General features: G+C 47.4%; 7 protein-coding genes and 2 non-coding genes across 25 annotated transcripts; 4 read left to right on the forward strand and 5 right to left on the reverse strand.

Moving 5' to 3' along the window:
• Window positions 1-1,802: 1,802 nt before the first annotated feature.
• On the reverse strand, window positions 1,803-127,144 carry Moe (moesin). 8 transcript variants are annotated; one of them, XM_077632041.1, is made up of 14 exons: window positions 127,005-127,144; window positions 24,340-24,400; window positions 22,170-22,253; window positions 21,642-21,737; window positions 21,382-21,486; window positions 19,551-19,720; window positions 18,258-18,341; window positions 18,000-18,146; window positions 15,877-15,973; window positions 14,612-14,775; window positions 9,686-10,036; window positions 7,682-7,830; window positions 5,038-5,138; window positions 1,803-3,174 (listed from the first exon to the last, which is right to left on the reverse strand). In XM_077632041.1, the coding sequence occupies exons 2-14, from the start codon at window positions 24,349-24,351 to the stop codon at window positions 3,010-3,012; spliced, it is 1,725 nt and encodes a 574-aa protein (XP_077488167.1). In that variant the 5' UTR covers window positions 24,352-24,400; window positions 127,005-127,144; the 3' UTR covers window positions 1,803-3,009. The 8 variants fall into 8 exon arrangements, with proteins under 8 accessions (XP_077488167.1, XP_077488163.1, XP_077488168.1 ...); XM_077632037.1 differs by having other exon boundaries at window positions 7,625-7,830; XM_077632042.1 differs by lacking the exon at window positions 127,005-127,144 and adding an exon at window positions 26,003-26,142.
• TRNAS-AGA (transfer RNA serine (anticodon AGA)) lies at window positions 64,323-64,396 on the reverse strand. Its single transcript has one exon. It is a non-coding gene; the product is annotated as a tRNA-Ser (tRNA).
• Window positions 104,254-104,325, reverse strand: TRNAS-ACU (transfer RNA serine (anticodon ACU)). The gene has a single exon. It is a non-coding gene; the product is annotated as a tRNA-Ser (tRNA).
• A 9,010-nt stretch (window positions 127,145-136,154) lies between the features above and the next one.
• Window positions 136,155-140,450, reverse strand: LOC144099023 (U7 snRNA-associated Sm-like protein LSm10). The gene is made up of 2 exons (XM_077632020.1): window positions 140,138-140,450; window positions 136,155-138,062 (listed from the first exon to the last, which is right to left on the reverse strand). The coding sequence occupies exons 1-2, from the start codon at window positions 140,269-140,271 to the stop codon at window positions 137,774-137,776; spliced, it is 423 nt and encodes a 140-aa protein (XP_077488146.1). The 5' UTR covers window positions 140,272-140,450; the 3' UTR covers window positions 136,155-137,773.
• Window positions 140,451-140,663: 213 nt separating this feature from the next.
• On the forward strand, window positions 140,664-150,371 carry LOC144099032 (solute carrier family 35 member E3-like). The gene is made up of 6 exons (XM_077632045.1): window positions 140,664-141,278; window positions 144,262-144,372; window positions 146,332-146,493; window positions 148,413-148,495; window positions 149,249-149,387; window positions 150,195-150,371. The coding sequence occupies exons 1-6, from the start codon at window positions 140,865-140,867 to the stop codon at window positions 150,258-150,260; spliced, it is 975 nt and encodes a 324-aa protein (XP_077488171.1). The 5' UTR covers window positions 140,664-140,864; the 3' UTR covers window positions 150,261-150,371.
• Window positions 150,372-152,283: 1,912 nt separating this feature from the next.
• Window positions 152,284-219,604, forward strand: Hcf (Host cell factor). 8 transcript variants are annotated; one of them, XM_077632026.1, is made up of 21 exons: window positions 152,284-152,468; window positions 155,324-155,633; window positions 156,232-156,360; window positions 159,927-160,591; window positions 162,311-162,532; window positions 167,249-167,329; window positions 168,026-168,153; window positions 177,287-177,554; window positions 181,267-181,439; window positions 183,592-183,768; window positions 189,558-189,849; window positions 191,412-191,567; window positions 196,832-197,082; window positions 198,887-199,016; window positions 204,258-204,307; window positions 208,696-210,079; window positions 212,003-212,146; window positions 212,801-213,195; window positions 214,276-214,948; window positions 217,043-217,106; window positions 218,911-219,604. In XM_077632026.1, the coding sequence occupies exons 1-21, from the start codon at window positions 152,309-152,311 to the stop codon at window positions 218,951-218,953; spliced, it is 5,895 nt and encodes a 1,964-aa protein (XP_077488152.1). In that variant the 5' UTR covers window positions 152,284-152,308; the 3' UTR covers window positions 218,954-219,604. The 8 variants fall into 8 exon arrangements, with proteins under 8 accessions (XP_077488152.1, XP_077488154.1, XP_077488153.1 ...); XM_077632028.1 differs by having other exon boundaries at window positions 204,261-204,307; XM_077632027.1 differs by having other exon boundaries at window positions 177,290-177,554.
• A 4,030-nt stretch (window positions 219,605-223,634) lies between these two features.
• On the forward strand, window positions 223,635-238,988 carry LOC144099024 (solute carrier family 41 member 1-like). Of its 3 annotated transcripts, XR_013307285.1 has the most exons (7): window positions 223,635-223,783; window positions 230,944-231,274; window positions 232,287-232,795; window positions 233,696-233,769; window positions 234,496-234,779; window positions 235,283-235,728; window positions 236,117-238,988. XR_013307285.1 is itself a non-coding variant. In XM_077632021.1 (6 exons), exons 1-6 carry the CDS (start codon window positions 223,752-223,754, stop codon window positions 235,529-235,531), a joined length of 1,479 nt encoding a protein of 492 aa, XP_077488147.1. In that variant the 5' UTR covers window positions 223,635-223,751; the 3' UTR covers window positions 235,532-238,183. The 3 variants fall into 3 exon arrangements, 2 of the variants coding, with proteins under 2 accessions (XP_077488147.1, XP_077488149.1); XM_077632021.1 differs by having other exon boundaries at window positions 235,283-238,183; XM_077632023.1 differs by lacking the exon at window positions 236,117-238,988 and having other exon boundaries at window positions 223,708-223,783; window positions 230,857-231,274; window positions 235,283-235,677.
• Window positions 238,989-240,461: 1,473 nt separating this feature from the next.
• Window positions 240,462-244,452, reverse strand: Prdm13 (PR/SET domain 13). Its single transcript, XM_077629878.1, has 2 exons — window positions 243,852-244,452; window positions 240,462-240,979 (listed from the first exon to the last, which is right to left on the reverse strand). Exons 1-2 carry the CDS (start codon window positions 244,442-244,444, stop codon window positions 240,679-240,681), a joined length of 894 nt encoding a protein of 297 aa, XP_077486004.1. The 5' UTR covers window positions 244,445-244,452; the 3' UTR covers window positions 240,462-240,678.
• A 25,019-nt stretch (window positions 244,453-269,471) lies between these two features.
• On the forward strand, window positions 269,472-276,775 carry LOC144099025 (MKRN2 opposite strand protein). Its single transcript, XM_077632024.1, has 4 exons — window positions 269,472-269,937; window positions 272,242-272,291; window positions 273,431-273,596; window positions 274,058-276,775. Exons 1-4 carry the CDS (start codon window positions 269,720-269,722, stop codon window positions 274,278-274,280), a joined length of 657 nt encoding a protein of 218 aa, XP_077488150.1. The 5' UTR covers window positions 269,472-269,719; the 3' UTR covers window positions 274,281-276,775.
• Window positions 276,776-283,520: the final 6,745 nt, after the last annotated feature.

Consider the following 283,520-nt stretch of genomic DNA (forward strand, 5'->3'; position numbering starts at 1 on the left):
CAGTCTATAGACTGTCCATAGACTTCTGTCTAAGGTCTATAGAATCTAGACGAGCCATAGAGAACAGTCTAAAGGCAATACAAGGCTTATACGCAGTCTATAGACATTCTATAGAATAATGGCCATACACTTTTAGTAGAATTATCTATAGAGAGCCTATAGACTATGAGAAGACAGAAATATCTATAGAAAGGCAACAGAGTCTATAAGAAGTCTATAGACTACCTATAGACCATTTTCATAAGGGTTAGGCCCGTGCCACACGGGCAAACTTAATGTCATGAAGTGCTTACTGCGTTAGGTTTTAATGACATTTGCGCAATGCCACACACAAATTTAATTCTATTAGCCTTAGTGCCATTCACGGTAAACTGTTCATCACAACTCATCCGACTGAGCAATCCGTACACTCCTTTGTTTTTCGGAAGGCACCCGCTTATCGTAACAATTTTTTTTTTACACATGATAAGGAATTACTCATCCTTGTCACGAGAGTTGTATTCATAAACGTTGCTAATCCCAGGCTATGCATAGACACAAATAAAAAAAATTACTACAGCTTCTCTACCTTGAACACTCCCTCCGTATAAATTCAGTTTACACCCAGCAAATTTCAATTCCTCGGGAAGCCCGTGCTTCCAGGCGTACTGCCTCAGACGAAAAATCACTTGCACCGCAGTAGCGAGCGACTGAGTGATTGCACTTCGCACTTGCTTTTGAACCCAGTTAAGGTTTGAACCCAGCACGTGGCCGAATCACTTGTCTGCGACAAGGGATGCGACATTGCGAGTTTTTACCATCCTCGGGATCGTTCTCGGTGTTCTGGAGTGGACGATTTCTTTGAGCATGTATATGGCACAGTCCAGAATCCATGTACGCTGCAAACTGTAGACATTTAAGAACGTCTATACTTAGTGATAGCCTCACATTTTGGACTGCCACCATTCCTCAGAGGCTGATGACGCAACACTGACTTAATATTTCTTCAAAATGTGAGGACATTCGGAGTGCCTAGATTGGCCCACGTCTCAAGCCTCTGTACAGATAACGTGGTAGCGCCATCTGGACAAATGTTTCACAACTCCAGGCAGGTGTTCGCGCCGTAGTGCCCATGTGCATAGAAACCGTATTCCTGTAACGTCCCGGAAGCCATTCTGTTGTCCAGAGCATATACGTATATGCTCGTGTATAACCCGCACCCCCACCTTTTGGCCGCAATGATTTCAAATAAAACTACAGTGCACCAAAAACTCGCCTGGTACCACAAAGTGCTACAAGTGAGCACCTTCTAAGGCCACGGCAGGGGCGAGCCAATTGACCACTACGTCGCAATAAATGGAGGAAGGAAAGCATAGAAGCCCTTTCTTCCAGAGATGCAGTGGGGTCGTCTGCAAGATTTCTGCGCATGCACAAGTGTGCCCAGAAAGCAGCCAACTAGTATGGGCAGCCCTCATGTCGGTCAGTCTTCAAAAAATAAGACAAAACGGCCTCTCCTAAACTTTTTCCTTCCTCCATGTCGCAACATATTGACACCATTGGTTGGTAGACATCCTGCAAGAGGCATTTACCGCTTAGTTTTTATCTTCAGTCCAAGTGCAGCAGATATGCTAGAAGGCAAATACTGGGTTGCTAGCGAAAACTACACAAGCGGCCTAGCTGCTTCATGTCAAACATTTTGCCGTACAACACTACAACCTGGATTTTACGGTTCCTGCTGCAAGCTTTAATCAGCTGTCAATAAGCGAGACAGTTTCAAGGCAGCAACCCAAGCGTGAAAAGCACAGTAAAACAAGAGAACAGCATTTTATAAAACTGGACTTCATTTATTTGTTTTGGCTCAGAAAAAAAAATAGTTTTAATTTATGAACAGCTCCTCCAACCAGTTCACAATTCACTAGGATATTGTCTCTCCAGAGGTTATGCACATTAAGGAAAGGAAAAGTTCATAAACAGCACAAAATGTAATGCCACAACAGTCTAAGTAAACAATACTTCGTTGAGAAGAACAGGCACATTTAGGGAGGAGAAGAAAAAAAAAAAGTGGCAACAGCGTCAACAGGCCCTTTTCCTAAAAACATCAACACCTAAGGAGTACGCCAAATGTTGAGCGGTAAAGCACCTTGATTGCCTAGCCTGCTTTCCAGAAAAAAAAAAAGGCACGTGTCTCCTCCTCAAAAAGGCACGATTCTTGCGGGGCACCGATTACTGTTGTAGAAAAAAAAAGTAGTGCTACCTCCAGAACACGAGTATAGTAGTTCTAATAAAGATCTTCGAAAAGCATGGTCTGTGTACAAAGCTCATAGCAAAAAGACAGGCACAAACATGTTAACAATTCTACACTGGGAGGGGGAAAAGAAAAGACAAGGCAGGAGGAGGGAGAAGGCCACTGCTGGGCTAGTGACCATACAAAAGTTAGCGCGAACCGGAACGATTGTGGCGTGCACTGGTAACAAGATGTTTGTAGGCACTCACCATGACCCTGCCATATAAAAAAAAATGAGGGCTCCCAGAGCTCTCAAGTACAACAGCTTCAACACGCCGCACGTCTCCCAAACCCCACCGCACCAGCAGCAACAACAACTGCGCTGCAACATGTGCGTCTGCCTTCCTCGCTCAACAACCGGCCTCCCCTCTGACACCCCTCAACGTCGACAGGCCCCCATCATGCGTGAAGGCAATGCACCTCGCAGCCTGGAATGCTCACTTTACAGTCTAAACTAAAAGCACGCCAGGAAGGGAAAAGAAAAGAAGCTGAGGCGTAATGACGACATACTCGACACAAAAAGATGTCCGCAACGACGATGAAACGACATTTCCTCAACTTTCGCATGCGGTGTGCACACTGGGAGAATAAAAATAAAGGGTGACAAACAACGACATCTTGGGTGGTGGGAGTGGGGGGTGTCGAGGGGAGGAAAACTGGGAGTGTGCACAGGAGGAGGAGGAGGAGGGGTATGTATGGAAGACTGAAGAGGGGTGGGAGAAGGGGGTGGGTAGCAAAGAAGGTGCCTACATGTTCTCGAACTGATCTACGCGGCGCTTCGTGTTGCCCTTGCGGATCTCGCGGAGCGTCTTGTACTTGTCACGCCCCTGTCGGACGTTCTCTTGGTGCAGTATGTCGTTGCGAGTCAGCTTGGCATCGTCCTTCATGGCCGAAAGCTCCTGGCTCAGCATCTGCAAAAGTTAATTGGGATGGAAGAAAATTTATAGCAGCTAAATACATGAATAAGGTGTAATTCCAAGCTTGGAATGGCATTCATGTGCCGCATCATGTACTAGTAAAAATATTAAAGGAAGTGAACATTAGTAAAAATGACTACTGCAGCACTGTATTTCAAGCAATTCTCTTTTGCCAAGTGTGCCCTTGAGGCACAATTACAGTTGCGAAAGTTATCAAGAAAATCTGCCCCGATAACCCACAATATGCACTACCAGTGAAGAAGTCTAGTCTTTAATACTACAGTAAAATCTCGTTAATTTGGCCTTCAAGGGACCATAAAAATGGTTTGGTTTATGGGGGTTTAACGTCCCAAAACAACAGGCTATGAGAGACGCCATAGTGAAGGGCTGCGGAAATTTCGACAACATGGGGTTCTTTAAGTGCACTGACATCGCACAGTACACAGGCCTCTAAAATTTCGCCTCCATCAAAATTCAACCGCCGCGGCCGGGATCGAACCCGCATCTTTCGGGCCAGCAGCCGAGCGCCATAACCACCGAGCCACCGCGGCTCAAAAGGTCAAAAGGTCCGCAAAAAACTGCCAAGAACCACTTGCATCACAGTAATTTTATGTAATGAAGCCCTGAATGATGGCTGTCTACATTTGACATGAAAACCAAACGACAACAATTTTTTGCAGTTTCGTCAAGTGCTTTGCTTTGCGCACGCAGTGGGGTTGTCGAAGAATTGCTCCAAAATAGCAAAGGTCCCTGTGGCCCTTTTCACAGTGCGATGTAGTAGCAGGAGTGCTTCACAAACTGCCCCATCGCATTTTGAGGATGCTTAACCGCACTGACTGAACAGTGCATTTCAGCATACTAGAAGATAGGAAGAGGCATATAGATGGAATGGAAATATGCGTTAGAATGGTGCGACAACATTCCAAATAAAGACCAGTATTGCGCCAAGCAGTGTCCAAAACATCGCAACAGGCCGATTCACATGCCCGACACCAGCCAAGGGATGGTGTGAAGTTAAAAGAAACAAAGTATGCGGCTGAGCTAAATTTCGGCATGGGGGATTTCCGAACATTATAGCACCTGCCATAGCGTGCATGCCTAAGGTGTGAGGGCACCATTGTGTAATTCAGGTTCTGGAAGGTCTATTTGGATAATCACTGGCTGCACGGGTCGTACCTCGACGAGACTCACCCGTCCGAATTCACCGGTTTGATCGAGCCTGCCCGTGTCCGAATTAATGACAGACTGATGCCGCAGACTTGCATGGGCGTCGGCTGGGATTGCACTCGTAGTTCGAATTATACGAATTTCCAAATTAACGGGGTCGAATTAACGAGATTTCACTGCAATGCGCCCAGCCATGTTCTAGATGAATACCTATGAACACATAAGTGCATATGTACCAAAGTTTATATGTAACTCATGCAGCACACACAGCTCATTTAAAGAAAAACTCCTGCATAACACATATGGAATCTTCTTCTAGTTCTTGCAATTGCTGTTTTTAATAAGCCAAATGTTACACCAACTAGCAGGAATTCAGACCTTGTTAAAGTTGTTTTCGAATTTAAGATTACTCAAAAGTAAAAATTTACAAATTCTATTGGGTAACGCGTTTGTGTAGAGCCAGTTAATCTAAAGTTGTGTGCAACAAGATTACACAAGCCAACAGAAGCTTTCAGATATAAAGCATGAAGTAAACCTAGCTGCCAGCTTGTTAAGTGAAGACACTGGCCAATTTGAAAAATTCGAACATTTCAGAATGCCTCCTGCCACAGCATGGCATGTACCATGCTTTGGCAAGGTAGCCATGACAAGGCACGGCCGCCAGCAACAGCACACAACAGATACGCTCACCTGAAGCTGGTCTCCTAGCGCCTTCTTTTTGGAGACTTCTGTGGAGCGCTCTTCTTCGGGTCGTGGAAGGTTTTCGTTTTCGTGGTTCGTAAGCTCGGCACCTGCTCAGAGAAAGTAGACATGCTCAGCTCCGCATACAATGCCAACCTGCCTGAAGAGCAACATCAGAGGAGAAAGCCTGTTTTCACTCTTAGCTATTTCATCCTCCCCAAAATCTTAACAAAGTAGTATTGCATCCATATGTTTTACATGCCCCAAGGATACACTAAGACCCAGCTATCTGAGGAACAATGTAGTAGAGGGCTCTAAATTTCTAACCACACGAGCTTCAATGTAAATCGAGAATTCAGGCACTAGTGCTGAAATTTCATCAGTCAATGATGAGGCCACTGCAGCTTAATCTAAAATCTGCTGCCCCACGCTCAGTAGAATGCTGTGGCCACTAAACCAGTATGGTAGGCCACAATTTTGACAACCCACGGGTCTTACCCCAATAAACAAGACCTGAGAGGGCCTACCAACTCCAGAAAGAGCGTCTTGATAAGCAAAAGGCAAAACAAGAAAAACAAATCTGACTGCATCTACACCTAGCTCCTGAACACCATCTCTCCAACATGCATGTATCAGCAGGCATGCAGGTTTAGTGCACTAGTTAACAATGCCATAACCATCAGTTTCACCATGAAAACCCAGAGGAATTACACTAAAGCCCACAACACATCAGGAATGTCATGTTGCCTTACCCCTAGAACAAGGCTGAATAGTATGCAACTAATAGTACCGGCACATCTAACATGGCCTATGACAATGTTCATATATATGGCTGTCAGTCATGCTTTCTCAAGCCCACCAGGACAGCCATGGGGGTGACCCACACACCAACAATGGAAAAGGCAATAGCAATGCAAACAACTAATGCAAACAAAGGGAAAGGGAGGAGAGGTCCGAGGAGGAGGAGGACAGCAGAGCTCACCCAACACAGCCAACCAACCAGCAAGCCACCAACCATGGAGCGCAAGATGCGGGACATTTTGCCTCTATCCGCAATTCCTGTTTCCGCCATTATGAGGGAAAGCCAATTGGGGAACGGTCCGCACGCACGCAGGCTCTGCACGCACACGATGCTCACACAGGCACAGGTCCTTTTCTCACCGATAGCTAACGACAAGCCCTTCAATTATTGCATGAGGATTACATACAACAAAGCGCTCAAGAAGTGTGCACTTAAAAGTGATGTTTATTGCCTGTTTGGTCCGAGATGCCTTGATAGGGACCAGTCTAGTTTCAAATGACACAAGACATGGCTTGCTAAGGATCTTAGGTCCAAATGTCCACTAATAAATGTCAGAGTTTAAGTTCATACTCCTGTTGTATGCAAAGGCAGCTGACTACCCATAGCTTTGACTCGCTGAAGTGAGTACACATCTATAGCTATGGCATAAATGTATAAGTACACATACTTATGAGTGTGGACTGTAGATGCTAACTGTGCTTATAATTAATTTCAAAAGCTAGCAAAGCTCAGAGTTTGGCATGAAGAGAATCATTACGTCATGCCACAATAGCCCTGGATAATAGAGAATCACATCTGACAATGTTCTGCAGATTCCAAATTTGTTCTAACAAGAATTGAGGAGCTTTTGCAGAACTGCAGAGAGCACAGTGAGAAACTTCCACAGGGAATTTTTTAGTCTGATGATTCATATACCTTTAGCCTGCGCTGAAAAAACTCACATCACTTATAGGGGTAACTTTATTAAAACAAAGGCATATTCAGTTTTACAGCACAAGATGCATCGATAGTAGCGAAGCTATGTGCACCAGTGACTGGTTGTGTAGGAAGACATCTCTTATTCCTCATAAAAAATTATTTTCCTGACCCTTCCCAAGAACTCTATGCAATGAGCTGAAAAGTGAGGTTCTAAGCTGAAAGGTTCGGGCCCAGTCAGAAGCATACACTATGCTCTCCATGAATGACAACTTGGGAAAAAACTTGCGGGTAAACAGGCTTTCCAAACTTTTTGTTAAAGCCTCTTTTTTCAATCTGTCGGGCCTCCCATTGCTAGCATACTAGTAGGGACACTGCAACATGTACACTGCCTTGAATGCGCTGTCTGTTCTATGCCATCTTGCTCTGTCAGCTTTTACCAGCAATGTGCATGATAAGCTACAGTCAGTTATCTTACAAAAATAAGATAGGCATGCTGTGCCATTACCATTTATGGCAATACAACAAAGGCAATTTCAATGAACGAGAATCCTATAAAGAAGCGTACACAAGCCTGTATCTTGTGGTAAACCTTCTGTAAACCTGTTTTCTTGTACCTAATCTTTAGTTTGAGTGTTTGCATTCTACCCTGAAGTGGATTCTGAGCTTAACAAGCTGCCAAAAGGTCCTTGGTTTGGGAAACCACATTACTACTAACACTGTAGCCACTATCGGGCAGCCTGACTTAACCCTGCAATAGTTGGGTGCAAATTCAGCGCAGAGCAAACAGAGTGACCCCCCCCCCCACCCAGTGAGCGAGCATGTGCAGAGCCTGGGCGACGAGACGTGGACCGTGCCATGTGCGCTCGAGCAGCTTACCGTTGGCCGTGAGTGGCAAGGCGGGCTCCTCCTCGCTGCTGCAGCTGCCCCGCTTACCCAGTTCCCCGTTGGCCAGATCCTCGTCGTTCTCGCCCTCATCCTCAGCCTCGGTCACGTGGTGGTGCTGAGGCGTGCTCGATGCTTGCACCAGGGCCTCTGCGGCTTCCTGCTGCCGCCGGCGGGCTTCCTCCACTTCTTCCTGGAGCCTGCACACGTGTGGCGCAGACGAGAAAACATTATCGGCAACAGCATAGGAAATTTTGCAGAACGAGTCCTCTAACAGCAATGACCTCTGAATATCTCTGGTACTGGGCTGTAACCACTGTGCTCCTGCAAAATTTTTCAAGTTGTCACTCCACCCAATTTTCTGGCATAACCTACTATGTTTCCCTTTTTCTTAATTTCAACTGTCCCTTTACCGGACTACAGGTCATGAAGATTTAAAGCACGGAAAAAAAGAAATTGGCGGACACTTAAGCTTCGCCTTTAAGAGTGGAACGCGACAGCGTGTTGCAGCACTGCCAGAGAGTCCACGGAACGCCAGCGCCCGTTTGGCGCGACGCCTTGACCATTAGACAAATCGCTCTGCTACATACAGTGAAACGGACGCGTGGAGTGGCAAACCACGTAGAAGCGCTGCCAGGCGCCTTACCGGAACGCGCGGGACTCAAGTTGCAGTCATAGTTCGTCGGCACATCGTTCTACAAACCCGATGCCATGAACGCCAGCATAGCTTCCGCTTCCGCGCCGAACGAACGGGCAGCAAGCCGCAAGCTTCGTGGTGAACGCGCTTTGGATGTGTGCTGCGTTGTTCTCCGCTCACCGCGGGATTCTTGCGTGCCCGCACGGCCCCACTGCGCCCGAACGAGACGAGCGGGAGGCGCTGCTGTCGCGCGCTATCTGTTGGGGCAGTGGCATACATTGCGAGGAGGAAGAGGGATTTTTTGCTCAGGGCCAACGCCGCCGACGACACCGGTTTTTCTGCGACATGGGGCCCTTAATGCTGTTGCGTTAAAAAATGAGGATTAAAAAGGGGTTAGATCTAACTGGACATAGGCCCTGTAATGATCCATGCAATTCACAGTTGAGGAACGTGTGAACGATCACTTGCTGAGCTGATCATAACTCGACACGGCCCCTATTTAGCAGCCCACCTGAATTAACCAGAGCAAGTCCAGAGGATCTGAATTAACGAGCATCCGACGCCATGACTTACACAGGTGCTGGGCGGGACCCCTCCAACAATTGCTGCTCTAATTCCGAATAAACAGGGCATAAAGGTTTTATTATATCCACGCAGACGATATTTACATGTATATAATGCACAAGCAGGAAGTCAGACCTTATCAGAAAAAAAATTACCACTGTAGCTCAATTTCAGCCTCTTCAATACAACTACAGCTAGGGGCAGGGAAAAAATGACTGCATGCAAAACTACAAAAGTAATGGACACGTCGATATTACTTGCAAGACAACACTTCAGAAATGTACGTGACAGAGTACGGCAAAGCCTCTGACTCATTAACACTCAGTCTCTCACGCAGCAACGGTTGTCGCTGCAGTGCCACCTCTGCTTAGTGTTTCTCAGACCTGTGCCAGTTTGCCCTGCCTTCCCTTCCCCACTGAACTCTCAATGGCTTTTCTTTCTCAACGATTCTCATTTCCTTCTTTCCCCGCCCACAGCCACCCTCCACTTCATTCACAGTATGTGCCATGTCCCAGAAGCTGTTGAAAAGTTTGCTTCTCTTAGCCATTTGCGCATCTTGTAGTGTAGCAGCCTTCAGCAGTGGAAAAAAAAAAACTTGTTATATCTGTTTAAATACAGCTCTTACTACCACCAAGCAGTTGTGACTGCATCCCCCGCCCACATATAATGTGCCCTCTTGTGAACATCAATTTTTCACACTGCTGTTAAGGCATGCAACTGTCAAGGATTGCTTGTTTCAGGACGTAAGAGGCCAGGGCATGTAATGTGCTTTGAAGAAATTTCAAACGAGGCTAGCCGGATTCTCGATTCTAGATCAAAGTGCTTAAATAGGGAGGAGGGGAGAGAAAGGTTACCTGCGAGTCTCCTCGTCCTTGCTGTTCACCTCCTCCTGCATGCGCTGCACCTCGACCTGCTTGATGCGGATGGCCTCCTCGAGGCGTGCCTTCTCCTCGGCCTCCATCATCTTGTCATTCTCCAGCTTGCGCATCATGTCCATCAGCTCCTGCTGCTTCATCTCAAACTCCTCCTTGGCCGCCTGCACCTGCCGCAGCTGCTCCTCGAGCCGCGAGATGGTGTCCCGCGCCGTCAGCAGCTCCTGCTGCCGCTGCTCCATCTCAGCCTGCATCTGGCGCAGCCGCTCTGCATACTCCTGCTGCTTCTTCTCTGCCATCTCGCGCGCCTCTGTCTCCTTGCGCAGCTTCTCCCTGCACGGCATTCAAAAGCACATCTCATTACCTCTCTACTATGTTATCTACAATGGTCTGTGCATATGCAAGACACCAAGTGCAACAGGCTCGCCAGCACATTGCACATCACAACGCTCAGCATCAAGCCGCACCAAACGACTTATGTGGCAGCTATAGTTTCCATCTAGCATTGGGCAAAAAAATGGTTTAAGGAGCATTCACGTAACAAGTCATGTGACCCGTGCATACAATCACATTTCATGCTGAATGCAATCATGAGATCTTTTGGGGGAGGGTGGCTTAACAGGGAACGCTGTAATCAAAACACTACGCCCGACAACATTGCTGTGCTCTAATTTAAGGGGGGACACTGGTCTTAAAGCTATTTTCATTATTTCTATACCAATAATAATGAAATTTAACTATATTGCCCAGTTTTTTGTGCTGATTTCAAATATGCCTTTCTTTTTTTTCTAAGCTAGTTATTACCCAAGTTACATCACATTAATTAGTCATTAATTAGAACCTCACTACAATGAAAATGGCTCGGCAAAAATTAATTTTTTAAACATGGCTACATAGCCTAATGAATAGAGAATGCAATGTTCAAGGCAGTTTTTCCATTTTATCCATGTGTGTAATTTAATGAAACTTTGAACATCAACGTTCAAAATGTGCTTGTCAAGCATTCAAAAGTTTGCAAAATCATTAATTTTTGAAGCCTGATAGGGGAATTCTGTCTTGAACATTGCAACCCCTGCACCTTAAGCTTCCTTTAGCAAAAAAAATTACATCTCTATCTGCTCTAGATGCAGAGATATCATTGTCCCAAAACAGCCGGGTGGCAAGAATTTGCAAATTGAGAAAAATGAGAAAAACCCAAATGGGCCACAATTTATTCAATATTCATGATGATATCTGCATATTTATATTTCCTGGGGGCTAATAAGCACCAGGCATGTAGTCTGACTGCTGCTTGTGGGTAGAGTGCCGCTTTTGCAGTGCCCGTTGCACACTTGCAGAAGAGGCCCGTTTGCGCATAGACTCGGTTGTTCGTCGCCTATCCTTCTCAGCCATCCTCTTCCTGTTACTTAGGCCAAGGTTAATGTCCAGCTCGCTGAGTATTTGGGAAGACGCTTGAAGACTGCCTGCATTGAAACGGACAACAGCCTCTGCAACAGCGGCTTGAACCGCAAATAATGATGCATGGCGCTCCTTTGGTGCCAGTGACCATATTAGCGAGTGCAAACTCTCGTTGCTGTTTTGAGTTTTTCCTCGCTGGCAACGCTCCAGCAGCTTTCGGTCTGCCAAGCGCTGATATATTGGCAATAGTGCCTTGCACACATGCAATGGCAAGCTATATCTGTGCTTCGGAGTGGGCTCTCCTTTTGCTGCGGCAGCATTTTGGCGGCACCATGAGCTTGGGCCCATTGGGCACAGGCTGTGATTTGACACATTATCATTTGATGTAACGTGGTGATACGTGGCCATCACTGCCTGCTGCATTGCTTCGACATCTCCGGTGTGAGACTTAAGAGCCCAGCTGTAGTATGCAGTCAACTTGTTCACAAGGTCGCCCGTGAGCTTGCCTTTGCCACTGAGGCTCTCTGTTCCCTCGCCTTTGTGCTTAGCAATCACATTGCGCAGGGCCGTGCCCATGCGCTTTTGCACATGGTTTGTGCAGTCCTCTTTCTGCACTTTTATAAAACCATACACATCAGCCTCCTGCAGTGCCAGAAATGTGCGGCTATCTCCATCACACAAAACTGTCGTGTATCGAAGGCCATGTTTCTCTAATGACCTTTGAAACATGACAAGTGCAGCCTGCACTTCCATCTCGCCAGATTTTTTTTCCGTGTTTTTCTGACACCTGTGGCTGCTCTTCCATGCCTCATACGATGGGTCACTTTCCGTAGGCCCGCGCTTGCACCCCGCACAGAAGTTGCTGAACACAACATAGTCTAGTACAAGTCCAGTGAACAGCTCAATCACTGCGGCCACACCGATGTGCGATGAATGACCCCGGGTCATCCACGAACCGTCGAACGAGACAGCGATATTTCCAGGGTTGTCCAAGTGCAACTCTGTGTAGAGCTCGCGAACGGAACGGGCGCTGTCCATCATCACTTTTTCGACTGCGCGTGTTGTCGCGGGCGTAAGCTTGTTTTTCATGTAACCTTGCCAGGTTTTACTGTGAAGCCCTCTATGGGAGATATTCATTACTGCAAAGACATCGTTCAGTGCGGTTTGCCGATTTCCCGTACTTTGCATTGCCCGTGCAGCAAGAATATTAACAGTAAATGGACTTATTTTTTGGCTCCCTTGAGCGCGCGGCGAACTCCACGCAGATGAAATCTCGCCGCAGTTCACGCACAAGAGAGCGAGCCTCACGGCTAAACCGTATTCACGATCACCTTTAGAAACGTCCACGTTTCCGCCACACACCTTGCACTTGACGGCACTCAGCAGTTCGGTGAAAGATTCCAGATTCACAACAGTGAACGCAGTATCGTGTACACTGCCGTTGGCGTCTCGAAGCGGGCGATCGTCGCAGTTGCCGATGAAATCCTGTTTCCTCTGCGTTGCTGAAGTCGAATCGAGAGCTTGTAGCTTTTCTTTAGCTTTCGCTTCGATTTCGAGCAATTCCGAACGCTGTAGCATCCTGGTGTCGCAGCGTATGCGGCCGCTGTGCGTAGCTGTCGCCGAGCTCGTTAGGCTTACTCCGACGTCCGCTGACGCCGCTTCACCGGCCGCTGGCTCTTGCGCATTATCGGTGCTTTCCGATGATGCAGGCGTGAAGGAAGGTTGTTGACTCGCTTATTTCTTTTCCTCTGACCGAACTTGTGCCGCGAGTGGAATTTAATCGGCGACATCGTTGTGCGTCGGTCTCGCTTCTTTCAACAAAATGGCGCCGGGGACGCGTCTGCCAGCGACCAGCAGCAAGCCTAGCAGACGAAGCATGCGAGAATCCGCCAATGGGAGGGCTCGTTTCAGTCACGTGCTCATATCAGCGAATCGGACCTCGCGCTTTTTTTGTTGTTTGTGCTTCTTTTTCTCCGCGGCCATTCAAGGCATGCTAGCACAAGCGGCGGGAAATTGAAGCGTAGAGAGTCTTCTTTCAAACGAGACCAAGATGGCTGCGATCGGCGCGCTGAGACGAGCGTTCCGCGGAGTAGAAAATGCACCGTTTTTATCGTCTGCTCATGCACAAAATCGGGTGACGCGGTGATTTACATTTCGTAATACGGCAAAAATATTGATTTCTGGGAGACAAAAATTTGTGAAACTGGAGATTAATAGTTGTAGATTCCGAAAATGCCATTTTCGAAAATTCGACTTTTTGGTCATTTTTTGGTCCCAAAGACCCGTGTCCCCCCTTAAAGTTCCCGCAGCTGTCGTGGCTCAATCGTAGTACAAAGCATGGCGTTATATCCCTGCAAGATGCCCACTGCACTCACTGCATGTATTGCAATGCTGGGCTCAAGTCAGGGCAGACCACAGTAACGTTTGCATTACTTACTAAACATGCATTTTTGAAACCTCAAGGATGCTGCTCTAGACACAGTTTGCCAACAACTGACCTCAGGTTCTTGAATGGGGCTCAAAAAGCAGTACTGAAAAGCAGTACAAGTATGCATAACTCTTCATTCTGTAACAAGGATGCATTACTATTTTCCTTCTGTAATGAGGAAACTATATGCACATAACGTTCCAGTGGGACCAGTGGCAGAAAATTTGGGGGACACTTAAGCTCTACCTTAAGGCTACGACGCGATAGCTGCCTGCTGTCCTAATTCCACACACACAGTCATAAGATTCCATCACCAACGCCACCACACAGCCCAACCCCATACGGCATACACATAAACTCCCACTTTTTCCCAAGCCGTGCAAGCGTGCCTTGTGTGGCCTAGTCAGTAGCGTGTGGCTCATAGCTGAAGGGTCGTACATTCGACTCCCACCAAAAAATTCTGAAGAGCAAAATCAGTTTTTTTATAACATTCGCTACTGAGACATGCAGCGACTTTTATTTCACATTACATGTTATGTTTTAATCACTTTCATTCCATGTAAGGGTCATGTTTAATGTGAGCTTAGTGGGTTGTCTAAAATTCCCACACGAGGTTATGGGGCTGCGATGTCATGACCATATCGACCAATCGGATTTAGTATTCAAGGCCACTGACAGACTTCTGCAGCCCGAGCTCCTCTATGCTGCCACATTAAAAGGCTGTCAATCACTGTGGCAAGCTTCTAGCTAGTACACTTATGTCCAGGAGAAAATTCCAGCCAATTCACCTGAGTGCACAAGAAATTTTTGCTAAAGAAGTGCAGTGTTATGAGCACAGTTCTGATTTCTTGGCATATGGGTGTAATGTCAGCGTGCTGAAATATGGATAAAAATAAAATCCTCTCGACTTTGCAATAAAGCGTAAAGCGTTGCAATCAGTTATCGAAATGAACAAATTTCCAAGCAGGAATTGCCTACGGCATTATCATGCAAGTATGAAGGCCACCGCAATGAACAGGGGGCAATCGCAAGATACGGTCCCAAGTCTTGCACAAGCGAGAAGGACGAGGAGATGTGCTTGCCTCTCCTGCTTGCGGGCGAGCTTCTCCTCCTGAGCCTGTGCCTTCATCTGCTGCACCTCAATGGTGTCTGGCTTCCGGCGTCGCATGTACAGCTCGTGGTTTCCCATGCACAACGCCAGGATGCGCTTGTTGATCCGCAGCCGAGGGGCAAAGAACACAAAGTCCTGCACAGTAAAGGGTACACACACACACATAAGCCACCACTACTTCAGCACCAAGCACACAATTCAAGCAACATTCATGTGCTGTGACCACATTTGCAAAACCAGCCCAAACACTACGAAAGATGGGTAGAATAAGAATATGCTGAAATCTTGTGCAGAACCATCACAAGCCAGGCATGCTAAATGAACAATGAAAGTTTTAAACTGCAGCAAAGCCTTCAATGTATAAACGCACGCAGTCTTCCACGCAGCAGCGGCTGCAGTCACCGCCATGCCACCACTGCTTTGCGTTTCGTGCTGCCAAGTCCTGTGCTGGTTTGCCCTTTCCTTTCTCTACTCCCGTGAACTCTTTCAGTGCCTTCTCTTTCCAAACAGTCCATGCTAACTTCTTTCGATGTTCATAGCCACCATCTACACTCTCCATGCGCGTCACGCAACTCCCAAGGTTGAAAAGTTGGCTTCTACCAGCTCGCTTCAGCAGCAAAAAAAAAATCTCTTTATATTCACACCTTACTTCCGACCAACTCTAGACACGTTCTGAAACCAATTAACAAAGGAAAAAAACTATTTGTGTAAGGAAGGTACTTCAATACCGCCTAAAATGTGAAACTTTTTTTGTATAAAATCCCTGAAAGCAGCACCAAGTTGCAACGTGTACTTGCATAACCTTGGCGAAACAAAAATGAAAACTTGAAATTCTTCCCCTCAGTGGACAGTTGAGTGAAGGAGCTATTTAAGCAATGCTTCTGCTTGCCCAAGGCAGTAAATGGGGACACTGAGCATGAGGATCCTGTGTTCCTCTGAGCAATTATAGTTCCCTGAAGACAGTGTCACAAAGCTGTCACTTTACTCTCATGCGCAGAAAAAAATCTTAACTGGCAAGCAGTCACTGCACTAATATGCACATTTAAAAATTTTTGCATAGCACAGGTTTGTGTTGGGACCGCAGCAGCTCTAGGAAGACTACTGCAAGGTGAAAAACTTTGAATAAAGAAACCTCAAATCTCCACAAGCAGCAGGTAGTATGATGAAGAGGTGCACATGAACTCATTTGACAGCTAAGTTGCCAGCAGAAATGGCTGCCAGAGCGAGAGTACTTACAGGGGCCTTCTTGTCAATGGGCTTGATCACAAACTTCCTGTCATTGAAGGAGATGTTCCTGATTTCACTCCATGGAAAGCCAATCTTGGGTGTGAGCCTGCAATACACAAGACATCCCGCTTACAATGCAGTCGGACAGGACACGGGACCGATACAGCGACACACTTATAGAAGCTCTGAATAAAGTTGCGGTATGCCTAGGATGTTAAAGGACGCCGCTTCACAAATATCCTCCAGCAAGAATTTTTTTTAATGCGTTTTGTGGAAGCTGGGTTATCTGTAGTCAAAATTTGAATTTACGCATCTTCGCGTCACTTTTTGCATGCTAAAATGTCGGCGCTCCTCCGGCGGCCCCACCCACTCGTCTCTCTGCTGGCTGCCGATGCACGAAGGAGAAGCGGAGGCGGAGCTGTGTGATGTCAGAGACGCCACGGCGAACCAATGACAAACCTCCGCTGCTGACGTATTGAGCGCTACATGACACATTGTGTGCGGATTCAGGCGTAAGCCCGGCACTGCAGGTCGCCGCAAGGCGTGGAAGCGCCAATTTTTAAAAAATATATTGTAAATGATGAGTTGCTTTTGAGGTCCTGTGCGCGGCATGAACACTCGCTGGCCTGTACTCCACATAATGCAAGCGATTACAGACAACCTCAAACACCCTTTTCAGGGACCCTTTAAAAGGACACTCCGGAGAACTCCAGAACTTTCTTATAAAAACTGATTCTATGCCTTTCTGACTGTATTATTTGTCTGGCATGAAAAGATGCATTTATTGCTGAGAAAACTTCATTTAAAAATTTTCTTGTCACTCAATTCAAACTCGCAATGTCAACAGGACTCTGATCGTAGTTTTTAAGTGAATGGTAGCACATCCTAGCTTCTGGGATCCATGCCTAAAAAACTGCTGATGCATGCACTTTACCCGACAAATCGACCGGTTATGGTAGTACCTATTAACCTTTGTTGGCCTCTTCTAGCTTACAAAAGCTACACTTTCTGTAAAAGTAGCATTTATCTCATTAGAATGCGGTAAATTATCAATACATACAAACTTAAATTTTTCAGTATCCCTTAAAAGAGAACATCTAGGACTACCCAACTTAATTTCTGCATGCAAAGTTTGATAGCCTACCTTCCTGTGGCTCAACTGAAGTTTGCTGATCAGCAAAACAAGAATTCACTACTAAGAAATTATGGTTGAAAAGAACTGGATGACAGTGAAAGCTAGCCTCCGAGACCCATTTACAAAAGTAGCGACGTCACCGCAGTTTGCTCGTAGAAACTGCACGTGGCAGCAAAGCTTGTAATTCATCTTGGTGTTTCCTAGCTTACAAAAGCCTTTTTAAAATAAAAGTCCTTTCTATCATCTGGATGCAGTAATCACTCGAGATGGGCCAACTCATTTACAATGTGTCCCTTTAATATTGAGGGAATAGCATATTGTAGGCCATAGGAAGAACTAACAGGTAGATATCTAAACCAAGAAATTTTTCTTAAGTGAAGACTTAAAATGCACTGCAGATTGTACTGCAACAGTGACGAAGCTCCTTTCAATATGGCCAAAAATATATGTTAGGGTCACATACTACAATGCCACCCATCAGCTTAAGCAGTGAAACTAAACTACACAAAAAAAATCATTCATAGGTCGGCACCACACTTCAGAAATGCAGCAACAAGCACTTCAATTTGCCATCACTGCACAAATGGCCACTTTGGGCAGAACTACATGGTCCATGTTAGCCGACATGCAAGAACCTCACTATTAGTGCAACATGACAACACGACACTCGAACATTGCTGGTTTTCAAGCTGAGTAAGAGTTTTTTTTTTTATGCACAATCCAAAACGCTACACACTATGTTCAACAAAACATGCTAGCAGGAATGCAGAGGCCTCAGTAAACACTGCTTTGTGCGACAATGCTCCGACTAGCTGCCACACTAAAAAACTACAGGTATGTGACAATTTCTACAGCTACTTAACTTTTTTACCCCATTCCAATGCTGGAAAAGTTTTCGCAAAAGTCAACTGCCACAAGTATAATGCCACATTCCTCGTAAACAAAAAAAAAATCCTTCACAGCAAGCTGGGCATACACATTTCAGTGAAAAACTTACTTGTCATCCTTCTCATAGATGTTCAGGCCAAGGGCATCAACACCAAGCCAGAGGTCAGTGCCCTTTTTGTTCTTGATCTCGAAGTAGTTGACGCCGTACATTTCCAAGTCTTGGGCAATCTTCAGGTATTCCATCATGGCATCATCCCTGCGTGGAAGGGTATCAGTTGCACAAGAAGCACATTGCTTTGCTGGCTTGTTTTAATAAGCACCACCAACAGGAAACCCAACACACTCCCAGATATTCTTGAGGGATCACCTGTGCAGTTCCTTGTGCTCTGCCCACCAGTTGGTTATCCGCTCATCCCACTGCTCCTTGGTCAGTTTGTGCTGGTCCATAACCCTGGGAGAAACCAATGGAAAGGAACCATTCACTTCTGTACACAGACAATGCTTCGATAATGGGCACAAAGCCATGGTAAACCTGCAACAATGTACCCACACAACTAACCATGCATCATTCTTGGCCATTTGGTAGCAATGTCTTAATACGCATGTACTACCGCTGCTTAGACATGTTCATTTGTACTTTCCTCCGACCACTACATTTGCATCTTGTAACAAGCAATTTACAGCAATTTCAAAACCAAAGGCAAGGCTCACATGGTTGAAAGCTTGGTGTATCTGGGGCTACGAAGATCAGCTTAAACAAGACTTCATCCCCGCCATTATATGTGCCTCCCTTTAGTTCTAACTGCTATTCAAGCCAATTTTCGACCCAGCTCGAAGATCGAATTAACAAGCTGTGACAGCGCAAAACAAAACTGCAGCCTGGATATGACAGTGCTACAGCAAGCATGAATGATATCATAAATTAAAGTCAGTTGCAATGCAGCTGCAGTTGCAAGACCACGCAATGACTAAGAAATGTGCGATGGCAGCAAGCAAATTGGTCAGAACAGCATCTCGTTCTTAAAAGGAAGCATGCCATAAGTTTCAGTGTGCAAAAGAATTGTTCAGCGACTGTATCCCAATCCTCAATCTTTCTTCTAAACAAGCAGCACGCTTTGAAAGCCAGTTATACTTTAAGTTCCATAAAGGCAAATTTCTAGTAAAAAAAAACTATCAGCACATACATCTGCATCAAAATGATGAATATGATTAAAATGTTAATCCCTGCACACAGAATTAACTACAGTATGGCATGTGGGGTTTGTCTTGAAGCTGCACATTGGTTATGAGGCACCATAGCGGAGGGCTCCAGGTTAAGTGACCATCTGGGGTTTTTCAGTGAGCACAGACATGGCACAGCACACAATATACACCGCTGCAGTCAGGATTCCATTCTACAACTTCGGGCTCACCATCAAAATGCCATATCTACTGAGCCACCCTAGTGGGCGCATTTTGGCAACGTCTCAAACCTGGAAGAGGTTATCAAAATGGGCTTGCCGACATCCCCTAGACACGTGTGCAGACTGAAGAGCTGCCTCCTGCCCCAAAGTCTAACAATTCACCTTAACAAATGGTCGCTCGTTTCCAGTGATGCACTGAACCAGCATTTTTATTATCAAAGATTTAAGCCACAGCATAGAACAGCCGTGCCACACACCTCTGAGGCAACAGCCTGTCGTTGGCTAGGCAGCCTGGCTTGTGGATCTCTGGCGAGTAGTTCCCATACTTGGCCTGCACTGCATAGGAGGCCAACAGGACGGAAGTCTCTGGCGGGCAGTAGATCTCGTCTGTCAGGATCACACTCTTCACTTGCAGGTAGAAAAGGCGCTGCAAAAGAACAGTAACAGCTGTTGAGCTCTGCCGATAGCCATGGACAAAGGAACGGTAACAACTGCAGACACCCTACACTAACAGCGCTTCCTTACCTCACCTGCCACATGACTTTCAGCCAACCCACACAATGTCTGCCTTTGCTTGGAATCAGGAGTGCCAGACTACAATGCTTAAGTGACGGAATCGCTAAGCTAGGGCAGTTCATAAAGCAAGACATGAGTGGTGGCGTTCATTCAGTTTGCACTTTACAGCAGTTGAATTGGGAGTGATACACATTGCAGAAAGCAATACGCTTTCAACTGCGAAATGGATGCCCAATTTTTCACCTCAGCTTCGTGAAGGAAGCTCAGACCACATCTCATGCACTACAAGTCGCATTGAGCATCACTGCACATGGTGCAAATCACTGCGAAAGAGCAGCGGAGGTTTTTCTGTTTACACAAGCCGTTTACATCAAACTCCAAAATAATCTGAATGCATTTTAAAAGTCCGCAAACCACGCAAATGCGTGCGATACACTGAACAGATTGCGTTGCTTCAGGTTTCTATAACCATCATGCTGCAATTACACTGATGCGATGATTGATGGGTTTCTGCATGACAAAGCAACGCTGGGCTCTGAGGCATGATCCAGATTACTGACTTACCACCTGGGGTTCCTGAACGTGTGCCAAGATGTTGGTACATGGGCATCTCCATTTTGCCTCTGTTCAAATACAGTTTGTAACACCATACACCAGCACTCCTCAATGCCATGAAATGTGACTAGCAAGACTCAAATTTTTCTCCATCAACAAGACCTCTAAAATGGTACGTCAGGACCTCTGGTGGGCCATAAAATACCATATTTAACTGCATGCAGGTCAACCCGTTTTAGTAAATTTTGCTCTCTTTAACTCGAAAGTCTACCAATACACAAATTACGGCCTGTGCAAGGCACAAACCTGACTGCAAATGGAGAAAAGAAAGGCAGCGAACCAAGCCGCCGATACTACTGCAGAAAGCCTAGTCATTCCGCTCGCTTCGAGCCTTTACAAAGTGTAACCCTTGTGCCATGGTTACTGTGCAAAGGAATCCTGCACCCTTTCATTTTCAAAAGCCTTGCAAAAGGTTCTCATACAAGACCAACACCAAGGTATGCATGCACAGAGCACTGCAGCACCACTGCTGCACCAACCGTGGCATCATAAAAGCAAAACAGTCTTCTGCGCGGTGGCGTCAAAAAATTACATGACGACACACAAATTTGATGCCTCTAAGAAATGCACCAGATACTGGAGAAACCAAGCTTTCCACGCACCCATGGAGGAATTAACGTGAAACATCGGCACTGCTGCGGAGGTTTAGGGTACCTGGCGAACTTTTCTAGAGTGAAATGAAGGCAGTTAAACCTCTTGTTCCTCAGGACAAAGTCAAATTTCAGTGACTAGTTTCTCAGACCACCACTGCTGCTCCAATATGTGACGCTCTGTGCCAGTCATTTCAATTTAATTTTGGAGGCTGACAGCCTTCGTTGATCAATCTGCATAAAATTCATTGTTTTTTTTTAATTTTTTCTGGTTCCTCAAGTTGGAGGATCGACCTATTCTAGTAATCTGTGACTGAACTGTCACTGATTCGCCCAACTCCGGACTACGCAAGAATGAGCTGCATACCTGCGTGATCTCCTGAATAAGTTCCTCTGCAACATCTTCAGGGTAGAATTTGGCACGGAATTTGAAGAGCAATGGGTTTTCCTTCTTCACGTCTTGGCTGAGCACCTGGCCAGAAGGGACGGAAATCAAACATCCACAAAACGTTCAGCCACACTCATGCAAGCTCAAAACTTCATTATTCGGACCCGCAACACTCATTGCAAACTGCAGCCTTAACTGAAAGCTCCAGTATTTTTATGAGCATTCAAGGTCAAGTATACCTTTTTGTTCAGCTTGAGCCATGTGATGTACCCTTTGTTGTCTGTGTACTGGAGGCCAAAAAACCAGATCTCCCTAAGGCCTATTGTCTTGACCACCTGAAAATGCAAACCAGTCATAACACATTTCTAACTTAGTCATCACCTAGTTTGTCTTCATTTCTCATTTTTACAAGTCTGTTACAAGGAGTGGGAACAGTGAACAGTAAAGCTGCCAAGAAAGCTATATACATATGCGCTCACACAGCACAAACAGTAAGGACGACCAATGCTACAACATAGGTGCAGAGAGACTAGAAAATCAAGCAACAATAGCTTTGGAATAATTTTTTACTGAAAACCCACCAGGAAGTTAAATAGATAACCGTTATGCAAGCTTGCAGCAGTAAATGAACAGGGAACTTTCTGCACCCTGCCTGCGTTACTAGCACAAGCAACAGTTAAAACATTTCATAGAGAGGAAAATAAATATTAACTAAGCTCATCCTCATGCAGAATAGACGTGTTTCCTTAAAGTCAAATGGTGCGCACCTGGTCAAAGAGCTGCTTTCCTGTGGTGCTAGCCTGGATCGCGAACTCTAGTTCCGCGTCCATCGTAGTCACCCTCACGTTCACCTGAAAAAAAAAAAAAATGCCCTTCAAAAATGTCTGCTGGCAGCAAGAGAACACTGAGTCCGCATTGGAAAAAAACGTAAATTCAAAAACAAAAGTGAAACACAGGTCAAGGACATGCCCTGTCACCAGCACACCTGTGCTCTGGTTGCAGGAAGCAGCTGCCTTCAACAGCAACCCTCGTGACCAGACTGTGGGAAGGCGTGAATAAATAGACTACAAAGCTCCACCTAGAGTCCAGATCGATACATTACTTTTTGAGAACGTATACTATGCAAAGTCTGCCAAAAACATCCTTAAAAGAAAAACAATGTAAACAGGGTACTAATAGCAACTCAACTTAAACTTTTCTACACTACAAGAGACAAGGAAACTCAAGCTGCATCCTCTAAAGTCTTCAAATACAGCACTTTGTTCCTCCCAACTTTATTTAAGGAGGTGCATGGACAGAATGTAAATACGAAAGGCAATGAAAACAAAAAAAATTAAAGTAGTGATGCCACACATGGTTGGTCCATTTAAGGTGTGTGGATTTGTGACACCATGACCAACATCAAGAATTTGGCAGCTATGGTGTAAAAAGAGTATCAATTTAGCTGCAACATAACCTGCAACATGAATAATGAGGTAGCCTTTCTCGCAGAGCGAATAGAGGCAGTTACAAGGGGACAAACTACACATCCGATGAAGTGAAATGCTTGCGAGTTTTTTTTAATTCCTGTTAAGCCATTGAGATTACTTGCACAGATATTCACATGAATGCAATCATGTCCTTCCATTGGATAAACAACTGTCATCCACAAAGCATTAAATTAGAAGACAATTACCATATAAACTCATCTAACGGGCGTACTTTTAAATCTGGGTGGGACTGTTGAAGGTGCGGCCCATACACGAATTTAAAAAAAATTTATAACCAGATTTTTTATCAACTATCTAGTCCAAAACAGGGTGCTCGACCCATACACAGGTGCAGCCCTTACAAGAGGTTATATGGTATCTGATAAGAGAAAAAAAAAAGCTTCAAAAGAATTAAGCATTCATGCAAACTTGCTGCACTTTTTACCATGTGTTAAAACAGCTTATCTGGTACCTTAACAGCCACAGAAGGCACAAGAATAATAAGGAAAGCACTATCAAAGGCCTGCTGCATCCTATTCTGGAACTTGGACCAGTGGAACTAATCATCTAATCATGATTGTGGTGTTTCAAGTGGATACTGATAGCCTCATTGTAGCATTCAAAGTTTACATGATAAGAGTATGCAAAACCTTTAAAAATCTACTGCAAAGTGGTGCCAACAGCGCAGTAAAACAAAAGGAGTAGTCATACAGCAAAAGCCTCGGTTACTGCAACAGTGAATGAAGGTAGTCCGAGCGTGGTGCTTCATCAGCACATGGAGTCTGCAAGTGCCACCTGAGGACATTTCTCAAAACGTAACATTTCTTTTGCCAGAAAATACTGCTGCAACCCACACACAACATTTCCACTGCTCTACAAAAATTCACTGCCAGTTTTGGGTAACACTGATTACATGCAATGCCAAAGAGCCCAGGAGAACATTGATAGCTAGGTTCATCAGCTGAGCACAGCACATACGAAGCCAAAGGACATCTGCAGTAGTTACACTAAGTACTCTGAAGTGCATTGAGCACTATGGATATATTATATGAAGGAGCTTTGTTTTCTACTGTTGGCAATTTGCATCGATTTTTCCAAGCACCTTAGCAGCGTGGTAATGAATAACTTCCAACTAGGCTGCACTCTCGAAATGCTTGCTACACAAACTAACCTTCAGATATATGAAGGCAACAATGCCATATGAAAAACGACAAAAAACTAAGCACGCTGTACTAACTCCATATCACTGCAAGGTACGATACGCAAGTAATTTCATTTCAAGCAAAAGCATACTGCAAACTACACACCAATTAAAAGCAAAAAACGCAATACAAACATGGCTAACTAAATAAACGGCACACAAATGTGACGAGTGCAGCTGCTAGGAACTAATAACTTTTGGTACTTTCTAGGGCATGCTTAATATGACAGCTCTGTCAGCTGACAACGAAGGCCACAGAACACTTACCGGCTTCGGCATCTTGCTTTAGTTGCCTGCTGTCCACCGGCAGAAAAAAAGGGGGTAATTTCTGAAACAAAAAAAAAACAGTTGCTAGATGTCAGTTTCGTGCAGAAATCTCGCCCGAGAACTTGCCGCGAGCACTGCACTACAGCTGCGCTACGAGACATCCGATATGGAGTAGCGTTATTTGCTTGTTTGTTATGCTAACTGACCCTCAACGAAAAAAACGAAAAATAGCGCTTTCACGGACATTTAACTTGGCACTCAGGAGTACAACGAAGTGGCGAAAGGCAACTGAATGAACTTCGCTGTTAAAACTGCACTACGACGATAAAACGCTAACAAATCGCAGTACGAAGACGAGCTGTACAGAAGTGGCATAAATAGCAAAACCCTCACACTGCCTTGCGGCACAGCGCATTACCGCAGTCAACGTTCTGGAGAGGAAACCCCCGCGCGCGCCGCACTTAATTCGCTCGGAGAGAATATGCAAGCAGCACAAAAGCCCCAACTGTGCATCGTTCGCCAGACGACAGGCATGCCGTAAAGAATCGCCGTCGCTCAAACAAGCCTTTCAGTCCTGAACATCGCCAGTCCTTTTTATTGTTCTTTCCTCTGGTTTACACCGGTTTAATCTCGAACACGCGACTCGCACCGGCAAGGCAAGGCAAAAGAACTCGCCGGAATTGGAATATCCTGTCGAGTGCGCCAGCGGTGTTAAAAGACTAGCGATTCCGCGTGACCTTGACCGCGAAGCCTGTCGAAACGAGGATAAATGTTCGGTTACCGCCAGTTACAGGATTAAAGTCAAATGCCCAGGCTGCGGCGACGGCACCTACATACATGCTCCGCTCAACAAGTTGCGACCGGCACCATTACGTCATTCGCGCCCAAAAACGTTACGTCGGAGCCGAACGGACGGACCGACTCCAACCGCAACCAAACGGGCATCTCGCAGCGCGCAAATAAGCTCGCAGAAAGGTTACATTCGGCGAAAACTAGCACAACCCACTCGACTGAAGGACGCGTACCGACACGGGTAGAGCTAGAACAGGGCTATCACACAAAGCGCGTGTACTGGGCTCAACATGCCTGCAAGCACCCACCGTGTAATGCCTTCGGCAGGAATTAAGGGCAAGTCAACGAAAGCCACTTCATTCTACGACAAAACTAAGAAAAATTGTCACTACGCCAAGCACGGTAAGCTCAACAAAACACAAAAACAGGTGGCAAAAGGACACTCCAGCGTTCGTCGCTTAACGGCTGGTTAGAAGCAACCGGTTTTTTGTATACGCGCTGGCGAGGCTAGACATCACAGCCGCCGGGAATGCAGCATCTCCCAATTTATGCGGAAATTACGCGGTGGCAGCCACCCGACTCATCACTAAACGCCAGCTGACACGTTACTGGACCGCTATGAACACCGAAAATGCCAGAACGGAGCAGCTTTCCAGAGAAAAACACCCGGAAACGGGGACGACACCAGAACGCAGCTCCCTGAACCACGTCATGTCGCTTACAAAAAACTTCGCCCCGAGCGGTCTGTCGGCGCGCGCCGGTACCTCACTTGAAGACGGGGCCGCAGCGGCGCCCGAACAGTAGCGGTGACCGCCGCTTCTGCGGCTCGAGTCGCGGGCTCTAGCGTAAGGAACGACCAAGCATCACTCACCGGCGTAGAAAAAAAGAACGTATTCCAAAGCGGCGTATCACCTCCGCGCTCGCGGTGACAACTTCGTACAAAATGGCCGTCCGCAGGGTGTGGCAAACGCGCATGCGTGTGGCAACTCCCACTTTCCGCTTTCGCGGCGCGCCGCGCGGAGGCGCCGCGGCCGTTCCGCGCGCGCGCGCATGCGCGGCGCGCCGCTTTACGAAACCGCGCGGGCGCAATGTTTGACTTTCCTTTCCGCGGCGCCGAGCAAGAGACCGGACTTATCGCGAAATGCTCACGAGCTGAAACTGACCAACTCGCACGGCAACACGTGCGAATGCGTCACTGTACCACGACGATACAAAGGGCGGGAATAAGATGACAGAGACCAGATATCTATGGCTCAAGAACGCACCATGCCGTGCTACAACCTGCGCTTCGTGCGACAGCTTGCTGCCTAGTGTTCGCGTTAGCTTCACAGTAGTAGTGTTTTTTTTTTCTTTGATTTTAACCATTTTGCTTCCACTCTACACAAGTAGGCTATCCATCGCCAGCTACACAACACTGCCCATAATTTTTTTCCGCGATCCCCCCTCGCAACCTTCATATTCTCTTTTATGGTGCGTGGCGTTAAAGTCGATTTCCGAGACCACCACTGCGAATAGTGGTACCCATTAGTTGCCAGACAGTGCCGCTCCCAGAGTACTCAAGCGGAGTTAGAATCCATCTTGAAACACGACTTCCGCGAAAGAATGCTGCCATCACTGTCGGCGTTAAAGAACAATCCCACTCTGTTTTCCGTAGAAGAAATAAATAAAAGTAAATAAAAAGAAGGTAAAGGCGAGAAAAGAAAGGAGTTTAACCAGGCTCAAAGGGGACAACAAACATTTTCACGCTTTGTTTGTTTCTAAAGACCATCTTTATCGATTTTTGCGTGCACTTTCGGACGAATGTAACAATAAAGCATGTTGATGTTCTAGTCGGTTCTCAGAGTTACAAAATCTTAGCGCAACAGGGGCGAGACAGAAAGAGGCAGTGAGAACGCCCGCGAATGTCTTCCCGCGTATCCTTTCGTTCCGTCACGGTTGCGCTAAGATTTTCTAAATAGACACGACCAACGACGCTGACAGTGGTACCGTATGGCGACAGTGATGGACTGCCACTCCATACTTGAACATAGACTTCACGTAAGGCGTGTGTCTGGCTCAGTTCAGTCACGTTGCGTAAGCTGCGTTTACATAACTGCGACAGAAGTCGACTCCAGTCAACTTTCTGGGGGGAAGTGCAAAAACGTCGAGGAAGAGAGTACAGGACAAGTCAAGCCTTTGCTTCTCAAAACCTGCTCTTTCCCTCAAAAAGGGGACTTGAGTCGACTTCTGTCGCATTCGTGTAAACGCGGCTTTAGTTAGCGACATCGGTAGATGGCTAATCCGACACGACAGTTTTAACACGGCGAAAGTGACAGGCGATAAGTTAGTAACGTCACCGCTCCACCACGGCCGATGGAGTCGCCACATGTTATTTTTTTTTCTAACGCGTTTTACAAAAAAAAATAATAAAAGCACTGAACGTGGAACGAGGCTGTTAAGTCAAATAGCTTCCCTCGCAAGTTAGAGAAGGTTAAGTTCAGTTTCGAGTCCTTTCGAAACATTTTCGCACGTCGGCGGCTTTTGCGCGTTGGTCTCGAAGAGAGGACGGAAAGACGCCAAATGCTTTCCTCATATCGTCACTTTGACGCACAAAGAGCGATTGTCGAAGCTTTATATGCGGACATAATGCTTGCATGTGTAACAATGGCGATAACTGTCGTCAAGTTGCAAACAGTACATCTTTCGAAAAAGGCATTTCAGCTGAACACGCATCTTTTTGCCTCATCTGGCCCCGTGGGCTGAAAATGTTCTTGTTCTTTTCTCGAATGTTCAGCGAAGTACAGTCAGCAGCGGAATAGTTCTCGAGGGCGTGGGTTGGAGCCTGTCGCCGTCAATGGGGAGCGACGCTGTTAACGCTTTTAACCGCCCGTCGCCATTGTTATTCGCGCGGCGTGAAAGACGCCTGACAGACGTTGCCTATCGTTTCACCGCGGCTTTGTTCCAACCTTCGTCATGGTTGCGCGCAAAACTGCGACAAGCCCACGTCAGTACACTGTTGAGGTAAGTTAAAAGTACCGGTGCCTGGATATGCGGATGAGCTATGAGCGTATTTACTGGAAAATCTCGGAGGAGGCCTATCTCAATTACAGGATGCTTTTTGTTTGCTTTGCCGAGTGAAGAAGAATTGATAGTAGCTTTTCCACAGAGATTTATTTGTTTAACGAGGGCAGTCATTCCTAATCCTCCTGCCTTTTATCCTTCCCTTCCCCCATCTCTCAAAACAGAAATACTGCAATCCTCCCTTTAATCGTCATGCATTCACAGCAAGGGCTAAATTAATAGTACTGCCCCAGTTTTTCAGGAAAGGTCGACAGTACGAAGCGAGAAACATGTCCGCTTTCGTTGCGACAAAAGGTATTCACTAGGATTTAGCTGAGGACACGCCCAGCTTTCTTCCGGCATAAAACGCGATCCGCCGCCGCGGTGGCTCAGTGGTTATGGTGCTCGGCTGCTGACCCGAAAGACGTGGGTTCGATCCCGGCCGCGGCAGTCGAATTTCGATGGAGGCTAAATTCTAAGAGGCCCGTGTGCTTTTCGATGTCAGTGCACGTTAAAGAACCCCAGGTGGTCAAAATTTCCGGAGCCCTTCACTGCGGCGTCTCTCATAGCCTGAGTCGCTTTGGGACGTTAAACCCCCATAAACCAAACTAAACCATAAAACGCGATCCGTTCAGCCAGCAAAGAAGTGGGGTCAGTCAGTGGGAAGTTAAAAAGAAACCAAGTGGTACGTCGAGTTCGCGCCAGTGACATCAGCAATGCTCAGCTGTATGTTGCCTGCACATATCTTTCCAGTATAACTGCCAAGTGTCTACTTCAAAGGATCCCGCTGTCGGCATTCACACCTTCAGAATCAGTGGCACAGACCACTGATTCTGTGAGAAGCATTCTCTTTCGGTCAGCTTTTTTTTTGTGTGTGTGTGTGATCGTGTAAAGCCCAACAAATATATTGGGAAGCCTGCTGTCCATAAGACAAATACGGACCACCAGGAGTGGGAGCGCCGAAAGAATTCACTACATGCCAAGCCCTATCGGCATCGCGGCACGGTGCGCGCATGCGCACTATCAGTCCAGAACGTGACACACCCGACGCCAGCCTGAGACATTGCGTATTTCTTCGCGTATAAGCCTTCACGTGTAAACCTGCATTATCTGTATCAATATCGCGTAACAAGAAAACTAACAACTTAGTTGACTTCCTTTTTTGGTGCGGCTGGTGATCGATGTTTTCAATCAATCAGCATTGAAGGTTTTGCTCAGCGGTGTTGGTCTAATTTATTTACTCACGCCAAGTGATGAGCATTAATAGCTTTCGCCTCCTGTGTATAGCCGACGTCTCCAAAAACACACAGCAATATTGGTGCGAACTTCGAAGAATCCTATCTTTCGTATTAAACATGTTCTCATATTGTAATGGAACTAGTTCCAAACATCAATTACGCGCGATGTCCATGATACGTGCTGGATTGGAAGCCGTGGAATGTAGGCCGCAGGAGTTAAATGCATGTCGTCTAATGTGTATTTGTATAGTCCTGGTAGGCTTCCTTACATATACTGCAGATTTAATTTCATACAGAGACATCAAGTAAGTTCTCATAGAAAATTAATTACCAGGTGACTGAAAACGGCGATGCACAAAAACAGAAAACAGCTGCCAAGAGCTCCTGGTTTTCTATTATGTTATCACTGTCCGATTATCAGCCAATCCCTCACAGTGATAGGTGTGCCGTCTGTGTCAGCACTGATGTGCGCTCCATTGATCTGTCCTTCGTCTTGAGTGAGCCAGTTTGGTTTCACCACGAATTTACAACTACACCAAACAACGACTTAAGCGTCATCAATTGTATTTCTGGCGCCGCAGTCGCGGTCGGACCCGCGACCTTTGGCCTAGCACTGAGCCTGAGCAATTTACTTTACTGACGGCTGGAATGAGATTTGAAACTGTCGCAGCCCTGAAATGCTGAGCCAATTAAAAGGGAATAAGCGATTACTGCTCGCGTTATTGCTTGCGCTCCGGCAACGTATATACGCCGGCATTCGGGCTTATGAAAGAGCTGGAGGCCCGCGAATAAAGTGGTTCCGGCGAGGGCACAACCCTTTTGTCCCCGAACGATGTCGAATTGACTTCGGCATGACCTCCGTCGATAGGGCGTCACATCGCTTACGACATTGCACGATTTGCGACACACCTCGTGTCACTGCGTCATCAATCATTATCGGGCGCAAATATCGCACGTGATTGGAAAAAGAAAAGGGGGGGGGGGGGGAGTAAATTATGTAGAAGATTGCCCCCGTCGACCCGACAGAGGTATGTCGAGTGTGTGGGTGTAAAACAGTTTCCGGTCGTCGGCATTTACAGTGCAACAGTAATTATGTGCCTTATCACACTCTATTGACGCGGTCCACCCTCTACGTCAGAGGGCAGTGAATTACCTCACCGCATGCAAATTAAACCCATTACAAAATTCGTCGCAGCAATAAATTGTCGATACGCTTGAATGCCGAGCAGAGAAAGAAGAATGCGCTAATCAATCGCGGTCGGCAGCGTTAATTTGTTTCGCCTGGGACACAGGATGATGCACGAGATACCTAGCACGGCCCTCTCGATTCTGGCGTGCACTTTTATCATGCAGGAGGGGGCGGCCGCTAGGCAATGATTCACGAGATTAACTCCCGTATGTTTTTAGAACTGTTGCTGAATCTACCACAGTGTCAGCACTATTTTTGGGCCTCAAGACTGGTAGCAATTTTCGCGTTCTGACTTTTGCGTTCTGAGGTTTCGGCATTAAATTCAGGGAGGAATTATAAGTGTGTAGTCTACACACGCTCGCAAACGGCTATCGCAGTATCAACTTCAATATTCATCGAAGTATAGTCCGAAATTGGCTATGGTCGATCTGTTCTTGCGCGGTGGGCTGTAGACATACAGCTCTTTAGATGGCATCAGTATTTGGTTTAGCCTGCTATTGCCATTGTCACAATTCGAAAAGCTTCTTTGAAAAGTTATAGTTTTCAAATATACCTTATCAATTTGAATGGCAGTTTGCAACCCTAAAAGCCTTCTATCAACATGACTGAGAAGTGAAATATCTCAACAAAGGAGCAAACCAAAAAAAAGGACAAGTAAACGTGTTAGCAAAAAAACAAAAAAAAACTTAATGAATGGATGGGGATGTTTAGATTCATGGCTGCACGGGGTCGTTTAAATTCATTGCTTAAGTAGTACTTGACAAAAACTCAGGTGTTGGACAGCGGTTTACTTAACTCAGCACTGAAATGAGCCAACTATATAGCCCGATAAGTTTTATTGAATACTGGCCCAGCCCCACAGTACAAGCGATTGCAATGTCTCCTGCTTACCAGTTTCATCTCAAGTGACATGTAAATTTTGTTGCCTCCAAACAGGCGTACCGACTGCGGCACAAAATGATCAGAACGCATGACTACGAACTCTACTAACCTTGCTTTCCTCGAGGCCTCGAAATTGCATGCGCTTCCACCTGACGCGAGGCGAGGTTTATAACTGCGGCGCGCAACCTCCCGCTGCCTGATTAGGGCGTTTTGATTCGGAGCTCCCCGCGGCCAGGCTGCTTTCAATTTGATTTTTTTAATTTTTGCTCTTCATTTAGCAGCGCCGGGCCACCTGACTTATTGCATCATGACAGCGGAACGTGAATAGACACACGCACAACCCGCTCCGAATAAAACTTGTCCAACAAAGGAGCCTCACAGCTGCTCTGTATAGAGATGAGTGCGCGCGCTTAGATTTGCGGATGTGGAACGCGAACGCATTGGGAAGGCATTCGCAGAAGCGGCGTAATCTGATTTGTGTCGTCACGGAGCGCGTACATACAGGATCTCTGACGTAAATAGAAGCAACCCCTGTGAACAAATCTTTTTTTTTTAACCTAACGGTTCTTCCGCATGGTTATTGACGTCATCCTTTTGGTTCTTGTTCTGGTTGTCGTTGAAGTAAAGTACAGATATCCGAGTTGCATGCCTCCCATGTTTATTTATTTTTTTGATAGTCCCTGGATTTGTAAAATGTTTATTGGAGAACCATGCAACATCGCTTCGCTCATGCAGAACCTAAAATTTTCGCAGGCGAAACATAATACGCGACGTCACCATCTGCACTCAGAATAAGCATTACTGGCATCATTGCATTGGGGCATAGGAGATTTAATTTTCTTTTTAAAAAGGCACACTTTTTTTCATACCGAGAAAACAGTCGTCGGCTGTATGATAACAGGTGCTCAATTCCATACCGCTTGGATCTGTACAGCGTCGGGCTGCTGAGCAAGAGGACAATCGGACCTGTCCACAACCGCCGCACATCGATATATACGAAATACAAAAAAAAAGCTCATTGCAAGAGATTTGTGCTCGCTTTATGCAGTGGTCTGAATCAGCCCGGAGCTGTTCACTATACCGTCCTTCATATTCCACATAGTGCAACACTAACATTAGACTTATATGCATTCAAAGGAACTACTATTGCGTACTTAGTGTTGCGAGGGAAAGAAATTGACCGTCTCTCTTTCACTCTCGCTCGTCCCGCTATGTAATTCGTCACTGGGTTGGGACTAATAGAGCTGAATATACACTAAGACAGTTTTTTTTTTCTCCGCAAGTGCGCAAAGCTCGCACGTATACTTTATCTGACCAACCACGAAAAGTGCACGAAAAAAGAAAAAAAATACATACAAAGGCAAAAAAAAACTTGTCCAAAACACCACGCGCGGTATTTCTGTCCAACCTTTTCAACTATATGCCAACGCTGCTCTCAAAATCCGACCTCATTCGTTTTTTTCGGGCACTTAGTCTGACCCACTCCGAATCCCTCACGCGCAAAAAAATTTTTCTCTCAGAATAATAAAGTAAATAATAATAAAGTAATAATAAAATAAAGTAAAATAATACTAAAGTAGAATAATAATAAGAATAATAATGTAAAAGAACCACACAAACTGATGTGCGAGTTGGTTGGTAGAAGGTTCACTTGTGCTCTTAGGTACGCCTGGTGGAGGGCTTGGTTTTGGTTTTGTTTTTTTGTTTTTTTTGGGGGGGGGAAGGGAAATGGCGCAGTATCTGTCTCATATATCGTTGGACACCTGAACCGCGCCGTAAGGGAAGGGATAAAGGAGGGAGTGCAAGAAGAAAGGAAGAAAGAGGTGCCGTAGTGGAGGGCTCCGGAATAATTTCGACCACCTGGGGATCTAATTTAACGTGCACTGACATCGCACAGCACACGGGCGCCTTAGCGTTTTTCCTCCATAAAAACGCAGCCTCCGCGGTCGGGTTCGAACCCGGGAACTCCGGATCAGTAGACGAGCGCGCTAACCACTGAGCCACCGCGGCGGGTTGGTGGAGGGCTCCAGATTGATTCAGACAACCAAAGGTATACTTCAACGTCCGTTGACATCGCACAGCGCACGGGCGTTATTGCGTTTCGCCTCGGTCGAAAAGCGGTCGCCAGGACCGGGATTCGATCTCGCGACCTTGGAATCGGCAGCCGAACGCCGCAACCACTGAGCCAGCGCGGCGGGTATGGACGAGTTGGTCTGACACGATGGTGAAACGGCACACGGACGAAGAAAGCGACGAAGATATTAATTGAGAAGAAGAAGAAGAAGAAGAAGAAGAAGAAGAAGAAGAAGAAGAAGAAGAAGAAGAAGAAGAAGAAGAAGAAGAAGAAGAAGAAGAAGAAGAAGAAGAAGAAGAAGAAGTACTGCGTTGTGCTGCGTCCTTTTTCTATTTCTTTGTTCGAGTGCCGTTGCGCCATGTTTCAGCATCACAGGCACCCGCAATCAGCCCGAAAATTACGGCCTGAAATAGCGCATAAACGGCATCGGAGAATGAACTCCGCCGCACATGTTATGCAGTTCTGTTACTTGCGCTTGAGGCGATTGCACAACCTCTCAAATGGCTCCGAAGACGCTATATTACAGACACATAAGAAGCTGCGGGCCGAGTTAACTAACGGCGCAAGAGCCGGGAAAAATGGTAATGGCCTTGTGTCGACATTTCAAAAAAGAAAGCCAGAAAAAATTATTATTATAATTTCCTAACTGAAGCCCGATTCTTGGTATGTGTTGCCTGATGTAGATATCATTTCGAGATGAATAATTTCGTGCTGCGTTGGTAAAATATGTACTGGTACTTTAAATCATGACTCGTCAAAATCGTATACCATTGAATCTTCTCCTTAACCTTTGCTGTTAGGGTCCCTAATGAGACTGGCAATATCAAGAAAGTAAAACAAATATATAAACATGGCGCAATTTCGCTTTTTTTTGCACGTTTACGAGAAGTTTAGGCCCTTATACAGTTTCGATAGTTCACATGCTCTGTGTTTCAGAATTAATAAAGAATATGCCGCATACCATTCCCGCCTCCCACTCCTTCGTCTGATTACAACAGCAAGGAGCAGCAGCTGTTATCGTGAGCGAGGAACTGGTTAAAAAATTCCACTGGCCGCAGCGGCAACACCGTTCCCATTCCACTATAGTGCTCGCCGCCCGGTGTCGAAAGACGGCACACACGGGCTGCAACGACGCCCTGTCGAGGACCGGGCAGATCTGGATCGCTTGGCTTTCCGCGGATAAGACAGAGGTAACGGCCTCTTATCTAGGGGGCGCTCCATCCCAGTCACGACGATAAGCCGTATATGCACCGGGAAGTCACTTGCGTGAAAAACGGTTTTCAACAGGTGTGGGTGGTTCGGGAATTCGCCGCCATTTCACGCCCATCATATCCGCTGACTTCCTTCATCACGCTGATTCAGCATCATCATCACTGCCACCACCACCACAATCCTCGCGTCGGCGTCACTGATCATTGTCTACCCAGTTATATGCATTGCAGAACATAGTCACCTCCTACTAATCTCCGGTTATCCCCGTCTTAGGCTAGCTGCGGCCATCCAATTCTAACAAATTTCCTTATTATATGTAAGCTCCCCCATTTACTCTTTCGCCCCATTTACTTCTTTCTTCCCTTGCAATCCACTGGGGCACCCTCACAGACCGTCGGTTATATGTTTGCCGAATTGCTTACCGCCCAAGTCTATCTCCTCCTGCCGACTTCCGATAAGATATCGTCAACTCGGGTTTGCTCTGTAACCCATGCTGCTCTCTCTCTCTCTCTCTCTCTCTCTCTCTTTTATTCCCGCCTTCCCGCCTTTCCCATAGCCCGCTGCAGTGTCCTGGACCTAATTTCCAGTTTTTTCTTTTGCCTCCGAGTTCCGGCCCCATTCAATCAATCAAAGATACCCATTAGGCCATGATGCCATTAGGCCATGACGTCAATAAAGTTGTTCCTCCTCCTCCTCCTCCGGCCCCATGGGTAGAATACAATTTATTTTGTGTTCTCATTTTGGCGGATATCGGCGCCACCTGTTCATAACTTTTGAGACTTTTTCAAATACTCTCCAGCCCATTGGTTCTCTAGCAGATTTTTTTCTCAGTCCATATTTCTAGTCACTACTTGGACACAGTGTGCATGTGTATACTCCCTTGCCGCTTTGAGTGCTTCATTACAAATCTCATTACAAATCATGACTTGCATCACACCGCTTGCGCGGCAGTAGTAATCCTTCCCCAAAACGTAACTAGGCTTAGCGGTGCCGGTGCGCCGCCGCAGTCGATCGCTAGCCCCGGTGCTCTTTTAGTGCTGTTGAAATCCCGTATGTTCGCGTTACGGTCCCATGCGTCGCAGGCAGTTACCCAGAGCCGGGCCTTACGGAAGCGTTGGGGGTGCGTGCAGTACCTGCGCATGACCAAACCTGTCTAGACGTGCGGAGTGCGCAACAGCCCGAAATAAAAGGCCACTCACGCCTCGCTGAACGGATTGACACAGGCGGTTGAGAAAGTGCTGGAAACTACCTCCTCTCACTACCTCCCCTCTAGCTAAAAGCGCGCAACTAGGCCGACTCTAGAATTGGCGTCAGCTGATCAAAGGCTGAATACGCAAAACCGTGTGCATGGAAGGACTGACCGGGGTTTTCCTTATCGCATCGTTATCGCTATCATCGCTGGTCACTGCCTCAACAATATAAGCGTCGTCGCCGGCACCGCACAGACAGACACTCCACGGGGCGCAAGTTCACCGTGTACCGTTTTTAAAGCAGTCTGTAAATCCGGCCTGATAAGCTAATGCCTAGCTCCGATAAGCTCTATGCAGATCCCTCAGCGCTGCGCGGGTGTAGCGAGAGCACTATATCAGTCAGACGCTATGTCGGAGGACCTGCGTCACGGCGCGTGTCTGCTGCAGGTCGAAGACAATGAGCGCGCTTATCTATGGAGGCGATGATGTCTCCAGGTAATGACAGGGAAACTAGTGCACGGGACGATTTTCTCGATAGCGCAGAGATAAGAGTGACCGCATTACGTTAACCCCTCTCGAACCGGGCATGCGCATGTGCCGTACCTAAGGGCGAGTTAGCCACTTCACAATTCTGGAAACACCCATGAACTCCAGCCGCTTATCCATTCTTTTATTCTGTTTTGATGATGGCAGATAAGGGAAAGAAGTCCGATACCGAAGTGCGCAATATGATGTCAAATATCTAGTTACAATATATCTGTAGTAAGTAGGCTTTCAGTAGAAACTGAAAACAAAAGAAATTAATCAAGGGTGACAACATTCAACGGATAATCCGACGCGTATACGCTGATCACAGTCATAGGAAAGAGCCACGCAGCTGTCCAGCGACGAAGCCACGTGATCGTTCCCGCAGTCATCATGGCAGTGGCACGTGCTATTCCACTATCCCGTTATCCTTGCCGTATCCAGCGATAGAGGCGACAACGCCTATATAGCTATACCTCCAAACTTGCGGATCGCTTTAACTAACGGACACAAGGGAATGACAGCACGCACCCCTCGGTTCTGTAGTGGACCACCCTTCTACTCCGTGAAAAGGACAGAAAAGGTTCAGGAAAAGGGTGCTCACAGTATCTTCGCTTATACGATAGACGCACAGTCTTTGTCAGAAATATACAGCCCAAGGGGTTTGCTTCCAAGCCGTGTGGCGGTGCTCTTTAGCACATTTGAGAGTGTCAAGCTTGGGAGGGCTGAAGACTTAAGTTCCTCCCGCCTTCGCGAGATTAGGGTCCCTGAGAATGCAAGAGGAGCCGCGCTGCATGGTTCAGAAGCAGACAGCTTGGGCTGTATACTTTTGACGATAACTCTACAAGCGCGACACTGGTGGTCCATCGTTCGTCCAGTCATCCAGTCTTGCAAAAGTAAAAAAATAAAAGCTAAAGTAAACGATAACACGAGCGTCCGAACAGCGCCTGCTTACTATTATGACTGGGCAGTTTGCACTGACGTCGCCTCCGCCGGTGTCTAACGACGTCACCCCTGTCCGAGATCGCGCGCGGCCCGTTGGCAGCCGCATGCGTTTGGCGCAGACAGCTAGCGTAGCAAAGATTCTCTTCCCATTGTGCTCGCGACTGCTTCTGTTCGACCCAGCAAGCGCACGAGCAAGCAGCTACATGCGTTATCGATAAGCATCACGCTTCTAAGGAACGCTGCGTGGCGAAACCGACGCGCAGCTATAGGTGAAGCATGCGTCCTACATGTGGCCTTCGATGAAGAGGCTCTTGACTGTCTTCTGCGTTACATTGTTGCTGCACTAATTCAAGGCGAGGGCTTTACTCCTCTTCAAACGTGCACGTTCCGTATACGGAACCTGTCTTCGTGGACTTCATCGATACATGCCTACACGAAGTTAACGAGATCACGTGATGAACCCCCCCTCACCCCCTTAAATGCCAGGGTGCTTGTCCGCTGGGCACGAGGTCGCAGGATCGAATCCCGACAGCGGCGACCGCCTCTCGGTGGTCCGAAACGCAAAATGCCCCCGCGTACTGTGCGGAGAGTTCTAAACTCATCTCTTCATGGTGCACACCCTTTATCAAAAGTATATAGCCCAAGGAGTTTGCTTCTGATCACCAGGACAGAGACTGAGATGATGAAATTGCATTGCTGCTTCCGAATCTAACACAACTGAAAAAGTTGGAATGTTCACTGCCACCTAAGAGTGCTGCAGTTTTGCAAATAACCGCCTGACGTATTGGATTTTATTCCCACGCCCTTCAAGGCAATAAAGAAAAAAAAAGCCGCGATGACTAAGTGCTTAGGGCGCTCGGCTACTCAGCCGTAGTGCCGGGGTTCGAACACGGTCACGGCGGCATCGTTTCGATGGAGGCGAAACACAAAAGGCGCCCGTGTGCTATGTGATGTCCGTGCACGTTAAAGATCACCAGTTGGTCGAAATTTTTCCGGAGCCCTACTACGGCACCTCTTTCTTCCTTTCTTCTTTCAGTGCCTCCTTTATCCCGTCCCTTACGGCGCGGTTCAGGTGTCCAGCGAAAAGTGAGACAGTTACTAGCAGCGTCATATCCTTTCTTCAAGGCATAAATTTTTTCTATGCCTTGAGCTGCACCCAGCACAAACAAACAAACAAGGCAATAAAGAAAAAAAAAGCCGCGATGACTAAGTGCTTAGGGCGCTCGGCTACTCAGCCGTAGTGCCGGGGTTCGAACACGGTCACGGCGGCATCGTTTCGATGGAGGCGAAACACAAAAGGCGCCCGTGTGCTATGTGATGTCCGTGCACGTTAAAGATCACCAGTTGGTCGAAATTTTTCCGGAGCCCTACTACGGCACCTCTTTCTTCCTTTCTTCTTTCAGTGCCTCCTTTATCCCGTCCCTTACGGCGCGGTTCAGGTGTCCAGCGAAAAGTGAGACAGTTACTAGCAGCGTCATATCCTTTCTTCAAGGCATAAATTTTTTCTATGCCTTGAGCTGCACCCAGCACAAACAAACAAATTTCCTTTCTTCGAATCCAATTTATATATTATATATATATATATATATATATATATATATATATATATATATATATATATATATTTATTTATTTATTTATTTATTTATTTATTTATTTATGGGCCATTCAGTGCGGCTCATATCACCAATGTTCCAAACGAATGAGAACTGCCGCCCTCAACCCTCCGAAAGTTTAGGACTTCTCCGGATTAGAGTCACTTTGCTCCGGATATGCTACAAGGTCCCCACTACGCGGCTTATAGAAGCACACCTTTCGGGCTCTTTACTTTTGACAAAAGCCGCACAGTGTGGAAGAGTCCACGCAAAAAAAAAAAAAATATGCATATGTATTAAACGATCCGAGGAGGCTCAGTGGATAAGCCGTTGTGCCAGTGAGCCCGACGTCGCCGTTGTGAAACTTCCAGTTCAACACGCGAACTAAACAATCACAGTGGTGCAACAGCGCTTCAGGTCAACGTTGTCTTTCATGTCAACGTTATCGCACTATACAGCCCCACGGAAACCTGGAGATCGCAGCAGAAATCAAGGACTCTGTATAACGTGCAGATCGTTTTCACATAAGCCGCTGCAGCTCGACTTCGAATTCGACTTGATCCGAAGTTGGCCGCATCTGATAAAGAAGCTGATCTGAAGAATGAAGAACCTTAAGCAGGTGGCCTCCGGAAACACTCTTTCCCCATGCGTTTCACCCCAGAAAAGCCGAGCACCAGGCCGGCGGAAAGCCTGTGAGAATTAAGAAACCGGGAAGTACACCCAGTGCCACTGGGGACCGAACGCAGCAGATCCCGCACGTGAGGCGGGATCAAAACTTCGCTTCAAAACTTCCCTTCTGATGAGAAGAAGAAAAACAAATCGAAAAAAAAGCCTGAACATTCCTCCTCGAATTAGATGCGCAGTGTTGTTTTGCATTATTTTTTCGAGGACATTCTCATCGACAGAGCAAACACATGGCAAGCGTAGCGATCATATAGGGCCCGTTTGAAGATACCGATGGCGCTTACCCCGACCCTTGCTCTGTCACATACGTAGAGATTGCTGTCAGGCACGCTCCCCTGTAAAATCTGCTCCGAGGGCATTCGCTGGCTGTGTGTAGCTACCGCGTCTGCGTGGTCGAGCTGCTGACTAGCAAACCCAACAATTCCCGCTAAAAGACAGAAAACCTTGCAACGTTCATCCATCACGAAATACAGTCGAACCTCATTATAATGAAATGGCTTATAACGAAATAATGGATATAATGAAGGAACGACGATTCCCTTGAAAGCTCGGTCAACACGGGCTATAACGAAGCTACGGCTATAACGAAGTAATCGCCGGGCCCCTTAAACTTCGTTATAACGAGGTTCAACTGTATTTAGGGCAGCCAAATAGACGGTAGGAAAAAAAGGAGCTTGTATGTGTCTTCAGGGCTTAGATAATAAACCCGAAGAACGTGCTGAAGTGGTCCATCGCTTTCAGTACCAGGGAACAAACGCTTAGAGCACTACAGCAATATGGTTTTTGCTTTCGCTGCCTTCAGCGCTAAACACTCGCTGATATAATTGTTTCGGAGCGAAACAGAAGAGCATCCTTAAGTGCTTTACCACGACTGGAGTACCCAGGAAAGCCTGCATCGTGCAAGAAGATAAAAGGCGTCCGATGAATGAAAGATAAAAAAAACAAACACATGAAGATCAACTGAATGACCTGCGTCAAACGAGACACGAGATACGATTGTATGTATAGACCTCCAAACAGCGTAAGCGAAATGTTTGCGACGTAGCGGCTGCAAGGAGGGCGACTGGAGAGAAGAAGCTGCGGTGGGCACGTGCTTGGCGTCGGCTAAGGTGATCGATAAGCTGCCCGGATGACAAGTCCAGAGGACGCGTTGCCTTGGCAACCATTATCCTGAACCTTGAAGAGTGGACAATGCGATTACGTATGGACGTTGAACAAAAAGATTGAACACGAGGCTTGTTCGTCCGCTTCATACTTCGTCTAACTAGCGCTTTTATTATGTTCAAGAAAGAACAAAATCCGGGACAGTCGTTGAGCTACCGACGGGCGGTGATTGAATGACCATGATGGTCTGCTTCAAGGAATGAGGTCGCGGGTTCGTTATCCAACAGTGGTGGTCTCGCGTTGGTTAAAGCACAGGTCTGAAAAATAAAAATATATAGAACAGTGCGAACGGGCTCCAATGTGTAGAGCGTTTCCGCTGGCCGAAGTAAATCCAAAGACGAATCTGAAGCTATGTGGCGCCCGTTAGCAATGAATCTGATAACGAACCGGCGGGGTGCAATTTACCCCAGACGGATAGGTACCACATAAAGAAACGAGAAAAACATGATCACGGAACAGCAGGACTTATGTTCAGTGAGCATAATGGAGAGAGGTATGTTGAGTGAGCATATTTCTGGTACGCGGAAAAACAGAAACTGCGTTTTTATGGAGGAAAAACGCTAAGGCGCCCGTGTGCTGTGCGATGTCAGTGCACGTTAAAGATCCCCAGGTGGTCGAAATTATTCCGGAGCCCTCCACTACGGCACAACTTTCTTCCTTTCTTCTTTCACTCCCTCCTTTATCCCTTCCCTTACGGCGCGGTTCAGGTGTCCAAAGATATATGAGACAGATACTGCGCCATTTCCTTTCCCGAAAAACCAATTATTATTATTAATCGGCCAGTATATAATACATGCACAAGATGATAAAGCTGCGCACGCCCAGAGTATTTCAAACACTGGTAAAGGAAATATAAGACGTCAGTTAATTGCCTTAAATGATTAACCAGCGGTTGTTCATACTGAATGACTACACATCCCGTGTAAAGAAACGACAGACCAGAGGACTTCGTATGCACATGATCATCAAAATCGAGCGAAAATTAAAGACGCAGTACATGTAGCAAAAAGCGGAATTTTGAAAATGCTTGCAAAAAAAAAAAAAAGGAAAGGCAGCGTCTACGGTGCCGTGCGACATCACTCTTACTATAAGTTTTACACACCGTAAGACGACACGCCCAGCCTGCTATCCAGTGCCACCCGATAGCCTTGTGCCTGTTTCTGTGACATTACGTTACTAACGTTTGTGAGTCCGAAGTGGCGCCAAACGAAGTGTGGCGCGTCGATGGGAAGTGTACCGAAGCGGATATTTTCAAGTGAGCGCAGATTTAACTCTATAGCTCGCGCTATTCCCCGAAGACGATCATGCGTATTCTATTGATCCGCAGCGCTGCGCCTTCAACGTGGTTCTTAAGCTTCCAGCCTTAATCTGCCTCAAACTAGAAAAGTTGGGGGCTCGTCAGACGGCTCTTCAGGCACTGTGCTGAAAAAGAAGGTTAATATGCGCATAACAAATACATCGCGAACAAGCGCCACGCTCTTAAACAATCGATTAAGACGCCCTAGTATGTGCAACAAATATTGTTCTCCAAGTTATGACGTGAATCGCAATGTTCAGCATTGTTGAGCTGGAAACTCCTTACTGAAGGCTTAAAAGAAATAACAAAAAAAACCAAGTCTGATACAATATTGATCTTGTTTTATTTTATCTTCAAAGCACCTCACTGGCATGCGGTGCTGCTGAAAATTGGGCATTCGAGAAAGTAGAAGCGGTTCTCAAGACAGCCAACAAAAATACCACTTCGCACGAGGCCGAAAAAGTTCGTGCGTCGCACACGCAAGTGCAGTACATGTGGTCTCTACCCAGCAGCCATTTAATTCCACATCCCATCCTCGTACACATGTAGGTACCAGCGAACCGGGCTGTCAAGTCACTCGGATGACACTGCCGGCCGTAAAACTGTCTAGCACTCACTCTCTCTCTCTGTTTCCTCGAGAGCGCCTCCTCCTCCTTGTACAGCCAAAAGCGAACAGCATTCACTGGGAATGTGTTTACTACAGAGGAAAGGAAAAATGAGGGGGGGGGGGCGGAGTTCGCTTCAAGGACTCGTCCGCAATGTGTGTTCCCATGGGTACGCGGTGACCGCGCAGGAAGCCAGCAGCTGAATGGCCTTCCTGAAACGATGCGGCCAGCACGCAGTTGTATCGCAGCGCCGATCAGAGACGCGGCTCAAAAAAAGTCAAAAAAGAAAATCGAGGGGAACGTCACGCAATGATCTCAAGCGCGCTCGCTCTGTAACGATTCTGCTATCCCACGCTGCGCGAGTTGTGGCGTTTAGCTTTATAAGCTTAACACACACGTACACAAACATGCAAGTGATCGCCAGGGATTCGAACCACGACCAAACTGCCGCGGCTACTGCTGACGTCGACGAAGTTTTCGGGTTCTGCTGGCTTCTCCAATGGGTGTTCTCGTGACCTACAAAGTCATTTATTAATGCGAATGCATTTCATGACACCTGCGGGGATAGGGTGGCCGCAACTAGCACAGGACAGGGTTAACTGAAGAGATGTGGGAGAGGCCTTTGTCCAGCAGTGGGCGTAGTCATGCTGATGATGATTATGATCATACGATTCATCGACAAAGAAACCCGGTGTCGGCGTTGACCAAAAGCAGTGGTCCCAAAAATCACAGATGACGTCACCGTGGTATCGAAGAAAAATTAATTTATTCCGAAGGTGAGGTGAATTGAACCCAGGACTTTCAGATTGCGAGGCTAGCACGCAGCCCATAGGCCACAAAAAACCGCGTTGCGTCTTGGCGAACAAAGGTGGAGCTAGTATATGTGTTAGCCTTACGACTGTACGCTAATGAGTAGGTGTGTCATAATAAAAGGACGATAAAAAATTAATGATAATTAAAAAGGAAATAAAAATTTAAAAACTACGCTTTATCATTCAAAGTACGTAAGTAGTCTTAATTGCCCTCCGGAATTTTCATTACGAGTCAAGGGAAGTCGTATTACTAATCTAGCAGGTTTAAATGGTCCGACCGCGGCGGGTGCGTTTTTATGGAGGCAAAACGCTAAGGCGCCCGTGTGCTGTGCGATGTCAGTACACGTTAAAGATCCCCAGGTGGTCGATATTATTCCGGAGCCCTCCACTAGGGCACCTCTTCCTTTGTTCTTTCACTCCTTCCTTTATCCCTTCCCTTACGGCGCGGTTCAGGTGTCCAACGATATATGAGACAGATACTGCGCCATTTCCTTTCCCCAATTATTATTATTATTATTATTATTATTATTATTATTATTATTATTATTATTATTATTATTATTATTATTAAATGGTGCGGAAGACGCTAAACCACTGCTTAGACGCCGTGCGGCGGGTTAACTGCCCTAAACGACCATGAGGAAACTGGAAGGAGCTCGCGGTCATACGCCCACACTCGACCAGATTCGCTCGTCAGGTGGTGCACCATTCATGCGGCACGGTGCGAACTCTCGTGCGCCTTGGAACGTCTCCAAACGCGGAAAAACTGAACAAAAACGAAAGGCGACTAAGCCGAATGAATTACCATTAACCGCAGAAACCAGCCTGCACTACGCGCCCGTCTAGAGAAGACATATACGAACATTAAAAACGTCTCGCCTCGATGCAGCCCGCTGCTCGTGCCGTCATCGGTAGTGACGTCATAATGACGTGATCGATCGGCATGATCAAACCTCTGGACCATGGGGACAAGCAAGCAGTCGGATAAGCTGGCAGCTTCGACGTATTGAGACGCGTGTTAAGTGCCAGTAATCCTCCAAGGGTCTCCAGTAAGAACAAGAACAGGAAGAACTAAAGCTAATCTTGAACAATACGCTTCTTCTGTTCAATGTGCTTGCACTTCGTTTAATCAATTGGACATTCAAATAGCTCACAACTTTATTCTTGCTCTTTACCTCATTCCATGAATGCGTTCGGCAAACGGCATGTGATTAATCCCTAGGCGCGCTCGTTTAGTTTGCTGTTTCTCCCAGAAACTAAAAGAAGTTTTTAAATCTTAAAAACTTTTTTCACAATTTTGCCTGAACATCAATCATCACACAGGGTCAGAGGACAATACACTCTTGACCTCGCGAGAGTAACAGTTATTTTTCTTTTCTTGAAATTAAACAGCGCTGCATATTAGACGAATACACAGAAAGATATGACAGGACGGGCGCTGACTCCGACCATATTTATTGACACGTATGTTCGTCGAACATATAAGAAAGGCTACAGTCAGCGCATGCGCATCTATGCCCACAGAACGAAAAGGTCAAGAAAACGGGGGGATGAGGTCGCAAAAAAAAAAACACTGTAGATTAAGGCCAGCAGACTGCATTTCATCGTCTATAGTTTCAAGCAATGTGAATTCGCTGGAATGCAGGGAGACAGAAGTGGTGCTGACACACATGTCGCCTCTCGCCTTGATAAAAAAAGGCTTCCGATATTTCCCGAGCTAATCTGTATCTGCTATGTAGCGCTGTTTAACTTCAAGAAAATAAAAATGCATCACGAACTAGCCCCGCAACCTGTTTTATTCAGTAACATAGTTAACACAGGCAGGCTGGCTAGTTGGCGACTCTAACTGGAATGCATGTTGTAACCGCGCTAACAAACAGGGACGCAGGACCTTGCTTATTTGCGCCCTGCTTGTTAGCGCGGTTCTAATCTAATTATAATTGATTTTTGGGGAAAGGAAATGGCGCAGTATCTGTCTCATATATCGTTGGACACTTGAACCGCGCCGTAAGGGAAGGGATATAGGAGGGAGTGAAAGAAGAAAGGAAGAGGAGGTGCCGTAGTGGAGGGCTCCTGAATAATTTCGACCACCTGGGGATCTTTAACTTGCACTGACATCGCACAGCACACGAGCGCCTCAGCGTTTTTCCTCCATAAAAACGCAGCCGCCGCGGTCGGATTCGAACCCGGGAACTCCGGATCAGTAGCCGAGCGCTCTAACCACTAAGCCACCGCGGCGGGTGTTAGCGCGGTTGCAATCTGAATTCCCGCGCAAGGTCTCGGCGCAGACGAAGTGTAGCGCGGCGTGGGATTACAGCGAAAACCCCTTTTTAGCTCTCACGTAACCGCGCATATGACACACCCCGTAGATCCGCGTTCCCGCCGACGCTTCACGCAGGCATGCCTGCGCGCGCGTGCGCCCATGTTTCAACCGCGCGGCTGGCGGAATCTTTCGCGCGCTCCGCATCGCATGTGCGTGCTAGCAGTCGCGGCGGCGGTGACTCACGCGCCTTTCTCGAAACCGCCGCGCGCCCACGCAGATCATCTAAAAACGAGCCAAAACAACGAACGTCGCTTCCCCCCCTTTCCCTCGACGTCGCTGTCTGGATGGTGGAAGTGGCAGAAGGCGCGTCGTATGCGCCGTATGATATCGCTCAGCCAACCATAACCCACGGTACCCCGAGCACACTCTTGCGGCGCCCTCTAGAATTGATAAATGACACTGTTAAAGTAGCAAGTTTGACGAGCAGAGGCGCCGAGTTGGTGGCGTTTGCTGTCGGCGCGACAATAAGTCACGAAAGGCACAGTTTATAGGAGCTTCCGGAAGCAATCGCAACTGAAAGCGCGGAGACAAAAATAGTTGATGACGAATCAACTTTCGCGACGGTGGCACTTCGCTTTACTCCGGCTGCCTTTGAACTGACCGAGTATACGACCAAGGAGGCAAAACGAATGATGTAGTATAAGTGATGGCTGCTAGCAGCCGACTGGCCGCAATGAAAAAATGCCATGAATGGCGTCTTCTGTCCCACTTGCTTTGCACTGGAGTGCAAGGTGGCTCATGTAAAGACCAGCCGAAGAACGAACGCCGTTTCACCACTCCGCTGTGTCGTTGCACGAGTGACGGTATGCCGGGTGTCTTGTACCTATGTACGCACTACGACTAATCCGCCTGTGTGCCGGTATGCTCGGTGAACACAAGATGGAGGCGTGGGCCGGGCTGATTGCAGGAATATTAATCGCTCAGCTCACGGCGAAGTTTGCGTACCAGTGGAGCCACCGACTTGAAGGCATGTCTCCTTGTTCGGAGACGTGAAAATAGATTAGTAGTAGCGCTACCCGCTGAAAATGGTTAAGCATTTACGGCGTCCTCGCGCGTAGTGAGAAAAGGTCACGTTTGGCAGCTGCAGCCCCAACGGTGACATTTCGATGGGGCCGAAATGCGAAATTCGTATGCAGCTCACTCCAAAGAAAAACCAGACACAACTTGAGAAAGCACATTAACAACAAAGTGTAGTCAGAATGCTTCTAGACGCTTCTAGTTGTGTTTTCGAAAATTACAATTGTTTTTACTTTTTTCTGGCTCAAGTGCGAGTTTAAAAAGTCGATAGGGATGTCTGAGCTAATCCGAAACCCGCCTCAGGACCTCGTGATTTAAAAAGAAATGCCTTTATTATTGACATTTCTTTTAGTTTCCCACATAGCTGTTGATGTGATAATCGGAAACATTACAATCTAAAACAAAAAGAAAAGCGGGTAACGGGACGGCATCGAGGTCTCGATACAAGACGTCGTTGTCAGTCAGAGGAGGAGAACACTCCAGGTAGCGTTGACCCTCAACTCTGAAGTAGTTTCAGCACGGCTATTACGATAGCGTTCGTTTCTCCGCGATTTATTAAAGTACAGTAACCCTTGAGACAGCTGGCAGCAATGCACATACGGAAGCCCAGAAAGGTTGCGAAAAGTCACTGATACGTACGAACACAAGGCACCCATACTGTGTATGTATGTACCTACATGCACATGTATTACATACGGACACATTAAGCGATGCATAGTTACTGAAGCCGACGGAGTGTCAATGAAACCCCCACTTATTTTCTTTTTTTACAGCGATAACCGTATGCGGTACTTTTATAATGTATACGAGGCATAGTTTGGCGAGCGGCCGCGTTTGTTGGAAGCGGGCGGTGTGCTGTTGTTGCTGTAGTTGACTTGTTGTAGCCTACTTGCTGCTGCAAGGCTTGTTGGAGCCGACTTTCCGCAGCCGACTTACTGTATCCGACTTGCTATAGCCGACTTGCTGAAGCCGACTTGCTTAAGCAGTCTTGCTGTTGCCAACTTGCTGTTGCCAACTTCCTGTTGACAACTTTCCGTAGCCGACTTGGTCTAGCCGACCTTCCGTAGCTGGCTTGACGTAGCCGGCTTGACGTAGCCGACTCGACGTAGCCGACTCGACGTAGCCGACTCGACGTAGCCGACTCGACGTAGCCGACTCCCTGTAGCCGACTCGACGTAGCCGACTCGACGTAGCCGACTTGCTGTAGCCGCTGCTGCTACTGTTTTTACTGTTTGTTGCTGTTTGAGGCTTGAGCGTGTAGAACTCTAAAGCCCATTGTCACTTTTTTTTTTTACTCGGTCAAGACATTTCAGTGCAAACGGAATCGAGAATATAGACACCTCTGCGGCCAATGGAAAATAATTAGGTTGCTCTCAGCGTAAAAATCGGCGGGTGGAAGAGAACGGACGCACCGCAGTTATTAGCGCTGTTCTCACACGCGTTTCCTGCGCGCACATCTTGCGGAAGTTGGTGGTGACTCACTTCCCGTGACAAGTGCGCAGCGGACATGTCGCAAACCGCCTAACACAGACCGAGGCCCACGGAATGTACTACGTGGAGCAGATAAGAGAAACAGTAGCGTTACTCGTTTGACGAGGGAAATAAGACGCGTTACAAAAGCGAAGCCCAGCTCGAGCAGGCGCTGATCGAGCGCTGACGGCAGTGAAAGTTAAGTCTATCGAGATGAAGCTGAAGGCTGACGGAATAAATTGCAGAGCGCGAAATGTCACATACGCACAAGAATATACTTGTACACGCACTGAACTGTACTGCGGGCGGCGGCAGTTAATAGCAGTCTAAGGAATATACGCAGGCGAGAACATATCTTGTCGGTTGATTGCGAAAGCCTGCTTGTTCGTAGATCAAACCATTATGCCTATATGGCAAGTGTGCGAAAAAAAAACGAAAACCAAAAACAGGAATGTGCAATAAAATTAGGTTCAAGCCAGCGAGCAGAGAGGAGTACTGAGAAGCAAAGTTCGCGGATACGGTAACCTGGCTATGGTGTGGTTTGGTTTGCTTCGGCTTACTGGGTGTTTTGAAGTCCCAAAGCGACTCGGGCTATGAGGGACGCCGTAGTGGAGAAATTCGGATAATTTCGACCACCTGGGGTTCTTTAACGTGCACTGACATCGCACAGCACACTGACCACTATCATTACGCCTCCATCGAAATGCGACTGCCGTAGCAGGGATCGAACCCGGGTCTTTGGGTCAGCAGCCAAGCGCCATAACCACTGAGCCACGGCGGCGGCTAATCTGTGCGCAACTTTACGTACTACACAGCACTATATGTATATACTATGGCCTGCTCTTGGAAAATGTGGGCCCAGAAGGCTAGGGTGCCTCGCTACAGGAAGCTGCATCGATGCACCCTACAGAAATCTGGAGTCACTGAAAAATTTTCGCAATGACTCTACAGAAAGCTAACAGTAAGCTAGTGTTCCTCTATATGCACCCGCAGGGCAGCATATGTAGGAACACTACAGAAAGCCAGCTAGAACGCTAACAGAAAGCTTTACAGAAAGCCAGGTTCAAGCACCACCTGGTGCATCGTGCGCGAACTTATTCTTTCGCCTCTTTAGACGCCACCGCTCTGCACGCAATTAATACACCGTAATTCGTACACAGCGTGTAAAGAAGTGTGCTTTTTCGCAGTTTGCTTGCATAACAAGTACGGTGCACGGCCGACGAAAGCAGGAAAGAGGCGCGTGCGAGACCACGTGGTTCCCACCAGCATATAATCCCGCGCCGCATGGATCGCACGCGTCCCATACAAGCTCCGCATGCAGCGCTGACCCCGAGTCTATATATTCCAGACCTCCCACTTCACCGCTGCTCGTCCAGAATACAGATGAAAGCGCGGTGTTGCAGCGTGTATAGCACGTGCAAGAAGGCGGGCAGCAAGCCGCAACGTGATCGCATACTGAAGAGCACCACGGACGCTATAGCGTTCGCTAGCTCGCGATGCCGATGACCGCTTGCGCATACCGCATCAACGCGGATTTAGTAAGCCTGTAATTCAGAGGAACTTCTAGAGCACATGTCTGAGATGTTCCACGCCGGCCGCTGACGTGCACGTGCGCAGAAACAAAGACCTCAAGCACAAGAATATTGGAGTAAACTGGACTTTCAGCCACTGAAGAGCTCTCCATACGGCTGACGGACATTTATTAGAGCAGCTGGAGACTGCTCATCTTCCTGCATGACGATATCCTCCACGACTACCTAAAGTATATAAGTATATACAGTCGAAACTCGTTATAACGAAACGGTTTATAACGAATTATGGATATAACGCAGTAATGACGATTCCCTTTGGAAGCTCGGTCAACACGGGCTATAACGAAGCTACGGCTATAACGAAGTAGTGGCCGGGCCCCTTCTACTTCGTTTTAACGAGGTTAACCGTAGCCCCAACATATGCCATATAGGCATGCAACTGCGTTTCGACAGGGCCCTGTACATCCGCAGTGCAAAGTACGCGGAGCATATTCCGACACTAAATACTCAAACCGGTCATGCCCAACGACACACTCGACTGTTTCTACGCGTTACTCTGCTATCTCAGTCAATACCATTTGCTTCTGGGGGACTTTAGGTTGTCTCCATTTATCTTCGTAGATTACCGCAGCCACTGATAGTGGCATCACTTGCGTCCTGGGGCCAAAGACATGAAAGGCTTGGCCACTTACACCCACGATAAAGGGTATACGATGTGTAAAATGCATTTTGTATATATACGTTATAACTGTGTACTTCTTACTGCTGTTTGTATTTTGCACAACATTTATGGATGCTTGAATTCTGATAAATATACCCTTGTCAATAACTCCTACTGACATTAGTGGGCTCTCGATGTATCTCTACTGAGAGGCAACAGAAACTCGTTATAATTTTTTTTAAGCGGCAGCGTTCTTCCAGCAGGGACCCGATGTCACCGGCTTTAAAGGGCTATGCTTAAATTCGCTTTAATACGGTATCCGTGGCTGGCTTGTTCGCTCGGCGGGCGCTGCGGCCAGTGGACGGGGCGATGAGCAAGCGGTTTCAAGGGCGAGCCACGACTTCGCGGACGGCGGCTGGAATGCGCGGCTCGCACGATCGGGGTCATGGTGGCCTTAGCGGCGGTGGCTGCTTCGCGGGGTCCCGTTACACGGGCGCCGTGATCGTCGTGCGGTCGCGGTATGCTTGCGTGGACGACTCACGACGCCTGACCGAGGCGATATATGCGAGGGGATCACGTGGTTAAGTTATTACGATCGAGCACTTAAAACCACGCGTGCGGCTAACGCCAGTATTGCTCCTCAAAAAACGCGTTACATCATTCGGAACATCCCTCTCGACAGCATATGTGCAGCTAATGTTTCTGTTCTATTGCTGGTCGCCAATTTAGGCAGTGTATACGTGACGTAATGGATTTTCACGGCTCCGGGCAATAAGGCTCGTCCAAGTGGGAGTATTATTAGGCCGGCCTTATTTCCCAGAGTATTGGTTACGGCCCCGAATTAATTTCGACTCCCTATAGTGCTCCTTAAGGTGCACCGAAATCTCCGCGCACAGGATGCAACACGCCAACAAACGCGGGGTTTGAACACCAAAGCGTAACGTCAAAGCCACAGGGAGCCACCGCGGCGGGCATATATACCGAAGACACATAATTACAGGTTATATCAAGCAGGCCCACCTATGCCACCCTGTATTTCAAATATTCCGTACTGCTTGCGATATTTTCGAGAGAATATACCTCCACAAAAGCGAAGTATAAACGTGCGCTGAAAGCAGAGAATTAAGAAGTTCACAAAAAAAACATTCTTTATTGCAGTGCTGTCAATATGGTAATCATGCTCGTACCAATGTTTGTTCGTTCAGCTTAATTGCCCAGCTGTAAAACGACACACGAGCTCACGGCAGTACTTTGTGACGTCAAGCTGGCATAAATACCTCGGAGCGTGGAGTATATGCGCCATACTTAGGGGGAACACGGCAACGCGTGGCCGCGGAAACTGGCGCATGCGCAGAGAACTCGAGAGGACGAGCCTGAAGCCGCGCTTCTGCTTCGCGGTGCAACTTGCTCTTCTGCGCGTCAAGAACCGGTTTAATCTTCTCTCGGGTTCCCTTTAAGCATGACGCACACTGTATTTGTTTCGTAGACTGTTTTCCGCTAAATGTATGACATTTATCCGCTCTTTCCATGTCCTTTATACCGTACGACGTACGGAGCAGAGCTCGTGACGTCACGTTAGCAGCGGTTTCTTCGGAAGGAGAAAAAGCATATACTGTGCGAGCTGAGCCGAGCCTCGGAGTAAGCTGGGTATGCACACGATGAAACTGCGCGATATGAACGTAACAGATAGCGTGGCAAAAGTGATCCGTATCAACAACCTATGGAGCAGTGAGTTGGTTAACTCCAGTGGGTGTCTGTGTGTGCGCGCGCGATCAAGCGAGTTAATGACGGCCCGATAGCTTTCGCGCCTGCGCTAAAGAAGAAAGTAAATGCTGTATGTATACGAGCGGATATAATGATCGAAACAGGCTGCGGCCACGATAAAACCCTTGTTCGAGAAAATGATTTAGGTCAGCAGACAAATCGCGTCCTCCAAACGGCCCAGCGTGTATAGCTTTTCCGGGGAAGAAAATCTGCGGAAAGCTGATATCTGAGCTGTTCTCAGCTCCGCCAATGTGTGCCCGAGAAAAACTCCGTAATCCAGCTGAAAGTTGAACAAGCCACTTCGTAGCACAAGACGTGAGCCAGATGGATGTGGCAGCGACGAGCAAAGAACAACATGCAAGGAATCACTCCGAAGCTCAGCGCATTGACAAGGGGGTGTGCAATCCATCACTGGATAGCGCGCTGAAGAAAGTATTACATATAGCCTCTTGGCAACGCTGATTTGGAACGGAAAGGTCAGAGGTGCATACGAATGACAACGACTCAACGAGGCAGACATGTTATCTGCTTGTTGTGTTCTGTCCGAGCTTATACATTCGGAGGAGTGAAGATTACGCACACGTATCTCAAAATAGGAAAGGGACATCACCATTGACTTCTGCGATGTAGTACAAGTGCGCACTGCGTATTGTTTAAACCAAGCTTTCAGAGTTAACCGTAGCTTCTCCCACAGTCCTTTGCTAGCTTTAAGTTCACCTATAGCCAATTCTAACTTGCCGAAAACGTGTAGCGACTAATCTACAGCTGAGTGACCAATAAATGTACCGCCTTTTGTAATTTTTGTTCATTACCGTGTATTTAAATACTAGAGTGCTTATTCGCGTTGTATTCGCGCTGTATGCTTTAATTTCCTTACCTGGTATCCTCTTCAACGTCCTACTGTGAGCATACAAAATGAACGGCTTTATGTGGTGCCAGCGTTTGCATCACAGGCAAAGAGCGCTCCGCGTTCATTTAATCCAGATAAGGCTCGCGTTGTTACTCCGAGATATCTAGTCTCAATCTACGTTCCTCAATTAGTGCAAGCGTGGCGCAAGCATGTAAAGTGCATGAATCAAGATAACAGATACAAAAAGAGATAAAGATAATTCAGATAAAGACATGCATGATAAAGAGCGTAGGGCGAGTCCCGGGATGTGTCTACCTGAAATTAAGCATATTGTTTACATTCCAATGCAGGAAGTGCGCCGCTCCGTTGCTGTCCTACGGTGCACACACAATAGGACCGACCGGCCCCTTGTATCTCTCAGCCTCGAGGCGCCTGTTTCCCGAGCACTTACTGCTGCCCGGGCGCTCCGCCCCATGAATAGGCGCCCCGTAGCGAGGAACAGATTGAATTGTATATACGTTCCTCACTCAACGCCCAGCCACTACATTCAATGCGGTGTAACAACGCCACGGGCATTCAGAGTTTCGCGTGATGTCGCATTTGCTTCCCTGTAAACATTTAAAGTTGAATGCAGCGCAGCAGAGTGGGACGTTTTCCTGGCGTTCTTATGCGATCGAGCAGGTTGAGGAAAGCCATTTTGTTTATACAGATCTCTAGATCCTTGAGATCGAAGCACTGACAAGCACAAAAATATGGCCGCGTCCGGCTGCTTTTTGGGTTGAAATAAATGAAAACAAGACATAAAGACTGGCCCCGCCGCGGTGGCTCAGTGGTTAGGGCGCTCGACTACTGATCCGGAGTTCCCGGGTTCGAACCCGACCGCGGCGGCTGCGTTTTTATGGAGAAAAACGCTAAGGCGCCCGTGTGCTGTGCGATGTCAGTGCACGTTAAAGATCCCCAGGTGGTCGAAATTATTCCGGAGCCCTCCACTACGGCACCTATTCTTCCTTTCTTCTTTCACTCCATCCTTTATCCCTTCCCTTACGGCGCGGTTCAGGTGTCCAACGATATATGCGACAGATACTGCGCCATTTCATTTCCCCCCAAAACCAATTATTATTATTATTATTATTATTATTATTATAAAGACTGAATGCGTGACTCTCGTATGCACGTTCGAATGTGCAGCGCTTGTCAAAATGCAGCCCGCGGGCTTTGCGCCTCACACCTTCGAAAGATACATGTGCTGTGCTGGCTGTGTAAAACGGCCCAGAAACGAACGCAGTGAGCTGTGCATTTTTCACAAAGGCTGCGCACTGGCACACGAACAAACGGACGAACGGGCTAGGCCTACAACACTGGAAGAGCTGGAAATAGGCCTGCTTCGGTATGCGCAAAGCGTCGGTAACACACAAAGGCAGTGCCGTACTCGCGAAAGATATAACGCAGAACAGTCACACACTTAAATAGAACACCTAATTCGTATGTCAGCCCCGTCTGCGTGCTCGAATTTGTTCTGAAGTGCAGTCATCCTTCTGCGGAGGATATCCGCCTGAGGCGTAATGTCTATGTCACTTTTCTTTCGCAGTGTATAAAAACTGCTGTTATACTAGCTTGAATACGAATTAGATGTTCCCTCTAAGAATGGACCGTGTTGTACACGTCCCTGTACCTAAGTTGCGCGTGTTCGTGGTTGCCGCCTCGGTTCGGTCTCGTCGGTCGCCCTGGCTGGGCAAACACTGTCCAGTCATGCCCTTATCCTGCGTACTGCTATAGAGTCGGCAGCAATAAGGCTTATGGTGCACGCGTGCTTGGCGGGGAAATGTATTACAGAGTTGGCTCTCAAGGCAACGGATGAAGCAGGTATTTGCGTCCGCTCATATCTGCAGACGTTTCAGGCGATTGATTTGTATATATATATATATATATATATATATATATATATATATATATATATATATATATATATATATATATATATATATATATATATATATATATATATATATCCGTAGCGTTGAACGTGCACGAGCAGGCTTCACTGTATGGTCGGCGTGAAGTCGCCCGCAAGCTCCTCTTCGCCCCCATCTCTTCTTTGTCTTTCTCCGACAGTGATTCACTGCGCCCAAGCACCGTCTTGAGGTCGGGCCGTGCAGTGAGCGCGGCGTCATTGACACCGTCCTTCCCGAACGCACGCCGGGCGAACTTACAGGAGCGGGTGCGTGACTCGTTAACCGGCGGCACCCGTTTCTTCGGCCAGCACAGCGGTGGCCTCGAGCTAAAGGAGCTCCCCCCCCCCCCCCCCTCCCCCAGCTGTAGCGGTGGCAGCGCAATCGCGAGAACAAGAGGAAGAGAAAGCGTGGAGGATGCTGGAGAGGAGGATGGAGAGTGGTCGAAGCGGGCAGACGCGACCGCGCGCCGCGAGTGCAGGGAAGGACACGGGAAGGACGCGTAACGGCCGAACGCGCGTCCAGTGGGACCACTTGGCGGAGCTGGCTTCCTTAGGAAGCTGTACGGGGCATTTGGAATTACAGTTGTGGGGAGCATTTGCTCGGCAGAACAGAGCGCCCTGCCGGCATAGTGATACAACCAAAAACTCACACGCTCAACCCAACGAGGGTGTTATTCGTGAGACTATCTGATGTTGCTGGAGATGTCAGCTTGTCCATTCCCCTTGGCACAGGCAGGGGCGTAATTGTTTACATTCTTCTTAGGCTGCCCCACCGTACTTTTTGTCCATTCCTCTGACATGCGATCAAGGATAATCATCTGGCGATGACACTGGAACACACACAGTCTACACAGAAGGGTGTCCACAGGGTGCACAGGTTAGTCCTGTGTATGCAGGCACGTGAGTCACGCAGTGGACGTGCCTGTCTGGCAGATTTCTTCCATTCAAAGCCCCTTTCAGGTACCGTCAGCTCATTCAAAGCGCAGACAGAACGCCGTGTTTTTTCTCTGTGTTATTCGACTAGTTGTGACTAGGATAATGTTAGAAAGGTGGATAATTATGCAGGACATAATGCAGTTTATTCGTCCCCCCTCCGCCTTTCAGGTTGGTGTGAGTAACACCGACGCGGGCACCGGAAAAAAAGACTTCGCCAAAGTGACTAGCTATGACGTAATGGCTGACATTGTCACGAAGCTATTATACGTCTTTTGAAGTGGCAGTAACCAGGCCCACAGCGACGGGCGTCATAGTGTGTTTTATTGAGGACGATAAGACTATCTTCAAAACTCCGGACATAGCTGCATAAAACCACACATCCTTGGAAGGGTATTACAATGAAAATCACATGCTCAACATGGCAGGCTGCAAAACGATGGTAGAACACATTAGGAAAAGGAAAAACCAAAGGTGCTTTCCTTCACAAAGGTTGGCTGGCGAAATGACGTAGCGACTACCCTGAATAGGATATAACATACTGTTACCTTCGGCTTCGATATTTGTTTTTGATGATAATTTAATCCCTCATTTATGCCGCGGATCTTGCCCAGCTTTTACAGCATGGTTGGATACATCCAGCACTTCTCGCCAAATTTGAAGCCCTTTATTATTTACAACCTGCAATATTAAAGTCTTTATTCTTACGTTTGAAATCGAAAACAAGCGGTAGTATTTAGAAAACCTTGATGTCTCCTTGTTTGCGATGTTATGCATTTATGTACGTATGGTAGTGCGTCGTAGTACTTCTAGAAGAGAGCGCAAAGATTCTAATCTTTAGTCAATCCCGTCTGTCCAGTATGCAGGAACCGAAACCGAAGACAACTGCACTGATCCCCAGGTGGTCGAAATTATTCCGGAGCCCTCCACTACGGCACCTCTTCTTTCTTCTTTCACTCCCTCCTTTATCCCTTCCCTTACGACGCGGTTCGGGTGTCCAACGATATATGAGACAGATACTGAGCCATTTCCTTTCCCCTCAAAACCAATTAAAAAAAACTGCACTTACGCAGAAGCGTAGTCATGCTCCGCAGAAACTAATGCTCAGGTAATTTCGTATAGTGCGGCGAAGAAATCAAATGCAGCTCAAGAAATATAAAACAATGTTTTCTTTTTTATAGATTCTCAATCGTCACGCTTCAAGGCATCTTTGCGGGGTTGTTTTCTTTACGTATCTTGGCACAGTTCAAGAAATTTTTCGGCCAATCCAACCAAGAAAAAAATTATAAGGTAAAGCAGAATAACCGAAAACTTTTATTCCACGCTGATGGAGGAGTAGGGCATTTTTGTCGGATTCTCTCATATATGTGAACTAAGTGCAACATAAATCTAAAGCCGAAAAAAGGGAAAAAAATGCGCATGATTCAATGCATCTTGAATAATGGTCGAAATTTTCAAAGGAGGAAGAGAAGTGGATGTTTTCGGTCCTACTTGGCTCGAGCATCAAAACATTACCGGGAAGAAGTTTCTCTAATGCATATATAGAAAACTTGCTCGCGGAGTATGAAACACGTCGACCGCCCGCTGACACACGGTTGTGCAAGACTGTGAAAAAAGTTCCTCCTTTTCATTTTTTCTTACTATTTTTTTGCATTTTGGCAAAGTGTGTGAACGACAGTTCCATGCAGAGTACCAAGCAAGACTAACAGGGAAAAAAAATATGGAAGGCGGAAAGAAAATGGCCCTGCGACATTTGTTTAACTTGTTCAAACGTTAGAGTACATTTTTGGAACTTAACCCTTTACTGCTCAGTGCGGCACACGTCCGCAACATACCGTTTGTACATAATTTACTCATTTATTACATGAAGCTTGCATCCTAAATTTGATGTCGGCATGTTCTCAGCATCCAACGCTTTCCTGTCAAAGTGTTTTGCGTCACTGTCAGAGAGCGGTGTGAAAATAGACAGAAAGAGATAAAACTATATAGGCTGATTTCTGTACCCGTCGGATGCTCTGACGCTGGCTCTCCAGACAATTACTAATCAGGGCTACCTCCCACTGCTCCAATGTCCGTGACGTTCTTAAGTGCATGGTTTTCTCGTGCATTCCCGCGAAATGTGGAAGAGCGAGGACTTACCTTTGCACCTGGGACAGGTGGGGTGGTATCTGGAAAGGTGAATGAGGCTGTACAAGTGCGGATTAGGGATTAGAGAAGGTCTGTATTGGCCTCCAGAATGTGGCTTCTTCTGTGGTGAGTTTAATATGGGCGGGGGATAGGCCAAATGTTAATTGTTGCTAACTGGCGAGAGACCGATTTCTCAAAATTCCAGTGGTTCCAACGAAATTTTGATATTTATTTATTTACAAAATACTACGGACACTGAGTCCAAGCAGGGTGGGCGAACAAGTCATTCAAGCCACAAAAAAACGCAACAATTCAAAAACAACACAATATAGCAATAGTTGGTTAAAACCCACGGGACAATTGTTTAATTAGCTGATTCCAATCTGTTATTGTACGTGGAAAGAACGAAAACTTGTGTCTGTTCTAGCGAATATGGATGATGTTGACGAGTTTATCTGGTTGGTGCCCACGTTAGGCATGATTAGATGAGGGATCCAAACCAAGTTTGTTATGTAATAAGAGAGAAATAAATTCTAACCTAAGCTTTCTTCTCCGATGTTCAAGTGGCTTAATTTTATTAATCTCCATTAAAGTGGTTGGAGAGTCAGTCCTTGCAAATTTATTAAAAATAAACCTTACTGCTCTTCTCTGTATTCTTTCAAGTTTTTTTACGTTAGATTTAGTATACGGGTCCCACACTATGCAAGTATATTCGAGTTTAGGTCTAATCATTGAAGAATAACAAAGTAGCTTAATTGGCTTTCTAACGCGGGGCATACATTAGCTAGCATAACGTGGAAGCAATGATTCTCTTCTCCGATCCTTTCGTAATTCGGGCATTAGAATTACGAATTAGTCTAGGAACCACAGCAGCGCAATGGGTCGAAAATAAAGATCCAGAAAAAAATAGCACGCAGTGTTTCGACGAGCGCGAGTTTAAACTAGGTCTTAACCAAAACAAACACATATCTCTTTACTTCGCTCTTCATTCCTCCCCGATTATTCCTCTCCTCTCTCTCTCTCTTTCTCGCTCCTTAGTAGGCAAGTTTTCCATGCGGCACAAGCTGGATACTATAGACATGGTGCCCTTATACGAGCGCATTTAAAAGTCATGTCCCTCACTCATCTCTAATTTAGCTGAGGCTCCAGCAATTATGTGTGACGACGAACCGGCAGGTTCGTGCGCATAATCCCCGAGCAAAACTTGCTTGACGCGACGAGCGTCTTCCGCCGACGGAAGGTCAGCGCAGAGAGCAGCAGCGCGGCTATGCGCTGTACCGAATCTCTCCTCCTGCGTACGACGGGGGCAGCAAGGAGTCAAGCTTGCATTAGCAGCAAGACGAGGAGGAAAAAATAGGGGCGGGGGGGGGGGGGGGGGGGGGGGGGAGACCATAACGAGCCGCAACGACTTCCTTCACGGGTGCAGCAATCTTTCGGCTTTCCTCAGTGCATGTCTGAATCCCGAAGAGCTGGCCGCAGAAAATGAGAGAAAAACCGCTCGCGCTGCGCCGGCACGCGCCGTGCATGCGTATTCCACGCAGAACGAAGGACTGATTGGGCGCGCGAGATAGGGATGTCCAATCATTTCTTGGAATAATTTTCAGCCGCCGCAGCTATAATATATATATATATATATATATATATATATATATATATATATATATATATATATATATATATATATATATATATATTTTCAGCCGCCGCAGCTATAATATATATATATATATATATATATATATATATATATATATATATATATATATATATATATATATATATATATATATATATATATATATATATATATATATATACACGTTACCCTGATGAAGGACGGTCCACCATCTGAAACCGTTGGTGAATAAACCTAGATAATCGAACCAGTTGTGACCTTTTCACTGTGCAAGTTTTCACTGGCCCGTTGAGCAACCCTGACTGCTTCCACTATATATATATATATATATCAGTGGGTCGGCGCTAAACTAAGCCCACTTCCACACAGCTCGGCATAATGAACTTAATTTGGTTCAGTTGATTGGTATGTAATCTCCCTGGGGTCCGTGGACAGGTGGCGATCTTATGGCTTGCATCTAGCGACGGCAATCAACTTTTCTTTTTCCTTCCTTAAGAACATTTAAATTACACGCGTATAGGGGGATAGACGTACAAGGAAATAAACGTAGTGACATAAATGTACCCTCTAACAAGAAAGGAGTAACAGGGCAGTAAGCTGTCTTCTAGCGCACTGCCCGTGTTACAGGATAATCACTCCCTTTTTTACTCCCATACAGGCGTATTCGTGTTTAGGGTGTAACTGCTGTTAGCGATATTTACTGTAAGGGAGGCGTACTAACGTACTATCGCGCAGCGTGGTGTCAGCCGCACATGCAGAATGGCAGGTGCCCGCGTCCCCATCTGGCCACTGCGCTTAAGTAGCAGGCAACGCTCTATAGTATGTCTCAAGTATGCTAATATTGTTCATTAGCAGCCAAAGGAAAGGTCTACAAATACGAATAAATCTCTATACGTCTCACTAGGACCATGCGCTTCACGTAGCCGGCGCCAGCCAAACAAAGGACAGAGTTGAATTTTGCAAGAGCGAATAGCAAATGTAACATTGTAGACCCTATACTGGCGCGCCGGATTTATGTCTTAATGAACTCGGCCTTCGGACAGAACAAGCCAGAAAGAAAATGTTGGAAGAACGAAAACCTCTCGTTACTAAATGACAAGCCTAACTGGGAGAGCTTTACGTGAATCGTTCCCATGAGTGGAGAGAGCTTCTTCGTCAATTCCTGCCCTGTACTTTAGTTAACGGCGGCTCTATCGAGAGGAACTACAGCAATTGGGAAAGCGCGTCTTTGCCCTCGGCGTATACAGGGCTGCCGCGGCTGAAGCTGCGAGTAACTTTTTAACAGCGCCGTTAAATGAGCTGCCTGAGGGCGTGTGCGCCGGCTATAGCCTTGAGTGAATGAATTTGCGAGCGAAGGCGCTTGACTCTGTCCGCGTCGTCGACGACATCATGCACGGTAGCGTCGAAAGGAGCAGCGCAATTAGCGACATATGTGGCACGAATGACGAGACAGTCCGCGGTTTTTTCTGTCTGCGTCACGAGACACGGATGCACCGCTGGTGAACAGCCATGGCAAGTGTTGGCGAAAACACTACGTCGAGCGCGTAATACAGTCGAGTATTATGCAACCTCTAAAAATATACTCTGGTTAGAGGAAAATATCCTTGACGGAGATAATTGACCTATAATCGGGCTCCTGACCTCGGTACGTTTCCCGTCTAAGGAAAAATGACGTCATTTTATTAGATACGAATAGCATCACGATAGCAGCGAAACAATACCTCTAAATATCGCCCATTTCTGCGGCTGATGATGAACTGCTGGTGGTGATCAATTAAGAAACTGATATGAACTGAACATGCCAGTGTTGCGCACGTTCTAGTGTAGTGAGTTTAATTAAGTTCGGACTCTGTATAATCCTTTGTGCTGTTTGAAAGACCTAGGAGCACATTCTGAAGGATATCTATAGTCAAGGACAAAAGTGTGCGGGGTGCGGATTTGAGGAAAAAAAAATCGTTTTCGCGTTGCCTCTCTAGACAGGCAGATTGCACTGTTCTTCTATCAGATGGAACACGTATGTCTCCTCTTGTTTCTACGCATTTCAATGATCTGCTGTGCCCGACAGCGCCACGATAAACTTTTTTTTCTCGAATCTGCATCTCGCAAGCTTTCGTCCATTACTGTATACCATCAGTGCCGAATGAAACGCGAACAAAACAGCTGAAACACGAGCACGAACAATGAAAAATACTAGCGGATGGAGAGCAAATACAGACATGGCCTATTGACACGGCGGTTGATTTTCACCTCGAAGACGTAAAGAACGCTGTTTACGTTTTTAATGTGAAAATCAACCGCTCTAGTATTCTGCATCGCTTGTGTAATTACCTTCGAGTTTTGCTGTTTGCGTTTCAATTCTCTAGTTCGCGTTTCATTCGACGCTGACAGTAGACTCGCGAGCAGAAGTAACACACTCCCTTCGTACACTATGACCTTCAAAAGCAGTACAGCTAACCAACCTTTGATGTACTTTTTGACTTCAGCGCTTAACCGAGTCACAGCCTAAGCAGTAAAGGCTAGCAACAACTTTGTCATTGCAGCCAGAAAATGAAGCTTGAAAGAAAGTGCGGAGCTGGGGAGTTGGACGGTTTTCACATGGTGTCACGGGCATCATGATTGAGTGCAGGAAGCAACAGGCGGATATATGAGAGGGTAGAAAGACGCGCAGGTTTCCGCCGCGCTTCTGATCTCAAACACGGTGACCACTGTGAATTCGGGGCAACCCACGAATAACTTTTGTTAGTGGGTGCAGGTACAACAGAGGTAACCTTGTATGAATGTGCAGGATTGCCTGCACATGATCTTAATACTACTTGTCTTATCGCATTGTGTTAATCTGCGTTATATCGTGTAATTTCTTCAATTATCTTGTTCTGTCCCCCCCTCCTCCCCCCGCTCTTCTCATGCAGTTCCTAAATAGCGGCCCTTTAGAGTGGAATTGATAATGATGATGCTTACGACGATAATTATTATGATGATGATCTCAGCGATGTAGTGTCCCGCGCGAAGACGACGTCTGCTCTCGGCATATACGAGGAACAGCCCCGCTCGTGGAGGAAAAGTCCCGAAAGGCGGTCAAGGCGTGTGCCGCAGCGGCGGCGTTGGAATCCAGCCAAGCCCCGCGCACAGCTCACGGAACAGGTCGCCGGAGGAGGAGATGCCACAGGGAAAAGTGAACGCTGGCGAGAAGTAGCTTCGGGGAATGTAATCAGCGGATTTCAAAGAAAAGTTGAAAAGGAAAGGACTGACACACCGCGGTATACCAGGCTGCCAGCCACGCTCAGTATAGAGTGGTCGTTGAACGCGAACCTCGCCTTCAACTCGAACAGGTCCCTTCGCGGCGTAATAATAATTGGTTTTGGGGGTGAAATGGCGCAGTATCTGTCTCAAATATCGTTGGACACCTGAACCGCGCCGTAATGGAAGGGATAAAGGAGGGAGTGAAAGAAGAGGTGCCGTAGTGGAGGGCTCCGGAATAATTTCGACCAAATGGGAATCTTTAACGTGCGCTGATATCGCACAGCACACGGGCGCCTTAGCGTTTTTCCTCCATATATAGAAACGCAGCCGCCGCGGTCGGGTTCGAACCCGGGAACTCCGGATCAGTAGCCGAGCGCCCTAACCACTGAGCCACCGCGGCAGGGGTTCGCGGCGTCGCTGTTCATGTTTACTGATAATATTCTGAGTCAGTATAAACCCACTGTGGCTATGCCATTCACACGTACTCGGCTTATGAATATCCTTTTCAAGTCGTCAGTGGTGCGTCGTATAAATCGTTCACTGTATACCAACCACACGTAGCCACATGCATTTATTTATTTACGTAATCATTTACTTTATGAATACCGCAATCAACACACAGCAATCAACACACAGCTAGAAGAAGATTAAAGTCGAAGAAATACACTGGCTACCGATGCTGGACGGAAGGCGCGGCTGGTTTACAACTCGGGAGAACGTCGCTAAATTTAGAGGCGGCAATGCGTAACAATCGTTTGTATGATACCGCTGTATAAAGAAAGCTCTAGTTGCCATACTTATTAAATGTTTTATTTTATTCCACAATGTGACTCCTCACATTGGAATTACTGCCATACATCGCCGCGCTGACATTCTCGCCTCTTGAGTTTTGGAAGTATTCGGACTCACAGTAACGTAATCGCAGAGACAGCAGCCTTATTTCGGCATATACTATTATATACTATTACACACACACACACACACACACACACACACACACACACACCTATATATATATATATATATATATATATATATATATATATATATATATATATATATATATATATATATATATATATATATATATATATATATATATATATATATATAAAGGAAGCCAACAGTTACCGAAACCAAGGGGCATAGGGGAATGTTTTTAATTCTTTTTACATTTGTAGTGCCAATCAATTGGTTTAAAGGAAATTACTTATAAAGCAGCAGAAAAAACAACCATGCCGCCGGTGGGATCCGAACCCACGACCTCCGAATATCTCGTCCGGTGCTCTTACCAACTGAGCTACGGCGACGGCTGTCCAATCTGCTGCTTTCGTGGGTATTTATGTTTACTGCGTGTAAGCGAACCTTGAGATATTCGGAGGTCGTGGGTTCGGATCCCACCGGCGGCATGGTTGCTTTTTCTGCTGCTTTATAAGTAATTTCGTTTAAACCAATTGATTGGCACTACAAATAAAAAAAAATTAAAAACATTCCCCTATGCCCCTTGGTTTCGGTGACTGTTTGCTTTCTTAATATGTTTGTCAAACGAGCCCCTCATTTCCTTTACCTCGTCTGCTAATATATATATATATATATATATATATATATATATATATATATATATATATATATATATATATATATATATATATATATATATATATATATATATATATATATATATATATATATATATATATATATATATATATATATATTCTGTTTCTAACAGTCCTTCACCGAGCCTTGAGCAGCAGAAGATCTTCACTTTGCGGAGCTTTAAATCTTGCACCAGTCAGCGTGCCCAAGCGCGGGGCCCTTGCGAAGCATTGGGTAAGAGACGTCGCATCGAATTTCCTTCGCAGCATCAAAAGCCCAGACGCGCACGTCGCCCCTCCCGATACCAGGCCGGAAGTCGGCAGCTGCGCTGGGTGAAGCGGGTATTGAATGGCGTTTTATAGATTGCAGCCGATCGTGATACAATGCGCACAATGGCGGCGGCGAGCAGACGACACGGCGAGTGCTGATTGAGGCTGTTTGAATGTCCACATCAAACGAGACGGAACGGAAGCGCTGCTGAGAGGCGGAGCCGTAACTGGTAAGCAACCCCCCCCCCCCCCCCCGCCACTTCGGCATGCCCGCGTCGAATAACGTGACTAGTGCTAGTTTGCCCGAGTTTATGTACGAGGTTACAGCCAAGGCCAAGCGAGACATTTGCCGCCTGTTGCTATCGGCGCTATCGGCGCGCGCGCATACGCTGACGACAGCGCGCTGCGCGTCTGTTTACCATTTTCGAAGCATGCGCAGCAGAATCTCCCGTTTCTCTTTTCTTTTAATTGAGCGGAGATACGTCAGCGTAAAGGAGTTCTCTTTAGAAGCAAAAAACAAGCTCACGCGAGCTCAACAGAGCCAGTGCTTTTGTTAGTGAAACGGGAAAGTGTCAATTCTTCTTTGTCAAGTGTTCGAAGCGGTTAGGCTTAGCTTATGCACGTCCGCGAAACCGCGGGGAGGCGTGGTCTGCCTCGGTAACGTTTGCGATTTGGAAGAAGGTCGGTCGTTAATTAACCGCAGGTACGGCCAAGTCATGGGCACAGAATGTTGGAGGTGCATGCAGCTTAAAATCAGTGAGGACGTGAAGTTGGACCTTACCAGTAAGCAAAACCTGAGATCCGGTTACCTGCAAATGTAACGAGTAGTTTTTTTTCTTAAGTGATCAGCCAGCACATGTCTAATTTGTTCGGTGTTTGAAAACAAACTTTATAAAATTATTGCATTTAAGCGCAGTTAAGTAATAACTGTGCGGGTCACTGAAAAGCTATTAACACTAAGCACCTAAACTAGTTACCGATAAGGTATACTGCAATCACCTCGAGCGCACAACTTCCAACAACGTAGCCAGATCACATCATCGGAACTGCTTGTAAACCTTTACTTTACTGTGAGGCGCAATCGTATATTCTCCCACAGAATTCGCGGCGGCAAAACAATGGCCAATAAAACGCCGACCGGACAGGAGAAAGAGGAGGAGGAGGAGGAGGAGGAGGAGGAGGAGGAGGAGGAGGAGGAGGAGGAGGAGGAAATAAAGTAAGGGGAAAGAGGGGAAGCAAGCGAATTCCGTTCGAAGAAGAGCAAAGACACGCAGCTGCGGAGGCGTCACGTTCTTTGCGGCAAGCGCGAAAGCTCACGCGGGCGCGAGCCAGCTGGACACGGGCCATCTTTTTTTTTTGTTTTACGAGGCGTGCTGATCGCGCATTCTTTGGCGAAAGGTTCCGCAGCTCGGGCTAAGCTACTGCTGTACCATTGCCGCGGCAGCCTCAGGGCGTATAGGCTCGCTGTCGCCTTTCGCGGCTTGTCAGTATGCGTGAGATTATCATGTCTGTCTGACCTCAACGGACGACTTGGCAGAAGAGGTGCGCGCTGTTTTACGGCTGCAGATCACACGAGATGTAAACAGCGTGCATAATAAAAGCCAGAGTTTGGCTGCACCCAAGAAAGTATCGATCGGCATAAAATCAGGTGTGCTGTACACTAGGGACCTCCTCCTGTTATAATAGTGATCTTTCAGTGTGCACATGCATCTCATAATGAAAATAAAATATGATGATCATCATGGCGATGACCCAAACATAAAAAACGCACCAAACAAACGCGGAACAAATATTTTCTTGTGTATAACTCGGCATCAAGCGCAAGGCGAATGAGCACTCAAGCCGAACAACTAAAATAGGAGTAACTGCCGCACATAACCTTCACTACTAACGGTTAACCTGAGGGAACATAAGCTGCATATGGCTGATAATCATGCAGTTACTATTTGAGGGAATAAGCTTAATACCTTTTACGGATTTATTGTTGTTGCAACACCGTTCCTAAAGTACTGACCTGTATACCCTTCATTTTTAACTTTTTCTGGCAAGGGGTGAAACTGTCCCGATTGGATTAAAGTTATGTAGCGAGGGGAATAGCGAAGGCGAGCAGTACCCAAACAGCACGCAACTCGACAAGCAGGCCTCAAAGTGTATATGTTGACTCTTGCTAACAATGTGCTCTCACAGACGACTCAGGCAGTGACTGGAAGGGCCCCGTTTTAAAAATCTTAACGGGATATGAAGTTTGCTATTTACTTCCACTTCTCTCAGCAATGAAGGCCAAGCAAGAGATGTGTGCCGTAAACCGCTTGTTGCGGACAAAATATGAAGGCACAAAAAATCTAGCTTGAAGTGGTTGATTAGAGCTGTCGCCAGCCACCAAAGCGCGGCGTTAAGGCGCAAGTAAAGGGGTATAATTACTCATTAATAAAGGCGCCGCCCAGCCACGAGTAAGCTTTCCGCACATGCGGTATCTCATGCGATATAAGTGTGACAGCGAGAGGTGTGAGCGTAATAGCCAGCTACAAGGGTCACTCTTGTCAAAGTGGACGGAAAACTCAAACTTTACTTGCCCCGCCGCGGTGGCTCAGTGGTTAGGGCGCTCGGCTACTGATCCGGAGCACCCGGGTTCGAAACCGACCGCGTCGGCTGCGTTTTTATGGAGGAAAAACGCTAAGGCGCCCGTGTGCTGTGCGATGTCAGTGCACGTTAAAGATCCCCAGGTGGTCGAAATTATTCCGGAGCCCTCCACTACGGCACTTCCTTCTTCCTTTTTTCTTTCACTCCCTCCTTTATCCCTTCCTTGACGGCGCGGTTCAGGTGTCCAACGATATATGAGACAGATACTGCGCCATTTCCGTTCCCCCCCAAAATTATTATTATTATTATTATTATTATTATTATTATTATTATTATTATTATTATTATTATTATTATTATTATTATTATTATTATTATTATTATTATTATTATTATTTGGATTGGGCGATCAGGTTATCCTTTTCGATCATGGTTTTTGCTTTATAACCATTAAAGCGTGTGCAATGAGACGCAGGGCAGACGAACGTCTTCAGTGTCATTTCCGCCTGCTCTCTGAGTCATACGCATACGAATATCGTTTATACACCTCAACCGGCGCTCATACAGAGGCCATCAAAACCTGTAGTATAAAGGCCATATCCGGTCACGGCATTGCCAAGTACTTTTCACTGTACATATGAGGACTGTGCTTCACCGCAACAACTCGTACGTTCCCAATACATCTCAGTGCAGCGGTGAAACGTCTTGCTTTCGTTTTTATTCTTTTTTTTACTGTTTTCCTCGATCTTCAACTAGGTAGCGGGACATGGTACTGGGTAGTAAATATTGTCCTGCAAATTTGAACCGGATTGGTGGCACCATCCACGGAAATGGCCCGCACCGAATTTATATGCGTGGTTTTATCACATCATTATTCGGCCTAAGAACCCACAAAACAAGCGCTTTTAACTCGTTCCTGGCTAGGGGCTCCGAACAGTGGCTCAAGAGACTCACACCCTCACAAGTTGAGTGCGTACACATACGTGACCACGCCCCTAGACTACATCGTCACCTCGGCTCCCTGCCCGCTTGACTGCGAAGCCTTCTTTATTGAGAGGATCCTCGGATAAAGCTTTCGGCGACAGCGTACAAGAGATGGGGGCCCCTATTATTTTGGTGTGGGCGCGCTGCATGTCCCCAGCCAAGCGAGTGAAACCCAAACAGGCAGTTTATTACTACGTGGGCGACGGAGGACGTCCAACGAAAGTGAGCGAATGGGCGCGCAGTGCGGGTCTGTCAAAGTAAAGAAGGAGAAATATGAAACAGAAACCCGCAAGCGCATGGCTGGATGGCAAAAAAAAAAGCAAAAATAAAACGCTACACACCATCTGAATCTGAGAGAAGCAACGTGCTTTGTGTGTGGGCCGAGGTGCACGAGAACCAAGCGGAGGATGCGCGGAGAATGAGCGAGAGAGAAATGACGAAAGATGAGAAGTGAAAGCAAGAAAGAGAGAGGAAGAGAAAAAGAAAGAAGTATGGACAAAAGAGGGAATTCTCCGCGCGTCGTTTGTGGGGCAAAGTGTCGCCGCGCCATTTATGCGGACAATGGACGAGCCAGTCTCGTTTCCTGACTCGTACGTATATTTATAGCTTACGTAAGCGTCTCAGAGCGAGCGTTGACGCAGATGCAGGCAAGGAAAGTACGTAAACAAAAGAGATGCAAAAGGAAGGGCGGCGATGAGGGGTTTAGAAAGATGGAGTAAAACAAATAAAGGCTCAGGAAAACCGCTCTTTCTGCGAACCGCTTGTCTTCCATTTTTCTATTAATGGCTGTCAGTTAGAATATACGCTTTCATTTGAACCACTTCTAATACCTCCCAAACTTGGTACCACTAACTAAATACTCCGCCCACAATGACGTCATCCATTTACAGCTAAGGCATAGAGCGGGAGGCGAAATATTTAGCTGCAAAGCGTTAGGTTGTGAGTTCGAGTGCAGCGGCCGCATTTCGGTCGGGGCGAAATGCGAAAAAAAAAAAAAACTTCCGCCTGCGTTGTGCTCTTCGTTAGCTCATTAGGCGGACCCCAGTCGGTATAAAAAGTTCCCGAGCCATCTACCATCACGTGTCTCATAGGCTACGGTGGAATGTGCGATAACCTTTGACACCATGAAGCAAGTTTATTTTCCTTATGAGCATCTCCAACGGGTGGCGTATGATGTAAATACATTAATTATCAGAGAAAGGCTTTAAGGGGTACCTTGAATATATATATGCATAAACGAATACATACGAAGTGGCTTGCCCGAGCACGCATTTGTTTCTAAGTCTGCGTCCCGACAGCTGTGGCGAGAGCTCGTTACGCGTTGAGGTCGCTTGTGCAACCTTGCTTGTGCTTGTGCATGTATAGTAGTACCACAACAGCGTGTGTATATATATAGTAACATTGCGCATGCGCTGCACGTACGTTGGTCGTTGCGTAGCACGTACGGGAATAATTGGCACGCGTTGCCGTTCGTGCAATGGGTAAACCACACTCATATAGTTCTGTCTGCGCTACAGCATGTTCACATGCATTACACGTGCGCACTTGAACATCGAATGCAGCGATGTTAATAAGTGATCGAATAATAAAAAAAAGAATGAGTTACAATCCACAAACACACCGGTATGTCTTACGGGGAACATATCGCGTGTTGCGTTATACTCCACCCTCTAGCTACCTGTCGCAAACGCCGAATGCATGGATAATGATTGGCCGACGGTCTGTGAGCCGACCATTCGTGATCAACGCTCCCCAGAGGCGGATGTAACAATAAATGGTGCTGATGGAGAACCGTTGTAATATGCGTAAGCCAGCTATAAGCATATTAAGCTGGATTACATCGTTACACTTTTCATCGAGCCTATACTTTCCATGTGCGGGTCACGGAGAAATAGCTGGAGAAAACCATGGTGCATTCACCCAACGCAGAGTGTGTATCTAATATTCACCTTGATATACGCCCGACTTATTGCTAGCCACGGCGAGTAGTTCTTTGAGTATAATGAGTTATTTGTGCGACCTCTTAATCCGTAAAAGAACGTTGCTGAAATTTCGGCACAGGTTTCGGGATTTGACAGTCGCGTATATTTCAAGAGGGAGCTGATTCACCCATATTCGATAAAGGGAAACCCGTACGTTCTGATACGTTGGGACGCATGCTCGGTATATACTTCAACGGGCACTCTGCATACAAGAAAATTGCTTCACGAAAATGGTAACGACGGATAACGCTGCGAACACCGACTCGATGCGGAGTAGTACGTCGCCCACGTCGAATTTTTCTCCCATTTCGGAAATGTAACTTCGCATCAGAGGGGCGCATTCATGCGAATTATGCCGCGTGGCATACACTTCCTGGCCCTCTCAGAACATTTGCTTCTCTTTTTGAGCATCTCGGAGTGCGCGAACGTATGAAAGGTTAGCCACTCGATGCGGATGAAGGGTTTTTTTCCTCCCTTGAATACCACACGCAACGCGCACAAAGCTCTTTCCGCAAGTACGCCGGCGCTCTTATAAGACGATATACGGAGATATTCGTTGCAGCTCTTCCGGTCACGTGTTGCCACTATTTGAGCAGCATTCACAGAACAACCGAGAATGTGCATGCACACACATTGTGCGCGCTCATTGATAGAGAGAGAGAGACGCCTATCTGTCGTACAAAGCGCAACAGAAAAGTGGTATTCGCAATTTCGCACCGCAACTGTATACGAGCGGTCTTTGGCTGTGTACACGCATTCATAGATCCTAGACACAGCTATAGAAACTGCCGACAGCACGAACTCCGATTATGTTACAAACTTGCAGAACTGGAGTGCTATAGCCAGGAGACTTTTTTTTTTATCCTAGCTTTTTTATTTAAGACAGGGGGAATGGAGTGAAAAATGATATATAGAGATTCCGGAGCGTTCTTCGACTTACTGCTGCACCTGAGGCTCCTCACGCAAAGTTAGCGAATCTCTATAACGCGGACCGTTTCGCACATAAAGCCCAAGTCGCTGTACTACGCTTCGGCTGTTTTCAGCGAAGTGTAACGTTCGAACGGGTGAGTTTGGAGTAGCGACGTTACAGAAACGCTGGATATACACTCCTGAGTGCGGAAAGAGACAAGGAAGGAACTAATTTAGATTCCGGCACCGTGCACCAGCCTGCAGTAAAGAAAGCTATCGCCGGCTGGCCTTGTCGGCGCCGTTCGCTAATTACATACTCCCTCTGTACAATCTGTACAGCTGTCTTTTCTGTCTAGCTCTAAATAGCCGATTCCGTGTCCCGTCCACTCACATTCCCAACCCTTAAGAAAGAACTTATCGGACATTTACGGAAACCGCAATGTGTACGGCTGCAGCGCTTGTTCGTTATATTGCTGCAGGATTTCTTTCCCCGTAATAATAATAATGAGTTTTTTTTTCTCAGGTACAAGGAAAGAAGCAGCTGCACTAAAACTGCTGAGAAGAGCGTACTTGACGGCAGTTGGCAACTCAAGACAAGTAATCCAAGTGAACGTTCACACTTACATGAATGGATGAATAATGACTGGAATCGTAGTTGAAGTACAATAAACGCAACGAAGTACGTCAGGAAAAACACATGAGATAAATACAAATAAATACGCAGAAAGAGGAAACACTGCTCACTTAATGAGGTTCGTGTGACTAGAAGGAATAGAAGGTCTAATTGTAGGTGCGGTAGCTAAATTTCGGTAAGTGGGCTGCGTCCTGCATGCTTCGTTTTCAGCTAATTCCTGCCGATACCTTGTTTCGCGAAATGAACGGAAGGAGGAGGAAAACATTTAAGAGCATAAACACTGGGTGGGTTCAGTAGGAGAACCCATTGGTTGCCATCATAATCCGGCCCCTGTCAACCAACGATTTCTGGTCGAGGGGACTGTGGCTATGAAGGGTTGCCTCCCAGCGCTCATATGTCGGATCGGGATGAACGGAAACATTTCCGACACTGGACGCTGGACACCAGACACTGAAATTAGGACACTGGATTTTGGAAACTGGGCTTCGGAAACTCGACTTCGGCAACTCGACTTCGGAAACTCGACTTCGGAAACTCGACTTCGGAAACTCGACTTCGGAAACTCGACTTCGGAAACTCGACTTTGGAAATTCGACTTCGGAAATTCGACTTCGGAAATTCGACTTCGGAAACTCGACTTCGGAAACTGGACATTGAAAACTAGACTTTTTCACTAGAGTTTTGAACTCGACTTTGGAAACTCGACTTTGGAAACTAGACTGTGGACAGCAACCATTGGACATCAAACGTTGGACGTCAAACATTGGACATCAAACATAGGACATCAAACAATTCGCACAAGACATCGGCTATTGGGTATTAAAGGTCCGACGTTAGACGTTCACCACGCGACCTGGCATGACATCGCCGTGGATCCCATGGCTAGTACACATAGCACTATATCAGCGGTCGCAGTGAAATAAATACCCAAACAGGTCGGCGCGTAAAGCAAGCAGACGATCGCGTTCTGTCGGCCCCGGCCAAGCTTCTGCACGGTCGGTCGCCCGCGGGCTTACAAGAAGCAAGAAGCGGTCTGACCGCTCCTTCGGCAGGCATGCGGTAGCGGGCAGGCCGCTATGCAGGAAGCGATCACGGCGCCTCCGACCGACGTCTGCGCGAGGAGGATCCGAGGAATTCCGATCGACGAGGCACGGGCCAAAGCACGCATGACGGCCGCCCTGACTGACTGCAGCGCCGGGCCGTGCCAGCTGTGCATTGTAGCGGGGCTTCGCTTGCGGGTCTGAATCACTCTCCGACTCTTTCTTTTTATTTATTTTTTTTGCGCACCCTTCTTCACGCGATTGTGTATGTGGCTCGGAGTTAACGGCAAAAGAGCAGCCACAGGCAAACGCATTGAAGTTCGATGCACTCGAGGCGTCTTCGGAGAAGCGAGTATTCTCACCGTTGCTATCAAATCGGCTTAGATTTTCAGTTCGGGGAAAAAAAAATCAATATTAAGCAAAGTCCGGTATGCGACTGCTGTAACTGCGTTCACTGTAGATCCGAGTTGGAATGGTAAATTTGTTCTTATGGGGTGTTTATATATGTATACACACGCGGCTGGGGTTTAAACTTGTAACCGTGTGAGGTATGCATTCAGGAGGACAGATAGCAGGTGGTCTATTAAAGTAAGGGAGTGGATAAGAAGAGAAGGGTAACGTAGATGGGACCCGCGGAATGTCATGTGTGAAAACGATATCGGGAAGCTTACTGGTATAGTCCATAGGTGGCTGTATGACCATGACTCGATCGTGAAAGACAAAATTGATTGAAGCGGAGTTCACCCGGTTTCTAATGATGGTTGAGAATAATAATAATAATAATAATAATAATAATAATAATAATAATAATAATAATAATAATAATAATAATAATAATAATAATAATAATAATAATAGATTTTTGGGGAAAGGAAATGGCGCAGTAGCTGTCTCATATATCGGCGGAAACCTGAACCGCGCCGTAAGGGAAGGGACAAGGGAGGGAGTGAAAGAAGAAAGGAAGAAGGAGGTGCCGTAGTGGAGGGCTCCGGAATAATTTCGACCACCTGGGGATCTTTAACGTGCACTGACATCGCACAGCACACGGGCGCCTTAGCGTTTTTCCAAATATTATTTTATTTCTTCGTCTATGTCTTCTTTGTGAGATCGCACAAATGAGCGGGGGAATACTTCCCTAGCCGGATTTCTCTATAGCTGTATTGTTTACACAAAAATGAGCAATTTTATTTTAAGCCATAATTCCCTCTGACTGATCCCGTCTTTGCACGGCAAGAAAATCAACCAAACGTCGGTGAGCTCTTTTAATCGGAGATGCCCGCAGATAAGGTGAAAACGCTGTTTGTGGGCACCTGAAAAGTTGTTTCTCAAGTCCAGGAATTATACCCCTGTATTAACCCTTTCAGACAACATGTACACAGTTTTGTATATTGCCAGTTCGCGAGAGCTTTTTCTGAGTGCGTTGCAACTGATAGCGATTTCTTTGAGACGAGTTTAGTCCTCTTAATATCGCAAATGGACCGTTTTAGAGCGGAGTCCAACCTGGCGATGCCTCACGTCACCGGGTTCGTGCAGCGCAGCACGTGGTTGCCATGACAATCACGTGCTGAGCTACATGACAAATGCAAGACGCACACCGAGCTCTTTCGCTCAGTTTAGCGCGTTGCGCAGCAGACAGCAAACACCTGGCAGTTCAGTTGTTTTCACGTTGACCAACTAACTCAGCAAACCATGTTTCTCAGGACAGTGAACTTGGTAGAATGGTCTTCGGTATAATTTAGGCAGGTTTTATCGCCATATATCCTTTCCTTATTTTTTTTCTCATAGCTTTAGGATAACCTGGATGTGCAAAAGAAAGTTTAACCCTAGTCCTTCGAGTACTTACTGAACTAATCCTCGTGTTTCGATTTTTGCAATTTCTAAACAGTCTTACGCTTTCGAAGAAAAATTGTGCATTTTAATTTTTGAAGAAAAAAAAAAGTCGTAGAGCTAAGTTTATCTTAGGCTTAGCGCAAGCATCAGCGAAAACTGTTGCAGCTTTGGTTTTGCCATTTAGGCTAATCCCACCGTAGCACCATTTATCTCTCTCTCTCTTCCCACTCACACTTGCCTTCTACCTCCTCTCCCTTAAGCGTGGAGAGGGAGTTTGCCTCTCTCCACTCTGTCACCTGCCACAATTGGCAAGTGGCGGCCACTGAACTGAATTAAATTACATTAATTTATCTTAATTAATGTGAAGTAATTAAAGCCTTGCGGCCGACGCTGTAGGTTACACAGCGGAATGCACGGCTTTATGACTAAACCTAAACTATAACAGCTTTCACTGTAAAACAACAGTTGGTGTTTATGTCTGCACAGAACTAACGAACTTTCTGGCGGCCTGCATAAAAATATTTTGGCGGAACCAACTCTTTTTCAAAATAAACTGCGAGCGGTAGGCGTTTGAAAGGGTTAAAACTGCGACAAGAATTACACAGAGGAAGAGGTTCATAGAACCCGACTGTACTGGGTCCCCTCCTCGAAGAAAAAATATCATAAAGATATCCCAGAGTAAAGAAAACTGCCTCGCAGCCCGCCGAGAAACGAAAGACCGCCCGGCGTTATAGCGTCCAATGCTCCTTTCAGCATCCTGACCAAAACCGCCGCTATATATATATATATATATATATATATATATATATATATATATATATATATATATATATATATATATATATATATATATATATATATATATATATATATATATATATATATATATATATATATATATATATATATACACACCAGCCGGCAGCTGCGCAGAACAAGCCCTGCTACACAAGCTCGCTATACGTTACCGTTAGGTTAACTTAGAAAGCAACAACCGGTCAACGCACTTTCCAAGCCAGCACGGCGTGAAACCCTTTGATGCGCCGTAAACCAAGCCTACTGCAAGAGGGTGCAGCAATACATCAAGGGAGTTTTCGATACCCATTTTTTTTTTACTTTTCTCTTTTCAGGGCCTCATACACACGCACCTACACGAGTTCAACAGTTGTCGCGCCGACTGGCGGTAGAAAAAGAAAGGCAAAAGATCGGCGGAGCCTTAAGTAACGGAGACAGCGGCGACGTGCGCTCTAGCTGCAGGCGCGTACGAAGCCACGTGGTGCCAATAACCGGGACGCGGCGCAGCCGCAGATCGCTTTTTGTGACACGCCGGCTGCTGCTGCTGCTGCTGCGGCGGCATTCGGCCTCGGGCGCCGCTCCAATCTAACGTAGCGGGCGGCCCCGAAGGTTCAACGATGGGGGTCAAAGAACGGAGACGCTTCCATCCCCCCCTCCCCCCCTCATCACTTTGCTCCTGAGCGGCGGCGGCGGCGTTCTCTCCCCTACTCTGAAAGGCAAGGAAGGCTTGCTGGGTTGCGAAATCGAAGAGGTGCCGCCATTTTCGGAATACAGTTCGCACCCGGTGTAAGTCGAAGAGGCTGAAAAATTAATGAACTGACGAAAAAAAAAGGGGGGGGGGGAGGGAGAAAGACCAAGATGAGGCATTAAGTCCGTGGTAGGTCTCATTTTCTATAGGTGGCGGACAGGGATGGGCTCTTGCCTTTTCATTCCTCAAATATGATTATTTAAGTCCTCTGCCTCACCACGTCAGACTGTCCGCAGGGTGAAGCTCCGCCTAGCTTTACCACACTGTCAGCACCTGCCACACAGTCCACAGGCGCCAAAAGTTATATCCCGTCGCAGAAAGTTGTCCGTTAATGTTTACTTGGCCCGGATAAATTCGGAACACACATACAAAAATTAATTCATCGTTACTATCGTTACCACCTTCAAAAGTAGCTGTAATCACCTCCAAACCTATTTCCCGGATTCAGAATCCGTCATGACCATCATACGAGTCGTCGGAGCTGAGAGCTTTCTTTATTGCTGAACCGACAAATGACTGGTCAGTGGATGTCTGTCGGTGGCATTTTCGCAGATAGTAGACATTTTCCGCAAAGACCGAATCTTAACACACACCCCTTGCACACTGGCTTTCACACTCAGGCGAGCACTCTTGCGCTAGCATACTTGGGCTTGTTCACTCCGTCTTGTGCGATCCGTCTTGAACACTCATGCAGGCCCACTTGGGCTTCCACACTTGGGCTTCCACACTTGGGCTTCCACACTTGCAAACACTGGTGACCAGTAGCGTGACATTTCTATCTCTCTCTCCAAGAATAAGACGCGCGGGATATATTTACCGCAATTACGATAACAGCCAGACATCGTAGAGGTGGCACCGGAAGCAGAGCGCCTGCACGACTGTCAGTACCAACGATTTTTATGATCCTGTACAGTTCTCCCCTGTACTGGCAGCGTCGAATGAAGCGCGAACAATACAGCTGGAATTGGAGTAGAATATTTTACTCGAGACGGACTTCCTATTAATGCATTTGAGCTTCAATTAAATGGCCGCTGCGTAGAAGTGTCAATAGGCCCTGCGTGTATTTCTCCCACAGCAACCAATATTCTTGCGTTCTTCTTCGGCGCAAGCTCGCTTTTCGGGCTGGCGTTGCATGGTTGCACGCATAGTAATAACGAAGTGTGATCTCAGCATTTACCCACGTGTAGTTCGTGAACTGTAGTGCGAAAATTACGGCAGTTTGGCGGCAGAGTGGCGAGAGGAATGAAGACGGGAAAATGAAGCAGCTGTATACGACGACGATGAGATAGCAGTGGCGGAGACTCGCCGCCGTGAAAGCTGGCACTTTGCTTCGGCGCTGACACCACCCCAATAAACATATCACGCCGAAAAGCTTTGACCTTCTTACTTGCACCACCTCCCCCTCTGCTCGGGCCATGTACACGCAGTAGCTTAAGCCTCCCCTTCGCTCACAGCCCTGTCTCTGCGTCAGCCGGCGCATCTCTCCCTCTGCCCTGTCATTTATGTCGAGTTGCGAAACTTGAAGAGAGCTAGGGTCCTTGAGGTATTCCTGCGAAAGGATATAGCCTTCAATTAAAGATTAAAGAATGCGGCAAGTACGCAATACGTGCTGCGTTCTCCGAGAGTCATCGGCTCATCCCTTCTGGACTCGCTCTTCCCGCTAGTGATTTTAAGGGCCTTTACGGAATGCGTCAACGTCATTTTCCTTCCAGCCTCAGTCTATCGTTGCGCTCAAAAAACAAGAATACAGTTTAAGCTTTGTGCAAATACAACTTCCAGTTAATCTCCTTCGAGAGACTTGTATTATCTTTTACAGAGCCAGCGATGGAAGACCGTGTATTTACTTCGGTAATGTCGAAACTTGGGCTTGTTGGTTCATGTTTCCGAGTTTCAGCGCATCAACAGACAAAGGACGGTAAATTTACTCAACCCCTATAAGCTTCGTGGCGTCTGCCCCTTTTATAAGACCCGCTTCAAGCGTGTATGCCTTTGTTTATTGGTTATGTTATGGTTACTTCGCTTATTGTTATGCCACGTTCACGGCATAACAGAGGTCAATCTCAGTTTCTACTAACTTCCCGTTTCGCGTACGCTGTCATACAAACATGCACCTGAATTTCCAGCCCTCATATCCGTCACCTTTACATGGACTCGGTCTTCCCGGCTCCTATACTGTGCATTTCACTCGGAGCGAGGTCTACAAATTGTAGGAACTTAAAGACAGCAGAAAAACTCCAACACACTCCACTCCCCGCGCACATGGCTTTCACAGAGTGCAGGCCCACCTAATTACATTTGAAAAACCTGGATAATATTAGGGGTGGTAAAACTGTTCGTCAAGATGAATTAGTAAGTTGATCTTTCCCGTTTCGTTGCGCTGAGTAATCCGCGCTGGATACGTCAATGATAAGGTCGTCACCGTAATTAACTGACACTGCAAAGCTAGCTGTATTAAGGCGCAGACGATAGGGAGAAATAAAACTACGGTGTCCCATTTGCAGCCGTGCAAGCTTTTTTTTTTTTTTTTTACTGGGACAGACGCAACTTGCATGCAACGCGGTTGTGCTTTAGACAGAGAACCGAATGCAGCACGAGTAACATTTGCGGGTCGCCTTTCCTAAAGCAAGGCGGTGGACAAAAAGGCGCGCCGGCGAATACGTTTCGTAGAGTAAGTTCCTCACCTGGAGGACGCCTCTGCTGTGGCCACTTGTTAAATGCTCAACTTCCGACCGGAAATGGTTTGGGGCGCGAGTGCAGCGTTCGCAGACCACGAACCATTCGTCTAAACAGTCTATACGTATACAGCTGGTGTAAAAGCAGGGGGTGCGGACTACACACGCACACAAGGACATAGAAGCAAAGAGAAGCTAAGGAGGAGAAGAAAATATCTCTAAACGTTGCTGTTCACGCGCACGGGTTGTCGTCGTCCTCTGTCAGAAATCGAACTCGCGACCTTGTCATAGCGCCATGCGTCCGCCTCTCCCTCAGTATGCAGCAGCACGCGGCATTGTACGGAAAAAGGGGACGGCCTTATACGACTGTATACGCGGTGAGTGACTTCTATAGTACATGCATTAACTCCCCAAGGTGATTCCACGCTGCAGCTCTGTTCCTTCTCCGTATATTCTTCCTCAGGAGACGAGGAGGAAACTTCCTCAAGTGCCGAAAAGAAAGAAAGAGAAAGAAAGAGAAACAAGGAAAGAACGAAAGAGAGAGAGAGAGAAAGAAAAACAAAGAACGAAAGAAGAAGCTCGTTGTTCTTTTAGCCGCCACACGCGAGGCTCGTGTCTGGGCTAGACTATTTCAGGAATTCGAATTCAACGAGCGCGATCATGCTCAGTCAGCTATAGATGCGTGCGGTGAAACACGAAACGGTAACGATATATTGCCGGATGCGACTGTTTGTGCGAGCAGCAGAAGGCGCTCTGATGGGAAAATAAAGCTGAGATTTTAGCCAGCGTGCTATTATGCGTGCTATATAACGTGCTATTCTTCGTTGCGGAATGGCTTCAGGGAGACAGAAAGAAACAACCCTTGAGCAACAAGACTATTTATGGTCACAGAATTGGGGTGCCGACATTTCAGGCAAAGAGCAAGACGATTTTAGAGTTTCTCCAGGACTACGTCCAGCATAGAGAAAAACAAAGAGTAAGATTCATTGCGCTGCTGCGAATAGCAGGACTCATTACACACATTTTACTGTCACCGGCATTTGCACACGTTTTTTTTTTTTTCATTTTAAATTCGTAACGCATGACATCTTGTATGCATAAAGTGAAAGATATGCTGCACAGTTCCAGCTAAAAGAACCACTTTTTTGACAGTGCAAATTATTTCTCCAAGAAGTACCGACATTAGGTACCCGGCCGCAGTTGGGATCGAACCTCGCACCTCCCGCATGCGAGGCGGGTTCTCATATCACTGCGCCCCCGCTGCGGTGATTTGCTGAGGTTGTGACTAGAACGAGCCACACAGGCTCGAAAGCTGGCGTTGGTTTTCTTTTCCTAACTCTGACATGTAACTTTGTTTTGATTCTGAGTAATGCCGCAGAATAGGCGTGGGAGTGGGAATCTCAATGAAAAATTTACACTTTGGTCACTTTTCCGGCTAACCGCTCCAAACTGTGCACCAATTTACTGAGCTTCCCTGTCGACCTGCTCGTTCAACTCCATACTCGCCGCTTGAAGTAGCCAAGAGTAGAGCACTATATAGAAGTGTACACAAGAGCGTGGCCACACCAGGAGTATACACATGTAAGAAAAGAGAGTACGGACACGTTTGAAAGGAGGGCGACGCGACCGCAGCCATCCATCAACACTCGGCAGCGTGACGTCACGTTTGCACGACAGCTCGCGTATATCTTCCTTTGCCAGAGGCTAAGTTTTGTCAGCGGCAGGTGTCTATTGCCTCCTCCCTTCTTTTTCTTGCACCCAGACCGAGGAATCCAGCCAACGCTTTTTTTTTCTCCGCTGCCAGTCCGAAACGAGAAGCCGCGCCGCAGCGACGCGGGTGAGCGAAAACACGAAACGAGCAAGAGCGAGCTGTCAGCGCCGAGAAAAATAACAAAAATAGACAAAAGTATGCATACGTACGTACTCATACGGCACGAAGCAATGTGGAGGTAAAAAAAGAAAGAAAAAGCACACGCGTGTAGGAGTTAAGAAAGAAAGAACGGGATAAGGAACGGGAAAAAGAGAGAACGAAGGGAAGACTGAAGCTGGTCATGCGAGCAGACCGCGCGTACCCAAGCCAGCAAATGCGAAAGCGAAACCATTCACGTTAGAGACCTGGTTAAGGCGTCGCGCTCGCAAGCGGCGTGCAAGGCTCCCGAAAAATTTGGGGTCACGCACGCAGTGGTCATGCGGTTAGGAAACGCTAGCCTCCAGGACCGCTAGTTTCTTTTTAGTTTTTTTAGAGTTTCTTTGCGTTCCATTTTTGTTTTTGTACCGAGCGTGACTTGACTGCGCCAAAAACTGAAGAAATGAGTAAACGAGGGAAACGAATAAGGCAGTATAACCAAGCTTTTCCGTCTGCACAGGCAACGCTGCATGCAGCGCGAAAGAGGAAAATCGCGTTCTGCACCTTCTAGCAACTGCTCAAGAACTGAATTCGTTTGTGGAAAGCAAATCCACAGGCTACAGTCAGTCGCATTTCAATGCCTGCTGTCTCGAACGCAATTAGGTCTACCTGCAGCATTTTTGTGATACGGCGTACAGATCATACAGAAGCAGTCACACGCGTGGTTTGCCTATCTTACCGTGCAGCGATAACTCGTCCTGTGGCCCTCTCCTTTTCTTGTATTTAAGGCTACATACTGGGCTGCAGCACGAGTGGCTGCATCGTGCAGACACCTGGCTAGTTATGACAATACGTTCGCAACCACAAGTGGATTGGACCGACACGCGCACTCCCCATAGATAGTGCGCGATATATCAGCACTTCTCTCAGTACTATACCAGTACTTCTGTTTTTTTTTCCTTCATTTTATCCCAAAGCACGGTTGTGGGTTCACAGCAGAGTGCACAAATGAGTGAGCACCCTGCGTGTGCACTCTGGGCTGTCCAGTCCGGTTGTGCCACTCTGGGGTGTCCACTGCGGTTTTGCCACTCTGGGGTGTCCACTCCGGTTGTGTCACTCTGGGGTGTCCACTCCGGTTGTGCCACTCTGGGGTGCCCGCTCTGGGGTGCCCGCTCTGGGGTATCCACTCTGGGGTGTCCACTCTGGGGTGTCCACTCTGGGGTGTCCACTCCGGTTGTGTCCCTCTCGGGTGCGCACTACGGTTGTGTACTCTGGGTGTGCTCAGCTACCGCGCCTTTCGTCCTCCTCTTCCTCCTCATTTGTGAAGAGTGCTCACCAACGCGCACCAAAAATTGAACTAATAACTATCAACGCAAAACAAAGGAACTTTAGCGTGAACACTGCGCACTGCCTTCAGTGAATTTAGTGAAGGATGCAATTGCAACAGTCGCAGCGCCGCTCAGCACTAGCGGCGAATCTATCTGACCTTACGCTACAGGAAGCCGTTCACTCTCACTAGACGGATTTTACTAAGAAGGCATTTTTGCACAGGGAAGGTGCGCCCCAAGAAAGGAGAGAGAGAGAGGACGGCCGGGGTGCATACACCTGACTCATCTCGGAATCCAGGCACGAGTGACTCTGGGAATTCACGCGGCGAGCGATGACGACTGCAAGGACTCCCAAGAGGAAAACGACGCCGCGTGAAAACGAGTTTGCCTTCGCTCGCCAGTCGAGGCTCGGGAGGACGCTGCGTTCCGGGCACAGATCCAAACTTGGCCCGCGTGAATGGAGAATCCGTGGCCCTTTTAAACCTTTTCCCCCCTTCCTTTCACTATTCTTTTTTTGTATGCGTTTGTGCCTGTGTTTATGAGTGTGGAGTCAAAACTGCGAATGAGTCAGCGCTCTTGCTCGTAGTTCCACGGCGACAGCGTACGCTAGAGATGGCCATTCGGCTACGGGAGAGTGGAGTTCGTATCACCCACTGTACTGCAGTCAGTGGTCACGTTTTCAATGAATCGATATCGCTCGTACGGCAGCTGACTAGTCCGCAGGTTTACAATTTTTACGTGTGAGGTCTATGACCCCGACCACAGAAGACAGACCATGACCACGGACATGTTCCATTCACACAACGATGACTATTATCCTGTTTCTCTCTCTCTCCCTCCAGCAAGGCATATGCCTGATTAACTTCCCCGTCTTTCTTCATCTTTTCTTTCTCTCTCTCCGTGTGTGTGTGTGTGTGGGGGGGGGGGGGATTTGTGTGTGTATGTTCGTAGAAAAGAACGTGCCCTTTTTTTCCCCGTGAATCATACAGATGTTTTAGCGGGCATAAGCGCACGGGAGTCCTTCATATATACTCTTGACCAGCTCACATTAGTGATACACATCCCACTGCTCCAAGGTTGAGCTGCAGATGCGTGTTCGCCTGGCCTGCGGACTCCGATTCACAAACTGTTCTGAGCACGGTTGTCACTTTCAGGAAATTATTGCGCTGCTCTATACTTCGCACAGCTGTGCACTGAGGGAGTATCGCGGCGCAGCTGTGAGGCTGGACTTTGTCGTTATCGTGTGAGGGGCAGCTTCACTCTGACCTCCCGGACTGCCAACTGCACCTTGGCCGATATTTCTATTTCGTATTGCCAACTGACAAACCGCAGTAAATTAATGAGTGAAGAAAAAAACAACGTTTGTTGTAAGAGACGCTGTTCCATCAGAGTAGCGTACCTAACAATTATCGATAAAAGCATTTTTGAACGGGAACCAGTTTATGAAAGTAATTTTTTCATACGTCCCGAGATTTCGCTATAACAATCTATATATCCGCAGACCTCCCGTCGGCAGGCTTGAAAGTGTTTGCTATTAGCATTTTTGCTATCGTCAAAAGCGTCTTCACTGGTTTCCTGTGAAAGTCTGAACTGTTCGATTCAAACTATGGAAGCAGTTTAAAATAAAGGTTCTGCTACATATAGGAAGAATAGACCATTACCTTTAATATTTCCATAACAGTACCTTACAGTTTTCTAATACTAAAAATTTTTATCCAAGAATGTTGGACGTGAACAACGCTGTAAATTCTTAAAAATCCGAAAAACGTTCGCTACAACACGAACTGGGAGCCCTGGGAGCTTGGTACGACCGCGTGAAAAGAAAAAAAAAATGAGCGTGCCTTGACAGCGGTTATTAATCCCACGGAGGCGAGAGGGTCTTCGCCATCGCTCCGTATACGAGGATGCGGCAAAGGCCGTCCAGTATGTACAGCTTAACGGCCCGGTTCCAGACCTGAGAGGAATATCTGGTGCTTAACCTCGTCCGCTACTTTCCTCACTGCGGACAGCATACGGCCCCTCGGAAAAGGACGCCTGCGACGCTTCGGAGAAGGAAAGAAGGCGCCAACGAACGCTTTGGCGACAATGTCTCATGTCACCGCCAGATATGGAAATGCGCTGCTCAAAATTCCGCGCACATTAAAGGAAAACAAAACAGCGGGAAAGGGGGTAGTGGGGGTGCTTATCAAACGTTTAACCCCGGCTACGCATACTGAAGATGAAAGTGAAGCTTATTTTCATACCGAATTGGTAAAAGAAAGATTGCGAGAAGTGAATTAGTGAGTTAAATTTTCAATGACCTGCAGAGACAAACGCTCGAAGTCCTTGGGAGGTCGGGCCACTTATGGCTGTATCCAGCAGACGAGGGCGTGTTTGCGATTTAGAGCGGCGGTATTCATCAAGGTGAACTGCATCGCCAGCTAAACGCACACCACGCTGTTCTTATACCACAAAGGAAACGGAAGCGGTAAAAACTGGAGAAAGCAGCAGGGCATCGTTGTGTGGACAGCACTTTCATACTGAGAGTGAAATTTTCGTGCAATAAATACGGTGTAATAAGGCAAGGCAAGCTGAGGGTGAGGTGAGGTGAGGTGAGGTGAGGTTAGGTCAGGTCAGGTCAGGTCAGGTTAGTTTAGGTTAGGTTAGGTCAGGTCAGGTTAGGTTAGGTAAAGTAAGGTAAGATAGGGTAGCGTAAGGTAGATAGCCTATCGGTGCTTGCCAAATGCATGTAAATAGCTAGGGCGGAAAACATGCTTCTCTATTTAGCCTTCCTGGACATAGTAAGACGTGCGTACGACAACTTAAACAGGCAGCTTCTGTGAAGTATACCAAACATGAAGGAAATGACCATGGTATAATAGAATTGCTACATGAAATATCACCATAATCATCATCAGCCTGACTACACCCACTGCAGGACAAAGGCCTCTCCCATAACTCCCATAACCCTGTCCTATGCCAGCTGCGTCCACACTATTCCCGCAAACTTACCTACAGGGTAAGGCATGGTGAGATAAGTTAAGTAAGGTATGGTAAGCTAAGCCTAGGTAAGGTAAGACATGAAGGTAAGCTAAGGTAAAACAAGGTAAAAATGGGATAAGATTCAAATACGGTAAGGCGAAAATCGTGTACAGTTAGTACTGACATTACGGACAGGTAATCGGGTACAGAGAGGAAATTGCGTCAAAATATTTAGTTAAAAGTTAGTACTTGAACAACTGATGATATTTACGAACGGTTGATGTCCACCTTTAGGACACGAAGAACCATGCTAGAACAGGGACTGACGAATGTCGCACCCCCAACTCATAATTGTGGTGCCAAATCTAAAGAAAACTTTATTGCAGCGCACAGGTATTACACTGTAAGGCACAGGCAGTTAAAATACGGAATAAAAGATCTGCACTTCAGCATTTCGTCGTTATAGGTGCTTACATTGCAGATGTGCAGAAAGAAAGAAAAACTGGCAAATTTACTGAGAAAACTGCTGTTGTTTCGTAGTGAAAATTGACAAATTCGGCTCCTCGCACTCGCATGTGCTCGCACTCCCATGTCCTACACTGATATGCACTACACTCACGTGAACTCACACCGACCTGCACTCACACTCAAAAGCAGTGCAAGCTAGTGCACGAGGAGTGTAAGTGAACACCTGTTAAGTGTCAGTGCATGTGAGTGCGAGAACACTCAAAAAACAAATACGCCTATATGGAAGTAAAAACGAAGTAAGTTGTCTTCTAGCCCACTCCCTTTTGAGGAGTGGAGAGCTTACTCACTTTTCACTCCGTTCTGTTTAGAGTGCATAGTCGAAGTAGAGAAATATTCGGTAGTGGGTCACCTCTTGCAGTGCGGAGTAGTGTCCGCAGCCGGTGCTTCGCCTCGAAAAATGATGCAATATAATACGGTTTGTACAATACTGCCAAGATTTTATATTTTTTTTTTTTGCAATCACAAACAAAAATTAGAATTTGTACATTCTGCGAGGAGCATCGCGCGGGTTACAAATCGGCGTAATCCCAGTCGAGCGAGATTCTAAGTTAGTTGTTCGCCTTCGCAGTTAGTCTGTCCGTCCGGAAAACGGCTGTCGCCGCCGGTCACTCGGACAAAGTGGCGCTGCGAACAGAGACAGCCGCCCGGGGGCGAAATGTCAGCGTCGTTCCTGGAATTGAGCGCACCGGTTTGCTTATCGGACGTTCGCAGCGGGGTGCGGAACTCTCTCTCACACGGACCCGTCTGGACGAGGGGGAGGGACGCGCGACCCTGCGCTGCTGTGAGTGCGTGCGTGAGTGTGAGCCCATGGTGCCAACAAGGGGGACGCGCCAAAGGGGACAAACTGTGCGCGAGGTGCGCGTATAACAGAGGCCAGCGACGTTTCGCAACTGTTACGGCAGCGAATTGCAAGTGAAACTGTGTTTTCCCACTCGCCGCTCTAAGACAGATCACTCGACAGCAACCGCCCACTATCCTATCAGCTCGACACCAGTCAAGCGCTTGTTTTCGTCCGAGAATTCCGCGCACTTATCAGTTGTGTTTTGCGTCCGAAATTTCCCGCTGCACTGACAGTGGCTGAAGTGCGACTAATTTTCAACGAATTGGGCAATGCCTATCGGGAAAAACCGGTTGTTATTAAGTACGAGCCGGATGATTTCGTAACTTCGAACTCCAACAACAGGCCAGCGTCAGGGGGATAAAGGGGTAGAATCCAGCTTTCTTTCGTGAGCTGGACGCTAAACGCTTGTTTCCATGCTTGCGTGATACATATGTGAGCAAATGCGAGCAAATTATTTCATGAAAAAAAAAAAAAAACTCTCCGAGCGAAGCGCTGATATGCGATTTACATTAAGGCCCATTCTCCGACGTGTTCCCGTTGATGCGTGTGAGCAAAGCCGTGGTAAAAGGCTCTTGCTGACCAAAAGAGGATGAATGTGTATTCTTAAATCATCACTCGCCACTCGTGTCCCCAACTCTTGAAGCGGCAAGAAGGCGTCAATAATTAACGAAGTAGGTTTCACCCTGACGGTGTCCCGGAGCACTTTCAGTATCCCGGCTTCAATAGGCAAGAACGTATACAGTCGTGACCAGTCTTGTCTATAGAGCACCGAAGCTGCATGATGCGGGATAAGTACAGCGAAATTAAAACGCAGCTGCTGAAAGGGCGTTGTGCTTGCTCCTGCGGCGCTGGCAAGTCTCTATGGCTGCCCTCGAGCATAATCATTGTACGTGGAACCGAGTAACTGCTCTAAATTAACCCTTTTTTCCTCCTGCATAGCAACTCTCGGGTGCTCTAAACAAGGATTGTGAATGCTGTACCTTGCACACGTAGTCGCAATAGACACTTCAGAGCTACAAAACATCTCACTGCGGTTCCCAAAAACTGATAAGCCTGCTATACGTGCCTGCATGCGCACATGCTTCTTTAGAAGCGCGATTAGAGCGAGCATTCTTTTAAACGCCGGCGCCATTGAAATGCGGTTCATTGAATGGCACGCGGCCGTGAGACAAGGCAGCGTGCGATCTGCACAGGGATGATAACCCGCAAAGCAGTAAACTACATAGAGACATCACGCTATACAGAGACAATGACAGCTGTTGCTGTGCGGTGCAATGCCACTAGTAATTACGGACATTCAGCCCCCCCCCCCCCCCCCCCCCCCCCCGGCTACCTTCTTCAAACCGACCGCCTCAAGAATCAATGAACTTGTATACCAGCCTATGTGGCTGGCGCAATACTATAATGGATACGGGAAAACCGATCTAGCCAACTGCTCGTTCAGCAGCCTTTCATCAGACGACGTGCAGCCGGTTATAATAACCAACGTCGGTTTATCTCACGCATGGCCAATGGGACGTCCCACTATGCATAGAAGCTGATGATATACGCGACAAAACAAAGCCAAAGCCGCGGCTGCGTCGTGGCGGAGTTCCCGTTTATGTAACGCCCGCGTTACAAGTGCCGTGCGAGCAGCGGGGGCTCAAAAGCAGCATGAATGGCCCACCACGAGCGGAAACGATGCGCATGCTTGCTTGCAATCGTCCCACGTATTCTAACGGGAGACGGCGACAGGTTCATCCGCGTCTGTCGCGCCGCACTTAAGCCATGCCTGCGCCAGCATGTGTGTGTATAAATGGGCGGCCGAATTGAGTGCTCATTAGGTCGCACGCTATATGGCGTAAGCCCCGTAATCGTTCGGAATCCAGCTAATGGCTCGACTGTAATCACGTAGTACGTGCGCGGCCGTGTTCGACCTTCGAAGGACGTCGGGACAGAGCCGGTGAGGGAGAAAAAAATAAAATAAAAACGAGAACAGGGACAAAATAAAAAAGAAAAGCTCACTGAATGAGCGCATTGAAGTCAGCGACAGTGGGGGTCCCGCGTGTATTTTCAATTTTTTTTTTTATGAGCAGAGTGTCGTGAGTGCGAGAGAAGTGGAAAAACGCGGCGAAAAGCTACCGGCCGGCACACCTCAAGGCGTGCTGCTTTAATGTGCGCGTGCGTGTGTGTGCGTTCGCGCTTAAGATCGGCTGGTGCCGGCTCTACAGCCGCTGTACACGTACCGCAGACGCCTCGATACAAATCTGGGTCGAACGAGATCTCTGGCTGCGGAGAAGGGTTTTCGAAGCAATCGCCGTGGCGAAACGAAGAAGGAGGTTGGGGGAGGGGCACAACCGAGGCAGGTATAGGTAAGAAGGTTGTAGCGTCGACACAACCCAACCCGAGCGTTTGTTGTTGTTGTTTAGTTGATGCAGCGTTTGGCCCAGCCTGCCGCATTTTCGGACGGAATTTCCGAGCGGACGACGATATCGCCCGGTTTCAACGCGGCTTCCACCCTTTCCACAGTCATTCCCTCGCCCGACTACGTTGTCGCCAGGGTCAATCCTCTCGCCTCTCTCCCATACGCGCATTTACAATGTAACGAGACGTTATACTACACACGTGAACTGGTTAGTTAATCTAGTTGCGCGTGCAGCTTTCACACTCATGGACGGACGCCACCTTAAACAGAGGGCAGGCAGTAGTCGGACGCGCGGACGACCTGACCTCTCAGCCGACCTGGAGATACAACTGCACCATCTGTCTAGAACAGGCGTGAGAACACGAGGACATCAGTTCCGCAGACCAACTCCCGTTTCTTTTTTCATATCATCATCCACTCTCTCCTACACACCCGAACACGGTCACCGCTGCACCACACCGAAGTGCACAAGGCAAAGTAAAATTAGGTTGCGCTCGCGGTGATCCAACCTGATCGGTAAACACGATGCGTACGCGTGGTGTACGGGGCTTAGCGCGCAAATCCGCGCGGCACTGAATCCTTGAGCGACTAACATCCGTAAAGTACAGAGATTCGCAAGGACTATAGATTCCGTATTCGGGAATAGGTATAAAGCAAAGACGAGAAAAAAAAAGAAAGAAATAGCGGCAACCCGCGAGAACGTCCTCTAAATGAAAAAAAAAAAAAACAACGCTTCGCATCCTGCGGAGATGTCGATCACCATTCGATTGCCGCGGAAATGTGGGGCACGCGGAGGGCCAAATTCAGAGGCAATATATGCTATATACGCGTACGCACACACAAAAATACACACGCAACCACTATACAGCGCTGGAAGTCGAGACAGATTCCTGCGACAAGCGAACGGCAGGCAGGCAGGTGTCGCCTTGACGCGGCGTGCCGATGTCGGGCCGAGATGGGCGACGCGCTCGGCAGCAGAGCACGTCTTCGAATGCCACGCTGGCTGATAACAAAAAGGCCCAAAAGCCGTGTGCTCTAGCGCACTCCCTCCCCCTCGCCCGATCCTTTCCTTCTACGGGGCAGGCAAGAGCAGATCAACCCCCAGACGGGTCGGCGATTGAACGCGATGCGTTACGGCACTAAACGCGGTCTGCATAACAGTGGCCAGCGCCTCGCGACCTCGGCGCCGGCGTACGTGTGTGTGTGCGTGCGTCTGTGAGTGAACGGAGGAGGGGGAGGTCACGTACGCAAAGCCTGCGTGTGGAGGCCGCGAGCTTCTCCCCCGACTGCTGGTTTTGGTGGCGACCTTCGGAGAATGAACACGGCAAGAAAGCAGAGGCCATACGCGACCCCAAGCCTCTGCGGAAGACGGCTTCGAGATGCTGCGGCTGCTGCTGCTGTTTAGCGAGGCTCGACGAACCTGTTGGCTTCCCGGCATGCATGTAGGCTGCCCCTGAGTGCGCGCCTTATTCGGGTCTCTAAATGCATTCGAGGGCCCGCTCAGACAGGTCTCTTGTCCGCAGTATTTCGAGGACACGTTTCATTAAAGAGTCCGCATTTCCAGCGCTCATAATAAACGGCGGAAATGCACATGACGACAGTAACTGGTTTCTCCGTAAAGTTGAGTCTTATCTCAATTTAAAAATGCAATTTGTTTTAAGACGCGAATTGTACACTGATTATTTTGATAGACTAATTAAGATGAATTCGTGACAGCACAAATGCGCATTTCGAGTCCAGTTAAACAATGGATCATCCATCATACATAAATCGTCGTTATTATTGCAAATCATTGCCATTATGATCATCGTAAGCGACTCGCCTGAATGAGATGGCTTCTGGAGCAGGCAGATTAAATGGGAGCGAATCGCATTGCAATTTTTTTTTCTTTTAACAGCGGCAGATGTAATAGCCTAGTTCACCTGTTTATACGTTATCGTCGCAGTTCAGTCCGCATGCCGAAAGATACACGGCACTATACATATGTATAGAACATTTGTGGCTCGGTGGGCCCGCCCTCCACCCTGGACTAATGGCCCCTCCCAATAGAGGGGGGGGGGGGGGGGGGCAAAGCCTTTTACTGAATAAAATGTTTATCATCAAAATCATCATCCACTCTCCGGACAAGGCCACCCTGGGTAACCATTCCAGCTGCAAGAGCTAATTCGGACCACGATTCATAGGCTACTATACTGTGACTATCCGACTTTGTTCAGTGGCAGTTCAGTAGCAGTGGAAGTAATGCGTGACGTCATCACTGTGTGAATCAGCTAGCCCTGGTAACTCACTGTACCCTAAGTGTAAGCGGCTTCATTCTTTTTCTTTCTATCATATGGTATGGGCGTGCCAGAAAAATAGCAGTATTTACATAATAAATCAGCCAACGCGGGACGACTGGAAGGCGGCCCTGTCCAGCTTGGACCTCGAGGTACAACGAGCCCTCGTCGAAAGAAGAGCACAGGCAGCGGCTTTTGCCAACGGTGTCCCTGACTAGGGACCCGATCAGTCTTCCGGTAACCGGATTTCAATAAATGTTTTCATCATCATCATCATCATCTCCATATGCGCAAAGTTTAAAGGAAGAGAATAAATATGAGTTGGAACTAGTCTCGCCGCACTTGTGAAAGTGACGCCCAAGAGCGAAAGAGACAGAAAGTGAATGTACTTTATATTTTTGCACTCATTAGGTGGGGCCCCGCATTCTCTCATTCCGCGTAAGGTCGGCGGTCCGGTGGCTTTCGCGTTTGACTGATGAGCCCTGGTTTAGCGGGATCGAACTCGCTCGCGGCGGCCGAATTTCGATGGAGGCGAAACGCAAAAAGACCCCCAGGTGGCATAAATTAATCCAATGCCCTTCTATATATGGCGACCCTCGTAGCCTCACACGCGCCGCTTCGGGACTTTAAACCCTAAATACCATGTTTTTTTTTTTTTCATACGGTGATAGGAATGAAGTGTTTTGTTGACAACTTGGCTGCGCTGCAGGTCATACACCCACTGATGGGGAAACAACTTCACGCAGGTGCAGAGGGTGTAACGGAACGACTCGCAGCGGTGATTCACCTTCCGACATTGTCTCGAGGGGTTGACTTTGTAAAGCGTTTTAGCGCAAACAGACACGCGCCATAAAAAAGGCGACACACTCACAAGACACTTTTAATTGTCTTGGAATGTGCCGACTCGTACGGCAACAGCTCCTTTTATCGAAGGGACAAAGATTCTTGGTAACCCAGTAGAGACAAGACGGCGCGGATTAGTCTAGAATCCTACCACATAAACAAATTTGGCAGTGGATGCTTTAGCACTCCATCTTTATCTCAGTTTGTGGCTGAAACTGAGCTTTTGGACGCGGCTGACTGTTGACGAAATTAAAGATTAAAGAAAATTTGGTTCAGTGTGATGCGCCCATGCTTGCCTGCTCATGCGTTCTGCTATTTTGGCTCTGTCATCACAACTTCGTCGTACATAAGGCGTGACATTCCGCCAATAAAACGGGTTGTCAGTTAGCGCTTGTCTATGTGTGTATTTTATGGTTTATGGGGTTTAACGTCCCAAAGCGACTCAGGCTATGAGAGACGCCGTAGTGACAGGCTCCAGAGATCTCGACCACCTGGGGTTACTGGCATCGCCCAGTACACGGGCCTCCAGTATCTCGTCTCCGTCGAAGCGCAAACGCCGCGGTCGGGATCAAACCCACACGTCTTTCGGGTCAGCAGCCGAGCGCCAAAACCACTGAGCCACCGTGGCGGCTTGCATGTGTGTGTCGTCTTTCTTGCGGTCTCTCTCTGTTTGCGCTAAAACTTTTTACAGGGTAGATATGCACCAACTCGCCCGAAAAGAAGTTTTAACGAGGTCGACTGAGTGGTTTATTGTGCTGCGATCTACAATATATGTGTCGCAGTGACAACCACTGGCTGTTTACTTAATAATAATAATAATAATTGGTTTTTGGTGGAAAGGAAATGGCGCAGTATCTGTCTCATATATCGTTGGACACCTGAACCGCGCCGTAAGGGAAGGGATAAAGGAGGGAGTGAAAGAAGAAAGGAAGAAGAGGTGCCGTAGTGGAGGGCTCCGGAATAATTTCGACCACCTGGGGATCTTTAACGTGCACTGACATCGCACAGCACACGGGCGTCTTATCGTTTTTCCTCCATAAAAACGCAGCCGCCGCGGTCGGGTTCGAACCCGGGTAGGCTGTTTACTTGAAATTGTGCATTTGGGGGAAAATATAGCAATAAAAATAAAGGTGAAGTGCGCGGAAATCACGACGCTCAACCCATCAAAACTGCTTAAAAAAAGCTAGCTTCGCTAAAGGCCATCAGCTCTATGTTGGTGCACCTGCTAGGCATGAGAGAAGTTGCCAGGGTGCCGGATAACCGTTCCAGGATATCAGACTCACACTACAGAGCCGCGTTGACGCATTCAGCCATAACGACAGAGGTGCATGTGTGTTATGGCCTAATTTTTAACGTCACCGTGTATACAAAGGGCAAATGTGTTTCGCAGGAACACACAGTGAAGAGCGCGCTGTCCTGGAAACAGTATACCGCTGATATGCTCATCCGGAAGTGAAAGCAGGGGTGTGAAGGAGTGTCTAAATCAATAATAGTAAGATAACCGAATGAAAGAAATGTCTAAATGATTGCCGAGATACCTGCCGAAACTTCGCAAACTTTTAGTGCGGAAATGCATTCTAGGTCTTGCACATCAGATCTGCACCTTTGGGTCGCCTTGGAGTTCGAATTATCGATATTTGACTGTGTACGTCCTTGAAAAATACATCTAAAATCTCTCTTTTTTTCTTCCCATCGTTCAGAATCGTCCAGCAATTCTCTCTGATCTGTCGCACAACTTTGATCTGTACAAAACTCCTCTTGATTAGTGGCTATACAGGAAGACATAGGGCAGACAACAAGTAGTTCCAAAAACGCGAAGAAAAATGGCTAAACGTACGCACTCGCGTGCTTGCGTGTGTGCGTTTTCTTTTTTCTTTTTGCAACGCGACGCACCCTAAAGCAATACATCAGCGATGGCGACACACGTTGCCCGGTTGCGACGCCTGTGCTGCTGTAGCGGTTGTGTAGCAGCGCTTCCTGTAAGTGCCCGGCGGATGCCGAGTTCTCCCATTGCACCGGTTTTCGCCCACTCCTGTGCGCGGCGGCTGCGTTTTTATGGAGGAAAAACGCTAAGGCGCCCGTGTGCTGTGCGATGTAAGTGCACGTTAAAGATCCCCAGGTGGTCGAAATTATTACGGAGCCCTCCACTACGGCACCTCTCTCTTCCTTTATTCTTTCACTCCCTCCCTTATCCTTTCCCTTACGGCGCAGTTCAGGTGTCCAACGATATATGAGACAGATACTGCGCCATTTCATTTCCCTCCAAAACCAATTATTATTATTATTAGTGCGCGCGCTGCCAACGGCCGTGCAACTTTTTTGCGTTACTTTTGTTTTTATTCCGCAGAACAACGATAACGAAACACTGCAGAGTCAAATACAATCACGCGATACGCATAACGCCGAGACAGTGCTGCCGGCAAACACGTGCACGCCCCGCCGCGGTGGCTCAGTGGTTAGGGCGCTCGACTACTGATTCGGAGTTCCCGGGTTCGAACCGGACCGCGGCGGCTGCGTTTTAATGGAGGAAAAACGCTAAGGCGCCCGTGTGCTGTGCGATGTCAGTGCACGTTAAAGATCCCCAGGTGGTCGAAATTATTCCGTAGCCCTCAACTACGGCACCTCCTTCTTCCTTTCTTCTTTCACCCCCTCCTTTATCCCTTCCCTTACGGCGCGGTTCAGGTCTCCAAAGATATATGAGACAGATACTGCGCCATATCCTTTCCCCAAAAACCAATTATTGATTATTAAACACGTGCAAAACGCGATTTTTATTTGTTTTTTTATCTTTTTCTTTCTTGTCAGTATCGTCGTATCCGTGTGTGCGCGTGTATGTGCAATCTAGCACAGCTAGGTTACTTGCTTGAGAGAAAATCCTGGAACAACATTCCTTCGAAATGGGCTTGGAAATGGGGAAGTGCACTTAACACACATCGCCAAGAGCCGCGTTTGGACTCGCCTGCTATCGCTCTGCAGCGCACGTGTGATCACGTGACGTCGAACACCAGCGCCAGTCCACAATCGCAGCAGAAGCAAACAATGGCTCAGTCTTTCAGTCATTCGTTCTATCGCTTAGTCGCTGAAAATGTGTACACGACCCCCTCCTCCCTTTCCCCCTCAACCTGAACGAGAATCTTGCCATAGAATGGACTGGACTCCAACCTTTTTTCTTTTCAAAGAAAAAAAAAAGAGACATGCTTTGTGCGGGGCTAATCGCTCCTCCCACGTCTTGCGAGGGCTGTCATAAATCCGCCCACGAGCTTGCGTGCTTGAGTGTTGCTATTATTATGAATGATTATTAATTATTAAGTATTATTAGTATTATCATCATCATCATCATCATCATCATCACCATACACTCGGGCGTAACAGCTGAAACAGCAGCAGGTCGATCACTCGTTGCATCTACAGAAACAAAGCGAAATTCCCGTCTAGCGATCGACTCAAGGTCGCAACTTGAGCTGAGATTACCATTTTTTTCGCTTATATATTCCACACAAATGGTGATTAAGCGCGTATTTAAAGCAAAAAAAAAATCGTTTAGAGTGTTTTTCAGTCATATGCTGAAAACCGGTACCCCCCTTGTTAAAACAGAGCGACTTGCGGACAAACCTTGAATTCGATTTCACGAGCTCCAATCCATTATTAAAACTTTAACGAGCAGAGAAAGAAATTACAGTATGGCTATCGAAATTGCGCTGATTGAGAGCTTTGTTTGCCTCCAGAAATTGGGAAACGCTTTTCCGTGCAGTAACGATCAGCTGCAAAGGTCGCTTGATGGCAACTGAATGAAGACAGAGCGTGCCGGCCCGAATATAGACTGAGCTGCTGGGACTCAAGGACTCCAGCTGGCCGACCCAAATATCCGTATGTAGTCCAACCGCAACTAAACCTAAACGTGCCCATACGAAATTTTACTGGGGGGGAAACGGGGGGTGGGGGGCAGACTAGACAGGGTCCTAAAGCAACTCGTGAATTTGTATACGGTTTAACGTCGGTAATTGGAACTCCCGCGATTCAAACTTCGGCTTTATCCGAACTGCCTCTTTGGGGTTCCCTTTAATTCGATCTCCGCATAGCTGGAGCAAAATTTCGGTCCTTTTCGAATTCGAATTATCGCGATTCGGCTGCAGGCTTGACTCAAATCGCTCGATAACGCCAGTCGCGCCCACCGCATTGAAAATGAAGAAAGTGGGCACAGCGCAAAAAAAAGGACAAAATAAACTCCGAGTATATATGAATAAAGCATATCGCCACGGGAAACGGCCACTTACACGCACGATCCACTACAGCTCGGCGCCTCGCCTTCATATTTCTAACGCTCGACAGCGAACACGATCAGACCATATCGGCGAAACGACTCCACAAGCATGTATCGCCGCCGCGTGCTTCGATACGCGCGCGCACCACCCAAGAGAGATCGCCGGCTCGGCTTCGAGTCAGTCGATCAAAAATATAAAAAAAGAGCGGCGAAAGGGGGTGTGCGGGGGACCCTATAATGGGAACGAAATTTAAACTTGAAATGAGAGTCGATGCCGGAGTCGCAGCCTCGATGGAGCGCGACAAGCCTTCTATCCACGCCCCGCGCAACTGTGGCGCGTGGAAGTGACGCGCCGCCGCTGCGACCTCGATTCGAAGCGAGTGACGACAACGACCAGATAGGTACCGAGACCTGGCGCACACAGAAACGCACACACGCCCCGGCGGAAATATATCGGCAGACGTATTGCCTGTCCGGGAAGGCGCCGCACGCTTCGCTTTTTGTTTATTCTTCTCTATTCCACTTCCCCGCTTTTTTTTTTTTTGCGAGTATTCGAGAAAAACTGCCTCTACCTGAGAGCAAAGAGAGAAGCGTCCTTCGCGTCTATTTTTCCTTTCGTTTGCGGAGAAACCGACGCGAACGCCCTCTCCCGTTTGCGGCGTCAGCGGAGGTCCCTTTCACCGAGACGCATACCGGCGCACTACGGCGCATGCGTAGCTTTTCTTACGGTGTCAGCTGACACCAAGGGATAACCCAGCTTGTGCTTGTGTGGACGTGTCAAAAGAAATTCCATACTTATGAGCTCTTATAGTAACTATACCATGGCTTAAGGACCCGCCGCGGTGGCTCAGTGGTTATAGTATTCGGCTGCTGAGCCCAACGTTGTGGGATCGAATCCCGCGCTATCCTATGTCAGTGCGCGTTAAAGAACCCGATGTCGTCGAAATTAACACGGCGCCCTCAGACAACCTATCCGGAACGGCAGAACGCCGATGCCCGAAACCCACTAGCAAGCTTCAACATAGGTGGCCGGCTGATTCGGCCGTCCTGAAAATGCCGCCATATAGGCACTAATCATTACAGCGGCGCAATTACTCCTTCGCGGCAGGCGAAAAGCATCTTCCTGCATGGTTTACGGCCCTTGATTCTTCGCGAACACACCACCTGACCTCCGTGTAGTTGCGCCAGTGAAATACGTCAGCACCGTACATCCACCTGCGGGGCAGCTGCTCTTCGGAGTCGACGTCTTCCGCTCAGCGGGATCACACGTCGCTGCGGAAGCATCAATCAAGCGACCACGGCGGGTACATTCTTTGTCCGTGACTGCACCTCAAAGGGGACGGCGCAGCTATAGAGGGTAGGGTGCCTCGATGCGCGCTATACTAGAGTGTAGGGGAAGGCGAGGATTTCTCAGAGCCAACGCTATCACCTGCGCTGCCGTGCTTACGCAAGCAGGTGCAACGCCGTCTAACAGGGCCCCGCCAAAAGTGACGCCGCTGCAGACGAAGAAATACAGCCTCTTCCGCCTATAAAGAAGACCGCGGCTTTCGCGGCCTTGTGTGATGATTGTGTTCCGCACATCCGAACCGCTGTTGCAACTCTCGGTGCCACTTTTCTGCAACTCGTTCGAAGAACAGACCTCTACCTACCTCGCAACGATCATTGTTGCACCTCGTTAAACCCGCTGCCGCATGAAGGCGTACGGTCAGCTGCGCACTTCTTCAGCGCCCTCTGGAATGACATTTAAGCCTAGATGCTCTTCGTTTTTGCAAAACTATAGCCGGATGCATCTCAGGAACAAAGCGGCAGATGCATGCCCCTCAACGGAGACGCTCCAGCCAATGGCGTCGATCAATTTTCGTGACCTTGGCCAAACCTAGTATAGCAACAGCCCATGCAGAAGTACAAGTAACACAGCCGCGACTGGGTTTCGAACCCGCGGCGGCGCGAACAGATCAGCTTCGCTGGCCAATGCACGAGGGCGACTATGATATCGCCGCAGCCGATCACGCATCGTGTTATTGTTGTTGTTAGCATATCAAAAGATGGCACATACCCACACTGGGGTACCGGCCTCGTGTTAAACTCCAACACCCTCTTCCGCTGTGCGTTGCCCATCGTAGCCTTCATCGACTTCCATCAGCTTAACCTCTATCCGAGCTTAACCTGAGTCTAATATCGTCGCCGGACGTGCCGACGACCCAGCAAAGCAAAACCATGAGCCAGTCAGACTAAACACATGCTTTCGCACATATACTCGATTTAACTACGTTAATGACCGGTTTAATGACCTACCACCTTTTTTATGTTTTGCACGTTCGGAAGTTAACGAGCAAATTATTCCAAAACGTGTCACAGCTCGCGCAGCAAATTTGAAGGCCAGTACAAAGAACGACGGTATAAAGTGAAATTAAGCTGCGGCCTCTGCGCTCTTCGCCACCATTGCGTTGCGCCTCACGCGTACGGGCAAAGGGCCTAGTGAAATCAATTGCCTTGCCCGGCTGGCTGCACGAGGAAGTTGGCAGCACAACGGGCCAAATTCAGTGACTGTATGGCGAACACAAATCAGAGAAGGTGCATACACTGCGAACTACAAGAAAAAAGGTCCCCATTTATTTCTTTTGTCCACGCGTTCCTATACCATGCGCACACCAGCCGTTATTCTATAGCTATTGTTGAGTTTCAGCTTCTCATCCAGCAGGCACATGCAGCGACGTGACACGCACACGCCAAAGAGAGTAAATGGAAGGAGTGAAACAAGTTTCTATACTTGGTTAAACATTTGCTTTTCGGAGTCTCCTGCAGACAATTCGTACAAATGCTATCCAGTACAATGCGGCGGGCGCTCGTCCGTCGTCTCCGCTTTGAGACGCAGTAAAAAAGCACTCGGGGCTTAACATAGCCAGACGTATAGCTAGACACGGGATCAGGTATATCTGTCGACACTGCGTTGAAGATAAGCGTAAGAGCCCTTTTATGCCCCCTCTCCCCCTCCTCTCTCTCTCTCTCTCTGTCTTCACTACGAAAGAACGGCTCGCGAATTGGCATACTGCCGACGGAAGATGTGCTTCATGATGAGCTAATCACGCGCGCAACCTGCGCATATTTATTATCCTGTGATCGCGTATATTGCCTCTCCCCCTATCCTCTCTTCCTGTCCCCTCACCTCTATCATTTCATTTCTCTATTCTGCCTGCTATCCTTTATTTCCGTTGCCCCAGCTCAGGTGCTTCCAGTAGCGATGGCAAATGCCGGGGCTAGCAAAAATATTTTCCTTCCTTTTTATTATTATTTTAATAAACCACTTACTACTACATGACGGAAGATCCACAGGTGCGGCTGCGAGTGGTATTTTTCTCACTGGAACAAGCCGTCACAACTTGCCGTGTATAAGAGAGCAATATCTTCATTCTACTATGCTTCTACTCCACCTTGGGGGATTTCCCTAAAACGTTTGAACAACTTGCCGTGACTTTGGCTGCGGGCATCGCATAGTTATGACAGGAGTTGCCGGGGCATGGATTAGGGTCACTGTCAGGTTACGAACCTCTCCTTATGTACATGCAAAAAAAAAATTGCTGGTAGAAACGCCAAACACCGGGCTCAATGAAATGCAATCACACCGTTTGCCCACAGAGCCCACGTTATCGAGGACATCTTCTACCTATTCGCCCACCACTTTTCCCTCTCCTAAGCAAGATCCCCAGAGTAGCAGGATAACCAGCCCTCCTACCTACCTGGTCGCGTATGCAGCGTGCACTGCGGGCTCGGGGGTTAGAACTCCGCCTCGATGGCGTCAATTTCGATAGAGGCAAAATGAGAGAGAAAAATAAATGACAGAATGGTTACCGCGGTGTAACGCGAGATTCAGCGACGTCAATTAAGGAATGAGGTATATTCTGTTCAAGAGCGCTGTTTTTAGTTTCCCACGCATGCTCGTTTTTCCATTGGCTGTCCTCTCCAATCCGCCGCTCTAGGCGCGCGGCGTCACCGAGGAACCCTCGCCGGATGGCTCCCCGTGGTAACTATACTACGGTTACGCATTCCTACGCTCTCGCCATACCTTCCTCCTTCCATAGTAACCATCCTCCCAATGGTTCCCATAGCAACGCACCCGCCGGTTATGCCGGAAACTACACGGCGACGACGCGAAACCCAGGAACGGGCGCTTACCAGCTCTCGCTGTAAAATATACAGCGCCCACACACTACCGAGGTTTCGGTGCACATTAAAGAACTCAAGGTGTTTGGCTTGGTTTGGTTTATGGGGCTTTAACGTCCCAAAGCGACTCAGGCTATGAGAGACACCGTAGTGAAGGGCTCCGCAAATTTCTACCACCTGGGGTTTTTTAACGTAGCCCCGCCGCGGTGGCTCAGTGGTTAGGGCACTCGACTACTGATCCGGAGTTCCCGGGTTCGAACCCGACCGCGACGGCTGCGTTTTTATGGAGGAAAAACGCTAAGGCGCCCGTGTGCTGTGCGATGTCAGTGCACGTTAAAGATCCCCAGGTGGTCGAAATTATTCCGGAGCCCTCCACTACGGCACCTATTCTTCCTTTCTTCTTTCACTCCCTTCTTTATCCCTTCCCTTACGGCGCGGCTCAGGTGTCCAAAGATATATGAGACAGATACTGCGCCATTTCCTTTCCCCAAAAAACCAATTATTTATTTCTTTAACGTACACTGACATCGCACAGTACACGGGCCTCTAGAATTTCGCCTCCATCGAAATTCGACCGCCGCGGACGGTATCGAACCCGCGTCTTTCGGGTCAGCAGTCAAGCACCATAACCACGGAGCCCCCGCGGCGGCTGAACTCAAGGTGTGGTCGAGGTTCTGCAGCTATACGGACTGCCTTATATAGCATGCAGGTCATTAGCTTCGGCGAGTTAGAAAAGCATTCTATTACACCTGTAGATTAGCCTGACCTTAGGCCTGACCTACTATAGCTCTACATGGGTGAAAGAGGATGCGACACACACGAAACACACACGCATGTATGCGAGCTAAAATATCTCCAAATGGCCCGCGAAAAAAAAAAGCAAGCGAAAAGAGACGCAAAAACCTATGAGAGTTGACGCCGCCACGCAAAATGAACGGTATGCGGGGTGTGCAATCAGGAGTCCATATACGCACTGCGTGTTTGTTCGTGACCGTGGGTTGCCCAGCGTTGTGCAAAACACGCGCCACTTCGCGCGAGCTTTTTAGAGTTCACATTTAACGCGCAGTTCGGAATGCCTTTCGGGGATGAGAGTTGTGTCTGAGCATGCAGGTGGCGTGTCGCCACATTGTTACATATGTGTTATGTCGTAGCCACAAGGCGATTACGTAACAGGCCCATTTCGCAGAGCTCGCGAAACAAACCACGTACCGTTCATGCTTTGAATTACACCAAGAGTTACACGTACTCAAAAGGTACTCAGAATGTCCTGTTCGGGATGAAGACTTTCTAATCATTTGAGGACGTCCTGAAGACGTCCCCAGGACGTTTGGTGTTGTATGGAACCACTCAAAAACGTTCGATGCTGCATCTAAACCGGTTCGCTTCGTGTCTTCAGCACATGTTATACGAACATCCTGCATACATCGCCAGTGTACCCGCCCCCAGAGTGACCGAGAGAAGTGAAGTTGTATGCCGCGGGCATTCCGCGTATCTCTCAAGGCATGCGCTGCCGTATCTTTGCACGGCTCTCATGAGCCGACAGGGCTCTCAGAGGAGTGCTCGGGAGAGATTGCAAGAGCTCGCGATTGCTCGCCGATAAGAATCGCACAATGCTCAGGGAAGACACGGTCAAAGGACGCCCCAATAGACTCTTGGCTTGAAGGAGGGGGGAGTGACAAATAAGCGCGTTGAATAGCTGCCCAAGAATCTCAGAAATTCAGGATCTCTGCGATAAATGACGTCTCCATCGTCGCTTCCTGACGGTTAGACAGGCGATTAGATTGCATATTGATTAGAAATCAACTGCAACCGACTGCCAAAGAAGAAAAAAATGAAACGACCTCGGGGAGGGGGGGGGGGGGGGGCTGGTTGTACACGTTGGAGCAATATGAAATTCAGTGACTTTGGCTTTGCCCCACAAGTGAAAAGCATACCTTGCATTTTTTACCACGTTGAACTTCCTGGTGAACCTCCCAGCTTTTCCTTTTTTTTTCTGTCTCTCTGACTCTTCCTCTCTTCTCTACATAGTTTTTTATAGACGCACATCCCCTGAAATGTTTTCGGGAGAAGTAAAAATAAATTTATAGAGTGCGAACAAAGTGCTCGTTCATATTGCTTGGACGTGCACTCTAAGATCACTGAAGAACCGATGCGCTATAGACTACGACATATCACGTGGCTGAAACCTGTTTGAGTCCCTTCACATGCCGTTTGTATACATGAAAAAAAAAAAGAAAGCTTAAAGGGCCGTGCATGTAATCTGGCAGGAAATTCAGCGTTAGCTGTTATAACGCCGTGTAAAGGGGTCACGGTCATCCGTAAGTGGTTTAATAGGTCAATGACCGTGCTCTGTGATGACTTCATTTCATGGGGGACAACGACCACGACAGGAATAAGTTTTGGGAGGGAGGTGGGGGGGATTCCCGATTTTAACAGCTGACGCCGTAAAACGGAGCAGCTACTGTGAACGCCCCTTCGAGCACCAGAAGGCGGTTTACGACGTACATTTTAGAACCTCGCCTCGTGCGGATGGCGTTATCACTCCAGCGTTACTTCGACACGCAGGTAGACGTGCAGGCACGCGGGCATACAAGGTATGTATGCATGACACGGACGGCGATCGGGTGACATCGACGACGTTGCCGTCGCGCCGGCGCGGCGCATGCAGACAATGCTCCGTAGCATCGGGCAAACACTCGGCGGGCGCAAATATCCGGTCGCGAATACGCGTCCCCCCGACACACAGACACACGCGCGCCGGTATTGCACAATCGTTGTTGTCACGCGTCCAGACAGCAGCGACACACGCGGTCGCCAGGGGTCAGCTACGGGTGCCGCATCGCTAATGAGACGCGACGACGACCCACGGTGAGGACACGTTCGCTCGCTTGTCCACGGCAGTGCACGGAAAATCGCCGACTGCCACGCACTATGCACCCCGCTGCGAGACATCCTTTTCGTCTTGTACAGCCATACCTCCTCTCTGGGGGCTTTCGATGGTGTTATCGATACACAGCCGTTTGCGCCGCATGGTACGTCACAACCGAGGAGGACTCCCACGTTCCCTTGCTTTCCGCCGCGGTGCCTCACTGGTTACGGCGTTCGGCTGCCAAGCATGAGGTTGTGGGACCGAATCCCGCGACCGCGGCGGCCGCGAGGCGTTGGAGGCCCGAGTGCTCTTTTGATGTCAGTGCACGTTTGAGAGCCTGGAAATCGATCTGAAGCCCTCCACTGCGGCACCTCTTTCTCTTATATCTCTCACTCCCTCGTTCATCTCTTGCTTCACAGCGCGGTTGAGGTATCCACCGAGAAGCGAAGCAGCCACTGCGCCGTTTCGTCGTGAAACATTTGTGTTTGCCACTGTGAATCTCGTGAGATTTGTTATGGGGTGGGTGGGGCCTACAGCTATACCATATATGGCACACGGTTTTTTTTAATTATTAATTAATTGGTTTTTTGGGGAAAGGAAATGGCGCAGTATCTGTCTGATATATCGTTTGACACCTGAACCGCGCCGTAAGGGAAGGGATTAAGGAGGGGGTGAAAGAAGAAAGGAAGAAAGAGGTGCCGTAGTGGAGGACTCCGGAATAATTTCGACCACCTGGGGATCTTTAACGTGCACTGACATCGCACAGCACACGGGCGCCTTAGCGTTTTTCCTCCATAAAAACGCAGCCGCCGCGGTCGGGTTCGAACCCGGGAACTCCGGATCAGTAGTCGAGCGCTCTAACCACTGAGCCACCGCGGCGGTTTCAAGAATTGGTTCCCTGAGTGCCGGAGATCCTCAGGGGGCGAGCGCGGTGCATCGAATGTCGACAATTAAGGCGACGAAGCCGTGTATAAGACGAAGTCCGCCGAATTATCTGCGCATGGGAAATGAAACCGCGCTGAGCAATATCGCAGTACAGCGTGATGCAGCAAAGAACTGCGCGATGAAGTAGTATAGAAAGAATATACTCGCTGCTAGCTTAACCTGGCTTGTGCGAACACAAGCGCGTGCAATAAATACACAGATGCAGCTAAGAGCTGTGTGGCGAAAGTTTACAGCGCGTGCAGCAAGGATTACGAAAGCTAGCGACAAAAGCATCCCAAGCGCGCTGTAGCAGAGGTGGCAATGACCGCAAAAGGAAAAACGGGGGTTCTAAAGGGACGTACGCCCACGAGCCAAAGGCAAACGCTTAAGCGTCAACATCCCGCACGAGTTCAGTCCCGAAACAACCGGGTAACGATGCCCGTGACAGCGGCGGCGAAAAACTGCTGGCCTGGAGGAAGCGACCAGCTCGCATCCAGTCGGCAGTCGTACATTATTAAATTGGACGACAGGAAACCCGCGTAATGTGGTGTTGTTGCAATAGAAAAAAAAAAAAAAACATCGCACGGAAGTTGAAACTGGTTCTGCACAGTACGTGCTACGGAGTATAGACTCCTCCGAACTACATACGGTGCAAGACAGCCTGAAGCTCACGTCGCTTAAAAATAAAACAAGGATATATACATCCGTCGTGATTGGGCACTTGCGCTCGTTTGCGCAAACTGTCGAAGCCACACGCAACAACAGTGGAGGTATGCAAAGCGCCAGCTTTCATTAAAAGGGCAACTGCACCACTTTTTGAAAATTCCGCGCTATTCAAGGATCCAAATCTATATAGGCTGTAGGTAAAGCATGCCAGGTGTTTTTGCGCTAGCATTTAAAACAGTGACGCAATCGACGATTAAATTTTAAGCTTCTCCTCACGGCACCGGAGAGTGCGGAGAAGCTCGGTGTGACGTCATGGAAGTTAAGATTTTAAATTCGCGCTGCAGCCAACCACACCCTGCCATGCCTAGTTGGATGCTGCCAAACAATGCTCGGAGGCCTTTGGCTTCGGTGGCGTACGTTTTTTCCCCTTAAAACCAAGCGTTTATGCGTTGCAAATGTACTGGCACCTTCGATGACGTCATGATGCGTCCTCCACTTGGAGCTGCGCGCTGCGGAGAATCTTGATGGCCGTCTCGATTTCAAAAAGCGATTTTGTCACCATTTCAAATGCTATCGCGAATAAGAGTTCGCATGGTTTATCTGCAAGTTTCACACATTATATCGCTTTAAGCTCGTCGATTCCTAAAGCCTGTGCAGTTGACCTTCAACGCAAAATCAAAAAAAGTAACTTTGGACGCGCTTATGCGACTGATGGAATATCACTCCGTTAGGGGAACCCACACCGCTAACCTTCCCGGGAGGTCGTGTAGCGCATGCTTTGCTGAAAACGCTGGTGCGAGCGGAAAGTGTACAGTGACAGTGTCGGAAAGGCTACAAAAAAAAAAAGACAGGCAATACAAAGCGGGGAAAAGGCGGCAGAGAACGTTGACGCCCAAGTGCTCCGGTCGGGGGTCGAACAAGCGCTTGTCAGATGTGTGTGTGTGTGTGTGTGTGTGTGTGTGTGTGTGTGTGTGTGTGTGTGTGTGTGTGTGTGTGTGTGTGTGTGTGTGTGTGTGTGTGTGTGTGTGTGTGTGTGTGTGTGTGTGTGTGTGTGTGTGTGTGTGTGTGTGTGTGTGTGTGTGTGTGTGTGTGTGTGTGTGTGTGTGTGTGTGTGTGTGTGTGTGTGTGTGTGTGTGTGTGTCATATATATACCTGTAGCCTATATCATTTTTCCGGTTGCATGATAGAGAGAGAGAGCAGGTGCTGCGAGCTGCCGACGATGCCAAGCCGCGGCCGTGACATGGCGGGCATCCCGGTCGAGGCTGTCGCGAAATGAATGAGAGTACGCGTGGGATGAGGGTGTCTATATACTCTCGAGCGCAGCAGCGGCAAAGCGGTAAATATATGCGTCGCCGAGGCGGGAAAGCAGGAACCTGCGCGCTCGGTGAATCGGACTATCGTGGACGTATACACCGTCTCCACCACTGCAGGAAAATGTCCTCTCCAGTTAATTCTCCTTTATACAGCCCTGCCCCGCGTCATCCACAGATACCCTATCGTAGGGAATGTTATAGTACACGCACGGTAGGGTCATTTCAGTAGGCAACCTCGACATAGTCAGCGCTCGAGTTTTTCGTCCAGCTGTGGTATATAAAGAGTCTTAATGATATCAGTAGCTAAAAACAACGTGTAGGTGAGCGAAAAGCTTAAAACAATGACATTTTTGAAGAACTGGTGAGAGGACCCGTATACAGTGACGGAGGCAAGCTTGAGGTATGAATCCAATATTAAAAATAAAAAATTTTAACGGGGCAAAGGACAGGAACACTGGTCGCTTAAATTTATAACAGGAACGAACTCGCTTTACAGCAACTACTACTGCAACCAATATTAAAGTAGGTGTAGCTACAGCTGGTGCTGCGGTGTTCAGGCGTCCTGCAGTGAAGCGGCTATGCATACGCGACAGGTGACCGTGAAGTCCCAATAGGTCGCGAGCTCAGGAGCGGCCTGCCACTTTTAGGACCCCCACGATCAGGAAACAAAAAAAAAACAGTGCCAAAGAAGAACCTCGGTACGTCAACACCAGTGGCCCATGCACCTCGGCCGACCTCTCGGCTTTCTCCGTTCTGACGCGGGGCAACCTACGTCACCGCTTCGGTTTCTCTCAAACTACTCGCGCGCAACCAGGTGGCAAAGTCGTCGAACGCGCCAGCAGCGGTTCAGCTGCCAGGATGGATGACTCCCCCCTCCGTTTCGTTTGCCGGGGTGTACGGGAGGAGAAAGACAATGGCTGCAGACACCGCCGGCGAGGTGGCGGCGACGAACGCGTGTTTGCCGCCCCGTCGAAATGCCGCCGCCGCATCCTCCCGTCACTCAAACGCCCCCTCGCGGCACGCGCACAATGGCGATTGAGTTACGCCGCCGGAGCGAAAGCCGTTGCCGACGCAGCCACTACTTGTGCGGCTGCTGCCGCGTCTACCGCCGCCAGCGACGGCCCGCATAGGGCGATATAGCGCCAGACGAGACAGGTCTGGAACGCTGTGATCGTGTCGCATGGCCCAGGCTGTGTGACGCATTCAAGCGTCGCTCGCGCACCGCGCAACCGAATCCGCCGCGCCGCCATGTCGAGGCGGCGTACTCGTGCGCTCGATGCATGCATGGTCGCGCGACGGATAGACGTCGGGACTGTCCCGTCCTGTTAGTGTGGGATTGTTTGAAGCCAAGGAGCAGGCCGTTGCGGGAATGAATGTCCGGTGACATCGTTTTCCCGAGCACTGGCCGGAATGCAGTCGCAATCGTTGCGTAAGTGATCGCTTTAGTCTCGGTCGAACAAGACCAATACACTTTTTTCTGCTGTTATGCTCCAATGAAAAAAATAAGAAATTGAAATTGGTTTTTGAGGAAATGAAATGACGCAGTATCTGCCTCACACATCTCGGCGGACACCTGAACCGCGTCGTAAGGGAAGGAATAAAGGGGGAAGTGAAAGAAGAAAGGGGTGCCGTAGTGGAGGGCTCCGGAATATATTTCGACCACCTGGGGACCTTTAACGTGCACTGACATCTCACAGCATGTGGGCGCGCTTCTCACTCCCGCGAATTAAAAAATTAAGGTGCAGGATAGCTAATCCAGTCCTCTGCACTCCTCCTGTGACGTCGCCGAACCTTGCTTTTTGAGCCTTGATTTCTCGTACGCCGAGCTACGCTGGCAGCTGTCAAGTGCGGCATCCTGGACCGAGGATCGACCACGGCGCCCAGTGACCCGTAAGGGTCAAGAACATTTTAAATTTGTCGCCAATAAAGTTTTTTCCATCCATCCATCTTGAGCCTTGTGGTCAAAATTCGTGGGATGATATGGTCAACCATGCCATCTCTGCCCTCCTCCCTTATGACGTCACCGCACCTTGCTCGGTTGACCATACCATGCCATGAATTTAGACCACAAGGCTCAAGAAGCAAGGACGACACAGGCGGAGTGCAGATGCCTTAAAAGGTTTCTAAAATGCACTGGCTAGTCTCGCGCATATCGCTAAGCCTTCTTGAATTCTTGGTGCGCAGGACTTGGTGCGACTAACGCGTGCACAGATAAAGAGGAGAGCCGACCAGCATCAATTTGTCCTTACGATACAACGACCATTGGATGCGACTTTCTAAAGCGTGTGCTTGGCGCCGTATATACAAGCTCTCGCGGTGAGGCGAGCACCGCGGTGATCCATCTCTTCATACTCGTATGCGCGGCGGAGGAGATCTTAGGCTCAGTTAAGAGGAGATAAAATGACCCCGGCTCATCTTGCAGCCAGACTGGGGTCTGGCACGCTTCCATCCTGACGCGAGCAGCCGTCTAAAGAAGTAACTCGCACAACGAGGGATTTGAAAGAGTAGGAACTGCGATCTTGAGCCTCGTCTAAGGGGGGTGCACTAGCGACGTATGAGAAGAATTCGAAGTACACGTCGACGCGTAAAGGAAGTGGCAGAAACCGAGCGTCACAGCGTTAAATCAAATCCCGCTGGCTGTCACTTGAGATGTGCGCGTAGTTTGTGTGTTTATTTAAAACCCAGTTACAGCAGTCAATTGGGGACCGAGCAGGATGGCATTACGGTACAAAAGAAATGGAATACAGCGCAATCACGAGCAAGCTACAACTCATTTTAAGCAAAAAAAAAACGCACTCAAAAACAGATGAAACAGCAACAGAGAGCCAGTAACACATTCATGAATGTGTATTATGTGCACTTCGAAGGCAGTTACGCCACCTGCGGAAAAGACATCAGTTTGAAGGACATTCCACTGAGCGATAGTGCGCAGGAAAAAACAGCTCTTGAGAATATTAGAGCGGGTGATATATGAGGTTCTGAAATTGGGTGTACCGAATTTGACGAACTGCACGGGGATGAATGAATAATTCTGCAATGAGACCGAGTTGGGGCGTGTGAATAGGAACCTCAGTCTGGCGAACACTGTTCTACTTTCAGGAGTCGGAATGTTGTTTGGAGACATGAGTGACGATGACCAGTCAAATCTGCGATAAGAACCGAACATAAAACTGACTATCTTTCTTTCTTTCGAAGAATTTACAGTTAACATCTATTTTTTTCAATGAAGGATCTCAGGTAAGAGCAACATAGTATGTGAAGAGTTTGCTTTAATTTCTAACGAAAAGAATCCTGGCTTTCGAAAGGACGATGCGTAAATTTTGTTAATGTGGCTTGTCCAGTTAAGACAGTAATCCGCAATACCTAGATATTGAAATTCATTAACCTAGATTAACGGATACCTATTTTTTAATAAAAATTCAAACAGGTTTTTCGTCTTTGTTATCTGGCATGGGCCACCTGTTACATCACTGGGAAACAGCATTAAGGTTATCATTCATTCAAACGTAATTGATCATCGGCACAACGATATCATATATACGTAGCGCTGCAAACGATGATGGCGTCAGCGCGCCGAACCCACCGAAACTGTTTGACCGAAGCAGTTTTTAGTGCGAAAGCATTATATGGCCTGTCGACAACAAAACCTGGCGGTGTCGGCGTTGTCCAGCAGCAACGGTCCGAAAACCGTCAGTGACGTCGCCATGGTCTCGTAGTCCTGTGCAGTAGATATCGCTATCGCGTAGGTAAAACGTAACAAGGAAGGAACGGAACGGCACAGTTTCTTACTCGAGTAGTGATATCAACACTGAAACTACCCACTATGCTTAGGAACACGAGGATGATGATTAAACTGTGCCCGGCATCGATTTTCGTGCCACAAATGACACGCACAGATTGTTCTTATAGCTATAGCTATGTTCAGATATGCCCAAGTGTACACGGAGCCGCCAACCAAGACACCATCCAGTACCGGCTTCTAATAAGCTCCCCTCAGAAACCTGTTCTCGGATGGCAAAGAAAGCAGTCGTCTAGCTCGCAGCTTAATTGGTACATCCGGTCCAGCCGTTCTGCGCGCGTGGTTCGGTGCTGTATACCTCTGACTGTGCCTGGTCGACGGAGAACAGAGTCAACACAACCACACAGTTCCTCCTCCACTATGAGCCTTATACACATTTAGAGGCTGAGTAGTTTCAAACGAAGGGCTCACTGCGTCCTGATTACAAGAAACTCGCACTCATGGTTTGAGAAAAACTTGCAGGCTGTGAAATTTGCCTGTGGCATTCGATACGACATAGAACAGTTACAATGGAGGGGTTCGTTGCAAAGCCTTAATTTTAGACCTGCAATTCGCGTTAGTGTGCAGTGCATCCATCGCCGCGTAAGCAGGAATATATGCTATCAAAGTTATCCACATAAACTTAGATTACGAAATGAACTGCACTAGTCAATAGCCTGAATAGAATAAATTGTTCTTACGGGCACTCAGTGGGATCAAGCGTTTCGTGTGTGTGTGTGTGTGTCTGCAAAGTTTTAATCGCAAAAATGCCCGACCTTTGGTACGCCTTTTTGCCCAGCTTCCTCCTGCGGGAGTCGCCTGGTGAAATCGGCACTCGCGGCTATGGAGCTGATAACGTTACTCTTATACAGCAACTAAAAAAGGCGATGTACGAATGTTCTTCATCTGGCACTTAATGACCCGCATGCAAGGAAAGCAGTGAAGTCAGACTCTTTATTTTTTTCTTGTGGAGGGGGGGGGGGGGTAGGGGGGGGTATGAGCCATTTAGCTGATTCCGTGAAAACGAACACGCCTCATGGGACGCAGGAAGCCAGCAGGCCCCGCAGGCCCCACGGAGAAAGAGAGCCGGCATCTCGACGGAGGCGACAACGAGCGGACCTCGAGGCGGGTCAAAGACTCTCGCCGAGGCCTTCCCGCCGAAGGACGTCGGCCCTTCGATGCTGCGCGCGAAGGCGAGGCAGTGAAACGCGCGCTCGGCAGACGTGGATCAAGGCGATGCTGTGTGTGTGCAGCAGCGCCCAGCTCTGCACGCCCAGCTCTGGCGTCAGCGCGCCGAAACTGTTTGACCGAAGCTCATTTTAGTGCGAAAACATTATACGGGTCATCGGCAACGAAACCCGGCGGTGTCCAGCAGTAATGGTCCGGAAAACCGCCAGTGACGTCACCATGGTCTTGTATGACGTCAGCAGTCGACCAAAGATAGCAATGTATATACCATGAGCAATGAAGCATGTATATTAGGTGATATAGGCCTTTTGGTCGAAGTACTTTAGAGTAAAGGCGATGGTTGAAGACGAAAGGTTGAAGGCCTTCAGGGCAAAGGCATTTATCTACAGCCTTTATGGAAAGGCCTTAGTGAAGAGCTTTGCGTTGAAGGCCTTCAGGGCAAAAACCTTTATGGTGAAGGAATTTAGGCCAAATGCCATCAGGGTGAAGACCTTATAGGTGAAGGACCTTTAGGGGTGAATGCCTTTCTAAATAGTTTGCGGTCAAGTGGCTAATGAAAACGAAGGACACAAACACACAAGAAGATGCGAAACAAATCTTTAATGAACTTTGCGACAGAACTCACGATGAGGCATTGATGCTTTCGCATTCCTAGAACGGAAGTATTCTTAAGTGCCTCCGTAACTTTTGCAGTACAAGGCGCAGTAACCGTCTCAGTCTCGGCTGACGCATCAACCGCAGCAGTGAGGGAAGGTATGAAGGAAGCAGTGAATGAATGAATGAATGAATGAATGAATGAATGAATGAATGAATGAATGAATGAATGAATGAATGAATGAATGAATGAGCTGTTTATTTAGAAAGGGAGGCTCAATGCCGTTTGTTGGGGAATTGGGTTGTCAGGGAAGGCAAAAGTAGGAGTCTATTAATACATGAAGGGACAGCATGGGTGATCTATCCAAGCTTTACACTGCTTTGTAGAGGCCACTTAGCATATTTGCCAATATCTTCCCGGATGCCGTTCGCTCCGGCTCTGGTCAATGCACGAAATAAATACCTCGCCACCGGTGGGAAAACCCCGCTTGGCGACGAGGTCGTCGCGTCCCTTGCGGAACTGTGAACAATGCCAAACTAGGTGGTACAGGTCAGCACGACACATACAGCCACAGTACGGGCACTCCATAACGTCAATATTCCGAAAGAATGAAGTGGCGGTAATGCATGTGGCATCCCAAAGCTGGAAACGCAAAAGGCGCCCGTGTGCTGTGCGATGCCAGTGCACGTCAAATATCCTCAGGTGGTCGAAATTATTCCGGAGCCCTCCACGACGACACCTCTTTCTTCCTTTCTTCTTTCACTCCATCCTTTATCCCTTCCCTCACGGCGCGGTTCGGGTGTCCACCGAGATATGTGAGGCAGTTACTGCGTCAATTACTGTCCTCAAAACCAATCCCCCCCCCATGAGCAATAAGAAACGCCGTAGTGGAGAGCTCTGGGTCAATTTCGACAGACTGGAGCACACTGACAGCGCACAAACAGCATACGGACATATTTTACGTTTCGCCTCCAACAAAAAGTCCGCTGCGGTAGGGATTCGATCCCACGACCTCTCGCTCAGAAGACGTACGCCGTTACCACTGAACCACCAAGGCAGGTCCGAAGCCGTTTGTGAAATTCACCGGCGGCCCGCGCCGAATAGACGCCTTGCACGGGGCTTGAAAGGCTTCACGGTGGTAGGCTATACGCATAGCTTCCAAGGTGCCGGTCGGGGCCGGCAGGTGGCGATAAGCGGATCAGATAAAAGTCTAGCTTTTCGCCATGCCCTGGGTCAACAACATGGCGGCAACTATGCCATGGGTGCAAGCGACCTTTACTGCACCGTTGCTGTCACACAAGATATGAGTCACTTGCCCTCAACGCACTGCCCTTTGTCAGCCATTCGTGGTCTTCCCTTGTGACCAAACGTAGTAGATGTCGTGGGGAGTCGTGCACGTCTTCAGTTGGTGGCAAGTAAAATAATGTTGTCCAGGTGTGTCGTGAAGTGGTTTTCAGAGTAACCTCTCTGCTCTGCAGCAGAGATAGGGATCGAGGGGCTCGCTATGACATGCATATCAAGGAAGCCAACAGCCATCGAAACTAAGGAAAGCATAGGGGATTGATTGTTCCTATTTTTTATTTTCTGTTTTTGATAAATATGAAAAAAGTGAAATCAGTTCATGCCTGAAAGGTAGTTGATTAGAAAGCAGAAAAAAAAAATGGCCAGGCTTAGCTTGGTTAAGCCAAGAATGCGTTGCATATCTCGATAGAGTTCCGTGCTGCTCCGTTGACTCGATAGGCTATTGACTCGATCGCCATTGAAACTGCCCGTGTAGCAGCGCTCGATCGCCTTTGAGTCGATAGACTATCGGTTCGAGGGCCCTTGAAATGCCCGTGTGACAGGGGTATAAGACTGTCCCGGCGAAGGAGCGCAGCTCATTTATACATATGCCGTGACGTCAATCATAGCGCAGCGCCCCTAGCGGGAGGAGCGGGAGTCAGGTGGTGGCTGCGGCCGCGCGCGACCGCGCCAGTTGGGGCCCAGCTTTTCCTCCGTGACGTCACGCGCCGGCGCAGCGCCCCTAGCGGGAGGAGCGGGAGTCAGGTGGTGGCTGCGGCCGCGCGCGACCGCGCCAGTTGGGGCCCAGCTTTTCCTCCGGCTGTCGTGACGTCACGTCACGTGGTTTGGTGGCTGCCCGGCCGCGCCCAAGGGCTGAACTGAGTGATTGCAATATGCAACGCATAAAAACAATTGCCACCAGGGGGATCCAAACCCACGACCTCCGTATAAGCAACCACATGCCACCAGTTGGAACCGAACCCATGCAGGTCGTGGCTTCAGATTCCACTGGTGGCCTGTTTGTGTGTGTTTTTCTTTACTACTTCCTAATCAATTACCTTTTGGCCCTGCAAGGGGGTTACACAACTATTTTCACAGTGATCAACAACAGAAATTTAACAAAGAAGCATTTCTGAGCGCTTTCCTTGGTTTCAGTGACTGTTGGCTTCCTTATTTTATCTCTGATCTTCAGCTTATCAGCCGGACCCGTGTTCACTTCGCTGACATCCACCCTAGCTCCCAGCAGTTTTCTTCCGCTGCTTGGTTAGAGCTCATTCAAGCGAGGTGCGAGTATTCCTTGCCTACTGTCAAAATAATTTATTTTTAGAGAATCTAAACTTTGGGAAACTAGGAGGATGCACACTCAGAATTCTTGTTGGATGGTTGGTAAGAGCGTTCCTTCACCAAGCTCTGCGTCACCAAGCTCTGTGCGTTCATTTATACTACTGCCACCTGGTGCCGATTATCGGCTGCCTTTGCATAGCCCAGTGGGAGCCCGTATTAAAAAAAAAAAAAGAACTTCAGATTTACTAGATGCATTTGCAGTATTTACCAGTGCATCCTGTTCAACAGATTTACTTGAAATGTTCTGGCCGAAGTTGGCTTCTGTAGCTCAGTTTTCGGGAAGAAATTTGTCTTCGAAGTAAGCGCGACAAATGAAGAGTAAAAAAAAAATTAACCATGATTGGCGCAGAATTTTTTCACATATAAGAATGATGTAAGCGCTCCATTGTACGTCTGTCCATGATTGATTGGCACCTTGCAAGAATCGGGCGATGGTTATCTTCCCACGCGGCTGAAATGCAACCTCACTGCGAGTCTGTCAAAATAAAACAAATCATTAAAAGCCCACTCCATTCCCCCTCACCTGAGATTACGTTCCCGCCATAGAGTATTTTTAAGAGCACGTGACATGATCGATGGAGCTATTTTGTCGCCTTAATAACGAGCTTCAGCCAGTGACTCTCAGTCAGGAGTTGTCGTGCCTCCTCTGCGTGCATTCTGGACGTCATTCGAGCGCTTCAATGCCTTCGCTTGGATTCACATTACACTAGCTGATGCAGCGTATATGTCAGAGGTCATGCGGTCGCTCAGAATGAGCTCAGAACTGAGTTTCTATAGTCTGAACAGTACTGAACAGCACTGAAAAGCGTCGGCGAGACTCATTACACGGTTCGCTGCACGGTAACCGCAGACAAGGCTTCACGATAGCCCATCACTGCCAACAGAACACACCAGTACGCGTCATGAAACTTCGACCGCCTTTGGCATCTCATTAACATACTAACAAGGAACCGAGTGAAGTTCCTCCATCGCGGATGTCTCTTGCCCCGTGAGTACAACACGAGAGATGTATATGTGTACGATGTGAAGAGCACGACCTCGATCCTGACATGCGCACGAGCAGTGGGCATAAAGCTGTGCTCACGTCTTATTTAAAATCGTGCAGCGTTTAGGCAGCTGCGAGGCACCAAGAGGTGGTCTCTTGAACAGCTCTCATATACAGGGCGTTTTATTCTAATCCAGTACAGCTCACAGCACACTGGACAGTGTTCATCATCTGCGCTTGCGGTCTCCGAGTTTTGTTTCGTCTTCGGACACTGTTTTCCAAATATGGACTCGCACCAACACGCCCAACTGGCAGTTTATTCAATACATGCTTTTTTTTTTGCGTAAAAAATCCTGTTATAGCTACTGAGCACCGTTTTTGGGGCTTGGTTACCTGGCCAGGCGGATACTTCGTTCTTGAATATTTGCGAGTGTAACCGGTATAACATCCAACTAATTACAGAATATGTTGTAGTTTGCTTTATAATTGATCTGCTAGTAATGATACGCAACAAGGTAACCATGTATCAGACATAACTTCAACAGCGAAAGTAATAATACGATCTGAAGAAAATTAGATGCCCCATACAACCTACCTGTTTAGCAGTTCTTACATAATACACGGGCCTTGCGTCATCGTCCCTATAGCACGCACAGCGGATCGGAAGGCGAAAGGGGGGGGGGGGGGCATATGCCGTGGGAAGACGCTGAGCATTCGCATTTACATGCGCTCCTTGTCTTGACTGGCCTGACGCCAGCTGCGCAGCCTCCACAACACTGCGCGGAACTATTGAGAAGGTGTGTATATGCCCACACAGGGCGCAAGTATAGAGAAGGAAGGCAAAACGAAGCAGTGGCATCGTTCCCGGATTCATCCGGCCGGTGCTCTTTCAGCGTTCTGGAAAGGATGAGACAGTTCGGAAGGAGGCCTACGCATGCAGCACGCCGGCCGGATGTGCTCGTCGCTCAAAGAAGGAGAGCACGGTCACGGGCCCCCGTCAAAATAACAGCGCGTGGGTCGAGGGGGGGGGGGGGGGTGCTGTCGCGGTTGTTGCACGGCGCGCAGTGCGCAACAAGACGAGAGGGCACCGTGCCCAGGTGTGGGTCGTGACCCGCTTTCTTCGCCAAGAGCCAAGAGGGAGAGAGAGAGAGGGCACTCTCACGGTGAATCGAGCCAACGGTTTTTGGAGGGGGACGCCGGAACAAGTGTTATTCGATCGTTGGCGGTAAAGATGAGGGCTTCCCGCAGCTTAGTGGCGATGCTGCTGCAGATGCTGCTACTTTAATCGTGGGCCGCTTTCTCTTTCGACGAACCACGCACTTCCTGTTGTCCCCTACGCGAGGAAGGCGCGTTTTTGTGTTTTGTTTCGGTTTTGTTTCAGGTCTCAGCCCCCACAACCGATATTTTGCAGTGTCGTCGGCAAAACGTGGGACTTTGACTCTGTGCGCTTAGTCATGTAATACACTCGCGAGGCAAGGCAACAATATTTGCGACCCCACAGCGATGTGTCGGCGGACGCTTATTTTGCTGCGTTGGTGTTGTAACTATTAGTCGAGGCTGCATATTGTGCAGAGAATATCTTGGTGTGAAACAAACATGAAGGTTGGATAACCTGTCAGATAATTGTGCGTGGGGTGTAATATTTCATAACGTCAATTACGAATTTACTATAACTACCGAAAGTGGTATGCTTGAAGAATGCATTTTAAGTGTATAAATGAGGAAGAAGCCGGAGAAGGTTAACAGGAGAAACAATCTTTATTTGATCAAGACCTATGATGACCTCAAGGAATAGATCCACGTATTTCGGTGTATAGAAAAATGTTTGTTCAAACGCAACCTAGCAACTCCCAGAACGCAGGTTTTTGCGGTGGTTTGAATAGTCGGCGGCAGGACTGGCGGAGTTAGCATAACTGCCGGTATAACCGGTGGTACAGCATGTTATATGAGTGCACGGTGCCGAAGACAGAGCTAGAGAAAAAGACAAAACGTGTTTCTGCATACACCGAAAGTATTTTACTACGCTGCTTGTCTTCATTCAAATACGCATGTTCTAACTACATTTAGTTATATGGAGAGCGTACGGTGGAGTCTTATTTGAGTTAACGGTAAAGAGAAAAGGCCATGGAGATATCACGAAAAATGGTGGCGTCATTAACCTCCACTTTCACGCGGCCTCTTTGCTTTTTCTACTTTTAGATAGTAAGCTAGTCCATTCTACAAGAAAAGCACGGTATCAACGACAATAACCAGATAGATTCTATTCATGACCGCAGGCACGTGGCTTCGACGTCATTCGCTTTACCCACAGTAAACCTGCAAGAACTTCTCCAGCTATTTCACTTCTGGAACCAGATGCCGTGCCGGAAGTTTGGGCTGCAGACGACGCAACAACGAACTCCAGCGCGGCGTAGGAGACGGGGTGTGAACGAGAGTTGTTAAAGGAGTAGTGTCAAGAATTAAGTGCGCTCCACTCGAGAGAGAGAGAGAGAGAAAAAAAAAATCTAGGCCACACTTGTTCGTGTATACGCGGCAGGCGGTGCGACAAGCCTCCCGAGTCGTCCCCCGCAGGTCGTTCTTCACGCCACAAGAGCCGCAGCTTCAGGCCGGCATGCAGTCCTCAATCACTCGCAAACGAACGCCGCCCACACAGCGAGCTCTGCCGCGTTCTCCGTGAATCGCCGGTTGTCGTCGACCGGGTCCCCCCCACTGCTCGCGCGCACACACACGCACTCTATATAGAAGCGCACTCTTTGGCGGCAAGGTGTACAAACACCGGGCTGGGCCGAAACGGCAGGGCCTGCGTGCAGCCTCTACAGTCCATCTCTAGCTACGAAGCACCGTTAGCCTGCCTGTCTGCTCACGCGTGTTATTTGCGAGGTGCCCGCTAGTACGCTAGAGAAGAGAAGAAAGACAGTGGGCACAGTAGCGGAATAGTAAGAGAGAAAGGAAATGATGAAAAAAGAAAAGGGGGGAAGGACCGGGTGCTTCGGCGGGAGAGCAGCGGTGACAACAGGGCGCATAGTAAAGCGGTATAGTGCTGCTGGTTTACTCGTTTCTTTTTTTCTTCTTATTCTCGTCTCACGCCTCCGTGCCATGCGCATGCATGCGACGGTGTGGGTCGAGCGAGCTTCGTTTTCGCACCCCTCGCCCCGTTCCCTCCCCCTCCCCTGGCGCTCCAGCGAAAAGGGAACGCGCCAATGGAATTTGGACGCTTTCCTCAGCGGCGGCGGCGGCGCGGCTGCGGTGAAGCTCTTCCACCGACACAACGTGTCGCGCACCTTGCCGTCGACCTGGATATTTCTCTCTTCTTTTCTTTCCCTCTCTCTCTCACTCACACATTCGGCGGAGTTTTTCCTTTGCCTTCCTTCCTTCCTTTCTACGTTCTTTCGTTCTTCCATTTAGCCGAGCGGCTCGCGGCGGCCAAGTAAAGAGCGATAGGCTTGGCTCGTGTACCGATGCGGTAAACTTTTCCACGCTGGCACGACGCCGTGTCCCGCTTTCATCGCGACCCAATCAAGGCGCGATGAGATTACCCGTTTACGACGTTGAGGTGGGCCGATCACGAAACATGTCACACCTAAGTGATTCTATATATGAAATGAGAGTGTGAACACTTCAGCGTGGGTCGCATGTTTTCTTCACAAAATGTGAAAACGTACAAACGAAGGCATGCACTCTATGTAAAAATAGCTCCGTGTGGGGTTTCTAGATGGTCACGAAGCGTTTTTACGTGTCTTCGAGATGTAACAAGCTCAGAGAGAGAGAAAGAGAGAAAGAAGTATTAATTTGCACAGGCATACCAATGTGGCAGGACGACACACTCCGCGGTCTGCCTGTGTTACATTATAATAAAAAAAAAAGACGAAAGAAACTCGTCAGAATAGCGTAAGTTGGCCGGCTTACAGCCTGTGCATGCATGCATTTGTGTACTTCACCGACGACGCGGCGCCTGCCACGAGCGGTTACAACAGGTCGTTGACACGAATTCATTCATCACGTGGGGGTTCTTTTTCCCGACGTCTCTCTGCTTCAACAGAACCACTGTCCGTACACACGTGTACACCCACATATAAACGTCCACAACGCGTATCTTCCACCCGGCCACATTTCAAGAAGCCCACGCAAGACTCCCATCCTAAAGGAAATCCCTTTTGCGGGTGCGTAATCCACTCTGTGGCAGACGGCGCAGAGCTCGTAAGCTCATATGCACATCGGCCGAGAAGCCCTTCAAAGAAACGGCTGAAGAATAACCTACTGAAAGCCAGAATGAGGGGAAGAAAGAGCGTAAGGAGGAAAAGTAAAGAAAGAAAGAAAAAGAAAGAACATTTTTACGGGCAATCAATTGGATTTATGAGGAGGAATGCGATAGCCGATCTATTTCAATTTTGATTTTATTCTTATTCCATTGCTATTCGTAATCGATTCTTTTATTCATTTTTGCTGAGTCATTCTTACAGTGCGGCCTCTCCTTCCTCTCCACTACAAGTGAAGAGGGGGATTTCTCGCCCTCCCCCTGTCACCTGCCAACCGTGGTAGGAGGAGAGAGGGAAATCCCCTAAACACCACCTGCCACGATTTTCAGGGGTAGGCTTCACGGCGACGCCGGAGTTTTCGCCTTAATGTCCCATTAATGCTATCTCTTAGGAAAGAAAGAAAGAAAGAGAAAGAAAGAAAGAAATGCACGAGTAGAGTTACAGACTACGGGACCCACTCCTGCACTTAACTGCAACCTCCTATTTTATTTGATTTCAGAACTATAGCTATAATACAGAAGCGTAAAAGCACTGGCTGTAGCTGGTGGTGCATATAATAATAATTGGTTTTGGGGGAAAGGAAATGGCGCAGTATCTGTCTCATATATAGTTGGACACCTGAACCGCGCCGTAAGGGAAGGGATAAAGGAGGGAGTGAAAGAAGAAAGGAAGAGAGAGGTACCGTAGTGGAGGGCTCCGGAATAATTTCGACCACGTGGGCATCTTTAACGTGCACTGACATCACACAGCACACGGGCGCCTTAGCGTTTTTCCTCCATAAAAACGCAGCCGCCGCGGTCGGGTGTGGTGCATATACCGTTTACCTTTTCTTGCGCTTACATTATATTTTTTTCATTTTCAGTGAAAGAAGGAACGAAAGCAGCGTCCACCGGTCGCGTGCATTACAGGGGTTCTCGTGCTAGGCTTGCATCGGGCCGCGCGCAGTCGTCGCTGCCGTGTTCGGGTCAGCGCGAAGGGCAATGAGCGCACCCCCCTCCACAACGGGGGCAGTCGGCGCACCTCGATCTTGTGTCGTGACTGTCTCCTCGCGACAACAGTGAGGCAACAACAACAAAGTCCAAAGTGCGCGCCGCCGGCGGCCGAGGACAGCACACGATGAGAGAACCGTTAGTCGCAACGACTCCCTCCTTCGCGGTCGCAGCACTCAAACGGCCGCTGTCCCAGACAGCGAAAAAGCGGTGCGGCCCGGTCACGATGTGTCTGCGTGCGCGCGTGTGTGCGTGCGTGTGCGCGCGCATTTCCCTGAGCGCTCTATGGCGCTTCCTTCTTTATTTCTTTTTCTCTTTTTTGAGTTTCGTTTTTTTTGTATTTTTGATAGCAAATCTACAAGCATTTACAGTGGTGACGATGTACGAGTTAAGCACCCACGCACATGTATGTGCGCAGGTGTGGGTTTTATATAAAGCTAAGCTATATTCGGATACAACTCGAGCCTGTGGTGAAGCTCTGCGTACAATCATGTTAACCCCCTACGTCGAGGAAATACCAGTCCGTTGTCGAAGCTTTCCTTCTGACCTAAACAAAACCTATTCACAAGACGAAGTTGCAGGAGCAAGAATTTGATGCCTCTGACTCGTGTTCTTCATAATTAGCTCGCTGGTTCACGCGCCGATACTTCCTTAGCTAAGGTTTTTTTTTTCCTTCATGAGGTTGTAGGAAGTCGTTAATTAAGTGTGTTACGTTCTTCTGTATAGAAAGCCGCTCTGTTCAAACAAGCCGCATCGACAAGCAGACGGTTGTCTGTCAGTCTTGTTTAGTAGCTCCGAGACAGACTTCGAAACTGCCGGCCGTATACATATCGTGGATCACTTATTACATACTTTTCACGCTTGCATTTCAAATTGTATACCTATACACCTTCGACCGCAAACAGAACTTGCGCTGTGAGCTATCTCAGGCTGTGTCAGCTGCTTGAGCCTCACGTCGTACAGTGGTACCGACAAATATCGATCAGTTATAAAGGCGCAGACAGCCGCTTCCCTTATAAAAAGGGTCTATAGACAGTCTGTAGACTTCTGATTGACTTTATTGCCTTCCTATAGACATATCTTTTTGTCTATTCATAGTCTATAGACTGTCTATCGACAAATGTCTACTAAATGTGTATCAAGTAAAACTCTAGTTTGGGCGAGTTGGTTCATGTTGAAAGAGTTGGTTCATGGCGTCAGTCCTGTCTTTTGTGTGCCTTCTGTGTCCCCGTTTCTTGCGCCATTACCAGTTTTTCTTTAAATGTGTATGGCCATAAATCTATAGATTGTCTATAGACTATCTATAGGATTTGTATTGCCTATAGACTATTCTTTAGGGTTTGTCTATAGAGAGTCTATAGACTTTATAGACAGAAGTCTGTGGACAGTCTATAGACTGTCTAAATAAATTTTTGTAAGGGTTGTCCCCACTATGCCTTATTATCCCCATCTTCGCACCGTATGTGTCCACGCATCGAGTACAACGCGGGGGACGCTTACGGTCGCCATGCCTCGGAGGCTTCGCACTGCCCGTTCACCCAGCAGACGTTCGCGCAGCAGAGAATGATCGCGCAAACTGCCTCCAGACACGACACCGTCAGCCCTAAAACTGCAGAAATTGCAGCAACCGCCTCCAATGCACGGGCAGGCGACCATAAAGGTTGTCTTTATGGCCCCCGAGTAGACGTATAAGCGCGCACGGCTGTAGTAGGCGAATCGTAAAGGAGCCCCTTCCTTCGGCGCGCGCGGAAGACAACGGCGGCGCTGTCGACCAGCAAGGCGGTCTTGCGGTCACGGAAAGTGCATGCGCGGTGGAAATCGCAAACTGCTGCTGCTGCTGCTGCTGCATGCGCGCAGTGCTGACCGCACCCTGACTTCTGTCTAGCGAGTTCAATCTAGTGCTCCCGAAGAAGAAAGAAAAATGCGCGTGTACAAGAGCCCTGGAAAATGCAGAGCGCTGCATGTCAAGGGGAGTAAACAGGGTGTTTCATTGTATTCGATACAGGTTACTTTTTCTTTTTAACGCGGTAGCGTTTAGGATCCAGTTGTGCAGAAAATTCAGCGTCGTGAAAATTTCCCAGATCCCGTGACCTAGGTGTAAAGATGCTTAACACCTGGAGATCACCCTTTTTTTGGGTTTGGGTTATCTGACTAGGCTCGTTCAAGTATATTCGTGAATGCGAACATATTGCGTACATAATACATTCTGATTACCAATCTAATTATTACTCTTAACTGAATCTATGCTGAATAGACACCCTGCGTTAAGACGAGTTTCTTTAAAAAAGTAGAATGCAAACTTCCGGTCGCAACAGTGAACAATACTGAATTAAAGTGGACTTTGTGATGTGCCGCACAGCACATTGCCGTGGTAAGAAAAAGGCCGGTGTATATTGATCCAGGTTGATGGCGAGCTTGCTGTCAACTTTTGGCGGGGCTAAGCCATGCGCAATACTGTCTGTCACTTGTTCCACCGCAGCGGGGATTAGATATAATAACTAAGGACGACCGTTTCGTGACACTGTTCTGTAATCTAGCAGCTCTTCGTTATACCACTCACACGAACATCCAGGGAAATTTCTAGCTTCCCCCGTCACCATTGGTAATTACGATGTGACCCTATCCACGGCATTCACAGTAACCGCGCTATAATGGTGGCAAAATGCACGTAACAATACAAAAGCTAATAAAAAAGGTCCCTCATTTACCGCTTTCGTATAAAAGATCTTCAGCCTCGCTTACGCAAAACATATCGGTGCTTAAATGCAGCTCATATGACACGCCTTTAGATGTTGCGGACTTTCATTGTAGATGCAGCACAAACCCATGCTTTCATGGCCGCTGGGGTACCCGCCCTTCACATGCATACAACGTTAGTCACAGCCCAGCATAGCGCAATAAGAGCATGACCCCTATGCGCACCGCATTGTCTTCCTCTATATCTTTCTTCCGTAATTTCATTCCACAGACGTCGATAATTCCGGTCAGTGCGCAGTCTGATGCACGTATTACTCCTCCGTCATATACAATGGTATCACCGGCACGCACTCCGAGTTCACGAACCTGCTGCAGTGACGTCATCGGTATACGCCTTACAAGCTCTTCGGTGGGTTTCACATGCCCAGGCTGCATAGATACTACAATTCAGACTCCATGTTAAAAAATAAATAGGGGGAGGAGAAATGCGCTTCCTAACATCAAGCGGAATATGTCATGAGCGCGTCAAGCAGGAAGCAATAGCTAACACCAGACAGGCCAGACAGCGTACACGTACGGTATCCAGCTGTCCACGCAATCCCCATGCGTCGATGGCATAGCGTAGGAAGTGTACCCGTATATTAATCTGTTAGTCGCTCGTGCAACAATGGCGGCATGCGGCATATATAGCATGCCGTTGCGGCACGTATGCACAAAGGCTGCAGGCAATGCGCCAGCAGGAAGTAGTCGGTACAGAGGGAGGGCCACGTGACCAGGGCATCCACGATGAAACGATTCTGTTAGGGGAGGTCGAGCGCACTGTTTCAGGCCCAGACGCGAGCCGCACTGCGCAACCTCCCCTGTGAACACGGGCTTGCATCCTGGCGCGGCCGCCAAAGCGCCTGCCGCGCCATCTCTGTAGCAGACGACGCGAGACGCGCGCGCGGGCTCGTCGTCTGCTAGCCGGACATGCCGCGATACCGGCGATACGCTGGAACCAAACAAAGCCCGCGAACAGGACACAGCTAGTGGCAGTGGTATTAGCTATGCGAGGTTATCGCAAAACGCGCTGCCGTAGCCGTATATGATAGTTACAACGTCATACGATATCGTTCGCCTATTTTCATGCACCAACCTAAGGCGAAAATGAAATTCCGCAGCTTTTGATGAAAACGAAAGAATAAAAATACTGAGCGAGAGGAAGAAACGGTTGTGGGTCCCCAATTCGGTCCGTGTCAACCACAATCCTTCCTGCGCGGTGTCAACGTTTTGAGAAGCTCCGCAGGTTAGCTAATCTATGTTCGCATCGCGATGTTTAATCACGTTCTCTGTTCGTTGTACAGCCAGGACCAAAAAAAATTAACATCATAATTTTCGAATCCTCGGCAGACTGCCTTTCTTTGGCCAGTACGCCCCAGAGAAAGGTTTTACGGGGCAACGTCAAGTTCTGTACTCAAGCCACGACAAAGCTGAGATCTTGGTCACAGTAGCATACATCGGCACTAAAAAAAAAAAAACCTTAAAAGAGTGTTTTGTAAACGCAAAACAAATTTCACGTCGTCCTTGAAAGCAAGAAAAATTGGCAACAATAAAAAACGCCGTTTCCTATAGTTCCGATGAGTAAAAGCTCTGCCCTCAGCGACCAGCTTAGCCAAACGGAAGTTGGACGCGAATACAGCAAGCATCGCAATATATCCAGACTCAACGTCATATAGAACGTATGTACAATATAGCACACAAATCTTTCACAGGTGCTCGAAAAGAAACCGAGCCACTGAAAAGCAATGAGCCGTGGAGACCGAGCGTTTTTTTTCCTCCCTGGCGTGCAATACACGACGGTTATGTGCCCCGGCGAGTTCACGGAATGACACGCATATCAGTCCCAAGCAAGCGCTGCAGGCGCACCGTCCGTCGCGCACGAACTGCGGCGCGCATTCATCACGGAAACTTGCGCGCTGCTCATGCATAAAGGCGCCGACACCAAAATTACGCGGAAGAAATTAAACGCACAGGCCTCGCGGCCTTCGGAAAAGGGTGAAAGCATGCTGCCAGCTGCACGCGAGCGTGTCATCATGTTGTCCATAAGATAAGTAGTAGACTCACTAATAGGAGCCGCTCTTTATTGCGCTGCCGCAATTCCGTCTGCTGTTTTGCCTTTCCAGGGGGCGCGTGCGTCGACAACCGCAGAGCTTCCATATACGCGCAAACGACGAAGGCGTACGTATACGGGCGGAAAAATTATTCGAAGTTTAAACGCGACCTCCACGTTTGAAAGCTTTGTGCCGAATTATGCATCTATTCGAGTGTATACGCGAAGGAAACACGCACCATTAGTGCCAATGAAAAGATCGTCCTCCTTTTCGGGAACGAATCGCGCTTGCGTTTTCTTTTGACAGTAAAAACACTTCCTTGTTTCGTCCACGGGTAACTCTGTAGAGCCTCATATGCCGAGTTCTTTTCTCAACACGCATCCTTTCTGTATTTCCCACAATTGTAGCGACGCTACAGCCCATGAGCTCATTCGGCCGCAATTACTGAGTTCGTGGCAAAACTCCGCCGTCTTTCGAAAGCCTCTTTCTTCTAACGGACCACCATTTGCGAAAAGCTTTACGGCTAACAGGGAAAAAGCGAGTTTAATATGTACCGGTGTTTTCCAAGGGCAGCGAACATTAACACACTTGTGTGTAATTGAAGAAGGGAATTGAAAGAGATTGCGCGTAATGTGCATTTTTGATGATACCGAAAGTTTGGCAGCATTATGCCAATATTAAAAAAAATGTTCCGAGAATGCAACGCGCATTCGAAGGGAACTGACACAAGCGGGGCTTAACCGTACAACTGCGCGAGAAAAATAAAATTTTAGCAACAATGTAATAACGAAAAACGACTTCTAGCTGCAAGAAGCGTTTCAGATATCGCCGTAAAATAACGCGTCAAAACAATATTCAGGAGTCATGTCAGCATATAATCGGTATACCAGGTTGCGTAGGTACTGTGCGATCACGGGGAACTGGATGTTACGGGACGCTCGTTCCAACAGATAGGGGCGTGTTCCCGCATCCGTGTCGCCTCGTCGATGATGGGGACGATGGACGAGGTTTCGGTGTAACGCACGCAGCTGGCTGCGCCCAACCGAAAACGCACGAAAAAATAACGTGCATTCAGTAACCGCTTTATGTACTTTAATTACCTCCATGACCGACAATTAACTGTCTATGAACACAGAGTACTAAGTGTTAATAACGATAAACCTCGTAAGAGAACTCCTTTTAGCAAAAACACCGTCAAGCGCTTTTGTCGGCTACTTGAGCACCACTGTCCTCTACCAATTCTGCTCAAAATTGAGAAATAAGCAAACTCCAATCGCAGACTGGTTGCGCGCGGCCAACTGCGGCCGTATGCCGCAACTTCGCCTGGGCACGTGACACAGAGCGCGATATTATGCCGCGCAATATAATATTCATTTTCCGCTAGAAAGAAATGAGAACAATAGCAACTCGGGCAGTAATTCTCGCAGTGGCCCGACCAAAATGTCAGCTCACCGGTTCGGATCCTCGCAGCAGCCCTAGCGCCGTACAAATCCGATTAGGAGCTGTATCCTCTCCGGCGCTCCCCTTGTTGCACCCTGCGCGAGCCGACCGCCGCACACTTCAACGTCGCGCCGCAAGGCACTGTTATCACGGCGCGCGCCGACTGCCCCAGCCGGCCCAACGTGATGGCATGCCGCTTGGGGGCTTTACTTGTGCTTACCACCGCCAGGTTCGCCCCAGTAGTATTAAGGACAAATTTCGGCGCACAACTTTCTGCAGACTGCGCTTTCCCACTGAGGTGTTTGCCCTCTTTATAGTTTGTCTGCTGGCCGCTGCATCCGCACCGCATTGTTTTTCTCGTAAACCAAGTGTTCCTGTATATGCTCCCTGCGGGAGCATATACAGGGGAGCATATAGAGGAACATATAGAGCATATAGAGAGGATGTATATGCTCCTGAGGGAGCATATAGAGGAACACTACGTAAACCAAGAGCGTTGGACGATTAACAACTGGACGCCCCACTCAAGCTTTAGTCAACATAGTGATGTGTGCGCGCGCGTGTTTTTATTGCTCCATCATGAACTAACCACGCGCACAACCTGTACACATTTCTTATTTTGTAAATAGTTTGTGTATATTACCCCTTCCCCTATCCTCTCTTCCTGTCCCATCACCTCTTTCATTTCATTTCTCCATTCTGCCTGCTATCCTTTACTTCCGCTGCCCCAGCTCAGGTCGATATGGGAGATGCCGGGGCTAGCAAAAACATTTTCCTTCCTTTTTATTATTATTTTAATAAAACCACTTACTACTGTAAATAAACCCACTGTTGAATCTTTGCTTAGCCAGCAGCGCCGCAGAGATATAGCCATCGTTTTTAAATACAAAAAAAAGTTTTTGTATCTTCTCTAGGCACGATCTTTTTAGTGAAGGACACATTTCAATCAATCGCTGCGGGAATAGCCAGATCTCAGCTAAAAAAAAAAAAGTATGATCAGCGATCTTGGACACAGCACAGCTGAGACTACAAATATAGTGCCTAGATTATACTGGCGCTATACTACAAATGCATTATGTAGCAGCAGACGCTCCTTCGGGTGGTGGTCTCATTTCATATCTCCAGTGGCTACCTTACGGGTCTTCGAACGCTGGCTGCGGCGGCATCTGCCGCTCTAGTTGCAGGTTTTGCCCTAGCCAAGGGTGTGACATTCCCGTAGAGCCAATGGGGACGATTTTGAAATGCGACGGTGGCGGTGCCTGGGAGTTGGCGGCGCGGCCAGCGCGGCTGATTAGCAGCTGCTTAGGGCGCTCGCTCGAGTACCAAAAACGTAAATAGTTTTCTCCAAAGAACAGTTTATTAAAGGAAACATCAGTAGTGACAATCGATGTACAAAAGTGATTTTAGGCATCTTGGGCATTGCAATATCAGTGACAATCGTTCTAAAAATCAAAATTAATAAATTCCATTATGGAAACCTAGAACACATGAGCCGCCAGATACCAGGATCGCTGCAATCGTTCCGACCGTGGCGACACTTACGGCGCGGACGCGCAACTTGCAACATGCCACAGCACTGCCCTAGCTCTGCCGCAGGGCCCCTGTCCTAACTTAGCAGAGATGGGCATCCTCACGAGGGCGAACCCTCATGAGAGCGTCCTCGCCCCACCTCATGAGGATTTCACTCGGTGAGGTGAGGATGAGGGAGGATGGGCCGGTGAAAATACGTGAGGACGAGGGTGAGGGAGGAAAGACATGGTGACGTGAGGCCGAGAAGACATGGTGAGGTGAGGGTGAGGGAGGGCGGAATTCACAGTTTGAGGGCGAGGGTGGTGGCTGGAACCGTACTTGGGGCTAAGGTGCTTTTGTCAGTGCCACCCTTTATGAATTCCTATTTTTAAGCGCTACTTCTTAGGTGAAAATTCCCGGGAAAGACGTAGTTTCTGCACTCTGGAGGTACACTAGGCGAACACGAAACGCGGGTAGCACATCTTCTCCTCGCAGTGATGTACTACACCGCCCAAAAAAGCGCTCTTCCAACTCAAAAACTTTTTTTTTAAATTGCGTAAAATGTTCGGTGAAACACCCTGTATAGTGCGCTAAGAAGGGGGCACTGGTCGGGCCGTGCAGGTGGCCGCCAGTCCAACGGGAACCATATGGTACCACAGTCAACATTTTCATTATCAGCCCCGAGTCTGTTAGATGAAACACGCAGAAATTATACCTAGTAAGGCTGTTGAATTCCCAAGTTCTAGGCCTCCTTTGCCGGAACGAAGTCCGATTTCAGCTCATTGAGGTTTCACAGAATTGGCAGCAGCTCAAAAAATGCTTTTGCAAAATTCCACTCTCAAATCAAAACCTGTTGGCGGCATTGGTGTGGAATTTTTTTATTCACGATGTGAATAGTTCAGTACAGTCATATCTCTTTTTTATATTCGATTTTCTCCGGAACTGCTGTATAGGAAAGCGGTGCCGCATTGTGGTGGGCAAAGGCGACTACTGTAGTCTTACCATGAAAATAAAGCAGCACCTTACCCATTTTGGTCTGAATCATCGGTCGCTCTGCCGTGCATCGTATAATGTGCTAAAAAAGAAAAAGTCGTACTGCCCTCCAAATAACATGAACATCTCTTGGTTTATTTCTGTCCCTGGTAAGACCTTTGACCGCGTAATCGCGTGCCTGATTTTATGAACCAGATTTCTACAAGGAATTGACTGTCAGCGTTTGTTTCGCATTGCTTATCTTGACTTTCTATGCTGTTGCTTGGCCTGAACATGCTTAGCTTGCTTGATATGTCATATGATGTAAGTTTGCGTGTTATTGCATCATTTTGGACTTGTACCGCAGTAGAGCTGGTCAGCCTCTACATTCACAGATCCCTGAGAGTCCTGATTCCGCTCCAGGCGCAGAGGTGTATAGCGGTTAAGCTATGCGCCACTGCCCTGCGATGGCAGGTGCAGCCATCGGTGGGGCTTGCGAGATCTATGTTGTTCCTGAGGAATCTCTCGCGACTAATCATTAAATTGAACTGCCACGGTGGGCAGTTTGCTCACAATCCGATGGGCAGCTTGCGATGATGTCACAACGTCACGTGGCCAAGGTGGCCCACGTGCTAGAAGCAGGCTTTGGACAGACAGACAACCACTTTACTGCGGATTGGAAGCGCTAGAGCACTAAAATGGCAACCACAGGAATACGTCACTCCATACTCGGGCAGTTAGTGATTACTATTATTCAGCCCAAATGCTGCATTTTAGCAAGCCGTTTAATTTTCAATTGGCTTCAATAATGTTTTATGTTAAGCGACCGCATAAGAGCCTCACTGCAGCGGAAAGCCGGCAGCGCACCGGGAGAAGACACTAAAGAAATAAAAAAAATAAACCTGGGGGAGCGGGTCCCGAACTCGCGGCGGCGCTAGAAAATCAGTTCCACTGGCCGCTACCTCAGACCACTACGCCGTCACCACAGCATTTTTTAAGCACGACGTTTATAAGATTGGAAATGTATTCTATTTACATTAACTAAGTTATTTACAACGCTTTTAGAATAAACCAAGAAACACATCGCAAAAAACAGCAACAGAGCAGTAGACGCGAGGTATAGGCTGAGCGCATCACCAAGAAGGAATGCCACTCCGGTTTTAAGTCGGTCGGTTCATACACTTCCTCAATTTGAACAATCTGTTGGGAGAAATCCTAACATCCTGCCTGTACAAACTGCCAAGCTCTCGTGCTGTGTTTGCAATGTCGTCGTCTTCGTCACGTAGCTGAGTTCACAAGAGTTATTGTTGAAAGTGTCAGTCTCTCACGCTGTAGTTTTAAAGCATGGTCTTCATCATCTTCCATCCGTGTGCGTGGAAGCGTCATCAGACGAGCATGTAGCAAACCGCACAAAATGATGGGAGATTAGAAGCAGTGAAATTCAGAAGACCCAGTGCAATCGCAATGTTATTAAGCGACCTAAAAAATTTCCTTCTATGAGTCTATTCCGTGCTTAACACTTAATGTAATTATCGTGGTAAACGCTACTGAATTGTTTTCTAGATACTCTTGGCGTGCATGAGGTTTTGTACACAGACACAACAACGCGCTGACTGATTTTAGCAGTCAATTTTAGCACAGTGGGCATGGCAGCAGCAAACGAGGCAGAATGCAATCCTTTTCCCTTTGCTGTCCAACTTAGTGATTCCAAATCTGCCCATTGCTACAGGAGTGGCAATCGCTTTCTAGTGGCGCTGCCCTGCCTACTGTGTGTTCAGCGTTTCCTTTCTTGCGTGATTATCAAAAGATCAGTTATCTTTTGGTGGTGTTGAAACAAATCCTGGCCCGATTGAAAAATTAATGCTATCAGAATTGCTAGAAGGCCAGAGAAAATTTAATTCAACAAGGGGGGGGGCCTGCAGGCATCTAAAAACATAACTGAGAATAAACTTTCCGGTTTAACTCAGCGAATTGATGGCACTGAAAAACAGTTGTCGGACATAAATGTTTTAGCCACAAAGGTAAAAGACATGGAATCGGCAATACCGGAACTTCAGGAGCAGCTTAGTACAATTTGAAACCAGATAGAAGATTTAGAAAACAGAGGCAGGAGAAATAACCTGATCATTTACGGAATAAAACAGCTTCTCGTACACAGGGTTCTTTTATGTGTAATAAAAACAGCGCATGTCCGTGTTTCTTCTTTTTCTGGTCCTTCGTGTTAGTTGCGCTGTTTCGTACCGTAAGTTAAAACAGCTTAGCGAGGAGACTAGCGAGGAACTGGAAAAGGAAGTAATTGATGTTTTTTTCCTCTGGAGCAAGGTTTAAGAGTGAGTGGTGTCAAAAGATGCCACAGGGTGGGTAAAAAGGAAAGAAATAACTAAGTGACCAGTCGTTTTGATTCTCCTCGACTTCTGTGAAAAAAATTCAATATTACGATCATGCTATTAACTCAAAAACACCAAAATGAGCTAAAAATCCAAACACTAAAAAAGTTTAATATCATTAGCTGAGGAGTTTTCTAAACGAATTAGGGAAATACGGAAACAAGAGAGGAAAAGTTCTGAAGAAGGGAAAGAGGGTACCAAGCTTTAAACCTAATCTATAAGAAGGGAGCAGTTACTTATTGGCATCCACCAAGCGCAGCTATACGGCTACAAAGGAAAGCTATACAGCTTCCTCAGAAGCTTCACAGTGAAAGAAAAAGTCATCCTAGTCCGGGGTTGGCAGAGCGACTGCTCCGGTGAGCCGGTGGTCCCAGATTCGTACCCCGGACCAGGACAAATTTTTCTTTCACTGCGAAGTTTCTGAGAAAGCTGTATAGCGTTCCTTTGTAGCCAGCTGTATGGCTGCGCTTGGCTGGATGCCAATGAGTAATTACTCCCTCATTACAAATCTACTCTACCTTCTCCTCCAACTCGTAACTGTCTCGGTTTTGTCTCACGTATTAGCTCAAACAGCTCACACATGCTTACCCGCTTACACACAACGGTATAAGCATCTAGCCTCTCATCCAATAGAGCCTTGAGGGCTTGTATTGTGTGTTTATTACTCGGTAATATCTCCAGAAGTTGCAGACTAGAAAATATAACTGGAATTTTAAAATGACTGTTAGTGAGGGCGAGGGAGGGCCGACGATGTGAGGATGAGGGCGAGGGAGGGCCAACAAATTTTTCGAAGTGAGGGTGAGGGAGGACCACGAATTCAAAAGTGAGGGTGAGGGAGGAGAAGTAAAAATGGGGGCATCTGCCCACCTCTGAGTCCTAACCCAGCACTGATCTACTGAAACAGAGCTCAGATGAGGCGCGGCATCGCCTAAGTTAAAAATACTTTGGCTGACGGGGACCTGTCAGCTGTCCGTTTAAGAAAGTCACAGACCAGGAAAAGTGATCTAATACACCTGTCGTAAATATCTCTGTCACGTACCAGCCTATTTCTTTCATAACCGCTGCTTTTGGTGGCAGTTGAACGCACAGGGAGCCGTGAGGTCGTAGCACGAAGGTGCCATACTAAAACGTTTCTCCTCGTTTACATGGCTTACAGAAAGTGAAAGAAAAATATAGTATATGCATGCTCCAGTGTGTGTATGTGTGTGCGCGTGCGTGTGTGAAGTTAACGGTCACTGAAACTAAGTAGCATGAATGTTTCTTTTTGTTATAACTTGTGCCTTAAACAAAGGCATATTAATAATGCAATTATTTTATTTATCGATGAAAGCTAATTGATTAGAAAGAAGAAAACAACCACATGCCTCCTGGATCTCAACCCGCGCTCTGTGTGGGTGCATATATATATATACATATTCTGATATCCACCATTTCTGACATCCGAACCCACGGCCTGCAGTGTGTGGATGCATATATATATATATATATATATATATATATATATCCACCATTTCTGATATATGCACCCACACACTGCAGGCCGCGGGTTCGGATATCAGAAATGGTTTCTGGGCAGCTGATTATTATTGATCAGCTGCCCAGAGATCACTGAAAAGTAAATCATTAGAGAGAAAAAATTTCAAGCATTTATTCGACGTTTATATAGCAAACAAGGGAAGGTAAATGAGGGGGTCATTTGACAAAGTCATGAAAGGAAGTCAACAGTCACCGAAACCAAGGAGCATAGGAGAATTTTTTATATTTTTTAATTTGTGGTGCTCAATATGGGAGAATAATACTTCAACTATTACTATTCTCCCTTCTTCAGCACCACAAATAAAAAAATAATAATAAAAAATTCCCCTATGCACCTCGGTTTCAGTGACTGTTGGCTTTCTTCATAAGTATATATATATATAAGGTACTTAAGTGAACTGACACTTTAAAGCTATTTTCTGCTGCACCTCGACCTGACTCATCTTGAATGCCGACACTGTGGAATTCTTCTCTCGAGCACTGTAAGCGCCACCCTTTGGTGTAGTCCTTGCTCAGTTACCGGGCTGCTAGCGTGTAGCCAAGTTTCTTTGCCTTCCTTGCAGGCAATGTCAAGATTATAGCACTCGATAATCTTGCTCAGTTAAAATTGTTGCTGAGTGCTATGGCTTTGCTAAGCTAGAGTGGTAAGGATCTAAACACATAAATATTTATTATTGAAAGCTTATTAATGTAAAAGTCGATTGAGATAGAGGTTGTTTTGAGCTACTGGTGTGGTTAGCCTTGTAGTTATTCTGCAAAAAAGGGAGAGATTAAAATTAAGCAATTCATTTCCAGTTAAAACGTGCGATTGTTTCTGTGCTACAATCAATGCACTATTTTTGTGAAGTCTTTTAATGGTCTGATGCATCTCAACATGCCGACATGCATGTCTATGACTTCAACACAGACAAAAAAGCATGACAATGGCAAAATTGTGGCCCTGGCCTTTCTGGGACCAAAAGCGAGTTTCTGTCTCTGTCTAGGGAACGGGGAGCCAAGCACTCCGATTCTAAACGAGAAAAAGAAATGATCAGACTTGAGGATAAGGATGCTGGGAAAAGCTTGGACAAGTGAGTGTTCTGTAAACTTAGGTGATTATTAGACAATTTGTTTGAAGGGATCTATCTTCAGCTGTTGAGAGGCCAGGGCCTGTATTCTAAATTGTGTCCTTTAATTTTGGACACTCAGGTGTCGCCGAAAAGACATTTTCAAAAGGGGACGCGAGGTAGAATATGGGCCCAAGTTGCTTGTGTAGTGGACAGCCGCAAAAGAGGTACTCTGCACGCAGTTTAACCTTGTGTTCTAGCTACGTCTAACTTGCTTACTGGCTTGCAGGCAGTGAGATAGAAAAACTATCTTTCCAGTTCAAGTTTGAGCCCATGTAGAGAGAAAGCTTTTCTGAAGCCGCTAACACTTGGATGAACTGATGAACAGAATAAGTCTGAGACACCCCTATCTGGTTTTGAACTGTGTTCATGGCCATGACTTAATGCTTTTGTTGCAGTTTGTTATTCACGGCATTATTGTTTGGCAGCTGCCATGGTGGCTGCTGACCCGAAAGACGAGAGTTCAATCCCGTCCGCGCCAATTGCATTTCGATGGAGGCGAAATGCTAGAGGCCCGTGTACTGTGTGATGCCAGTGCATGTTAAAGAACACCATGTTGTCCAAATTATGTGATGTCCTCCACTACAGCGTCTCTGATAGCCAACCAACCGTGATAGTGTGGTAGATCTTTTGTGGGGGTGACAGAAAAGTGGCAGATTGGACTATTTCATATAGTAAGAACAGCAAAAATGCTTGCATTCCAATTTCTTATACCTTGCTCTAGCTGATTCTGGCATGCTTTGATGATTTGTATCAGGTAGCATTGGTGTCATTTTATTGCCTTATTGACTGCAACATTTACGTGAACATTTCCAGAAACGCAGTCATAAAAAAGGGGCAAGATGTTTTAAATAGGAATAGTTATTTATTTATTAGTTACCTGCATCGCCCCGCAGGGCATTACAGCAGGGGGGTACAGACTTCATCTATAGGTATAAAGCGATTATTGCAGTGCATGGAAAAATGCTTCGTTAGATGTAATACATACAATGCTCGATGGCAAACTGTTTCAGTCCCGAACAGTTCTAACAAAAAAAGAATAACGCAAGACGTCACCCCTGCAAGAAAATTCTCTGACCCTCAAGCAGTGGTCCAGTCGCTTTGATATATAATGATGTGCCTGGATGTATTGTTCGCGGTTTATGCCAGTTTTTGAATAATAAATCTCATGGAAAAATTTCAATCTGATGTACCTTCTACGGTCCTTCAACTCTTGCCAGTTAAGTTTTTGTTTGCTTTCCGTCATACTAACTTGCCAATTATAATTACCAAGAACAAATCTAACTGCCCTATTCTGAATTTTCTCTAATTTTCCTACACACTCAGATGTGTGTGGGTCCCAGCAAACACATCCATATTCAAGTATGGAGCGTAAATAACTGAAATACAGCTGCGTTTTTAAGTTACTTGGTAAATGGCTAAAATTCCACCGTAGAAAACCCAAACGTGACGCTGCCTTATTCGCAATATAATTAATGTGCTTATTCCATCGTAAGTCCGATGTAAAAAAGACGCCTAGATATTTAAATGACTTGCTTATGTTGAGAGTAAAATCATTAATTCTATACCTATACGGATGATTAGCACGTTTTCTTGTGAAGGTGACGTGAACAGTCTAGTCAACCCACTTTGCAATGCTTATATAAAAAAACTGCAGAGGAGATACCTGTGTGCCATGCAAGCACACTGACGCACTGAGTGATGCGTGCACTGCACGTGTCAAGTGACTGAGAAGTTTCTCACCTTAAAGTGAAAATTGGTGGTCTGTTGTTACTAAATAGTCCCACATTTCAATGCTGGTCAATGAGAACGCTATCCTGATACGCTGAAGTGCAGGGACTCCTGCACAGGAAAGCTGCAAACTCAAAAGGTGTGCATACTGTTATTTCTTCACCTCGAAGAAGTTAAAAAAAAACAGAGTACTTTGCCTCCGTCGTAATACAGCTGCCACGACCGGGATGCGATCATGTGCTGCAGTAGCCAAACACCATAGCCACTGAGCCACTGTTGCAAATAATCTGCATGGAATAGTACTGTGCATCAACAAACAGGCACTTTGATGTATTTACGGTAAAGATGGTAGTTTTTCTTGTCACCAGAACTAATTCTTGTAACACTCAAAAAGTTGAATCGTGAGGCGAGACTTCAAACTTTTCCTGTAATAAAGGAGTAATCGCTCATTAGCATCCACTTATGCTGAGGAAAGTTTCTTCCCCAGAAACTTCACTGTTTATGAAAAATTCATCCTGGTCCAAAGATTTATAGCTTTATGGCTGCTTTCATCTAATGTTTTCATCTAGAGGCATCCTTTTCGTTGAAGAACATTCATCAGTAGATGCCAGAAGAATTTACCTGTCAAATTCCTAAAGCGATTTCTAAATGTTCTGACGCACAGAAGCCACAGGCGTAAAAGGTGCTGCAAGTTTGCAATATGCTTATTGCCAAATACACTGCTACCAAGGCTTTGGCATATATGCATGTGCCAACTCAATGATGACAGAAACAGAAAGCTAAATTATGGCAGTTTAGAATCAAGAATTTATATATTTCATGCCTTAACAAAAGTGAAGAAACAACTGCTTGTGCAGTTTTCACCATAAAAAATGCACAGGTAACCGCTAACAAAAAAGCCAATGACTTCGCGTGGTCACTTACGAACTCGTAAGGAACAGTGCCACTAGAAGTCGTGACCACCTCTCAAGGAAAGTGCAGTATGGTCTACTGTTAAAGGAAACGTGATCGTATGACCACAGTGCTTCACCAAGCACTGCCATGAGGGCCAGCGAGAATCAGTGGCACCAGGTGCGTGCTCAGTAAACACTGCTGGCTGCTCTTTCCACGTATGCGCCTCGTGCTTGCCAGCTCTCAGCGGCAGCATTTTGCGAAGTGTGGAGGCCACACAACCACACGTTTCCTTTAGCAGTGCACCATACTGTACATAAGCAGCAAAAAATTTTACCTACTTTGGCTAGTTACTTCCAAAGCATGTCAAAAGAATCCAGTCACAAATCACGTGAACAGAGAATGGGGTGACCCCCGCACGCTATAAACATGGTCTTGAAAGTGTAACAGCAAGGAGTGCACTGCCCTGTGACCAGCACTTGCAGTCAAGGCCAGCATAACATAGTTACGGATCACTGCAACAATCGCATTGCAGGTTAAAAATAACCACATTATCCACCTCTTGTTCATGCAGGCACGTATCAACTACACTGTTGGCACGTTGATTTGAGCAGCGCTGGGAGGTAGAGGGCCTTGCTAGATGAGAATGTCATTCACGTCCTTGAGCAGCCTTGGAACCCTGCTGAAGAAGCCTCTCTTGTTTCTTCTGCCGAATCTTCTCTCGCAGTTGGCGTGTACGCAACACAGCTGCTGATACATTCTCTTCGGATTCTTGCTCCACCCTAGTGGCCTGCAACTTCAGTGCGGCCACCATGTCGATGTCGTCTGGGATGTGCACGTACCGCACTTGGCGCCCTTGCACAAAGAAGCTCGTGTAGGCCTCCTCTTTGCCACCAGGACTGACCACCGTCACATTTCTCAGGTCCATATTCATGTAGCTGCAGGAGAATAAAAGGTCCTTTTTTGAGAAATATTCCCAGGCCCATGAGTGCAGTTGCCCCGTTATTTTCATCATCAGCCCAAGTCCATTGCGGAGCAGAGACCTCTCTCGTTCATTTCCAATCAACCGTATACCGCACCGGCTATGACTGCCCTATCCCCGTAAACTTCCTAAACTCATCTGACTCCCAGCCGCTTCCCTGCTAAGTTTTCCTTCTCTTGGAGTCTACTCTGTTGCCCCAAGGGACCACTGGTAATCTATTATCTGCATTACATTCTCTGCTGATGCTCATTTCCTCTTTTTGATCTTAGCAATGATATCATTAACTTCTGATTGCTCTCTAACCCACTCTGCTCTTTTCCTGTCTCTTGTGAAGTTACCCTTATCATTTACTTTTTCATAGCTCACCCCGCTATCTGCAATTTGATTGCTTAACTGAGGCAAAGTTCTTTCTTCAATCTGCTACAAGAAAGAAACTCTGGAATAATCCATGTAGTTATAGAAGTAATAGCATGGTTGTAAAAGATGTAACTGCCAACCTGTAGAGTCTCTAGCAGCTGGTGTTCAATGTAATTAAGATTTGTGAGTAACTAAGGTGTATGGCACGTAGTTCTTAATCCGTCATCACTTTGCTATGCTTGACATAGCAATTATTGACTTAGCCCATTTAACCTGACCAGCATGCTTGTGGAAAACAGCTTTTTGATTAAAACGCGCAAGGCTTGAGGCCAACAACTAATAACTTATGTGCACTGAATAACATCTCATAGGGACCAAAAGTAAATTCAAACTGACTACTGCTACCCGTACATCCCTCATTTCCTGGTTTCCAAACATCATCATCACCGTTATCAGCCTAACTACATCCATTGCAGGAAAAAGTAGGCATTACATGGCCTACCCGTGCCCATTTCTTCTTGATTTCGACTAGGATATCATTAACTGATGTTTGTTCCCTAACCGACTCTGCTGCCTTCCACTCTTAACATTAAACCTGCCATTTTCTTACCATAGCTCACTGCAATGTCCTCGGTTTAGGTGCAACCATTTTCGTTAGCCTCCACGTTTTTGCCCCATAGGAAAGATACATCTGCTGTATACCTTATTCTTGAAGGATATTGGTGTACTGCTATTCATCACCTGAAAGTGCCCAAGTGCCCGCCAATTGCACCCCACCCAATTGCTATTCTCCAAGTTATTCCACTCTTGTGGTCCGGATATGTGGTCACTACCTGCAACCCTGTTAACACTTCGAATGCTTCGCTGCTTATTGTAAACTGTTGTGCACTTCTGAGACTACTCAACATAACTTTAGATTTCCTTGCACTGATTTTTATAACAACTGTTCTGCTTTGCCTAACATAACACTAATTTATTTGCTGTGTGCATAACTTCAGCACACAAGACCGCGGAGACTTCATGTTACTACAAGGCTGTTCAGCAATTTTGAACAGGTCAGCAGGGGGTGACATATCTACCAACAAGAAACAACAAAAACTACATTACGTTTTGACAAGCACTGGGACCAACTGAAAAACACACTTAGGCAGTCAAGGTTACTTTTGCGTCTTGTAACTTTTTTTTTTGTCATTTTTGATAATGATTATGAAAGCGTCGTGTTTATTAGCTGCAGTAAAAAGTGCTTGAACTACCGTGTACGCAGCTTCGTTTTCTTCAGTAAGAGGCGACAGCTCGCGCTGTCATTTTCGAAACATGTATAGGCAAATTGCTAACACTTGTGACTGGCAGGACGACAATGGTAAAGGATGATGAAAGTTTACCATAGCGAATTACGCTGGACGCGTCCGTCCGGTATCGGTTAATGGTAAAGGGCATGCGTTTTAAAGAAATTTGCTAGACAACAGGTTTGCTCTGCAGGTTATATGACAGCCGCTGCGCGGTCCCTGGCGTTTATGTGCACTTCTGTTTTTTTCTTTACAGCATCTTTTCATTCTCTTTCCCGCTTCTAAAGTGCACGTTGTAATATTCATACAAAAGCACTCAAAAGAAGCGTCCGGCACTTGACGCTCGGACGATGTGTTGCATGATAAATGCATGAAAAAAATTCCTTACGCATCAACGCTTTCTACGGTGCCCCAAACACTGAGTTCGTTGCGCAGCTCAATCGTCGTTTGGCGACCTTGCAGTGCTTGTAGCATCAGCACCAGCGACTTGGAAATTAATGCACGTTCCCGCGGTGTTGCCATGACAAGGAAGAAAACCAAGCTGCAGAGTCAACTTGAACAAAACCATGTGGTTTGTCACACTTCCGTAGCCTGACCGCTCGAAACCATTCTTTGCCTTTTGTCACTTTTGTCCACACGCTTTCTTCTACCTTTTGTCCCGCGTTTTTTCAGCAGGCGCAGCAGACGACTACAATCTGATTAAAAAAAAACCCGCAGTTTCGTAGCTGAAAAGGTTTTAGGAGCGTAAAACGCAGCCAACAGTGAGCGCAACTTAAAAATTAAGCTTTTTTTAGTTTTTGTTGTTTAATGGGGAAGCATTGACGAGATAAAAAGCAAAAAGAAGTTTATGTTAGAAGATTAAGAAGTCTCAGTCAGAGCCAGTCGGTCCGTAGCCGTTGGCTCGTTTATCTGTCGCTCTGTTCCATAGCTCTGTCGCTGTCGCTGCTGTCGCTCTGCGGTGTTCCAGAAAACGGCAGAACATCAAGTGCGCGAGCCGCGATCTCTGTCCATACAAGTGTTCTGCAAGCGGGTGTGCTTTGAGCAATGACTGTAAGGCGATCGGCGTTCGTTTTTGATGGTTGAAATACGGATACGCCGCACCCCTGAGCCCAACGATGTCTCTAGACGGGAAGGATGCTGCAGGAAGAACTCCCGGCAACGGCTTCACGGCGCTATGTTTGTCATGGAACGTTATCCTTTCAATCGTCATCGTGATCCTGAACAAATGGGTGTATGTGTACGTCAACTTTCCCAACGTCACAATGACTATGTATCACTTCATGATGACTTTCGCGGGACTGCTCGTATGCCGAGCCTTCAACGTGTTCCAAGTGAAGCACCTTCCACTGCGGCAAATGTTGCCACTGGCGATGTCTTTCTGCGGCTTCGTGGTGCTAACCAACCTGTCACTCGGTCACAACACGGTGGGCACGTACCAAATCATCAAGATGCTCACCATGCCAACCATCATGGTCATCCAGAACTACTGGTACAACAAAAGCTTCTCACTGGGCATCAAACTCACCTTGGTTGGTAGCGAATCTACTGAAAATGTTGTTGCGCGAAGACAGCTTGTTTCAGGTACTTCTGGCATTCGGCCGCATTGTTACTGCTTCTGAAGCCATGCAACTGTAGAACTTTTAAGGTAGCAATTATTTGACTTTGAAGGCAGAAAAGCGTTGCCCGGTAATGTGCAGTACGTGTGTATTCGGAGCGACGCCGTTTCCTTTGTGTAAACGCTCCGCAGGCACGCGCGAACCTGGGGTGACGTGATTACACCGGACGCTCGGGAATATGACTCGCCAGCGAGTAAAAGAACTTTGTTATTTGGCTTTGCTTTTGTTGAAAAATGCAGAATAATTATTTTCTACAACTGGAAGCTACTGAAACAATGTAATTTTCAACTCTGCGTAATGAGGGCTGTCAAAAGTTGGCACTGGCATGCTAGAGCCTTTGAGTCCTGCGGGTAAGCTAAAGGGCGCACTGCTACATAATTTTAGTAAACTGAACTTGAGCTTACTGAATGAAGTGTGCACTGCGAGGGGTCATGTGCAGGCTCGTTTAACGTTAGACAGAGATTCCATAAATTCATGCCCCCATGAGTAGGCTTGATCGTTCACTGCATTTTGGTACACCTTTGCACATACCGGAGCATATCTTCCAAAGTGTACCCATTTTCAAAATAACCTTGCAAATCATCGACAGTTCTTCAGCTGTGATGGCATCACATTGGTAGTGCTGCTGAAAATTTTGTCCTGCGTGGCTGTGATGAGTTTTAGGAGACAGCCGTGACTTGGAAGGGGATAAGGTTTCGTTGAAGCATAATTTGTTGATGATGTCGCAGTGAAGCTAGAATAATACACAAGCCTCCATCTGAATTTTTGCAAAGGCTCCCTGTGAGCAGCTGCATCTGTTGTCCCGGAATCTCGTTTTTTTCTCTCTTGGTCATCAGTTATGACCAGGAATGTAGAGACTGCACATGTTTCTGTGTTCATAACTAGGGTCCTTCATTTTTGGGTTTTTTTTTTTTTCAGGAATTTGGCACGTAAAAATCGGGCAATATATTTTTAGCTGAACTTCGGATACAAATCGGGTTATTCAGCAAAAGCTTGCGTGAGTGAGTTGTAATCTGGTCATATTTTGTAGTAGATGGGGATTCACTATAAACGCTCGTTTTTGTGTGGGGCATAAAATGGTTTATTCTTTGCAGCAGGTGTGCTGCAAACCTTGGACAAAATATATTTTCTTTTTTTCTCATTTATTATAAATATTTCGCCTCACATGTTATCATCTACTGCGCAACACTTCAGCGTCCGTGAAATACCGATCTACCTTATTTTGTACTCTGCAACAACATTCATTCTACGTCACTGCGATCATTTTAAATGCAAAAGAGCGTTGCAGAACGACATCATTAGCATAGGCGCTTGATACAGTGATGCCAATGAGAAATTTGGGCAGTACCCTCACTTTTTCTTCACGCTTCCGAAACATACTGTTTAATCTTGGAGCTAGATTAAGCACCATCATAATTAAAAATCCTTAAAACAAGTTTAGAACGACCACTTTACTGAAGACACCCCTTTGGATGTCCGCTAATTTTCTTGCAGTGTCTCTAGCTTTGTCGACGCAGAAACAAAGTTTCCTTGAAGGTTTCTTTTTGGAATTTGCTTGGGGTGCAAAAATCGGGCAAAATTGGGTTTTACCTGAAAACGAAAAGCCCTATTTTATTATAATGCTGTAACACTGTGCTCAAAGTCATGGTCACCTGCCTGCAAAAGAGGGAGAACTGAGAGTAACCTTTGGCATTTGACTGCTGAATGGCATGAAATGGCTTTTGCAAAACCAGAAAGGGTGTAACTTCCCATTAAAAGTGTACAAAAATAGGTTGCGGGTCTGCTCTGTTGATCAAGGAGCAGACATGGGGACTTGCAAAATCGTACATTAATGTTTTACTCAAATTTCTTGTTGTTTGTTACATTTGGAGCCATTGTTACCCTGCATACAACAAGGAACTTGAGGAGTGAGTGAGGCCCACACTAAACTTATTGTGTGAGGTGAAGAATCTACAAACAACATAACTTAAATAAGCTGGCCAAAATGGCTCACTGAAGTGGTGGCCTTGTAGAGCGGCCACCTCGCATTCAGGAGGCCCTGAGTCAGATGCCAAGTACTGTAGGGTACCCATCATCATCATCACTAGCCTGACTACGCCCACTGCGGGGCAAAGGCTTTCTAATGGGTACGAGATTTCCCTCGGCCTGGTGCTTGGCTCTTATGGTGTGAAATGCTTGGAAAAGGCCTTTTGGTCAACCTAATCCCTTCCTTGATGGAAAATCCATCCGTGAGGGTCTGAAATTCATTTTGTGTGGTAAAGCCTCTTTTGGCCCTTTTTTTCACTACTTGAGACGGGAGTCCGAGACCCATTTTTCAAGCATTTCACCCCAGATAAGCTGAGTACCAGGCCAGGTGAAAGCTTGTTCCTATTGTGTCACCAGTGGATGTCTGGCAGCTCTGGAGTTTGAACCCTGTACCTCCCAAATGTGAGGCAGATGCTCAAATAAACTGGGCCTAGTGGCGTACACCAACTTTAGATAGGTCACCCATAGTTAAGAAAAATAGTCAAATAATTGGTAGTAAATAGGACATACAGTGAGGCTGCATTTGCAAAGTAGTTTGTCTTAACTGTGTAGACTGTCACAACTTGTGCTTTTGCATTCAGTTTTTCTGAGTAGTTTTTGGAAGTCCATAGCAGTGATGGTCTGTTCCTTCCTATTTGGCAAACATACCCATCTTGTATGTGCAGGGATTGTGTCTTAGCTGTGTGTGACACTATTCACCTGTGCTGTTCCAAAAGGCTAAGTCGAGCCTGTGCGGTCACAGCTGTAGGTTGATGGGGCTGCAGAGTGTATTTCGACTTGACTTTTTCGAAAGCTTTCTTTTTGTTTGTTGTTTTTGTGATGTGCTGATTTGGTTGCATGTGACATACTGTACTTGAATGAATGTGTGCAGATTCCACTAACACTGGGCGTGTACCTGAGCACCTGCTACGACATCCGGTTCAACCTGTTAGGCACTTGTTATGCACTGGCAGGAGTATTCATCACCTCCCTTTACCAAGTGGTATGAGCTATACTGGCTTGCGGCCTCCTCTTCTTTACTGTACCTGCACTGCTTGTGTAACTTTGATTGGCAGAAGTAGCCTTCAGAGCTTTTGTCAGCGTGTGGCTGCAGTTGAGGCCCTTTCATTTCTTAGTGAATGGTCTTGAGCCATGCATGTGTATTGCAGTAACTGAGAGAATTGGCAGTAGAGTGAATTTGCTTCACTGCTATTTTGTGCCTCTGAAACTTGGTGTAGAGAATGTGGAGTGCTCAGTAAGTTTGAATTTAATTGAATTGAAGTTTATTCCACAAGAAAGAAATGTTTTGAAGAAGCCTTGCAAGAAGCTCTAGGAACTGCTTGGGTAGCATTGATTCCTTTGTCTCCACGGCTTAAGCTTTTTTATCCTGGCAAGCCACTCTCGGGATGAAGCACAACAAATGGTAGAACTGGGACATGTGAAGTCTAATGGTAGGACTACATATTAATGTGGATATAACCAAGGTAATAGGCCCCTTCTGCAATTTTTTAACCTAGGTTCACATCAATTCTGCAGGACCTCTGAACAGTGGAACAGCAAATATTTAAGGCGGGATATATGATTGTAGTTCATGTGTTTAATGAAGTGGTGTACATGTCAGAATGGCTCCTGTGACAACACCATGTGCACTTGTGAATTGGTTGCATGTGTGCTTAGCACCTTGGCCTTGTCGCCTTACTCTTACCAGTGGCCAGTGATGCCGTTAGGCTAAGGCGCAACATGGGAGTCCAGATCAGCAGTTATGAAAAGGGTCTACTTTGAAAAGTTTGGTAAAGCAGTAACAATTTGTGATAGGGAGTAAGAAATGGGTTGTTGTTAAGGAGGGCACCCATCTTGGCCAAGTAATTGCTGTGGACAGATCATTTGAGAAGAAATTAGCAGATGGATAAGAATGATGGTGGCATGTACTTGGCTGTCGCTCAAAAATTATGGACAGAAGTTTACTCGCAGCCCTGAAAACGAAAGGACTGTTTTTGCCAAAAATAACCAGGCTGCATGGTTTGCCTTTCGACCATTCAGTGGAGCCTTTACCGCTTACTTACGATCAGAAGGCTTCTAAAGTTGAGGACAAGGGTTCTCCATACTGTACAGAAATTTAGAGATTAAAAGGTGCCATAAATGCTCCTCTTTATGACGGAAAAGAAAGTCATGCAGCCTGGTTACTTTCGGCAAATATGGTACATAAGTTGCGCATCTTGAAAACACTCAAGAACAGGTTATCGGTCCGGTGGGATCATGGTCAGAAAAGAAGGCAGTAAACAATGTTTTGAACACAGAAAGAAGTGACAAATGACTGTGCATTTGTTTGTCCCTTTCCTCTCTGTGCTGTCCTCAAGGCACCTATCCTGAGGTTGCTATTTTATGAGGCCACGACTTAGAAGTCCACATTAAGTCTAGAAAGGGTAATGAAAAAACATTGTGTCAGATTGAAAACAGTGCGGTGAGCACTGGAGAAGAAATAAATGGATGTATCAGCAGTCAGGGGCAGAAAATAAAGCTGCATTGAAGTTACCAAATGTAAAGTTGAGGGTAATTTAAGTGAAATTGAAAAGAAGAAATAGACATGGGCATTACATGTGATAAGCAGGACGGACAGCCATTCTTTAGGCTGACAGTGTGAATATCAGGGGAGGAAAAATGTATGTGCTTGTTGGTCCTATGAAGTTGCCAGTGCAGCATGGTGTTATCGTCAACAGTGCCTTTATTCCTCTATGATGGCATGCAGAGACTAGTGAGCCGGTGGAGTTCGTGCATTGTTGATGATGATGCTAGTTTGATAAGTGATGTGTTACTGGAAAAGGTACATTTAAAACTTTTGTTTGAATGCAGCATCTTTTAATTCCATCACCTAATAAAATAAAGTAACAGCCGAGGAAGCTATAAGACTTTTACCTTGTGAGTACAGCCATGTCAGTGATGAATACGTCCTTTTCTTGTGCAGTGGGTCGGTGAAAAGCAGAAGGAGTTCCAGGTGAACTCCATGCAGCTGCTATTCTACCAAGCACCGCTGTCGGCACTCATGTTAATGGTGCTGGTGCCATTTATTGAGCCTCCTTGGGCCCCTGGAGGGTTCTTGTACCAGTCTTGGAGCCGGCTGCACCTGGTATGCTCACTTTTTCCAGCTGGACAGTGCTCCAAAGCTTGGCAGCTTTCTCTAGCGCTGTTTAATTCAAACACTTGTGTTGTTCGCTCTTTAAAAGGGCGCCGAGGGCAACTCCGTGTAATTTTTGTTCTTAGTAAGAATCCTTTGCGGCTGTATGGATCTTTCCGTGGCAGCAAAAGACGCATTTATTGCTGAGAAAATTGAATTTAGAAATTTAACATTTTTTTTCTTGCAGCTAAATTTGAATTTGTGACATCAGGACACTGAAGAACTCAGAGGTCACCGTTTGAAACTGAATGGCAGTGTAGCATAGTTTGAGAGATCTGTGTAGGAAATTTCAGTCTCGATGTAACTGCAGTTTGTTTGTGAAGATGGCTGGCCGCAGCGATGCCTTGTATTTCATTTGCTGGTCTTTTCTTGTTTATAAAAGCTCTGTTTTCAGTTAAAGCAACCTATTTGTAATTAGAATGCAGCAGTCTATCGGTGCAGGTCAACTTTAGTTTCAGTGTTCCTTCAAGGAGAGGAGACACCAAATTTTTCGGACTATGTTATTGCCCTGGAATGATGCGTACGACGTTTGTAAACATGGATTACCACGTGGAATTTGTTAGTGCTCAATAAATAACTTGCACTAATTGATTTTTTTTTCTTTGCAGTTTCAGTTTCGTTGCCACACGATGGTTCCGACATCGCAGGTGAGTATGAGGTCATTTGAGGCATTCAAAAACTGCAATACATGTACCCACTGCTTTCTTACTTTAATTAATTCAAACTCCCATGCTGAACTGCTGCAGAAGTCGGAATGGCAGCAAGTGAATAAACAGGTACTGCAATTTTTGTATGCCTCACGTGGCCGGGTGCTCACTTGTGATGTCGCAACCATTTTTTGACTGCTGAAGCCAGAAGCATGGCTACGTGAAAGAATAAATTCAATTATTAGTCGGGTACTGAGCGTAAACAAATTTCAATTGGTGATTCATGTTTGTAATGTGCTACACCTCATTCGAAAGCGAAAATACACTACGAATATTTGGTGTCTAAATGACTAGCGATGAGGTCGATGTTTGTAGTAGCTTGAAAAAATAATGTAGTAAGTGTGCAACCACCGTGGTCCACAACTCGAGGACTGCTGTGACCGCAGGGACAAGATATCAGGCAGAAGTAGCATATGGATCTTCTCCTTGGAATACCAGTGCAGCAAGTCTCTCTGAGGCATTTCAGTTATTTCCTATCCCATCTGGGACCTTTGTAGGATTGGGTGCTATAGAGAATCTGATTGCTTGAACCAAAGAGAAAAAAAAGCATGGTGTGTGAGAGAAATGAAAAATAGTTACAGAATCAAATGGTATCTGAGAATGTGTTCAGTGGCAAGAAAAAAATAACACCAGGAAGGAAATACCAATGTTTCTCTGTCGAAGGAAAGCAACGGTGCTCTAGTGTGTTGGTACAAGTGAAGAATGAAGAAAGGTTATGGTCGTGATGGCTTCTTTCAGAGTTTGAGGCCAAGGCTCATGTAGCCACGCAGTGAGATGCAGCTCAGCGAGTAATCTATGGTGCTAAAAATTGGAGGCATTACTGCGCCAGTGGATTAAAAGTGTGATTAACTCTGTCAAAACTGCAGAAGGTGTAGCGGTTTGCTTACTTTTCGATGAATTCAAGCGTATCACTGTCATTTTTCGTGTGCATGTTCAAAAGTATAGCTTCATAGGATTAGCCAAAGTTTTGCAGGTTAGAAACTTTGTATTCTTTAGGGCTACACATAGTGTATGCTATAAATAGTTGTGTCAACAGTTGTGTGTTGTGTGTCAACAGGAGAGAAGGTGGAACCGGAGTGGAGAAAAGTGATTGCAGTGGAGGTACCAGCAGTGCTCCTGCTTCATAGCTCCCAACCATGGCTGAAGCGTTGGCTCTTGTTTCAGGCACTGGTGCTTCTGACGGGTGTAGTGGCCTTCTTGGTGAACCTCTCAATCTACTGGATCATAGGCAACACCTCCGCAGTCACGTATCCTTGGCGTTGTTGTGTTTGTTGGAGCAAGCACTTGAGCTCAGCTTGTCTATTGCCAAGTGACATGCGAACACTTGAGAACTGGCCTGATTGGCCATTTTATATTATGAAGTGAAACCTAAGACTTCAGCAGGCTTGTTTTTTTTTTTTTTTGGGGGGGGGGGGGGTGTTGACTACTACCTTTTGTTTGCTGTCAAGTTTAGTGCACAGAAACAGGTGATGAAGCGATGATGAGGTGCAGCTCAAGTTGGCTTCTCAATTAAACATGACTGCATGACTCAAAGCCCATCAAGACAAACAACCAAAATGACAGGGGCTGGGACTGATTCATTCGACCATGCACAAATTTATGGGAAGCCATTGTCATATGGCAACACACAAGCAGTCTTACACAACTTCGTAATGCATGTGGTGTCGTATGATGATGGCTTGCTATAAATTCTGATGTGGTTGAATGAATAAAGACAATTAGCAGCCGGCACTAGTCCTTGTTGTTAACATTGTTTGTGTTTGTTGTGTACTGCAGATTCAAGATGAGCATAAAACAGTTAGCTTGAATCTGACTCTTCGATCAAGTTTCTTGGATAGCATTTTGAGGTGCAAAGAGTGTCATTAGTACATTTTGTAAATGGAGAGATGACTGGCATTATAATATGGTGCTTGATAGAATCAAAAGCCATGGTATGCATCTTGGTACAGTGGCAGCCAACCATTAGGGTTCCATTGTGTTCCTTGACCACTTGGCAACAGCTACAACGTGGTGGGCCACATGAAGTTCGTGCTGGTGCTCGCAGGCGGCTTCATTGTCTTCCAGGACCCCATTCACTTTGAGCAGGCCATTGGCATCGTGGTTACTGTGACCGGCATGCTTCTGTACACATACATAAAGGTGCAGCAAAACACAAGCCAGAGGCTAATGGGAACAAAACCTACGATGGCGTAGCTATAGTTTTGTATCAGGTGAATTATCAGTCATGTGCTGCAAAATAGTCACTATGATCGCCACTGCAGTGCCATCATGGATGTGCTTGTAAGCACAGATTTTGGAGCCTGACAAAGAAATGAGGTTGCATGCTGTCTCCTCCCTGCTGGTGTGTGGACAGCTCACTGCAAGTAGGCAATTTGTGGACATCGTGGTTTCAGTTCCCACCTTAAGTATGTAGTCATTTAGTAGAAGCATTTTGCTCACGGATATGTTGTTCTTGAAGCCGCCACGTTCAGAAGTGGCTGGCGTATGTATTTGTCCTTTTTACGTTGCTCGGAGTGCAGTCAAAATTGCCGACATCTCTTGCTGCGTAACCTTTCTTAGAATCATAAAAGTGAGTTTGAAATTCTCACTGATTCGGGTGAAGTGCAGTTAAATTGAAACTCTTGGGAATTGGCAAAGCAAGCATGTGAGTGATAAAAAGAGGAAATGGAATTCTCATTAAAGGCTAGCGAGTAGATAACTGATTTCTTTTAGTCCGCATACTTGGAGACTTCAGTTTTGCACTATGCGTTCTTTGGTATGAGGTAGAATCTGCCTAATGTATCCTAAGGTAGGGAGTGACACAAATTCTAGCTTAGCTTTTTGACCTGGGGCACCCGTGTACTTTTGAAAGTGCGCAAAACAGTGAGTGTCTGTTGGGTCCGCTTTGCTGTATCTTCTCATTTATGCAAGCTCTTGTGTCCTCTGTTTTTGCTTGTTATTGCACAGCTGAAGGAGGTCCACGAGGCTTCATCCCCTGCCTTTGTCCAAGCCAAGCTGGTCATCAAAAGCTAGTCAAATACAAAAAGTATGCTTTGCCTTGCAGGTGGGCCTCACTTGTGAGAAATGTCATGCAGTTGGATATACGTGCCATTCAGTTTTGAAATAAACACTGTCTTTACCACACTGATGTAGTCTGTTTGCTTTTCAAGTTTTGTGCTAATATGCTGTAGCAAATACTATAGCAAAATATATATAGCAAGAACTCTAGTGGATATAATGCAGTGTCGGTCCACTGGAAGGAAGATGCATTATGTATAATTAGCACAACAACCTAATGTCTCGTCATAGTACAGGCCTACCAGGCCCGGCGCATGCGCGGAGCCTTCGAAACACGTACGCATGCGCAGTGGCATACGGCGCTACATGCGCCGCACTAGGACGATTTCCGGTCTGTGGTAGCCGCCATACCTATTCATTTGAACAAAACAAGGCAATTTATCGTCGTTGATCTTCCTTCTGAAAAGGCATTTTTGGCGGGTGCACCTCAGCTTGACTCCAGATCGCCAGTTGGAGCAGGACCGTTGCTGGTAAACATTTTCTTTCGTAGCAAAACTACCGCCTGCGAAGAGCGCACTGATGGAGGTCGTTGTTGTTGTTAGCCTATCAAAAGATGGCACATACCCACACTGGGGGATCGGCCAAGAATCGGGTGGCTATTCAACTGAACTCAATTAACAAAAAGGAAAAGCACGTGGGAGCATAACACCGGTGAATTTTTCGTCATGAACAGAAAAGGGGTCTGATGGAGGTCTTTCGCGCTAGTATCTTTTTCGTCGTTATCAAGATGTGTCCCTGATTATAGTACAGCAAATCGCCGAATGTGCGTATAGTTCAACAGTCGACTTCGAAGTGCACAGCCAGGTCATAGTGTTTAAAAGTTATGAAGAGAATGATAGTATGAAAAGGTGAACATTGTGGCCCATCCTGTCGTGCTGAAAGATAGAAAGGGAGGAACCTGGCGTGTAACTCAAGGAAAAGTCGCATTTAATTATATTCTGGCGTGCGACGTTCATTTTGACAAATTTGCGTATCAAGTAACCGATGATATGCGCCAAAATGCACGGCACATATAATCCTATGTGATTGATAGAATTAGTAACTCGCACTAGCGCAAAAAAAAAAAAAACTACGTGCCCCGTCGTACACGTAATAGCGGTAAGTGCAATACTAACAGTAATCACAGGTGGCGTCCGGCAGCTTTTTTTTTTTTGTTGTGCGTCTGTGCGGTTCAGCGGCGATTCAAACGAGTGCGGCGCTTACGGAGCCGAAGTGCATCATATGAAGTATTCGCATGCGTTTACTTGTTTGGAATTCATCTCTGCATCTGTCATTTCCCTGTGGTTTAATGTGGAAGGCGGAGCACAATTACATTACAGTGAGGAAAAGCGCAGCTGTAACAATGCGCACTGCCATTTTCAGCATTTGGCACATCTAGCAAAAACGAAAACAGTATAGACGCTGCGTGATTCAATTACATATCACAGGTAGAGTTTTCTTTCTTACCCCAGCACTACGAAAAAAAGTTTGTATTACAAATTGCCTCGTGATGCATCGCAGGCGTCAGATGCAACTGTGAAGAGGAGCAGTTTGTGGCGGTTCTGCAAAAAGAGTGGGCGTAACTCGAGCCTTTCTTCGCTAACGTGATGCTTTCCGCGGAAGCCCTCTCGTAAAACACCTACTTGGTCCGCACACGGCTAGGACGTTAATGCAGTTGTTGCCTGTAACTGCGGCGAAGTATTACCTGCGACATTGTTTTATTTTTTATTACCGATCAGCTGTTACCGCCGTTGCTCTGTGCTGCCGCAGACGCCCTGCACAGGCGCGCATTTTCATCCTAGCACACTCATGAGTGGCTAAAAACTTGATTTTGTAACCTTTCTAGGATCGCATAATCAAACGAATATAAATTGTGCCTAGTATTAAAAAATTTGTTTTATTTTTGTAATATTTTTAGTATTTGGAAGGCAGTGTTCAAGTGCAGCTTTCTGCACTGATATTGAATGTTGTTTATCATCCGGGCATCTTCGGTTTCTACACAAGCATTGTGGGTATGAATCAAGATGGCGGCACCCATATTGAAGTGGAAGCGGGTTACAAGTACAACAGGACCAGCGCCACGACCTCGTCATGGCCACAGAGCTGTTGCTATCAAAGATTTAATGATTGTTTTTGGCGGCGGCAACGAAGGGATAGTGGATGAACTTCACGTCTACAACACATGTAAGAACTTTGGCGGGCTCGGCTTCGGCGCTGCTCACTAACATGGCGCCCTGTATTGTCTATGAGTGCAGTAGTAGTTCCATTCGAGCTGGTATTTATGCTGCTGTCGCTCATTTTATTGCATGCAGGTTAGGGGTGCATGGAAACCTATTTTTCACGTTACGTGACTCTTCTTTTGCGCTCCGGTGACCGATCTGACGCTGATCGTAGCGCGCTATCGGCGTCACATCCAACATGGCGGCGCCCTATGAGTGTCATGAGAAAACTTTAACTGCAGTTTTCGTTGTATGCACCGGGCGCAACGCTGTCAGAAGAGCTCGGTGGTGGCAGCGATGCGCCGGTCTTTCTTGCTCCACGTTGTCTTTAGGATCTGCGCGGAAAAAGATAGTTGCGAGCTCTTTGAGTTCGGCGGTCCTGAGAACTTCTCCCAAGATGGCGTCTGTTTGTAGTATGTTCGCTACCATGGCGGGTACAGTGCGCGCGATAGTTGACGGAAGTCCCGCTTTTCTGGAGTTATTTTCGCAGCGATGGCTTCCTTCTTAACTTTTCACTTGCTGCTACTGCGGATACAGCGTGTTCGAATTATTCGAGCTTGAGTGGTTCAATAAATCGCACTGCGGATGTAGACTTGTCTGAATGTTTCCCGTTTTGCGCGAATGCTCACTCCGGTGCGATAGGTTAGGCCTAACCCGCGTCAGATCGTACGCGGCGCCTCTGCTGGCGCGCTGCCGGATTCTTTGCGGCGCTTTCTTGCGGCAACAGTGTTGCCATTTCGATCCAGCAAGTCCGCGGAAATTTCGGGCTATCGTTAGCCATAGGCAGAAGGCCTGATTTGAATTTTCGGGATCTTAATCTGGCGCAGGGATTTATATGCAGCAGTCCTGAATCCTAGGCTCTAAATGTTCATAGCTCTTGCATCATCTGGCGCTTGAACCCGTTGGGCGTATCTGACCAAAGGATGTCGATCGTTGTAGCGAAAAGCTGGAGGCTCGCGTTGCCAACCTTGAGACGCTGATTGAAGCAGAAGACGTGATGAATATTCAGATCACTGATCCCCGATCCAAACGGTAATAATTTGCAGTGCGCTGTTACGTGCGTTTTGTCATATGCCTTTCTGCGGTTTGTAGGAGTAATTTTGCCGTTGCGTCGTGCCGAGCTTGCAAATTACGAAAAAAATTAAAAATAAACGGTCTTATTTCGGACCGTGTGATGACTAGAGCAGCTTTGCGGCTACTGATGATCTGAAATACTGTTCGCGATTTTGCGTGCCGTTCATACTACGAATGCAAACATCCAAAAGACTGTGTTGCGTGCTATTGCTTAGATGCATTTCTGCAGCGAAGCTTGATAGCTAAACGTCTTGTGTCACAGCATTGCCTTTGAGGTATTGCGATCCTTCATGTTGTGGAACAACTCCGCAGCAATTGTTTTGCTGTGAGTGCAGTTGTCTCACCTAGTATGGTACTTTTGTTGGAGAGAATGGAGACTGCCCATCACTACAAAAACCCATTGTTTGAGGGTACCAGTTTGGCCAATAACTGAAAGCTGTGTGTATGCTTGTACGTATGTTGAAAATGTATACAGTGTGTCACAGCTAACTTCAGAAAACTAAATTATCAGAGACAGGCGAATGAAACCAATTGCATATTGGTGACAGCCATCTTGCACACCACAGGCAATTATTTGTTTCACAATTAATAGTTTAATTATCTAAATTAATAAATATTGACTTTAGACAACAAATTGCATTTGAAGAGTTGTCGAGCACCTTAAGAATCCCCCATTCCATCATTTACGATAAGGAAACACTCACGTGTGTCTTTGTTTTTCCCAGCTCCAAAGAAAGCCCGCGACATACAAAATAAACCACGTGACTAACGCACTTGCACGCCAAGATCGTGCTGCTCTCAAGCGTGGTTTGAGCAAATGAAATCACCTGAAACATTGACTTGACGGCCCCGCACCAGCGGCAGGCCGATATGTTGGCGGCGGCAACTCGCACCGTCATGTGTGCTGCTGCGTGCTCAAGTGAGGCTCGCGGCGGTGTCAAGTGTCTCGGGCACGTGCCGGTATTCGCCTGGCTGGAATAAACCTGTCCTGTTGGCATCTCAACAATGAATGCACAGCATCTAGATTAAAATCTTTATTTCACCAAGAAAAGAGTAGTTGCACCAGATTATGGAGTTGAAGAAAACTAAAGTAGAGCTTTGCACAGGCTGCAGTGTGATTATGGGCGTGGCCTGTGTCCTGTACATGTGGCCCTGGGCGCGGCCTGTCCTGTTGACGGTCCTGTGCGCAATGATGTCAGGGTTACTGCTTGGAATTGGAAAATTGTTTCCTTTGTATGGTGGTGGTCTCATAAGCAGGATTTCATTTTTTTTTTTCAAAAGTATAAAAGTGGCTCATTTTGCATCTTGGTGCTTTTGCATTATCAGCGTTCCAAATCTCTTGAAGGTGAGCCGTGCTTGCTTTAGGGGTGCTAGAGCCCCATAATGTGGCTTAAAAGCAAAACCTCCCTTAGGCTGTTTATTTTGACAAAGGCTGTATCTTTGTCTTTGACAAAGGGTGTACCTTTGACAGCTTTAAACTGCATGTCAAAAGAGGGCACACAGCTGAAAATGAAAGAAAACTTTCCTGGACCCAGCTTTTTTTTTTTACAGTATGTTGCAAGAATAAGTGCACATAGCAGTAGTTACACTTTTTATCTGTTTGTTGGAAGGTATCTTGATGGTTCTCAACGTTAACGTTGAAACTCTTTAAATTTGCATGCTGGGTGCATGCTACTTTAGTGGTCTTTCCACTTTGGAATCTTGGATATGCTTATACTAGACGCGTGGTTCTGTGCATATATACAGCTACCAACCAGTGGTTCGTGCCGCCAGTGAAGGGGGACATCCCACCAGGCTGCGCGGCTTATGGCTTCGTGTGCGATGGCACACGGCTACTGGTTTTTGGCGGCATGGTGGAGTACGGCAAGTACTCAAACGAGCTCTACGAGCTGCAGGCCAGCAGATGGGAGTGGAAGCGGCTCAAGCCACGGCCGCCCCGGGGTTCCCCGGGGCCTTGCCCACGCCTGGGGCACAGCTTCACGCTTATTGGCAACAAGGCCTTCCTCTTTGGTGGCCTGGCCAATGACAGCGATGACCCGAAGAACAATATTCCTCGGTGGGTATGGCTCTCTGTGGCTAGTGGAATATGTGTTGGTGGTTTCTAAAACGTAACAATCTGTTATTTTTCGTAACACGTTCACTTGTGTGAGATAATGAATTTTATCCATGAAAAAAATAAAAAGTGTGGTTGGTCTGCAAAGTCTTATTTCCTTGGGGCCAGCTTAGCTGCGAAGGCTGTTGGCAAAAATATTTAGTACACATTTCTTGTAAAATTTGTAATTAAGTTCCTTTGATTGATTGAGGTGAGGCTGTTGGGCACAAGATAGCATTTTATTGCAGCAATATTGATGGGTAGCGCTCGTCATCTAGCACATGCCCTACCACACAATCACCCATGCAGAAATGTAACGCTTAACTCTTTCGCTACCGCGCCTATTCAAATCGATCAATTTGATCGACGCATTTTGAGTTCAAATTCTCGCGCGGTTTACGGACGCCTAGCGCCATCTAGGTTAGAAAGGAAGAAACAAACGACGTTTTCCGCCTTGCTTTGTCGATGTTTTGCTTTTGGGCTCTTCTCCCTGAGCCGCGAAAAGTTTTGGGTTGACGGGGAGCGCTTCGATCATGGCTCCTAGAAGACGTTGTGTTTGTAGGCGATCGAGCGCTTCAGGAGCCGATTTTGCTGATGCAATCAGCAGTAGTGAGCCGGAAGAAGACGTGGACACGTCAGATTTCAGCACAGATGACGAGGATGCGTCAAGTCAAGCCGGAACATCCAGCGGGTGAGTGTCGGCTCTATGTGCCGCGCACATTTCGATTACTAATAAATAGTTATGAGCGGCGCAGCATGTACTCACGGCTATATTATTTATTTTCAGAGTCTCAACGTCATATGGACGTGATTCCTTGCCTGCAGCTGTGAAACGCGTGCAGTTTTTGCCTAGACGAATCCCGGGAGTCGAAGTTGGCGGCACGGTCCGGAGTAGCGCACGGCACTTCGTGCGGGCCGTTGATGTCTTCAAACTCTTTTTCACCGCAGAGCTAATCAACATGATCTGCGAAAACACGAACAAATATGCGTGGATGCATATTTTAGAGAGGCAGACGTACGCAGAAAAGGACGGCTCTTGGAAAAATTTCAGTCCCGATGAAGTGATGCAGTGCATAGGAATTCTGATCTACATGGGAATTGTGGAACTGCCTCGCCTCCATCTATACTGGAACACCTCAGCGTTATTTTCGGGCCTCATTCCTCCAAAGATTATGCCCAGGAGCCGATTTTTCGCGTTCCTTGCGTTTATCAGTGTCATGGACCCGGAGAAGACTGACCCCGTCCGCGATGGCAAGCTTCACAGGATCTCACATCTACTGCAGCACATGAATGACGTGTCACGTCAGCATTTTCAGCCATACAGAAATTTGTGCGTGGATGAACGGATGGTGAAATCAAAAGGACGATCGGGCATTCGGCAGTATATGCGCGACAAGGGAGTCAAATGGGGGTACAAGCTGTGGGTCCTTGCTGACTCTAGCACAGGCTACACTGTACAATTCAGCGTTTACACCGGGAAGAGAGAAACACCTAGCTCAAAGGGACTGGCTTATGATGTAGTAACCCGCCTGTGTGATGAATATTTGGATCAAGGCTACATTATCTACCTTGATAACTTTTACACGTCTACCTCCCTCTTTGAACATCTTCTTGAGAGGAAAACTCTCTCTTGTGGAACAACGCGCAAAGATCGTCGCGGGTTTCCCTCCCAGTTGAAAGACACCGCTTGGGAGAAAAGATCAAATCGAGGGGACATTCGCTGGCTGCGCTGCCGTGATGTGCTGTATTTGCAGTGGAAAGACAAGCGCATTGTGAACATGATGAGCACAGCACGCACTGCCAACAATCACGTCACAGCAGTGCGAAAAGTGAAGAGAGGAGACCAATGGACAAAGATACCCGTCATGAAGCCGCTCTTGATAGAAGACTATAATAAGGGCATGCTTGGTGTTGACAAGTCAGATCAACTGATAGCTTCTTACAATGTCTTGATGAAATGTGTCAGGTGGTGGAAGACACTCTTTTTCAACTGCATTGACATTGCTGTCGTAAACAGCTTTGTCATCTTCCAAGGACACAGGGAACATCACCGCGAGATAGAGGAGCTCACCAGACAGACTGGTTTTGACCAGCTCGCATTCCGAATTGAGCTGGTCAACCAGATTTTTGGGATGGACGACAGAGCTGTCCACCCTCCACCTCCTCCAAAGAAGCCCGAGCACAAGCCCCAGGTGCAAGAAAAGCGTCACAACTGCAAGCTCTGCTACGGGAAGAGCAAAGTCGAAAGGAAGACGGCAGTTTTTTGTGAGCCATGCAGTGTGTATCTGTGTTTCATCCCAACAAGGGACTGCTTTGGAGAATGGCACGCCACACACCCATGCTAACTTTTTTTTTTGTGGGAAGAACAGTTTTCGGCAATACCCTCTGCAAATTGTGTTATCGCTTTATGATATAATTACCTACAGAATGTATATCTTGAATTTTTTTCACTCTTGATATTTTTAAAGTTGTGCTCCTTTTTTCAAGCAGAACGATACCATTACTGTATAAATTTTGTCAATATAAACTTTTTTTCATTAACTTGTGTAATAAATATATAGGCAAGGTTTACGATCCTGAACAGCAAATTCTTTTAGCTACATTTTGATACCAAACAATATAAATGACGCATTACTGTCTAGCCGCCAAAAAATATTTCCTTCCACCTAGGGAAAACTGCCCTTTTTCCCGTGGTAGCGAAAGAGTTAAGCGCTTTCCTCCGATTGGCAATAATAATGGCAGCAGGACTTGCCCCGCACACCTTGACACAATGCCTGCTCCAGCTAGGCACCCACATTCCAGTCGAAGAACTGACTGAAGCACAGTGTGTCGGCCAGCTTTGTCCGACTGCGAAGCATGCGCACAGGCAGGGCTCTCCTACCGGCATCCAGCCCCCCTTCCACTGCCCAACCCAGTGCCCATGATAGCCACGCTCCGCAAAAAGATGCAGGTGGCAACAATTCTATGCAACATACATCTCTATCATCACAGAGGCAGATGATGGGCCAGGGTGCAGGCGTTGGTGCGCTCTCCCGGAAACTATCCATCTATGCTTTATACTCGCGCTGCCAGCTACTCCGACAAGTCAGCCATGTGCATCGTGGTCATGAACGTGGATGGTCACACACAAGCTGCCGCATCTATTATTGTCTTGGCTTTGAGCCGGTCCAGGGAAGAGGGAGCCACCTCCCTCGCCATACGACAAGCCGCTTCACGCCCACGTGATGATGCAAGCAAGGTACTCTTCACATGCGACCCGTCATAAGCCTCCAGTACTTACTCCCCATGTGCAACACACACTGAACAATCTCTTTGATACTAGCTCACTCCCCATGGGGCGCATCGGCATCATCTGCGCTCCAGGCCATGCATCTTTTCCTGGCAACGAGTGCACATGCGCTTGCCTGGGAACTTACAGGCTGGACACCAGTCGGACACTAGCTATTGGAGTCCTGGACTGAAGACCCTGTCCACGAGGACTAGTCTCCCAATCACCCTTTCCAAATAGTTTTTCACCATCGCCACCGCCATCTGTTGAGAATTCATTTAATCAGGAGTTTTAAAAAACATGGCTGTTCATGTGGTCAATGACAGCCCTTTCTTCAGTATGAAAGCCAAATGTTCAGGACTGTGGTTTTATGCATATAGTGAAACAAGTTGTAATTGCAGTATTTTTTTTTTGCTGTGACAGAAAGGTGCTTAGTTTTCCATTTGCAATGTACGAGTGCAGAACTTGTGGTAATTAATTGCAAAGCACGCATTGTGTACTTTGCTATGGCAGGCTTTCCAAATGTGGCTGGTTTGGCTAAATCGGTCTCCTGCCTGTCAAAATGTGAAAATGTTGCTTTTTGCCTTTCTGTGGAAGCTTTGGCTTTAGCTTAGCCATGCCCCCACACACTTGTCTGTGTTGCAATGGTGACTTGGTTCTTGTGCATGGAATTTGTGATACGTAATTACTTCCTAACAGCAGGTCTAGTTTTCGTGATGAACTTGTGAAAACTTGCAGTGGGGCTTTCTCTTCTTTCGGATTGCTGTGCCATTTTTAGCACGTAAATTCTGTTGTGCTTCTAGGATGCTCAAAACACTAGCTCACCTTGACTACTGCTTGGAGGCATATATTTTAATTTGTAATTTTCAGCATAGCAGTGTTAGCTTGTCATGCGAAAGTGTTTCGCCACAAATTGCCGTGTAGTTAAGGCAGTTCTTATGAAATTGAGAGGAGTAAGGGTGAGGCTGAAAGTGCGCTGCTTATTCCAGGTACCTGAACGACCTCTACACGCTAGAGCTGCGCCCATTCTCGAGCTCAATGGCCTGGGATGTGCCCCAGGTGTTTGGCCAGCCCCCACCACCTCGGGAATCGCACACGGCGGTAGCCTACCAGAGTCGCGAGGGTCGACAGCCGCGCCTCATTGTGTATGGCGGCATGAGTGGCTGCCGGTTGGGCGACCTCTGGCAACTGGACGTGGACTCGATGAGCTGGAGCAAGCCACAGGTCGGTGGTGTGGCTCCGCTGCCCAGGAGCCTGCACTCGGCCACGCTCATAGGCCAGCGCATGTTTGTCTTCGGCGGCTGGGTGCCGCTCGTAATGGACGAGAACAAGGCGTCGACGCACGAGAAGGAGTGGAAGTGCACCAACACACTGGCCTCACTCAACCTGGAGACGATGGCCTGGGAGCCGCTGGCCATGGAGGTCTTTGAAGATTCGGTGCCACGGGCGCGGGCGGGCCACTGCTCGGTGGCCATCAACTCTCGCCTCTACATCTGGAGCGGCCGAGACGGTTACCGCAAGGCCTGGAACAACCAGGTGTGCTGCAAGGACCTCTGGTACCTGGAGACAGAGAAGCCACCGCCGCCGTCTCGTGTCCAGCTTGTGCGGGCCTCCACTGCCACCCTGGAGGTCTGCTGGGGAGCTGTGCCCACAGGTGGGCTCCCGTCTTGGTGGCTTTATTCGCTGAGCTGGACATGGCAGGTGCATGTGGGTGTTGGATGTTTGTCTTTGGGACGAGTGCACAGTAAAAGGGATCAGAACAGTGGCACGAAAACAGCACAACTCGGCATGCCACTTACATTGCTGTAGCTGTCGACTTGAGCGATGCACCGACGGTAGGAGCATCTGGTTCATACGTTTGTAGGTCGACCCCCCACCTTCGTCACATTTCAGGAAAAAAAAAACAAAAAAAAAAACTAGGAGGTCGCTCACGCTTGGTCTTTGATAAAAGAATGCGTAGCACTATCCTGGGGCCTCCGCTTACTGCCAACTGCTATTGGCTGCCGCATGCGGGCGCACCCGTGGGCACATTCCGAAACGAAAATGTATTAGTCACTCGACTACTCGTCCACATTTGTACCATCACCCTCGCTAGCACTGCCGTCGTGATCACTGCTGCGGTTCCACAGCTCGTCCTACTAACATCGTTGTGCAGCGAAATCCCGCACTTCGCAAACAGCCACATCATGACATTGCGTGGAACAGCTGAAAATTTTGCCCCGCTGCAGCTGCCACACTTGTATCACCCGTTGTGGACGTCAAACTTGCGGCCCGGTGCGCAGTTTGTTTCGCCGGCATAAAGAATGACAGCCATTTTAAATGTAGCTGTGAATGAGCACCGGTCGCTTGCCGGACCTGGAGCACAAATGACGAAGCATTATATTAAAGACTTGTCAAACACGGCCGGCAGTAGTCAAATGCAACAGAGCCAAAGAGAAACTACGTGTCAGCGACATCGGCTCTTCCGTTAGCTACCGACACTCCCCGGTGCCGCTGCTGTTCTGAGTAGCGGTGCCGCCGCGATTGGAACAGTGGCTCTTCCATCAGTTATCCACGCTCCCTTGAGCGCAGTGTGCACACTTGAAAGTAAACAAAAAAAACTTGAATGGCGCCTATTAAGAGTAGAACACAAATGCGTTATCGGGCCGCTGCCGCTTATCAGCAGACACAATCTGCGGCCACGTGTGGGGAGTGGGCTGGTGCCGGATTTGTTGCTTATCGACAACCAACATCGGCCGCCTTGCGTGGAGTGGGGATGCCGGTTCTGCCCGTTAACATAGCAGCTGCTCAAGGCCAGCACCAAGAGTGATGCGACGGAGCCGTGCAGCAAAAATGCAACCACGCTGTAACATGCCTGATATTTTGTTTGTCTCCCCTTTATTTATGGTGCAATGCTTTCGCTTCGATTTTAAGTCAACACCCCCCTTTCGGATTTTCAAAATTTGAAAAATAGGTCGACTTACAATCGTGTAAATACGGTAATAGCATGTGCAGTAGACAGCATTATTTAGGCAAGTTGGCCTCTCTCTCAGAGGTGCTGGGGTACTTGAAATTCAATAAATAGCCTTTTTTTTATATGGGCAAGTGTTTGGAGCCAGGTTTTCTCGTATTGGGTTGTGCTAAGCTAACAGCCTAAAGTTGACATGGGCTCTGAAGTTGCATATGATTTCGTTTTTCTTTTTGCCCACCGCAGCATTGATGGCATACTGAACTAAAAGCTGAAAACTGGCCATGATTATGTGATCTAACTGTACCTGCATTACTTTTGTTTCATCTCGGTGTTACCTTGCCGCATGTCACACTTGAAAACTATTTGTGGTGTCACATGTGTCGTACACTTGCGCCTCTGACTTGGTGTGGGTTTTGTTTGCAGCGGACGCCTACCTGCTGCAGCTCCAACGCTACGATGTCCCCCCGACGAGCACAGTGCCACCACCGCCTGTGGCACCAGCTGCCCCGGTGGCTCCCCCAGCACCGGCTACTCCTGTTGCTCCTGCTCCTGTCGCTGCTGCCACCCCCACGCCAGCAGTGGCACCCCCCATCGCAAGTCCCAAAATTATCACTCCAACACAGTTGCGCCCAGTTCGGACCCCTGGTGAGCTTGCTACCTGGGTAGGCAGTTACCCTGTGAATGACTTGTCTCTGTTTGCTCAGCCACGTTGTTCCCTTCGAAACATAACATAAAAACCAACATATGATACTGACCCACATATCTCGCATACAAGTCTCGCATATAGTGCAGAGGGGGAAAGGCCGCCAAAAACATCTGCATTGCATTTCATGCTTGACACAGTGACTTGATGGACACTCGCAGGCACAGAAACTCTCGAGGATGCACCAAATACAGTAAAAGCTCGTTAATTCGAACTTCAGTAATTCGAATTTCGGGGTAATTCGAACCGTACTACTTGGTCCGGCCTAGCTCCATAGAAGTCCATGTATAAAAAAGCCCGTTAATTCGAACGTGAGTTGGTTCTGCCACGGTTAATTCGAACTACGCGCCGCCGCGCCTGGGTGGCGTGCCGCCTGGCACATGGCCAGAGCAGGCCTTGTCGCGAGGCTGCAGCGGCTGAGTTGCCTCCAAAATGGGGGAGAGAAGGTAAAAGCGGGTAAAACCGGTGCCAGCACCCGGCGCAGAGGCTGGAGGGCAAGGGGTGGCAGCTGTGGCAACAGCTACGCCCTCTCTCTACCTCCGAGAACTGCGGTTTCCGGTTTTGAGCCGCCAATCTCAGAGGCCTAAGAATCTTGTTGTATAGCTGCAGTTGTTGACCGATGGATGGCGCTACCAGCACAAAAAATACAGCGAATCCAGTACATCGCAGCTCCGCTAGCACTCGACTGTAGCTGCAGTTGTTAACCGATGGATGGCGCAACCAGCACAAAAAATACAGCGAATCCAGTACATCGCAGCTCCGCTAGCACTCGAGAATTGAACGAATAGGAGGAGCCTTCGTCAACGTCTTTGTCCTGAACTCGCGGTGGTCTCGGCCGCTTTCGGCACCCTCGAGTTTTCTGGTTTTCGGCGCGCTTACGACCTTTGTTGTGCGGATCGCTTGAAAAGTTAGGCCTCGGTGGTGTGCTTCGCCGTGCTGACGTGCGGTTTCAGAATGGCGTGCGCCCGCGGTAAATACCGCGCCAAAACACTGAAGGATAAATGCGACATCTTACGGGAAGTGGACGCCGGAGTCTTGTCGAAACAAGAAATCGCCAAGAAGCATGGAATACCGAAGAGCACGCTTTTCACTTACATAAAAAATAAGAGGGCGATTGAAGACGCCTTAGAGGCAGAAGTTGCCAGCGAAAGGAAGAGGATGCGGCTGGCAAAGTACCCCGACTTCGAAAAAGCGCTTCTCCTCTGGATTAAGGAGATGCGTGCTCAGGACATACCGCTGAGTGGCCCCGTCATATTGGCGAAGGCAGAGGACTTCGCCCTGCGGCTGGGCTACGACGACTTCGCAGCTTCAGATGGGTGGCTGCACCGCTTCCGTGAAAGGTACGACCTTGTGTTTCGTGCGGTGTCAGGGGAGATGAAGGCTGTTAACTTGGAAACATGTGAAAGTTGGCGCTCCGAGGTCCTACAAGGCTACCAATGGAAGTACTCTCCGCAGGACATTTTTAATGCTGATGAGACAGGCTTATTTTTCAAGTTACTGCCCGCCAAAACGATCACGTACAAAGATGACAAGTGTACGGGGGGTAAACGAAGCAAAGAGCGAGTAACGGTGATGGTTGCGGCAAATATGACCGGAAGTGAAAAGCTACCGCTGTTCGTGGTAGGAAAGTCGAGCAATCCTCGCTGCTTCAAGAACATCAGGTCCCTCCCAACAGACTACGCGGCAAACAGGAAGGCTTGGATGACTGGAGAGTTGTTTAAGCAGTGGCTCATGAAGGTAGACAAGAAGTTCGAGCGCTGTGGCCGCAAAATCCTTCTTCTTGTCGATAACTGCTCTGCGCACAAGATTGAAGTTCAAACGAATGCCGTTGAGTTGGCCTTTCTTCCAGCCAACACAACGGCAGTGCTGCAGCCCATGGACCAGGGCATTATAAAAAATTTGAAGACATTTTATCGGCGCCACATACTAGAAAGAATTATTCTATGCCAGAATTACGAAGTGACGCTCTTGAGTGCACTGCATATGCTTGTGCGTGCTTGGGAACAAGTGACAGGGGCTACAATAGCCAATTGCTATCGCCACTGTGGCTTCACCACGCAAGGCGAGCACGTGGACGAGCCACCTGCGCACTGAGACTGCGTCACTAGCGTCACCGCTCCCATGTCGGACGTTCTGAAAGACGTTTCCTTTGCCGACTACGTAGACGTGGATGCGAGCGCAGTTGTCTGTGGTGTGACCACAGACGAGGACATCATTTCCCAAGTTAAAAACATAGAGCTTGTCGCTGCCAGTGATGACGACGCACCGGTGCGGCCCTCCGCTGCGGAAGTCATGGCCGGACTTAATGCCGCCCGCCTGTTCTTCAGTTTTGAAGAAAGCGAAGAGGAAGCCTTCCGCAACATTTGCTCTTTAGAGCAAAAAGTGCTTGCTGTTGCCTTAAAGAAAAAAAGCAGACCACAGTTACGGATTTTTTCAAACATTAAATTGAACTGGCGCCATGCCCTGCTGCTTCCTGGTCGCGGTGTCCTGTTTTTCTTCATTGCTTTCGTTAGTTCGAACTTCGTTTAATTCGAACTGAGATGGCGTCCCCTTGCGGTTCGAATTAACGAGCTTTTACTGTACGCCTGTTTTCTATGCCTGTGCAATTAAAAACCATCTGCCATAACGCACTATCTCCGGTCTCAATTGATAGTGGAGCTTGCCGGCTTTCTTTCGCACCAATGCGGCGGCCGCTGTGCCTGTTCAAAGCCATGAAAAATTGCAAAAGCAAAAACGAAGACGCGGCCTTGCGATTGGCTGCCTTGTACCACTTGGCGAAATTGGCGCTCTTTATTGGCTAGTTTGAATTTCCTGCCATTTTCAGTTGCGTTGGGGTGCTGCCATTTTGAAAATTTTATCAGCGTGAGCAATAGCAAAGTTGAAGTGGGGAGCTTGCAGCGTCGATAAATGCGTAAAAAATAGTCAGCAGGGCGGGAAACTATGATCTGTGGTCGTCGGCGCTGATGACAACGGGCAATAGCGTAGCGTGCGTGGCGACAGACCGCGAACCGCCGCGTCGCGTCTGTGTGCAGTAGGGCAAAGTTGGTAATCGGCAGCGTCAACCATGGTTCCTTGCAGCTTTCATCAGCGGTGCTTACCGTGAGTGACTCAAAAGAAAACGCTGACAGTATGGCCGCCAGTTTCTCGGTGGCATCTGCGCGCGAGCGAGCGGCGCCGACAGGAAGCTTTCCACCGCATGTGAGGGTCTGGTGGGTGGCTGTTGATAACATCAGCTGATGTTATTTCGGATGAAGGACCGTGTGGCGGACTTAGAGCAGAGATGCCTGTGATTAGAATAGCGGTGTAGCGGTTAAATTAGGCAGCCGTTTTTTTTTTTTTCCATGTGGCTCCAAGAAATAGGCTGGTTTTTAATTATCTCATGAATTTGTTTATTCATCTGAAAACTAATAGCATATTTGAAATCACCTCGGAAAACTTGAAAGGACTGTGCAGTTTCATCAAGATTCAACCAAAAACAAAGTTAAAGAGAATATTGTGCTGTGAAGAAAAGAGCAGCTCACGTGGGAGCTGCCAGATCCTCCGGTTGTTGTAAACTGGTCTGCCACTTCCGGCGCGCGTGCAAGAGGGCTCCAGGGGCATTGCGCTCGCGCACGCTTGTGATGTGGGCATGCACACACAGGCTCTGGCAGAGAGGCGTGCGCCTATGAAGTGACCTTTGAGGTGGGGCTATAGTGATCGTTGTCGTCAAGTGTGCCATTTTTTTTTTTAAGAGTAGGGTCCTTGTCGGGGATATCTTTTCATAGGAACTGTTTGGTACTGTTGGGTGCATTCAAGATCCAGCTTTTCTTGAAAGCGCAATCACTGAGCTGGCCCAAGCATCTGCAATTCAATTGCAGTGTGGCTGGGGAGGCTTGTTTCAGCCATCGGGCGGCGATAACTGCAGGCTCTCTCTACCTCACCCAGTACATGTAGCAGCGTTTTACGTCGTGCTTTCTGCAGCTGCGATTACTTTAGAAAACAGCTTAGTACTGCTGTCCTGGTCCCAACATCTTGCGAGATGTGGTCATCCTGCTTCTGATAGCTTGGTGTCGCGAGGTCAGCGGGGTAAAATAGCAATTAAATCGAAACCATAAAAGCAGGCTACCGATGCTGCTGCTAGATAGCACCTCCTCTAGCTGGAAGCCTAATGTTGGCAGCACCGAATGATAACAAAATTGTGACTGCAGATATGGGCTGAAAGTTGTTCGGATCCACATTTAATATGATGTGGTGGAAATTGACATGCTAAAATATGGAGGAAAAAAATAAAGCATATTATACGCCACATTTTCACAGCATTCAGTCCTCACTTCAAGCTTCGAACCTGGCGCAAAATACAAAGAGGTCTGCACTTAGGTGCACCATCACTGACTTCCTTGGTTAGCATTTTTACCCAAGGACCACGCAAGCTGTTTACTGTTTGCTTTTTTTTTTCAAGTTTTTGTAGGTTCGATTTTGAGATATCCAAATTTTATTTTGAAAGCCTTTAGACGTAAACAGTGTTACACAAGGTGCCTGTTGTGCAGCTTGGAAAGTGATGCTTTAACCAGCATTTCGAAATGGGTGAGGGCTAACTGCAGTGAGCTACTGATGATGGTGATGGGTGGCCAGATGGTGACATTTCTGAACCTTGACTCAATGTATTTGCTCTGCTGCAGGCATTGCTCAGCCACAGACACCCACCCAGAGCCCCGCCATCCGTGTGCCTGCGGCTGCATCGCTGGCATCAGGCTTGCGAGGTGGGCCACTTGCAAGCTTTGTCTCGTGTAACCCACGCACTGCTGTGAAAAGGGGTAGTGGGAACTGCTTTCATACCTGCTCTGTCCTTATGGCATGACGTTTTCAACCGTGATCTCTGTAGTTCTCGTTGACCAACTGTACCTATTCTAGATGTTACCGTTGGCATTAGTTTACCTGCTGCAGTGGCTTACTGGCAGTGTTGTTGGACTCCTGAGCCCAAAGTCATTGGACAGAATCCCGGTCACGGGAGCTACGTTTCTATCGAGGCAGAATGCAAAATGCTGGTGTGTTGTGCGATGTCAGTGCACTTTAAAGAACTCCAGGTGATGGAAATTAATCCAGAGCCCTTGGCTGTGGCATGTGCCTCTCATAGCACGTGTGTAATCTTTGATATCAAACACTACATATGACCACCAGTCGTGAGTTAGTCTTCGGAACAGATTTTTGAAAGGTCTCATGCAGTGGTGTCGTATTGGGTGTGCAGTCCGAAATTAGTTGCCTTAATTGAGAAAGTTGCCTTTCTTTAGCCGCAGCACCAGGAATTCATATCTGGGATCCCTGGGGGGGGAGGGGGGTTAGGAGGTAGATAGGCAGGTGGTGTCCAGTGGCTGTTGGCTGTGCCCATTGTGCAACCCAGTCGCACAGGCAGTTTTGCTTGTTATGCCCACAGTTTGCTTGTGTGTGTGTGTGTGCAGGCACAGTCACATTGGTACGCACCCGATCGCCTGGTGGGGCTGGCCAGCAGCAGATTCGGGTGATAGCCACCACACCGACTGGCCAGCATGTGGTCAAGACAGTCACAGGAAACCTGCCCACCGTCACGGTGAGTTAGGGGCCCTTGACTGGGGTTTGACGAGGGTCCATATTTTTTAACTGCGATCCCTCAAAATCACTTGGTGTTTTCTTGATATGGTCACTGATTTGCTGGAGCAGTGTAAGAGGATTGGCACTCTGCTGCAGCGCAAAGCGTTGCTGTATCAACCATCAAGATAAGGAGGTGTATGTTGAAGCCACGACGCAGTCAATTTGGTGGTGCTATTTATAACTGCATGAGAGTCACAGAGGCATGCCAGCTCTGTAGTGATTTCTGGTGGCATTAGGGCAGCTTAGATGCTGCAGTCGAGCCGCAGCACTCAAAATTAGTGACAAACTTTTTTTTTATCATGAGCGAAGGTATATTTGTAGACTTAATTCAAAACAGTAATTATCTGGTACGACATATAGGTTCAAGTATGCTGTGCTTTTAATTTGAAGAACTGGTTTATGGTACTGCATTGCAATTCAGGCCTTCTGTGGGTGCAGTTTTTGTTACAACTGAGCACTGCACTCACTTTTGCTGCTTCAGCCGCTCGGCTGAGCTTCTTACTTGGCTGAGCTCTGAGCGTTACTGTAAGCATGTTATTAGCTTTCAATGGTTTGAACTTGAAGGGGACTCGGCTGAGCTCCTTACTTGGCTGAGCTCTGAGTGTTACTGTAAGCGTGTTATTAGCTTTCAATGGTTTGGACTCAAAGGGGACTGAAAAATTTGTTCCAATTACTGCATTTACTCTTGTAACGAACCCACATTTTTTTCCAGAAAAGTTGACATTAATTTGGGAGAGTTCATTAGGTGAGGAAAAAAGTTTAGACAGTTTTCTTGCTAGAGTTGAAATTTCCTATCGGGCGGGCCTGCCCGCCCGCCTGCCCTTCCGTCCATCAACAGAAGCACGTGGTCAGCTGCATTCGTGTCGGCGGTGTGTAGTGCCATTCACTTCGAAAGGTGTTTACTGCATCATGGCGTGATCCGCTGATTTTGTGACAGTTGATGGCACTGGCCACTTGCAGCGAGATAAAGTAAATGCACTGAACACCGATGTTGAAGCTTGAGCGCTTTTTTACGTGACGCTAAAAAAAATCTCTCAGGATGGTTACTAGTGTGTTATGCAAATGCTTAAGTGTTATTTGTGGTGTGAAAGGAATTAGGCATTTTCGCTCCCTATTTCGAGCTTGCCAAATTTCTTGGGGGTCTGAAGGTCCTGGTTCCTTCATAGCATTGCATTGTAGAGGGTGTTTTATAGTGTTCTAGTTCAATCTCCTGCGCACCTCTCCTATGCTCAAGTGCTTGCCAGCTTTCTAAGTGTACACTGGTGCAGCCGGGCACGCAGCAGCACTTCGAGCAAGCCACCACCTCCGCTGGCACTCCCGTCAAGGGCGCACTAGGGTGCACAGTGTCTTGGCACTCTGCCAAGTTCACCAAGCACGCCACCTCCTGCCGGAGCTCTTGTCAGAAGATGAGAGTGTCGTGGTGTTATCGGCTCGCAACACCATAGCCCGCTGCCAAGGTCTGTGCTGCGGACGGCAGGAAACTGAGAAACGTGTCGAGAAAATCTAACGCCTAAAAAAAAAATTCTGAAAGAAAAAAGTGGTGGGTGGTCATTACGTGAGTAAATACGGTATGCGGAGTTGTGAGGAGCCTTACTAGTCATTTGGTGTTGACGGGACCAGAGCAACCATTGCTTGATCTTGGGTACATCGGAAAGTTTGAATTGAGGGGGGAACATAAAATAGCCAGTTTAGTCATAATTTGTTTTGTTTTTTTAATGCTGTTTTTTTGTCATCCTCGGGTCTTCCTTTGTCTTTGTAGCAAAAAATTGCAGCAAACCATGCAGTAGAAATGCAGGGAAAGAAATCTTTCTATATGTGTAGCCCTAGAAAATTGTGAGTGAAGCATGCTTTCTGATGGTCCTGACGCATTGCGGATTCTGCGGTTTTCAGATGATGTTTCACCGCCATATTACTATCACCGGGAAGAAAGATTCAGAATTGCTGGTCACAGTCCCGCTTTTCATTGAGCAATAGCAAACGAGGCAAACAAAGGAGAAAATATTGTTGCGGGAACGCGCCACCTTTATTGGTCGAGCTTTGCAATTACAGTAGAATCTGCTATAGTAAAGTGACTCTGACCGGCAAACATCCTTACTATTATAGACCTTTTCACATTTCCCTTTCTAGGTTCAGCGCCTTTTCCTCTGTGCTGTGCCAGCAGTGTTGTGATTGGCGGATTTCATACAGCTCTCTGTTAGGCATGCGCACGGTAAACAGTGAAAAGCCCTATATCAAGGTCTTTACTACAGTAGAATCTCGATGATATGAACATGGTTGATACGAATTCGTAAAACTCCTCGGCCAGACTGCATTGTGTGCATTGTGCGGAATATCAGATCTCCGAACCCTCTCCCATGCCACTATGGATGGTACGAACACGCAAGCCATGACCGCACCCTTGAGCACTAAGCACTATCCGTACATCACCGACGTTACGGTCTCTAATTGTGCGGTATGCGCCCTAAGCAGTGAGTGGCAGTGCGAGGCCTGCACGTCACAGATGTCGTGATCGCCAGTTGTGCTGTACGCACTGCGAATAGTGGGCTGTGGCCGCAGGACCGTGAATAAATGCCATCAGCTGGAAGCAGATCTGTGTGAATGCGTTTTTCACGCTTCTGCATATGAATTCTTTCGTGACCCCGTGAGATTCATATCACCGAGATTCTATTGTATATCAGTTGTTGGTGACGGCACGGATCAGAAGGTGCTCTCTAGTAATTAATTGGCTACTTATTGAACACAAAGTGTTGGTTTATAAACGAAACGCTCTGAAATGCCTTCTGTTCTGCTATAGAGACAACAAGAGCAGGACGGAAGGTAGTTCTGAGCATTTCATTTGTAAACCGACACTTTATGTTTTGTAATCGTCCCTTTATGTGATATTTATTTTCTGTTATCACATTTTCGATTTTGTGTGTGTCTTGTGAAAGCACCGCATTTTCACAAATACGATGTGGCTACAAATATAAAGAGAGTTCGATTTCATGTGAAAGCCAAAGCTTTGTGTGAACACAGTGCTTTCTTGCACAGCCTCAGCATCATTTAGGAGGTAATATTTTAGAAACATGCGTGACGTAGTCGAGCACAGCAACACTGCCCACATAGTGCACCCACACCTCCGCTACTTGCTGCCGCTTCCCCTTCAGTTCTCAGCGATCTGTGCCACTTTCTTTCAACGTCCATAGCCAGCTTTGCTTATTTTTCCTTGTGCACCATGCGCTTTGCAGCCCTAAGGGCTTCAATATTTGGCTTCTCTTGAAGCTCTCAAGCTTGGTGGTGAAATTTGAGAGAGCACCATTTTTATTGTTTGCGGTATCCATTTGCCGTGGAATGTTGGCTTCGCGACCCTAGACTTCGCGCCTGCCGCGAAGTCGTCATTCCACAGTAAACATATCGCTACAGCCTGACTCTTGCTACCCTAGCTGTTTCATTGAAAAAAAATCTTTATTGTAACCGAAACAAAAAAATGCATGGTTGTCTATGTAAGGTGAAATAGGATTGCAGTTTCACTTTTCTCTACTACAGTCGCTGACCGATTTTTCGGACTTGAAGGGACCCAAAAAATGGTCCGAATAATCGAACAGTCCGAAAAATCCGTGAAGTACAAAAAATCACTTTATTGAGATGAAATCTGCTTAAAAATGTCACTGATTTTACCTTGCGGAAAATTTCTCTTGCTGGCGACGATTTGCGCCAAGGTTGTGCTTTCACTGTACACACTAGACAGCAAGGTCACCGCATTTAGTTGGAATGCTTCCCACGCTTCTTTCACGGACCCGTCGGGGCCATGTTGTCCACAACCCGAGTGTGCACCACACCGCTCGTTAAACACACGCAAACACACGTTAAACACACGCAAAGATAAGGCACTTTTCTTTCAAAGCGGCGGAACCGCCGGACGCAATCACAAAACGGTGAACAGATGTAACTTCGTGAAGACTGAGTGCCACTCGGTCAACGCGGTCAGAGAAACCCAAGTGACGAAATGGCAAACGTATGGGACCCGCTGCGGTGGCTCAGTGGTTAGGGCGCTCGGCTACTGATCCGGAGTACCCGGGTTGGAACCCGACCGCGGTGGCCGCGTTTCGATGGAGGCGAAATGCAAAGGCGCCCGTGTGCTTTGTGATGTCAGTGCATGTTAAAGATCCCCAGGTGGTCAAAATTATTCCGGAGCCCTCCACTACGGCACTTCTTTCTTCCTTTCTTCTCTCAGTCCCTCCTTCATCCCTTCCCGCTGAGATGTGAGATAGCTCTGGCAGAATTTCCTTCCCCCAACAAGCAATTTTCAACGTATGGAACAAGACTGCCGCGGCAACAAAAGCAAGTTGACGGCGATGACAATCCGGCTGCCGCCTCGAAGTGTCAGAGATCGCAGGGACCTCTATTGGCAACAATGTGGTACCGAACGTGTGTCAAGCCAAGCCAACTGCAGCATAAATCCACCTCAATCCAAGATGGCGCCTTTTGCGCCGGCAAAAAAGCCAATAAGATGGCTGATTTTGGCCCCCAGGCGACTGAAATTAGTCCGAAAAATCGAACTTTCGGACTTTTGAAGTCCGAAATATCCGTCGCGATTATGTATGCGCTTCTATCGGGCGACTGACGGTGCCTCATTGAGGTCCGAAATATCCTACAAGTCCGAATTATTGGAGTCCGAATTACCCGTCGGCTACTGTATATCATGTAATGGCGCATTAATGTCGACCCTCCATCTCTTAGCCCCACCCACTAAAAGTTTACTCCTAGCATACGTCAACGCATACATCCTCTGCCCCTCCGCCGCACTTTGTAGGTTCCTGCAGGATGGCATTGCAAGCACTTGTGCAACTAAAACCAATAAATGCCTAACCATGCGATCACTACTTAAGAAGTCAATGGAGATCGAAAGATAAAAAACGGCTCTCCACTCTGCCTTCCACACTCGCGTGTAGCCTAACTGACTAGCGGCAAACCGAACTGCAAATGGTCTTGTAGATTCGGATTCCGGCGTGACGTGTGCCCCGGAGATTATTGGGAGTTTGGTCTCGCAACCTACTGCTCGTCTGAGGAAGCAACCGCCTACATGAGCAGGGTAAACAGTGCGCAAACCGAATTTTCCTTAGTGGAACTGATTTATGCGTGAATTCACCATTTTTCTGGCAGATGGTCCTATGCATTTTGCCGGGTAAAAACACCGGCATACTGGGCATACTACCCGCAGCTGCTTCTAAACAACCCTGCAAATAGGTTGGCTCCACACATAGGTCGACGCTCCAGTTTTAGATGGTTGTTTTTATGAAGAAAGGCAACCTTATTTGTGATAGCGCTTAATGTAATCATAGGTGTTGGCAATCTGCTGTGTTTGCATGATTGTAAGTCGGCTGGAATATAAGTTGACCCCCCTCCCCATATCGCATGTCAGAAAAAAAAAAAAAAAGGGTGTGCCCATGGGCACACTCTAAAATGAAAATGTATTAAGTCACTGGACTACTCATCCGCACTTGCGTCATCGTCCTCGCTAGCGCTGCCATCGTCGTAGCTGCTGCGGTCCTACAGTATGCTATTCTAACGTTGTCGTCCAGCGAAAACAGACTTCACATACAACCACTGCATGTTGTCGTCCCATGAAATCCCACACTCAAGCAAACAACCGCACCACAACATCGCTTGGAGCAGCTGAAAATTTTGCCTTGCTGCAGCCGCCACGCCTGCATTACCCGTTCTGGAATGTCGAACCTGCGGCTCGGCGCGAAGTTGTTGTTCTTTCTTCGGTGTAAAGGATGAGCGCCATTTTGAATGTAGCCGTGAACGAGCGCCGAACGTTTACTGGCCCCAGAGTGCAAATGATGATTGACGAAGCACATAAAAAACTGGTAAAACGTGGCCGGCAGTCGAAGCCAAATGCATCAAACAGAGCCAAAGAGAAACGCATGAGCGGCGTCGGCTCTTCCATCAGCTACCGGCACTCATCAGAAGCACTGCCGTTCCGAGTGGCGGTGCCGCCGTGATTGCAACAGTGCCCCTTCCATCAACTGTCGACACTGCTATGAATACCAGGTGCACAGTTAAAAGTTAAAAGGAGATTTTAAAAATCCTTCCGAGCAAGCATGCAGAATAGCCGAATGCCACTGGCTAGAGCCATAGAACGGACATAAAATTGCAACCACGCTGTAGCATCCCTGATATCTTGTTTTTATAGCCTTTATTTATGCTCCCTGCTTTGGTTTTGTATGTAAGTCAACCCACCAATTTTGAATTTTCAAATAAAAAAAAAAGGTAGCCTTACAATAGTGCAAATACACTAGCTGCCTTGCCACGGCAGACTGATCAAAGAAACGGCGCAGGCCGGTGTTGTACGCTGTCAACCTGCTGCGGACATGCAGCAAGAATGGTCGCATCGCATGGCATGTTCTGCTACTGCGGGTGGTGGGAGCCACTTTGATGCCAACACCTCCACTAGGCGCTGCCTTGACGTCAAGTTGACTGTGCTGGAAGAGAGCAACAACCACATGCACTGGTGCCTAATTCTGGCCATGCTTTGACAAATCGGCAAGACGACGTCGCTTTGAAAGTGGCATCCACAGCTGCGTTGCAGTGAAGCACGTCTTTTCTGCAGTCGTGCGCTTCGGCAGTTCATTAGCTGTACCATAGACTAGTTTTTGTGCTGGGAGTACCGGGGCTGGGGGTCTTTGCATGCCAAGCAACGGCATTGCTCACGGTTATGTGGTGCCATCACTTCACCAGTTAGCAGCAAAATCGGGATCGGACATTCCCGCATATCATCCCAGAAGTTCGAATTAACTGGGCTGGTGCAGGCTATGGCATGGGATTATCTGGTCAAATTTACGTTTATTTATTTACCGTATAAATGCGTGTTAGGGCCGCACTTTTTTTCCCAGATTCGAGGGCCAATTTTCGGGGTGCGGCCCATACATGCAATGTTGGAAAAAATTTTATTAAACACGCGCCAATCAGGGAATGAACGGCATTCATTCATCGTTCAGTCATCACTCGCGGAATCTTCAGACTCCGAGCTGGTGCTGTGCTCTGGTGCATGCTCATCCCACAGGAAGTTGCGCAGCATGTCCGTTGTCAACGCGTAGCCGTTGTTCCGCACTTCCATCACATAGCAGAGCAGCTCTTCTTCCGTTTCGGTAAACCTGCATAGCTTGCCTCAGAAAGCGCGCTTTTTGCAGCTTATGTTCCTCAGTGCATCCTTTTGGTTGCACCATCGTCGGGCGCACTTCTCGGCCACGTCGAATTTCCTGCTGGTTGCACGCTTGGCATGCTCGGGTGCAAACTCCAAGCTGTGTAGCTATTAAGGTTCTTGCCCATTGTGCTAAAATTGCGACGCTCGACGGCAGCACGCGAAAGCCACAACTACGGTGAACAGACACGCTACCACAACCTCCGTGCCTTTGACGGCCACAAAAAGTTGGAGCTCGTGATACCGATGCCGATATGGATAGCGGGAGCTCGCGGCGGTGGAAAAAGTGAACAATGATGATGACTTGTGGCCTTGGGCGTCATCCATGGGCGGCACCTGGAAGCCCGGCTGTGCACGCTCGAGGAGCGGCGGCGGGGCGTGCGTGTCGCAAATCGCTAGCGCATCCCCGACTTTCTGAAGGGGAACGCTATCGCGTGCAGGTTCGAACAAGAGAACAAAGAGATCAAACAAAACAAAATGAAGCCGTATTTATAGTTTAAAGAAAAAGGGCCAATAAGAAACGGAAATGAAAACAAGAAAAAAACACCTCACGCGTACAGCACTAAAGAATAAAGGAATAGAGTTCACCCGGTACTCAGCGTCCCAGGTGAAGCGGGGGTGCCTTGTAGACAGGACGGAACGCGGGTTGATGAACTGCGACGTGTCGCTAGCGTTGCGTCGACGGAAGCGGCGAAAGGGAGCCAGGTGGTGTGGGAGTAGGAGCGGAGAGGAACACAGGGAGCTGCCGATGGTCTCTCGTCAACAGCCTGAAGAACTTGGCAGCAGCAGGAGAAACGTAGCCAGGACCTGTCCAAGGCGTCCCTAAACACCGGAGGCTTAAAGCAGGCTATCCAAGAGTGCCTTTCGGCAGCACGGACCCTCAGTCCATCGGCTGCCACCTCCACGCTTGCAAGGAACGCACTAGGCTTGCGTCGGTGATTCAAGGGAGATCACGGCAGTATGGACCCAACGTCTGACAGCTGCCACCTCCACGCTTGAATGACACGATCTCCGCTGCGTTGTCTTCCTTTACACCTCTGTTTTCTGACACGTCAGCTCTCCGCTCCTCATGCTCGCCATGCTCTTTGTCACCGTCGCCTCACACACCCTTCGCACACGCGCAATGCTGGGCTGGCATGCGCAGCGCTCCGCTGTCCGACGCAGCGCGTTCAAAAATTCTCTGAAGATTTGTTGTGCACCTCACAGCGTGCTCCTTTCCAGATCGGCTAGGCGCATTCGTGGCCTTGCGATGAAGCGCACTGTTGCTCGCAGCCGGAGCTGATCGCGGAGGCCATAGCATGTACATTTCGAAGGATATTCCCACGTGGGTCATTGAGATTTTGGGTGCGGCCCTTACACTCATCTTTTTTTTTTTCCTTAATATTTCCTTGGGGAAAACAGGGTGTGGCCCGTGCATGGGTGCGGCCTTTACACTTGTTTATATTGTATAGAAATAAGTAAATAAAGGGATGATCTGGTCGTGGATCATCTGGCTCACATTCGGGAGATGCTGGGTTCTATCCCAAGTGCCATTGGGTGCCCACTGGTTTTCTGATGGGTACAAGATTTCCCCCCGGCCTGGTGCTCGGCTTTCCCTGGGTGAACTGTTGGGAAAAATGTCTTAAACCAAACAGTTGGTTAAGGTACGTGACTGTAGAAATTCTTTGAATTATCCGTGATTTTTAAATAAATGCATTTGAATTATCGAGGTTTAATAGCTTTATTGCAGAGAGTAGGGCTTGTGCACTTCAGCTTTATCTAACACACAGGAATGCCTTTATGAGGCCGTTAATTGTAATTGCTCAGCAACTGTATCAGCTAGCATAAAATAAAATTCAGTTGTATAAAGTTAATGTGTGTGTCAAATTTGGTCCTTATGTGGTTACTGCTCCTCCTCCGTTTGCAGCAGCCCCAGCAGCAAGCACAGCAAGTGCAGCAGGTGCAGCAAGTGGCAGTGGCATCACCGGCCGCAGCAACGACAGCCGTCTCGGTAGCAGGGCAACAACAGCCTATGTCCGGCATGGCAGCCCTGGCAGCGGCTGCGGCCGCCACCCAGAAGATGACCACGGCCACCAGCACGACTGCGGCTGCGTCTCCCACGTCAGCCATCAGGGTTGTCTCCCCATCAGTGCTGGCCCAGCAGGGACTCAAGATCAGTTCTCTGCCCATACAGGGTATGCATTGTGTTGCATTGGTGCAGCTTGTGGGTGGAAACCTGGGAGGCTTAACGAAGGGGCTTGAAAGGCCTCAGTGCAGCGAGCTGCGGAAAGGAGAATGATGGGGGCAATGTTGAGAGAGAGCAGAGTGGGGCAGGGCACAGATGCAAGTTAATGAGAATTCTGGCTGAAATTGAGGCAAAGTGGGCATGGGCAGGACATGTAACGCGAAAAACGGCTAACCGATGGTCCCCCTGGTTTTGGAGTGCATTCTGGGAGAAACCTAATCCAGCAAGGGGATGGTGGTGAAGTATTGTGGATGCACAGGGTTGGGAAGCTTGAGGGCCCGTTCACACTTGTCCAAATATCCGGCGAGCGAAGCGGATTTGGCCACTTTTGACGCCGAGCGAGGCGGAAAGCAGTGCGGCGAGGGCGATCGGGCTGGAACCAATTTTTCGCGTTCGCCGCCGCGGCGGCGAAAAACATGGCGGCGCCCTTCGACGCAGGACCCCTCGGAATGAATTCATCGTTGTTGCGGCCTTTCTCAGCACGTTCACTGGCCATAAATCTGACACCGGTACATCGCTTCGTCTCACCTTACCTATAAGCAAAAAGTATAAGTGATAAATTTGCTTTATTTTTTATTTAGAGCGAAGATTCTGCCGCTACTAGGCCTAAGAGTGCGCCGGTTTTGTTGACAGTGCTAGTTCCCGTCCTGACAAGCAGATGACGCCACTAGGCTGGGCGTTTCGTTGCGAGTCTGTTTGCATACGCTGAACCACGACCGGCTAATAAAGCCGGTCGTGCGCTGAACTAAAAATGGGAATGTGCCTGCGTTTACGTACGCAAGCGTGCATACGGTTATGGTACACAGGCAGCATCGATTTATGCTCTTTTCTAACCATATCTGTGTACGCCGCGAGCGGTGACGTGGTGGCCGGGAAGTGTGTGGAAGAACTAGAAACAGCAGCGGCACGGCGGTTCCGCCTCGCCCGGGCGTCAACAGATGAGAACAGGTCCTCCTTTTCCCGGCGAGCAAAGCGGATTCGCTCGCCGGATTTTTGGACAAGTGTGAACGCGCCCTGAGAGTGCACGAACGTGGTGACCGCAGCTGGTGCATGGCAGTGGGGTAGGCCCTTGTCGTGCAGTGGGCTCGGCTGGGCTGCTGCTGATGGTGGTGATTCAAACTGTATACGTGGGACACAAGTGTTGCATTATGCTGTGGCAAGTCATGTGACTGATGCTATGGGGATGTGTGTATAGCGAATGTGGGGTCAGTGGCAGTTGCATTGCAGTGGGACCCTAGTCACGAGATGCTATGCTGCCACTTGCATAGGCCCTGTTAGGTGTCACTATTCACTGATGCTGGGTCTACTATTGATTATTATACTGCAGTTTGGGAAGGTAGAAGCCTCCTCGGTGAATCAGGAGTGCACGTTAAATGTGTTTCTCCGTGCCTCGTCGTCTGGGTGTTGTCTGCTCTTGGCGTATACAAATATGGATAGAAAAGAGTATACATCGATGCTGCCGATGTACCATAAGCATATGCACGCTTACATGTGCTAAACGCAAACATTTGGTGGGACGTTATGCCATGTGCACGTTTAGTTCACCATATGCACACCGTATGCAAAGGAAAAAAAAGAAAGGAAGACTCAACAATAAGTTCAGCCTAGTGGTGCTAGCTGGTTGTTACAACGGGAACCATTTTGTCACAGACGCTCATCTTTCATTCTAGAAGTGGCAGAATCGTCACTCTAAATATGAAATAAAGTAAATTTATCGCTCATATGTTTCGTTATAGAGGAGATCAGACGAAGCAAAAGCCCGTTACCCCATCTAGTGAAAGTGCTGAAAACATCAGTAACAATGACGAATTCAGTTAGAAGCGAGGGGGTCCTGTTTTGAAGAGTGCCTGCCGCCTTTTTGGAAACGGTGTTTATGAATATGCAAAAGCCACACACACTAAATTTTGTAAAGAGCGTATGTAATGTGAGCATACAGTAAGGCTTGATTTGAGATCGCGTTTGGGACGTGTGCACTACGAAGCATGTCATTTTCTTAGCAAACGCTATTCCATCTGCCCATTTTATACTGGCACTACATTCTGCAGTGTGAGAACGTTACCTATGCACTCATCGCTGCTTTGGTAGTGCTGCAGGGAACTGCTGAGAAGGTGTATAGCTGCTGTTCGCGGTGTCATTCTTGCATGGGCTGTCCTGTCTTTTTCATGCTGGTTTAAAATATCGGAACTTCTCGGACTCTGTTCAGAGCAAGTGGACATAATATTATAGCATTGTTTTAATTTAGATACTTGGTTTGCATGGTTTTTGTCTAAGTTTTCATGTTAACAGACTGGGTTCTGTGAACCCTTCGGTTCCTTGGATTGCTTCTTGGGTTCCCTGAGCACCATTCCTGCTTCAGCCTTCATCTTTCCTTTACCCTCTTTATTGTTGCTGACCTGAAAGATGCGGGTTCGATCCCAGCTGCGGCGGTCGAATTTCGATGGAGGCGAAATTCTAGAGGCTCTTGTACTGTGCGATGTTATTGCACGTTAACAAACTCCAGGGGGTCGAATTTTCTGGAGCCCTTCAGTACGGCGTCCTCATAGCCTGAGTTGCTTTGGGACGTTGAGCCCCCTTAAACCAAACCACTTTGGGACCGGCCATACTGCAATTTCATGCCACAGACTATTCTACCGTATAAAAACCTGTAAGGGCCACACCTGCGTATGGGCCACACCCTGTTTTCCAGAAGGAAATAGCAAAAATAATATTCGTTTTAGGGCCGCACTCTAATTTTCCACAGGACGCACTTGGGAATAGCCTTCGAAATACACGCGCCGCCATGGCCTCTGCAATTAGCTCCGGCTGCGAGCAACTACGAGCTTGATCGCGGAGGCGCCGCATGTGCACGGGAGCTTCCAGGTGCCGCCCATGGATGGCCGCGGCTCATGATCATCATCGCCAACTTTTTCCTCCGCCGCGAGCTCCCGCCAGCATGCCCGCCAGCTCCCGCTATCCATATTGGCATCAGTATCACCAGCTCCAGCGTTTTGTCGTTTTGTGGCTCTCATAGGCACGAGAGTTGTGGTTCATCGTAGTTGTGGCTTTCGCGTGCTGCCGCCGAGCGTCGCAATTTTAGCACGATGGGCAAGCACCTTAGTAGCTACACGATTGGGAGTTCGCACCCGAGCATGGCAAGCGTGCAGTCGGCAGGAAATTCGACGTGGCCGAGAAGTGCGTCCGACGATGGTGCAACCAAAAGGATGCATTGAGGAACACAAGCTGCAAAAAGCGCGCTTTCCGAGACAAGCCGTGGATGTTCCCCGAACTGAAGAAGAGTTGCTCTTCTGAGTGATGGAAGCGCGGAACTACAGCTACACGTTGACAGCGGACATGCTGCGCGAATTTTTGTAGGATGAGCATGCACCGGAGCACAGCACCAGCTCGGAGTCCGAATACGCCGCGAGTGAAAATTGGCCCTCAAATCTGGAAAAAAAAAAAGTGCGCCCTTTATCGTCAGTTATTGTGGTTGAATTTGGCCATGTGGCCAGGGCTGTGCGTCTGCATGTTCTATAGTTTTTGCATGCTTGTCGGGAAGGAACGAATCCACAGAAGCCAAGATGCATAGGGTTTCTTGGCACCTTTTGAAAGCTGTTGGTGTACCCCGAGGCTGAAAAGGGTTGAGCAACCCTGGAGCAGTGCACGAACGTTGCTTGCGCGTGCAGGAAGTCCCACTGGGGGTGCAGCGGTGAGGCTGGCTGCACCAGGCACCCTGCTGAAGACGGGCACTGCGGCTGGAGGCAAGCAGATCATCACGGTGCACAAGGGGGCCGCTGCCACATCCCAGCCCCAGATTGTCACCCTGGTCAAGACGACGCAGGGGGTCACTTTGGCAACGGTGAGGAGGAATTGCTTTGTGTAATTTAGAATTGCATTAGCACAGAGGTGACAGTGGACACGAGGAAGAATTGCAAAAGCAGCGCTGAGCTCACAAGTTAGGTTTGTTAATTAGAATGAGCAACATAGGGTGTTTCACGTAACTTGAGCCAAGGCTTAAGGGGGGACACTGGTCTTTAAACCATTTTCTTTTCCAACCAAAATTAATAAAACTTTGAATGCTCAGAAGAGCAAGGTTCTGGGCTAGTTGGTAATGCATTTAAAGGAAGAAACAGCGCGATGAAACGTGGACACGGCGCTTGAATAAAACGACACACACGAGGACACAGCGCTGGTGTGTGTCATTTCTTGATGTGTCTGTGTTTCATCGTGCTGTTTCTTCCTTTAAATTTGCATGCTTATGCAGTTTCTTTATGCAGATTCCAAAAATACTGTTATTTTTTATGTGGACCAATTAGTTCTTAAACTAAATGTGGTTCACCACAGACGGATGTGACGTATTGTTTGCCATTGTGTGATGTAGCCCAAAGTATTTTGAAATTTGGGCACATTAGTAATTTAGCTAAGATTAATCATGCGAAATTTGTTACGTTCATTTGGGGCTCAAGCATATTTTGTTCATTTTTGGGGGTTCAGAAACAGCCGAATAAGTTCTTTGTAGGAACTTGCCTCGTGCATGGTCCGTTTGGCAAAATGGTCTTTGGCAAAATGATAGCTGCACTCTTGCGCTACCATATTGCTACCAGCCACTTTCAGCCAGTGGGCACTCATTTCACAAATCTCTTGATAGTCCTTGTTCATGCCACAAGTTTGAATTGAATGGCGGGAAAAAAATTTTCCCATCTCTCAACTCTTAAATTTCTTGGCAACAAATGTATGTTTTGCTGCCATGCAACTATCAGCTGAGCCACAAGGAGCCAAGCAGCTGCAGTACAGTATTTACACGATTGTAAGTTGACTCTAATGTAAGTCGACGCCCCAAATCACATTTCTGAAAAAAAAAAAAAAAACTTCGAGGTTGTTTAAGCTTGGCCTTGAAGAGTTGAATGCGATAGCATTATCCAGCGGCCGCCGTTTGTCGCCAGCCGCTATCAGCTGCCGCGCGCGGGAGCACATTCCAAAACGAAAATGCATTAGTCACTCGACTACTCGTCCACACTTGCGCCATCGTCCTCACTAGCGCTGCCATCATGATCGCTGCTGCGGTTCCACAGCACGTCGTTCTAACGTCGCCGTCCAGTGAAATCCCGCACTTCACTAACAGCCACATCACGACATCGCGTGGAACAGCTGAAAATTTTCTTCGCTGCAGCTGCCATACCTGTATCACCCGTTACGAACGTCGAACTTGTGGCCCGGCGCGTAGTTGTTCGTTTCTTCGGCGTAAAGAATGACAGTCATCTTGATGTAGCTGTGAACGAGCGCCGGTCGCTTGCCGGACCTGGAGCACAAATGACGAAGCATTATATTAAAGACTTGTCAAACGCGGCCGACAGTGGTTAAATGCGTCAGAGCGAAAGAGAAACTACGCGTGAATGGCGTCGGCTCTTCTGTCGGCTGCCGACACTCCCTGGCGCCACTGCCGTTCCAAGGGGGGCACCGCCTCGATTGGGACAGCGGCCCTTCTGTTAACTATCAACGCTCCCTTGAGCGTCGAGTGCGCATTTGAAAGTAGAAAGAAAACGTGTTGGACGCTTGAGCTCCCTGCAGAACGCGATTGCGTTATCGGGCCGCCGCCACTTATCAGCAGCCGCAGTCTCTGCAGCCACGTATGGAGAGTGTGGGGTGCCAGTTTGCTGCTTATCGATAGCCGCTATTGGCCGCCGCCCGCGGGGGAGGGGATGCCAGTTCTGCGCGATGACATAGCAGCTGCTCAAGGCCAGCACCAAGAGTGATGCGACGGAGCCGCGCAGCAAAAATGCAACTATGCTGTAGCATGCCCGATATATCGTTTGTGTCACCTTTACGTATAGTACCATGTTTTCGTTTCTATTGTAAGTCGACCCCCCCCCCACACACTTCAGATTTTCAAATTTTGAAAAATCGGTCGATTTACAATCGTGTAAATACGGTATACTCACGAAATAAAAACTGAATGAAGTTACCTTCAATGTCCCTGTACTGACTTGTGTCTTCCTGTGTGCTTGCTTCAGATGCCCAAGGTGAGCCTGATCCAGCAGGCTGGCAAGGCGTCGCCGCAGGGCAAAGTCATCCCCCAAGGAGCCACCATCGTCAAGCTGGTCACCACACAGGCGGGCGGGACTCCGGGCAAGCCCACCTTGATCACCACATCGCAAACACAGCAGCAGCCCACTCTGCTTGGTCTGACGGTGAGCCTGCCGTCCTATTTCGACGGCCATCATGCGTTGATTTACTTAAGATGTTTGCCCACCCAACATGTTACTTATGTAGTTTTTTCAGAAAAAAAGAGATGTGTAACATGCGCCATTGCGTCTTTCTGCATGGCCACCAAGCAGGAACATTGTGGATCAAGACGAATAAACTGACAGTTCTGTAGATACAAAATAAGCTCCTCGCCTGACTTGATAGGAGGCGCTGGCATAAAATGGCGCGCTACTTGAGTGGAGCCTTGACTGAAGCTGAACTGGTGTGCACCACTTTAGCTTCTCACTGTGCACTCGTAGCAAACTACAGTAAAACCTCGTTGATATGTCCTCGGTTCATACGATTTCCTAGTTCGTACGCCCAAAATAGCTGACATTGAAAATGTCCCATACAGTTGCACAATATTTTTCCTGGGTAATACGTTCCCGGAAAATGCGATTTCCAGGCTACATTTAAAATTTCGACAAATTGTGGTCGTATAGTACAGTAAAAGCTCGTTAATTCGAACTCGAAGGATGACTAGAAACTACCGGTGGCTCCGTGCAGCCATAAGAACATGAACCAAGTTAGAAAAACCCCTGAACAAGAGTGCTGCTTGCACGTAATATTGAGTGGAATTACCCTGAGGTGATAATGCTCAGGAAGACTTGTTTGTGAAGCTTAGTGAGAAGTAGAACATAGTGAAAAAAAGAAATTGCGAGTTGCAAGTGCTCGGTGACATGTCGTAGGAATGATGCAATAAAGTGCAACAGAGGCACACACGCCCTTTCAGCTTGCCTAACACTGATTGTGCTTGCCAAGCGCAGTTGTCTGCTCTCTCGCACAGATGTTTACCTCGATGTTGATTCTATCGCATTACCTGCGCTTTCACATTTCAGCGCGGTGCCCAGCTGCATCATGCCAGTAAAAATGAATCACTGTCTTGCAGTATTGAAATGTGTCGTACAGTTGAATCTGGATGTTACGTACCTCCATGTAGTGAATTCTTCAATATTGATATTGATTGATGGTTTCTCAATTCCCCGATGTCGTGCCTACTCAACCGCTTGTATTTATGAACTCAGTGTAATGGAGGTGGTGCGGCGGTTGACCTTAAGATAACGAACTTGCTATGCTGACAGCCTTTGTGCCTTAGCCAGTGTGGACTGGGCAACATTATTTTTTTCTTTTTCTCTGCCCACACTAATACAGTAAAACCTCGTTAATTAGAACTCGAGGGGGAAAATTGTTCGAATTAAGCGGAGTTTGAATTAACGAGCGGGCGCTAAAAAAAGCGGCCATCACGCCCGGCAGCACGGGCCGAAGCTAAAACAGGCATATCTGAGATCGTTATCTCTTACTACGCGCTACTACACATTTGCGGCGGGCGATTGGGCGAATTAAAATCATAGAGCCCGAATGTCAAAGGAAATAAAGTTAATTTGTTTATGCGGTTGGAGCTAACATCAAAATGCATTCGCATAAGCAGCAAGCTTAATGATTAAATATGACACTATGCTTCAAAAACATGTTTATTAACAGCAGATTGGCAAAGCATATCAAAGAGAAAAATAATCGGTGATGCGCATTTGTTTTCGTTTTCTTTGCCGTGACTCGACAAGCATCGTCTGCAACTTGCCCAACAGCTCCAACGCAGCGTCCGAATTATCATCGGCGGAGAAGTAGCGCGCAGCCAGATCGAGTGCTGACGCTGTTTCACATGCACTCAGGGGTGGCAATGGATCGTCGCCTCCGTCGGACTCGTCGTCGCTGTCAGCTGTGCTCACCGCGCCGGAGTTGTGCGGCATCTGGTCACCGCAGGCCGCTTCAATAATCTCGGCATCGCTTAACGGCCCCGATGTCTCCACGCCGCTGTCAACGTCTACGAAGCTCTGGAAGTCAACACCCTCTGATAAAGCAGCGTAGGCAGTGTGCAGCGCGACGGAGTCATCACACTGAGCATCCAGCTCTGCCGTGCTGCAGGCTTCTGGGCCTTCAATGAAGCTGCACTTTCGATAACAGTTCGCGACTGTGTCCGCCTTGACAGCATTCCACGATGTTGCCAGCATGTGGCAGGCTCCGAGGAGATTGACGTCGTACGATTTGCCGCTGTCCATACACACAAGAATCCGCTCTAGGAGGTGGCGCCTGTACAGTGTTTTGAGGTTTTTAATAACCCCAAGGTCCATAGGCTGCAGCACAGCCGTAGTGTTTTTCGGCAGAAATGCCTTCAGTCCGCTGATGTCGCAATGGGCTGAACAGTTGTCGACGAACAACAGAACATTCCTGTTCTGTGCCGCGAACTTCCTGTCGAGTGTGCGCAGCCAATCCGTGAAAATTGCTCGCGTCATCCACGACTTTCTGTTGAAAGTATAATCAACAGGGAGAGTTTTTAGCCCTTTAAAGCAGCGAGGCTTCGCTGCTTTGCCTATAACTAGCAAGCGGCACCGTTCCGTGCCAGTCGCGTTTGCGCACACCAACACCGTCACTCTTTCCTTGCTTCTCTTCCCGCCTGAACACGTGTCGCCTTTGTAACTGACAGTCTTGTTCGGCAGCAACTTAAAATAAAGCGCGGTTTCATCTGCATTGAACACATCGCTGAGCGAGTAATCGGCAAGGTAGTCCTTTAGTTGACCTGCTGCAACGGCGTGCGCCGGAGCCACCGTGGCCGGAGCATAGGCGGCGCCCGCGGTAGGGTGGCTACCCGCGTGGCCGCGCGTCGGCCAAAAATAGACAAGCCAATGCTTCGACGCTCCGGCAGCGAAAACCTGCTACGGCATGCACCGGAGGGTTGGTTCGGGCAACGAAATTCACGTCTCACCTCGTGCGTGCTGACATGCGTGCTGGCTTATTTTTTTTTCTCATCATTCTGCATTTTTTAAAATTTTCAGCGCATTGTATTTGCTACGAGGTGACTTCTATATGCGAGGAGTAATGCCAGCCATCGGCGCCTAGTTCGAATTAACCGACGTGGATACCGGCATATTCGAATTATCGGGAGTTTTGACCCATTGAAATACACAGGGCTTTGCCGGGACCCGGCCGTCAGTTCGAATTAACCGGAAGTTCGAATTAAGCAATTTCGAATTAACGAGGTTTTACTGTATATGCCTGTTAGCTAGTACTGTGTTACTCGAAATCTGGCTGTACCACGCGTGACGTTCTGATGACAGAACACAAACCGCCATGAGGAATGTCTACGATTGCAACTAGCGAACGAATTGACACAACACGCTGTGATCAAACGTGATAGGCGGCCCTTTTGGGCTGCTTTCGTGATTCCGGTGCCACAAAGCAAAGACAAGAGTCCATTTCCTGGGGCAGCGGCAACTTGGCAGACCGAGAGAGTGGACACACGGGAAGAGGCAGGTGCTTAGTGCTCCCTCGCCTCCCCAATTCTTCCCACCGTATTTGTAGCAGCGTCGTGCAAGCTGCAGCGAGGAAGGCTGAGATTATGGCGGCTGCTGCCACAGTTGCGTTATCAGTGCGCTCACAAAATGTTTCTCTCTTGTTCGTGACTCGGTGATGGTGGTTTACTGTGATTAACGTTGCCCACATTTATTTTTATTTTGGTTTCTGTCTTGAATTGTCCGTTCGAGTCCTCACGTGAAAACTACCGTATAAACGCGTGTAAGGGCCGCACTTTTTTCCCAGATTCGGGGGGCAAATTTCGGGGTGCGATACAAGCGATTTTCGAATTTTTTTTTTTTCCCCAAGTGAAAGCAAACCAATCTGGAATGCGCGGCATTTATTTACCGTTCAGGCATCACTCAAGGAGTCTTCAGACTCCGAGCTGGTGCTGTGTTCAGGTAAATGTTCAGCCCACAGAAAGTCGTCTTCGGTCCCGTCTAAACTGTTTGAAATTCCGGTCACTTTGAAACTCCGGGTTACAATGTCGGTCGACACGGAATTCCACGCGGACAAAATCCATCCAAGCACAGTCGCGAGCGGTGCCCTCTTAAGCCGCCCTGTCGGCGTCTCATCGTGATTGCCATTGGCCATCCATTCCGAACACTGCCTTCGAAATTCAACCTTAAAAGGCCGATTGACACTTACATCCAGGGGTTTCAGCATTCCGGTGAGGTTGCCCGGTATCACGGCCATGTCTGTGCGGATACCGCGCAGGTGTTCCTTAACCCTACCCGTCAAGTGACCGCGGAAGCTGTCCAAGACGAGGAGCGATCGTCGGGCCAGCATGGCGCCTGGGCGCTTCTCCCAAACGCTTTTTACCCAGCCGAGCACAAGCTCATCGTCCATCCAGCCCTTTTCTTGGGCGCGAACTACAATTCCCTTGGGGAAAATGCCTTTAGGAATTGTTTTTTTTTTTTCAGGATGACATAGGGGGGCAGCTTCCGCCCGTCCGCGGTGACGCATAGCATAACGGTACACCGTTAGCGCTCCGCGCCGGTTGTCCGCAAGAAAACACTCTTCTTTCCTTTCAGTTCAACTGTGCAGCTCTCGGGACAGTCGAACCACACGGGGGTCTGGTCGGCGTTCGCTATCTGCGAAAATATATAGTTGTGCTCACGACGCAGACCGATGACATACTTCTGAAAGCTGAGCACGTTGTCGGTGTAGTCGGGGGGCAGCCGCTGGCACAGCGTGGTCCTTCGCCGAAATGATAGGCCCTTCCTCCTCAGAAATCTTCGTACCCAGCCGGCACTAGCCTTGAAGTCCTCGTTGCAGTATGCTTTTAGCACGCGCCAAGGCTTGTGCCCCCACGCGCAGCATGTCCGTTGTCAACGCGTAGCCGTTGTTCTGCACTTCTATTGAATATCATAGCAGCTCTTCTTCTAGCTCAGGAAATTTGCATGGCTTGCCTCGGAACGCGCACTTTTTGGATCTGGTATTCTTCAACGCATCCCTTTGTCCGCACCACCGTCGGACACACTTCTCGTCCACGTCAAATTTTCTGTCCGCGGCACGCTTGCCGTGTTTGAGAGCGAACTCCACTACTTTCAGTTTAAAGCCCGCCGTGTAGCTGTTGAGGTGCTTGCCCATCGTGCAACAGTGACAATGCTCGGAGGCAGTTCATGAAAAAGTGAAGAACGACAGCGCACGAGAGCAACAACTATGCCGAGCGACCACGCTAACACAACCACCAAAAAACGCATGCTTTGACAGCCAGAACAGAACAAAGTTAGACCTGGCGATACCGATACGGATAGCGGAAGTACAGTAGCAGAAGCTCGCGGCAGAAGAAAAGATGATGATGATGACCCGCGGCCTCGGGCGCCATCCATGGGCGGCACCTCGAAGCTCCTGTGCGCATGTATTTCGAAGGCTATTCTTGCGTGTTTCCTGGAAAGTTTGGGTGCGGCCCTTACACGGATTTTTTTTTTTTCAAATATTTTTTTTTGGAATACGGGGTGCGGCCCTTACACGGGTGCGGCTCTTACACGCGTTTATACGGTACATGTAATGAAAAATTGTGGACTTTTCTCAATTTCAATTCATGTTGCACTGTGTTTGCTATCATATGTTTTAAGGGCTCCAGAACTCGGTTCTTGTTTCAGAGTTTTCCAGATTGGGGATTTCAGTGCTCCAAGAACTGCTCCCAAGCTGCAGTTTACTGTGGTGTTGCTGCGTTTCAAGATTTTTTTTTTTTAACACAACAGCTCCCCAGACAGGTATTCATCTGTTCATAAGGGTTCGTAAGTGTAAGGTTTCCATGCAAAGACCCAGTATGCTTGAGCAATCACCCTACATCCGAGAATGGTTGTTTTGGAATGGAAGGGTCCCTTGGGCATTTTGTTTGCGACGACGTACCCAACTGCTGAATATGGATGTGCAGGGTGCAGCAGGCAGCCCCAAGGTGACAATTCTCCGCACACTGCCCAGCAACATGGTGACTGTTGCAAAGGCCGGGTCACCTGCCTCCGTGGCCACGGTTGGCAGCGGTGGCAAGCAGCAGCAGACCATTGTGATCGCTGCACCAAAGGCAGGCGGCCAGCCAGGGACAACCAAGCTGCTGACACAGGCAGGGGCCAAGGCGGGCGCCGGTGGCATCTTGGTGGTTACCACCCACCCGCAGGGCAAGGCCACTGTGGTGGGCACAGCTGCTGCCACTGTCGAGGCCGGCAAGGGTGAGGAAACAGGAGTTGGCGTGCCCTTTGAGGCCTCACTGTGACACTTTCTCAGTTCTTGCTTGATTTTGTAGCACATTTTTCCTCTGAGCTCTGGCTCCTCTGAACTGGTTGTTTGCTGACCTGTGGAACCACTGTGGTGAGGAATTGCAATAATGGAATGTACTCCATTGTTGCAGGAGTGGTCCAGTGGTCATTGTACTTCATTGCTATTGAACATGCAGCAGCTTTTTGTAGTCTCTAAAGGTGTAGGAGGTCAAATTGAAGCTGCCCAGTTTTGATAGATTGCCGCATTCTAATGACGAAGATACTGCTTTTACTGACAACATAGCTTTTATTAGCTAGGAAAGGAGGCCAACAACTACCTGCAACCAAACCTCGCTATTACAACAAACTTGCATCCAACAAAAAAAAAAAAAACTCCCAGGATAGTTACGACAGTGTAACGCGAGATTCAGCGATAGCTGTTTAGTTAAGTGTACTGGCATGCGGCTGTTCCCAACAGAGGCACCCATAGGCTTATGCGACCCAGGTTGACCGTGATATAATATAATGGAGTGCAGGTATTGCTACCACTAGCTGTTTTCATGAGCAAACTCCTGTGCGGCAAGGCTTTTTTCCACTTGGGTCACTGAGGCTAGGCTGTGCTGCCGTTCACTTCTAAATAGGGGTGCGTGAATATTCGAAATTTTGAAAATGAACTTAACATGTTTGTTGTTCGGTTCATATTCGATTTGAGAAATTTATATTAGACTATTTTCAGGTATCCAAAAATATCCGAACACTGCGCAGCCTTTCATATATCTGACCGTGGCAAAACCACAATACTGGGCAAATTATATTATGATCACGTCTTAAGTGTCGGGCAAACAGTGCAAAGGTATCCCCTTCGCTTTCTTATGCCATTTATCACATGGAATGATCACATAGGGACACTGATAGCCTGGGACCTCGTGCAAATTTCTGCAATTGGGCTTTCCCATATACCGTATTTACTCCCGTAGTTTGTGCACTTTTGTGATGGGCTGACTGTCCAGAAATAACATGAATGGCTCTGAAAGTCTGATCTTTGATTGTGCTTGTGCTTCTGAAGTTTCTCTGAAATACGACTTAGTGCAAGCTGACTGGATGGCATGTGACACTTAGCATTCTCGTACCTCATTGGCACTCGCCATGCTTTTGTGCTCCCATTTTGATGATGCTTGCCTGTCAAAATAGCGTCACCAGAAAGCTATGACCCAGTCATCATGTTCGGTAAAGAATTCACTTGACCAGGCACACTTGCTGGAATTCTTTAGGGCTGTGTCATGTATATCATTTGTGTATAAATTCCTGGCTTATTCAGAGTAAGCTTTGGTTTGAGTAAAAATGACATGTTTTGCAACCTTTGGACACTAATTCATAATCTGGCTAGGCTTAGTGTTCCCTTTTGGTACCTCATCATTGTCATAAGTCTGATATCACACTAAGACCAGCTGCACCTTCCCGTTTTAGGTGTCGTAGCACTTGCTGGGAGACCGTGTCATGCAGTGCTGCGGTGCCTGATCAGTCACTGTGTGCAGGTGCCAAGACAACGTCGGTGAACGTGCTTCCACTGTCGGCAGGCGGGCAGCTCAACTCAGTCACATCGCCAAGTGGAGTGAAGATGATAGTGGTTTCATCCGCAGGCCTGACAGGCCAGCAAGCATTCACACTTCTGACCACGGCAGCTGGCTCTCGTAAGCACCAACTTCTGTGCCACACTACTCCTTTTGTTGCTCAACTTGCTCATTTTGTTTGCATGAGGTTTTTCTTCCCTCATTTCTTATGAATTGCATGCTGAAAGCTTGCCCTGTTATGGATCACCTTGCCCTCTCACATTCGGCGGGAGTGGATCGCTCCAGTCTTGTGGATCACCTTGTTTTGCAGGGCCAGATTGCAAATTTGCCTGCTTTCTATGTCTCCCTATCACTGTTGTTTCATATTGTTCCACTATTGCTGCCGTGTTGTTCCATACTGTCTGTGTAGTCTATATCAATTAAATTTAGGCAACAGTTTGAGGGGCTCTGCACGCTCATTTTTATGTGTGTGTTTGACAGGAAGAGCCAAGACAGCAGCAATTTATTTCTCTGAATCTTTTTGAAAGCAGTGGGATTCCCTGATGAGAAAGATTGTGAGCCTCTTCTTTAGGATATCTTAATGTTGCTGTTTCCTTATACTTTTTGTATGAATGTCAATATTTGTTTTTGTCTTCTTTAGCCCCTTTTTTTTAGTTTATTCCCTCAGTTTATTCTCCTGTGTGTTTCTGGTTTTAGCTCTTTTTTTTTTCATGAATGCCTATGTTCCTAGACTTGCTTCTTGCATTGCATTTTGTGGTCCTGGTCACTCGGTGCCCTTTCTATGCCTTTCAAGACGCATTCATGCTGGGCATTGCTTGACCAGTTTTGGTTGATTTGTGATGGCCAGTTTCAGCTTGTTCAGGGCTTAAGGGGGGACACTGGTCTTAAAGCTATTTTCATTATTTCTATGCCAATAATAATGAAATTTAACTATATTGCCCAGTTTTTTGTGCTGATTTCAAATATGCCTTTCTTTTTTTTCTAAGCTAGTTATTACCCAAGTTACATCACATTAATTAGTCATTAATTAGAACCTCACTACAATGAAAATGGCTTGGCAAAAATTAATTTTTTAAACATGGCTACATAGCCTAATGAATAGAGAATGCAATGTTCAAGGCAGTTTTTCCATTTTATCCATGTGTGTAATTTAATGAAACATTGAACATCAACGTTCAAAATGTGCTTGTCAAGCATTCAAAAGTTTGCAAAATCATTAATTTTTGAAGCCTGATAGGGGAATTCTGTCTTGAACATTGCAACCCCTGCACCTTAAGCTTCCTTTAGCAAAAAAAATTACATCTCTATCTGCTCTAGATGCAGAGATATCATTGTCCCAAAACAGCCGGGTGGCAAGAATTTGCAAATTGAGAAAAATGAGAAAAACCCAAATGGGCCACAATTTATTGAATATTCATGATGATATCTGCATATTTATATTTCCTGGGGGCTAATAAGCACCAGGCATGTAGTCTGACTGCTGCTTGTGGGTAGAGTGCCGCTTTTGCAGTGCCCGTTGCACACTTGCAGAAGAGGCCCGTTTGCGCATAGACTCGGTTGTTCGTCGCCTATCCTTCTCAGCCATCCTCTTCCTGTTACTTAGGCCAAGGTTAATGTCCAGCTCGCTGAGTATTTGGGAAGACGCTTGAAGACTGCCTGCATTGAAACGGACAACAGCCTCTGCAACAGCGGCTTGAACCGCAAATAATGATGCATGGCGCTCCTTTGGTGCCAGTGACCATATTAGCGAGTGCAAACTCTCGATGTTTTGAGTTTTTCCTCGCTGGCAACGCTCCAGCAGCTTTCGGTCTGCCAAGCGCTGATATATTGGCAATAGTGCCTTGCACACATGCAGTGGCAAGCTATATCTGTGCTTCGGAGTGGGCTCTCCCTTTGCTGCGGCAGCATTTTGGCGGCACCATGAGCTTGGGCCCATTGGGCACAGGCTGTGATTTGACACATTATCATTTGATGTAACGTGGTGATACGTGGCCATCACTGCCTGCTGCATTGCTTCGACATCTCCGGTGTGAGACTTCAGAGCCCAGCTGTAGTATGCAGTCAACTTGTTCACAAGGTCGCCCATGAGCTTGCCTTTGCCACTGAGGCTCTCTGTTCCCTCGCCTTTGTGCTTAGCAATCACATTGCGCAGGGCCGTGCCCATGCGCTTTTGCACATGGTTTGTGCAGTCCTCTTTCTGCACTTTTATAAAACCATACACATCAGCCTCCTGCAGTGCCAGAAATGTGCGGCTATCTCCATCACACAAAACTGTCGTGTATCGAAGGCCATGTTTCTCTAATGACCTTTGAAACATGACAAGTGCAGCCTGCACTTCCATCTCGACAGATTTTTTTTCCGTGTTTTTCTGACACCTGTGGCTGCTCTTCCATGCCTCATACGATGGGTCACTTTCCGTAGGCCCGCGCTTGCACCCCGCACAGAAGTTGCTGAACACAACATAGTCTAGTACAAGTCCAGTGAACAGCCCAATCACTGCGGCCACACCGATGTGCGATGAATGACCCCGGGTCATCCACGAACCGTCGAACGAGACAGCGATATTTCCAGGGTTGTCCAAGTGCAACTCTGTGTAGAGCTCGCGAACGGAACGGGCGCTGTCCATCATCACTTTTTCGGCTGCGCGTGTTGTCGCGGGCGTCAGCTTGTTTTTCATGTAACCTTGCCAGATTTTACTGTGAAGCCCTCTATGGGAGATATTCATTACTGCAAAGACATCGTTCAGTGCGGTTTGCCGATTTCCCGTACTTTGCGTTGCCCGTGCAGCAAGAATATTAACAGTAAATGGACTTATTTTTTGGCTTCCTTGAGCGCGCGGCGAACTCCACGCAGATGAAATCTCGCCGCAGTTCACGCACAAGAGAGCGAGCCTCACGGCTAAACCGTATTCACGATCACCTTTAGAAACGTCCACGTTTCCACCACACACCTTGCACTTGACGGCACTCAGCAGTTCGGTGAAAGATTCCAGATTCACAACAGTGAACGCAGTATCGTGTACACTGCCGTTGGCGTCTCGAAGCGGGCGATCGTCGCAGTTGCCGATGAAATCCTGTTTCCTCTGCGTTGCTGAAGTCGAATCGAGAGCTTGTAGCTTTTCTTTAGCTTTCGCTTCAATTTCGAGCAATTCCGAACGCTGTAGCATCCCTGGTGTCGCAGCGTATGCGGCCGCTGTGCGTAGCTGTCGCCGAGCTCGTTAGGCTTACTTCGTCGTCCGCTAACGCCGCTTCACCGGCCGCTGGCTCTTGCGCATTATCGGTGCTTTCCGATGATGCAGGACGTGAAGGAAGGTTGTTGACTCGCTTATTTCTTTTCCTCTGACCGAACTTGTGCCGCGAGTGGAATTTAATCGGCGACATCGTTGTGCGTCGGTCTCGCTTCTTTCAACAAAATGGCGCCGGGGACGCGTCTGCCAGCGACCAGCAGCAAGCCTAGCAGACGAAGCATGCGAGAATCCGCCAATGGGAGGGCTCGTTTCAGTCACGTGCTCATATCAGCGAATCGGACCTCGCGCTTTTTTTGTTGTTTGTGCTTCATTTTCTCCGCGGCCATTCAGGGCATGCAAGCACAAGCGGCGGGAAATTGAAGCGCAGAAAGTCTTCTTTCAAACGAGACCAAGATGGCTGCGATCGGTGCGCTGAGACGAGCGTTCCGCGGAGTAGAAAATGCACCGTTTTTATCGTCTGCTCGTGCACAAAATCGAGTGACGCGGTGATTTACATTTCGTAATACGGCAAAAATATTGATTTCTGGGAGACAAAAATTTGTGAAACTGGAGATTAATAGTTGTAGATTCCGAAAATGCCAATTTCGAAAATTCGACTTTTTGGTCATTTTTTGGTCCCAAAGACCCGTGTCCCCCCTTAACAAGCATGCCCAATGAAACGAAACTGGTCGTATGACGTGCGTGATCTGCTGATGTGGATGTGTTTAGTGGCGGTGTGTGAGTATTGAAATTTTTGAATACGAATCGGATATCTATTCAGCAAGAAAAATGTTTCAGAAAAAAAAAGAAACAGGCAAATGTTGTTGGCCTTTTTTATTTATTTTTCAAATAGTGTATTGTCTTCGGAGCTGAAATAAAAACTAGACTGACTCAGCACCATATAGGAAACATGATGTGCTCCTAAATGTATACTACTTGATTAGACAGCATAACAGTATGCATCCTGTAATGTGGTCACGCAAAATGAGTAACAAAATGAAATCCGTGGTTTGACACGGCAGGCAACTGAAAATAACATGATGGCTAGTAAAACCTCATTCATTCGGATTTCAAGGAACTGGAAGAAATGCCCTGATTTATAAAATGCCTCACGCCCCCAAAAGGAAAAGCAACTTCTGCGAATGTGAAAATGCTGGGAAGCCTCGTGAGGAGACTCCATTTCACAAAGACCCGAGAAGTCCGTGATGACCGCGCAGTTTCGACGTGCTGGAAGAAGAGCACTGACTTAAGCGAGGGGAACACACACAATGGCAAGGCTTCTTTGAAAAGAAATAAGCCCGTCACATGGGCACTTTCAATCCTCATTGAACTCTATCTGCATCGAGATTTTAGAGCAATCTTGAAGCGTCCTGTGCTAAACGAGCATTTTCAATGCTCATTTAGAAGTTTCCCTCATATGTGTTAGGCGGCGTCAAATGTTCCGCTGACAGCCATAACATGGTGATGTACGGCAACACTATGCAGTCGGGGCAGCGGCCGCCAAATCCATCCGCAATGCCTCCGTAATTTCCGCAAACGCTTATTCACATATTCACATACTTCTAATGTTTAGGCATTTTTAAATGCAATAAAAAGCTCTCAAGCCGCTACGGTGGCTCAGTGGTTATGCTGACCCAAAAGGCGCAGGTTCGATCCCGGCTGTGGCGGTCTAATTTTGGAGTCAAAATTCTAGAGGCCCGTGTACTGTGCGATGTCAGTGCACTTTAAAGAACTCCAGGTGGTCGAAATTTTCGGAGTCTAACACCTTTCTAAAAAGCATTCAAGTACAAATGCTGGCTAGTTGGTTATCTGGAATGGCATCTTCGGTAAGCTTGCCTCTTCGGTAAGTTGCCCCGAAGCCAATGTAGTGCGCTGGGGCGCGCAGTAGTTGAGCCCTGTGTCTGCCAGTGCAATTTCTTGAAGATGAAATTCTGCACGAGTATGCACTGGTGCCATTTATTGTAGATGCTATAACGTATTACAGTGCACAACACGAGGGGCGACACAAAGAAAGTGGCACCGCAGTGCTTGTGAGCCCTCTGCTTGGCATCCATTGCATTTGGAGCTGTAGAATGTTGCAAAAGGCACTCAGCACGGGCATCGGTGCAACACCTGACAGATGGCATGGGACGTGTGTGTGCGTGCATGCTCTCTGCAGGGCCTGGCCTTACGCAGTTGACGAGCAGCAGTGCCCCGATCACCATCACAATGCCGGCCGGCCGGGGCCGGGGCGCAACGGCTGGCGGTGGCCAGATAGTGGCCCTGCCCGCCCAGGGGCTGCTGCCCAGCGGTGGTGCCATCACCATCCAGACCAAGCCAGGCGTGAGTCCCGCCCAGAAGGTGCTCACGATCGTGACCACCACTGGCTCCACCAGCAGGCCGGCTGCCCCACTTACCGTCGTCACGCAGGTACGTCAGCGCACCTTCCGGAGTACTTGCTGGAGCCACCACAGCAGCCAGCGCCGCTGGAAACTGGGAAGATTTGGGAAAGTGTGAAGCTTTGATGGAAAACACATCACTCCTTCGGTGCTTTGCTCGGCTTCAGACACTTTAGCTTCCCAAGTGTACAGTTAAAATGAACCTCTGTATAAAGAGTTCATGGGTTTTATGAAATTTTTCAGACCCCCAAAGCCATCCCTGTTGCAGCCCCTGTACTGGCAACTTTCATGTAAAGAAGGCGTTGCGGCGGTTGGTTTTGATGGAACGAATTCGCGGCGCTTATCACCGAGCTGTATCTTGTGTGGCTTTATTTAAAATTCAGCTAAACAATGCATGTCTAATCAATACTATATAAGATGGGACAAGGGTCTCAAATATTTTTTTATTTGTTGACACATCTTGCTGAGTTTTAGCATGCAGGTATATCATAGAGTGTTCATTTCTATTATGCATTTAGATTTCAAATAAAGTAAAACTTCGTTAATTCGAAGTCGGTTCATTCGAACTGACTTCCGGGTCCCGGCACAGCCCTGTGTATTTCAGTGGGGGAAAACTCCCGATAATTCGAACAAGTCGGCATCCGCTACGGTTAATTCGAACCAGGAGCCACTGGCTGACACCGCTCCTCATAGATAGTTGACCCATAGCGAGTAAAACACGCTACAAGTTTACAAGAGATGTAAAACAATGGAAAAGAAATAAAGCCGAGTGCACGAGGCTCACGGAGCCTGCGTTCCGGTGTATGTCATTGCAGGTTTTCGTTGCCGGAGCACTCGCCCGCGCCACTGATGCTTTGGCGCGAGCCATTCCAGGTTTTCGTTGTGCTTTGGTCGCTGGGTCATGATCATGTAGTGTAAACAATGTAGTATGGCGATTCGGGTGATGGCGGCTTTTGTTGGTGCCGCGAGCTACGTGGACAGCAGCATGGAGACGTTGGAGCCCGTGAGTGACGCCGATATAATTGAGGCTGCATGCACCCAGCAGGCATCGCAGGGCTCACGTGTCGTGAGAACAGCCAATAGTGATGAGTTCGACGGCGGCGACGAGACTATGCCACCGCCAAGCGCACGTGAAGTAGCGTCGTCGCTCGATGTTGCAGCACCCCACTTCTCTTTCAGTGAGAACTCTGATGTTGCGCAGGGGCTTTGGGCAAGCTACAGATGATGCTGATGGAGTCTGGGGAGAAGAAACGCTAGCAAATGCACTTGGACGATTACTTTTAATTTTGACAACCCGTCCCCGTACATAAACATGTTTTGGAGCATAAATAGCATCATATATTCCAGCACTAAAGCTCGCTGCTCACACGAATGCATTCCAGTACTTGTGCCTGGTGCATAACTGGCCGATCAATTTATTTAATTTTCCACTAGGACTGGATGAATTTAATTCTCAGAATATGCCCTCCACAAACGTGTAGTAGCGCCTAGCTCGCAATAACGAGTCTAAATGTGACTGTTTCAGGTTCTGCTCGCGTGGCGGGTTGCTATAACCGCTCATTATAGCGCCCATTCGATAATTCGAACAATTTTTCTGTCTCCTTTGAGTTCGAATTAACGAGCTTTTACTGTATCTCACCTTGAAGGTCAGATACAGGTCGGCATTATTGGAGCAAAAAGAAAAAAAAATGTTGGTTACTGTATTCACGTAGAAGCTGATAACCACATTATTCACTTAGATGTTCAAAACGTTTGAATATTGGCATAACCCTTGCTGCGAGCCATCCTGTTCTCCCTCTGCCCCAGTTAATGCTGGTGTGTCCAACCTCTTGCAGGCATTGAGTGGCAGCCTGCCAGCAGTTGGTGGCAAGGTAATGCTGATGGCTGCCGCCAGCCAGCCGGATGCAGCTGGTGGCGGAGTCACGTACACCACGCTGCCAGCTTCAGCTCTTGTTCAGGCCGCTGGTGAGTGTGCAGTGCACTGAAGAAGCTGCCATGGTTTGCACTGTGTTCTCGGTGAGCAGTAAAGTTGGAGAAGCTGTTGTCAGGTGCACCCTTGCAGTGTTCTGTTGTAGTGCAAGTGCAGTAAAATCTCAATACAAATGTCACAGGGTTGCGTAAAGTATTCATATCGTGAAGGTACAAAATGTGCGTTACTAAGCAGAAGAAATGTATTGATGAAAATCGGTTTGTGAAGAACGGAACTTATTTACAGCCACGTGGCCACCGCTCAGAGCTCACTGTGCGTAGTGCGCAACTGGTGATTGCAGTGTCTTTGGCAGTGTGCAAACCGCGTGTTGCCGCTCGGTGCTCGCGGCACTTGTCGCAGTTCCCACATCTTGAACACCCGAATTTCTGCATCTTTTACACCATGCACTTTAGCTGGGGATCTTGAGAATTCATATAATTTGTGGTTGTATCTTTGAGATTTTACTTTAGGTCGCATTGTTCACTACGATGCCCAAGCATAGTTGTTGGAGGGCTTGTGAAAACTCTATTCTTTAAGGGTGTGCGAATATTGAAATTTTCGAATACGAATCGAATACGAATATGAAGAAAAAGTGGCTTCGTATATCGAATCGAATATCTGTCCAGTACAAAAAAAAAATTCAGAAAATCATAAACAAGCAAATGAGTTGCCCTTATTTTTTTCAAAATAGTGTATGGTGTTTGCAGCTAAAATAAACAAAACTAGACTGCCTCAGTAACGTATAAAAAAACGTGCACAGAAATGTATATTATTGATGAGACAGCATAACAGCATCCAAAACCAAAACCAGTTGTTGGGCGAGTTGGTTATGGATCACCGGATAACAGTATCCAAACTAATGAGGCCATGCAAAACAAAATCCTTAAAATGACTAGACTGTTAACAAAAAATAGCATGATGACTAGTAAAACCTCATTCATTCAGAGTTCAAGGGACTGGAAGAAATGCCCACTTTATCCAAAGGCCTAGGTTTATAAACTTCCCCGCGCACCCGAAAAAAAAAAAAAAAACTGCCGAAGATGCAGTAAGGCCTTATGAGGCAGCTCCATCACGCTAACACCTGTAAGCCCTCGAGAGCCATCAGTTTTGGAGAACAACGCAAATGGAAGCAAGGGGCCCGGGAACACACACTGGCGTTGGAACGGCGAGACGGCTTCTGAAAAGGAAAAATAAATCACCTGCAGATCACCTGCGAAGTGAATGAGTACAAACTGCGCGAACAAGACGGGACGTCAGGCACACAAAACGACAGACAAAGCGCAGACTTCCAACTGATTTTATTTTCACTCGCTTCATTGTGAACCAACTAGCCCGCCAGAACGTACTTCATCACCTGTGACGCTCCAGTCGGCATCCAAAAGCCGCGCGGAGCTAGGGCTGAACTACCGGCCAATGCACAGGCCGACAGTTGCAGTTGCCGCGGGGCAGCGGCGAAGCTCAGAAACCGAAACTCTGCGGCCGGGCTTTTTTTTTTACCTAGCTACAGGGGCCTTTGGGTCGTTGCCATGCCTGCCGTTACACCCACTAAAGAGGTGCACAGGCTACAATGCACCATGCAATAGGTGGAGGGGTGGGGTTACAGGATCACTTGCCCTATTGTGACAACTCGACGCACCCCTTCAGGAGTCTCCTGCGAACTTCCTCAAGTAGGCTTTCCTGCATAGCGTAGTTCACAAAACGGGATGGCGAAGGTTACGCTCGGAGTGTTATTAAGGAGGCAGGACGCATGCTTCGGATTTGGGCATTAAATGTGTAACATGTTACGGAACGATTAGAAAAAGCGCGATTTCGCGTTGCGATTGTTCGAAGCGGGCGTCGGCCATCTTGTTCGCAGCATGGGTGATATGTGGGAAAGCCCACTTGCGGAATTTCGCATGAGGTCAAGCCTAGTGGCGTCGGAATGCGATCGGACCGCATGATGAACGACGGAAAAGGAAGGGAATAGGACCTCTGTATCGTTTTCCTGGAATTTTTAACTGGATCATTGGCTAATTTGCCCAGATATTGTGGCTTTGCCACGGTCGAATTTATGAAAGTCTGCGCAGTGTACGATCGCTGGCAAGTATTCGGGAATTTTCGAATATTCGGAAATTCTCGAATACGAATCGAATATCAAAGATATTCGATTCTTATTCGAAATTTCGAATATTCGCACACCCCTACTATTTTTACTTCATCTCTTCACGCTAGTTGTTGGAGAGCTTGTGAAAACTCTATTTTTAGTTCATCTCTTCGCACTACAGTCGAGCCCGGATATATTGAACCCAGGTATTTCGAATTGTTGGTTAAATCAAAACACATTTTGTCCCCCTCAAAATGCTATGTAAAATTATAAGAAAGTCGCGCAGTATATGGAGCTTCAGTTTCGCTGGTCATTCATTTATTTAGTGGCACGGGGTGCCCTTGCAAGGTGTGCTTTTCCTAACGTGCCTCTGGATCACATTTTGCACGCAGAGATGTGTCGTCTTCATGGCCCTGGTCACCTGTTGGCAGTGGTAGCGTTGTGAAACTGCGTGATGAGCTGTACGTGGTGTGTGTTTGAGGGTGGCCTTTGGTCTCTCGTACTCATTTTCCATGCCACAGTGCTGTGATATGGTGAAGCCTAATGGCGAGCTTCATTGGGAGTGCTTTGCTGCTGTTTAAGATGTTTAAGGAACCAACTGTGCCTTATTTCTAACAAACCATTATTTTATCTGTACTAGTGCACTGATAACAGGCTTACATAAATATAATAAGCAGTGGCTAATTCCAAACCACTGTTAGCTGTGGCTTGATGTGCAGCAAGTTAAGGCTATCAAATGCCGCCAAGAAATGGTCAGAGAATGTAATCTCTCTTCTGTTCTACACATAAGCTGATCTATTGGCGTTTGTTTTATATCGAAATACTTCGCGATCCCCTTCGAGTTCGATATATCCACGTTTGACTGTAGTAGGTGTACAGCAGAAGCATGGCTCACCTTAGCTTGGTTTATAAATGACAGCTCTACAGTTTACACTGGATTGTCCAACCTGGCACTTTTTTTGTAATGCAGGCTATACCACGTGTTTCAGGGAAGCCGTTCACTAATTTTTTAAAGTAGGGTATTTGAGGTAAAGAAAAGATTTTTGCATTATAGTAATACATGTTGGTGTACATAAGACAACTGTCGAATCATGTTAACTAGTCAAGTGATTAACTAAATTATAATAGTTAACGTTTTGACTACTACCAGTAGGCACCTGATTGCAATTAGCGACTTGTAGCCAGCCTTTATACTCAGTTTCATACATCAAGTGCAACAGTGTGAAAGGTATGGAAGTAGTTCACATGATAACATAAAGGGAGGCATGTTACTCCGCGCTTGTTTTGTGGCCGGGTGGTCTATGGTACGAGAAAGCGACAGTGTGTCGTCAGCACTGAGGGCACATTTAATCCAGCTCATGACAAATTTTATCATGTAATAAGCTTGCAGGCAAAGCATTTATTATTTTTAGCTCACCACATCCTTAGGAACGCACTACCATTTGATCTCGGGTGTAGGCAGCGCAAACAAGAACGCCAGCTTTGACAGCGTTGCACCTAATGCAAGAATCGGAGCATAGTACAGTCGACGACCGAAAATTCGGACTCCTGATTTTTCGGACATGCTTGATTATTCGGACTTCATTTACGGCACCGCGACGTGGCCCATAGAGCCAATGTGTAAGAGCGCCTAAAGTTTCGGACGCACGGCAACTGACTGCTCGATTTTTAGGACCTCGTTTGCACTCGCCACCAGTACCCAAGCCACCATATAATGCGTACAGTGGGACGTCATTCATTCAAACTGCAGGAGAGATCGAAAACTTGATCAATGAAAACAAAAATCAAACTTGATGGGAGCCTCTTAACTTGCGATGCTCAAATTCCGCGCGGGTTGGCACATTGCGCCCGCGTGGTTGAATGTGTTCCGCCGCACAAACTTGAACAGTAGTCAGAGTTCGCGGAACTCATCTGTGCCGAGTCTTCCGTCCTGAATAGGGAAAGAGGCAGCAGCAAAGCGTATAAGAGGTGTGTGGCTTCATGGAGACGGCGAGCGCGGGAGGAAATGGTGGTGCATTTCAAAGTGAGGTCAGTGTACTCTTGGCAAACCGCACCGAAACCCCGACTTTTCGATTGCAAAACCGTAAACAACTGGCGTTTTGATGACAGGCAAGACGCCTCTCATTATACGCAAGCCACCACAAAGTGATATCGCCGGATACGATGCCTTTTGGCTCTAGTTGCTAGTCCTAATGACGAAGGCCAACGCCGAAGGAGCGCTTGCTTCGGCTGTTTCTCGGTCCTTATTGTTTCGCCATCATCGCGGTCTCGTTCCGGGCCCATCATACTGCGGGCGCAGTGCAGTTCCCGCAGCGGCGTGTTCGCTTTTCCGTTTAGACTTCGTCCCAACCCGTGCCTTCATCGGTGACATGCCGAGGGCAGCACAGCCAGGCCGAGCTCGTGAAAGCAGCCGCCGCCCGTCGACCGTGCACATGTCGCGTGGCAAAATTTAGTCATGAGGAGCTTTAGAATATGTGCAATACAACTGACGCCTTCCTCCGGCGTATCGATAATAAGTCTTGATTTTTTCGGTGAAATTATTTGGTTTTCCGGACTGCCTGGTTTTTCGGTCGTTTTCACGGTCCCAAGAGAGTCTGAAAAATCGGTCATTGACTGTAATAGCCATATCAGTTTTTAGAATTTCAAAAACGTGATTACCATTGGTGCTGTGGCTTGATAAAATTTGGCTATTTCGACTAGTTATGTACACTGGAGTGGTTGCTTTGCCTACATGCTTTTCGAAAGCGCACTTATTTTGTCATGATATAGCCAAAATTAGTTGAGCCACAGTGGCAAGGGTAATCGTGTTTTAGAAATTCTAGATAACTGATATGGCTATTACTAACTGCCAGTTACAAATCCCTAATTGCAACCAGGTGTCTATAGGTAATAGTTAATTGTTGAAAACTATTAGAATTTAGGTAATCACTTTACTATTTTAGCATGATTCGTCTGTTTTTTGACATCCGTGAACACTGATATTGCTATCCTGCAAAAAGTTTCTCCTTACCTCAAAAACCCTATTTTTAAAAATGAATGGTTTTATTCCCTGAGATCACGTGGTTAGTGCGTGTCTGTGGCAAGCAATAACAGTGTGGTGTTTGCCAAGCCTTTGTTGTCATGGCAGTTGTGTTCATTGCATTCTGGTTTTCAGCAGCCCAGCCAGCAGCTGTGGACGCGGTGCTTGATGAAAGTGACCTTCAGGTGAGGCACTCAAGAGTATTCCAAAACATAGGAATAGACTTGCAATATGTAGGTTTGAGAGTGAAACCTCTACTATTTGAGCTACAACTAGAGTTTCACCTGCCTTTGTGTGTTTGACCTTGAAGCCCAACCAAGGTCAAACCAAGCGCATACCTGCAAGGCTAACAATGGACTACCATATATACTCCTGTAAGGGCCGCACCCCAACATTGGAATGGAAATTTTGAAAAAAAAAAAAAGTTATTTTCTCAGTCAAGCGTGAAAATTCATGCACCAGCAAAATTTAAATTTCGCACGCCTCTACTAGATGGCGCCAGCTGCTTTCAATCCCCTATCATCATCAGTGCTTTGAGATGACGTGAGGACGCGGTCTTGTTCTTGCAGCCGTTGCGCTCCGGGAGCCATTTTTTCTTTGTGTAGTGCTGTGGTCGTGGGCAGTGTGTTGGTGCGTTGTGGTTACTATGTGCAGCGTTGTTCAGTGGATCACGGCCTGTGTTTACCACTTGGTGGCGATGGGCAGAGATTTGATTTTGTACACTGTGGCCGCCCTTACACGAGTATATACGGTATGTGTCTTGCTGCACATAGCCATGATATGCCTGTATGGCATGGTCATAGCTGATGACCAGCAACCATGTGACCGATGACCAGTGGTCATTTGACCTTTGGATCTGATATTCACATCGTCTGATGTGATGTCATGCAATGACGTCACACCATTCTTTATTATAAATACCGCTGGCTTTGCTTTCACTCGTCTACTAGGTTCAGCCGGGTAAACCTCAGCCAAATTTTTCTGGCTATGAGGGGTAAAAGTGGTCTGGTACCTTTTTTTATGAATATAGTCAAACCTCATTAAGGGGGGATGAGGGTCTTGAAAACTTTTTTTTTATTTATTAACATATCTTCCTGAAAATTGGCATGCAGATATATCTTTGAATGCTAATCCCAAATATATATTCAGATTTTATATATCTCATCTAGAAATGAAGATATGGCAAAATAATTTATGCCACTTAGGTCTTTTCTTACGGGCCATTATGGTGGTTTCTTAATTAAAAAAACTAGTTTTAAAGTAATGCTGTCATTCTTAAGGGCCCATTGCACATCCTAAAGCTAAAGAAATTTTTAAAAAGTCATCACATAGGTCATGAATGAATAACAAAGTAGGAAAGAAAAAAACAATGTGGGAGTAATTAGCTTAGATCTGACCTAATTGCTAGTCTATTGGGTTTAATGAAAATTGGAAAGCTTTAGGATGTAGCTGAGGTGTTGCTGAAAAAAATGATACCTACTTCAATAAAATCAGTCGATGCAAACATTATGAAAAGTTCCGTAAGGCAAAGGCATTTGATCGAAAAAGCAAAGCTGAGAAAATTGCATTCAAAGTTTTGCTTACTCTGCCATTTTTGTTTACTGATCATATGGAAAAATTTAATGCTTTAGCATGCCGCCCAGTCATTGCTGAACACAATAACACCAAATTTACAGAAATCTGTTCATGTAAAGATTATGAAAACCTCTGTATTGCATTGGCACTTGACAAAAAAAAAGCTCCGAAAATCACTTGCTATTTTCTTTGAATCTGCCACACATTCACAAAAGTCCTGGGCAGTAGTCCTGGGTGCTGTCAGGCTTGTGCTTCTTGGCCATCCTCTTCTTCACCTTTTCGGCATTGGTGTGACCCTTATCAGACCTGCACAGCCTCTGTTTATCTTTTTCAAGGCTCCTACCAATGAGGCAGCTCCCAGGCCTGTAACCAAGCTGTGCTGCAACAGCTCTGCTGGTTGTTGCCATTCCTTGGTTGAAGCGAGAAACTGCTTCTTGCGAGGTTAAAAACAGGACAGTGAGGAGTGTCTAATGCGAATGTTCAAATGTTCAAGCTTCAGCTTAGAGCGCACAACGTCTTGGCGCTCTGCCAAGTTCGCCGAGCGCCACCCCCCCCCCCCCCCAGCTCTCCTCAAAATATATATATATTAAAAAAAAAAACAAATGACGTTATCAGCGGCGGCAGCGGCTTGGCGCGCTGCCAAGGTCCGCGCTGCGCGTGCTTGTCGAAGCGTTGAGCACGGGAGCTCGGTTCAGCCGCGTCCGTCGGCACAAAGCGGCGTGCGCAAACGCCGAAGTCGACGTTAGGCTTAGGTCAGCCGGCTCGGCCGCTTCCGACGACACGGAATTCGAAGCGGCTTGCAGCGTATCAAAAGTCGATATTTTCCACGGGCTTAGTCCAGGCACATCCACCGGCACTGCAGAGACTTGCGGTAACGCCGAAGTTGACGGCGATCGGCATTGTCTAGCCGCGTCCACCGGCGATGCTGGCGTCAACAGGGTTTGTTCAGCCGCGTCCACCGGCGAAGCTGTTGTTGGCGAGCTCAGTCCAGCCGCATCCACCGAGGGTACAGCAGCTTGCGGCATCACCGAAGCTGCTGTTCTCGACGATGCAGCGCTCTACTTATTCCATGCGCGTCTCTTTTTGCCGACTGTTTTTCGCGTGCTTGCTTTCAAGCGCGCGTCTCGGGCCATCGTGACACACGGAACAAAGACACCAGGCAGGCAAATACACGCAAAAGCACGAAATTCGGGGCTAAAAGAAGCGATTCAATAGCCAAAATGTCTACAATAACGATAAGGAAAACGGCAGAACGAAAAATACTAGGAAACAAAGAGGAGCGCGAAAAATGACGGGCGTGCAGGCGAAAGCAGACGACGGGAAGGAGCCGAACAACGCGGCCGCGGGGGGCAAAGCATGCGTCACGGCCAATCAGAGGGCTGCGCCTCGAGGAGCGCCCGTTTTACCCAATCGGCGGCCGTCTCGCGACGCTTTCCCCCCTTGCGAACGGGTGCTGATAGCTCCGCTGTGCGAGGGTCTACAGCTTGCCGAGAGGCGCCAAATTGGAGAGCGGGAAACCAGCTTTCAAACGAGACCAAGATGGCGCCGATCGGTTCGCGTCGCGCGGAGCTACGGCAGCTTGAAAATGGGGCAAACCTTCGCGCTTGGCGTTCAATTTCGGCTCACCGACGTTTCTAAATTGCCGTTTTTTTCATACTTTGAGTTGGAATTCAGCTAAAATATTTTGTAGAGGCATAGTTGGGACATTAAAGACTTCAAAATCGCAATTTTTGAAAATTGCCATTTTTGACCATTTTTCGCGATTTCAAGACCCGCGTCCCCCCTTAATTTGGCCCTGTGAATTCGGATTATTTGGCATACCTGCTCCCTCCCGTAAAAAAATGTGCATAAGTCAATGGCACCACACACTCGTTAATTCGGAGTTAAATCATGTACGCATCGGTTAATTCGTACTGAAGGTATGCTAGGAACGGTGCTAGAGTCAGTTTTCGAGACATGCATCGCTGCTGTTATCATACGGAAACCAGTGCAGGGCTGGAAACCACCCCCATTCTGAAACTGAAAACGTACACGAGGGACAGTGCTGCTACAGTAAAACCTTTTATTTGGTCCCCTGTTAATTCGGAAATTTGGACTGCTGCTGGAGCCCTGCCAAACGCCCATGCAAATCTATGGTGTCAGAAGCTCGTTTATTTGGGCATCACATGGCTCACATCTGTTAATTCGGACGGGCCCCCAAAGGGGTGACGTGTCGAGATACAACCTGCTTGACAGGCGATAGGCCAATTATTCCTCCACAGGCCTGAATTGCATGTTGCATTTTCTCCTGCACCCCTCTGATCTGCGCACAAAAGCAGGCAGATTGACAGTCTGCAGGTTTTTGTCGATAGGCAGAGAGAGTCCGCTGCGTAGTTTCATTTTTGGAGCTTCGTTGCCAGCCCGCAGCGATGGCATCTTTCGGCTGTGCATATCGGGTAGCCAGCCAAGCCGCACACCATTTGGTACGACTATTTCTTTTTTGCTGGTTTCTTTTTGTTTGTTTATCGAAGGCGTATTGCTGCTCCCATGCTGATGCATGCTTCCCTCGCTTCCATCTGCTGGTTTTTCTGGTCTTCCAGCACGCCGTAACTCCGCACACATCACGTGTTGTTCGCCATTTGTGCGGTGAAGCCTCCTCACATGTGACGCGACACGTGAAGGAGCTGCAGAGAACCTTACCATTGTGAAGCACTTGTGCTTCCACCACTTTCAGTAGTGTGCATGAATTAAAACATGGAACTGTGAAAAATCGCTTGAAAAAGCGAAAACAATTGGCCAGGCTCCCGCAAAATCAATCACTTGCACGAAAACGGTTTTTGGCGTTTTTAGGTTGGGCCATTCGATGATTCGGCATTTGGATAATTCGGGCATTTTTTTCCACTCCCTTGAAGTCTGAATTAATGAGGTTTTACTGTATCTCTCTCATGTGTTCTGTTAAGCTGTTACTGCAGATGCCTATCTTGTGCAAAGACCCTAAATGCTGCTCTGGTTTTTACAGGGTGTGCCAATGGAGACCGATGCTGACAGCACAACAGACCCTGCAGCCATGCAGTCTGCTCAGGCTCTGCTTGACACTATGGTACCAGTGAAGATCACAGCAGAGGGCGTGTGTGACGATGGAGTGCAGTCTGCTCAGCAGGCTTGTACAGATGGTGTTCATTGTGGCACCCCTGAGCCATGCACAGATGGCATCCACTGTGGCACACCGGAGCCATGCACTGACGGCATCCACTGTGGCACACCGGAACCATGCACAGATGGCATCCACTGCGGCACTCCTGAGCCATGCACAGACGGGATCCACTGTGGTACGCCTGAGCCGTGCGCAGACGGCATCCACTGTGGTACACCAGAGCCATGTACAGACGGCATCCACTGTGGTACACCAGAGCCATGTACAGACGGCATCCACTGTGGTACACCAGAGCCATGTGCAGACGGCATCCACTGTGGTACACCAGAGCCGTGCACAGACGGCATCCACTGTGGTACACCAGAGCCATGTACAGATGGCATCCACTGTGGTACACCAGAACCCTGTGCTGATGGAATTCATTGCGGTACTCCTGAGCCCTGTATGGATGGCATCCACTGTGGCACACCTGAACCCTGTACAGACGGCATCCATTGTGGCACGCCGAAGCCGTGTGCTGACGGCATTCACTGTGGTACACCTGAACCCTGTACAGATGGCATCCACTGCGGTACACCTGAACCCTGCACAGATGGCATCCACTGCGGTACACCTGAACCCTGCACAGATGGCATCCACTGCGGTACACCTGAACCCTGCACAGATGGTGTACATTGTGGTACGCCCAAGCCCTGCACAGACGGCATCCATTGTGGCACGCCTGAGCCCTGCACAGATGGTGTACATTGTGGTACGCCCAAGCACTGCACAGACGGCATTCATTGTGGAACCCCGGAGCCCGATGCAGACTGTGAGATGCCCGAGCAGTTCCGCTGTGGCAGCCCGGAGCCCGATGCAGATTACGAGATGCCCGAGCAGTTCCGCTGTGGCAGTCCAGAGCCCCCCTGCCGAGTGTCTCCAGTGCTACAGAACAAGTCCCTCCTACGGCCTGTTCCAAGGCGCATGGGTGTGTGTGTGGTGGCCTGTTCAGATCAGGGCGAAGGGAGTGGTGAGGCCAATGGCAACGGGCAACCTCCACCAAGCGAGAACTCTGCGCCTCCCGACAGTGGGGGTGGGGGAGAAGAGCCACCTGGCCAGGGTGACAATGGAGAGCAACCACCAGCCCCACCTCCACCACCAGCGCCCGGTGGTGGTGGAGGGGGTGACGAGCCGCCGGAGGAAGACCAGAATTCGGGTACCCCAACAGATGCCCCAGCGGACACACCTGAGCAGGAGGAAGAGAAAAAAGGTGAGGGTTCTGCCTATGGCACGTGTGCACTCATGGTATTATGAATTTAGGCTGTATTTCTAGGGAATATCTTCTGGGGGACCCTCTACCTCTTGCATCATGTGGGATGTAGCGTTTCCTGTACAGGGGGACATTTAATGATACAGTAGAATTTTGATGATACAAATTCCTTGGGAGCACACAAAATACTTGTATCATCCAAAATTTGTATGATTCAAAACAAGCTATCTTGAATATGAATTAGAAGAAAACACTCTTATTTTATTTGTGAGATTATTTGCGGCCAAAAAGTTATATTGCTGGTTGGGACGACATTTTTCTCTCGATATCGCCAAGCAAAATAGTGCATTCCTCACAACTACATTCTGCTTGCTCCCCAACAATGGTGCAGAACATGTTGGATGCTAGGCCTAGCTCTTCTGCTAAGTCTGCGCGTTTTTTGGGTCGCCGTCGACTTTTTTCAGGGTTTCCAGCTTATCCTTTAAATTAAAGGGCCTTTCTAACCATGTGTGGACGAGACATGCACCATGCCGGAAACCATTGTGTGAGCATTTGCTGCACCACCACCAGCCACTTGTGTAGAGCGCCGAAGCCTGCCACCTATCATTGGAGTGAGAACCGTTTGCTTGGTGCAAGGGAGTTCAATATGTCCGTTTGTTTTTGGCTCTTATTCTTGACCGAAACTCGTTTGGGCTTTTCTTCCCCCAGACCCTTCTGAACGACATCATCATCATTGGACACGGGCTGGCAAATCGCCTTGGGGTTTGCATGTTCATATGATCTGCTGCAGCCTGAGAAATTCGAACTCGAACCGTAACACATCATCTCGAACTGTAATACATGCGTATAACACTATCTGCATGGGACATCAGAAAAATTAGGTCAGTCATGATCGTATCATTGAGGTTGTACTGTATGACCATGTTTTTCAAGGCCATGTTTGTATGCGACTTGCTCAGCATTTGACTGCGACTGTGTCTAATTTCAGCCCCCAGTCTTGTGGTGGAACACCCTCCTAGGTGTTTTATGCACATTGAGGTTGTAATGCAAGCACCGTTCTCGTGGGAAAGGCCAGCGCTGAATGTGTGCGTGTTGGTGGGGAGTGTTATGGATAGTAATATCAAAAATACATGTCTGGTACACAGCTATGAGCCCCTGCAGTGCATAGGTCATGGCTGAGTTTGACAGTGTCTGGAGGGTGCAGTGCTTTGTCGGAGCTGGGGCTTGAGGAGTGCTCTTCCTCGCCTGATGTCTTCATGTGATGCGAGCCATGCTGGCCACAAGGCAGATGTCTTCTTTCATGAGTTTGAGCTAGAGCGAAGGGGCTTGCCTTGTGCCCTGTTTCACTAAGATTCCTCCAGCAACTGTCAGGCTTCATGCTTCACTTTGACAATGGTTCCACATCGTTCCTGTTATCCTTTTTGTTTGTTCATCAAAGGCTCTACGACATGTGGCAGCTGTGTTGTAGGAATCTGTGTGGCCAGTGGCGGCCTTCCCCTGAAAATGTAAAAAGAATGCACACTCCATTGGGGTGTGTATGTATGTACATCTGCCCGAGTTTATACTCATACAGTTCAAAACTCAACGAGTTCAAAACCATCTGAAACAACCCGTAGAGCTGGTAAGTAGTTGTGCATGGAGTAATGTTCCTGGCTGCATTTTTTTCTAAAGTTGTGAAAAATGAAAGCGTGAACTAGTAGGCTGATTTTGCATCCCAAAGCAAAATTGTGGCATGTCACTATGGAAGGCTTTGAATAACTGGAGGTTGCATAATGTGCACCAGTACTTCTGGATGCATTTGGTTCTTTGCCAGCGGTGCTGTGACAGCAGAAGAAAAAAAGAAGAAGAAAAAGTTTGCTTAGAATCGGTATCGGATCCTATCTGTGTCATATCGGTGATGGATATCCGGTGCCTTCCTTTCAGCCGGGGGCGAGAACGAAGAGGAGTCGGCTGCAGGCGGCCTGTCTCTGGAGACTCCTGGGGCTTTGCCTCCAGACCAGATGTGTGTGGATGACCCACCCCCTCAGCAGCCGCAGGCACAGCTGGCTGATCATGCCCCCGATGGAGGCAAGTGACTCCTTTGCCACTCTGTGTTGTGAGCAGATGAGCTTATAGCCACGGTGGCTCAGTGGTTGGGGCACTCTGCTACTGAGCCGGAGGACCCGGGTTCATTCCTGGCTGCTGTGGACGTGTTTTCACGGAGGTACAATGTGAAAGGTTAAACGTTTGTTGTGTGATGTCAACACGTTGTAAAGAACCCCAGGTGGTCTAAATTAATGCGGAACCCACCACTGCGTTGTCCCTCATAGCTCATGTGTCACTTCGGGATGTTAAGCCCCACAATTCATAGTATGCCAGTGTGTGTCCTGTGTCATTGCAGATGGCCTACCACAAAAGGAGAGGGAGTTGGCCAGTATATCTGATGGGTGCGGGGGTTGCGAGGCCGGGGTTATTGCAGCAGCGGACAAAATATTCTGGCTATGTAGCTGTTTATAAAACACATTTCATTTCACCCTGCATTTTTGCTAGGCAATGAGCCACTTGTTCCGTACCGGCAAATTTTAGTGCCTTGTAGACATTATCATTCCTAAAACACTTCATTGGTACTTTAAATTGGAAGTTTTTTGTCGCAGCCTTATAGCTTATCACAGCATCTCTCAGACTTTTATTTAAACCTGTTTTGTCCGTGACTACTTGCAGTAAACAATCTTATGTTTGCAGCTGTGCCTGGGGAGGCGGAGCCTGCAGAAGCTGCAGTGACAGCGGCGGCAGCAGCAGCAGCAGCAACAACAGCAGTAGCGGCAACAGAAGCAGCAGTAAGTACTGGTGCTGCAGCAACTACAGCAGCAGCGGTAATGGCAGAAGCAGCAGCAGCAGCAGCAGCAACAACAGCAGCAGCAACGGCAGCAGCAACGGCGGCTCCGGCAACTGTGGCTGCTGTGGCAGCAGCAACGGCGGAGCCTTCAATGTGTGCAGACCCCTTGACCACATTAGCATCGGCAGCCGTGTCGACTGCTAGCAGCACGCCGCCAACACCAGCGCCTGCACTTGCTGCTGCAGCCACCACCAACGGCCTAGCAGTGACCATAAAAACTGAGGAAGATATCAAGCCGGTGGTAAGCTGTACTTTCAGTTTGCTTGCCTGGAGTGCACAGTTTGTTCTTTGGTGCTGCTGGACAGGGTGTGCCAAATTGCAGTGCAACGCTTGGCTTAATCTTTTGTTTTGTTCCAGTTGCACTGGTTAACGGTAATGCAATGCAAGGTGCATGCTCTCATAAACCAAACCAAACCTTCACCGGTCGGTGAAGCGCACGTAAAAACTGTCCATGCGAGCCGCCTCATACTGATTGCCGCGAGTCGCGTGCGTGGAGTCCGAGCTGGCGGCAGAATCTTCATTACAGGCAGTTGTGCACTTGATTGCATCGCTGCGCGCATGTCTTCGTCTTGATTTCGATCTGGAATGAACTTGGCTGACGTCACGTGTGGCAATAAAATGCTCCTCCAGCATTTCACATTTTGGATGGTTGCTGCTGGCCATCGTAGGAAGCGGGGCGTGGATTTTTTTCCGTCATATAGCCGGGCCTGCACCAGATCATTGCAAAATGCGGGTTGTCGCATGAACGGGGGACGCATAAAGGGGGTTGCACTGTATGTGAAATGAGCAAGGGGACCCAGGATATGAATGAATCAGAGAGGCGCTGCAGACCAGAAATTTTCAGAGAACATCACTGCTGTACTAGAGAGTCATAAATGCAGTGTGACTTCCGGGAAGGCGTGCCAGTGACATTGGATTGTGTATCTTCAAAGGAAAGAGATAAAAACTGCAGGGTGCAAAGAATGGTGGCAGTTTATGTAGGTAAATACAAATGTGGAATGAGCCGCCGCGGTGGCTGTGTGGTTATGGCGCTCGGCTGCCGGCCCGAAAGACGCGGGTTCGATCCCGGCTGCGGCGGTCGAATTTTGATGGAGGCGAAATTTTAGAGGCCCGTGTACTGTGCGATGTCAGTGCACGTTAAGAAACCCCAGGTGGTCGAAATTTCCCGAGCCCTTCACTACAGCGCCTCTCATAGCCTGAGTTGCTTTGGGACGTTAAACCCCTATAAACCTAAACCTAAACAAATGTGGAATGTGGGAGTAGCTGTCTTATATTTTGCTGTGCTTTTTGAAACTGAATGGTGGGGCCATTTCATATGCAGATTGATACGAAGCCCGCTACCACGTCAGCACCACCACCAAGCAGTGGAAGCAAGCGCGACGGTCTGTGGTATGACGTGGGTGTGTTCAAGGAAACGTCGTGCCTGGTGTCTCACTTTTACCTGCCCTCGGAACAGTCCGAGCAGCTGCAGCATCGCAAGGAAGATGCAGATGTGGATGTCGTGTCGATTGGTAGTCATGCCATGCTGCAGAAGCAAGAACTGCAGCCTGGCACAGCTTACAAGTTCCGGGTGGCTGCCATCAACGCATGTGGGCGTGGCCCTTGGAGCGAGGTGTCGGCATTCAAGACGTGCCTGCCGGGATACCCGGGGGCGCCTTCCGCTATCAAGATCAGCAAGGGCCCTGATGGTGCTCACCTGTCTTGGGAGGCACCCCAGGGTAACCCTGGGGACGTCACGGAGTACTCGGTGTACCTGGCAGTGCGGTCGGCGACCACGTGCGACAGTGCGGGTCCTGCCAAGACGGTCACTTCAAACCCGTCGCAACTGGCGTTCGTGCGGGTTTATTGTGGGCCCCAGGCAGCATGCACGGTGGCAACTGCCTCCTTGGCGTCGGCGCATGTTGACACCACCAGCAAACCTGCGATCATCTTCCGCATAGCAGCTCGCAATGACAAGGGATATGGTCCTGCTACCCAGGTCCGGTGGCTTCAAGGTGAGCAGAACTGGGAATGGACTGGAGCAGGGTTCTCAAACACATGGCCCACCCACTGCTTCTGAAGATTTCAACATTTGTTATGGAAGGGCTTCACTCACTACCTACCACCTTGGCTTGCTCTCTTGGCGTATAGCCATAAAAATTCTTCAATGTCTGCTTATCACTGCATACTTCAGGAGGTAGCTTTCTGCTGTGAGGGCTTCGCGACTGTGTGAAAAAAAAAAAGAAGCCTAAAAGAAAATTATTCTTGGCTGGCAACTGGCCCTTTTTGGTGGAGCTTCTTAATTACCGTATTTACTTGCGCTATGAACCCACTCGCATAATGAACCCACCACTTGTTTGTTTATCTTTTGAGTAGAGCTCTAGCCAGAGGGGTGGGGGGAAGCAACGGAGGGGGGGGCACAGCTTGGGCCTTGGGGGCGCACCAAGCTGTTTTTTATATTTTGAGGAGAGCTCCTGCCAGAGGGGTGGGGGGGGGGGGGGGTGACGCGCTGGGCGAACTTGGTAGAGCACCAAGACGTTCTGCGCTCTAAGCTAGAGCTAAAACATTCGCATTAGACACTCGTCGCTGTCCTGTTTTTAACCTGGTTTTTTTCAGGGCCAGTGTTCAGCACGTTCGGGTTATCTCGCAGCTATTTGCTGGTGCCCCGGGCTGCCACAAAATTGCAGGATGGATCGGATCATGTCAAAGTGAACGATGCTAAACACTAGCAGCACGAACCCATTTGTTGTCTGAGTCTGACTGCATGCGTTTGTTGATGAGGGAAGGACGGACGGAGATATGTGAACTCTTGACCCTTCCAAAAAAATCGGTTGGAAGCTTTTTTTTTTTTTTCGGCGTAATGGACCCTCCCCCCAAACTGATGTCAACTTTTCTGAAAAAAAAGTGTGTTCATTATGCGAGTAAATACAGTTTTTGCTTTGGGTTTCTTACTGTACTGTTTACTTGGACACATCCTCTTTTTTTTTCTCCCCTATCTGTCTACTGGGTTGTGAGAGGCAAAAGGCTGTTAATGTGGCCTGCAAGGCAAGATGAAATTGAGAATGCTGGGTTAGAGGAAAGCCACAAATGAGGCTTGTGTTGATGAATTGTGCGCAGCTTCATCGGATAGCTTGTGTTGATGAATTGTGCGCAGCTTCATCGAGTAGCTAATATCGCCTCCCGCTTATTGTGTTGATGCTCAAAGCTTGCGCGAGCTAGCAGTTGTGCTCACTTGCGCTGTGAAAATTTGTTGGGGCACAATTTGGATGAAGTACTGTTGAGCCTGAATAAATCGAAGTGGGATATATCGAATTATTGTTTGTACTCACTGAAAATCTATTGTGAGCAAAGTGAGTTCCAATACAGCAGAACCCCGCTATAGTAAATTCTGATATAGCAAAGTCAAACTATGGTCCCATTTCACCTTCCATAGACGACTGCACATTTTTTTTATTTATAGTGAAGATTTCTTTTACCAGAATAGTAAAGAGTGTCTGGCCATTGCGACGTACCTCCTACAGAATGACCGCATTCGGAACAGTTATTCGTTTGAGACAAATACTTCAAGATTTCGAATAGCAAACTTTCAGATCAAATCAAGTATCAAATACCTTACTATTCTACCGAACATTCAAAATTATAGAACATTTGCACACCCCTAGTTATACGTTTAAGAGTAGGAGGCATGTATTTAAAAACTGCTTGCTTTTGTTACACTGCTTGGAACAGTACAATTGACTTCTCAAATATACGGACTCAAGGAGGGCCATAAATTTATTCCACTAAACCTGTCCTGCACCAACAACAGCCACCCTATCCCTGCTAACTTCCAAATCTTCTCTGTTCTAGTGATGCTCTGCCATACCTTGCTACATCTACACTACCTCGGAATTCACTTTTCCTCTAAAGGAGCCATTGGTTGTCTGTCCTCTCCCTGCCTTTTTATTTTTGATTTCAGCTAAGGTATCATTTTGTTGTCATTATCCCTATCTTTGTCCTTTCTATAGCTCGCTTGTAGTATTTGCAAATTGTTGTGAGAGGTAGCAGTGGAGGTGTTAGCCCAAGTGGAGGCCCTGTTGTCAGCAGGAGCATTTTCAATTTATCCGCAGACGGTGTGGCCCTGAGTGCTGGCCGGGGAGCTGGAGCAGCAGCGAAGCGACCAGCAGCTGATGGGTGAGCCCAGCTTTTTTGACAAGTCCTGTCGTGGTTGCGCAGCGGTGGTAGGTTGCATTTTTACTCCGTGACAGCTTTGTCTGGTAATGGAGCAAGCGGAAGCTATGGAGTCAAAACATGCCCTCTCTTTCAGTGAAGTGGAATATAGTCCTCGCTTGCAGCCATTATCCTCTTAAAACAGTGCATTGTCAATATTCATTATTTAAGCCATATTTCCAATACAGCTGCCAACTTTCAATGTTAGAAAGTCTAGTAAAAAGCAGTTCTCTAGAATACGGTGAATTCGCTAATCACGTCCCGGTGCTTCCGTAGTTGGGGCCAGCTACGTCAGTGACAGAAGCTACCGCGCAGAGAGCAGCGCACCAGGTGGCCAGGTGCACCATCGTGCGGCAAAGCCATTTGGCGGAATGACACAGTTGTGGACGCTCTGCCCCTGTAACTTTCTCTTCATTGACAAGAAAAGCTGTCGCGGGGCGTATAAGTGTGTGAATACTCAAAATAGTGAGAACTCGCCAAATGCTCTTTACAGATTCGGCGGGACCTGAAAAGGGGTCTGAGTAATTGAATAGACCGAAGAATTTGTAAACTAAAAAAGTCACTTTACTGGAATGAAATCGACTTGAAAAGAAGATAAGAAAATGCTAGTTTTGCCTTATGGCATGTCCCACCCACAAGCGGTAATATTTGCTTGGTGTCATAATCAGTCGTGCTTTTGTCGTCTAGACCACATATGACTGCGGCACACTCCACGCTACTAGTACTGTTTGCGTGCCTTGTGTGAATCATGTCATGAATGGACAAGCAGTGTTATGCTGCCGCACCACACTGCATGCCCCCTTGCCACTGCTGTTCATTAGCATGTTACGTGCGAGATATCGGCATGCATATGCTGCAAAACGCAAGGGCAGTGAGTTTTCTGTGCAACGGTGGCCGACTGGACCAAGAGATTGAACATGTGGGGAGCGGCCAGCTCTGGCGACCCCAGACATCCCTGCTCCCGAATTCCTTGCTCTATGGGTGGCAGCGGAATCTGCGTTGCAAAGGATGCTGTGCGCCCTTGACAGAAGCCCTAGTGGCAGTGGCTTGCTCAGAGCCCGGCTGCGCCACTGTATGTTTCGAAACCCAGCAAGTGCTCGAACGTCGGAGAGGAGTGTAGCAGTTTAAACCACAATGCTATAGAACATCCTCTGCACTAAAATGCTACAGAGGAAGCAGGACCTTCAGACCCCCAAGCAATTTGGCAAGCTCTTGATCGGGAGCGAAAAGGCCTAACCTTTAACAGTTTCTTTAACCTCGTGCAAAAGACATGCACCCGACCCTCAGGGCCAGTGTCAGTATGTTTGCTTTATCTTGCCGTGATGTAGCAAATACTTCTTGAAGAAAACGATGCTAACCACTGGAGACATAAGAATGTGGCTGACCACTTACTTTTGTTGATGGATGGACGCACGGGCAGATGTATATGAAATTTTTACTGTGGCAGATTTTTTTTTTTTTTTTGCGGCATAATGAACTGTTTCCCCAAATCTCAACTTTTCTGGGAAAGGGGGGGGGGGGGGGGAGGTGTTCAAAATATGGTACGTCTCTTTGAGAACGCCGCATTTGGGGTAGAATTCCACAGCCAGTGCATTGCCTTCAGCCGTCACGTGGGATGCTGCTGCGTTCTGTTTGTTAGTTTTGTGAGCTGCCTTGTTGCAATTTGCGAGCAATGTTCTCCAACCTCTTTGTGTAGCCCGGTAATAGCTGTGAAAGGGGCATCGGCAGTGTGTCATGAATGGCTTGTCTTGTCTGTGTTTGCCTGCAGGAAAGGAACGCCTGCCAAGAAAATCAAGAGCGAAGACTCCTGAGCGGCTGGCTAGTCCCCACTATCATTTTATCGTGCCCTGCTTTTAACCGCTCTCTCCTCCCACCTGCCTGTTATTTTCATTTTTTTGTTATATCATCGATTGTGAAGACATTTTTAAAACTACATCCCCTTCCCCCCTCACCATACAAACGCCACACTCATCCTTCTCCTCTCCGGCCCTGCTCGAGAAGAGGTCCCCGCGGCCTGTACATAGGCACCGCCGCAGTGCTGCACATCCAGGTCTTCTTGGGCAGATGGGGGACGACGACGGCACGGGCCCTGTGGCGGGAGCCTGATGCCACGCCTGGCAGTTGGGTTGTGTTGGTTGTAAATATTACTACATGGTTTTTTTTTCCCTTGATTTGTTATTCTTCAGTTTTGTTTCTCGAAGCATGTTTTTCATCTCGGCTCAAAGCACTCATATGACGAAGACGTTTGCATACGTGCAGCCGATTCAGCTGAAACTCATTTGTACAGTCACCCTTCCACAGGCCAGAGCGAGGCTCACATGCTGCCGGCGCAGTTGCCTCCGTTGTGTGTTGGCCTCTTGTCCCTCTCCCCATCTCCTGATGGACGGCGCCCTGACCTGCTGCCAGATCATCGCTGTTCTTTTTTTTTTTTGTGAGGAAATAAAGCATTGTAGACAATTAAATTCCTGCAGTGTGTCACCACTTCATTGCTGCTGAAATTGTGGTTGACTGTGCAGAAGCAGTTGCTGATCAGGAAAAGAAGGGTGCAGTAACGGTCACTTCTCAGTGGACACCTTAACCATGCCATGAGGGAAGGGAGGAAGGCGGGAGTGAAAGACGAGAGAGAGAGAAAGAGGCACCATAGCGAAGTGTTCCATAATTCGACCAATTGGGGATCTTTAACGTGCACTGACCTTGCACAAGGGCTCTTTTCGAAAGGACTCAGTGATAGGAGTGCAGTGAGGCAGCCCTCTGCAAGCACCGGGAGAAATAAGTCGTTTGTTGTTTGCAACTTGCACCTCGGTCGCATGTTTCTTCACCCGCGCTAGCGTCATAACATGCTAATCAGCTAATGCTGTAAAACATGTCAAGCTGCCACAGTAGGGGCTATGTTAACGGGGACCTCTACTGTTACCACCATAATGACCAGACAAGTCTTTCACCACCTGTTTATACGTTTGGCGTGGTGCACTGGCTTTGACATTTGGCTGCTCCGGAGCCACTGAGACTGAAATAAAAATCGAAAATTGTATGTAAACCCGCTTTGTGGCTTATTCGGTTTCAGGTAGCCTGTGGTGCCTCCTTGTTTGAGCTTTTCACCATGTGCTATGGGTCCGGACACTGAAGCCACCTTGCCTCAGCTTCAATGGTGCACACCGCAAGGTTTTCACGCCGCATTCTCTTAGGTGCTGCTGCTGCTTTGGCGGTGTGCCCTGCATGATCTTGTTGTCTATGCATGTTGACCTTGAATCGGCAGCAAGTGCAGGATCTTGATGGGCTTGCAGCTTTCTTTTCCGGTCACAGGCAGGTAATTAGTCAAGCAGCTGCAGGGTTGTTGAGCTCAATGCTCGCTCTGAAAAAGCATGCGAAAAAGTTGAGATTTTCTGGTTGTCTTCAAGGGCTTCACGTGCATATATTTGCATAAAGGCAAAATATATACAGGGTGCAGCAGGTATTTGAGAACACTCATTATAGGTGACACTCAATCTATATCAGTTACAAATCCTTTTTTGCTGCACATAACGAAGGCAGAATTTCAGCTAACTCTGGACATGAGGCTTGAAGTTATGTCCTTGGCTGCAGGACACCCGGATTCAAAGATCCCAACATTCTAGAAGGTTGCCCGATCATCGTGTTCAGTTTTCTAAATGCAGGCTGCTAGGGGTGATGTGAACTCTGTTTCCCTTAAGGAAACGACATTATTGGCGTTCTTACACTCCTAGAATGCTGGAATTCGCCATTCTTGTCCAAGGTATCGAAGACCCTGGCAAGCCGATAAGGGCCCTTGCCAAGGAGGTGGAAGTTGACGAGGCCACTGTCAGACTTGTAGTTCATGAGGACCTTCACTACAAGTCGTATGTTATGCGTAGAGGATAGTTCTTGTCTTTAGAAAACCAAGGTTTCTGAGTCGTATGTTATGCAGAGAGGATAGTTCTTGTCTTGAGAAAACCAAAGAGAGCCGCTTGACCATATCCAATCGCCTTCTGTACAAACAAGCACCCAGAGAAGCCTGGAATGTTTTTTTTTTTTTTCTCTGATGCAAAAGACTGTCCAGGACCAGAAGCTGTATCGCAAAAATGATTGGTGGCTGTAAAAGCCCCGAGGATGCTCCAGCTGTAATGCGCGCAAAATTTATAGCATTGGTGATGGTCCTGGGCGTCGTGATTAGTGAGGGAGACGTGATACAACGAGGTATCGAACACTTGTGAAGTCCTGGATTACTGTATAGCATGTGGGACTGTTTTGTTGCGAGACTCTGCACGAGCCCATGCAACCCAAGAATGAATATGCAAGTATCTCTACTCCGAACATGTGGCCGCCTAGTTCCCCAGATGTCAACCCAATGGACTACTACATATGGGGCATGGTTGAGAGGGAGTCCATTAGGTGCCCTCACATCATTGTGGCTCTCAGAGGAGCTATTGATGCAATGGCTAATGTCCAGAAGATGCACCTTATCACTGCCTGCGGATGGTTTTGACATCGTGCGGAGTCTGATTGCTGCTGAGGGCAGTTTCATTGACATTTATTGCATGCATGACCACTTGCACACAATATTAAATGATCATAAATGATGTCTCCAGTCTGCGTGTGGACACAACTTTGTTCTCAACCTGCCGCACCCTGTACTTGCAACTCGAGGACTGCTCGGGTCATCCACGTCCTAACGGGGCGTCGCTTCAGCCGGGACTGGTGCTCGAAATCGCGCGTAGACCCCGCTGGTTCACATGCAAGCGATTGAGCGGCGTGTCGCAGCGAAAATTTTTAACTTGGAGCCTCGCTGCTCATCGCCGTGACGGCAGGACTCGCTAGGGTTTTGCTTGCATGTGAAGCGGCATTACGGTTTCCGAAGCATTAGGGAAGTGGGGAGGGAGCGTAACAAATGGATGTAAACATGTCGCGCGACCTGGTACCTGACAGCGCGCACCGCCTTCCGCTGTGAATGGATTTCAAGGTAAGATCCCTTTGCGAGTGCCTAAACCCTAGTGAAGGGGGCAACAACTCGCCTTCTGAATTCTTTTCCACATTGGAAGGATTGAGTGACCGCATGCATATTCTCTAATAATCTTTACACGTCCGTTCTCAAAGTTCATTTAAGGGATTTCTGGCACTTATAGATGATAAACACATTAAAAAGAACAAAAAATCATCGTCAAAACTGGCAGCGCATAAGGAAAACTACGACTTCACACATTTCATGCTGTGTCTCGCACTAGCACAATGTTCGCTAGTCCAGCACTGCACTGCTCGCAACGAAGCCCCCATGAATAGGCAAAACCAACTCGCCCAATCTGCCGTTCTTCCGTAGCTGAAATTCAACGCCATGCGTGTCCACTGCCTGCGCACATTGAGCTATTTCAAGATAACAGAAAATACCGACCCTCGTGACCATCGTATAAAAGTCCCGCCAGAAAGCACAGCATGGCCGAGGTTGGGGAGTCTGTGTCTGTCTGTTGCTGCCAGGAAGAAAGTGAAGTGCACAGGCCTGCTCACTGGCTCAAGACGAGCCACAATCGCTACCACGTGCAGATAGAAGGAGAGTTGTAAGAGGGGATAGAAAGACAGGATAGTAAAGACGCGCTAAAGACAAGGCCGATCCCGGAGGCAGTGCAATACCGGGCCAACCGGTGGCGGGAGAGAAGCATCCTTCAAACTCTCCGCCACATTTCCAAAAATAAGTCTCAATTGTACCCGAGAGGTTGGGGAGCCTTGTATGGGCCTACGCCATTGATTGGAGGGTCTTCTTTGGGGGCCGTTTGCCACTTCATCTCTCACTGATGCTCACCACAGCTTTGTGACACTTGCGTGGTATCAAACAACTGGCTTGGTAACTTATCTATTGCCAATTTTGTATTTTTCTAATTTTTGTATTTTTGTCGTTATTGTATTTTCTAGCCTGCAACAACTCCCCGAGAGGTTAGCAGTATTACAAATAAATAAATGAGCGAAGGAGGTGCAGAATCAACATTTCGCACTAAACTGCGGATGTATCTGAAACGATGTCGCATGTACGTAAAATGCGAATATACGCGGAGCAGTGTTCCACGTACATATTTTATACGTAATGCCGTTCCAGTTGAGGGAGCAGCACATGTTCGAAAAAAAAAAAGTTCCACTTCAGAAGTGAAATATATGTGGAACTCTGTTCAGGATGTTGGAACGGTTTGCCGCGGATCATCACATTGGTTATAATGGTTTGTAGCGAGTAATTTGCGCCTGTCACGCATGGATCGCTATTAGTGAGAATGGATTAGTGTTCGCGTATCCGGCCTCTGATTTCAGTTAAGGTCTTCGCATCTTATTCGTAACGACGTGAAGCACGCCGAGACGCAAACTGACGTGTATACGCTCTCATCGCGACTTCGCGCGCCTCATCAGCAGGTGACGACAGGGCTTATCCCGTGACTGGCACGTGAGCGCGAGCCCTCTCTTGGCCACTGCCATCTCTGGAGAATTTCCCTTCGCCCTTGACACGGTTACGTAGGCGTGTACGCACTCACCGACGAGTTGACGGGCAGCAAGGAGCGTGCGGACAGAGGCTATCGGCGGCAACGTGGGGCAAATTGCGCGCTTATCTTAATTGGAGCCGAGTTGCATCGCAGTGGGACCATGGCGGAGCGGCAGCCGCGCCACGCATCAACGTGAGTCCTTCTCGGGGATCTGTTCACTCGATCGGATCTTGCGAGACGTTCCGTGCGAAAGGATTAAAGGAAGTAAAAGAAGCTGTGGAGAACGGCGAAGTCGACAGTGCAACAGATGGCGTATCGAGTCGAGACGAATCGAATCCACTTGGTCGCGTGTTTGGGCAAAGCTTATTGACGGAGCAACGTGGAGGAAAAATGCCGCATGCCCCATATTTTTCGAGTTTCCGTACACTGTCATGCACTTCAGTACTAAGTTTCGTCATTTTCTGCTGTCAGACTGAGATTTTTCAATGCGTCTTGTGTTGTGGTGTCTATCGAGGATTGTTTGGTGCATTACGGTGCCTTGTCGCGTCTTTTGCCGAACGAAGATGTTCTGGCAAGAAGAGTTTAGCTCTGTGATCATGCTGTTCTAGCAGGTCTATAAAGGGCGCTGCTCGCAGAGGTTATTAGGCACTCTCACTGACACCCCCTTTACCTCCTCCTTTCGAACCCCCTTTAGAACTAGCACAGCACAAATAGGGCTCTTAGTTTTCGGGTAAAATCAGGTTTTCCCAGGTTATTGCACCTCGAATATTCATTTGTTAAAAATCGGGTTGATCTCGCTTTCTACCTGAAAATGAGTCTTCTGGAGTACATATCTTTTCTAGTTCACAAAGCAAGGGACACCGCGCGAAAAATTAGCACATCCTCGGTTCTTGTCCCTGAGGCGTCTTTTCAATAAACTAGTGATCTTAAACCTCTTTTAACGCTTGTTATTCATGTTACAGTTTAGTTTAGTGATAAACAAAGTGCGTTTTACAAGCGAGGGGCCAGAACACGAGTGCAGCATAGGTGCCTTTTTGGTATTATTGCATCAAGCACTACGCACTACTTCTTGCTTCATGATTATTGCTTCATTTAGAATGGTCGCTCTGATATTAAATGCTTTCTTGATGCACATACAAAGGCAGCAAGGAATTGCTTAGATGCGGAAGTGCTGCATATGATATTAGTATGTATAGCACAGATGAGGAAAAGAATGTGTGATTTTGTACGAGCTTTTTAGTGCAGCCTGACATATTCATATTTTTTAAATGTAATAATTAGCAAAAATTAAGATATTTCATGCCCCGTTCAAATAGCAAGCTGATAGCAAATTGTCTTTCGCTGCAAAAAAAATGATCCACAGAAGCCTCAACTATTGAACTCTTTTTTTTGAATAACCCGTTTTCTACCAAAATTTGAGCTAAAACATATCGCCTGTTATTTTACCGCCCAATTTATTGAAAAAAAATTAAACACTCGCGTATCGCTCGCCGTAACTGACTGGCTGATGAAAACAGAAACGTGTACAGTGTGTATCACTGTCGTTTAGCAATGCTGCCGGTACCTAAACCATGTTGGGCAGCGTTGGACGAAGGTGGAACAGGGTATAGCAGGTAGACAGGCAGATGAAGGCGAATGACGCAACAACGGTAAAGCGTTGTGTTTTAGGCAAGCATCACCTATACTGTATACAATTATCAGGTACCTCCTTCACCATCCCTCGGGCTCTCCACTCAGCTGCTACTCATGTCCGGAACGTAGCTGCAAGACTAGCATTCTGCTTTTCCATGCACCGCATATCAAAGCCAGCTCTGCTTTTTCGACATACTGCTATTATTGCATCGGGAAGTTTGCATTGACGGCTGGCTTTTCGGCATGCTGTCAGAACCTCAGCGAATCGTGCTAAGGCTATTATAGGCAGCTGTAGGAGGATGCTGACAGGTGTACGGACGCCTACTTTTTTCCCAAATGACTACCCGCAAGCAACCTTTGCAGAAGGCACCCGAATTTGGATACTTTAGAGCCTATAAATGGTCGCTGTCTTTTTTTCAGTAGGAAGTTATAAATATGTGTGCGTCATGATCACATCTCATCTTAGGTGGGACGCACATATCCCGTACATGTACACGTACAAGAAAAAAAAATTATAAGCAAGCTTGACTATCGGAGACGGTCCCTGCTACAGTCAACCGGAAAAAATAAAATTTCCGGCACATAAAACATTTATTAGACCAATTCTCAAACGTGCTTTTGTTTTGTGGGACCTATATAGGGCAGTTAATATAAGCAAACTTGAAGGTGTCCAAAGGAAATCAGTAAGAGTATTTAATTCATATATTTTGCGCTCATCTCCAACCCAACTGATGAAAAAAGAAAGCTACCGTAGATTCATTGCAAATAAGACGCCATCGTGATAAGTTGAAATATATGTATTTAATATATCATGATAGGAGGAGGAGGAAGAAGAAGAGGAAAGGCAGGGAGGTTAACCGGAAGAATAATCGGTTTGCTAACCTACACGGGGGAAAGGGGTGAGGGGATAAATAAAATGAAAGAGAAAGGAGGGTCACTATGAAAAGTCAGCGTTCGTTGAAGCCACAGCCTATCGTGCAGGCCAGTAGTTCGCAAGAAGCGGAGCAGTGCCTTGGAGGCCTTTACCGCCTATAATCGCCGCGGCCAGTGGCCGAGAGTCTTCATTTCAGTCAGTGGGCGTGGATCTAGACGCTCCAGCGCACGGCAGAGCGACTGCCTTTCGGCGCTGTGGGCAGGGCAGTCACAAAGAATGTGGGATATAGACTCGTCACACCCGCAGATGGCACATGCAGGGCTGTCAGCCATACCGATTAAGAAAGAGTAATGGTTGGTGAAAGCAACACCAAGCCACAGGCGACACAGCGAAGTTTCTTCACGTCGTGGTAGACCGGATGGAAGCCGAAGCTTCAGATCTGGGTCCGAGGCTTTTAAACGTGAATTGGAAAATTGGTTGGAATTCCACGCGGCAAGCGTGATGTCCCGCGCAAGTGCGCGAAGCCTGCCCGCTGCGTCTGTTATCGAAAAGGGAATCGACACAAAATCGCCGTCATGGTGCGCAGTTCGCGAGACCTCGTCCGCGCGGTGATTGCCTGCTATGCCGCTGTGCCCCGGTAGCCATTGGTAGATAATGTCGTGCCCATTATTTATGGCACAGTGATGTAGTTGGAGAATTCCCGCGACCAGTGGTTCATGGGCTCCACGGCGAAGAGAAGCTTGTAAGCCTTGGAGGGCAGCTTTGGAATCGAGTTATGGAAACTATTGAAGCGAGCTATGGAAAGAAAAATGATAGGTGCAGCGTTAAGAGACCGGAAGCGGGCAGAGTGGGTGAGGGAACAAACGCGGGTGAATGACATCCTAGTCGAAAACAAGAGGAAGAAATAGGCTTGGGCAGGGAATGTAATGCGAAGGCAAGATAACCGCTGCTCCTAAAGGGTAACGGAATGGATTCCAAGAGAAGGCAAACGTAGCAGGGGGCGGCAGAAGGTTAGATGGGCGGATGAGATGAAGAAGTTTGCGGGGATATGGTGGCTGCAGCTGGCAAAGGACAGGGTTAATTGGAGAGACATGGAAGAGGTCTTTGCCCTTCACTGGGTATAGGGAGGCTGCTGCTGATGATGATAATCTACTTATCAAAAAATACTTGTAGAGTGAACATGTTACTCGACGTCCCACGCGAGGAAATCACTCCGAAAAGGTGAGAGAACTCGCCTGCAGAACTAACTGCTTCAGTAATTCTTTTTTCCCGCAAACTATCCGATAATGGCATCAGCAGTGCATACATTGCCGGAAAACCAACCATCCCGTGCGTTGACCGTGCATTGGCTCTGAGCGAAACATCCCGGGTTGGTCGGGCGGTGTGGCAGCTTGGCGCAACTGATTGGTATAGTGGCGCCGGCATACAGCGGCCCCTAGACGGAGCAGCGCTGCGCCTAAGCTTTAGGCGGACAGGGGAAAGAGCTGCAAAGATCCAAGGTTTTCTGCTTCTTTCTGAAGAAGGCTTTGTGCCAAAGCTGTAGCAGCACCATCGATGGCGGCAGCGAAAGGGAAGCCGAGACAGAGCAGCTGCTTGGCGCCGTCCTTAATATAACTCCATGTTGTAGATCTGTGTTTTGCTCGTGTTTTTAAACACATCACGTAATCTTGTTGCCCGCTACATCTACAAAGCTAAGCTCCACCCTTAAAGTGGAACTTATGTGTCTCCTGAATTTTTTAATGTGCTTTAAGTGGATTCGCTACGGCTTTCGACTTGCAGTGACATTTGTCTTTATCCTGCCGACTTTGCGTGTTCATATGCCCTGCTTGTCCAGTAGCCTGCTTCGGTGCGCGGCGCCCAGCATGACCTTGTGTTATCGTGTTGCTCACATAAACGGTTGTGAGATCCGTCTTCTTGTTACTTTTCCTTTATCCCTCTATCAGCTTTATTAGCGTACGTTCTCTTTTTTTTTGTACGAATATAGTTTCTATGCAAACAATAAACAAGTATTGTTATTTAATTGATTCCGTGGCTGCGTTAAGTGCGACCCACTTCCTGTTATTCCCAATGTGCGTATTGTTATACCTCTTGTCTTCTTCTTGTTTGTTTCCGTCTGTGCACTAGTCACTACTGCCCACTCCTGTCTACGGCCTTCATTGAAAGATGGCAGCATTTGTGAAATAATATTAATAAATGCGACCTGCGAGCGAGGAAGCAGAAAAAGGCGACACTTAATGATCCTTCTCACCCAGCGTGTTGTTAGTGAAAAGAGGATGTCCACAAGGACGTGCACAAATAAACCTAAGACGCAGCGCTAGAGCATAAAGCCTTTACAAAATGTGCTTTCCTTTACTCTATGATGTATCAGGAAGGAGAAGTTTGGGCGAGCGAAACTGGCGGGATTTGCGATCCTCTTACCCATTGTTCACAGCACTACGATCCTTTGTGGAATGCTTTCAGTATGCATTATGTATGATGATGGTGTCATTATTACCATATGGCATGAGGTAGGCTCCCTATGAATCGTCTGAGTCTACAGGGGTGTATCGACAAAATTCTAAGTCCGACGCACCAAGCTCGACGTTCCGTTTTTTGTGCGTAGAGAGTTTGAAAGTAATATGTAACGCACATAGCTCAGAAAATGTTTCAAACTGATTTTTTGAGACACAGACATAGCCTCGACGAAGGAGGATTATTCTGTACACAATGTGACGCTTACAAGCTTTAGTGACGCGCGACGAGGAGAAATGGCGTTAGCATGTGTTCGGCTGGTGGCAGCTCGCGAAGAGTGCGGCGATTAGATCTTACACCAGACGTTTGTGAGCGCAACATGTCATCGGTGGTGACGTCACGGGGCAGTCGGTGCTCCTCGCGATCTGTGCCGAGAACAGTTGTAAAAGAAATGAGGACATTTATCTTGAGTTGTAGCAGTTAAGGTGCATCACATGATTACTGGGCAAATAGCTGTTAAAAGACGCCGGATCAAAAAATGCTTTTGACCAATTGCCGTGCTTTTTGTGTCGTGTGCAATGCTGAACCAATCTTGGCAGGTATGCTTTAGGTGGGGTGAGACAAAGTGTTAATAATGAAATATTTCGTTGCAATAACATAATCAGAGCTACATTAATGAAACTTGGCATAAATAATGCCCAGAAGAATTTATTACATAAAGTTCTAAAGGTTAAACAAGTAAAGTTCGCAATTTATTTCTATTTTTATTCATTTTGGTTTGCACATTTGTCCCTTTTCTTAGAAAACGGTTTGCAACAAAGCGTTGAAACTATCAGTCCGGGATGGCACATTTATTTTACAGAATGGGAGCTATAATCATAAGCGTACGCCAAAAAGTAAATTTTATAGATTTTTTTTTGTTTTAAAGGTGTGAAGCCACTCAATGAACCAGAAAAAAATTCAAGAAAATCGTTTTTGATGTAGGCTAATAATTACAGCTTCCACTCTGTAACATAAATGCGCCTTCCCGCACTGCTAATTTCAGCTCTTTGTTATGAGCCATTTCTGAGAAAAGGGGAAAATGTCCATTTAACACTTTTTTGTAACTACTACTTTTGTGCATTGTTTATGCCAAGTTTGATTAATGTAGCCTTGATTATATCATTTCTGAGGAATATTTCATTATTTACAATTCTAAATTCTCACCGTTGAAGGCCTGATATATGCGGGACTGGTTCAACATGCCCTATGCCTAAGGTTTTTTGTCCTCGAAAACTCGCATCATTGTGTCCCAATTGAATCTGGAAGTACAAACAAAATATAATGCCAAGCAAAGCATGCAAATCCTTTTGTGCAGCGAGCCGTCGGGGTACGTTGTTTATCGAATCCTGCTGGCGTGTTGTAAAATGTACACTGGCCAAACGGGCCGGTGTATGACCGCCTAGGAGAGCATAAACTGTGGCTGAAAAAAGAAAGAAGTTCACATTTGCCGGTTAACTGTGAGGACTACGGGAAGGAAGAACAGTGAAACATGTGAACCGAGGCTTCAGACACTGGTGTTTTGAACAGAAGTAAAGACACGATTGCGCGTGAATTGAAAAAGTCGTGCCAGATCACAAAAAGTGGGAGTGTCTATATATGTTAGGACCTCGTCGCTGATAATTGATAAAAATGAAAGTGAGTGCTTAGGTCTGTTTTAAGAAATTGTTGAACCGCACTCTAATCAGACAGGAGTAAAAAGGGAGTAATCTATCCTCTAGCGCACTCCCTTTCATAAAAGAGAGTACTCCCATATAGGGGTATTCGTGTTTAGAGTGCACATGTGCACCTTCCTTTGCATTTTTCGTGTTCTCGCCCGTGCTCATATACTTGTTTTTCCTCCTCCCCATCCCCTCCACTCTTACCTCATAGCTATATAATCAGCAGGTTCTGGAATCTGTGAAGAGTTGCAAGGAGCGCACGTCCCGCCTCCCTTCTTCTGTGTGCTGTCTTTTGTTGGGATTCATCTTCTCAGGGTATGCCCCTGCAGGTTACGACGCGCTGGATGAGGTGATAAAGCATCGAAAGCCCCGGACACAATGAATCTGACCGTCGTCTTCAGGAGCATGTGAAGGCTCCTCGACAAAAATACGGACGAACACCGAAAAAGTTCGTGTCGGTACCCGTTTTGTTTCTGTTCGGCGAGGGCTTAATGGAAAGAAATAATTACGCGGGAAATAGTTTGTTTAATGAACAAAGTCCAGAGAAGAGCGATCATGGCGTCTTTGGATGCTGCGAGATTTGCCCACTTGAGTCCCGTTCCTGTCAGGTGCCGTCTGCGCGAGAATGTGCCAATATAATTCCATGCTGCCTGATGCGAAAGCTCCGCAACGGCACGACCATGCTGTGGTTGCAGCGGGGGCGACGGCTGCGATGGCGTCCGCATGGAGGCCGTCGAAGTGCAGGTCGACACCAGCGTCGTCCGCATGGACACCCGCGTCGGCAGCAGCGCCGGCGATGAGGAGGACGACCTGTGGTTCGAGGAGTCGATCCAGGCCACCGCGCTGCAGGTGTTCGTGCCTTTCCTGGCGGCCGGCTTCGGCACGGTCGGGGCGGGGCTGCTGCTCGACATGGTCCAGCACTGGCCCGTCTTCCAGAACGTCACCGAGCTGTTCATCCTGGTGCCGGCGCTGCTGGGCCTCAAGGGAAACCTCGAGATGACCATGGCCGCCCGCATGTCCACGCAGGTGGGACCCGCATTCCTTCTCGGGCGCATACGCTGGACACGACGCTGTTTCGCTCGTTTTCTCATTTGCACTACTCGCTGCCCCGGCACCAGGTAAGGTAACCCGACCGCGGCGGCTGCGTTTTTATGGAGGCGAAACGCTAAGGCGCCCGTGTGCTGTGCGATGTCAGTGCACGTTAAAGATCCCCAGGTGGTCGAAATTATTCCGGAGCCCTCCACTACGGCACCTCTTTCTTCCTTTCGTCTTTCACTCCCTCCTTTATCCCTTCCCTTACGGCGCGGTTCAGGTGTCCAACGATATGTGAGACAGATACTGCGCCATTTCCTTTCCCCAAAAACCAATTATTATTATTATTATCACTACTCGATGCTAATTTGTCTCGCCAGTGGCAACATATGGTTACGATGAACCTATGGTAGTTTTTTGCGTACTCGAGTTTAGTGACAAAAGGATATGTCACAAGCGCATGCACAAGTATATGCGTCAGCTCAACCATAAAGTAGGGGTAAGTGCAACCTTACGAAAGAGTTCTTAGGCAAGAAGGGTGCCCCTAGCCTGCATTATGTGCGACAGGTGTCTATGCATATATAGAGTGGTTAAAGCTTTGGAGATTGTGCTACATATCTCGGTTCCCCGTGCCCACCGCGGGGCAGAGATTTTCATGCATGGATGCACTGCATGGCAATATGAATGCCATCCACGGAGACCACGATCCACGGAGCTCTTCTCTTCCCGGAGACCTCCTGTAAAGACGCGAGGCCTCGCAAAGGCAATATTACAGCTTTATTACTTTAGCGTTGATACTTAACGCCTCAGAGGCATGGAGAATCAAGTATACGTTGCCTTCGACGAAAGGAACGCATTGACTGGAAGTTTTTAAACACAGCTACTTGGAGCGTTTTACTTTTAACATGAAGCAGTGGGAATGATCGAAATATGAACTAGGGTCCTTGCACAATAGAGTTTAAAAGCAACCTGACACAGTTTCTTTGAGCTTTTCTGTCTGACGCAGGCCAACCTGGGTAACATGGACACGCTCCGCGAGCAATGGAAGATGGCCAGCGGCAATATGGCGCTGGTGCAGTGCCAGGCGACGGTGGTCTCTCTCCTGGCGTCGCTGTTTGCCGTCATGATGGGCTTCATCACGGAGCGCCGCTTCGACATGCGCAACGCGCTCATGCTCTGCGCGAGCAGCCTGGTGACAGCCAGCGTGGCCAGCCTCGTGCTAGGCTCAGTCATGATCGGCGTGGTGATCCTGTCGCGCAAGCACCACATCAACCCGGACAACGTGGCTATACCGGTGGCCGCATCGCTGGGAGACCTGACCACGCTGGCGTTGCTGGCCGGTGCCGGGTCACTGCTCTTCGGCGGCACCGAGGACGTGCGCCTATACCTGTGCGTGGTCATCTTCTTCCTGCTCTTTATCCCGCTCTGGGTGCTCATCGCGCGCAGCAACGCCTACACCTCGTCGGTGCTGTGGAGCGGCTGGATACCCATCATCTCGGCCATGGCCATCTCCAGGTGCGCTCAACTCATTCTATAATTAATTAAATACGAATTCAGTCGAGCTCACACCCAAGATTTCTGCACTATCGCATTTCTTTTTTCAGCGGGAAGTTGCTTATGAAAGAAACTTTTTCGCATATCGTAAGATGGCACCATAACAATCAATGTACCCGCGGATCGATGCTTTTCGGGACACTTGTAGCTTTCTGCTGCTTATCGACAAAATCTTTTAAGGCAAGATTTTGCTACGCATTGGAGAAACAGACCATTCCAATCAATATGTTCATAACGGCATCTTACAATACTCCACAGCTGCCTCACAATTAAAAGTGATGTTCAAGAAAGCTGGACTTCTTTGAGCGAGTTGGTTTGACGCTTCAGACATAACTGCAGCGCGAAAAATCGCGTTCACATTAAGGAAGACACACACGAACGGACGCAGCAGCTTCCGTCTGTATTCGTGTCTTCCTTAACGCGAACCCGGTTTTTCGCTCTGCAGTTATGTCTCATTCATTCATTCATTCATAGTATCTTGTCGACAGGGTAAAGAATGACTGTCGAACCTCTGTGAGGTGAGTGAGCGTCAGCAAAGATGAGACAGGCACTTTGTCTGAAACCTGCCTACCATTACATCACATAGAGCATGTACAGAGGAAATATTACAGACACCGTGAGCTTTCTCATAATTTCCCCTGGAGGAATGTGGGAGTACGGTTGCACGCTTGTCCGCAGGAAGAAGTGGGTTCTCTGTAGGAACTTCCCCGAATTAATGCGGAGGGCCTTTCATAGATAGTGAAGGCTTGTTCGGTTTTGCGCCTTTCTGGGGGTAATTTCGTCACTCATCCGTTCATTATCGCAAACAAAGGAGTTTATGTATGAGGGCATATCCGCGAACATGAAGGTCTGTCTGCGCAGCCTCGGTGGTTCCATACTGGATATGACGGTGCCGACCTTCGAGAATCTGGCCGTCTTCCAGCCGGTCATCAGCGGTAAGTCTATGGGCGTTTATGCACACCACCAGAAGTCATCATAATCTCTTGACTTAAATCTTTTTTTTTCCAAAGCTGCCTCGCTCCCTTTGTAGCTTTGTAGCTGATTTTATTTGTTTCCTGGTTGAACACCGCGGAATGCACTTTAGGCACTCAGGGCTCCCCTTTATAAAGAGGGAAAAAATGTACTGTAATCCTAAACGAACTTCTGATTCACATCCTGATTCACACTTCTTGAGCATGCGCAGGAATCTACACATGCTGGAAGCGTGTGTTGTCTATTTGATGTTTGGGCAGCTGTGTATACGAGGCATGCACTACATCACTTTGCCTTATCCCTTCGTCTACATTGTTTCCATAGCAACAGTGCAACAGGAAGCTGTTGTTGTTGTGTTGGGTTTTATGGCGCATAGGCAACTAAGGCCATCATGCTCCTAGCTCGAGGTATAGGAGAAATTTGTGGATAATTTTATAGAAATGTGAAAATCGTCGGTGGTGCAGAGTGCTTAAATAACAACAGGAAGCGGACACACAGGAAGAGTACGGCTGTTAGCGGCAGGCGATCTAGCCGCGTGGTGTTACGAAGTCGGTTTCTTCGCCCGACGAATGCACATAGGTAATGCCGCGTGCCAGTGACACCGCGTATACGATTTGCGCGGTCCTGCTGACTGAATGCTTCTAAATGTGTGAGCCGGGCAGGCTGACACGTACCGCGCTCGCGCGCAGGTGTCGCTGGCAACCTGGTGGCGATCCAGACGAGTCGGTTGTCCACGTACTTGCACCAGCGCACCAAGATCGGCGCCCAGCCTCTGGCGGGCGGCGGCATCTGCCTGGACCCGTGCTCGGCCTTCTTCGGCAAGGGCCGCAACGCCCGCGCCGCGCGCGTCCTCATGATGATGGTGTTGCCGGGACACCTGGTCTTCACCTACACCATCAGCTTCGTGCGACCCAGCCGCATGGCCGTCACGCCCGTCTTCCTGCTCGTCTACTTCTCGTCGGCGCTCATACAGGTGCGTCTTTTCAGAGCACCGAGCTTAAAGAGCGCATTGGTGCACGTCCAAGAGCAATGAAGCCGCCTGAATTTCGCAGTTCGACGGTGTTGGCGATAAGCATGCCACGGACGAGCATAGTACATACCAACTCCGGATTAAATTTCCAGAAGTTTCGTACTTGGTTTGAATTTCAGCTACTGGATAGGTCGAGATTTTTCTTACCGGAAGACATACGATGGTAAAATGATGGGGTGCCGGCTGCTACAATTTTTGTCACACTGCAACGAACATCACAGTATACAGAACACTGGCAAGTTTAATGATGAAATTTGTCTTCACTTAAGGAACAATGAGGTGAAATTGTTTTATAAACAAGGATGCACGCATCTGCAAAGCTGTCCGCAGTTCACGCTCGAAGGTGGATCGAGCAGTACACAAAGATTACTCAGCACGCCATGCACGTCTGTTCTATCATCGCTACACGTTCTGAAACGATAGAGACTCACACCCCGTGTACCCAGGTGTTCCTGCTGCTGTACCTGTCGCGCTGCATGGTCTACTGGATGTGGGCCCGGCAGATCGACCCGGACAACGCGGCCATCCCCTACCTGACGGCGCTCGGGGACCTGCTGGGCATCGGCCTGCTCGCGCTGTCGTTCCACCTGCTGCGCGCACTGGGAGACGTGAACGCGGCCCCGCAGCAGCTCGCAGACGCTCACTTGCCGGCGGAGATCATGGCCATCACGGCGTTGCCCGCAGACGACGGCTGACGCAGGCCGTGCCGTCATCGGTGACGCAGACGCCGGAAGGACAGTGCTACGGAGTCTCCGATGCGTGCCTGTTTTGGCCGTTCGGTCCCCTCGCACATGCGTCGACAGAGCTAGCGGTGCTCTTAGGGTTGGGGCGCAAACACTTAGCGGCGGTTATTTGCCAGAGACTGCTTGCCGATGGGCATGCGCTGTTGGGAGTACACACTAAACAAATTCTCACCCTTAAGGGTACAAATCAGCTGTCCCCAGACGAACGCCCTTTTGGGGGCTAAAAAGGGTGCAAAGAGCAGCACCCTTCAGGAAGGGTGCAAAGCATGAAAGTTTCGATGGCGCGCATCAATCCAAGGCTTTTGCTTCATGGGTGAATCAATGTCGAGCACCCTTCCAACATACATTCGTAGAGGTGTTATGGAAAAATAGTACCCTTTAATGAGGGTGCAACCATTACATCCTCTAAATTACCATTAAGTGCACCCTTCATTAAGGGTGCTGATCTCTGCATCCTTCTTTAGCACCGAACAATTGGAAAAGGGTGTTTGTCTGGGGACAGCTGATTTACACCCTAAAGGGTGAGAAATTGTTTAGTGCGTACTACACACAAAACGATCTTAACGCCGTGCCGCCGCTCCGTCACGCCGTCACGCCGTCACTGCGCGCTGTATAGCAGTAAAGTTCGCGTGTTTTGGATACAACTTGTGGGGGCTGTGCTGTCGGAACGGGAAGGCACGGTATTAGAGGTGCACTTAGAGGCACGGCACGTAGAGGTGCTCAGTTTACGGGCTTGGGGCGCTTGGGGTCGTGCAAAACCCATGCGCAATGGCAGTGCATGCGTGGCAGGCGTCATACGTACAAAGACCGCAGCCAGCGGTCAGCTAAAACTCCCTTCCCCTTGGGTCCCTGATCTGCCATCGGTGCAGAACTGACACATAAGTCACACTAGTTGCCTTACGTCTGTGCACGTGCTACAATCGCAATGAGTATGCGTTGTGGTTGTGTAGAAAGAGTTGGCTTTAATTTTTTCCAGCCTTTCAGTGCACAGTTAGCAACGTCATTACAGAACAGCGCTAAAACAAATAGAAAAAAAAGCGGGGGGGGATGAGGACATTGCGGCGAAGCGCTCCATAGTGTGCGTAGTCTTGTATGCTCTCGCTTATCGATTTTTTTTAGCGCCGTTATATATAGTCTTGAAAATGACACGGGTATAACCTCGAGTGATAACGAGTAAGGAATATTACTCACACGCTGCCAAGTAACAACGCACGTTGATCTCTTCTTTGTTATTTTTTCGACATTCAAGCGAATACTGCTTTCATATAGAATGCTGCCATCCAAGTAGCAAGCGCCTTCGTCTCGTTTGGTGCTCTGTTTGCGATGCAACGGATAAACCGTCACAAGTCCTTTTTATTGCAAGCGAGCATATTAGTACAAATAGAACGAAAGAAGGCGGTAGCTAAATTTAAATGGCAGTTCAAGTACATTCCTCGTATAGTAGCCAAATGAATCCAGCTATGGGCTTTTATGATACAGCGCTTCCTTTTTTTGTTTATCCCATTTGTTTATTGTTACCCGCAGTGCTTAAGCCGTTGACAGAGAGCGAAAAGAATGGCATTGGAACATAAATGACAAATAGAATAGGATCTTTGTAGTATTCTGACCTCTGTCAGTGCCCCATGGTTTCATTAGCACCTGCGCGCCCATCCTGACCAGCTAGGGTAAGGTATTCCTACACCTTGTTTTTCGCTCATTAATTTGCCTCATAAGACTCTGTTAACAATTTTCTCCTGGCTCCTTTTTGTTTTTTCTTTTTTTTCCAGGCACATTCAGCTACCTCTTCATTTGTTAATTTTTTCTTAACACATCTGCTAAATATCTCGGCCTTAATAAGTTCTTTCGCTTTGATGACACACGAAAAGGTTTTTTTTAGACGAGATAAATAGCACAAGTTACGTTGCTGAGATGTATTTGTTATTTTTATCATTTTAATATGTCTCGCACTTTCGTTCTTGGCAAGAGAGATAGAGATTCAAAAAAATGTAGTCAGAAAGATTAACCAAACAAACCTTCCTGCAATGCATTCTTGGCAACTTACCCAATGGCTGAGCCCCTTGATTTACACTTCTCGGCGTGAATTTGGCAACAATTTTCCAGCGAAATACGAAAGATTAACTACGCATTTGGGATGTGGCATTTATACCTGAAACTTTATTCCTAAGTCGCACTTTCAGTGATATTTTTCGCTGATATTGCGTAAAACCAAGCACTGTCCTGAGATATATGTAGTTTTGGCATTCAAACGATAGTGTTAAAGTCTCGCCTTAGACACCATGCTAGCTTCGAGGGGAATAAATACATTTATCTGCATGTCTGACATTCTTGGACAAAAATTTGAATATTGGAAAACTGTAAGGTAGAGCTGGTATAGATATATTGTAATAATGGTCCATTCTTACGATATATAGCATAATATTTCTTTTATAGGATTTCCATCGCTCGCATCAAACAGTTAAGAGTGCCCTAAAAAACCAATGGGGAACGCTTTTGACGATAGCAAAATCGTTAACAGAAAAAAAAATTATAGCCTGCCGACGGGAGATATGGGGATATATTGATTGTCATGGTGAAATCCTATAATAAACGAATAATATTGCGCTTATAAACTCTTTCCCGTTCAAAATTGATTTTGGCCAGAATTTTTGGGTATGGGTATTGCTAGGGACAAATGCAACGCTTTTTGCTTACCTGATTACTTTTGTTTCAGTCTCACAAATGCAGAGTCTTGTGTTGTATGTCCCGGGTTCGAACCCGACCGCGGCGGCTGCGTTTTTATGGAGGAAAAACGCAAAGGCGCCCGTGTGCTGTGCGATGTCAGTGCACGTTAAAGATCCCCAGGTGGTCGAAATTATTCCGGAGTCCTCTACTACGGCACCTCTTTCTTCCTTCCTTCTTTCACTCCCTCCCTTATCCCTTCCCTTACGGCGCGGTTCAGGTGTCCAACGATATATGAGACAGATACTGCGCCATTTCCTTTCCCCCAAAGCCAATTATTATTATTATGTATGCCAGTAGCTGGATCAAGGGCACCGGCACTTCACAGTTGTTTTCAGATTGTTGCACGAAATAATTGAAGAAAGCATGAAATGAATCAAGGAATCAACATCTGGGCTTTCTCGATGAAATATGCGGCACGATTTTTTCTACACTTCAAAAAGATTTTGATTTTGTGCTTTGTCACTGGTGTCTGCTCGGAGACATTATTTCGTTGCTTATATCGGGAAATTGCGTCGTGACAGCATAGGAGGTATTCATGTGACGTCACGGGCACCATTTTGTGGTGCAGCGCGCACTTTCGCAGTGGAAATCGGAGTAGGTGGCGATAAGTCGATTACACACACATGCGGCAGCCTTTCGCAGTGCTTCATGCACAATAAAATGGCGTCTGTGACGTCAGCGCTCGCTCCTTATAGGCAACTGTCTGTGTAAACGGGTGAAAAACAAAACGCTACAGGAAACGGGAACTTTGACAGCAAGACGGTCTTCAGTACTTCAGACTTGAGAGAATCTTCAGTGCAATCTGGTTTCTGCGTTCACAGCTGCGGGATACTACACTATGGTGAATCGGAGGCGCATATATAACAGGCCGCGTTTGGATGTTGGTTCTTTTTTGGGAGAGGGAATTGTGTAAAAGGGAAAGGGTAGCTCTGAAGCGCAGCAAGACATGTTTGCGTGATAAGCGCGATTACAAAATGAGAACATGCCCTTTAAATGCGTGATAACGTTTAACAGCAGAAAAAAAAATCGATAACGGTGCACAAATAGCAAAAGTATGCTGTCGCCTTTGCCAATAGTAAGCAGGTTGCATGGTTTGCTTCCCATTCGTATAACAGAGCCATTGTGGAACCCGTCAAGCTCTAAATCTGTGCAAGGTAAGTAGAACTCTTCTTCTCACCTTTCGAGTCCTCTTAATCTTTAAGGAAACCGTAAAGGTTCCACAATGCGATTTAAAAGTAAACCATGCAGCCTGGTAACTTTTGGCAAAGACGCTACATACGCATTCGCACCAAAGAAATGGCCGAAATTCATTTGGTACGGCTTGGGACTTGAGAAAATCGGCGCCAGGGGCCGCTTCGACAGCCGTTGTGGCGCTTTCGTCTATAGCTGCTGGCGCCGGTGACAGGCCTTCACGGCGTTCAGGCCAGCTCGCATTCAGCATTCAGGCAATTGTGGCGTACGCGCACTGAGACTGTCGACAAGAACCACGTCATGAGATAACGCTCCTAAGTTTCTCGCTCTGTATTTATCAGTTCCTGCATATATGTTGCCGCAATGAAGAGCGACAAATGCACGGCAGTTAACGTGTGATAACTTTCCAGCTTTGACTTGATGCTCACCTCCCACGAAACTGTGCGCTGGCTATGATGAAAAATTGCTGCGTTCATAATTAATTTCGGAGGGGACCCGGGGGCGTTTCAGTGTTGAGGCAGCCGCTGAAGACAGAAGGAACAGGCATGGGCACTGCGGCACTCCAGACGCAAAAGCTGTGACGAGCCAAACCTGACTTCGCGCAGGGTTTGTAAAGGAGCCGTTTTCACTCTGTCTGACTTCAGCGGCAGCGCAGGTAGAAAGAAGGGACGGAATAGGACAGAAGATTAAAGAGTGTGCCCTATCCCATCCATTCTTTCTACCTGCGCTGCCACTGAAGTCGTGTTTAACCAACTAGCCCAACAAGCATCAATCAATCTGTCTGGCTTGAACACTTGCTAAAGAGCAGAGTACAGAGAAAGCGCTGTGAATCCTACCGCACCATTCAATGCAGGTGCTTTGGTGTCACGGGAATCGAAGCCGAGGTCTTGCCGGGTGTGAAATGGAAGAGATTTCATCCGGAATCAGACAGTTTCCTTATGGATCGTGATAAGATGGGGATGTTTGTAGTACCCCTAAACGTAATACATTTAGTGCAAGATGAGTTGCACCCAATGAGCACTGGAAGTCCCCTGGATGTCCTGCGGACGTCCTGAACGTCCGCAAGACGTCTATAGGAGTTTTAATGTCCATTGGGCAGCAAGGTACCACGAAGGCGTCTCCTCATGTGTGACCCTTTTCGAACGGCGATGGTGAGTCCAGCATGCCAGATGACGCACAGTCCAGGTTCAAGATCGCGCTGCTGCTGCCGCCGCCGCTGTCGCCGCAGCAGGAGAGACGGGTGGTCTAGTGGGCACCAGCACCTGGTCCTGGTACTCGTGCTGGTGCCTGGCGCGCAAGTGCCGGTCCAGGTCACGGCGGCGCACCAGCCTCTTTGCGCACAGCGCGCAGCGGTAGGGCGAGTCCCTCTGGGCGTGCAGGCGCACGTGCTTGTTGAGGTTCGAAGGGTCGCTGAAGGGTCGCCGGCAGAAGCGGCACTCGAGTGGCTTGTGGCCCGTGTGCGTGCGCACGTGGATCTTGAGGCCGTACCTGCACCCGCGTTGTGCACGCAGCTCAGACTATAGCATTGACATGGGAAATGCGATTACAATCGAATCACTGATGAAAAAAATGCAGCTGTCGCCTCACGTTCCAACTGCACTCGACGAAGACACTGTATACGCTGTCGCCAACGTTTTTGAGCTGAGCACGAAAGAGCTTCGTTGCAAGGTTCACTCGTGTGTTTGTTGAAGCGTTGATGGTGACACTACAGCAGGGCATAACTTTAAATGCAAGGTTTACTCATGTACTGTAACGTTGCTGGTGCTACTATAGCAGACATAACTTTAAAAAAACAGCAGTTTGCAACAACAGCTCATGGTGAGCAGTGTGCAGTATAACTCCACTAACCGATCATAACGATAAACGAAATCATTATTTTAAAATATCATTAATCACAACGATAAACGAAATCAATATCCACCACTACGTCAGAGGTTGCCGTGAGTGCCAGCGTTGTAAGTCACCACCGCTCAAGCCCGCAGGTTTGCTCCAACCAATTGCGCCACCTCGCACACCTTTTGACCAAGTCGGCATTGATCTTCTGGGCCCATTCCCTGTGTCGTCTTCTGGCAATAAGTGGATTATAGTTGCGACTGATTATTTGACGCGCTATGCGGAAACCCAGGCGGTGCCGCGCTGTACATCCTCTGAAATCACGCGCTTCTTCATACACCACATTGTTTAACGACATGGCGCCCCGTCCTCCGTCATCACCGATAGGGGCACCGCGTTAACAGCGCAGCTCATGCACGAGGTGTTCCAGCTGAGTCACACGAACCACCGCAAGACTACTGCATACCACCCGCAGTCAAACGGGCTCACGGAGCGCCTCAACAAAACCTTAGCAGACATGCTCGCAATGTACGTCGACGTACAGCACAAGACTTGGGACGAGATCCTCCCATATGTGACGTTTGCCTACAACACGGCGATTCAGGAAACGACTCGATTTACGCCGTTTCGCCTCGTCTACGGCCGTGATGTCCGAACGATGCTCGACGCCATGCTTCTGCGCCCCCCTGACGACCAGGCGCTCACGCGAGACGCCGAGGAAGTTACCCGGCACGCAGAGGAAGCCCGCCAACTGGCCCGTATGCACATCCGCCGGCAGCAGGCAACGGATGCAGAATGCTACAACCAACGACATCGCCACGCCGAGTACCACCCCGACGACAAAGTGTGGGTATGGACCTCGGTACGTCGCCCCGGCCTCTCGGAGAAGCTCCTGAGCCGTTACTTTGGACTCTACACAGTGCTGCGCCGCATCACGGATGTGACGTATGAAGTCCTCCCCGATGGCACTCTGCCCAGTTCGCGACGTCGACCGCAGCCTGAGGTCGTGCACGTACTGCGTATGAAGCCGTACTTTACGCAGTAACGGGCACCTCGTTCGCTCCAAGTGCGCCCACGTATTTGCTTCCTTTTTTTTTTGGATGGGGAGGGGGAATTATGCCGCCAGGTGTCCCCGGGCGGAGCCTTGAGGACAAAAAAGAAGTGAGTCGCGTGTGCTTTTTGCAGCTGGGACACTGCTTGATTCCTTGCGGCCTGCGCCTAGCCTCTTGATTCTGCAACCCAGTTGTGACAATATTTTAATGATCACTTTATTAAACAAGTCAAGGAAGCGATGTTCCTGTAGTATTAGTTTTGTCTTGCCACCAGCTTGTTTCGGTAACGAGAAAACACTAGCAACAGACTAGCATTTCCTTGTCGTGTAGGGGCGGTGTGTGGCGGTCACAATGCGAGCGGGGCTGCAGTGCAGGCTTGAGTTTTATTCGGCTGTACCGAACCGAGAACATGCGTTTGTTTATGTGTGGAATGTAGTCCCAGATCTTTGCAGTAAGGAGGAAGCCCGAAGTACAGTTGAACCTTGTTACATCATAGTCGAAGGGGCCCGGCGATTACTTCGTTATAACCGTATACAGCTTGGTTATAGCCCGTGTTGACCGTGCTTCCAAGGGGAATCGTCATTCCTTCGTTATATTCAATATTTAATTATAAACCGTTTCGTAATAACGAGGTTCACTTGCATATGCCTACTGGCTGACTGATGTTTCTACCAGGTGGTGATATCGCGCACAATAATGCACCTGCTTTCCACGGTGTATAGACATAGCTAAGGGCGGCATCGTAGAAAAACTGGGAAGCCAGATTAGACACACAATACTGAGCAGGTGTGTAATAATTGTGGCAAGCACGGGGAGGGAAGACAATACTACTGTGCTGAAGCTGCTCGGCAGTGGCGGACTACAAAGACCTCTTGACTCTAACGGCCTTCCACTAATCGTGCACAAAGTTATGCAAAGGAGAAACACCAAGGTGAATTGTGCAGGACATACAATGACAGACGTTGCAGGTACGTTTTCTTCCAGACTACGAACGGAACTACGGAACGGTCATATTTCATTTCAGTACCGATGGCAATTGGGCAACAAGTGATCTGCTGTGGTCCCGACTTTGAACACAAACGGTTAATGAACACGAATTTAAAAACCTCGCTTATCTGTTATTTGCAAAGGAGCAAGAAGAAAGAAAGCACGCACTCGGTGAAGAAATAACGCGAAGGTTCCACGGCAGACCGGTTCTGGCAGTTCATTTTTTTTCTTCAAATTTTGTTTTAATTTTAAGTCACTTGTTTTTTTGTTTTGCCCTCGTTCATTTACTTTACTTTTATGTTTGCGGCAGCTCTGTCGGGGAAGAAATTCCGTCACTTCTTTTTTCTTCTCTTATTTTGCCTTTGGCCAAATTAGACAGACGCTAAAATGACAAAATAAGGTGGTCGCGCCCTACTTTACATACACGTGCACCCTGGACGTGCTTTACCGAATCGCGACAACGCGCGCAGCAATTAAGCGTCACTGACCTGCGCGAGTAGAGCTTCCCGCAGAAGGCGCACGCATGCCTGGCCGGCGCTGCCGTCGCCGTTGTCAGCCTGGCGGCTGCCGCACCTCGGCGTCCGTCCCTGGCGCAGGCGTCGAGCGCCAGGTGCGCCTTGAGCGGGTTGGGCTGCTCGAATGCCGTGCCGCAGTCCGGGCACGCGTAGCATCGGTGTCCGCGGATGTGCGCGGGCGTCAGCGCCACCGGCACGCCGAGCTCGGCGAGCAGCGCGGGCGACAGCCACGGCCGCAGCTCCTCGCCGGCGCACAGCGCGCGCGTCGTGCTCAGCGAGAGGCGACCGCACGGCAGCCGCGTGAGCGCGGCGTTCTGCTCGTGGCAGTCGCGGGCCAGACGAGCGCACAGGGGACCGCAGGCCGCGGCGGGAAGCAGTAGCTCGCCGCCCGAGAACGCCACGGGCAGCGGAAGGGTGACGGGCCGCGAGGCGCTGGTGTCGTGAAGCATGCGGCGCAACGCCTGGCTGCATGAAGGCGCCGAGAAAGGCCGCGAACGGCAGCCGGCGGGGATGGGCTGAGCGGCCACCAGGGCCGTCTCTTCACCGGTGTGTCCGCCGCTGCTCATCGAGGAGGCCTCGCGCTTCCTCGCTCCTTAAACTCCCCGCGTTTGTCCCTAAAAAGAAACAAAACAGCGGCAAAGGACGTAGCTCCTATAGAACAACTAGCGACCTACACGCTCTCCCCCTTTGTTGTACTCCTTTCGCGTGTATGGATTATTCTGTCCGTGTTACCTGAAACGCTGCGTGCACGGCATGAATTTCGGAAAGCTTTGTAATGCTTGCCATTGGCGAAAAAGCGAAAAAGGAGTGTTTGTACCCAAGATTTCGCGAAGCTACTTCGCGACGGAGGCGTCTGAAATGAACCGTATACTCACGCGTGAACAAGGGAACTTTGCTTTCTCTCTAGCCGGCTTTGCGAAAGACAGATTTCCCGTTCCTGTTTCTACTACTTTGTTGTGATCGGCCAGGATGCAACGACTAGTTTACGGAACAGAAATTTAAATTTATTCTTGACTGCGGCAGGGCGAGTTTCGGCGCCGGCTCTCTTAGCTTCGTTGTTACTTTAACAGGTGCGAGCATCTAAGAAACCGTGCTGCATACTACTGTTCTCAGCGAAAATTACAGCCCCCGTCAAAAGTATACAGTCCAAGCGGTTTGCTCCCAAGCTGTTTAGCGGGGCACCCTAGCACATCAAGCATGCAGTCCAAACCTTGGGAGGGTTGAGGACGCATGTCAATTCCTCTTTCGAGAGGTTACGGTCGCTGCGGATGCATAACGAGGCATACAGCAGTCCTTACAAGCAAACCGGTTGGGCCGTATACTTTTGATGTGGGGGAGGGGTGGGTGCACCTCCAAACGGGAAGCTATCTCACTGCGGCCACTGATCGGGCTCTGATTGCACGCGGGTTGTGATGTTTTGTGCTATACTATGCCAGTCTAGGTAAGGGTGCACGAAAAACAAGCTCGACCACAACTTCACAATATAAGTGTCTGAAGCTACCGGGTTTTACTGTTTTTTTAGTTTTTTTACGGAGTTCATGGCGAGCTAAACTGGGCACGTAAGAGGCTATCTGTATCAGCCGATGCCGCTGCGCATGCGCACAACTTTATATATATATATATATATATATATATATATATATATATATATATATATATATATATATATATATATATATATATATATATATATATATATATATAGGAAATCTTAATAACGGGGTTCAGTGACAATTTGCTCTTTTTATGCACTATATATAATGAGGAATCACAGCGCATGATCTCTCTATCTCTCTCTCTCTCTCTCTCTCACACACACACACACACACACACACACACACACACACACACACACACACACACACACACATATATATATATATATATATATATATATATATATATATATATACACACACACACACACACACACATATATATATATATATATATATATATATATATATATATATATATATATATATATATATATATATATATATGTGTGTGTGTGTGTGTGTGTGTGTGTGTGTGTGTGTGTGTGTGTGTGTGTGTGAGAGAGAGAGAGAGAGATAGAGAGATCATGCGCTGTGATTCCTCATTATCTATAGTGTATAAAAAGAGCAAATTGTCAATGAACCCCGTTATTAAGATTTCCTCGATTTAAATAATAAGCACTCCGATCTCGGTCAGTGGTATGCATCCACTGTTCTGCCGAATGGAGTTCCCAATTTAACAAAGTGGCAGACAACGGTGACAGTTTAAATCCTGATTCGATCTGTAAACTTGGTACAACTAGAGTCCCTGGTATAACGAAAGAAAGGTCTGAACGAAACCATGGTATTAGTCGTTTGCTAGAAACGTTAAGGTCTCTTAACGTTTCCTTAACGTTTCCTTAACGAACCTTAGCCCTATCACTCGCATCAGCAGCAGAAGTAGAGTGCCGAGTGCACGCATTAGCGTCCCACAGGCGGACGCAGGAAAACCCCAACGGGAACTGCAGTGCCGGGCTTATAAGAAACGTCTCGCACTGTCACCTGTACATGAGACAACTGTTAAACAAAAATGTTTCTGTATCGATGTGGTAAAACGCCACTTCAAGGATAAGTTGAAGACTCTACATTGAAGGTAGTATCGTATACAGCTCGTGTACCAAAAAGCCTTTAGCTATTTTAAACGGAGTCTAATCAGCTTAAAGGTTCATCGGTGTTTTTTTTTTAACATGTAGCACAATATTGGGAATAATAAAAACTTAAATGTACTCGCAGTTTTGGTGTAACTATCTTCTGGAGAGTGGTACCAACGGAGGTGCTATTCAAGCTCAAAGCAACGCGGATAAAATTTTAAGAGGGCATGTTCTAGCTATTTATTTTTCCAGGGAATGCCTTTGTGAAAGCTCCCTGAAAGTTGCTGAGTGTACAGTACTCACGGATTGAAATAGGACATTCGGAGCGCGTGGCCGTCGCTTCATGGAGCGCCGCCCGTAGACGCTCATGGAACCAAGGTGGTGCATTGTGGTATGGCGTGAGAGGGAGAACATCTACAAAGCAGAATTGTTCCTTCCAGTAGCCAATCAGCCGGCCTGTGGTTTACCACATGCCTGCGTGGCACTGCAAGGCTAGCGCTCCGAATGTCCTATTTCAATCCGTGAGTACTGTACATAGATATGTTCATTTAAGCTCGTTGTCGCCTGCAGGGACAGGCCATGACTGCCGCTTTTGGAAAACAAAAATCGTGCCTAAGGCTGCCGAGTTAGTGCTCAACAAACAGGGGTTCATTTTCAGAACACAGTGCAAAACGGACGAAGAATAAGCATGGGACGAGACAAGGACTGAATAAGTTAGCGTAATGCTAATAGGGGAACAGTAACCAACCACCTCACCATGAATCTGTTCAGCTAATGCATGCGTGCTGAGTTTCCGAAAAGAAAAACCGAGGTTTTTTTTTCGTCATGCTTTATACACGGTGCGACATTGTGTTTAACACTGGTAATTAGGATATATTAATTACAATTAGAGCGCGTTAGAGATTAGAGAATTTATGCTCAATAATATGTTTGATCGTCTGGTCAAATAACTCAACTTCAAAAGCGGTGCTCAGCAATTGTTACATTATAATTATTATTTAAAAAATCTATTAAAAATAGAACACTATGTAAAACAGTGCTATAACAGAGACACGAAGAATATTAACGCTGGTAATTACGCGCGTATTCAAGCGCGAATCATGGGTACAAGAGGAGCGCTAGATAATTGCGCACTGAGACAAGTTTGAGACCAGCCGAAAAGTCCCGTACTCACCCAGCTCGCTGCCAGTCGGTTGGTTTGGCGGCCATACTCCGGAGTCGTGCAGGACGGCCGCCTTTGCGGGAGGCGGAGCGAGCGGCGTGGGCTGGTCCCGAGCGGGGAACCACCCGCCGCTGTTCGAACCCCGCGGCAGAGCGAACCAGCTGCTGGCTCGGCTTGTTTGCGGCCGCCAGTTGGTTTCGGTTTCAGGCTACGCGGATCGCTCTATTCAAGTAAAAATGAGGCTTCAATCAAGAGCTCTCTGTTCGTAGCGGTATCAGACACGGTCGTCAGCGCCAAGCGGTGGTAGGGAGAGTTGCAGGTGCGGACAGGTCCTTCCAAAAGTATCGAAGCCAACAGAAGGGAATAATTTTATGTATTTCTTTTTTCATGTTTACCATCAAGGCACTGGGGTCTGAAGTTAGTGCTACGTTTAATGCTCGCAACGCCTGCATTGTAAACAAAAAAAAAATGATGAGATCGTTGCAAGCTGTTCCTGAGCTGACCGCTCTTTCAGACCCGAAGTGTATTTTCATCATGACGCTTCGTTTAAGATAACAACTTCGAGTTACTAGCAGCGAGGAAGTCAGACACTGAGGTTCCACCAGGGTGCGGTTATAAGCTACACTGAAAGCTTGTTCATACCCAGCAATTCTGGACAACAGCATTTCTGAGCGGGAAACTGTTTATGAGCGCAATTTTTTCATATAATGTAAGATTTCACTATAACAATCAATGTATCTGCATATCACCCGACGGCGGTCTTGTATTTTTTTCTATTCACGTTTTTTGCTATCGTCAAAAGCGTTCCCTACTGGTTTTCTATGGCAGTCTTAATGCGATCGATGGAAGCACTTTAAAAGAAATATTTTGCTCCATATCAGAATAATGGACCGTTACCTTCAATATTTCCATAACAATGCCTTATGTTTTTCCACTTTTCAAAATTTTTGCCCGGGAAAGCTGGACATGTCCGGTATAGCCGCACAATATCGTCCAGGTGATTTTGAACTCAACTCTATTCAAGATGGCGGTGGTGTCAAGAGGTACAGTCGTGAGCAATATAAGAAGGAACAGAAACTGAACGTTCACTTCATTATTACTCCTTTAATACGTGTTGCAAGCACAGTTCTTTCTTTTTTAAACCAATTTTTCTCTGGGTGCCAATACCCAAAAGTCATTTTCGAATTTGTTGCAGAAATAGCCACAAAGTGAGCAATTTGGGGCTAAAAGTTTGTTCACTCTTGAAGAGAAATGTCAGCATTATTTCGCGTGAACGAACTGCTGTTAGAAAGCTGTTCCATCTTTGGGAGTTGGCCTGATGCGTTGCTAAGACACCGCGCTCGCTTAGAGTAGCTTATCAATTCGGCTTTATAACCGTTATTCGCCCTTGCTATACCTCAGCCGACTGAGCGAGTGCCGTGATCTTGCAGTTGTCCCGTGTTCGACGAAAATTTTTTTTCCCTTCGGAGATGGATGTTTGAGAAAACTAGGTAGCCTTCTTTTGTAAGTCACCGCATGGCGGCTCTCAGGCGGCTGTTGATCCAGTTTAATCCACTATTAAAATATCACCGTGTTTTGGTGAATTTCGCTGGACATATCTACACAACTGGTTTGACCTGAAGTGTTAAAAAAATTTGTGTGGGTTTAACGTAGGTTGAACCGAGTAGATGTGCGAAAGCAGGTGTTCATTCTTCATATTAAGGGGTCAGTTAATCTCCGAAGCTTAAGAGTATGACGCAGTAGCTTTAGTGGGTTAATGATGCCCATATGCACAATTGGTCATTCTCTACAATAACATTCATAGATGGCGACGAATACTGGTACCACTACTAGCGCAGTGGCGCAGCGGTTAAAGGTGCACTAAAGAGGAATCTGAACTCGTCTTTTCATCGTGACAGCTCTGTCTACACGTTCCGGGCATTCTTAGAAACTTCGAATTATTGTCCTGTGCGGCCTAACTCCCTAATTAAACAGGATTAAATGCCCCGGCTCCCGCATTTTTTTGAACTCAACGCGGTAGGTAGGCGGAGCCAACCAACGCGTGGAGTGCCTTTCAGCCAGTCCAGTGGCGGCTTCGCTTTTGCTTTTATTTTGTTTTTTTAAGTTCCTGTAAAAAAAAAAAACAGTTTCAGTCAGAGAGAATATAGTCGCAGATTAGGCCCACGGAAATAATAATACACGTGGACTCTTTTATTTACGTATCACTCCGCCGATGGCAGAGCGGCAAGCCGCCACGGGACTGGCTGAAGCGTTGGTTGACTCCTCTTACCTACCGCGTTGAGCTAAAAAAAAAAGAGCGGGAGCCGGGACGTTTAATCCTATTTAATTAGGGCAATCGGCCGCACAGGACAATAATTCGAAGTTTCTAACAATTCCCGGAACGTGTAGATAGAGTTCTCGCGATAAAAAGACGAGTTCAGATTCCTCTTTAGTGCACCTATAAGCGATGCGCCACTGGATTTCCAGGTGGGTGTTTCTATCACAGCCACCCGTAGGGACTGTGTGACCCACGTTACTCTTCTCGAGCAACCTCTCGCGTAGCTGGCGCGACGCTTCTCCGAACTTACCCGAATAAGCTCGGGTAAACTCGGCTAGTAACTCGGGTTGCTAGGCAACGGCACAAGATCGAAATAACGTACGCATGTACGGTGACGGGATTCTTGGTCGGTGTACAGGTTAGTGTTTGAGTGCCTTCGCACTAAAATAGCTGCGATACTTCCCACTCGAGCAACAGCCGTGTTCACTCGGGAAGCCGACTTGTTCCGCTAACCTGACGCTGCTCTTTCGTTGTTGTTTTTTTCAGACTTGTACTTAATAAATTTTGTACCGGCGCTGTTGTTGTTACGCGTACATTAGCAGCGTAGCTGCAGTTCAGCCCTGCTGTACAAAATTGAGACTTTTAAGAATTTTTCTCACGCCGAGCTACTTCTGGAATGGTGTTCTATTATTTCGTCATGTTCCGTAATCGTTTTATATCGAATTACCCCTGTTAAATCACAGTTCAACCTTTTACAGCCTACAGCACAGATGACTATATATACATATATAGTAGTTCAAGCAATGTTTGCGGGTCTTCGCACGAAGAAGAGCGGATGAAGTGGCAATGCGGCGTCGCCTTTAGATTTCATTCGTACTCGCATTTTAATGACACGAATGTATTACGCGAAAGAATGAACTTAGAGGGTTAATGACGTTCAGTAACGCTCGAAATATCCTAAATGCAATGAAAAAACTACGAAGCGGCATAAGTATATACTGTTGGTGTGCTGATTATAAAAATTAAGTTGTGCGCGATCACAGTGAGTCAGAACATCCGAAATGAAAATAGCTCTATTTGCTGTTATACTTCATACAATGCTGTGCTATTGCTCTCAGATTTGTGGCTTAGCCATACTTGGCAAGATAGAACGGTACCCGTGCAGTGCGACGCAGGGAACATGATTCATTCCCTGGTAATTAACAAGTAATCAGGGCACTAAGGAGTTGTAAAATAAATGGCAGGCGATTGGATTGCAAAATACTTATTTCGTCAGAAAATGCGAGTGGAGATGATCCGTGCTAGATGGCTATCAGCCACGTCTGACAGCGACCTGAGTGGCCCATTCAATGGCCCGGGTTTGAACGCCCAGGTCTGAGCTGACCAACACGGCCTCCCATTGCTCGAGAGTAGGAACTTGCATTAGAGATTCCGGTGGCGGCTCCTCTTTACAGTTCCACAATATGTGATCGTAAGTGGCTATTTCGCCACATAGTGTAGATTCCGTGTCGTATAATCACAGGGATAGAATTTTGATAGTAAGTAAGGAGTCATTAAGGATCGCGTCTGGATTCGCCTCCAGGTGGTCTCCTGCTCCTTACCTAAGGTTTTATCCGGAGGAGGGAAGATCCTCCATTCTAGTTTAAAATGATTAGTAATGCCGTGATAGATGCTAGGCCGTCCTCCGAGAAACTCTCATTAACTACCACGTCCCCTGCTCGGCTGACGAATACTCGAGCTTTGATGTGCGCCGCTTCGTCGTTACCAGGTTTCCCCAAGTCAGCCGGGACGCCTATCAATTCAATAGTTCTAAGTTTTGGTGGGTGGTTTAACGTGGACAGGCCAAATGCGAATCAGGCGCGCTAGCACTTCGGTTCGGACTTTGTTTTCGCTTTCGGTTCGAGTCTCTGTTCTCAAGGTCAAGCAAGGTGCCTTAGTGCAAGACTATATAGGAGGCGAAACTCCCGTCAGCGCGAGCGAGCGCAGGCGACCAGATAAAGTCACAATTGTATGCGCCGACGGGGTCGCATGCAGGGGCGGCGCCATGCGGCGCCTCGTAGAAGCAGCAGGGAAAAAAAAATAAAAGATGAAGCGCCCGGGCAGGCGGCTCCGGCGCGCTCAGAGCAGACGACAAGCAGACGACACGGGTGTTTGCTTCAGCGGGCACGCCGTGACGTTGTATTTCAGTAGTTTCTTTCCAGGCCGCCAGGCGCCGCCAGCAGGACAGTGGCGCCGCGGGCTTGTGACCTTTTCTGGTCGCCGCAGACGGGGGAGTTTCCACTTCTATATAGTCTTCCTCCGTGGTGCAAGCGCACTAAAATTGGACAGGACACTAACGCTCCACCCTAAGGGTATGACGCGATAGCGTTAATGGGTTAGTGACCATATATGCGGAATTGGCCATTCTCAACTTTACGTTCACTGACCGCGGGAAGTCATCATGGCACCCATGGCGCAGTGGTGCAGAGGTTAAGCGATGCGCCACTGCCTATAGCAGGTGGGTGTTTCAAGCACAGCCACCGGTGGGGCTTATGAGACCGACTTTGCCCTTCCGTAGCAACCTTTCAAGACCACTCATTAATTTAATCGCCACATGCTGCGGCGGGCAGCTTTTATGACGTCACAAGGTTCGCACCGCTTCACGCGTCGCGCGTGACGGCGGTCGTCATTTCCGCCTGCACAGACCCTTTTAATACTAAAGCATTAATAAGGTTAATAAAATTAAATTATTGTATGAACAACTGAGGTAATTAGTTTGTTAAATAATTAATAATTCCCAATGATCTGCAAGAGCTTTGAGGAGGCCCGGGTAGCATAAGGCTAACGTCTGACATCACAGGCACCGGCGATGTCCACGGAAGCTGTGTTCGAGAAGCTATACGCTCGCCATAACTGCGCAACAAATGTGCGTATGACAGCCGCGTACTAACAAATACCGAGGAACTAGAGACTGAAAGTGCACCCGGATACGGCTACATGGCTCAAGGCGACGCTGAAGACGATGTAAGCAAGTATGTAAGGAGGCGATGAGTTTACTACTGGATCCAGTGGTAGAGCGAAATCTTGGGAATCTTTGTTGTTGACACGACCGCGAAAGTCAGGTCTTTGGTCGGTGTACGGCGCGGAAAAGATCACACTGCGCGTGGCCTGCATGGGCGTGAGAGCGCTTGCGTCTGCTCGATTCGGGCGTTTCATAATAACTACTTTTTATGTAAAACCTGAGAATCCTGGACTCCAACGGGCCCGCCATGCATTCTTTGGGAAGATCACGCACATATAATTGGCCCAATATGATTGCTAAATTGGGCGTCTTGGCAATACATTCTTGAGAGTGTTCCCCCCTCTTTCGTCCCCGTTCTTTGCGCTGTTACCCCAAGAAGATAATTAGCCTCCGTTGGAGTCTTACGTACTGGCGTAAGAAGCTAAAGATTGGGCTAAGGCTACATCACTCTTCTTAGCTTAGCCTGGCTAATGTTCGTGGACGTTACGGAAGCGCGGCCTCGGTGTTGCGTGTGGCAAAAACCCTTCCGAGTTTCCTCAAAGACGCGGGCCATCCCTTACAAAAATGACAGTCTATAGACTGTACGTAGCCTTTTATCTATAAAGTCTATAGACTCTCTATACACAAATATTATAGACTAGTTTATAGGCAATACAAATGCTGTAGACAGCCTATAGGCAATCATCGGTCTATAGACAGTCTATAGACACTTTTAGTAGACTTTCGTCGATAGACAGTCTATTGGATATAGACAAAAAGGAAATATCTATAGGAAGGCAATAGAGTCTATAAGAAGTATACAGACAGTCTGTAGACCATTTCTATGCGGGATACCTGCTCCCGGTGGACAAGCTTAAATGTGCATGCGCTCGTGCGTGACTTCTGTGCGAGGGCTTATCATTTTGTGATTCACCGTCCTCATCTGGAATATCCATCTTGGTACATCCCCAGGAAAACACCTCATTAATCACTAAAGAAGGTCTTCTCTTTAGACGGAAAAGTAAACGCTGCAAATCAGTTCACATCGTAAGACTGAGTCTCTGTTCCATGGAGCCAACTTTGTTCGGCGCCGACCATCGTCTTCATCTTGTAGCACCTGCGTTTTCAGGCCCTTGCGTGCATGACTTCAGCGGTCACCATGCTTTGTGAAGGGGCCTCTATGACGGGGCCTGAGTGCCGAAACCAAGATGTACGGAGCCCTCCACTACGGCGTCCCTCGTAGCATGAGTAGCTTTGGGATGTTAAAACCCGTAAACTACAACACTCTGTTGATACAGGCCGACTTCTCTTTGTCCTCACTGTTCCTTTAAAGGCAAAAGAAGTGAGGAATGATTAGCATCATCCTCACGTGCACAACTGCCATGTCTACAACAGTTGTACCAGCGCGGATGCCGTCATCGTATGCCACCTCTGAGCAACAAGAGCAATGCGGATCAGCAGTCTGTCCAATAAGAATGCGATATTTGTGGCCGCGTAATCGAGGTGGGCCTGTGCCATTCAGGCCATATGGGAGGGGAGCGGTGCACTCACAGTTTCGCCACGGGGATGAGGGTGCAATGTTTCTTGCAAGGACAAAAAGGAACCAGTTGGCAAATTCCGTGAAACAGAGAATTCCCGCCGGATACAGCTGAATGTTGCGACGTCGTGCTCAGCTATTACACCCACCCGTCTGCAGAGCCATGGTATAGCTGCTATACCGTGTTTGTGCTTTCTGAACCCTCTAAGTCGCGGCTCATGAACCTTCCTTCCAACTGCCATACTAAAGTCACGTAAACAACACAGCTGAGTCGCGTATCGACGCGCAGTTGTATTTGATTGTTGTATAAGATATTCGAAAATTTGAACATCAATTGGTAAATTTACTGATTGAATAAAAAAAAAAGCCTTGCGGCATGCGTCATTGACCTTAAGGAAACTAGCACACGTAGCACCATGCAGAACAAGTGAACGCAGCTTGGCTGCTTTATTGTCCTAATTTTGTTGAATTGTTGAAGCTCCTTTTGTTGAAGTCGCACATTTTGTCGACACACCCCATTGTGACGAGGACGAGGTTTTTGCGGTGTATTTTTCTTTACCACTATTTCACAGCTGTTAATTAACATTATTGCTTTAGCAGTGAGATACTAATATCGAGAAGCGCTTGTCTTTGGACAAAGTACGTCATGATACTCGAACAGACCGCCTCAACATTATAATTAGAGAGAGACAACGAAATTTTATTCACTTTTCTCGATTTCAGCTAATTCTGATTGTTACAGCGAACCTATGGGTCCGATTTCAACTTTCGTGAAGATGCATCTCCTTCAGCCACGTCCTTTCCGCGTCACCACACTACAGTTCGGTGTCACACCCCTTTCCTTTCACTGAGACAGCCATCGCTGAACAGCCGCAGCACTGGCCCCGTCTTTCTTCAGGCACTGACCCTGGCTGTGCCCCCGGAATGGGCAGCGCAAGCGGGTGTAATGAAAAACCAACCCCACACAAACCACGATCGCTTCATCAGGCATCGGGGGAGACCGCATCTAATGCGTGCCCTGCGGCGGTGCGGTCGGGTCGAGGGGATGTGGAGTCACCGTGGGTGCCGCTTAGTCACGGCGGCTGCGGGATGGGCTGATCCCGCCGCTGCTCCCTTGATCGGCGGCGACGGGGCGCACGTGCGGCAGGTGCTGACACAGTCTTTGTGCTGACACAGCTGCGGTCGGCTTTGGTTGCGCGCTCGATTACGGCCTCGTTAGAGACCGGGACGGCTGGTCGGCGCTTTTGTGCGCCGCGGCTCAGCGCCCCTTTCCTCCACGCCTCCTCCTCTTTTCAACGCGCTCTACAACCCCGCTTTCACCGAAAGAACCCGCGGCCCTTGTCAGCGCGACGATCGTGTTGTTACACCCGTGCGGTCCGAACAAGTGGCCCGTCTATATGTCGGAGGGCTTGCGCGCGCTGATTTTGAAGAAGGGGGTGGTGCAAAACCACGGGAAGAGCGGTAGCGAGGTGGGGATGAAGCACCGCCTCACTGCCGGCTGCTGCCAATTTAAATCCCCGACATCTTTCTGCTCTTCCCCACCTCTCCTTTCCACCCTCTCTTGGGTGGCTAAAACACCACGCGGTGGGTGATCGCTCCATGGTGGGGGCATTCGCGAAGCTTGGTTGCCTCTAGCTTTACCTTTTAATATAGCCACATGCGGCGATAGAGAGGAGGGGGTCTTTCTCTTTTAGTCACCGGCCGCGCCACTATGTGGAAAAAATGAAAAGAGCATTCAATCTACCCGCACCGTGTAGAATTTCCGCTTCGTACGATGACTCGTGATTCAACTTTTCATTTGTTAACCAAGAGGACATCGCGTAACTGTGCGGCGTGTTTTGTCGTCACTGTATTACGTGCCAATTTATTTAGCATCAAATGAGATTTCTCTTTCTGCTACCGCTTTTTAGAAAAGCTTCGGGCTTGATTTCTTGACTACGACAATAGGTACCGGTGCCATAATGCACTTAGAAAAATTCAGATTGATGACCGTGTTAACTTGACTTTTAGCTTCTGAAAAAAAAAAAAGCTAGGCAAGAATAGGTGACCGAAATTAAGCGCCAGAATTTCTGATAATCTTTGCTCGCATGACTACGGCTGAATCATTTGGCTGTTGTTAGCGCGCGGTTGAATATTCGGCTACCTTATTTGTTGGGATGGGAGGGATCCCTGAAGGAATATAGACGTAAAATTTTTGCTTGCGTTTTTTCTTCTTTCAAATGATTCGTTAGACATTAGCATACATAGATCACTCCGTGGTATTCGCCTACGGCCGCTAAATAATTGATAATTGAATATCTTTTTATGCTGTTTCGGTCTCATCAGCTGAACGATGGCTTTGACGTGTAGCTTTGTGTTTAGGTCACGTGAGGTATTGCATAAATGGCAGTACAACTGCTAACTGCTGATACACTGTTGACATTCCAGCTTTTGAAGCAGGCTGGCTGAAGTGTTGCAGCGAATTAAATTTACGTATAAGCGATTATATTGTTTTTTATCGCGCCTCACGCTTAGGTCGACAGGTTCACTCATGAGTCAACTGACTCGAGCTCACTAGGCTCACATTCAGGTCATGATCTGAATCACGAGTGAGTCCAAACTCCATTTAATATCATACACTGAGCCCTTTGTGTGTCCGAACTAACATTCAGATCATTTTTGAGCCGTGAGTCCGAGCCCAGGTTTGCGTTCATGACCTTTGTTTTCGCGACGACGGGGGCTTAGTTTTTTGTTTCCTCACTATTTGCTGACAGCAGAGGAGAGAAGAGGATGCCGCGGAAAAGTGGAAGACGGTGTTTTGTCCCTTCCCTTCCTAGTTCATGCGTGTGCGGATGCGGTGATGAGCCGCATGAGGATGTGTCGGAAGCTATGACCGAGTTCCATTATGTTGGGTGGGACCCGGGAGGGGAGGGGGGGGGGGGTGCATGGTTGTCTCGGGGCCATGCCACTTGGATGCTGCAGAGAGCCCATGCGTAGCCTCGAGTCGAAACGGGCGAGTGAGTCCAAATGAGTAGTGAACTGAGATGAGCGAGTGAGCCATGATTCATGAGTCGAAATGAGTAAGTGAATCCAGATGAGCCATGCGTCGAAATGAGTGAGTGAGCCGCCATGTGTCGTGAGCCGAAGTGAGTCGTCAGTCGTAACGTGGGGCTGACCCCGGATGAGTCGTGAGTCCGAAGAGTCCAAATTAGTGGGTTTCAGTTCGTGACATCCGATTGAGCCCGGGCCTGTGTGAGTCTGAGTTGGAGTGAGCCCATAGGTTTACCAAACTTTTGTGAGCGAGCGAGCACTCGTGATTTTGCCGAGGCATATATGACTTCACGCGACCTAAACATCAACTACACGACACAGTCATCGTTCGGTTGATGAAACCAAAACATAATCAAGGAGAAATTCAATTATAAATTATTTTCCGGTCGTACGATGGCCAGTTTCAAACACAGCTGCCAGTGGGGCTTGTGAGGCCGAAGTTAATCTTTCCGAAAAACCTCAGGCGACCAATCATTAAACTGCCACCTGCCATGGTGGGCAGTATGCTCACAATCCGGTGCGAAGGTTGCCATTTGTCACGGTCGGCCAATTGTGATGACGTCACAAGGTTTGATGACCTAGGTGGCAGGTGGACCACCTGCTTCTCTGGCGATTTTTTGCTCACGCCACTTCCGCCGCAACAGACAACGACAACATGTTGTTAAAGTGCAACAGTTGCCGAGAAAACGGATCTTAAATATGCCGCAGAACACACGGGATGCATAGGGCCTACACTTTGTTTGCCCCTTCATTCTTTGGTTGAGCGGAGGTCGCCATTGCGAACGCCGGGCACCCGGATATCAGCTCGCTGAAATTAGGCGTGGTCAGCGTGAGAAGAGTCGGCAACAGCAAGATCCAGCCGTAAGTGAGGCAGAGCGCAAACCCGCTACGCTTCCCATTCAAGCCAATTGTCGTCACCGGCTGGATGCGGCATACGCTCGGTACTGTCGCAAGTGGGAAGCATCCGGCCCAGCTGCGCTTCAAAGCCGCCGCCTGCAGAATGTATGCTATAGCGTATGAACAGTCCGTTCATAAAGTCGAACATTAGCGGGAACGCCGGCATGGGGACCGCTTTTAGATTAATTGTTCGCGTTAAGCAGTATGTCTTAGGCGATGTAATCTTTTGTGCACACGCTTATTGCCCTGTGGCTGTGAATGCTTCGTTAATTCGTTTTAAAGCCGCCGCGGTGGCTCAGTGGTTATAGTGCTCGGCTGCTGACCCGAAAGACGCGACTTCGATTCCGGCCACGGCTGTCGCATTTCGATGCTGGTGAAATGCTAAAGGAGCGTGTATTGCGCTATGTGAGTATACATGTTAAAGAACCCCAGGTGGTCGAAATTATCCGAGGCCCTCAGTTACGGCATCACAGCCTGAGTTGCTTTAAGGCGTTAAACCCCATAAAACCAATGTTTTAGATACAGCTGTTTAGAGCCCGTTCCTGGGTTTCACGTCGTAGTAGTAGTATGCCGTAGTAGTCGGCGTAACCAGAGGGTGTGTTGCCATAAAACCACAAGGATACCACCGAAATCAGGCACGAATTCAAGGAGGGGGGGGGGGATGGGTCGAGGGACCCCCGAAATCGAGCTCAACCGCTCACCCCACAGACCTCCTAAAAGTCTCTCGTCAGGGGATACAATAAACTAATTGCCTTGGGCTTCTCCCGAAGAAACGTTAGAGATCACTGCGGCTACCCGCATTGGAGGAATGCGAAAGCATTGACGCCTCCTCGACACTCGTCGCCTCTCTTTGCCCCTCTTTGAGTCCAGTGACGTTTGCTCCTAATTAATTAATTAAGCTATGTCAATCAAAGTTTTTGTTTGATTAATTATCACTAACCAAACACATTTCAATCCATTTCAAACTTTATTTCACATCTTTGCCTATTTTCCAACTATTTTGCCGTCCACGGCTGTTTTCCCGTCCTCTCAATATATCGACTTCCGCGTTGTTTCGACGTTTTTTTTACGTTATTGGCTCTAAATAACTAGCTAATAATCCTATTGACATCAAATATTTTTTTGCATCATCCTCGCATCGTCCTATATCGGTTACAACTATTCGTTCGAAGTTAGCTCTTCTTTCTGAGAACGTCAGAATCGCCGCGGACACGTTTCGGTGGCACGCTTTGGTGATACGACCGCGTCGACATAGCCTAGAAATGCTTTCGCATTAAAAAAATTCTGGTTACCTGCCTGGCCCGAATCATCTGGAGGGTGTTTACCGTGGAAGGAGGAGGGCATGGCGAGATCGAGTGACGTGAAACCGGTGGGCAGTTGGCACGGAGGTCACTTGGAGGATTGTTACCCTGAAAGGAAGAGGAGGGGCAAGGAGGAGGTTATGGCGAGAGCTTAGGAAGGAGTAACAGGACAGTGGTTACCACGGGAACCATCCAGATGGTAGTTACCCTGAAGGAGGAGGAAAGTCACCGTGGAAGGAGCAGGGTATAACGTAATGGGTTAATTCCCATATATGCAGAAGGTCATCCTATACATTCATAGCTACCTTAGAGTCCTCATACCCCTCCCGGCGCAGTGGTGCAGCGGTCACGTATAAATAGAGCATGGACTACTGCAGCGGACATTTCGATCTCGATGACCACCAGGTGGGCTAGTCGGCCCCTGGAAAATTTAAGTCACCTTAAGAGTGGAATACTCCACCATTAGAAGCAGCTCTGCTGCTACATGTTTCTGTCTCTGGGTCAGTTCTTTCACCGCATGGACAATGTTGCCATTGCCATGGTATCTTCATTGGCACACAGTCACACTCTGAGTATATTTTCGTCTAGTTCCTCTTGATACGCATCTTCTATGTCTTCTTATTCTGTGTCGGTGGCTCAGATGTCGCTGACCCCGTCCACACAACCGGTTCTAACCCGCCTATCTTGCCCTTCCCCGGTTGCGCAGTTAGAGACCAGTGCCGCGCTCACGTGACCTTGTGACTTCATCAACAGAGCGACCAATCAGCGAATTTTGTGACTAAAGTAGGACGCGAAATCGCATGATGTGAAGTGCCACTGTGGGCAGATGAGAATTGAACTGAATTTAATGTGATTAATTTAATTTCCATCTGCCAGGGTGGGCAGGAGGCGCAAAATGAATTAACAAGGCCACGTGAACTCGTGACGTCATCGCCCTCTCGATCACACAGCTATTTTTGTGACTAACGAATGTGAAATCACGTGATGTGAAGTTTAATGCAATCACATTTAAACTTGTCCAGAGGGGCAGCGCCTCCCCCCCCCCCCCCCCCCTCAGTGTCCACCTGTGAGCGCTGAGATCAGATTTTTGACACGGCACACGGTATGCAAAATAAGTCTATTAACGTTCAACCCTGAAAGCTTTTAGTTTCAGTAACCTAAACCAATCATCTCCCAACAGAAGTCGTTGATTGTCTCACTCATGTTTGTGAGCATGATTAGCAGGACTGAAAGAGACTATGCGCAAACTTTTTGACTGTAGTCGATCACTTTTCCCGTGTACAACTCTATACACACTTATCAGTACAGGATAATAGTAATATCAATTAAAATAAAATACAGACAAAATTGAATAAACAAACAAATGAAACAAACTCGAATCCTTGACCTCCCCGCTGACTGAGGAAAAAAAATGTTCCGGAGTACCTGAATAGCAGGCCAGGGATGTTCAATGCCAAAGAGTGCTCTGTCCGCTTCCTATAGACGGGACGTATCCGGAAAGAAATGGTGCGGGCGCATGAGGCACGCTCCACTAGGTTTATGTTGAGACGAAAACTGCCAAATAAACACGGGACGAAGAAGTCTTGGAGCAGCCCTTGAAGCGTAAAAGGCGTCAGACAGGACTAAGAGAAACACAAAACAGAGCGCTTACTCTGTTTTTGAAATTTTAACGCGAAAGCACTCATACGCTCACCAACAACGACCAAGAATCTTGTCCGTCCGATCTTGTGCCGACACTTAGCCACAGCGACGCCATGTTAAGCTAAAAAACATAACACATACATACCTCCAAATTTGCCCCGGCGAGCCCCGAATTTGACCATGCCCAACAAGATGTCTGCGTCCACGCGGTGGGCGTCCGGGTACATGGCGCCATCTGGTGACCTCAAGGCGACCTGCGCATGCGCACTGCCGGCGCACGGGCTCCCGGTATTCCGGTAACGGTAACTCGGTAAACCGTGCGCTAAAGGTGTCTATTTACCAGTCTTACCGATGCTTCAGAAGCGGAACAGCATGACTAGTGTTTGTTCCATCTGATCTGCACCTTTTCATGGGCCCAAGCACGCACTATGCTCTCAACGAGCAATAGCTAGCTGACTACGCGTAGCCGACTCTATACCCAGCCAATGGCATACGCGCAGGTTACAGCATGGCCCCCGTGCTGTTGGTGGCGCTCATCCTGGCTGCTGTGGCTGATTGTATGTACTTCAGGCGGCCGTGCTCGTGCCGCACGACGCTTTATATCTACTACTTTCGTTCGATAAACAACGGTCCCGGTGGAGTCGCTGACACACAACAGTACCAGGACTCGACGGGATGGAGTGTAGACAAGGACACGGTAGACAAAGACGGCAGGGTTACGGTCACGGACGACCCGGCTGGTCGAGCCAGTTAGTCGGTCTTAGCAAGTACTCCGACCCAACGTGCATGAATGGGCAACGAAGCGCGGGTGGATCTATTACCATCTGTTCAAAGAGGCCGTACACCTCTTGGCCAGAATTTTCTTGTGCTTCTTGCTAATCCACGCCATCTTAAGCGGCTTCCACTGAATAAACACGGCTTCTGTAGCACCGAACCTGGTTATAACGAAATAATGGATATAATAAAGGAACGGCGATTCCCCTTTGGAAGCTCGGTCACTACGGGGTATAACGAAGCTACGGCTATAACTAAGTAATCGCCGGTCTCCCCTTCAACTTTGTTATAACGACTGAACTGTCACCACTGGCCAGTCTCGTGACACGGGTGCGGAAGATCAAAATTTTTATTTCGTTTTGTTTTTATTTGAAAAACAAATACCCCTCTCGACTCAAAACGGGGTCCTAGAGTTAAATTACCACGATAACATAGCGCATGCATGAGTGTGCCTTCAAGAAAGAAGATAGAACTGAATGATGGGTCATGATAATGCAGAGGTGGCGCGCTGCACGTGGTGCACGAAGCCTTCCCGAATGTTTTCTACAATGTAGGGATGGGAAGGGAAGCCTTACTAGAATGCAAAGAAACAGCACCTCTTTTTAAAAGGGGAGGCTTACTTTTTTTCCGTCATCGTTCATTCATGGGGATCCACGGTATAGAGAGGGCAGGAAGATGGGATGGTGCACAACCGTTTTCAAAGAGTTTCTCCACGCTTTTCAAATTTCCGTAGATTCAAGGTCCGTGAACGAAAACTTGTGTCTTTTAAAAAAAAATATGTCTAATAGACGCATGTGCCGCTTATCTGCACTCAAGAGGATGCCAGTAAACCATGGCACCAAAAATGCTGAGAAAGCTCACGGAAGAAAAAAAAAAAACCCCTTTTCCGTAATGTCAAGAAATCAGCATGCGTAGTGAGATGGAGGAAATACATTTGGAGGTGGGACTATGCGAATACACGCAGTTATTACGATCCACAAAATGAAAATCTGATGTCATGATCCTAAAACATTATGCTGGTTAACCGCATGAAATTTTGGAATTTACTGATGCCCCAATCAAAACCGTTCGTACAATATTTCTTTGAAGGCGCAAGACGGCTCCCGTGTTCCCATTTCCGACGTAATAATGAACTCATATTTCACTTCTGTTTTCACCCATGAGCCAACAGCAAGTTTTGCTTGCCTAATTTAAATTATGCGCCAATATTACCATCACATCTGAAGAAATTTCAAACCTCATTGATAATTTAAAGGCATCCACTTCTCCATGACCAGACAACATCACCGCAAAGGTGCTCAAAACAACAAAATATTTCACAACACAAATCTTGCAACTCATTTTCGCTCAGTCTCTTAATACCAGTCAAATTCCGGACGACTGGAAATTAAGCAGAGTTGTGCCAGTCTTCAAAGCTGGAGCCCGTATCGGCTGCTCGATTTATTGTCCCAATTTACTGGCATTTATCTCGTGTAAGCTTTTCGAGCATATAATGTACCCACATATTGCATCTTACCTCGATCATAACTCTCTTTTTTCCCAATTAACATGGTTCCAGGGTAGGTTTTTTTCGTGCTTAACAAAACTCTAATTCGAGCTTACAACCAATCTCCCCCTAAATTTAGATATCACTTACATATCGCCAAGGCATTCGGTCGTGGCCCTCACCAACGTCTGATCTCTAGAAGTCTGTCATTTCACCCCGGATCTTGTCCTGGATCCACCGTCATCGCCAGCCAGGCATCTGAAACTAATCTCCGGGGTCCTGCCAGGCATCGGTTCTTGCTCCGTTTCTGTTTTAATCTTCATCAACGATTTGCCATCTGGTGTTTCATCACCTGTGCGTCTTTTTGTGGACGATCGATTCAGTTATCACCCCATAAGCAATACCAGACAGCAAAAAATATTACAGGACGAGCTGAGCCGAATCCAGAACTGGCGTTCTGACTGGCTAATGGAACTATTGTTTCGAAATGTAAATTCATGCACATCTCACGTAAACGCCGTATTCCTCATTTTCTCTATTCCATGAACTCCATAGCATTGTCTCAAACTAATTCTTACAGGTACCTCGGCATCGAGATAACGATCAACATAACTCGGGGAGATCGCGTAACGGAAGTATGTACTATAGTGCTTCCAGATCACTCGGATTCATCAGGAGATCACTTGCGATGTCCCCACCAGCCGTCAAACAGCTAGCATAAGGAACATACATTCGCCCTAAACTAGAATACGTCTCAACAATATGGAACTCCCTCCACGCCTACTTGATCGACTCACTGGAAGCCATCCAGAACCGGGCAGCACGTTTCATCACCTCGCATTATCGATCTCGGATAAGTGTTACTATCATGAAATCATCTCTCGGCCTGAAACCATTAGCGCTTCGCCGAAAAATCTCAATTTTTTGTCCCTTTCACAAACAGTTCTTTAACTTTTCAACACTTGGGACAACCTTCTACGCAGTCCACTACGGTCATCTCGCCGCGGTGTACAGCGCGTTTACACGAAGACTGGAATAACCTCCCCGAACACATTGCAACTGAGACTAATCCTGCCAGGTTTAGGCAGCTACTAATCGACTATTTCAACGAACAATTTCCACTTCCCTTTTCCCTGCATCATCTATCATGGACTTCAATCCGGTCAGCCTGTTTTACTGTTATTACTGTAGCATGTATTGCTATATATTTTTACCACTTTATGTCCTTACTTCATTATTTGAGTTTGTTACGCTTTATATTTTGATTAATCTTATCTGACTTTTTGTTCTGTTATTATTATTGTTTTCCCTTTTAACATGTATGTATGACTGCTGAACACCACTTTATCACCCCTCCTCCTTAAGTAATCCCCCTAACAGGGATCCTTATGGCCTAATAAATGATGACGTCGTTAGTGAGGAATAACCTCACTAACGACGCAGTCAAGCAGAAGTCATTTAATCATTTGAAGGCCACCTGAAATAACTGACATTGTTTTGCCTTTGAATGTATGAGCATTTATGCATATGTACCCACCCTGCTAAGGTTTTGAACAAAAACCGCGATATTTGTAAATAAATAAATAAATAAATAAATAAATAAATAAATAAATAAATAAATAAATAAATAAATAAATAAATAAATAAATAAATAAATAAAAATACAAGGGTTGAGATGGGAGTCTGGCAATTAGTCTTCTTCTCGAAACGTTCGCTAGCTGACTGACACTTCCTAAAGCCTCTTGCTCATTTTGTGTTGTGACTTCTGATAAAAGGTGGTTAGGGGACTCTAAACTGGTTTGCTTGACAGTTTGTTGAGAATGACGTTTTGCTAGGACCTCTACAAGGAATGCATGCTGTCATTATTGTGGTTTGATATGCATCGATAAGACGGCACGTCTCCTTTTCTGCACATGTAGATCATATAGAGAGCCAAGTCCCGCATCATACGGTGCGGCAAACTAAGTTACTACGTGTTAGCTCTTGTATAGTTACAGCAGGCCACCTCTGACGTGAACCAATAAACCCCCTGATTGCGCCGTGAATATTAATGCACGAAATTGCGCCAACCGAGGCTTCACCCTTTCTGCGGCCACTATTCGCCACCAGAAAGAGATAATTTCGTGTTCTGTAGCCTTGAAAGTAACAATGCTTGCACAAAATTACTCCCATTTTGAAGCTAAGAGATTACGCTGTCAGTTATTTTCAGTGTAACTGGACGACGCTTGAGGAATTCTGTTCGCTTGCTTGTCTAACATTCGTAACGCTCAGCTTTAGCTCAGTCACTCTGAATGACCCATACTTGTTTTCTGCATGAATAATAAATTTGTTTTTTGTTTTTAAATACAGTTCACCGCCGACTTGGCCAACCTTGCCGACCCTGCTGACCTTGTCGGCTTTGCTTACTTTCCGGTTTATTTGACCTCCCCAAATTCCACGAGCTTCTTGGCTTAGCAAACTTCGACTTACGTTTGGACCTCTTATTAGGCTCCCTCCGCGGCTTTATCTGAGGGCACTGCAGAGCCACTTCATATCCTATAGCACTGTGTCTTCGCGCAGCCCGCACATATCTTTGGTGCAGTGTGATGAGCTCGCATGCTGCGAGCGGTGAGCAAAATTAATGTGCTAATCTGCCGGCGCTCTAGATTCGCTGGCCGAGGTGGCAAGTGGTTTACAAATTATGACAATAGTTTTGCTGTCACTAAGGAATAAAAGAGCCGCCGCGGTGGCTGAGTGGTTATGGCGCTCGGCTGCTGGCCCGATAGACGCGGGTTCGATCCCGGCCGCGGCGGTCGAACTTCGATGGAGGCGAAATTCTAGAGGCCCGTGTGCTGTGCGATGTCAGTGCACGTTAAAGAACCCCAGGTGGTCGAAATTTCCGGAGCCCTTCACTACGGCGTATCTCATAGCCTGAGTTGCTTCGGGACGTTAAACCCCCATAAACCGAACCAAACTAAGTAATAAAAGCAAAGAAGAATAAGCCCGTGAATGTCACTTGATTTCTTTCTTTACTGATATTAATTTGAGTGGATGCAGAAATCTGATACTTACTTCGCATTTCACTGTGCGCACCAAGGAAGGACGCGCGCATTTGTTAGCATCTAATGAAGGCCTTAGAGGCTTTGTGCGGAGTTACCTAGCGATACATTTAAGGACTGCATTCTTGCTAGCGACGCGCAATACTTCACTAGACTCATTAAATTTATTGCATGGCAGTGGACAAGGAACACAAAAAATCAGTGTGTCCGCAACAAGAAAACACTAATGCTTTTCTTACACTATAAAATGCGTACCATTAACGAAGGTCAGTGATACTCGTGATACCATAAATATGTAGGTATCACGCTGTCTTCTGTCCTGAAGTGGGACTCTGACATTGCTGTTAGCAATCCTGCGGATGAGCCTCATGGCCTGCTAGGCGCGCAGCCCTCCAGTTTGGTTACTGTTTCGCCGTTAAAGCTGTTAGCCCGAATAAAACGTTCCCGAACCCTGAATTTGTCCAATTTTTGAATGGGCTTCAAGACCGAAGGAGTCGTACGTAAACGCATAAAGCAGGCGCTGGGGCTTGCCATTCACGCTGCCAATGCAAAGCTTTTGGATCTAGGGCTCCACAACACTCTTGAGGAGGTTATTGAAGCAGTGAGTATCTCGCAGTATGAAAGACTCGCGGGAACTCCTACAGGCAGGAAAATCGTAGCTACAGGCTGCGCGTTAAGTTTGACGGACACCAAGGAATCAGAATCGACCTGCCGCGAAGCGTGTGAAACCGACTCGTAATCACACCGTTGCCTAAAAACATTCACCCCTTTCATCACAAGGAACGCAGAGAGAAATTGGGCTGAGGCTCACAGTGACAAGAGAAAACAGTTTGCACATTGATCTATTAATTTTTTCACTAGTCCTGCATTGCTGGTAGATTTTCGTGGATCGCCAAGCTCATCAGGTTACGCAAACAAACAAACAAACAAACAAACAAACAAACAAACAAACAAACAAACAAACAAGCAAGCAAGCAAGCAAGCAAGCAAGCAAACAAACAAACAAACAAACAAACAAACAAACAAACAAACAAACCGAAAGGGTTCACGACGTTAGTGCGTTACTATTTCATTTCTGCAGGACGTTTCGAACAAAGTAATGAATGTTTAGGCGTGCTGAAATAACCTGTCTTAACACTTTTCTAAAACTTCAAATAGTTTATGTACTTCGGATGGACTAAGTGCAAGGAATAATTGTCAGGAGACGCCTGAGAGAGCACCAGAACGACGTCCGAAACCGGAAAGCAGCATCTAACGCCATCGCCGAGCATGTGCAAGAATCCGGCCACGAGATTAACTGGGATCAAGTAAAGATATTGACAACAGAAAAGAACACATCAGCACGGCAGAATCTTGAGTCCCTTATCATACAGACATCGTCTAACACATTAAACAGGAACGACGGAACTCTACATCCTATCTATGCTAAATCATTAAAAACGCTACTGGGTGCTACAAAAGAACGGATCCGTGCGCCGATTGCTTCATAGTGGACAAGGGAGCCGTAGTGCTCCCGAAACGTCTTTTCATCTTTTGACTTTGGCCAGTGACCAGCAATCTGCATCAAGAATAATTGTTTTGTTTAATGGGCTAGCATGAATGAATCCTTTCTATACTTTTTGTACTCATTTTTACAAATGTCTGTGATGAATATTACAACCTGCACGCACGATGCTTTTGTCTTTTATTTTTCGCGTCTATTAAGCAGCTGTGGGCACAAACGTTTACTCGCAAAGATACGAGATCAGCCTGAATGTTCCATATCAGTTGTGCGCATCCGTACCATGTTCTTTTTTTTACAGTTATTGAATGATGTTTTGCACGTGTGCAGTGCAGCACGCTGAAACAATGACAAGAGAAATATTTCAGACAGCTTAAAGGCGGGGACACATGTCCGGCCAGCGCTGTGAATTCGCGCCACGCGCCGCATCTGGCGATCGCCGGTGGTGCGACATCCGGCAAGCGCTTGAGCCGGACGTTGGCAGCGCACCTGGCCCCGTCCCTGCCACATGCGTGTGAGTAGCCGGCGTCCGGTAATCCGGTATACATATCAACTGTGCTAAATTAATATATTAGAGTCTTTTAACACACCGGAGATGTATTAGCGAGGACGTTTACCTGTTTACCGGACCCGGCTGCGTACGAGTAACGGCAGCTCTGACTCTCACGCCAGCAACACACACTGTCCTTTATGGGACTTGTAAGTGGTGACCCGATTGGTGATCATTTTCAAGCCTAGGCCATAGCAATACTGTAACAGAAGCCCAGAGTTCACCAGCGAATATTTGCGAAGTGTAAGAATGGATTTGGCGGCGCCTTAAGATTGTGTGCAAGGTGAGCGCGGTATTGGTGAAGGAGGGTGGGGGAGAGCTTGACTTCGAAGGGAGAGGTGGGGGTGGCTTCTCGCTTTTCTCTTCTACGTGCCTATTGAAGATGTAGGAAGTTACAAACGGTTCCTTCCCAGTGTTGGCAAAGGGAGACATGGAGAGTAGAAATTTTTTGGTTGCGTTGGAGCCGCGCCGCCATTGGACTTAAATGAGATAGTTGACGCACGTGTCTGATAGCATGCTGGGCAAGCCATACGTGTGCGGCGACACAATGGCAACGCAGGCTAGAAACAGGTGGTGCTCGCGCTTGTCCTGCTTTTTTGAAAATCCCGCGCTGAAGACGTATTTATGTAACTTTAGTGTTTTTATCAAATAAGTTCAACAAAAATATCAAATGTTTAATAAAAACTGGTATTTGAAAAGTTGGAACTATGTTTGTAAGTTGGGCTCAATTCGGCATGTAGTATTTTACCGCGCTACCGTTAGTTGGCCTCAGATGGCAGCACCGTATGTACGACCAACTTCAACAACTTGCTTGGTTGGCGCGGCGGCGCTGTGATTACGGTTGCCCGCAAGTTCGCAACTGGATAAACTGGCTCCCGTTACCGCATCTTCCTGTGCCAGTTTTCCGATGGCGGAAAGTGAGCTGACGCGTATTTGCCTGCGACCCAGAACTTGGCCCAAAAGCCGACTGCTGTGCTCTTAACCCACTTGAGGAGTCGCATGGAGATGACATCGTGACGGATTGCAGTACCACGGACGCGTTGTTCGGAGCAGGTGAAACCATGGGGGACCAGGATCTGGCGATCTTGTGTTTCCAGCACTGCGAGAAGCGCGCGAACGTTCTGTGTCTTCGGCTGCCCAAGAGCTGTCCAATATGTGGCCTCGAACTTGAAGACGCCGAGCTCCGAGTGCCTCCGTTCAGGATACCTTATCCATTCAAGAACTCCCAGAAGTCTCCGTGCTGCGTCGTGATCAAGCCATCGAAGGGTGACTTTCTGCAGTAAGTGTCGTGCCCTAGTTTATGCCTTCGGCGCGCTCTCGATGTTTGTGTAGAGAACGGCGCGACGCAGGGTAACGTGGGGAGCGCCCAACTTTCACGAACTAACCAGTCGGCCTGAAATGCTAGAGCTTTAATTGCCATGTACTCTGCATGCTCTTCAGCTGAAATCGCGGTTATGAAAAATAATGGTGGCGCGAAATAACGCCGAAGGAACACAACGGCAGGACTAGCGCCGACTGCCGACGTTTTTTTTTTTAAACAATCAAGTGATATGAATATAAGGCAGAAGCATTGCCTGACCACATCGTGGGAAAAATATGCCCCTACAGCAAAATAAAAACTTCTGCAGTCACGGGAACCAGTTGATAAACATGCGGACAAACTATAACTAGTTCCAACGTTCGCGTAAAAGAAGCTAAGGGTGCATCGCGAAGTTATGGATAAATTCGAAAAAAAAAAATCTATTTAACGTGTCGTAGCGAAAGCAGCTCATCAGGGTGCAAAAAGTAAACTTGCGATAAAACACGAAAAACAGAACAGCAAAGGTAGCAAGCAACGACAAGCCAGTAACCGCAGAAAAGTGGTTTTAAAAATTGACGAGAGAGAGAGTGAAAAAAAAAAAGGTGGAAACGAAACTGGAAGGGAACCAATTACTTAGAATTTCATAAAAATCAGTTACCTTCCCAAATAATGAAATTGATGCTGTGCTAGCAGACCGGTTACTGGCCTAGATATAAGCCAGGCTTCAATAATTCCTCTGTGGCTCCTATCTTTTGCACATGTTTTATCTTTGACTTGGGCAACATAGTGGCTAAAATTGAAATTAACATTTCTCACAATACTCTGCAAGATGGCTGCCTGTATTATTATTTACACTCTAGCTGTAGTCTCGACCTGTCATTAAAGCACCCTCCAGTTTGGGCAATATAGGTACTGTCACATGACAGTGGAATTTCCTAAACAACACAGGTTGTGCACCTCGTGAATGGCATAGCATATACTTTTTGTGCATTCGTCAAGCTTTTTCTTGGACATGAGTGAGCAGACTTGTGATAGTCTGCACGGAGCAGAGGAGAATGCATTCACACTGTATTGCTGTAGTCATTTTTTTAAAATTATGTGAAAGTTTGCGGCAGCTGCAACGGTGGCTCATTGGTTATGGCACTCGGCTGCTGACCCAAAAGATGCGGGTTCGATCCTGGCTACGGCGGTCGAATTTCGATGGAGGCGAAATTCTGGAGGCCCATGTACCGTGCAATGTCAGTGCATGTTAAAGGACCCCAGGTGGTCGAAATTTCCGGAGCCCTCCACTGTGACGTCTCTCATAGCCTGAGTCTCTTTGGGACGTTAAACCCCCATATACCATAAAGAAAAGTTTGCGGTGGTACGGGATCACATGCACAAGTTGCTGCTTTGCTCTGCAGTTGTGCTGTTTCTTTTCTGCCTTGACCTTAAGCAGGATACCCTCAGAAACACTGAAGATCACATTTGCTGGATGGCCCAGTTTCTTCAATCGCCTCATTTGCGCCTCACAGGTTTCTTTCACGCAATGTTATTAATAGCCTTTTGTTACACCTCTTGAAGACTGTTGGATGCTACGGGAGGGGAGGGGAGCCTTTGCTATGTGTAGGTTGCACTTGCAGCAAATGTGGCGTTCAGAAAAAAAAAAAAATGCGCAAAGCCAAGAGCTGGATATTATTGTCTTGTCGCACTTCCACATAAAAATAGCAGGCCGACATACTTGGAACTGTGAAGACTCACAGTTGCAGGAATTGTGCGTTCTGTAGAAATGTTCTGTAAGCTCTCAACACCATGGAGACAGTCATCCACACACTGAAACACTCTTAGCACATTCATTCCTTGAAAGACTTATGCCCATCTCCATTTCCTCCATATAGACATTGCACAGAACAGGAGCAATTTTAGGTTATGAGTTTCTCATGATGTGGTCATCTGATGCTTCTGGTGTGTTTGAATATATGGCTTGTGTGTCATAATAAAGCAGTCGGTGGTCAGCACTTGTCTTGCCATTCCTCTGTTTCTTCATAGTTCTCGTTTCTTTGCCCTGCCTTGAATTTTCTGATCAGTAGTCGACTAGCTCACACAAATCTTTTATTTGACTGAAGTTACAAAACTGCAGTGCGTTGCATCAGCTTTGCTGCGATTCATTGTCTCTTTTTCTTCATGCCACCAGTACTGCATGCGCTTTCAGTTCATGTTTTTTTTAAGCAGATCAAGTTTTTATTTGCCTTATATTGTGATGAAAATACTCATTTTTAAACGGTAATTTGTCTTTTACTGCAGTCTCTATTCGAGCTCCCTGGACCTGCACACTGGAGTGACAGATTCCAAAGGTAACTCTCAATGCATGGTTGATTTAAGGCCTTGCCAACTGTGTATTTGCTTGTCACATTAATGACCAGTCAATGTGTTTTCGTATGTTCACTTAAGAAATCATCAGCAAGTATTAGATGAAGTGGTAATGTGAAGCTATGGGGTGACTTCTACCTGCAAGGTTTTATGTCTCTTAACATATGCCACATGTTCACAGGCATGGATATACAGTCAGGTGGCTGTTAGGGCTAAATGTTGGGTGTTATAATATTCGGCTGCATTACATTTTAACATATACTTGCTGACTAGCTCATATAAACGTTATTATTGCTGACCTGCATACGTTTCTGGGTCACTTTCTTCATGCTGTTGCTCGTGTTATTTTTGGCATTGTTCAAGCTTGCAGAAACTGACCTAAAACCAACATTGCTCTGAGAAGTAGTAACTCATCTGACCTATGGTGCTGTGGTATTAAATATGATGTGTTAGGTTAATAACTACACATTGTGCATATACTTAGCAGGCCAGAAATCATGCAGGGATACAGAAAGAAATGCTTTTTCGTTGTTTTTAGTTGTGCAAAACTAAGCATAATAGTTTTTTACGTTATAGACACATCAGCAGTAAACAGTAGCACAGCCCAGTAATATGCGTTTTGGGGCTAGTTGGTCCATTCTTAGAGTTTCTTTTGCTCTCACTTGGTTCTATTTTTAGAGTTCTCTGTGTTGTCTTTGTGTGCGCTGAAAAAAACTCTGGGAAACAGTAGCACTAAACCTACCAACTGCTGAAGGTGAACCTGTGACCTTCACATCTCACAATATCATAGGGTGGAGTCATGCACTTGATAACTTAGAGACAGACTGCAAGAGTAATGGGAAATTCGCTGAGAAAGCAAATTCATTGAGTACTGTGTTCACCAGTCTCTTTTGGTTAGGGCACTTGGCTACTAACTCGGAGGACCCAGGTTCAATCCTGGCTGCGGCAGCCGCGTTTCAGTGGTGGCAAAACGCAAAACGCGCCTGTGTGCTTTGCAATATCAGTGCGCATTAAAGAACCCGAGGTGGTCTAAAATGGTCCTGAGCCGTCCAGTGTGTCCCTCATAGCCTATATGTTGCTTCGGGACGTGAAACATCAGAATTTTTTTTTCCTTTTTCCTTAGGCCAGATACATGAGTTTGACAAGGAAGGCCTGAAAGTTGCTAAACAGCCTGCCTGGTCACAGTGCATTGCTGTGCCAGTAATTATGGATGAAGGAACTGCATGGCACGAATTCTGGGATTACACTTTATCTGTCACAGAAAGCCAAGATATATGGGACAGTAAACGGTGAGTTGCTCTTCTTAGCACTAGAACTTCCCCAACAGTTGTGGTTGTGGCAGTTGTGGTTGCTACTTGTTCACTTGTTTTTTAATGCACTTTATGTGCAGCATAGCTGAGGGCACCAGAGAGTCAGGTGGGCAGATGAGATGAAGTTTGTGGGAACCTAGTAGGACAGAGTTTCTTAGAGATCAGTCTGCGTCCAGCGGAGGGCATAGCTTGGCTGCTGCTGATAATGATGATACTGTCAGTGGTGCTAAATAATGCATGAACTCAGTGTTCCTGCTGTTAGCCAGCAAAATCTTCCAAGGCTCACAATCAGCTTAGTTCATCAAGGAATTGTTGGGGGTTAATCGTGATAGTTTGCTAGGACATACTGTGGACCACACGTTACTTTAGGAGACGTCAGGTACTGTTTGCTTTTAATCAGCTCAATTCCTGTGTTTTGATTTTTGTCCTCTTTGTTCCAGGTATGACGAAAAAGAACATAACTGCTACTCCTTTGTGATAGCTTTCCTGCGGAACCTTCAGATCCCACAGCTGCGGCCATCGCTGAAAGACAAACTCACTTTCTCTTCCGACTTCCTGATCCCGCAAACCAGGAATGTCGCCCGGTACATTGCACTCTACAGAAAGCTTCTGCAAGAACACACTTATGTGAAACGATGCGAGCCTCATCGAACGCAGATGTAATATGTTGCGCTAATCACTTGTTTAACCTGATTGTTATGTGGACCTCTGACGGTGACTAATGTAATAAGAGTTACAAGAAAACAACAGGAGAAAACTCTTTATCGTTGCTAGCTGAACATGCTGGCTAAACAGTGGTTGTGCAGCCAACTCATGGCAAACAACTGTTGGCTAAACATGAAGCTTAGAAGTGCATAAGTAGTACTTCTGAGAACAAGCTCTAAACCCAAATCATGCAGCTATAGTACACTGCTGTTAAAATGCGTTGCCTCCATATGTTTTGTGAATACTGAGACGTGGTGAAAAGTCAGAGTTGATTTTATGGGCATTTCATCACTATTTCATCTTGGAACACGTGAAATAATGCTGAAACTTTCACACTCAGGCTTTATCTCTTACACGCTAATTCAGCATTTGAGGTGCAGCAAACAATGCAGTGTTTCAGATAGAGTACTTTTCAGCTTAAATCCATGTGACTTTGACACCCCATTTCTGTTTACTGTTCAGCATTCACAAGTAAGGGCTTGCTTGCAGCAATTATCAGAATTTTTTTTTTCATCTGATTTCATGCACTTTTGAAAATTTGTCTTGCCTTGGCAGAGGTTGCCGGTGATTATGCTGCAAACAGGCATTGTTCTTGCGGAGATTTCTTGGCTTGTTTTTTTCTCCCTAAGTGCTTCCTTAGCCTGATGATGTTATTTCGGTTGTTTTTTTTAGTTCTTCACATGCATTCTTATCTTCTCGGTGAAAACAAATATTTACAATGACAATGAAAAAATATTGGAAAGGATGAGTCATAATGCTGCCATGCACACAGGATGTGAACTTATGATGTATATAATCACTAATCTAGCCTTGATGTCTTTATATAAGCATTCTACTTCGTCTGGTAGCTAGGCACAATGTGGCTAACACCTATGCTGAAAGCTTAGTAATGGTCATGAAATACTACAGGCTGTCATTTTTAATGTAATTTGTGTTTATGGTATTTCTCACTGGTTATTCCCCTTGGAGTGAAATACTTTTCCGCGTTAATTTTTAAGAATTTGTGTGGTTGATAAGAAACAGACTGGCCATGCGCCAAGCTGCATTCAGTTACACACTTTTCAGCATAAGAAAACATTTTATCCATGAAAACTGAGTTTTTATGTGATTTAATGCTTATGAGGCTGTGGCATTGTCATTCTTACCCTTCACTAGATTTTTTTTGTGTGCTTGATGCGACTCGGAAACTGTGAGCATTATTTACCCTTAGGACAGTGATGTGAGGTGTATAACATTAAATTTTCATTCTTCATGCTATCCTAAAAAATATTTTTTTGTTTTCGTTTTTAGCCTAAAATTTTGTGCATACCGGTGGCACCTGTTTTAAAAATAATGGCAGTATCGACTTGAATGTCTCAAGAGTTTTATGCCATCATCCTTACCCATGTAACATGGGTATGCACATGTCAAATGAATTGAAGTCTCTAATGTTCTCATCCTGAACAGCAGAAAACTATTGTACTCCAGCTTCCTTTAAGTTGCTGTGCATTGCTACTGTCGTACAGTTGCTGAGTACTGTGTGTGCTATGCCTATCTTTACCCCCGGTGACTAGCAGTATTGATTTCCCATGCCTCTGTTTTTGCATATTAGTGTGTAGAAAACGATAATTTGTTTTTGAGGAAAGGAAATGGTGCAGTAACTATCTCACATATCTGGGTGGACACCCAAGAATGACTACCCATTTTGCAGCTTTTTAAAATTCGTGTTAAATGCACTTTTGAAGCTTTGGATAACTTGTAACGCATGTAGCATGCTTCAAATACTGTGTCAACGCGATTGCTATAAAGCATATACTCACAGGCTGGCGCTGTTTGAATAGGCTCATATCTAGTGTTTCTACAAATCGCTGCATACTGTTAACCTCCTCAAAAGTACATGTTGCGTTTGTTGTAGTAGAACTCATAAATATGACTTCTGTGCTTGCTTATTCATGTTATGAGCAAGTAAATTGTTTTCCTTTTCTGAAAAAGAAAACCTTGGTAGATTCTTTGTTTTAGCATTTAAATAAAAGAGCAGTAAGGATCCTGCTTTAATGACAGAATTTGTGGGCAATGTTTCACTTGTTGTGCTTATCTATGTCTGAACTAGAGACAACTGAATTGCCTGTGTCGATGTTCCTGTTGTGTATGCTCTCTAGGTTGGACAAAGGGAAGTATAGAAAAAAAAAGTGTCAGCGTTATCTCTCGTAGCATTTGTACTGTCTATACTTTCTTATCTCCCATCCTGAGTGCACTTGAAGTTGCCTTTTTACAACAGTGCTTGTGTCTAACTGAAATGCGATCGAGGCGTTAAAAGTGTTTCGTGCATGCAAGAGGCTGCTGTATTTTTGTGTGGGCCTGTGTGATCTTGTACATAAATATCTCAAGATATTTTTTTACATTTGAAATGATTTGTTCCGGTGGTTTGTACGTACGGATATTTACAGCGAATAAATTCCTATTTTTATAATGCAGCACTAGTGGTCTGTTTTTCTTCCTCTGACTCTGCATTGAGTATGAACCTGCCACACTAAATGCTAAAATAATATGAAATTACTCAAGTTATATCATTCAGCTGTAACAGTTGTGCTGGTTAGCTGATGAAAGCCTGTAACTTGCAAAGCATCTTTTGTATCTTATGATGACAATGATAAATTAAGCGTTCAATCTTTCAGGACTTCTATACTCTGTAGCTATGTTGTCATCTTCGTTTTTCCGATCATGAACACTCGTTTTTTCGAACAGTTTCTTATAAGATATGGGAAGCGTTTTCAGTTTTATGTGTCCTCTTACTGAAATTTACATCCCTTAGTAAGTCAAAACACAGCTTTTATGCCGCCATGTGTAGTCGATTATTATGACCTAAGTATATAATGTGTCCAGCTCGAAGGAAGGCCCAGTTACTTTATTTTGGTAAGAATTGGAACCCCGTGATCAGATATTGAAATTAAGTTCCATAATAATAGGGATGGGGTGTGGCATCACTGCAAGGATAGATAGAGCGAGAGATGGCTGGTATGCAGTGGCAACCGTTTGGAGTCGAGTTTTAGAATAATCAGGCCTTATTGGCTAGCGGGATAGAGGATTAGCGGGGCTCCAGTGCGCATGCGCAGAACTCTAACCGAAGTGGAGGTTACCGCTTTGCGCATTAGACATCTAGCTTACCGTGTACCGCGTTACCGGTACCGGAGCACCGACAGCCCGCGCGCTGCCAATGCGCATGCGCAAATCGCCTTGGCACCAGATGGCGCCAGGTACCCGGCAGCTGCGCGCGCACCTGCAGCATCAGGACCAATCAGCGCGCGCTCACCGGCGGTGGGCGGGCTCCCGGTACTCCGGTAACGGTAACACGTACAGTACACGGCATGCTAAAGGTGTCTATTGGCGCCCCTTTATTTCCCTGTCCCTCCAACCGATAGGGTCACCCTTTTCTAAAACACTCTAATATTGTCCAAGCGAATGAAAGTGTTCCACATACGCCGGCATTTCGCGGAGATGTGGGCGTTTTTGTGAATAAGTTTAATGACGTAGAACAGAATTGCACATTACTTCTTCCACGTCAGCGTTGCGAGTGGGATGCAGCTGGAACTGTGATTTCTCGACAGAAGGGTTTCGCAAAGGCGATAGCCGTAAATATCACCTGGTCTCATACCCTACCAGGTCAGCCCCCTTTTTTTTTCTGTGCATTTTCATGACCAAACCACGTGTTTGAAAATTTCCGAGAAATTATTCCGCGTGATTTACATCCAGGCGCTGGCGATCGTCTTCAGAAGAAACGAGCTTCCGGTGCAACTGCTTAGGTTTGGACATCATGAGGAACCGCTTTCCAGACACGCGCAGTTTTAGCCTATATTCTTCACTAGCACATGCAAACGAGTCATACTTAGTTTTCATCCTGTGGGTAGACATGTGTGTGCGTACGCATGCATGGTGTCGTGTTTATCACTGAATGCTTGATTGTTGCCATGTTGAGTAACCTTTAAGACGTTTGGCTAACCTCCTGTTCGACTCCTTAATTATTGAGGGCCGTGTAGCCCATCGTATTTAATATCCATATCATTTTTAGAATTTAGAAAGCGCGGTTACCCACGTACTTATGGCCCCACAAATTTTGTCGACATCGCGTCAAAATACATGAGATTTCGAGAAGCTTGCAGGAAAAGCAACCTCTCCAGAGGGCCAGTGCACGTAACTCGGCGAAATGGCCAAAATTTGTTGAGCCACAGCCCCGAGTGTAACCGTGTTTTCAAAATTTTAAAAACTGGTTTGGTAATTAATCGCGGTGGGCTACACGTCTTTCAGTAATTAAGGAGTCTAACAATTATAGTTGAAAAGGTAACTATTGATTGTTAGTTAATAACCCTGCTATTTAGCACGTCTTAGCTGTACACTGATGTACTACACCGCTGACAATGCTATGCCGAAAAAAGAGCGTTTCTAACTCAAAAAGCCTATTTTTAAAAATTGTGCAAAGTTTTAGAAGAAACACCCTGTATATTACCTGCCAGCAAGCATGTACGTATAAAACTAGTGAAAGTTAAGACAAAACAGTATAAAAAGCTATGATGTGTCATGACAAGTATGCGAACCTTCTGTGAATGAAATACTTTATCTCGAGAGAGAATATATGCGATGCCCTTTTGCATCAAATATGAAGTTAGAGATGAAAAGCGGATGTTATTCTTTGATGCGCACTGCCATTTTCTAGCTAGGAAAGAAACTGAAGAAGCTAGGTTATGATTTGTAAACAATATGAGCGCAATATCAGCACAACATTTTTGTTTCCTGATTTTGTGGAAATATCCGGGGTGACAAAGCCTTCAGCCCCGCCCGCACTCCCACTCCGCGGATGCAGCGTTCCCGCTCGCTAACCGCGGATGGGTTCGTGCTCGAGGGACAAAGGGAAGGGACGACACAGCGTTAACACTCATATGCTATTTATTACACTTGCAATTAATACACAGAGCGGGCCAGCTAGCTACAAAACATCAAAGAGGCATTCCTCGGAAGTAGAAGGCAACGTAAAAAGGACTTCCGACTGGGGCAAGGGCGTGACTTCGGAAGTATCGGCGGCGAACATTTGTATGCGCCGACAGTGGCGGCCGGGTTTTCCCGTGCGCACCGCATGCTTGGGGTAAAGCCATTCCCTAACATTTGCTGAGGAAGGCGACCAGAGCGCGCGTTTGCTGCGCTCGCTTCGCTGCCTAGAACCGGAAGTCACCTTAGGCAAGGCACAACGGATCCCAGTGCGCCTGCCGCGGAAGGTGACGAGAGCATGCGGCTCCAACTGCTTGTAACGCTGGCCGGATCCCGAAGATATTCTGTCCGGTGCCGCAGAATTCTGCGTAACCTACGAGGTGGCGCTCCCATCGCCGTTCCCTTTCCGCCATAAGGGAGACTTCCCTCCTCGCCCAACCGGTGCTGTCCTGACCGCCGACGATGAAGATGGGCCGCGTCGAAATGGAGGGGGGAAACGGGCTTCCACACTTTGCATGCTACCTTAATGGCTAGAAAGGTCTTGGGTTGCGCTACGCTGTTCCTCGAGTCCTGTGGGCGCCGTTAAAAGTCGCAGGAACGCGCTAAGTTTGAACCTCGTACGTCGCGATGAAATGAAATGAAACTGGTTTTTGGGGAAACGAAATGGCGCAGTATCTTCTCACATCTCGGCAGACACCTGAACCGCGCCCTAAGGGAAGGGATAAAGGAGGGAGTGAAACAACAACAACAACAACGACGAATAATAATAATAATAATAATAATAATAATAATAATAATAATAATAATAATAATAATAATAATAATAATAATAATAATAATAATAATAATAATAATAATAATAATAATAATAATAATAATAATAATAATAATATCTATTCGCGCCATATGATATGACACGGGAGACCGGCAGTAAAAGCTGCCTCATAGGACAGCTTGACAAGGCCGCCGGCCCCCCAATACAATTTAGAGCAAGGCATGGCACATTACACAAAAAACAGGAAAAAAACTGCAGGAACTAAGAAACTGCGGATAAATAACTACATAAAAGAAACGCAAGTTTATACACAAGAATGCATGGTTCATTTCATTCTTTTAACAAACAAGCAAACAAAACAATAAGAAAGGAGCAAGCAAGAGGTCACTCAGGCAGTTTTGAATAACAGTAAGCAGGAATGGACTGGTGATGAGTTAGGTGATGAATAAATTATATTCATTGCTTGTTTGAACAACATTCAAAGAAATAAGTAAATCTAGAATGAGAAACGCGACAAGGAAAACATATAAATGGCAGAGAAACTTTTACTGTGTAATAAAATACTTGCTGAGTTCTTTAAATGTCATCTTTTCAAACTGAATATGTGCACAATGTAATCTGTTTAACTGTCTGGGTAACTTGTTTTGTAAAGTTTGTAGGCCAAATGTGATTTTAAAGGTTCCCACTTTCCTAAGTTCTGTGTGGCGTGTCTGGCGTGTAGCAGTATTTTCTTGTAACCTGGCTAGATGATGTAGACGTGTACTATTATTTGCCTTTTCGCTCTTAAAAGCTTTACAGAGAACATAATCAAAATATTTAGTGGCAGGGAATAGGTTGTATTTGCTGAACAAGTGATATGTATGTGAATTAAAAGGCAGATTTATCATTACTCTCAAATATCTTTTCTGTAATTTGTGAAGCTTCTGCAAATTTCCGTAGGTTTTTATAGCCCAAACTAAATGACAATAATTAAGTCGAGATGAAAACAAGGCATTATAGGTTAACAAAAGAACCTTTGTTGGCAGTACAGAACGATTGCGGTATACTAACCCTATTACTTGAGCCAGCTTGATTAGCATACTGTCTACGCGAGCATCCCATGACAGATTTTCCTGGAAAATAACCGCTAACGTCTTAATAGTGGAAGTAATTTCTAGAGGAATAGTGTTTAAATACATATTCTTTCCTGTAGTTATTCGTTTGTTTTTACTTTGAAAGAAAACAACTTTTGTTTTCTTGCATTAATTTGTAGACTATTTTTACCTGTCCACTCATCCAATTTTGCCAACAATACATTTGCAGCATCGACAAGTTCATCGCCAGTGCTGCCTGTTAGTAGTATGCTGGTATCATCCGCGTACATCATAAATTTAGCGGTTGTATCAATATTCACGATGTCATTTACGTACATGTTAAATAAAAAAAAAAGTCCTAATATACTTCCCTGCGGGACACCAGACAAGATGCATAATGAGTTAGAGAGGCGGTCGTTTATGACGACGATTTGTTTCCGGTTTTCCAAATAGGAGCTTATAATAGAGGCTGCTTTTCCACGAAAGCCGTAGCGTTGAAGTTTCTTAATTAAGATGTGATGATTGATAGAGTCAAACGCTTTAGTGAGATCAATGAATATCCCCAATACAAGTTTACCTCTTTCAATATGATCTAAGATGTATTCTTTTTGTTCTAGTAAAGCGAGCTGTGTGCCTAAGCCTTTACGAAAGCCGTATTGAGAATCAGATAAGCTATGTTTTCTCTCGAAATTTGCTAATCGCTTTAGGATCACTTTCTCCAAAGGTTTTGAAAATTCCGGGGGTATTGATATGGGTTGATAATTTCCTAAGTTATTTCGATCCCCTTTTTTAAAAATTGCGGTGACTCGTGCTATCTGCATTCTTTGGGGAAAGATTTCTGTGTTTAAGCAGAGATTAAAGATATAGGTAATACAAGGAGACAGAAGATCTGCCACATATTTAATGGGTTTTATTTGAAAGCCATCAATATTCTTAGCACTACTATTGTTTAGGCTAAGAATTATGTTTACTATCTCTTCCTCATCTACTGGATATAAGAATATAGATCTCGAATTGTATAATATTCCTTCAAAATCAGCGTCTGGTGTAGTGTCACTTCCTATGTTGACGAAATGTTCATTAAATGCGTCAGCAAGTTCTTTGTCCTGTACCTCAGCGTCATTTATTTTTAAACGGCGTATTTGTTCCTCATGGGCACGGTAACTCAACAATAAATTCAGATTCTTCCACAACTGAGCCGTGCTAGGAATTGATGAGTTAAAGGCACGTATATAGTAATCTCGCCTTGTCTTTTTTATATCTTTGTCTAAACAATTTCTAAATGTCTTGAAGGACTGAAATAGCACTGCGTCTTTAGTCCTTATAAATTCGTTGAATATGACATTTTTTTTCTACGTATCCTGTTAGAAAGCTCAGTAGTTATCCGCGGTTTACGTGTTTTCATTTTTTTTTGTTTACAGCACTTGATCGGAAAACTTGCTTCGTAGCTAACATTTAATAGCTTGCAAAAAGCTTCATACGCCAAATTTGCGTCTTTCAGAGCATATACAGGTGCCCAAGAAATGTCTGCTATTTTCTCACGAAAACAGAAAGAGTATGCTCTGTTATAAGCTGAATTGTTTGGTTTGGAGTGCATTATTTTCTGTGCATGTCCCGTGAAACACATGTAGATCGGCAAGTAGTCACTCAAACTCGATGCGAAGGTACCAGCTTTAACGGCCTCAGAACGCAAAAGATGTGCCATAGTGGAGGTGTTCGGGATAATTTCAACCACCTGGGGATTTTTAACGTGCGCTGACATCGCACAGCACACGGGCGCCTTCGCATTTCGCCTTCATCGAAACGCTGCCGCCGCGGTCGGGTTTGAATCCGTTCAGAGGGATATTGCGGTCGCCGATAAAGACGGTACACTTTCCAAACAATTTTTTCTTTTCAGAGCACACTGAGCTATCTGTGGTACCGAGAAATGTCGGAGGTGGTGAGGAAAATACGCAGTGGGTACTTCGGTCGGTGCGACGTCAACGGATGATCGTGGTGTCAGTATCCTGAAAAGGTGGCTTCAGCTTATAACACCAAATTTAAGCGGGAAAGTACCATTGCGGTTGTGACGCGGTACTTGCCTGCATGTAGTTTTCGGAGATAGGCTTTCTTTCTGTCTTTACAGTTTGTTTTGATGTGCTTGGCTTTAATCAATAACGAGCGGCTTTATAAGAAACACAAAATATTGTCTTGATAACATATTTTACTTCTGCGTAAAGTGTAACAATCACTTTGTTATCACGTTATCCTGACACAAGCTTCTTTTTTCATGTGAACAGGTTGGGTATAGTATTGAGGTTTGTAAACGTTGCAGTATAGCCAGCGCAGACTCTTGGAAGATATGCGCTATTGATTTTTGCTTAGCTATAAGTAGGTCACAGTAGAAGGCAACTT

The sequence above is a fragment of the Amblyomma americanum genome, chromosome 7 (genome assembly GCF_052857255.1).
Source record: "Amblyomma americanum isolate KBUSLIRL-KWMA chromosome 7, ASM5285725v1, whole genome shotgun sequence".
NCBI classification, from domain to species: Eukaryota; Metazoa; Arthropoda; class Arachnida; order Ixodida; family Ixodidae; genus Amblyomma; species Amblyomma americanum.

Bases quoted from the DNA above. Each gene is read 5' to 3' on its own strand.
- Moe (XM_077632037.1), bottom strand. The intron at 18,342-19,550 runs GTGTGTGGCACG...GGTTTCTCCCAG, and splicing joins GACAGGCTGTTGCCTCAGAG to GGTTATGGACCAGCACAAAC. The intron at 18,147-18,257 runs GTGATCCCTCAA...CCTTCCACGCAG, and splicing joins GAGCACAAGGAACTGCACAG to GGATGATGCCATGATGGAAT.
- LOC144099023 (XM_077632020.1), bottom strand. From the start codon at position 140,271: ATGGCAACACCGCGGGAACGTGCATTAATTTCCAAGTCGCTGGTGCTG. The intron at 138,063-140,137 runs GTAAGGAATTTT...ATTCTCCTGCAG, and splicing joins ACCGTAGAAAGCGTTGATGC to CTACATGAATATGGACCTGA.
- LOC144099032 (XM_077632045.1), top strand. From the start codon at position 140,865: ATGTCTCTAGACGGGAAGGATGCTGCAGGAAGAACTCCCGGCAACGGC. The intron at 146,494-148,412 runs GTATGCTCACTT...CTCTTGTTTCAG, and splicing joins CTTGGAGCCGGCTGCACCTG to GCACTGGTGCTTCTGACGGG. The intron at 148,496-149,248 runs GTATCCTTGGCG...ACTTGGCAACAG, and splicing joins GGCAACACCTCCGCAGTCAC to CTACAACGTGGTGGGCCACA.
- Hcf (XM_077632026.1), top strand. From the start codon at position 152,309: ATGGCGGCACCCATATTGAAGTGGAAGCGGGTTACAAGTACAACAGGA. The intron at 152,469-155,323 runs GTAAGAACTTTG...GCATATATACAG, and splicing joins ACTTCACGTCTACAACACAT to CTACCAACCAGTGGTTCGTG. The intron at 167,330-168,025 runs GTGGGCCACTTG...GTGTGTGTGCAG, and splicing joins GCTGGCATCAGGCTTGCGAG to GCACAGTCACATTGGTACGC.
- LOC144099024 (XM_077632021.1), top strand. From the start codon at position 223,752: ATGGCGGAGCGGCAGCCGCGCCACGCATCAAC. The intron at 223,784-230,943 runs GTGAGTCCTTCT...CTGTGGTTGCAG, and splicing joins CAGCCGCGCCACGCATCAAC to CGGGGGCGACGGCTGCGATG. The intron at 233,770-234,495 runs GTAAGTCTATGG...GCTCGCGCGCAG, and splicing joins CTTCCAGCCGGTCATCAGCG to GTGTCGCTGGCAACCTGGTG.
- Prdm13 (XM_077629878.1), bottom strand. From the start codon at position 244,444: ATGAGCAGCGGCGGACACACCGGTGAAGAGACGGCCCTGGTGGCCGCT. The intron at 240,980-243,851 runs GTCAGTGACGCT...ACGCGGGTGCAG, and splicing joins GGGAAGCTCTACTCGCGCAG to GTACGGCCTCAAGATCCACG.
- LOC144099025 (XM_077632024.1), top strand. From the start codon at position 269,720: ATGGGGGACCAGGATCTGGCGATCTTGTGTTTCCAGCACTGCGAGAAG. The intron at 272,292-273,430 runs GTAACTCTCAAT...CTTTTTCCTTAG, and splicing joins TGGAGTGACAGATTCCAAAG to GCCAGATACATGAGTTTGAC. The intron at 273,597-274,057 runs GTGAGTTGCTCT...TCTTTGTTCCAG, and splicing joins GATATATGGGACAGTAAACG to GTATGACGAAAAAGAACATA.